Here is a 246,565-nt window from a genome sequence, read left to right as displayed (position 1 = left end):
CAGCAGACCGACCGCCTGGTGACAAATATATTCCAGGGCTTTGCCATGACATTGCAGATTTTGTTTTACTAAGGAACAGCTGGTGGCTGTAGTACAGACACTAGCAACCTCCAGAGGGCAGCAGACACGTGAGAATGTCTTTTCTTTCCACCGACTTCTCTGTAAATCATCAAGAGTGGAGAAACGAAACGTATTATTTAGTCAGAAAGAAAACCACGTTTGTTGAACGAGACTAGTATGAATGTTGAAGGTACATGTCATTTAACGTTAGTAATATTTTAGGGGTGATATAAAAAATAGGACAAGAATTCTTCTGCAAAATAATGTGTGGTTTATATGCATGATACGTTTAAATGATAAGTAATGGATTATTATTAATGTTGTTGTTACATTGTTAATATGTAAACAGCATAGTCTCATCGTTTTTTTTAATGACATGGTTTTATTTAAACAATGACGTCATCGTCATTAGTACCACCTGTAAACTCAGCTTGGCGCCAACAGTAGAGGGAGATTTTTTCAACAGGTGTTCATCAAGGGGGTGTCAAAGTCAATCACAGCAGGGGCCGGATTCTGAGATCAGGTCTTACCTGAGAGCCTAAACAGGGTCAACATTCAACCATAAACTGTCAACCTCATTTTCACCAGTAACGAAGTGTGGGAGGAAAAAACCTTTGCATTGATGATAAATGATTTTGAAACTTTAAAAGTCGAAATGGTAAGTTCAAACGCTTAAAATCAGATGTGAAGTTAAGTTAGTTCAAAAGGTAAAAACACAAAATGAGAAGTCATAATCATGAGAGAAAAGGCAAATGTATGTGAGAGAAAGTCTAAATCATAAGTTTTTAAGGTCAAAAATTGAGATAATAAAGTCTAAATCAGAAGTTTAAAAGGTCAAAATATGAGATCAAAGTCAAAATCATGAGTTTTACAGGTCAAAATATGAGATAGATTTCAAATCATGAGTTAGAACAGTCAAATTATGAGACAAAAGCCATCATTATGAGTCTGAAAGGTCAACATATGATAAAAGTCAAACTCATGAGTCAAAGTCAAAGGTCAAAGTATGACTCAAAATTTAAAATTGTGAATCTTAAAGGTCAATATGTGAAATAAAAAGTTGAAATCATAAGTTACAATTGTGAGATGCAAATATAAAATATGATGTTGGCTACCCAGTCATAGTTTTTTACACAGACACCTTAGCTTCCCTTTTACTGGTCAGTTGGACTGTAACTGGTATTTAGTGTTATTTTTCGATTTAGTTTTATTTCTCACAGTTAATAAATACATTAAATGACAGGAATGGGGAAGTCTGTAATCCAATGAGTTCATCACCATCATCTCAAGGACAGGGCAGAGTCCCTGCCTACATGAGAATGATGGCTACCAATCGCTCATTTACAAGTCCAAGCTTTTTAGTGTAGGCCCTTGGTGCTTCAACAGGTCATCGGGTGGGCACACCCCTTCACAAATGTTTCACCAATTTAAGCCCACAACAGTTAATCCCCCTTTTTCAAGTCCCAACTGTCATAACAGGTACTTCATACATGAAGAGAAGTCTTGGGAGAACCCCATGCTGATAACTTCAAATCAGGTTGCGTTCCAAAATGATTATGCAAGTATGATTCCACTTAAACAAACATTTGATTTTTAGTTTTTTTAAGTAACGTTCTCAATTGTGCTGCTTCTTCTGTCAGTTTCCATCACTGACATCAATCCCTGACAGGTTTGGTCATTAGTTTGCCAGATGAACCTGATAAAAGGGAAACTACTTAAGGAGGTTGTTCCAAATTACAAGGCAAGTCACAGGATTCATGCAATATTGTGAAAAAGAAAGATATTTCTGCAGGTAAAAGTGTGAATTACTGCAGTATTTTGCAAAAGGTATGAAAACAATTGATATTTCACGAAAAATTAAGAAAGATCATCATATTGTGACAAAATTTGTGTGCGATTCATTGTGCAGACTGGCTCGTTCAGATAAAGGCGTGTTAAGGAATGTTTTTGTAAGGTGTGAAAAATCCTCTGATGAGTGGCAAACAGGTATTTGAAGCTGCTGGTACCTCTGGAGTCCCAGGAACCTCATGATCCGGGATCCTCCAGAGGCTTGCTGATGTATGTAAAGCTGTATTTGAGCCACCCTTAACCAATGCCAACAAAGAGACAAGATTGCAGTGGACTCAGAAATATATGAGGACTAATTTTCAAACAGCTTTATTCACAGATGAATGCCATGATACACTGGATGGTCTAGATGCATGGAGTTCTGGATGGTTACTGGATGGCCACCATGTCCCAACAAGGTGGTAACGTCAGCAAGGAGGAGGTGGAGTGATGTTTTGGGCTGGAATCATAGAAGTGGGTTGGTAGGCTTCTTTAAGGTGCCTAAAGGTGTCAAAATAACCTCAGCAGAGTTCCTTACTGCCGATTTCCTGCAATGGTATAAAAAGAAGAACCGTGCCTACAGGATTAAAAGCACCATCCCATGAAACAAAATCATGGTGTGGCCACCATCATCCCCTGATCTCATCCCTATTGAGAAACTGTGGAGCATCCTTAAAAGGAAGCTCTCTGAGTGTGGACAGCAGTTTACCTCAAAACAGCAGATCTGGGAGACAAATCTGGCATCCTCAGAGGAAATACAGGCAAGAACTACACATGGACTTACAAATTCAATGGATGAGAGTCATTAAGGTGATATCAAAGAAGGGCTCCAATGTTGAACTTGACCTGTAAGGAGGTTTTTGATTGAGATAGCTTTAATTTTGCGTAATCATTTGGAGCTCTGCATTTTAAGTTACTTTGCAAAAAATGCCCTTATCATCATTGGCAATTTTGTGAAATAAAATCCAAATTAAACATGATCGTTGAGGAATGAAAAATCGTATTGACTGCCAATTATATAGACTTTTTAGGACAACATCAACAAAAACAGTATGTGCATTATAACTCGACAGTGTATACTTGTTTCCAAGTGCAAAAATTAAAGTGTGCAGATAAAGTTTTGTAAGCACTCACAGAGAACGTTTTGAACACAGAGAAAGTTTTCAGCAAGCGCAGGTTAAGTTTTGCATGTGCACAGAGAAAAATCAGAGTGGCAGATTCAAAAGCAAGCAGAAGCAACCTGAAAGAGAGAACAGTTTAAGCATGAGTACAGGACATTTGAGCAAGATATTAAAGATTCGACAACATACAGAAATTTTCAGGCACAGAGAAAATCTAAGCACAAGGGGGTAGTTTTGAGCAGAAAGGCAGGTTTGAAGAAACATCGGAGTCTGGAAATCAATGCTCTCAAACTGCAACAATGACTCCATACATTTCGTTGTTGAGCTATTCATCTAAAGCAATCCCTTACCTCTGACTGAATTTTATATTAAAGCATTTAAGGGCTTTAATTTGCAAGCAATATAAAGAATATCTAATTAAACAAAGCTTAGCATCTTGGTGAGAGATTTCAGCAATACATTCCTAGTTATGGTGTATAATATAGAAGATTAAATGTGTTTTTTTTCAAGCGACTTAAGTGTTCATTTTTTCATTGAAGGCTCAAATCATGGTAGTGCTGTTTAAAGACGGGTTTAGTCACTGAAAATAGCAGCAAAGCAGCAATCTTTAGATAATAGAAGCTTTGGAACAAGGTTGAAGCCTTAGAGGAATTTTCTAAAGACCAGTGGGTATTTTCAAAGAAAAGAGCTGTATGCCGCCACATGCATCTGACCTTCTTTGGACTCAAGATGAAAAAAGATTTTATCTAATGCAAGTAAGGATAAAGGCCACTTCAGAACGTAATAATGGTAGCTGACATAAAGACCCGATAAAGCCCAAAGATCCTGTGTAATATTATTGAAGCAAAGGCCAACTCATGAGGACACATCAAACTTCTGAAGATAAAGATAAGCTCTGCACAACAGAAAACCAGCTATTTCTGTCTCTTAATCAGAGCCTCTGACTAGATCAAAATTTCAAGTGCTCTCAAACTCATAATACCAAAGAAAACCTAGAGACTGAATAGAAAGAAATATGAAAATCTTAACGGGGGTTCAAAGTAGGAACCAAATTTAAAATGCAAAGCACTCTCTCCATCTTTCTTGTAAAGAGAGTCGACTGTATGCTTGGTTTGACCTTTTTTTTTTGGCCTTCTGTTGATAAAATTGTCACCTATTAGTGACAAATATGCACACACAGCCCATCCAAGAACCCTTTTTTTGTTTGCAAAACTACTAAAAGTTGCTGGAAGTTTAGTTTTGTGGCTTGCCTCCACTCTCAATTGTTACAGCATGCTCTATTTACCAAAGCTCCTGCGAGCATTGGCTGTTTAACCATTAGGCAACAGTTTTGCTCCCTAAGAGGCCCCAGAATGTAGGAGATTTGTAATTGCCCAGAATGCCACCCTCTGAGGTGGGCACTGGCATGTTTTGATCTAGCCAGAAACATGGGACTAATGTAAAATCCTGGAAGGCAAGTCTGAACATGCAAGTCTATACCAAGGTGGTGCTAAGCCAGCATGAAAAATAAAAAGTAACATGAAACAAAGAAGGAAATGTCTACAACGGGGCTCCAAAATATCTTTTGCACCAAAGATGGGACATTTTTATAGTGGCATAATGGGCCTCAGTGCAGGGTATTATGGCTGGCCCTTGCACTTTTTAGGGCACACACAACATATGCACATCTTTTTTCTGATTACAGATCCGAGAAATGGATTCAGAAAAAAACACACACAAAGACAAAGTATGAAAAACCATGTGGGATTTTGTGGGCTATTGTACATGCATCTGTCAATCAAATGAGACGCGCCTATCAGTCTGCAGTGAGGTTTTTCCTAAATGTAATCTAAACCAATGTGGTACAAAAAAAATTTACCCCCCGTACAGTGAGAGCACATGAAGACACTAGCTAATGAGACATGTTTGGGTATTTTGAACCAGGCTGTAAACCAGTTTATTTCTAGTGTAAAAACCGGCTGTTTAACAGGTGTCCAGACAGGACTTCTGGTGTTCCTGCAGCCTGCCTCAAGTGGACATTCGCAGTATAGCAATTTTTTGAACTTCCGCATTGGCTTCATTTTTCAGGACCAGAGGTTGCCACTTGGTGTCAGCAGGCCCCTGAGAGAAGTGGAGCGGTCCATGTCACTGTGGTGCTGATGTGACTGCAGAGCTCTAAGGACACTTTTGGCTGACTGCCGAGGTCAGCCCCACACTTGGGTCTGTGTGACTGCCTGACTGACTAAGTGACTATACTTTCAGAGCCGTACAGAGTTGCGTCAGCGGAAGAGAATCACCAATCAATGGCGGTTCATGGAGCATAGAGGAACTCTGCTCATGTTATGCTCTTTTAACCTTGCAAAGCAGATGGATTAGCCAGACTCTATGTCTGTCATCAGGCAAATCCATCCTGAAAAACTCCGATCCACAGCAGACTTGTGCTCAGACATCTGAGGGGATAATGTTGATGAACTTATTACAGTGAGGGCTTCGTAGACATCATTTTTACCAGCTGTTCATACGGGTCACATGCTATTGAAGTTCACAACACCTGTCACCAAAGTCTCGCCAATACCTGATCTCATGTTCGCAGTCTGCCACTACACACATCAGACTATAACCTATCTCCCAGCAGGCCTTTTTAACAACATTGAAATGCTCATAATTTCTGACACATCACAAATACTGTCTGCAGAAACATCTGCTCTCTGTGCAGCGTGTTTGTCACACAGATGCACTGATCAGGCTGTAACTGGAATAATTATATAATCACATTTAATTGCACCTGCTGTCACCGACTGTCTGGCTTAAACAACACTGAGAAATAGATGATATCAGCATCAAAGTTGTCAGAGTCATAACTGCACTGTAAGTAAACTTGATTATTATGACCAGAGGGAATTGTAGACCGAGGAACAAAAGGGACAAAATCCCCACCAGTAACATTTCTGTATGCCTTTAGACTCAATAAAACTGGGGGGAAAATAACACAGATAAAAATGGAAGATGCAAGCTTATTTAGAAAAGCCCAGGATAGCCAACAGATCTAATTTTGCTTCTTCTTCATGTATTTAGGGAGACAAATATTCAGAGCCCCCCTGGAGTCAGTGCCAAAACAAGATCCATGTGTACTCAGGCCTTACTAATCTGTGTGCACAGTTTATTACCATTCTCTTGGATCATAATCTGTGCCCATGGCTTAGGAAGCCTTGCCTACAGTCTTACCATCTGTGTTTGTTTGGAATATAAGTCTGCAAAACTGGAGGCACACAATGAAAAATCGAGAATACAGGAAAACTTTCTGTAGCTGACTCCAGGGGGCTCTCATAACGTGTTTGCATGTTTTTAACTCCTCTGACCTCATCTCCCGTTCTGTTTATGTTTTTTTTTTTACACTTTGTTGTAGCTCTAATATATGATAATTGTATCATTTTGCAACTTCTTGCAAATTTTCTACCAGTTTTGCCACTTTTAGCTAATTTTTCCACTTCTTTCTGTCACCGTAACCCTTTTTGTTCCCCACGCTTTAACCATTCCTGGCCACCTTTTCCCCGTTTTTAATACTCTGTCCTTTTTGCCCATTGTTTCCACTGTCCAACCTTCTTTTGTCTCCTTCACAATTATTCTGTTCTTTTTTTTTTAATGTCTTGTTTTCTACTTTATTTTCTGGCATCCTGACATTTGTGCACATCATGGCCTAGCTATGAAGCCTGACATTATCTTCTTAATCATTTAGTTCAGTGTGCCCATCCTCATTGTTAACAATAAAAAGGTAATTCTGTTTTAAGAAAAAGGGTTTACATTGGAAAAAGGCCATATTCTACAACAGCATAAATAAATATGATTCAGTTTTTGTTGTATAGAAAAGATAGGTTATTATTACAGCTTAACTTTACAATGGACCATGATTTTGCTGACCTCCATGGACCCCCAGTTTGTTTGGACCCCAGAAAGTTCTCCCTTTATCCCCCCTTGCTTCCAACATGATAGGAGACAAAGTTTTTGTGTGTAGTCATACAATTTTTACAGGGAGATGCAGAAGAGGTCTAAAAACAAACATTGAGGAACTGTCTGCTTTCTTGGACATGTTGTTCAATACGGATAAAGATGAACGGGGTCCCAGTCTTAAAGAGCTCTGTGCAGTTGTCTCCTTACAGTATCATCTCTGTGTGATCCACATATCAGACAGTAGACTTTATAATGTCTGTCTCTGTATCCAGTTCTCACACTGGTTTAGCTCAGTGGTTACTTCGTGTATCAAATCTCTCTCAGATTTCGTTACTCTCCATCCCTCACCGGGATCGAACCATGGGCGCTGTCCAGTGCTTTTCTCCATTCTCGTCCAAAAATACACCACAACACTGTTCTTCAATTCTATCTCTAATAGACTTCAGATATAACAGCGAAAATATCTCCACACATTCCGCGTCTCTTCTACCAGAAAAACAGGTTGAGTAGCTGCTTTGCACCATTCAGGTATCCTCTGAGGAACTGAAACTCTGGGAGTCATTACAGACATCACAGTAAAATCAGAGGAAATTTGATAAACTAAAAAGACTTCTCCCTCATGAAACAATTCAGGCATATTGTAATTTAGATGAAAGGATCAGATTTTTTCAAATTATCTATATTTTGCTCAACTTGATTTTGTCTCCATGTCCGCTGGTTATTTTGGCTGCTATTTTAGATTTCAACTAAAACTATGACCAAAAATGTCAATTAACCACCGTTTAACCATGAAGACTAAATAAGACTATCTAAAAATTCATCTTTGGTGATAAAATCTAAAATGAAACTAAAATTTTTATATTGAGACATTAAAAAAAAAATCATTGATATTCCTACACTTTCCTTATAGGGTATGCCAGTTTTCATATTTTAAATTAAGTAAACTACTGATAGTATCTTTTATATCAAATTCCTCCCTTTTTAATGATGGTGACATGAAAACTAGCAAAAGCTATAATCTCTATATGTGAAACACCAGTGAATTTTAGCTTGTTTGTATTTTATGGGTCAGTTTGGGATGAGAAGGGAGAAAAACACTGGACAGCACCCATGGTTCGATCCCAGAGAGGGATGGAGAGTAGCGAAATCTGAGACAGAATTGTTACACGAAGTAACCACTGAGCTAAACCAGTGCAACAGAAAGATGCAGAAATGATAAAGTTAGTGTTCAATGAAACACACAAATTCAATAAATCTGCAAAACATGACAACAAAAGGTATGATGATGTGGACACAATCCACATACTCAGAGCCTATATGAGTGAAATACCACAGCTTTTTCTCTACCTTAAAAATATTTTATCCAGTCTTTGTTTCTTATGATTTATCTTGGTAGGCTGTAAAGACCAGCATGGGTTTGTGTCAAATTAGGTTACAACAAGGTCTGAAAAGGACCAGATAGTCTGCTCTATGTTTTTCCCCAGATCCTGCCCTCAGAGTTGGCTGGACCCCTGAAAACCTGAGAGGATGGGCCCTCCCCAGTGGTGATTTATTGATTTTATTGATTTATTTATTACTCCTAGCTAACAGTTCCTTCATTTTGGAGCTAAAAATGAGTCAAGCTGCTATTGGGTTCTGATGTTGAAATTATTAATTCATGCTACATTTAACCCAGTTTTTGCCACTTTACCCATCAGTTATTATGGCCTCGTCTTTCTGACACTTTCAATCCATTTTGCTGCTTTTTGACATGTTGTGCAGCATTCTGCCAGTTTATTGCCACTTTTTTGTCAGTCTTTTGTTGTTACTTTTATCCCAATGTTCCCCCTTTACACCCACATTTTCCACATCTTTCCACTTTTGATACATTTATGCCCACTTTTGTCCCCTTTAACCGTTTACACCACTGCCAAGTTCTGCCCCTTCTAACTCATTTTGGCCACTTTGTGCCCATCTCTGCCAATCTCTAACACCTTTTTTGCCACTTGTTTGAAACTTGCCCAATTTCAGCTGCCTTTTGACATTTTTTGGCCACCTTTTGCCCAGTTTTGTTCTTGTTCTCCACTCCTTTTGCCTCTTTTTGTCCATTTTGCCACTTTTTGTCACTGTTGTTGCCAATTTAGACCGTTTTTGCCACTTCACCAAATTGACTCTTTTGTCCATTTCAGCCCTGTTTAGCCATTTCTTTTTAACACCCTTTTACCTATTTTTGCCATGTTTTTGCTGCTTTATGACCACGTTGCCATCTTTCATCCATTATTTGCCACTTCATGCCCATTTTTTGCCACTGCTTGCAAATTTTTGACCATGTTTTTACTTGTATCTCATTTTCACCACTTCTCTCTGCCACCTTAACCCTTTTTTGTTTACTACTTTTTGCTGCTCTCTGTCCTGTTATCCACTTTTCAACAATCTTTTTCCTCTTTTCACAATTATTCTATTCTTTTAAGAAAAAAAAACCTGTCTCGTTGTTTTCTACTTTATTTTCTGACATCCTGACATTTGTGCACATCATGGCCTAATTATGAAGCCTGACATTATTTTCTTAATGGTATAGTTCAGTGTGCCCATCCTCATTGTTAACAATAAAGAGATAAAGGGGTTTACATTTGACAAAGGCTATAATGTACTACAGTAAAAATGAATATAATTCAATGTTGTTGCATAGAAAAGGATGGTTATTGTTCAGGTTAGAAATAAAATATCCTTATTACAGCTTAACTTTAAAGTGGACCATGATTTTGCTGATGGGTCCCAAGTTTGTCTGGTTCCCAGAAAGTTCTCTCCTTTATGCCCCCTCATTGGTCCCTACATGACAGGAGTCAAAGTTTTTGTGTGTCATTTTACCGAAATGATTACAGAGCATAGTGAGTTTCAGCGACGGCCTTCAGCTGTCTTCTTCAGGGAGATGCAGAAGAGGTCTAAAAACAAACACTGAGGAACTGTCAGCTTTCTTGGACATGTTGTTCAATATGGAGAAACAAGAACGTGGTCCCAGTCCTAAAGAGCTCTGTGGAGTTGTCTCCCTACAGTATCATCTCTGTGTGATCCACATATCAGACAGTAGACTTTATAATGTCTGTTCTTGTGCTCGATCCTCGCACTGGTTTAGCTCAGTGGTTACTTCGTGTAACAAATCTCCCTCAGATTTCGTCACTCTCCATCCCTCACCGGGATCGAACCACGGGCGCTGTCCAGTGCTTTTTTTCCATTCTCTTCCAAAAATACACCACAACACTGTTCTTCAATTCTTTAAATATATATCTCTTATAGACTTCAGATGTTACGGCCAAAATAGCTCCATACATCCTCGTCACTTCTACCGGAAATACAAGTTGAGCAGCTCATTTACATGTGGCATTCAGGTTTCGTCGGAAGAACGGATACTCTGACATTCCTTATAGAAATCACAGCAAAGTCAGAGGAAATTTGATAACAAAAACGGTTTTCTTATTCAGTTGCAACAACTCAGGAATATTTCACTTAGGTTAAACGACAAGAATTCAAAGAAATATATATTTATATTTTGCTCAACTTGATTTTGTCTCCATGTCAGCTGTTCATTTTTGCAGCTATTTTAAATTTCAACTGAAACTGTTAATTCACCACCTTTTCCACGAGGAAGACCAACTCAAACTAATGAGAAAATCATCTTTGGTGATAAAATCTGACATGAGACATACATGTTCATTTTGGGCATTAAAATCGATAATATCCCTCCACTTTCGTAGGGATGCAGGGTTTTCAAATTTTAAATCAATTTAGTATCAATTCAGTATCTTTTGTAACACATTCCTCCGACTTTAATGACGGTGTCGTTTACCACCACAGTCTGAATCCCAGATTTCCAGAAACCTGAATGCCACATGTAAACAAGCTAGTTAGCTTGTTCTCCTGTAGAAGAGATGAGGATGTGTGGGGGAAATGTTGCTGTTATTACCTGTAAAGCTAAAGTGTATTTGGTGGATCAGTTTGGGATGAGATGGGAGAAAAGCACTGGACAGCACCCGTGGTTTGATCCCAGAGAGGGATAGAGAGCAGTGAAATCTGAGAGAGATTTGTGACACGAAGTAACCACTGAGCTAAACCAGTGCGAGAGTAGTTTATAGAGACAGACATAATAAAGTCTGTTTATGTTTAGCTACCCAAAGCAGACACTTTCAAAATTTTTTATTCCTACATACCTCTTCTGCATCTCCCTGAAGAAGACAGCTGAAGGCTGGATGCTGAAACTCACAATGCTCTGAAATAATTCCTGATGTCATTTAAAACCACTGAATAATCGTAAGACGACACACAAAAACTTGACTCTTGTCATGTTGGATTAGTTACAAGTGGCAATATGTAGTGCTGAAGGCTGAAAGGGGGCTAAAGTTGTCTTCAATGGATAAAAAATGGAAAAATGGGAAAAGAGAGGAAAAAAGTGGAAAAACTGGGTATGAAAAGGCAACAGTGGGCTAAAAGTAGCTATGAAAGTGTAACAAAAAGTGTCAATAAACTGGCAGAATGCTGCAAAAACAAAATGGCAAAAAGCTGCAAAAATGGATTGAAAATGTCAAAAAGACGTGGCCATAATAACTGATGGGAAACCCAACAGCAGCTTGACTCACTTTTCAGCTCCAGAATGAAGGAACTGTTAGCTAGGAGGCTAGCACCAATGCTACTGATCACAAACACATGCACTGACATCATCAATAAATCACCACTGGGGAGGGCCCATCCTCTCAGGTTTTTTAGGCCAACTATGAGGGCAGGATATAGGGAGAAACACAGAGCAGACTATCTGGTCCTTTTCAGACCTTGTTGTAACCTAATTTGACACAAACCCATACTGGTGTTTACAGCCTACCAAGATAAATCATAAGAAACAAAGACTGGATAAAATATTTTTAAGGTAGAGAAAAAGTTGTGGTATTTCACTCATATAGGCTATGAGTATGTGGATTGTGTCCACATCATCATACTTTTTGTTGTCATGTTTTGCAGATTGATTGAATTTGATAATTTCATTGAACACTAACTTCATAATTTCTGGATCTGTGTCTTTCTCTCGCACTGGTTTAGCTCAGTGGTTACTTCGTGTCACAAATCTCTCTCAGATTTCGCTGCTCTCCATCCCTCTCTGGGATCGAACCACGGGTGCTGTCCAGTGCTTTTCTCTCATCTCCTCCCAAACTGATCCACCAAATACACTTTAGCTTTACAGGTAATAACAGCAACATTTCCCCCACACATCCTCATCTCTTCTACGGGAGAACAAGCTAACTAGCTTATGTACATGTGGCATTCAGGTTTTGTCCAGATATCTGGAAATCTGGGATTCAGACTGTGGTGGTAAACGACACCGTCATTAAAGTCGGAGGAATGTGATACAAAAGATACTCTCAGTAGTTTACTTTAAAATATGAAAACCCGGCATTCCTATGAAAGTGGAGGAATATTAATGATTTTAATGTCCAAAATGAACATGTATGTCTCATGTCAGATTTTATCACCAAGGATGATTTTCTCATTAGTTTGAGTTGGTCTTCCTCATGGAAAAGGTGGTGAATTAACATAGTTTCAGTTGAAATTTAAAACAGCTTTAAAATTGCTGTAATATCTGAAGTCTATAAGAGATATACAATGCTTAACAAATTTTTTAGACCACCCTAACCCTAACCACAGTAAGGTTTATACCACAGCTGCCCTAAATTAACAGCATTGGTAATTACCAAAATCATTTTAATGTTTCTGCAATGGTTAACACACCAATATGTAGAAGCTGTTTAACCCAAATGACATTTTTAATGCTCAATTTATTTATTAATATTATCCCTGAATTTTCAAATGTACTGATTTACACAAAAACTGAAAAAATAGTAAAGCACATAAATATTTCTTGATTAATATGTCAAATTAAAGTTATTTACTTGCATTCCTGAACAGAAAAATGAGTTTTAGTGGTTGAATGTTCTGCTTGATTAATTTCTGACTTCTCAGAGTAGCCCAGTGAGCCGGCTCAAATTTTGGGTAAATTCAGCTTGAAATTCCTCATTCCTGTTCAAAATGGTGAAACGTGGAGAGCTGATTGAAAATGAAAGAGTCCGCATTAAAGCACTTCATGATGCTGGATGGTCTTTGAGACAAATATGACAGATGGTCTAATAAATTTGTTAAGCACTGTATATTTAGAGAATTAAAGAACAGTGTTGTGATGTATTTTTGGATGAGATGGGAGAAAAGCACTGGACAGCGCCCGTGGTTCGATCCCAGTGAGGGATGGAGAGTAACAAAATCTGAGAGAGATTTGATACATGAAGTAACCACTGAGCTAAACCAGTGCGAGAGATGGAGACAGAGACAGACATTATAAAGTCTACTGTCTGATATGTGGATCACACAGAGATGATACTGCAGAGAAACCACTCCACAGAGCTCTTTAGGACTGGACCCCAGTTCATCCATGTTAAACAACAATAATGTCCAAGGAAGCAGACAGTTCCTCAGTGTTTGTTTTTAGACCTCTTCTGCATCTCCCTGAAGAAGACAGCTGAAGGCTGGACGCTGAAACTCACAATGCTCTGAAATAATTCCTGATGTCATTTAAAACCACTGAATAATCGTAAGACGACACACTAAAACTTGACTCTTGTCATGTTGGATTAGTTACAAGTGGCAATATGTAGTGCTGAAGGCTGAAAGGGGGCTAAAGTTGTCTTCAATTGATAAAAAATGGAAAAATGGGAAAGAGAGGAAAAAAGTGGAAAAACTGGGTATGAAAAGGCAACAGTGGGCTAAAAGTAGCTATGAAAGTGCAACAAAAAGTGTCAATAAACTGGCAGAATGCTGCAAAAACAAAATGGCAAAAAGCAGCAAAAATGGATTGAAAATGTCAAAAAGACGTGGCCATAATAACTGATGGGAAACCCAACAGCAGCTTGACTCACTTTGCAGCTCCAGAATGAAGGAACTGTTAGCTAGGAGGCTAGCACCAATGCTACTGATCACAAACACATACACTGACATCATCAATAAATCACCACTGGGGAGGGCCCATCTTCTCAGGTTTTCAGGCCAACACTGAGGGCAGGATATAGGGAGAAACACAGAGCAGACTATCTGGTCCTTTTCAGACCTTGTTGTAACCTAATTTGACACAAACCCATACTGGTGTTTACAGCCTACCAAGATAAAGCATAAGAAACAAAGACTGGATAAAATATTTTCAAGGTAGAGAAAAGGTTGTGGTATTTCACTCATATAGGCTCTGAGTATGTGGATTGTGTCCACATCATTGTACTTTTTGTTGTCATGTTTTGCAGATTGATTGAATTTGATTGTTTCATTGAACACTAACTTCATAATTTCTGGATCTGTGTCTTTCTCTCGCACTGGTTTAGCTCAGTGGTTACTTGTGTCACAAATCTCTCTCAGATTTCGCTACTCTCCATCCCTCTCTGGGATCGAACCACGGTGCTGTCCAGTGCTTTTCTCTCATCTCCTCCCAAACTGATCCACCAAATACACTTTAGCTTTACAGGTAATAACAGCAACATTTCCCCCACACATCCTCATCTCTTCTACAGGAGAACAAGCTAACTAGCTTATGTACATGTGGCATTCAGGTTTTGTCCAGATATCTGGAAATCTGGGATTCAGACTTTGGTGGTAAACAACACCGTCATTAAAGTCGGAGGAATGTGATACAAAAGATACTATCAGTAGTTTAATTTAAAATGTGAAAACCCGGCATCCCTATGAAAGTGGAGGAATATTAATGATTTTAATGTCCAAAATGAACATGTATGTCTCATGTCAGATTTTATCACCAAGGATGATTTTCTCATTAGTTTGAGTTGGTCTTCCTCATGGAAAAGGTGGTGAATTAACATAGTTTCAGTTGAAATTTAAAACAGCTTTAAAATTGCTGTAATATCTGAAGTCTATAAGAGATATACAATGCTTAACAAATTTATTAGACCACCCTAACCCTAAACACAGTAAGGTTTATGCCACAGCTGCCCTAAATTAACAGCATTGGTAATTACCAAAATCATTTTTAATGTTTCTGCAATGGTTAACACACCAATATGTAGAAGCTGTTTAACCCAAATGACATTTTTAATGCTCAATTTATTTATTAATATTATCCCTGAATTTTCAAATGTACTGATTTACACAAAAACTGAAAAAATAGTAAAGCACATAAATATTTCTTGATTAATATGTCAAATTAAAGTTATTTACTTGCATTCCTGAACAGAAAAATGAGTTTTAGTGGTTGAATGATCTGCTTGGTTAATTTCTGACTTCTCAGAGAAGCCCAGTGAGCCGGCTCAAATTTGTGTAAATTCAGTTTGAAATTCCTCATTCCTGTTCAAAATGGTGAAATGTGGAGAGCTGACTGAAAATGAAAGAGTCCGCATTAAAGCACTTCATGATGCTGGATGGTCTTTGAGACAAATATGACAGATGGTCTAATAAATTTGTTAAGCACTGTATATTTAGAGAATTGAAGAACAGTGTTGTGGTGTATTTTTGGATGAGATGGGAGAAAAGCACTGGACAGCGCCCGTGGTTCAATCCCAGTGAGGGATGGAGAGTAACGAAATCTGAGAGAGATTTGATACACGAAGTAACCACTGAGCTAAACCAGTGTGAGAGATGGAGACAGAGACAGACATTATAAAGTCTACTGTCTGATATGTGGATCACACAGAGATGATACTGCAGAGAAACCACTCCACAGAGCTCTTTTGGACTGGACCCCAGTTCATCCATGTTAAAGAACAATAATGTCCAAGGAAGCAGACAGTTCCTCAGTGTTTGTTTTTAGACCTCTTCTGCATCTCCCTGAAGAAGACAGCTGAAGGCTGGATGCTGAAACTCACAATGCTCTGAAATAATTCCTGATGTCATTTAAAACCACTGAATAATCGTAAGACGACACACAAAAACTTGACTCTTGTCATGTTGGATTAGTTACAAGTGGCAATATGTAGTGCTGAAGGCTGAAAGGGGGCTAAAGTTGTCTTCAATGGATAAAAAATGGAAAAATGGGAAAGAGAGGAAAAAAGTGGAAAAACTGGGTATGAAAAGGCAACAGTGGGCTAAAAGTAGCTATGAAAGTGCAACAAAAAGTGTCAATAAACTGGCAGAATGCTGCAAAAACAAAATGGCAAAAAGCAGCAAAAATGGATTGAAAATGTCAAAAAGACGTGGCCATAATAACTGATGGGAAACCCAACAGCAGCTTGACTCACTTTGCAGCTCCAGAATGAAGGAACTGTTAGCTAGGAGGCTAGCACCAATGCTACTGATCACAAACACATACACTGACATCATCAATAAATCACCACTGGGGAGGGCCCATCCTCTCAGGTTTTCAGGCCAACACTGAGGGCAGGATATAGGGAGAAACACAGAGCAGACTATCTGGTCCTTTTCAGACCTTGTTGTAACCTAATTTGACACAAACCCATACTGGTGTTTACAGCCTACCAAGATAAAGCATAAGAAACAAAGACTGGATAAAATATTTTCAAGGTAGAGAAAAGGTTGTGGTATTTCACTCATATAGGCTCTGAGTATGTGGATTGTGTCCACATCATTGTACTTTTTGTTGTCATGTTTTGCAGATTGATTGAATTTGATTGTTTCATTGAACACTAACTTCATAATTTCTGGATCTGTGTCTTTCTCTCGCACTGGTTTAGCTCAGTGGTTACTTCGTGTCACAAATCTCTCTCAGATTTCGCTACTCTCCATCCCTCTCTGGGATCGAACCACGGGTGCTGTCCAGTGCTTTTCTCTCATCTCCTCCCAAACTGATCCACCAAATACACTTTAGCTTTACAGGTAATAACAGCAACATTTCCCCCACACATCCTCATCTCTTCTACAGGAGAACAAGCTAACTAGCTTATGTACATGTGGCATTCAGGTTTTGTCCAGATATCTGGAAATCTGGGATTCAGACTTTGGTGGTAAACAACACCGTCATTAAAGTCGGAGGAATGTGATACAAAAGATACTATCAGTAGTTTAATTTAAAATGTGAAAACCCGGCATCCCTATGAAAGTGGAGGAATATTAATGATTTTAATGTCCAAAATGAACATGTATGTCTCATGTCAGATTTTATCACCAAGGATGATTTTCTCATTAGTTTGAGTTGGTCTTCCTCATGGAAAAGGTGGTGAATTAACATAGTTTCAGTTGAAATTTAAAACAGCTTTAAAATTGCTGTAATATCTGAAGTCTATAAGAGATATACAATGCTTAACAAATTTATTAGACCACCCTAACCCTAAACACAGTAAGGTTTATGCCACAGCTGCCCTAAATTAACAGCATTGGTAATTACCAAAATCATTTTTAATGTTTCTGCAATGGTTAACACACCAATATGTAGAAGCTGTTTAACCCAAATGACATTTTTAATGCTCAATTTATTTATTAATATTATCCCTGAATTTTCAAATGTACTGATTTACACAAAAACTGAAAAAATAGTAAAGCACATAAATATTTCTTGATTAATATGTCAAATTAAAGTTATTTACTTGCATTCCTGAACAGAAAAATGAGTTTTAGTGGTTGAATGATCTGCTTGGTTAATTTCTGACTTCTCAGAGAAGCCCAGTGAGCTCAAATTTGTGTAAATTCAGTTTGAAATTCCTCATTCCTGTTCAAAATGGTGAAATGTGGAGAGCTGACTGAAAATGAAAGAGTCCGCATTAAAGCACTTCATGATGCTGGATGGTCTTTGAGACAAATATGACAGATGGTCTAATAAATTTGTTAAGCACTGTATATTTAGAGAATTGAAGAACAGTGTTGTGGTGTATTTTTGGATGAGATGGGAGAAAAGCACTGGACAGCGCCCGTGGTTCAATCCCAGTGAGGGATGGAGAGTAACGAAATCTGAGAGAGATTTGATACACGAAGTAACCACTGAGCTAAACCAGTGTGAGAGATGGAGACAGAGACAGACATTATAAAGTCTACTGTCTGATATGTGGATCACACAGAGATGATACTGCAGAGAAACCACTCCACAGAGCTCTTTAGGACTGGACCCCAGTTCATCCATGTTAAACAACAATAATGTCCAAGGAAGCAGACAGTTCCTCAGTGTTTGTTTTTAGACCTCTTCTGCATCTCCCTGAAGAAGACAGCTGAAGGCTGGATGCTGAAACTCACAATGCTCTGAAATAATTCCTGATGTCATTTAAAACCACTGAATAATCGTAAGACGACACGCAAAAACTTGACTCTTGTCATGTTGGATTAGTTACAAGTGGCAATATGTAGTGCTGAAGGCTGAAAGGGGGCTAAAGTTGTCTTCAATGGATAAAAAATGGAAAAATGGGAAAGAGAGGAAAAAAGTGGAAAAACTGGGTATGAAAAGGCAACAGTGGGCTAAAAGTAGCTATGAAAGTGCAACAAAAAGTGTCAATAAACTGGCAGAATGCTGCAAAAACAAAATGGCAAAAAGCAGCAAAAATGGATTGAAAATGTCAAAAAGACGTGGCCATAATAACTGATGGGAAACCCAACAGCAGCTTGACTCACTTTGCAGCTCCAGAATGAAGGAACTGTTAGCTAGGAGGCTAGCACCAATGCTACTGATCACAAACACATACACTGACATCATCAATAAATCACCACTGGGGAGGGCCCATCTTCTCAGGTTTTCAGGCCAACACTGAGGGCAGGATATAGGGAGAAACACAGAGCAGACTATCTGGTCCTTTTCAGACCTTGTTGTAACCTAATTTGACACAAACCCATACTGGTGTTTACAGCCTACCAAGATAAAGCATAAGAAACAAAGACTGGATAAAATATTTTCAAGGTAGAGAAAAGGTTGTGGTATTTCACTCATATAGGCTCTGAGTATGTGGATTGTGTCCACATCATTGTACTTTTTGTTGTCATGTTTTGCAGATTGATTGAATTTGATTGTTTCATTGAACACTAACTTCATAATTTCTGGATCTGTGTCTTTCTCTCGCACTGGTTTAGCTCAGTGGTTACTTCGTGTCACAAATCTCTCTCAGATTTCGCTACTCTCCATCCCTCTCTGGGATCGAACCACGGGTGCTGTCCAGTGCTTTTCTCTCATCTCCTCCCAAACTGATCCACCAAATACACTTTAGCTTTACAGGTAATAACAGCAACATTTCCCCCACACATCCTCATCTCTTCTACAGGAGAACAAGCTAACTAGCTTATGTACATGTGGCATTCAGGTTTTGTCCAGATATCTGGAAATCTGGGATTCAGACTTTGGTGGTAAACAACACCGTCATTAAAGTCGGAGGAATGTGATACAAAAGATACTATCAGTAGTTTAATTTAAAATGTGAAAACCCGGCATCCCTATGAAAGTGGAGGAATATTAATGATTTTAATGTCCAAAATGAACATGTATGTCTCATGTCAGATTTTATCACCAAGGATGATTTTCTCATTAGTTTGAGTTGGTCTTCCTCATGGAAAAGGTGGTGAATTAACATAGTTTCAGTTGAAATTTAAAACAGCTTTAAAATTGCTGTAATATCTGAAGTCTATAAGAGATATACAATGCTTAACAAATTTATTAGACCACCCTAACCCTAAACACAGTAAGGTTTATGCCACAGCTGCCCTAAATTAACAGCATTGGTAATTACCAAAATCATTTTTAATGTTTCTGCAATGGTTAACACACCAATATGTAGAAGCTGTTTAACCCAAATGACATTTTTAATGCTCAATTTATTTATTAATATTATCCCTGAATTTTCAAATGTACTGATTTACACAAAAACTGAAAAAATAGTAAAGCACATAAATATTTCTTGATTAATATGTCAAATTAAAGTTATTTACTTGCATTCCTGAACAGAAAAATGAGTTTTAGTGGTTGAATGATCTGCTTGGTTAATTTCTGACTTCTCAGAGAAGCCCAGTGAGCCGGCTCAAATTTGTGTAAATTCAGTTTGAAATTCCTCATTCCTGTTCAAAATGGTGAAATGTGGAGAGCTGACTGAAAATGAAAGAGTCCGCATTAAAGCACTTCATGATGCTGGATGGTCTTTGAGACAAATATGACAGATGGTCTAATAAATTTGTTAAGCACTGTATATTTAGAGAATTGAAGAACAGTGTTGTGGTGTATTTTTGGACGAGATGGGAGAAAAGCACTGGACAGCGCCCGTGGTTTGATCCCAGTGAGGGATGGAGAGTAACGAAATCTGAGAGAGATTTGATACACGAAGTAACCACTGAGCTAAACCAGTGTGAGAGATGGAGACAGAGACAGACATTATAAAGTCTACTGTCTGATATGTGGATCACACAGAGATGATACTGCAGAGAAACCACTCCACAGAGCTCTTTTGGACTGGACCCCAGTTCATCCATGTTAAAGAACAATAATGTCCAAGGAAGCAGACAGTTCCTCAGTGTTTGTTTTTAGACCTCTTCTGCATCTCCCTGAAGAAGACAGCTGAAGGCTGGATGCTGAAACTCACAATGCTCTGAAATAATTCCTGATGTCATTTAAAACCACTGAATAATCGTAAGACGACACGCAAAAACTTGACTCTTGTCATGTTGGATTAGTTACAAGTGGCAATATGTAGTGCTGAAGGCTGAAAGGGGGCTAAAGTTGTCTTCAATGGATAAAAAATGGAAAAATGGGAAAGAGAGGAAAAAAGTGGAAAAACTGGGTATGAAAAGGCAACAGTGGGCTAAAAGTAGCTATGAAAGTGCAACAAAAAGTGTCAATAAACTGGCAGAATGCTGCAAAAACAAAATGCAAAAAGCAGCAAAAATGGATTGAAAATGTCAAAAAGACGTGGCCATAATAACTGATGGGAAACCCAACAGCGGCTTGACTCACTTTTCAGCTCCAGAATGAAGGAACTGTTAGCTAGGAGGCTAGCACCAATGCTACTGATCACAAACACATACACTGACATCATCAATAAATCACCACTGGGGAGGGCCCATCCTCTCAGGTTTTCAGGCCAACTCTGAGGGCAGGATATAGGGAGAAACACAGAGCAGACTATCTGGTCCTTTTCAGACCTTGTTGTAACCTAATTTGACACAAACCCATACTGGTGTTTACAGCCTACCAAGATAAATCATAAGAAACAAAGACTGGATAAAATATTTTCAAGGTAGAGAAAAAGTTGTGGTATTTCACTCATATAGGCTATGAGTATGTGGATTGTGTCCACATTATCATACTTTTTGTTGTCATTTTTTGCAGATTGATTGAATTTGATTGTTTCATTGAACACTAACTTCATAATTTCTGGATCTGTGTCTTTCTCTCGCACTGGTTTAGCTCAGTGGTTACTTCGTGTCACAAATCTCTCTCAGATTTCGCTACTCTCCATCCCTCTCTGGGATCGAACCACGGGTGCTGTCCAGTGCTTTTCTCTCATCTCCTCCCAAACTGATCCACCAAATACACTTTAGCTTTACAGGTAATAACAGCAACATTTCCCCCACACATCCTCATCTCTTCTACGGGAGAACAAGCTAACTAGCTTATGTACATGTTGCATTCAGGTTTTGTCCAGATATCTGGAAATCTGGGATTCAGACTGTGGTGGTAAACGACACTGTCATTAAAGTCGGAGGAATGTGATACAAAAGATACTCTCAGTAGTTTAATTTAAAATGTGAAAACCCGGCATCCCTACGACAGTGGAGGAATATTAATGATTTTAATGTCCAAAATGAACATGTATGTCTCATGTCAGATTTTATCACCAAAGATGATTTTCTCATTAGTTTGAGTTGGTCTTCCTCACAGAAAAGGTGGTGAATTAACATAGTTTCAGTTGAAATTTAAAACAGCTTTAAAATTGCTGTAATATCTGAAGTCTATAAGAGATATACAATGCTTAACAAATTTATTAGACCACCCTAACCCTAACCACAGTAAGGTTTATGCCACAGCTGCCCTAAATTAACAGCATTGGTAATTACCAAAATCATTTTAATGTTTCTGCAATGGTTTACACACCAATATGTAGAAGCTGTTTAACCAAAATGACATTTTTAATGCTCAATTTAATTATTAATATTATCCATGAATTTTCAAATGTACTGATTTACACAAAAACCTGAAAAATAGTAAAGCACATGAATATTTCTTGATTAATATGTCAAATTAAAGTTATTTACTTGCATTCCTGAACAGAAAAATGAGTTTTAGTGGTTGAATGTTCTGCTTGATTAATTTCTGACTTCTCAGAGAAGCCCAGTGAGCCGGCTCAAATTTGGGTAAATTCAGTTTCAAAATCCTCATGCCTGTTCAAAATGGTGAAACGTGGAGAGCTGACTGAAAATGAAAGAGTCCGCATTAAAGCACTTCATGATGCTGGATGGTCTTTGAGACAAATATGACAGATGGTCTAATAAATTTGTTAAGCACTGTATATTTAGAGAATTGAAGAACAGTGTTGTGATGTATTTTTGGACGAGATGGGAGAAAAGCACTGGACAGCGCCCGTGGTTCAATTCCAGTGAGGAATAGAGAGTAACGAAATCTGAGAGAGATTTGATACATGAAGTAACCACTGAGCTAAACCAGTGCGAGAGATGGAGACAGAGACAGACATTATAAAGTCTACTTCCTGATATGTGGATCACACAGAGATGATACTGCAGAGAAACAACTCCACAGAGCTCTTTAGGACTGGACCCAAGTTCATCCATGTTAAAGAACAATAATGTCCAAGGAAGCAGACAGTTCCTCAGTGTTTGTTTTTAGACCTCTTCTGCTTCTCCTTGAAGAAGACAGCTGAAGGCTGGATGCTGAAACTCACAATGCTCTGAAATAATTCCTGATGTCATTTAAAACCACTGAATAATCATAAGACGACACACTAAAACTTGACTCTTGTCATGTTGGATTAGTTACAAGTGGCAATATGTAGTGCTGAAGGCTGAAAGGAGGCAAAAGTTGTCTTCAATGGATAAAAAATGGAAAAATGGGAAAAGAGAGGAAAAAAGTGGAAAAACTGGGTATGAAAAGGCAACAGTGGACTAAAAGTAGCTATGAAAGTGTAACAAAAAAGTGTCAATAAACTGGCAGAATGCTGCAAAAACAAAATGGCAAAAAGCAGCAAAAATGGATGAAAAATGTCAAAAAGACGTGGCCATAATAACTGATGGGAAACCCAACAGCGGCTTGACTCACTTTTCAGCTCCAGAATGAAGGAACTGTTAGCTAGGAGGCTAGCACCAATGCTACTTATCATAAACACATGCACTGACATCATCAATAAATCACCACTGGGGAGGGCCCATCCTCTCAGGTTTTCAGGCCAACTCTGAGGGCAGGATATAGGGAGAAACACAGAGCAGACTATCTGGTCCTTTTCAGACCTTGTTGTAACCTTATTTGACACAAACCCATACTGGTGTTTACAGCCTACCAAGATAAATCATAAGAAACAAAGACTGGATAAGATATTTTTAAGGTAGAGAAAAAGTTGTGGTATTTCACTCATATAGGCTATGAGTATGTGGATTGTGTCCACATCATCATACTTCTTGTTGTCATGTTTTGCAGATTGATTGAATTTGATTGTTTCATTGAACATTAACTTCATAATTTCTGGATCTGTGTCTTTCTCTCGCACTGGTTTAGCTCAGTGGTTACTTCGTGTCACAAATCTCTCTCAGATTTCGCTGCTCTCCATCCCTCTCTGGGATCGAACCACGGGTGCTGTCCAGTGCTTTTCTCCCATCTCATCCCAAACTGATCCACCAAATACACTTTAGCTTTACAGGTAATAACAGCAACATTTCCCCCACACATCCTCATCTCTTCTACAGGAGAACAAGCTAACTAGCTTATGTACATGTTGCATTCAGGTTTTGTCCAGATATCTGGAAATCTGGGATTCAGACTGTGGTGGTAAACAACACCGTCATTAAAGTCGGAGGAATGTGATACAAAAGATACTCTCAGTAGTTTAATTTAAAATGTGAAAACCCGGCATCCCTACGAAAGTGGAGGAATATTAATGATTTTAATGTCCAAAATGAACATGTATGTCTCATGTCAGATTTTATCACCAAAGATGATTTTCTCATTAGTTTGAGTTGGTCTTCCTCATGGAAAAGGTGGTGAATTAACATAGTTTCAGTTGAAATTTAAAACAGCTTTAAAATTGCTTTAATATCTGAAGTCTATAAGAGATATACAATGCTAAACAAATTTATTAGACCACCCTAACCCTAAACACAGTAAGGTTTATGCCACAGCTGCCCTAAATTAGCAGCATTGGTAATTACCAAAATCATTTTTAATGTTTCTGCAATGGTTAACACACCAATATGTAGAAGCTGTTTAACCCAAATGACAGTTTTAATGCTCAATTTAATTATTAATATTATCCATGAATTTTCAAATTTACTGATTTATGCAAAAACTGAAAAAATAGTAAAGCACATGAATATTTCTTGATTAATATGTCAAATTAAAGTTATTTACTTGCATTCCTGAACAGAAAAATGAGTTTTAGTGGTTGAATGTTCTGCTTGATTAATTTCTGACTTCTCAGAGAAGCCCAGTGAGCCGGCTCAAATTTGGGTAAATTAAGCTTGAAATTCCTCATTCCTGTTCAAAATGGTGAAACATGGAGAGCTGACTGAAAATGAAAGAGTCCGCATTAAAGCACTTCATGATGCTGGATGGTCTTTGAGACAAATATGACAGATGGTCTAATAAATTTGTTAAGCACTGTATATTTAGAGAATTGAAGAACAGTGTTGTGATGTATTTTTGGATGAGATGGGAGAAAAGCACTGGACAGCGCCTGTGGTTTGATCCCAGTGAGGGATAGAGAGTAACAAAATCTGAGAGAGATTTGGTACATGAAGTAACCACTGAGCTAAACCAGTGCGAGAGATGGAGACAGAGACAGACATTATAAAGTCTACTGTCTGATATGTGGATCACACAGAGATGATACTGCAGAGAAACCACTCCACAGAGCTCTTTAGGACTGGACCCAAGTTCATCCATGTTAAACAACAATAATGTCCAAGAAAGCAGACAGTTCCTCAGTGTTTGTTTTTAGACCTCTTCTGTATCTCCCTGAAGATGACAGTTGAAGGCCAGATGCTGAAACTCGCAATGCCCTGTGATCATTTCTGTAAGAATCGTGAGACTACACACAAAACTTTGACTCCTATCATGTTGGGAGCAAGACCGTCCATGAGAGGGGATAAAGGGGAGAACTTTCTGGACTCCAGACAAAGTGGGGGCAGATGATGATGCCTTGTGGAAAAGGGGGAGGAATTTTGAGCATGTAGTCAAGAAAGTACAGGAGGGAATCAGTCAAGTTGAGAGGTGGGGAACTAAACGGGAGTTTAAGTTTTCGGTGGAAAAGCCGAAAGTGGTTTCTTTCCAAGAAAGACATTAACAAATTGCTGATTAAAAATGTACGAAGATGAAATTGGAAGAGATGATAGCTTTGGCTTCTTAGGGGTACACTTTGACCAGAGATTAACAGATCATGTCAGTCAGATGATCAACAAGTGTAAACAAGTTTTAAATGTAATGAGATGCCTTGTAGGACTGCAGTGGGGTGCAGATTTATATCACTATTGCATGTTTATGTGGCCCTAATCAGATCCCGTTTGGACTATGGGAGTATAGTATATGGTTCAGCAGCAAAGTCAGTGCTGGCAGGCTTAGATGTAATCCAGGCACAAGCGCTTAGACTGTGTTTAGGAACAGTCAGATCTCCTGTATGTGCACTCCGGAGGAAATGCCATTGTGCTTGAGAAGGACACAAGTGATGGCCGACTACTGGGTCAACATTAAAGGGCAGGGTGATGAGCACCCTACATAAAGTGTGCTGCAGGTGTGACGGGAGAAGGAAAGAGCACAGAAAGAAAGTTTTGGATGGAAAGGAAATGGAATAGCTCAAGATATTGGGGTGTTTGAAAAAAGGAAGACATTTATATTAATTACAAAAAGAGTAAAAAAAAAAAGATCATCAAGAAACAGAGGACATAAAAGAATAACAAGACTGAGGATTAGACATAATAACTTGAACTTCATGGATGCCAACTGCCGTTAACATCAGAGAAGAAGAAGAAGAAGGGGCAGCAGAATGACGTCACAGCCAGTCCGGCTGTGCTTCACGTGGAGAGCGGTGGGGGGCGGTGTGTATTTAAACCGGTGCCAACACATGGAAATCTGTTTGAGGTCGCCATGGCAGATCCAGTTGCGTAAGAGTGCTTAATGAGCAGCTAAGAACTTGTTCACAAACAACAAACGCGGCTAAGCTGTCTTTCACCGGCTTGTGGGCACATGAGGAGCCGCTTCGGATGAAGAGCAGTATGGAGTTCGGGAGCCTTTGGCTGGAGAGCGACCCAAAGTTTGGCTTTTTCTGTTGGACAGGTGGGTCTGAATACTTCCGGTTAGCTTGTGCTAGCTCGCTATGCTGAAGGCCTTTCAGTTGAAAACATGTTCTCATTTAACTTCTAGTGTAGGAATAAAGCATCTGTGTGCTTGCTTAGTTGTCCACTAGTACTGAAAACATCTACGTTGGCATTCCTGATAGCTTGATAGTTAAACTGGGGCCTGCTACGGCTTAAGTCGGCCTGCGTTCAAGCCAGGGAGTATCCTTAATTAAAGTTATTTGTCAGACTATCTTTATTGAAGGTAATCATTATTGTTGCTTCTGCAGGATAGACATCACAATGGCATGTTTTATTTATAATGGAGGCAGATGATTTTCTGGTTAACAGCACTGAACCCTCTTGCTGCTCCTACAGGATGACATCATTGTAGCATGTCAAAGACACAGTGAAACACTGTTGACATGTTGCAGAGAAGTGATGACCCATCTGCATTTGATGGTAAGAACAGGATAAATACCAATTTTCTACAAACAAAGTTGCACAGATTTTTTAGGGTATTTTTTTTCCGTGATTAGGGCAGATTTTTAACATGCAAAAAAATATGTTTCTATATTTTAGGGCCTTTGGACCTCCTCTATGTTGCTGACAAGCCAGGTTGTCTTGCAGCCAGTCAGACAAGGACCTGGACTGAGAGAGAGAGCAGGACTTGCTACACCCTCACTATGCAGTATGCCCCCAAGTACGTGAACCTCAGGTAAATATTGTTTATTTTACTGGTTGTTGTTGTTTGCAGATGGTATTGATGACTGAGAGTGCCTGAGGAAAATCGGACTATAAGGGACGGTTTGCATCCTCTTTGGAGGTTTTAAACATCTTGTGTACAAACCAAGTTAGCCATGCATGGGCTCTCAGTACTGCTGACAACTAGGACTTTAACACACTGTTGTCTCATTTTCATGATTGTGCAAAGCTAAAATTGTAAATGAATCTTGATTAATGTTGGTGTATGACCAATGGCACGATAAGTTGTGCAATTTCTTATTTTTAGCGAAGAAGGTGAAGTTTTAAACTGTCAAACTATCATTAAAACTTATGTAAATGAATGAAATTAAATGCTAAACATCTGCAGGTGTATTTGAGTTATCCTGATCCTAGTTTTCCTTTTTTTTTTTTTTTAAGCACTCTGTCACATGAAGTCCATCACACATCAGAAATGAAGAACCTTGTGCTGTGAACCTTGATGAAATATCAGGTTAGTGGTTACACTGAACTTCAAGATATTTGTGATAAACTGAAATGTTTTCTTTACTCTAAAATGATTTATTTATTTTCCCCTTATTAGGTTCTTTTGAAGAAGATGGAATGGTGATCTGTGATGTTGACACTCAGATCAGTAAGTGTCCTCTGGATGTGTAGTGCTTCTTTGATAACACTGCACTCAAAAAAACAAGACAAAAGGAAACCACTCTGGCCAGGAGGATGCTGCCTCCTGCATGAATATCTATGGAAACACTGCCTGGACTGGGAGGGCATGGTTCCTTCTTTTTAACAAGGCCAAATGTACTGTTGCATTAACTGTGTGCACTTACAAAAAGTAAGTAGCATTAAAAATGGCAGCATAAACTGGGCATGCACGGTTTTGTTAAGCCCTCTAAAAGTTATGTTACAGGAATAGAATATCTGGGGCATATTAGAGGTCAGTAAGTGGGTAGAAATTGGTAGCAGAGACAGAAAAATGCTTCATTCAAACATTCCTCCATGTAGGCCACCCAAATAAGAAAACTCTAGACATTTATACAATCCACATGGTTCCTTGGCTCACAAAAGGCTCTCAATCTTTACAAGGGCAAATTTTAATAACCAATATTAAAGAGTACATGAAATTAAGTCCTTTGTCTAATAACCTAAAAAATATATCACTTTAATCAATTTGATAATAAAAAAATGAAATTTCCTTAAAAATTGCAGAAGCTGCTGGTGAGGTTGAAGTGGAAATTTGGTAGGTGTGGCACCATCAGTAGGGCCCGTCCAGGCTGCCACAGGATGGCCGGGACCAAAAAATTGGTGCTGCCTGTTGTGCCTTCGGCCATATTCAGCTTGGAGGCCAAGGCTATGCCTGTACCTCGCACTGCTGTGTGACTGCGGCGATCACAGAAGGCAGCACACTGCCGAGGCTTCGTCAGCTGCTTCCTGTCTGTGTCTTCAGTCTGTTTCACAGCCTGGGCAGCTGCAACTGTAGACACCTAGGTGGTCTGAGCCAGGGCGTAGAGTTCCTGGCGTCATTTTTGTCCTGACTCCACCTGTGGCATGGTTATCTACAGCACTGTCACAACCACAAGACACAAACGCGTTGAATGATGTGATGTTTGATTTGTGCTGGTCATTGAGTGACCACAGTTAGTTTTGACTGTAACTTAGTGGTTGTGTAGTCGGGTGTTTAGGTGTTCCCCTGTGGAAGGCGGACTTCCTGGGTACAGTGAAAAAAACATCTCAGACTGACTTGTGATCATCTGCTTCCTGGTTAGTTTTCATTTACATTCAGGGTTGGGGTGAGAGAAGCATCTGCACTGATCGTTAGCTGTTTGTCTGTGGGTTATCCTGAAGAGTCTTGTCACACCCATTGTCCCTGTGCATGATGCTTAACAGGGCCAGTGAGGCTTGAGGTGTAGAGTCTTGAGTCTAGGTGTATTGTGACTGCAGAAAACGCCTTGGTGTCCTGACAGCTCAGAATCCCGAAACCATATAATTGTGTACCTTTTACACAAACCCCTGAGCTCTCGGTGCGTCAAGGTTCTGTGGTTGCTGTATGCTAAGACGCAGGACTCTCCCTTAAGCCTCACAGGCCTTGTAGACACCAGGCATGGTGATTTGGGTTTGAGAAGACTCCTCAGGTCAACCTGTAGACAGATGGCTGACTGATTAGTGTGCATGGTTCTCTTATTCTGACCCTTGAATGTCAGTGAGGCTACCAGGCTGTGGTTGATCACATCTTTGCCAGAGATGGATCTTTTCACCGTGCACAGGAACTCAAATTTTCACAGGTGGAATGTTTGTTTTGTTGGGATCCTGTGTGATTCAGTGGGACAGGTCTAGTCAGCTGTTTCAGTCGTGTGACAGGTAAGGTGATAGGGTCTTTTCCCAGGGGAAGTAGCACAGGGTGTAGTCTTGGCACATAAGTGCCTGACTGTTAGAGTAGCATCTTGTGCCCTTTGCATGCAGCATCTGTGGGTAGTGTCTGGTTGTCCTGCCGGCTCAGGGGTTTGTTAGTGGTACACCTTTATAAGGTTTCGGGATTCTGAGCCTGTGGGATGACCAGATGCCACCTGCACCTGCCGTTTTCAAAGCAGCAAGATGGTTACATAAAGGCTTTACTGGCCTTGCAAGACAGTGTTGGTGTAGATTAAAACTTGTTTGACTTTAAGGTTTTGTAAGCATTATTGGATTTGAGTGAGGAAGTTTAGTTGAAACTGCAGCCCCACCATGCCTTTGTGTTTTGTGTGTCTGTCTGACAAGTCCACTGGTGATCGTGTGATAGGCCTGGACTAGGCGAATCTGAGGCCAGTAACTGTGTCATGGTGAAGACCTCCTAGGGGTCTGTACTTTGCACTGCTCAGGTTGTGTGATGGTCTGACAGCATTCCATTACAGACATCACATTTCCAACATTTCATTTCTGTTTAATTCCATCTTGGGCTGTTTCCTGGCATCTGGAAGCCACATTGTTGCTGATATTAACCTCGGGATGGTGTTGCCTCTAGTGATCGTTAAAGCGCTCCACAGCAGCTCGACGTACAGGTGTAGCCCTGACCTCTCTGCTGGATGTGGCCAGAGGCTCTACAGGCAGCAACAATGGGGTCTCGGTCCTCCTGTTGCAGCCTGGACTGGACGACACGGGGTGCCACATCCACAACCTCACCAGCAGCTTCTGCCGAGGAAGCTGGGGCCATAACTAAAATGGCTCCAGCTTCCTCGACTGGAGGGCCAAGGTAGCTGGGGGCCGTTACTAAAACGGCCCCCAGCTACCTCTGCTGGGGGGCCAAGGAGGCCGGAGAGCCTTCTACCAAAATGGCCTCCAGCTACGTCGGCTGGGGGGGCTAAGGAGGCTGGAGGGGCTTCTACTAAAATGGCCCCCAGCTTACTTGGCTTGAGAGCCATCTACTTCATTGGCTAAAGGCTTAAGCCGTTCCCTTTGGAAGAGCTTCTAGGAAGCCTGGCCTTAACCTCACAGCCTTCCATTTACTCAGGATTCAAAGAACTGGTGCTGAACTACTGGTTGACAAAAAGATTGAGTGGTACAGTCAGCACACAGTATATTAGCTGCCTTTAAAACACAATGCTACTTTAATGTTACAAGGAATGAGTGAATTCCACCACATGGGTTCACTTTCAGTGTGCACACAGTGAAACGCAGCATGTCTTGTTTGCTTGGCCTTGCATAGCAGTGTCACCTCATCGAATTATATCTGTTTTTTCACAATGAAACTTCACGAGTGCCAGCTCGCTAGTGTGCTTGATCTCTGCTACTACTATATCTCTACGTCTGCCTGAACAAATGTCTTAAGACTGCTCAGTGTTGGGGGGCGGGAGTCTCCAACTCATATAGTATAGACTTTTATTTTCATTAACTCTTAATTTTGTTTTGGGTTTTTTCTGGATTTTTAGTTGGTTTTAGGGCAAAATTTAGATGAAATCAGCCTGGCCCACTGCAGATATCAGATTGCAAAAGGTGCAATTTTTATTCAACTTGAATGTGTCAAATACCATTTTAATACAGCATCCTGCAAGCATTTCTTTGTTTTTCTAGAATAATTTGCAAAAATAATTTGTTCCTTCAGTTCAACAAGCATGTCAAATTTGCAGTACAAGTCAAAATATAGATTTTAAGTTGGTTATTTTTTCAGAATTTTTCAGTCCTAGTGTTATCTACCCAATATGGTATTTGTTATAATACAGAAACATTTATTGCTCTGTTTTATTAAAACACAAGATGAGGGAATTAAAAATCCCATATTAAATGACGATCAAAATTTTGGGGAAAAAATCGCAAGTGAATAATTTTGCACCAAACTAGAGCTGAAGGATTCGGGAAAATTGATCATAATATATTTTGTTCTATGGAGTCTATAGTTTTACTATCTTGATAATTTGCTTTTCTATTATCTTCTACATTTTTCCATTTTAGTCCAACTGCCTTGTTTCCTTGTTACAATGCCTTCATGGCATTTCCTCAATTTAACGTTTAATCTTTGTTTCACTATTATCTCTTGTTGTTCAAGTTTTGAAGTTGTAATATAAAGTGTTATCACAATGAACTTTAATTGACAACTGGATAATCTCTCATCTCTAGATTGTTTATGTCGGTCTTGCAAATTGCTGGTATTGACCAATAATCCTGAGTAGTCAATAACTGTAGTGTAAATCCTGCAACCATATTATGGCTGCAGGATTTACACTACAGTGGTGTCTCCTTTTGCCTGCTGACTGTGACAGCAGCAGAGATTGTCGGATTAAAAATGTTGGCTGTAATTTGATAAATCTAACTTGAGTTAAAAAATGATCTGATTCTGGTAGCTTTACCAGCAACTAATGATTTTAATCCAACCATCTATTGGTACATGCAGTTTTAACTTACTTATGCTTGCAAAAACAGTAGATATGAGATTACTTTAGGAAACATCTTGGGATGCATGATAGTGGGTTTTTGCTGATCTGGTGATATTTACAGATTGATTCTGATAGCAATATGGATACCAATATTTACATGTTTTACAAACCTAAAAATCCACTAATTTTTTTTGTTTATATGGCCAAAATTTACAGTCAGTATTTGCTGATATTCTCAGCCAAAATACCAGCTGTAAATTTCGTCAGAAAGTTTACAAAACGGCAAATACCAGCAGATGTTAGTTACTATCTGCTCAGACTGATAATATCATGCATCCCAAGAAACCTCTACAGATCATTCAAGAGCAGTTGGAAATATTTTTGCCAGTTTGTCTTTTTAAAGAATGTCACTGTGGTCTGAAAAAAGCTTTGTGCTTTCACTCCATGACCTCTAGAGCAGTTCAAAAGTTGACTGATTCTCTTTTATATCCTGTAACTGGTTGCAAACATGCTCTCATTCAAACACGCTTATATATTAGAATGGGTTCCCACCACAGCAATGGCGGCTTGTCCACTTCCTTGTCTTTCCCTTGTTCTGTCAGTGTTGAAGATTTCAGCACTAATTATTGACCGGTTTAAGATAAAATTCAATCTAAACCTTGATAATCAATGAAATATTGTATTAATTTGTACAGTGTTTAATAATCAAATGGTAGAATCTGTAGTCTCAAGAATTTGGTGTTCAAAATAACTAGTTCTAACCAAAAATATTGAAAATTAAAATTTTCAAACCTGTAGACTGGTTTAAAATTGTTCAAATGTATAGACTGCATTCATTACATCTCATTTAGTTTTTGTTTGTTTTCTCCACATTTTTAAGGTATCCTCTTCTGTTGACTTGAAATAAAATAAGTCAACCTAAAAATTAGTTTCCTATTTGTCAAAAGTGTTGCATATTGTGTGTTCCTATGCCTTGTGTGTTTTGTTTTTGTTGAATAAATGTTGTTGAGAACATAAGGCTTCTGTTGTGATTGTTTCTAATTATGAGTTAAAGTCAAGATTTTTATGGGGTTTTACCTTTATTGTTATTGACTGACAAGTAGCCCTTACAGAAGCTTGTCAAGCCTCGGTTTGGGTGGCTTTTCGAGGTCTTTGAAAATTAAATCCATATCAAATCTTCCATTGAGCATTTTTTTTAACTCCTTTTAAAATTTAAAGGCAAGATAGAAATTAGATTAAAAATGAGCAGTAACATTTAAATGATTACCTAGTTAACAATTTTCTGGAAATTATAAATTAAATGTCTTCACAAAAAACTGAGATAATGGGCCATCCCCAGTTGTGATTTATTGATGATGTCAGTGTATGTGTTTGTGATCAGCAGCATTGGTGCTAGCCTCCTAGCTAACAGTTCCTTCATTTTGGAGCTGAAAAGTGAGTCAAGCTGCTGTTGGGTTCTGATGTTGGAATTATTTATTCAACATTTTAACCCATTTTTTTTGCCACTTCACCCATCAGTTATTATGGCCTCGTCTTTGACACCTTCAATCCATTTTGCTGCTTTTTGCCATTTTGTGCAGCTGTCTGCTAGTTTATTGCCACTTTTTTGTCAGTCTTTAGTTGTTACTTTTATCCCAATGTTCCCCTTTTACACCCACATTTTCCACATTTTTCCACTTTTGATACATTTATGCCCACTTTTGCCCCATTCAACCGTTTGCACCACTGTTGTTGCCAATTTCTGCCACTTCTAACTCATTTTGGCCACATTGTAATAATTTCTGTAAAAATTGTAAGATGTGAGATTGTGATTGTGAGATGGGCACAGAGCATTGTGAGTTTCAGCGTCCAGTCTTCAGCTGTCTTCTTTAGGGAGATGCAGAAGAGGTCTAAAAACAAACATTGAGGAATTGTCTGGTTTCTTGGACATGCTGTTCAATAAGCTATGGATAAACATGAACCGGATCCCAGTTTTGAAGAGCTCTGTGGAGTTGTCTCCCTACAGTATCATCTCTGTTGCCCACAGACCAGACAACAGACTTTATAATGTCTGTCTCTGTGTCCTTCTCTCGCACTGGTTTAGCTCAGTGGTTACTTCATGTATCAAATCTTTCAGATTTCGCTACTCTCCATCCCTCACTGGGATCGAACCATGGGCGCTGTCCAGTGCTTTTCTCCCGTCTCGTCCAAAAATACACCACAATACACACAAAAACTTGACTCTATCATGTTGGATTAGTTAAAAGTGGCAATAACAGTAGTGCAAATGGCTTAAAAGGGGCAAAATTTGTCTTCAATGGATAGAAAGTGAAAAAAGGGCAGAGAGTGGAAAAAGTGGGTATGAAAGGAGAACAGTGGGATAAAAGCAGCAACGAAAGTGTTACAAAAAAGTGTCAATAAACTGGCAGAATGCTGCAAAAAAAGAAATGGCAAAAAGCAGCAAAAATGGATTGAAGGTGTCAAAAAGATGAGGGCATTGTAACTAATGGGAAGAGTGGCAAAAAATGGGTTAAACTCTTGCATGAATAAATAATTCAAACATCAGAACCCAACAGCAGCTTGACTCACTTTTCAGCTCCAAAATGAAGGAACTGTTAGCTAGGAGGCTAGCACCAATGCTGCTGATCACAAACACATACACTGACATCTTCAGTAAATCACAACTGGGGAGGGCCCATCCTCTCAGGTTTTCAGGCCAACTCTGAGGGCAGGATATAGGGAGAAACACAGAGCAGACTATCTGGTCCTTTTCAGACCTTGTTGTGAGCCTAATCTGACACAAACCCATACTGGTGTTTACAGCCTACCAAGATAAATCATAAGAAACAAAGACTGGATAAGATATTGTTAAGGTAGAGAAAAAGTTGTGGTACCTCACTCATATAGGCTATGAGTATGTAGATTGTGTCCACATCATCATACCTTTTGTTGTCATGTTTTGCAGATTTATTGAATTTGAGCGTTTCATTACACACTAAGTTTATAATTTCTGTACCTGTGTCTTACTGTCGCACTGGAGATGCAGAAGAGGTCTAAAAAAAAACATTGAGGAACTGTCTGCTTTCTTGGACTTGATGTTTAATATGGATAAACATGAACAGGGTCCCAGTTTTAAAGAGCTCTGTGGAGTTGTCTCCCTACAGAAACATCTCTGTTATCCACAACCAGACCGTAGACTTTATAATGTCTGTCTCTGTCTCCATCGCTCGCACTGGTTTAGCTCAGTGGTTACTTCGTGCCATTCTATTTGAAAACGCTCTCCATCCCTCGTAGGGATCGAACCACGGGCGCTGTCCAGTGCTTTTCTCCCATCTCATCCAAATATACACCAAAACCCTACTATTCAGTTCTTTAAATATATATCAGTCATAGACTTAAGATATTACAGCGAAAATATCTCCACACATCCGCGTCACTTCTACCGGAAACACAAGTTAAGCAGCTCGTTTACATGTGGCCTTCAGGTATCCTCGGAAGAATTGAAACTCTAAGATTCATTATAGAAATGACAGCAAAGTCAGAGGAAATATCACCCTCTTGACCATGAGGAAGACAAACTCAAACCATCTACAAAATCATTTTTGGTGATAAAATCTGATATGAGACCTAAATGTTCATTTTGGACATTAAGATCATTAATATTCCTCCACTATTCCTATAAGATAAGCCAGTATTTTACATTTTAAGTTGCCTCCCTACAGCATCATCTCTGTTACCCACAGACCAGTCAACAGACTTTATAATGTCTGCCTCTGTCTCCTTCTCTTGCACTGCTTTAGCTCAGTGTATAAAAATATATTTATACAAATATATAATATTTTAAAGTGCTGACCTTTTAACCTAAGTCAGCTGTCTGAATTGTTGCAGTAGATAAAGAAAGTTTTTCTCCCTGCTCGACCGGTCGTTTATCAAATTCTCCCTGACTTTGCTGTCATTTCTCTAATGAATCCCAGAGTTTCAAATTTTCCGAGGATACCTGAATGCCACACGCGAAGCAGCTCTTCAGCTTGCGTTTCCTGTATAAGTGATCGAAACGTGTGGCGATATTTTCGCTGTAATACCTCAAGTCTATGAGTGATATACAAAAAAGAATTGCAAAAGTTTATTGTGGGTCGGTTTGAGATTGAAAGGGAGAAAAGCACTGGACAGCGCCCGTGGTTCGATCCTGTAAGGGATGGAGGGTAGCGTAATCTTAAGAAGATTTGTTACACGAAGTAACCACTGAGCTAAACCAGTGCAACAACGTGGGGCAGATTTACACTTTATATAGTCTACTGTCCGGTCTGTGGGTCTATGGAAGAGGATTGGGGACACCTTCGAAGGAGAAAGTAATTTTGGGCAAATCGATATTAAAGTCGAAATGACGAGATTAATGTTGAAAATTGAACTAAGTTGAAATACATCAGAGAAACTTGCTACTACAAACACCGGATCAACATTGTATCATCATCATCAAACATTGTATTTATGTGCTCAAAGGAAAGAGTCTATTTGTTTTTAAATCCAATAATGAGGTGTAGTTTCACATAGTCATCGGTGTAAGGCATAAGGCATTTTGTAGAGACAGTCAGGATTCTCAGTTATTGTCTTAAAGTTGTGTGATTACAGAAACTCTGCGAAAGAGTCATGTCTCCCGTTTTACTACTGATGATGAGATCCATGTGATTAGATGAACCTGACTGCAGATAGGACAACCTGAAAGAGCGGTCAGTCCACTGAAGATCAGCCTGTTATGTTCCATTAAAGGTTTTGGAAACCAGGTGTCGGAACTTCCTAAATTTTTCAAAATATTTAGTTCACACCTTTGAGCAATGAGTTGGTGTTTATTAATTCATTGTTTTTTATTCATTCATTATTTTGATATGTGTGCAAAAGAGTGCAGTTCTTTTTGAATCTGCATTAAAATTAGTTGTTGAGGTCTCACTGTTACAAATCAGTGTTGGACACTTTACAACTTGTGATTCTTTCCTTACGTCCATGTCATTGTTTTACTACATGAAATGTTTGTGATGTTTGCATGAGACTTTAAGCTGCTGTGTGTGCCCATTCTCTGGGCTGTCAAACTATTACAAATTAAAATTGTGATCTTCAAAACAATTCACAGTTAATCGTGATTAAATTGCATTTTTTTTCAATTGCATGAAATTCCAATATTTCACAATTAAAAATATAAATTGTTTCAAATTAGGACAGTTGTACTGTCTTAAGCTGAGAGTAGGCTACATTACTGTTTGTTGTCATAAGGATTACTTTTGACTTTTTAAAGTGAAATGAGACATTCACAGATGCAGCAGTATCCTAGAATAAAAAATTATGCAACTAATTGTGATTCAATATTTTTAACTGCGATTAAGGTGAGCCCTCGATCAATCGCAATTAACCAGTTAATGCTGACAGCCCTATTAAATAAATGTCAACTTAACAGTACTGTTCTACTGTAACTTGCTTTTTGTAAAGAAAACAGCTATTAACTGAATTTTACTCTTCATTATTTACCAGTCCCCAAGCAATACTTATTTGTTCATGTCCTTTTGTATACTACATGTATCAGATGTTACTGCTGTGACACTATATTTCGATACAAATAAAATCACTTTATATTTAGTAGGGGTGGGAATCACGATACGATATTATCACGATACTTGGGTCACGATTTGATATTATTGTGATTTTAAACATTTTGCAATACACAGAGTATTGCAATACCATATATTGAGATCTATGCTATTTTTTTTCAACTGTTAAGCTGATTTAGCATTCGTCTTGCCCTCATGTTTGTTGTATTTCTGCAGTATTGTATTTTCATGTAGCACTTCTTGCAAACCTCATGTCATGTCCATCTCAGTCGTGCCCTGCTTGCATTCCTAATGTCCTTCCCCTGGTGCTGCTGTGTTTGTTACTAACTTTCTCCTGCTCTATGATCGTCACCTCTGCCAACCTCACTGAACAATCGATTGTCCAAAAAACCCCTGATTTTATTTTTCCATCATCATAGACTTCAGTTCATATTAGTAATTAATTTGAAAAAAAAAATCGATACTATCACCAGACAAAATATCGCGAAACTATGCTGTATCAATATTTTCTCCCACCCCTAATATTTAGTAGTTGTTGGAGTGTTTTCCTGTTTGTTTTGCTTTTTTCCCAAAAGGTTTTGTGCCACTTATCAAAATTTATTTTTACATTTTGACCAATTTGGGTCAAACAGAAATTAAATAACTTTCATTTTGGTTTCAGTGGCGAAATAAATGAAGAAACAACAATATTTGAAAGGCAAATTAAATGTTTTGGATGATTTACTTCCTTTTACAATCATGGAATTGAGCAGTAGGTACCAAAGTACTGACAAGTTCCCCCAGAGGGATTGTGAGACACAGAGGTGTTGCAAGATGCCTTACAAATGAAGATTAGAATGATTACAAATTTGAACCATCATTGTAAAACATGTACAGAAGATGAGCTCAATTTATAATAACACAGTAATCATGGGTGAGATTTATACTGAATTGAAAATGAAGAGTAAATTATCTTTAATATGTAAGCTTGCACCTGACAGCATTAATAAATATAATAGAAAGATAGGACTTAAATACTGCTCTGTAACATCAGAACCGCCGGGGCATCAAGGTGAAACAGACATCAACTTAGGACTAAATATAACATAGCCATATAGTGCTACAGTCTGGGTACATGGTAACTTGAACTTGCATTCTGCTTCTAACCCATCTTATAACAAATCATACTTTATAAAATAGTGTGTTTTGGGTCCTTGTGCACTGCTGTGCTGCTGTGCTGTGCTTTCGCCACCTCTGAGGGAGAAGTAGAATCTGGGGGTCCCTGGCTGAAAAATGTTGGAAACTCTGCGAGAGTGTTTAGATGAACCATGAAGCTGTTCTGACAGTTTCACTGAAACCCCAAGATAAACGTTAGACTGTTTGAAGAAATAAGCCAAAACAATTGAAAAAAAAAAGGAAAAAAAAAAGGTTTTTGTTTGGCTTACAAAAGGTTATTGCTTAAGAGCTAATAAAAAACTTAATTTGCTGGCTGCATAACTTTTTAATCATTTAAATTAACAACTGTAGGGTGGATATAACCATTTTTTGTTGTTTTTTCTTAAATTAACAATTTTAATAAAATTTCCAACTATGGAGTAAAAGTGGAAGTAGTCATAAAAAGTATTTGTATGTTGTCATGACTTTGGATCAAGTTTCTGCTCTTTAGAACAGATGAGCCATTTTGAACAAGAGCTCTGGAAATGAGCCATTAAATGACCTTTTTGAAAATTAGATCTTGATTAGATAAGCCACTTTATGAAGGGATCCATATTGGATCTGGGCCGGATGAGCTCCTTCATGAACAGATCTGGACCAGATGATCCTCATGAATGGATCCGAGGCGGATCTGGACAGGATGAGCTGCTTCATGAGTGGATCCAAATCAGACCCGGACCGGATGAGCTTCATGAGCCTATATTGTGCTCTGTAATAGTTTCTGAACAAGACCTTTCATTATCCCAAGAATACACACAAAGACTTCAAATCCTATCATGTTGGGAGAAAGTTAGAGCAGATAATCTGGTCTTTATCCAAACTTTTTTGTGAGCACAATTTGACAAAAAGCTACTGATGTGTAAAATATAACAGAATAAACCAACCACTGACAGATATTTAAAGGAAAAAGAGAGAAAGTTCTGATACATCAGTCATGTGTCAGCATGTGAATTCTGTTCATGCTGCCTAAATGGGGGCCTCTGGTGGACCAAGTTGTCACTACAACAACTAAGTATCTTTACACTGTGCCTGCAGTCCATCCATCATTTGCGAAGATCTCAAGCACTTTCCCTGCCACGTGCCCCTGAGCAGCTAAGTTGTTAATCCTTATGATCCTTACATGCATCTTTAATCAGTCTGAGTACTTATTAATTTAACAGAACCATTTGATTCATAGTTTGGTGTTTAGTTAGTTGTTAATTTTGGAAAATATTGTTGATTTACTGTGAAAAAGTATTTTCCTGATTTCTTATTTTTTCATATTTGTCACACTTGAATGTTTCAGATCTTCAAAAGTTTTTTATTTCAAGGCAAATATAACCTGAGTAAATACAAAATGCAGTTTTAAATGAAGATTTCATTAATTAAGGAAAAAAAAGCCATCCAAACATACCTGTGAAAAAGTAATTCCCCCCTCAACCTAATAGCTGGTTGTTCCAGCAGCAACAACAAACAAGCATTTGTGATAACTGGCAATGAGTCTTTGATATCGCTCTTCTTTGCAGAATTGTTTTCATTCAGCCATAATTATCTCAATCTGATTTAATCCGGACTTTGACTAGACCACTCAAAAACCGTTTTTAAGCCATTCAAAGGCGGACTTGCTGCTGTGTTTAGGGTTATTGTCCTGCTGCATAACCCAAGAGCTCTTGAGCAAGAAATCACAAACTGAGGGCCAGACATCCTTCTTCTGGATTCTCTGGTAAAAAGCAGAATTCATAATTCCATCAATTACGGAATGTCGTCCAGTCCTGAAGCAACAAAGAAGCCCCAGACCATTACACTACTATTGGTATGATGGTCTTTTTATGGAATGCTCTGTTAGTTTTATGCCAAATGTAATGGGACGAGCACCTTTCAAAAAGTTCAACTTTTGTCTTGTCAGTACACAGAATATTTTCCCAAAAGTTTTGGTCAGCAGTGGTTTTGATCTTGGAACTCTCCCATGGATGCCATTTTTGCCATTATTGTTAAATCATGACCTGTGGGTCTTTAGATGTTGTTCTGAGTTCTTTAGTAGCCTCCTGGATGAGTTGTCGACGTGCCCTTGGAGTAATTTTGATAGGCCAGCCACCTGAGAAGCTTCACCACTGTTCCGAGTTTTCTCCATTTGTGGATAATGGCTCTCACCATGAGACCCAAAGCTTCATCAATGGCTTTGTAACCCTTTCCACATGATTGATGTCAGTGGCTTTGTTTCTCATCTGTTCTTGAATTTCTTTAGATCTCAGCATGATGTGTTACATTTTTAGATCTTTTAGTCTTCTTCACTTTGTCAGTCAGGTTCTATTTAAGTGATTTCTTGATTCATCGGGTCTGGCAGTAATCAGGCCTGAAATTAAAACTCAGCTTCCCAAAAAATGTGCCTAATCACAGTTAATTAATGATTTTAGAAGGGCGAAGGTGCTTGACGTCACCCTTGCTCTTCTTCTGAAAAGACCACAGTACTTTAAATGTCCAGCAATAATAATCCGCTCAGAGGCATTTAACAGCCTGGCCTTAGTTCTAGTTCCTGATGATAGTACAGACAAATGTTAAGACACTTTTTTTTTTTTTTGCTGACATCTTGAAACAGTAACTCTAAATAATCAGACCGTTCACTCAGAACAACACTCTGGCATTTGAAAATGAAAACGATTTTTTCTCAGCAGCTTTAGTTAATAAACTGTCCTTCCTCTGACAGATGGTACCAGGGGAAAGTAACACATTTAGAGTTCAGAGCGCCGTTTTTCATCTTCATCAGGAAGCAGCAGCTGATCTGTCAGCCAGAGCGATGACATTTAGCAGGGCGACAAATGCTACAGGGATGAAAATTACTCTAGAGTGATGGAATCATTGTTCTGATCTCTTCATCGGATTTTGCTTTCACACGTCAACAAAGCTGGTTTATTTGACCATTTCAGAATGTATTCCGATTACATACAGAGCTGAAGATAATTAACATGAAAGATTCGTTTGAAAAATAGATGCTTAATGTTTTATCACCTGTTTTACATTTTTTTATAACTCATTTTATCTATTTCATTCAGGAACACTCTGGTCATACATTTTACTATTTTATTGCAAAATGGAGCTTAACAGTTTTACTTGGTGTAGAATTGCATACTGAATACAATGAAATGAGTTCAAAAGCAATTAAAACATAGTAGCATGGATCTGAATGAGGGTGCAACAAGCTTTATGGTATAAATGAGGAGGCTGGGGTGGAGGAGGTTAAGCTTGGCCAGCAGCAGCAGCAGCAGTGTGGTGCATCGGCACAGCTGCAATCAGAAATGAGTGAGAAGTACATCATGTTTAAATACACGGCTGTGTTGAGAAAAAGAGCTGTGGTTGGCTGTGGGAGCTCAGAGGTCATAATAGGATCAGCTGGCCATCAGCTGATCACGGCTGGGCGTATGACAACCGTGACCTCCATGAACTAATGCTGGGCTTCAATTTCAATTTTATTGTCCTCTGCAATGAATCTGCTCTGTATTCTGCCTGTTACTTTCTAGAGCACATGATCTATGTCATAACCAGCAGATATTAGACGTCCTGAAATAGTAAACTGCCTCCTTGAAGGGACACAAACACATGTACTTAAATGTGCCTGGGCGACATTTGCCTTGGGCAGTTATGCAGAAGAAAGGATAGCTTGCTGTACTGTAGAATCAAAAGCTGCGTGGAAAAACTGGTGGCTAAACATTAGGAAGAATAATACCTGAAAATAAAAAAAAAAGGTTCTCAGATTATGCATAATCATAATCAATACATCATAAAAAATGAGAAGGCTGCTCAAAATTAAATTCTGCTAGTCTAATAACCAGATTCACTTTTCAAGCTGGTGGTTTGTTCAGTGATGTTAAATTATTTTTTTAACATTTAAGACTCTTTGAGGATTTGTGCCAAGGATCAGGACTGAGTTAGTACTGATACCATTAACATAAAGACTGATTATGTCTCCAACCTCTACGAGACATGCCAGCAAAACACAGGAGCACATTCAGTGAAAGACCAATTCCCCCACAATGCACCACAGAGTGCCACAGGAGGTCATTCCTGCCTGTGGTTATTAGACTGTACAGCTCCTCCCTCTGGGTATCATTCACTCGGTCCGGTCCTGAACCTATCCACACTTAACATCCATGCAATCCTCCATTGAATGCTGTTGGTTACATCTGCACAGTCTTGATGTTATTGTAAACTGTTCAGAAATTTGCTTGATAACTCAAGTTTGCAATAATGTTACTAAAGAGAGCACAGTGGCCTCCCTAATTCTCAAATGGAAAGAGTTTGGCACATCCAGGACTCTTCCAAGAGCTGGTTTCCTGGTCAAGCTGGACAGTCTGGAGAGAATGGGCCTTAGGAAGTGACCAAGAACCTGATGGCCACTCTGACTGAGCTCCAGAGATCCTGTGTGGAGCTGGGACAAAGTTCCAGGGGGACAACCACCACTGCAGCCTTCTACCAATCTGGGCTTATGGCAGAGTGGACAGATGGAAGCCTCTTCTCAGTGCAAAACACATGAAAACTCCACAGGTAGCACAAAGGGCTTTCATGGGGTTGATAAAAACTCTACGGAGACTTTTGTGTTTTGCACAAAGGGGAGGCTTCCATGTAGCCACTCTGCCATAAAGCCCATATAGATGGAGGGCTGCAGTGGTGATTGTCCTTTTGGAACTTCACCACATCTCTACACAGGATCTCTGGAGCTCAGTCAGAGTGACCATCGGGTTCTTGGTCACCTCTCATCCCAAAGCCCTTTCCTGGATTGTTGAGCTCAGCTCTTGAAAGAGTCCTGATGTGCCAAACTTCTTCCAGTTGAGAACTATGGAGGCCACTGTGCTCTTGGGAGCCTTCAGTGCAGCAGAGCTTTTTTGTAGCCTTCCCAAGATCTGTGCCTTGAAGCAATCCTGTCTTTGAGCTCTGCAGGCAATTCCTTTGACCTCATGGCTTGTTGTTTAAATTGACTACCATGCTTGTGGTCCTCAAATGTTGCATCTTGCATGTTTTCTAAAATTTAACCTTATAATTCTAAGCGATAGTGAGTTATTAGAATTAAAAAGTTTTTTCTGCATTTAATCTGGTCCTAAAATCAATTTAGTCAAGAACTCCCTTGTTATACATGTAACCATTTTATTGCAAAATGGGTATACAGTTTTACTTGGTGGAGAAGGCTCTGCTCTGTTAGAAAGTTGGTAGAAATTAAGAGCTTCATATTTCCTGTACATAATGTTTGTTCAACCTGCTTAAGATCCACTTCTGTCCAGCCTCAGTGGCAGGTTTGATTCTTATTTGAAGTGTGAATTTTCTATTTGCAGATATTTTCAATAAATCCCACATCCTTGATTCATACGAGCACATTTTTGATCAGTGCTTCTCCATTGAAAAAAATGACTGTCCTTTAAAAAGAGAACAAGAGTGTAAACATTTGTGGTAACCTCTACACTGAAGGCAGCTCTGCTTGTTTTACTTCCACCAGCTGTCTGCGTGTGTGTAAAAATGACAGCAATAAATCACCAGAGAGGGTACACTTGTTCACATAGGCCTTCCCTCACTCTCTGAGGAAACCTAAAAGAACCTCTGGGAGAACAGGGAACACTGGTTAAAAAAAGAGAAAAAGTTCTGGTACAGCAGTGCTGCAGTTGTACTGAATCGAGTTGTAAAGCATGCAGATGAAGCAGCAAATGCCCATCAAATATTCATCAGACCAGGGGAGGCAGTGCAGCTTGTAAAAGAGGATGAAATAGAAAGGGCAGGAGCAGTCACTTCATACACTCTCTTTCTGTCTGATGCTACCTCTTTACCTTTCTCTGTCGCTTTTTTCTGTGGCCTAATTCTCCATCTCATTACATATACACACTTTTTTATCTGTAATGAGGGATTTGATGGTGAAATGTGTGTCACTTCCTCTTATTATCAGTTCCATCAGCATGTATCCCTCTGCCTGTGAATATCTGTCCGTGTAATTTACAGGATTACGGCCCGACTATAAAGATGATTTGATGAGAGTGTAATTGTGTGTGTGAGAGGTGATGACTGTAGCGGCTGCAGCGGGCAGCGTGGGGACGACTCTGCGGTCGTCACCTTCTACTGCCATGGCAACGGCCTGCGAGTCACCCTGGGCGAGCTTTACACTGCAATGCCCATTTACCTTCAGTCCTGGACTGTCCTCTGAGGAGGGCTGGAGGATGTCAGAACAAAAAGAGCTGTTTGCATGCACACAAATATGCACAAAACAAATACAAAAATATACTTCTATTTTTCAATAATCAACCCAATGGACTTTGCCATGTGTAACCATAAAAAACAGCAAGGAGCGAAAACACACCTTACTTGGGATTTTTGTGTTAACTACATTTTTTAACAACCTTCAGCTGTTTGGTACAGTGTAGCTGATGTGTTATACAGCACAGCATGCCATCCACTCAAAGTTAACAGCATCCTTATAGACAGGGCCTCTTTAACTGAGTTGGTAACTTCACTCATGGTGCTAAGGGTTTTAATGCCCAAAGACATGCTGTGAAACTCTGCAGATTAAGGTATGACAGTCAAATGATTTGAGTACAATGACAAAAAACTAAAGCCTGACTGATTGATCGGCGGGCCAATTAATCGGGCTGATTATAGCGTATCACAGATTAATTAACATTGGCCAATATGTAGCTGATATATTAACTTTTTTGCTGTGTGGGGATTCTGTCGCTCTGTGTGTGTCCCTGCTGAACTCAGCCCGAGTGCCTGGCCCCTCCCCCTCAGACACAAGTGAGTGCAGCAGCAGCTCTCCCCCACTCAGTGTTGCCAACTTAGCGACTTTGTTGCTATATTTAGTGAGTTTTCAGACCCCTCTAGACTCTTTTTCAATAAAGCGACTAGCGACAAATCTAGCGACTTTTTCTGGTTTTATTGGAGAGTTTTGTAGACTCTGACGTGAAAGCACGTATCGTTCTTGCTCTTGTTAGCAGCGGGTGCTGCCGTGGGTCCCTCCCTCGTCCCTAGGCACTCACAGGCAGCTCAGTCCTCGTGTAGCAGTCCCTGCTGCAGTCGGACTCACTTGGCTGCCCGTTTCAGACTGGGAGTGTGTTTTCTGCATGTCAGCCGCATCTCCCTGCTCTCAAAGCCCTGTCCTTCTTCATAAGATTTTACCTCAATAAACCCCCTAAAAGCAACTTGATTCAGTGTACAGTGGAAGTGTGGCGGGAACTATTCAAAATAAAAGCATTCTGTACAAGTAAACAGATTTTCTGTATAGAAATGCTAAACCAGGCTTTTACTCTGAAAAGCACAAACCAGATAAACATTCATACGGTGTTTATCTTTCCTGCGACTTTTTCTACCAGTGTGGCGACAGAAAGTTTCACTAATAGTAGATCTTTAAAGAACAACTTTATAAAACAGGCGCATTTAAGCCTGTGGCCTTCCTCCGGGTTATCAAGAAACACATTGTAAACATATTCTATGTGCATATTTGCCACAACAACGTAAATATGTGGTGTTTTACTTTGTTTAGTCGTTTTATTTTTGTGGAACTTCCGGTTTCCGGAGGCTGTGACTGGCTGCTAACTTTACTGTGTTCTCCCTGAGGCTTCCTCCCCTTCCCCCCGGTGCTGTGGAGAGTTCACACCTGCAGCATATCACTCATCAGGAGCGCTACTTAAGACCTGCTGCGGCTCTCTACAGCGCCTGAGTCTCGTCTTACCTACCTCACGGTAATCGTCAGCTCCAGGCTCCTTCTCTCATGAGATTCCTCCAGAGAAGTTCACCAGTGTTTCTACCATTGAGATTTTTGAGTATTTTCTAGTGTTTGTCATCCTCTTGTTCACCTCTAACGTGCCTCTCCATTTCCTTCCAGTGCCTCCTGCCCAGATCACCGCAGCCAGCTCCAGCACTCTCTCTCCTTCTCGGACTCTTGGATTCACCCCTCCTGTTTCCACTTACCTGTACAATAAACCTGTTCAAAACTGCTATCCGTCTCCGCATCCTGGGTTCAGCCATTACCAACACATAACAAAATATGGCTCTCCATTTATCATTTTCCTGTCTAATATGGTCCACAGCCGCAATATAAGACTATTATACAGCGTTTTAAGTTGTATCTTTGTGAAAGAAACAAAAATAAATGCAACTGTTAATTCCCATGTCCACATTTGTGTTCATGTACAGCATATATCCTGTCTATATCAATGTTCTTATTTCATATATTGGCCGATATATCGGATATCAGATTTTTTTTAGCCCCCAGTATCAGTATTACCGTTGGCCCCAAAAATCCCATATTGGTCGGGCTCTACAAAAAATTCTTAAAATGTTTGAGCACTGTTTAAACTAAAAATGGGTTCTATCAACTCAGAAAAATTGAGCTTAAATAGCTGTTTTGGATTTTAAATAAACACAACCCATTTCTTCAAACAACCTCTGACTGTTTGGTCTCACAGCTCAGTGAAAAATGTTACAGATTCTGAATTTGTTTAAAAAGTAAACTTAAGTGAATTCATTTTTTTTTTACTTTAATGGCCAAGGAGTACATGTATAGTAAGTGTTAGTAACTGGTACAAACACTAAGTTAGTTTGACTCGGTGTTTTTGAGTGAAACTAATGTTAGTTTTTTACAGTGCAGGATATGCTATGCTTTAATATGGAAACAGACTTCTGGCTGATGATCTGTATCAGCAGTATATTTTGCTGATTGTCATTAAAATTCATTTTACTTTGGCACCACTGGGATTTGTGTCTTCCTCTCTGGCTTTGTTTTTACTATAACAGTCTCTGACTCACTATGCAATCTAATCCTGTTTTTCCTGCTGCTTTTTTGTTGCTCTATGCTTTTTCTTGTGTTGACAGAGCTAGTGCCAAGTTTTTTAAATCATTTGATTTTTTTTTGTCACATTTAGTACATTTTATCTATCATCACAAACACCGAATGTTACCGTTCTCATAAACTATAAAAAATCGGCCCTAAGAAAATCAATACTAGTTGTCTCCCAGAATAATAGTCTTATCTTTGTTTGTTTTGTTTTGGGTGATGCATGGTCTATTGTTACACCCTGAAAAGAGGAGAATATGAACGACAGAAGAAACACGTGTTGCTGGCTTTCACCTACAAGTGTAATAATTTTCAATACACATAAAACACACATCTGTACAACAACACTTAAAAGTGCAATAAACAAATTAAATATATATTTCAACGCGTTATTTTTACCTGGAAAGGGGAGAATATGAGCGACAGAAGAAACGCGTTGTTACTGGCTTTCATCCACGAGTGTAATGCGCAGCCGCAAGCAACAAGCTCCCCCTACTGACGAGAACAGGAAGTGCTAGACAGCAACAAAACCTAGACAAAACCAATCGATTGCTGAGGTGAATTTATCCTTTTAACATATCAGAACAAATAAACATTTTTAAGTTAAACACGTTAGATAGAATTTCAAAGTGTTTTAAAATGCATATTAACTATTTTTTGACATGTTATTTTAGCGTAAGGTTATTATTGTTTTTCAACGTGTTTTTTTTTTTTTTTTACAAAAAAAAAAAAAATCAAGACAAAACTAATAGATAGCAGATATGAACTTAAAATAAGTTTAACAAAAACATTACTTTTTTACATAACCATTTCTAACACATACTGTTATTTCAACCCCTTTCAAATCGGGTTTAAGCCTTTTCAAACTTAAAATACCACTTTTAAAGTTTTTAACATTGGAGTTAGGCTTTTTAGCTTGATGATCGTTTTATATCCACTACACTATCTTAAGGGGTTGTTTATAAAACTGATGGATTTAGAACGAGGCTTAGCATCCCATGGCTCTTATTTTTAAAGGTGTTCGCTTCCTTCTGTCATCTACAGCATATAGGAGAGTCTACTGAGCCGTGTATCATACTGTAATGTGTGGATGGTTGTTTCTTGTTGGTCTCTCCCTCCTTCACACTCTTCTTCTGTTCTAAAATTAGACTCTCTCTCTAATTGACAGGCCGCTCCTCCATCCTCATAACGGAGAACCCTTCATCATCAGCACCACCAGCCTCACCATCATCAACACCTCCCTCGCTTTTCTTCCCACAGGCGCTACTTTCAGCACCGGACAGCTCCCGTCTTTCCCACGCTCCGCCCACCGGCGGCTGACAGGCAGTGAGAAACAACCACACACGCTGCTGGGCGACACTTCAGGTGGCCTATTAGGTTTTTTATTGGGAGGGACGGAACTTCAGGAGAAATTTGGTCCCCTCCTCGTCATCCTGCTCCTCTCACATGGATTTATCCGGGAAGGAGTAAGGGGAGAGCGTGCGCGCGGGTCTAACGTCGCTTCACGTGAATGGATGGCGGACTGATGTTGTTTTTCTGTGAGTTAGGAGGCTGGCGGGCTGAGTGGGAAGCAGGTTGGATGTAAAACAGAGCAGAAGAGGAAGGGCGGCAAAAGCCGGGAAGTGGGACGGTTTTCAGCGCGATTATGGGTTTAAGATTCCGGATTTTCTCTGGTTTGCGCATCTCAAAGTGCCTTTAGTCTCCCTAAAGGAAAGCAAGAAAGAAGAGGGAGGTTTTGTTATGCTCGCCTCACTTTGCAAAGTGTCCCTGGTTTCTTCTCTGCGCCTGTAAAGAGGATCATTATGGCTCACCTGGTGATCTCGCTTCTCCTGCACGCGGGGCTCGTTTTGGGCTCAAACTACGGCTACGTGGAGTGGTCTGACAACGATCGAGACGAGAAGCACCCACCAGTCTTCAGCACCCAAAACATCAACAGGGAGCCGCCCCACCACCCGACATACTACCACCCTGCACCGGCCACGGAGCGCACGGTAGTGGCACACAAAATCGAGGAAGACCTGCCGCGTGTGGTGACTGCTTTCCTGCACACCGGGGACTCCTCCGCGCTCCGGCAGGTCAACTGTTCCCGGAGGTACGAGCTGAGCAGCCTGCGAGGCGGCCTGCACGTCGCCTCCCACTACTCCCTGCACAGCATCCTGGACACCGTAGCGCACGCGACAAACTTCCTAAACATGATCCTGCAGGCCAACAGGTCCCGCGAGCAGACTCTGCGCAGGGACATCCACTGGTACCACGCGCTGGTGCAGAGCATCCTGGAGGGGGATCCCAAAATCCACAGAGCTGTGGTCACCTTCCACGAGGACGCGCCAACACCAGGACCACACATTTTCCTCCAGGCGACCAGGACTGAGAAAGAAGTGGTGCTGCAGGATTTATCCATCTCGGCGCACCGGCACCTGAAGAGCAGGAGCCCGGAGTCTGAGTGGTTCAACGAGTTCAGAGACGGCAGGAGATCTCACATGCACAGGAGACCTCCAGATGTAGCAGGGAGCAGAAGTGGAAGTTACCTGCTGGAGAAGAAACAGATCAAATGGTCTGCCCCGTACCTGGAGTGTGAGCACGGGGCGTTCGTGCCTCACTGGCTGCTCACCTTGTCTGCTGGCTTCTATGGACTGAGGGGGAACTCAGCCCCAGAGTTCAGGTGAGTAGTGATTGTGATGAGAAGAATGAAAATCAAACATGCAGTTTTTTATTCACAAGTTTTAGTACAGCGCTGTATCTTAAAGCATGCTGGGAAACACGTTTTATTGTGTGCACTTGAAAAGTTTAGTATCAGTCATACATAAAAATGAAACTAAAAGTTCTTTACCCTTTCATCAACCCAGTTAAAAAGTAAATTATTCTAGACTATTTATAAAAGTAATAAACTACAACACTAAAAAGGTTGCAAAAGCATTAAAATCACTAAAAACACCTGTGCTTCTATTTACTTCAATCTATGAAATTAGCCTGTCTGTTCATGAGATGGGCCTTTGAATATTGTTATGAAGATGCTGATTTGATTATTCTTGTCTAGATATAACAACACTTGTTTGCCAAAAAGAGGTAATTTCAGTCATTTTTTTATTATTGGAAAAGTAGGAGTGCTATCTGGTAGAACAGGGGTTCTCAAACTTTTCAGTCCGCGACCCATAAAATAAAGGTGCCAGAGACTGGGGACCCCAAAGGTGGTCAAACACAGCCATGCACATTCAAGAACAGTCATGTCCAGACAAGGCCGTTCATAAGGGGGGATAAATGGGAGAGCTTTCTGGGGCACAGCCAAACTGGGGGCCCATGGTGGTCAGCAGAATCATGGTTCATTGTAAAGTTAGGCTGTGATATCAATATTTTACATTTAACCTAAATAATATCCACTCTTGTCAAAAAACTAATTTATTTCATTTTCATTTGTACTGTAGTATATAGCCTTCTTAAAAATCTGTTTTCTTAAAAACAGAATTAAAAAGGGTTGGAGATGGCAAAAATTGGTGGAAAAGGCCGGTTTAGACATGGGAACGGTGGGGAGTGATCTGACTAAAAGAAATCACACTACCAGTGCAGACCAGACACTCATTAAACCTGGTCGTAGACATGAAACAGTTGATAGATCCTGCTTATTTTTGTAACAGATGATGTGAAATCAGGCTTTTGACTTGTTCCTGATGTAGGTAAATTGAGTATTATCTAGCATACTCGGCATAGATATCAGGTCAAGCCTACTTTTATTGGGGGATTGTAGAATGTAGACTTTTCTTCAGGAAACTCAGGATGAGCTGAGTAACTCACAGCTCCATAGACAGTGCAGGTAGTGCATCCTTACATCAGACACAGCCATGTAACCATTACTGACTCTGAAAGGTAGTGCTGATAATGCTGAGAGCACAGCTAATGAGCCACACACACCCCTGCAGCATCTGTGTACCAAGGATGGTAGAGATGATGCACAGAGAAAAATACTGAATGTACCTAAGATGAAACAAGTTTAATTAAAATGTGAATCAATTCTTTCAGTGCCTCTGTTATCTAGAGATAATACTATAAATAAAGTGCCTATAAAAAGTATTAAACCCCTTGTTTTACCCCTTAATAGATTTTATAAATCAATCGTGGTCAATATAATTGGTTTTGTTTTTGACAAAATATAAAAACATCTTTAAGATCAAAGTGAAAAGAGATTTCTACAAAGTCCTGCCAATATAATAAAAACATGTAAGGTAAAATAAGTGACTGCATAAATATTCACCCCCTTTAAAGTGACTGACCTAATTCAACAGAGATTCAGCCAATTGGTGCTAGTAGTCCCAAAATTAGTGAACTGGGAATCACCTGAGTGCAGTGAATGTGTCTCAGGTGATGGTAGTAAAAAGACCCCTGTGTCTGGAAATTCCAGTCAGTGGTTAATCAGTATTCCTAGCTACCATTACACCATAAGGACAAAAGAACACTCCAAGCAAATCAGAGAAAAGGTAATTGATACGAACAAATTTCCAAGGCATTGAACAGTTCAGTTAAATCCATAATCAAGAAATGGAAGGACTATGCAGATCTACCTAGATCAGGCCTTCCTCACAAACTGGGTGACCTTGCAAGAAGCAGATCATCGAGAGATGCCACCAAGACACCTGTGACTACTCTGAAGGAGTTAGCAGCTGAGATGGGAAAGACTTTACATAGAACAACTGTTGCCTGGGTTCTTCAAAGATTTATGGGAGAGTGGCAAAGAGAAAGCCACTATTAAGGAAAACTCATTAAATCTAGACTAGAGTTCGCCAAAAGGCATGTGGGAGACTCAATGGCCAAGTTAAAGAAAGTTGTTTGGTCTAATGAGACCAAAATGATGCTTTTGGCCATCAGGCAAGATGCTACACCTTACAACAAACACACCATTCCCACTGTGAAGCACAGTGGTGGCAGCATCATGCTGTGGGGATGCTTCACAGCAACTGACCCTGCAAGGCTTGTAAAGGTAGAGCTTATTCAGTCTGCTACAGAAACACCAGCAAGACAATGTCCTGGAGCATACAGCGAATGCTACTCAGTAATGGTTTAAAGACGACAAAGTGAATGTTCTGGAGTGGACGAGTCAAAGCACAGAACTCAACCCAATACAGAATTTGTGGCTGGACTTCAACAGGGTTGTTCATACCTGATCCATGTGCAACCTGACAGAGCTTGAGCAGTTTTTGCAAAGAAGAATGGAGTAAAATTGCAGAGTCCAGAAGTGCAAGCCTGATTGAGCCCTCTCCACACAGACTCAATGCTGTGATTGCAGTCAAAGGAGCATCTACTAAAAACTGACTTGAAGAGTTTGAATATTTATGCAGTCGCTTATTTTACATTTAATTTTTTTAATTTAATTGACATTACTTTGCAGAAACCTGTTTTCACTTTGATATTAAAAAGTTTTGTCTAAAAAGCCAAATTATATTGACCATGACTGAGTTATGAAATTATGAAAAGGGTAAAACATCCAAGGGGGTGAATACCCTTTTATAGGCACTGTATGTTGTGATCAAACAACCCAAATGTGCCTGTTATTTGGGAAAAAATAGAGTAGAACAAAATCCATGAATGCATGCCTGTCTTCTAGTAATACATAGGCAACATCATTTCTATGTGACTGGTATCAAAGGGTACTCTGTACCTTATAGGTCGTAATTTATCTATTACAAGGGGTAAATGTAAAACACAATACATAAATCCTAATATGTGAACATAACCAAAAGCAAACACATACTTGATTGACAGTAATTTACTATGAAACTAAAGTATCCTGATCAACTGCAGCCTTGATGCTGTAAACAGATGTTATAAAAGACGCAGGTATAGACCCCTCTCATTTAAAATGCTTGCCTGTCAAAGCACAGCTGTGCATCTCTGCCTCTGGATCCCTTCATCTAATGAACACTGCAGGCTTTACACAGTGTGTGTAAGTGAAGCGATCTATACAAGCTGGCTTTTGTTGTATGAGTTTGGATAGCTGTAAGGTGCATAAAATCACCCCAGGAGCTCATATTTCAAGGCTGCAGTCCAGCAGTGCGTGGAGGGGATCAATTAAATCATGAATAAACAATGAATGATCATTAATGGCATCATAGAAGAGGCACTCTAAATTTCAGGTGCACTAAAGCTTAACATCCGTCTGTGTAAAGATGCATCACACATAAAGATGTTCGCTTAAAACTTGACAGGAAAGAAAGTTTGTCCTTGATGCCAAAAACAAAACAAAAAAACACCCACATCTGCTTACACCTACAGACAAGTGTTTATTTAAATCTTTAACTGCAGCAGGAGGATAAACAAATGTGACTTTTTGTTTGGATAATACTGGCTGCAGGGAGTTATGAATGATTCTGGCCTTTAGAGCTGGTATTTTTCAGCGCTGTTGACATGTCCCTGAGCAAAGTGCTGCATCACTGATTTCTTCATGGACAGTCACTCTCACGTTATGGTGCTCCTGACGTGGCCTTGAGTTGCTCTGGATATTTTTTGGGAAGTGCACTGCAATTGTTGTTCCTAGACTGTATAAATAATAGACAAAGATGCTGTGACATCCCCTATTTGTTGTTTACTGCAGGCCTGGCTCCAGGCGTGGGCAAGGTGGGGCACCCAGTGCTCTAACTGCCCCACCAAATCATCCCACTTCATCTCAAACTTTAAAAATAGCTTCAGGGTATTTTATTTTCTCCTTATTGATTAAAATACTCAAAGTTTCAAGGTGTGAATCCAGGTGGCCTGTGTTGTATGCAGATGGCCACGTTTTGTACTCCATCTTTGATCCTTCTTGTGAGGTGTTTACAGCCATTATCAGACCAGATACAGCACTGGCTCAATGTGCAGCAACTTAAATACAGTATCTTCATGAACTGTGTGCTGTTAAAGAGAGCTGGGTTTTTTTATGATCCACGTTTCTTCTGTTCTCGCCTTCTATTTTGCTATCATCCCTTTATTTCATCTGTTATTCTTGTCATTTTACCACCAGCATGACTCATTTAAATATTATGTTTCTATGAGTTATAGTCAGAGATATTCGCTGTAGCTCAAAAATATCACTATTTGCCTCTTCCACTAAAATCTCTAAACCCATAGAATTCAATTTTCTTTTGTGCTTGTGATCATTCTGCTTTCTATCCAAACTGTCCATGACGTAAAACAGAAAAACACACAAACTCCTGATTTAAATGCTACTGCCTCCAAAGTTGGGCCTGTTGACATAAATGCAGTTATTTAGGGATGCGCCATTCTGGTGTCTTGCAGCTGACTACCCATCACCTATTAGTGAGATTGGCCAATCACTGATATGATGCCGACCATGTTTTGTGTTCTGATTTATCAGAAAATGTAAGTGGTCAATCAGACTATTTAGCTTTGTTGTGTTGTAAGACCTACTAAAAGTGGAAGTATAACTTGGTACCCAGCCAGCATGTCCTTGTGGGCCCCACAAGGGTTATATGTGGGCTACAGTATGGGTCCCATGTGGGTATGTCTGTGGGTTCCATGGTGGCGTCACCTGTGATTGCCCATGTGAATTGCAAGTTTGTATCAGCCCATATGAGTCCCATAAAAATCCCGTCCAGAGAGCCTTGCAATTGCCCATGTGCACTACAAGTAGATCTATCTTAGATCTCTAGAGATTGGGCCTATATGGGACCCACATGGGACATATTGTAGCCCGCATATAACCCATATAGGGCCCACATGGACATGTTGGCTGGGGTAATAGAAAAACAGTAGTTGTCCTAAAGCCAAAAACACAACAGCGCCTGAATGGTCGTCCCCATTATTTTCAGTGTACAAACACTCGCCCGGTTACACTGTACCACTTTGCACCACTTAACGCCCCTTTGAGCCACCTTATGTCCCTTTACACCACTGTACTATATCCTGCTCAGCTGGCCAAGGCAGACAAAGTTTCTCCTGAGAGGACAGCTGTTTTGTTTATCTTGGCTGCTGTAGTAGCAGCTGTTTGAGAGCACAGAATAAGAAATTTATCACCATCTTCCATTCTTTGTAGAAAAAGTGTGGGGCCTCAGCCACTGGTGAAATTGAGAGATGGGTCTGGCTGTAGACAGTGTGTCTCTGATGGGTGCTCTCATAGGTCATTCTCATAGATCGTTCAAAACTCAAAAGAAAACTGAATTAAACATCGGCATTGACTTATGTTGTAACGTTAATTACGTAGCTTGCATAGCTATGTTAGCTTTAGTGAAAACTAACAAAGGGAGCCACTGGTCATGCAACTACTTCTAAAATAGGTCTAGACATAATATAATCCCGGAGAAGACCACTGATCTTTTTCTCTGTTTGATGAAATGCTGTTTAGTTTGTAATGTTTGTTATGTGGTTATTTCATGAATAACTGCAAGACTTTGTTTATGAATAAAGTTGAATTTAAAAAAAAATCTAAAGCTGGAAAAATGTTTTACTAGCCAATTTGGGCACTTTTGTTCTGGAAAAGATGGTGTCATTGTCCAGCTTCTTCTGGGGGATCCTGAGGCATTCTCAGACCAGACAGGATACATAATCCCTCAAGCATATTCTGGGTCTCCCCGACGTCTCCCTCCAGCCACATAAGCCATAAAACCTCTACAGGGAGGCGTCCAGCAGGTATCCTGATCAGATGACCCCTTTTGATACCAAGTAGTAGCAGCTCTACTCTTCGTTCCCTCCGGATGTCTGAACCCCTCACCCAATCTCTAAGGCTGAGCCCAGCCACCCTCAGGAGAAAACTCATCTGCCACTTATATCCGCAATCTCATTCTTTCGCTCACTACCCAGAGTTCATGACCACAGGTGACAGTTAAAGCTTTGGCTTTTGGCTTACCTCCCTCTTCACCACAATGATCTGGAAGGATGCCCTGATGCTCCCTTTTACACTCACTTGTGAACAAGACCCTTAGATAATTGAACTCCTTCACCTGAGGCAGAGACTCACTCCCCACCTGAAGGGAGCAATCCACAGTTTTCCGGGAGAGAACCATGGCCTTGTGACTTGGAGGTTCTGACTCTCATCCCTGCTGCTTCACACTCAACTTCAAACCATCCCAGTGCCTGCTGAAGGTCCCCATCTGAGGAAGCCAACGGAACCACATCATCTGCAAAAAGCAGAGATGGAATTCTCAGGTCCCATACCAGAAACCCTCCTCTCCCCTGCATCTTGAGATCCTGTCCATGAAAACCACAAACAGAACCAGAGATAAGAGACAGCTGTTGCGGGGGTCAACACACACCTGGAACGTGTTTGACTTTGTGCTGCAGATGCAGACACAACTCTCACTTTGGTTATACAGGTAACTGATGGCTCCAGGACCCCATATTCCCACAGTCCCCTAAGGGGATATGGGCCTTCTCCAAGTCCAAGTAGACTGGATAAGCAAATTTATGCTCTTTCAAAAAGTCCTGCAAGAGTAAAGAGCTGGTCCACTGTCCTATGGCCAAGATGGAATCCACATTGTTTGTACTGTATCTGAGGTTTGACAATAGGCCAGTGCCACCTTTCCAGCATCCTGGGGTAGACTTTCTTTCGGAGGCTGAGTAGTATGATACCCTGATAAGGGTTAGGTTTATTGAGTGCGATAATTGTCTGAGTTGCTTATGTGTAACCTCATTTCCTTCAGTTTCCTTTCAAAAAACTCCTGTGGCTTGGTAACCAAACTCTAGCCTGTGTCTCAGTGTGTAACTGGAGTTTAAACGAACTCATGCTGTTATTATCTACAATCTCTTTGCAAATTACACACTGTGGCCATGGAGCAACATCAGGACCGAACAGGGAAAATGCAATCATAAAAGGTTGTGATCATATTTGCTTTTTTCTGCTTTCTGTAGTCACTAAAAATCTCTATGCATGGAAGAAGTTAGCAAAGCAAATTACTTTTTGTCTGGTTAATGGTTCCTTGCCTCCCCTAAGGTCTTCTGCCACCACCCAGAGGAGGCCTGCCTCACAATTTGAAAACCACTGTGCTAGAGCATTAATTAGGTGATCAAATGCTGGGGACTCTCAGCATTATTTCTGATATTATGACCATGTATATTTTTAAAAATATCAACAAATCCAGCCAACAGAGTACTCCAGGAACAAGTTGATTCTGACAGTAGGTGACCAGCCAACATGTCTTCATGCCCCCCCCCAAGTCAGATCAGTCTTGAACCGGCCTGGTTGGCTGCCAGTTCAGTGTTTTGGCTGTCATCACCTTTTTTATTACTTTGAAGCCAGAAGTGGTCGTATTTGTTGAAGAGGTTGTCACTGCAGAGGAGAAAAGGGTTTAACATGTCAATGTATCAGACTTAAACCGTCTCTGCTCATGAAGCATTATCAGCTGGATAATGAGCTGGTGGAATTTTGTTTCTCCAGAGAATGCTGGTGGTGTTAACTGAGCAGAGTGGTGTATTTATTAGATTACAGAAGCTGACAGAGCATGTGAAATATGTGAGACTCACCTCTCAGTCCTCCTCATCTCCCCAGAGAGACGGTGAAGTGGGCAAATGACAGGTAATAGCTCATCTCTTCAGCACGCTGTCTTATCCGTGGAAGAGCCAATAACGTATCCGGCTTCCTGCAGGTGCTGTCATGAATAAATTAATTTATGATAAACATCAACCATGTTAACAGACCAGAATAAGTAGCACTGACAGGAAGCAGATGGATACCCACTAGTCAGTGCTAACATATGCAAACATAATGATGAAATTTCACTTACAAATGAAACAGGGCCACAGACTTCTAAGGCAGCCTATTAATGCAAAAACATAACAAACATGGTATAGAGAGGTATTTTGATAATCCTCAGTTTAAATCAAATAATCCCGTTCACACAATGTACCTTCTCAAAAATGTTTTACGTGGTGTGATGCCATGTCAACAGTAGTCCATCATTCACTATGCAGGCAAAGCAGCTCACTCAAAGACGGCAGTGATGTCCAATTTTTTTATTTGTCAAAAAAGTTGAATAAATCCAGCTTTGAGGAAGAGAAATGTGCTTGCTTTATCTGTAATATGAAATAGATATGAGATTGATTCATGACCTTTTTGAAGTTCTAACTCAGAATCTTCTTAGCTTATAAATATTCTCTGAAAGAAGATGATTGTTTGTCTTTCCATCAAGCAACAGATAAGTATCAATAGTGGTATTAATAAGGTCAGGTTATTAGTGGGAGGGTTTCCATGTAACAGAGGTGAGCCTGGGCGACAGCAACCTAAAGCAGCCTCCATAAAAAGACGTCCCATTACAGTTATAAAAATGCGCAATGTCTCCGTCTTTGAAAACTTCAGGAAATGTCTGTGATACTGTAAGATATCAAGAATTTTTAGGCATGATGGACAAGAAATTGAGGCAGAACTAATGAGCAGATATGTTGAGTTAGCCGGCACCATCAGGTGGGAAAGAGGATTAACACAACACCAGTCGTGCTCTGGATGTCCCTGGGTATTACCATGAGCATAGGAAAATAATCTGACATGTTAAAAGTGGAGTAAGAGGTGGATGTGGTGAGTAAGCACGGCCTCGGGTACTGGCCGGGTGGGTAGTAAGGTTGCAACAAGCCCCAAACAAGCTGAGGATGTTCCATCTTGTGCTCTGAGTTTACTTTAATGCACTCAGGCTGCCACTTTATCGTGACCTGTAGGAGAACAAACCGTTATTGTAAGTCTTTCATTCCTTCTGCCATCAGGCTCTTAAACTTTGATAATAGTCTCATGGACTGATAGCTTTGTATTATTGTGTTTTTCCTTGTTTGGCGCTGAACCACATGGTGGTTAAAACTGTGCTTATGCTGGTGGCTCATTCGTACATGCTATGAATGTAAACTTATGATGTAATCCATAATGCACCTGTGGGTATTTTATTACTCTGTCAATGTACTGACTTTTATTTATTATTGTCTCTGTTTGCTGTTTGTGATTGTATGTTTTGCCCTTTGGGATAAATAAAGTTGTCTGAATCTCAATCTGAATCTGAAAACTGCCGACATGCTCCAGGTGTATCCAAAGGAGTGAAAAGGCCCAGGAAAAAAAGAAATGCCATTGAGATTGATCTTGACTGATGTTGACGTGTACTGTGCTTGGCTTTGCCCCCAACGACACTCCAGCTCTGGATTGTGGCACATCAGGCCCTGTGATGAATGTCTAGTGCTCTACATGTCTAAAACTTGCACGAGTTCTACATATTGCATCTTTAACATGGGTTATAGAATCTTTTGTTTTTGTAAGGTAGTAGAAATAATGAATAGTTGTACAAATTCCAACGGCACATCTGGACTTGCCTCATAGGCACACGGCTCACCGTCTGAGAACCACTACCTTAAAATCCCTGAAAGGGGGGTTTAGGAAGAGAGGCTAGCTTGCTTGCTTGCCACAGTGACTGCAGGTTTAACTCCCTTTACTTAATGTTAAGTGACTGGATTAGCTGGGGAGACACTTAGCAAACCGACAGCAGCATCTACTAGTCACTCAGACCCACCATGCCCTTAAAAAAGCACAAATTCAAGGACACAAAATAATCAAACTGAGTCTTAAAATGATTCCAAAAGGTTAACCTGTGAAAGGTTTTTGTTCTTGAAAAATGAGCTACCTGTTATTTCCTATCCCTTTGTGAGGAATGTGAAGGATCTACCAGAATGGACACAGTTTGATCAGTGTCTTCATGCTCTTTAACTTCAGCTTGCACAGCATAGAATATGTAGAAGAGAGACATTCTTATAGAGGGCAAATTAATTTGCTGTTCGGCTCACACATTTCTAGCTTTGATGCTCTGTTTGTCTCAGAAATGACAGTCTGAGATGTTTGCTGTCTAAAATCATCAACATCCAGTGATAAGGATGTTAAACCATCAGAGAAAATAGCTTTATGTGACTGTCACAGTAGGCATATGACAAACAGTGTCAGTAAAATGACTCAGTGCACGTATTCACAGAGAAACAATTCACTTTCAAGCTTGGCCAAAAGACTTTTTGAGTTGGTGTTAAATTATTGTGACCAGTGATTTTTGACAGAAACTGGAGAGAAACAGAATAACAGGATGCTTTGATGGTGAAATGCAAACATTTTATTGAGCTCGATCTACAGAAAAGACTCAAAGATGAAGACAGACAGATTTTCTTATTTTTCAGTGTACAATAGAGAAATGTTTTATATCTATGTGTAAACTGATATGGTCATCGGTAAGTGGAGATCAGAGATGGGGAAAGAATCAGACGATTACTCATAATACCATATAAGGTGATATACGACCAAACAAAATGATACCATACAAAACACAATATACAACACACATACATTAATGATCATTTCAGGATAGAGAGATTCTACAAAGATTGATATCTAAAGATTGATAGACTAAGGTGTGTCCTGTGATTAGCATCGCAGGTGTCTACAAACTTGTAATCAGTCAGTCGGCCTATTTAAAGGGTGAAAAGTAGTCACTGTGCTGTTTAGTGTCATGGTGTGTACCACACTGAATATGGACCACAGAAAGCTAAAGAGGCAGTTGTCCCAAGAGATTAGAAAGACAATTATAGACATGCATGTTAAAGGTAAAGGCTATAAGACCATCTCCAAGCGGCTTGATGCACCTGTGACTACAGGACTGTAGTCAAGCTCCCTGGATGTGAGGAAAATTTATGACAAATTAAAGAAAAGGATGATATGAATGGTAACCAAAGAGCCCAGAACAACTTCCAGAGAGATTAAAGGTGAACTCCAAAGTCAATCAGTGTCAGAACGCACCATCCGTCACTGTTTGATCAAAAGTGGACATAATGGAAGATGACCGAGCGAGACTGGTTCGGTTATGTTCTGGGGCTGCTTTGCTGCATCTGGCACAGGATTTCCCAAATCTGTAAAGAGTTCAATGACATCTCAAGACTATTAAGGCATTCTGGAGTGAAATGTGCTGCCCAGTGTCAGAAAGCTTGGTCTGAGTCACAGGTCATGGGCCCTCCAACAGGATAATGACCCAAAACACACAGAGCTAAAAACACCCAAGAATGTCTAAGAACTAAACATTGGACTATTCTGAAGTGGTCTTCTATGAGCCCTGATCTAAATCCTTTTGAGTGGGCCAAAATACCTGTGGACATGCGAAGAAGTCTCAATGTGAGTTACAGGAATTGCTTGATTGCAGTGATTGCATCAAAAGGTTGTGCAACAAAATAATAAGTTAAGGGTACCATAATTATTGTCCAGGCCAGTTTTATCAGTTTGTTTTTTTTTAATGATTCTGTTGATCCACAATTCAGAAGCAATGTCTGATTTTCACAAGTTGATTTTCAGTATTTTTTCATTTATTATTTCTTTTGTCAGTTTCAAGCTATTTCAGTGACCATTGTGTGTTTTTTTCCTTTACTGGAAGGGTACCAACAATTTTGCCCACTTGTGTATACTTAAATACAACGTACATATTGCAGTATCAATATTTTGTCCCAGCCCTACTTTGTGCAGATACTATGCCAGGTGCCAGCCTCATGCACCTCTGAATGATTCCCTCCTCAGCTCTAAGGCCAAATCATACTGAGATGCAGGTAGAGGGAGGATAGGCTGTAGACCAGGCCACATACAACAGTCAGTGACTTGCTTTTTCTGTTTTTCATGTCTAACTTTTAACAAACACAAAGGAAAAGTCCTAGTTTTACATGGGTGAAGCAGCATGCCTACATGTAAACATACTAATCTTCATTACAGCTGGAGAAATTGTCGTCTAGTGTTGTCAAGTTGAAAGCTTCATAAAAATGTGGACTGTGATTTGGGATTATTTTGTCCTATTTACAAAGTAATTCAGCTTGGCAGTTGTTGGAACCACTTTTGGTGTCAGCAGAGGGAGACAAATGAAATGGTTGTTTAAGACCAGAGCGTTTCTTGTATTAAGGCTCACTCCATAATTGAGTAAAGAGATTGGCTGCACTACAAGCTCTCCTAATGTGAGTTGTGGTCTGCAGCTTTTCTGTGGCTTCTTCTGCTCATCTTAGTCCTGTGATGACATTTCTAAAAATAGAAAGTTGTTTGGCTTTGGTCAGAAAGTATAAGCTAGTGTAGATGATGGGGTCACATCCACCATGTTTTCTGCTTTTAACCTTAAAGAACCCTCTCTCTCATTTTTCCTGCTCTTACTATCAATCCAACTCAATTTAAAGGTCAGAGTACATATAGAGGGAAGCTATTAGATTTAACCCCTAATCAAACTTTAAATGACATCTGCAGATATTAAGCTGAATTAATAGTTAAGGAGGCAGAGGGAGGCTGACTTAAGTATCAGCAGCACAATAATAAATGTGATATCGTTATTTCAGGAGATGGGGAATTTCCAGCTGGCTTAAAAGGCTCAATATGAGACAGTCTTAATATTAATATATAATAATATTAATATTAATAAGGCTTGTATTAAATATCACAAAGCAAATATAGCAGTAATAGCCTTTAAAGAGAGCAAAATCAAACTCCCTTGGGTTTGTTGTTCTCAGCTCCATATTCACACTAAGGGGCAAAAGCTTCAGCTTGTTTGTGTATCACTATATATATAAACTTCATATTCATAAAGGAAAAAAAATCTAAGCATCTTAAGACCAATCCCATTTCTACCTCTTAGCCCTTCCCCTTGGTTTTTGTGCTCTCACGTCAGGTGAAGAAGTATCTCAATTCTCTTCTGAATCAAGGGCTACGTAGCCCTTCACACTTGAAGGGCCACACTTAAAAATGAGGGGTATGATGAGTTTTAGACCGTATACTGCATTCACTTGCGAAACCGCACAACGGATTACGACGGAGGCGTTTATATGTAGGTACTTTGCATTTTTAATTGAGTGGAGAAAATATAAAGTTGTGTTTTCTCATTTATTCAGTCTTTAGCTACTAGGGATGATAAACAAACAGGAAGGAGAAATACACCTTTATTTCAGTACCATTACTTGTTTTAAACAAGTAACAAACTTACTTGAGCTCCCTGAGCCTTTCAATACCACCACAACTAAAATCTTTGCGAGCTTTCTTACTTCACTGCAACAGCAGCTGGCTTAATACTGGCACTTTATGGCCACTGTAAGTTCTGAGCTTTGTCTAAACTAAGCAAGGGTGGGTTTTTGACTTTTACTGAATAGCTTATAAATTGCCCTTTTTGACTTCATAGTGTATCCACAGCCTCTCTACTTTAAATGTTACATTTTCCCCATTTCTCTTTAGCTCTTTTCTGATTGGTTCTTCTCTAGGAATAATGGTCTCCCCATCCAGACTGTACATCGTTATGTCACTCTCTGTAGGCCTTTGCACTCTAAGTCAGTTTATTTGTGCAGAGTTTTTTTGCATGTAAAAAAAAATAAAAATAAGTGTCATGTTAATTATTTGTACACACTGATGCTGAAACTTTCATCCATCATTATTTTTTTCTGGAACAGGTTTGATTTTTTGGTATTTTTTCACATCAGTCCATGTCTGCTGCTTCCTTTTTTATCCCTCACTTTAAACACGGATCAGTGAGACACAGGGTAGTACAGTATTATACATAGTATATAACAGATAAAGGCAGAAGTTTACACCCACAGACACGTATCAGAGACAGAACGGAAAAGCTCCATCTCTCCATTATGGCACAGCGCTATGATGCATGGGCGTGTGCTGTATGAAGCCTTTTGTCAGGTTGGATGGATCCGGTGTGGTTTTAAAGGACTGACGGAGCCACAGGCTCACAGTGCAAAACAATTTGCCACATCCTACAAATTTGGCAAGAAAAACAGTTGAGTACAAATAAAATGCAATGAACTCAGTGTGCAAGGTTTGAGTGTGTGACATTTTTTGGGATTACAAATCACAAAAAAAAACCCATTCAAAAATAATGGACCCATTGTGTGACCTTAAACACCTTACAACGACATATAGCGAAAAAATCCTAATTCTGATGATCTCCCTCTTCCTCTTGTATGAAGTTAGCTTCATTTTCATTCTAATTTTTCTATATAGTATTATCTTTACCCTTTTGTTTTGTTTCTGCAGAGTTTTTTACGTGTCCCACTTTTCTACATTGTGATGTTTTCCATTGCCAAACCTGCAGTCTTTGGCCAGTTGGTTTTCTCCACCGCATCTATAGCATTTTCTAATGTCCGCCTGGGGCTTTTGTTGTGTGTTGCTGACCTTGTCCACTGACCCTGCCGCTCTGCTCTATTACCAGATTCTTCCATGCCATGTAAATCCGCGATGTCTCTGTTTGCCGCCTCCATTGCTCATGCAAACTTGAGTGCTTTTTCAAAAGTCAGTCTGTTCTCAGATAGCAGCCTCCGCCGTATGCTGTCTCTGTCTATGCTATGGATCAAACAATCTCAACATCATTGTCAGCGCATCATCAAAGTGACAGTGAAGTCCTGCATCAGCTTTCCCAGTTCTGCCACATAATCACCTACACTTTGCATAATACTAAATTGCAGTAACATTCCACTATCACTTCATAACACAGGGAAGTCTCGAATGATGACATTTGAGGATTTTATTGAAAATCTGTACATATTTATGATTTTTTATGGCACCATTTTTTAACTGTTACACCCAAGAAGTCTTCTGAGAGGTATCAAGGACAATTAGAGCAACAGTGTAGAGTGCAAATCCTCTCAGACAGACATGCTGCCAGGTATAGAGGTAAGATTGTAGAACTGAAATACTGCATTGCTTGTTACAACAAAAGAGTAATCTAATTGCTCTAGCAGTTTACTTTGTAATTCATTGCCCCCTACACTGCTAAGAGGCAACTGCCTGCAAACATTAGACATTCATAAACATGTGCACTTGGACATCTGTAAATGCATGCATACAATCCGTAAATGCCTTTCCTGACAGCAAAAACTGCAAAATTATCACTTCAAAACATCCAAGTCAAACATAAATATGGGAATATAATATTCAGCAATGTCCTAGCAACCAGATAGCTGGGAAAAACAGTATTTAAAAGAGTGGCAAACTTTAAACATGTTTAATTTGAAATGAGCCATTTTAAAAGATATGTTAAAACCAATATTTCAATATTTCCAATATTTCCACCAATATTTCTTGGTTGTAGATATCCAGATTTATCACAGATGTTGCAGTCCATAATTTTAAACTCTGAAAATATATTAATTCTTTTAACCTTTGAAAGCAACGATATAGAGAACTGCTTTCAACAGCAAGCCCTCTCAATTACTGATCAACAACAGCTGTGACGCCCAAGTGTGCACGCGTTAATGGATGAAAGTCTGCAGCCAGGCTGTCCTAACACTGTCTTCAAGTACAATTAATTAGAACATATCAGTGTTTAGGTATCACAAACACACAACTTTACATTACTGTTATGTTTCAAAATAAAGCAACAAATGACACAGCACTGTGAAGACTACAGCAGCTTGAGTTGGATTATTCTGGAACAGAACAAACTGCTAGAGCTCAGTATCCAGCACAGATGAATCAGACACTGTGCAAAGTTTTACACAGCAGGCATTTGAAAAAATCTGAAAATTTGGTGACATTCTTGTGTAATTTAGCAAAGCCAAAAAAGGGAAACAAAAGCAACTGACAGAGGGTGTTTATGAGGGCATTTCTGAGGGGCAATAGAAAAGATAACAATATTTTTGCTCAAATCAAGAGTGCTTTTCTTCAGATACTGCCAGATCTGTTTTTTTCTAATGATATTCCCATAAGGTTTCCCTGTACCTGTTTTTTTCTGCATAAACCAAGAGGGAAAACATCATAACAATATTGTATAACGTCAGCATATCATTGTTATCATGCTAACATTAGTATTTGGCTTAAAGTACCTCTCTGGAGACAGTCTTAGAGAGCTCCTAGCATGGCTGTAGGATTTTTTCTTTCTGTTATTGACATCACCGGGCCTCCAAAGATGCAAGAGAGAGAGCAGGGATAAATCACAACATCCCCATTTGCTCGGGAACAGAGGAGCACTTTTCATGGATGTGTCTTGAATCTTAAGAAGCTCTTTCATTACCATTGACCTGGGATGGAAAATGTTCCTTTTTTCCCATCGTCTGTCACTGGATATCTGAATACTTGAAAACACTACTCATGATTTATGTTGACCAATGCTGCCCTAAATATATCACTGAGTGTCAGTGCTGGATCAAAATTTGTGCCTACTTTTGCCTGTGTCCATAAACGGTTCTCTGTGCTTTTTCCTCTGCTTTTAGTCTCTATCAAGAATTGACCTGTAAATACACGCATTAATACACACTCTGTCAGTCAGAGGTATCAACACTTCTGCCTCCCTCTCTTTCTGTCTAGTTGTGCATTTGAGGAGAGCTGGTGGCTAAAGCCTCTCCCCATGGTTGTTTGTTCCACTTGCGGGCAGGTTGTTGGAGGTGTCAGTGCCATCCACCACACCACAGAGGAAAGAAAGATAAGAGACATTTGAGAGATTGCATGAATGCTCAGGCTTTTTGATGGTGGGGTAATTTGGCAGGCGAGGATAAATCAAAGACGAGGAAGCATGCTTTGCTTGTGTGTGTAGCGGGAAGAAAGAGAGATGAGCTGGCTTGGCACAGAAGGCAACAACTGAGGAGATCTTGTCCAAGGCAGATTTCCCTTCTAATGCTGCATTCACACAACCGCCATTTCCCCCTGGAAGGCTGATATGCTGTTGAAATATCATACTGTTTTGTTACTGTGAAAGGTACATAACAGCATCTCTGACAACACATTTTTAGACCCTACTTCACCAATTTAACAGAAAAACTAACTTTTGCAATGTAATGTCCATGATAAATTTATTTTCTAGCCATTGTAATGTAAGCATAAAATGAGCTTCTACAAAAATAGCTCTCATTAGCTTAAAATATACTCAGCTTATGCTCAAATTTATATTTCTTGCTAGTATTAAATACAGAAATGTAATTTTCTGGCAAATGTAGCCTACTCTAAACCAGTGATTTATTTTGTAACAAAAATGCTAAAAAAAAAAAGAAGAGAGAGAGAAAAAACAAAAATTTGATCTTCTATGTAGCATAATTTTAGTTAGCAATCTTTGTAACAAAAAGTAATCAAGTTTTAGTACTTGCTATTTAACAAAATGAAAAAGAAATTTCTTCAAATGTACTCCCAACTTAAGCTAAAATGTATTTTTGCTGTTCTAATGGTAGCTAGTAATTCCCCTTTTACCTAAAGTTAGCTAAACTAAGCATTAAAGTACCGTAAGCTACTTTTGAAGGCTAATTTTTGGTCCGTTAATAGTCTTTAAAATGCATTAGCAGCTGTAATACCTTCGACCCTCTCTGCTTTCACTGTTTTCTTCTTCGTGTGTTTAATATGCTGGCTTCTTACTCTTCTTCGTTGGTGGTTTAATAGCGGTTAGCAAAGACATACTGTCATGACTGACACCTTGATTCGCAGTAAATACTGTTATATCCCCCCTATTTTTTAAATGGTCTGGACGTACTGTGATGGTTAAGGATGAATACAGAAACCGTTACACCCCTGCTAGCTAGCATTAGCTATAGATTTCCTCTGCTAATGCTCTAATTAATCCCTCTAGCTAGAATAACAAAAAACATTAACTTTTTTTCTGGCTGATGTAGCCTCCTTGAGCTAGCAATTTACTTTGTCGCAACAATAATCAAGTTTTAGTACCTGTTAACAAGGAAAATGAAATGCAGAAATTTCTTCAAATGTAGCTACTGTGAGTAAGCTTTTACAATACTTCGTGTTGGCTAAAATCGATTTAGCTGTTGAAATGTAGGCTAGAAATGATTTTTTAAAAAACTTGAATTAGCTAAACTTACCGCCAGAGTTAGCTACTTTTTGGATTTTCAGCTTACATTACAATAGCTTGAGAATAAATTCATCAATGACATAATATTAGCAAAAAATGTACAATTCAAGCTAACATCATGCCTGCTTTAGCTAGTAAGTAGAAGACCACCTTTCATGTGCTTAAAATCTCTTGCTTAGTACTTGACATTAACATTTTTAGCTACATTAGCTAGCACTAGCTATAAATTTACCCTGCTAATGCTTTAAATTAAAGAGGAAATGAAACACATACATTTTATTTTCCAGCTAAGGGAGCCTACTTTAAGCTAATTTACTTTATAACAAACATAATAAGCTGTTTAGCTGTTGTAATGTAATCTAGCTGTTGTAATGTAATCTAGAAATGTACTTTATGTCTTTTTTTACTTACTTTACTTTTTTACATTGAGTTTTGTGTCTTTTATTAACTCAGGCTCAGTCTGCAATCACGTGCTGTATGCCTATTTGTTATTGTAATGTCAGACTTAGATTATAAATTCAGGTATACGAAGAAATTAGAGGAAAAATGCATCTTGATTTTGACAGGCTAAGAAATTGAGCCCTCTGAATGGGACAGTGTTTGACTGTTATGTGACCAGCCTAAAAAATACAAAGTCTGTTGGCTCCTAAACTAGATACCCAGTGTAATATTTGCTCAGAGCTGGTTTGAAAGCTTGTACTGACAGTGTTATCAAGGCCTGGTCGGTTTCTGAAATACGGCTGATATCCCTCTTTGTTTTCAGAATAATTTTTTTTGATCTTTGATTGAGAAGTGAGTGAATCTAATTCTTTAAGACTTACAACACTGATAACAGCAGTACAATGTCATAAAAGCACACATCCTCGCCTTAACATCAGAGGAACTTGTTACTGTGTGAACATGGGGAATTGAGGTCACAACCCCTAACAAGTATTTCACCTCGTTTACTTCACAGTGTTGATCTGTGAAGGCTCGAACTGCTTGCACCGAAACAGTCTGTATTGATTGAACTCAGACGGCTCCTACATCTTGCAGAGACATTTCAGTCTTCAAGCTGCAAGAAAACATGTTCTTTTCTCTCTTCTCTTCCATGGCTTTAATGTTACTGAACAGTACCCTACAGCAGAGTAACACCAACAACTTTAGTAAAAACCATCCTTTAAACTTTACACTGAAGCCAAACAAGGGATGCTACCATCAGGAGAATATGGCCACAGATATTAAGAAACTAAACTTGGTACATGACTCCCCTGTGGGGATAAAGGGATAAATCTACTCTTATTAAGAGCAGATCTTTTGAAAACACCCACACACAGAAGTATTGTTTGTTGAGCCAGTCCAATTCCTCTGAGATAGAACTGCATTGTTGTCCAGTAACTATTAAAACAAATTAATGAGCCATGTGGTTCCCCTGTCACTGTGATCAACCTTGTAGATTATAGACCATAGTTTTACTTAACTGATCCTAAATAGAGCACCCTACTGCTGTTAACAATCACTAATGTATTTGTAGCTAAAATAGTGTTCATTCATCATCAGTTTGGAAGATCTAGTTTGAGCTACTGTTAAAGAAGAGACAAGTTGTATTATTTGCCATCTCCATATCAATGTCAGCGGGCTGAATAACAGAAGTAACTCTCTTTATAGCACTCATAAAACGATCAAGCAATCCAACAGCACTATCCTTTTTTAAAAGATTTATTTTGGGCATTTTTGTGCCTTTATTTTGATAGAGGAGGACAGTGGATATAGTTGGAAACAGAGACGAGAGCGGGGGAGAGACATGTGGTAAAGAGCCTCAGACCAGATTGGAACCCGGGCCGTTAGTGTACATGGGGCCTGCCTTAAACCACTAGGGCACCTGCGCCCCCCATCCAGCAGTGCTATCTTTATATCATTTGGAGTCCCTTTTTGAGCACCCTAGGCTCTGCTGGCCTCAAACCACTGAGTAAAAATATTCTGCTGTCCAGCAGCTAAATGCTTTGCTCACTGGTGCATGGATAACAGCCTGTTTACCTGTTTGGTGTTTCTTTGATAGTTTCTGCCCACTACACTGAAACAAAACCAACCAAATCCCACGAAAAGTTACTGAGTTAGCTCCTTGGAAAGCAGCTGTGAGACTAGTCCATTTCCATTCATCATACATATCCTAACTCTGACTGAAATCAAATCACATTTTATGAAGTCCAAAGACTGTCATTGATGTAGCCACTTGGCACCTTAAAGTTGCCGTCTTGCTATTTTCCAGAAGGGGGATAATCCACATGACAAAAATATTGGGAACAACCAGATAAGAGCAGTCTCTCCACAAAATAATTTTCTCATGACCTTTGGATGCCCCTATGGTACATAAAACATGATGAAGTGCCATCGAAGGTGCACTACCAGTGGACAAAACATGATGACGTGCCATCTACTAGTATGGTGCACTACCAGTAAAAGAATGGCAGTAAATGGGAAAGACTGGGTTATTTAGGATTTAAAAGCATAAAATATGACAATCCTATGGTCAAACGGTTGTTGAGAGTAAAAATCCAATAGGCTTTGAAATGAACACATAATGTAGGACATTTATGAAAAACACTTGCATCATACCAATATGAAATAAACTAAATTATAGATGTGTCTGTTCAGACTCTTTAAACTAGACAAACAGTCCATCTTGTGACTGGGGATGTCATAAACCCACATCACATAACATATGTATGTTGGCTCTTAACATTTAAATGTGGTTAGTGAATGTGTGAAAAAGCTGTTAACAGGCAGTCAGGCTGTCACAGAGTTTTCACTAGCTTAAAGTCACTAAGAACACAGCACAGGTCCAACTTTTGCCCGCTTTACTCCTCTCTAGTTTCAGCCAAAAGACACAGAGCTCTTCTTTGACACTCTTCATCATTTGAGAATAACAAAACATGCCTTAATTAATAGAGTGGTGCAGTCATGACGTAATTTTGTAGGCAAACACGGGAGTTTGTGTTGCATGAGTTTTAGGATTATTGCTGAAAATAAGATCTGTGTCCAATAAAAGTTTATGACACATGTTTTGTTCATAAATATAATCTTCATAAATTAATAATGTAAGAATCATATCTGGTTCGTTAATCTAACTGATGAAAGTAAAAAGCTATCGTCATGCTATACTGAACTACAGCACGGTCAACTGAATATAACGCCATCACCTGCGGATACAACTGAACGGCAGGCTCAGTTGCCGCCCTTCAGATGATGACGTATAGTCTTCCCGACAAAAGCTGTAGTCCTTGTTAGCTGTCTTTTAGCAACCGCCTTTATCAAAAGTGAAAAGATTCACAATTCAAAGGTGGGGCACATTTCAGATATATTTTATGTTGTAGGATAAAACGTTAAACTCTCTTTAGCTTGTGTACACCGCAGACCTTACTTCAGGCATTTAAGTGAAAACTCATTCATAAATCCCTTGGACTTTCAGATGAGGGAACCGGAGGTGCTAAAATGCTAACTCACTTCTGCATTTTTGGACTCATTCCTGCACCACTCTATGGCTCTATAACCCTTAGAGCCCATGCGGCATGAGTCCGTGCCGCAGGCACACCCTTTATAAATTGCTTGGTAACTTTTGAACCATAAATCATAGGCACGTGCTTGTTTTTTCTTCTGAAAGCTCTCTGCTGTGCCTTTCTAATGACTCTCTCCACATATTATTAGCTCTTACAGAAGGTTTCTTGTGAGCCTGGAACTTGGCTGACTTTTCAGGGTCTTTGAAGATTCAATCCACACCAGTAACTCTGATAGTGGACCTTTTTTTATCCATTCATGATCCATTTTTTGATAATTCCTGCAGTTAGTCAGCTACATCTGTCACAGCCCACTGCCATATTGTCTGTTTGTATCTCAGAATGCATTGCAACTGGGCTGTGACAACCAATGGGAAGCTGTTCGTCGTCACGTCATGCTTTGCTGGTCTGCGCATGTTCACAGACTTAAAAAATTAAGAAGAGAGCCTGAATGACTCATAATAGACAGAAAGAGACACAGGGAGGCTGAAATTTGCCCCTCAGAATCACTGCATTTTAGATAATGAATCAAATTCCCAAAAGCGAAAGTTTTTTTTTGTAAAAATGTGAATATTTTGAAGACTTTTTTGCCACAGAAGTATTATTTTTTAATTCTGTAATGCTGAAGAGACAGGAGAGCAAGTTTATGCAAAAAAACCCTCTACATTAATGTGTTTAATACAAAAAAATCTTTGACTTTTAATTTCCGGTTAGTTTATTCTTTTGTGTTTATAGTCCCATATCTTTTTAAATTCGAGTGGCATTGCTGTAAGGCACATATTCTTAAAACACAGGTTGTCCTGAAGAAAGGGATATTTAGAGTTTGACTGTAAACCACAGGGTTGATGTTTTACAAACTTTTTAAGACAAAAAGTTCAGACAAGACACAATGGCTAAAAAATAGCACAGAGCTGTAAGGGTTAATTGTTTAAGGCACAAAGCAGAATGAAATAACTGTTAATGGCATTGTTACAGCTGTTTTCTAATCTGCCGCCATTCAATCTGATTGCTTGTTTTCACCGGGGGCACAGTCCCTTTGGAAAGTGGGAAATGATGTTGCACTGCTCTTATTAAATGTGTGCTGTCCTCCTCCATCACCTACGTAAGTGTCATCATTCTTTGGGAAACATTGGACTTGATATATTTTGTTGAATGAATGCTATCGTTCACCATTCATTTTGAGAGAAGCAAAGATGATGAGAACAGAAAAAACATGTTTTTGTGCTTTTTATGGGTAATTGTTAAGTATTTTTGGAAGGAAAGAAGGAGAAGATTGAATTGTTCAGTTTGAACAAACCTTGCAGCTTTACTTTACTGAGTGTCTGATCAGGAGCATAACTTTCCTGTAAAAGTTGATGTCAAATCTCCAACTTTTCTTCTGTTCCTTTTTGTCTTTATCACCCCCTCTGTCCCTCTTCATTAAACCTTCCGTTGCTTTTAATTTCCTCTCTGCTTTCGACCCATTTCATTCATCTCTCTATTACCATCGACTGTTTCCTTCTTTCCTTCTCATTCCTATCTCTACCTCTGTGCCTCCTTTCTACCCCTCACACCGATTTGTTTAACCTCTTAACTCCTGTCTCCCTCGTTGAACTTCTCCAACATTGCTGTCCCTGGCTTTTCACATTCCTCATAATGCTTTTTCCATATATTGAATGTATTTCTTTCATTCCGTCTTCTCTCCCATGTTGTTATCATCCCTCTTAATCTACTTATTCTGCATTTCTATTTTTACCATTTTTAATACTCTGCCATGCACCCATCTCATTAAATTCTGCTTCCTTTTCATTTCAATTATTTAATCTCTTCCTCCTCGCTTCACTTTCTCTCTGATTCATCTTTAATTTTGCATCCTTTCTTACAATTTCCCTCCTACTTTTCCTCTCTAACTCGACTCATCACTTTGCCTCTGTCCTTCCTTTTCCTCCTCCTCCTCTCATTTCTTCTCTCGCTCTCTGTGCAGGGGAGTCGTTCGTGTGGATGTGAACCTGCAGGATGTGGACATCGATCAGTGCTCCACCAGTGGCTGGTTTGCTGGGACTCACCGCTGTAATCTCACCAGTATGGAAGTAAGTCAGTGCTACAGTATGGCTGGGTTTTAATCCCAGTCAACACTGATACAGATGCTCTCTATTCACCCCCTGTCTGCTTTCAAATTCTGGTTGTCTAGAAAGGAAATTACTACATCTTACCGTTCAGCAATACATATTTAAGTTTATTTTTATTTTCTTTAAATTACAGTGAAAAACTAATTGAAGCATGTAGATACATTTAAAAAAGGAAATATCCTGCAGTAAAGAGCTGTAAAACAAATTACAAGAACACATAACCACTTCATCTCGCCCTGTCAAAGCGTCCTTGACATGCTCACTGTGGAGAATCTAACTGACTGAAACTGAAAGGTAAAAGCAGCTCTTTTACCAACGCACAATGATGGTAGTGTATCTGTGCCAGAGTTCACTAGACCTGCGACGGCCTTGTAAGGCAGTTCATAAAGTTAGAGGCTCTTTCATACTCCCTTTACTAGGGATGTTTTTATAAATCAATCATGTCAATATAATTTGGTTTTTGTGACCAAAACAATTACAAAAAGACCTATTTGATGTCAAAGTCAAAACAGATTTCTATACAGTTATGTCAATGAAATTACAATTTGTAATGTAAAATAAGTAACCGCATGAATATTTACCCCCTTCAAGTCAGTAGAATTACATTTGGCTGCAATCACAGCACTAAGTCTGTGTGGATAGGTCTCAATCAGGCTTGCACATCTGGACACTGAAATTTCACATCATTCTTCTTTGCAAAACTGCTAAAAATCTTTCAGGTTGCATGGGGAGCAGGCGAGAGCAGCCCTTTTCAAGTCCAGTCACAAATTCTCCGTTTGACTGATGTCTGAGCTTAAACTCAGCCACTCCACATTCACCTTGTTGTCTTTGAACCAACAAAGGGCCTTTAGACTGAATAAGATTGTACCCCAGGAGTTTTCAGTTTACCCTCTACATTTACAAACCTCCCAGGGCCGGCTGCTGAGAAGCATCCCCACTGCATGGTGATGCCACCACCAGGCTTCACAGTGGGGGGTTGTTTGTGGTGATGAGCAGTGTTTGGTGTCAGTCAAACATAGCATCTTGTCTGATAGTTCAAAAGCACCATTTTGGTCTCACCAGATTAAAAATCTCCCTCCCACTTGACCATGGAGTCACATGCCTTTGGTGAACTTTAGTCAAGATTTAATCCGAGTTTTCTTCAACAGTGGCTTTCTCTTTGCCACTCTCCCATAAAGCTTTGACTGGTGAGGAGCCTGGGCAGCAGTTGTTGTATGCAGAGTCTCTCCCATGAAGCTTGAGACTTCAGAGTAGTCATAGCTGTCGTGGTGGCCTCTCTTACTAGTCTGCTTCTTGCATGGTCACTCAGTTTGTGAGGACAGCCTGATCTGGGCAGATTGTGCCATATTCCTTCCATTTCTTGAGGATGGATTCAACTAAACTCCAGGGAATTTTTCAGTACCTTGAAAATGTTTTATATCCATCCCCTGACTTATGCTTCTCAATAACCTTTTCTCTGAAATACTTAAAGTGTTCTTTTGTCTTCATGGTGAAATAATAGCCAGGAATACTGATAAACCAGTGACTGGACCTTTCGGACACAGGTTTCTTCATGCTTCAATCGCTTCAGACACACTCACTGCACTTAGGTGATTCCTATTTCACTAATTATAAGACTACTAGCACCAAATGGGCTGGATCCCTATTGAATTAGACTAGCCACTTTAAAGGGGGGTAAATATTTATGCAGGCACTTATTTTACCTTACATACATTTTTTAAAATTGAAATTACCTTGGAGAAATCTGAATTAAAATAAAACATTCAAGAGGGTGAATATAAGTGAGTCCTAAGGGGAAATGGACAATACTCTTGGCATTATAATAGCTTGAAAAATTATCATCAGTCTCTTCAAATATGAAATTATCTGACAATTTTAAAGCTAATATTTAAACATTTCATGAGAATATATTGTATACTTCACCTCACAAGATACAGAATTATGTTTGTAGAGTTTTAAACAAAACCAATAAATCTTCCTCAGCTGACGTTTTTTTCCTTTCTTCATCCTCAGTCCTTAAACTTTAAAGTGTGATCTGAAGTCTGAAGTTTTAGCTCTTAACTACTGCTAATAACATACATTGCACTTCAGAAGAATGTGTTTTAGTGTTATTTCTAACGCTGTCTCAGGATTCTCTCAGGGGACCAGTTGGAAAACCTGTTGAGTAGAGCTTTATAAGAAGAGGCAGATTTTACTTTACAGTATTCACTGGATGGTATACTTCCCGCTTTCTTTAAATGCAGGATTTTGACCTAATGAGGGAGAAAAGCAGTGAAATAGTGGCGTCAGTCTGGTATGTGAATAGCAGCTGCTTGCAATACTCAGTGAATGGGATGAATTTTCAACATCTCAGGGTCCCGTGCAGTGTGTGACAGAGGCAGCTTAACACATTGGTAATGACAGTAGCTTTCCATAACCCTTAGAAATGTGCAAAATCTAAATAGCGCAATAAAAACCTGGTAATGGAAACACCCAAAAAACTCTTAAATATCACTAGAAAGTTTTACGCTCTCATGAGGTTTTTTAGACATTTCGATACAAAAATATCACGAAAGTGCAATAGAAACACTTTTTCAGCATTTACAAGTCACAGGACGTAACATACGGTGTCACATGACCAGTTCACTCAAGGACAACATGGTATGTATGGACAGAAGAGCATGATGAAGAAATATTTCATAAATAATCCAAAAACTGAGGAGAGAGGAAGAGACGAGAGATGAGATGACTTAAGTTGAGGTGTTTACTTAGTCTTGGTGACATCAACACAGTGTGAGGTTGAAGCCAGATTTCTAACGGAGCACAAAGTAGTTCACCCTCTTATGCCTTTTGGTCAACCCTAACCTTAATCATAACTCAAAATAAGATCCACAGACTCAACCCAGGAGAAGAGGAGAGACACCTAGAGTCTCCACTCCTGACAGTACATTGTGACCTGGGCCTTGAATTGGCTTAACAGAACACCTGTGGAGACATAGAAATGCAGAAATATAAGTAATATTGGAAATTTTCTTAACAGACTTTTCTTAACATCATACTTATACCCTTACACGTGGCTTTTGCCATACATGTGGATTTTGCCTCTGAACTATCATCCATTGCCATTTTTATATGTTAAACAGGCTCAGCTAGCATCTTAGCGCAGGACAAGACCCCTTTAGACTCTTGTCTCCCTTCATCTGGCATAAATTGATCACTTCCACACCAGGTTAATTGGTCAAACTGTGGAAAATATCATCTTTCTGTAACGTTTAGGGGTCATACTCAGTGTTCAAATTTTCAGATAATAATTGCAGGTTCATTTAGAGCTGTTAAGTACTAACTTTTATCCGTTCCCATTAATGGCTGTCCCCCACTACCTGACCCCTAACGGGCATTTGCGATAGCATAATTGCAAACAACCTTTACTGGTATATTGGTGGCGTTGGTGTAAAGGACGCAGCCCACTTTTAAATGTAAAAATGCCTGGGGTTTTTCAACAAATATTCCTCTGGCTATGGTTTGTTTAAAAAAGTGTACAGTGTTTCTTGTGGGTAAGTTAGATTGAGGTCAGCTCATGTTCTCAGGACAAACAAACCACACCAGAGACCCACCTTTTGAAGCAGTCTTGTCTTGGTTGTTTGGCCTGTGCCAGAGTTGGACTGACAGCTTTAGCACCAGAGCAAATGAACCGAACCAACTCACCAAACCAAATGTTGCAGCCTCCCATCACTGCATGGTGACCTAAGTGAACAGAGAGTTTGTGAGTCGGTGTGTGCTGCAGAGTGCTCGTCTGTGTCGATGAGTGTTGTTAAAGGTGATATGTCTGAGTAAGTGTCTTCTTCACAGTACAGTGTTGTACCTGTGTGAGCACCGTGCTGGAACTGACAGCAGCCATTCATCATGTTTGTTAGCGCTCCAGTGCTGTGTACTCTTCACATGTGTGTGTTTGTCAGTGTGTGTGCTTTCCTCGTGTCTTTGCCGATGCATTAGTTTTTCTGTGATGAATTGCAGGAAGCCGCTCTGACTTCAGCAGGAGGGTGAAGCTGCTCAGGCTTGCGTGGCATGTCGCTGGCCATATGATGTATAATAAATGTAGTGTAATGGATTGCTGCAAGATGTGGTGAATAATTGACCGTGCTCTTTGTCTGTGTGCCGGCCCCCTCTCTGTGTGTCAGCGGGGTAAAACTACAGAAGGAGAACAGAAAGGGTCCGTGTTCATCTCGATCTGTTGCATTGTTTCCCCCGTATCATTCATTCCTCTGCGTGCCTGCTGTCGGCATGACTCTGATTGGTGATGATTATAATAGTATATTCAGGTCTGTATTGACTGCGTGTGCTATTTTTCTGCTATCATCACAGTAGGCAGAGACAGCCTTTTAGTTACCAAGGCCATCCTATCGTCTTTGAATTATCTGAGTTGTCTTCTGTGTTTATTTTGGTCCATATTGGATACATGTGTGCAGGTTTTTCCTTCTAATCTCCATGCAAATGTTTGCCTTAAACTGCTTATATTCTGTAAATAACATTAATCCTTAAGACGCAGCACAATGGCAGGACATTTTCACAGGATCATTACACAGCTTACCGCTCATTACTCTTCTGATGATGATTTTTCTTTTAACGCTATATTTGGCTAAATGACAGTCAATGATTCAGTGCCGTCATGAATCAGCAGTGTCATTTTTCTCTCGCTGTTTCGGATGATAAAAGCGAAAATTGCATGTATTCATTTATTTCTGTTAGAGGGGACAAGTATCGACCATGAAACAATCTATTTCCAACAATGTCATCTATCCTTTCATGGATGATTTCATTTGGGTGTAAAATAATCAAAATATATTGGTGTTTTCTGCAAGATGAATGTACATCCCCGTTCCAAAAAAAGTTGGGGCGCTATGTAAAATGTACATAAAAACAGAATGCATTTATTGCAAATCTCGTGAACACAGATTTTATTCACAATAGAATATAAACAACATGTCAGATGTTGAAACTGAGATGTTTTACTATTTCATGGTAAACATTAGCTCATCTTGAATTTGATGACAGCAACACATCTCAAAAAAGTTGGGACAGGGCCATGTTTACCATTGTGTAGTGGAGTTTTAGTCGAGGAATGTTGTCCCATTCTTGTCTGATGTAGGATTCCAGCTGCTCAACAGTCCTGGGTCTTTAAGTTTCATGACGCACCAAATGTTTTTATTGGTGAAAGGTCTGGACTTCAGGCAAGCCATTTCAGATGGACTCTTCTACTGTGAAGCCATGCTGTTGTGATGGACATGGCATTTTTTTGCTGAAATATGTAAGGCCTTCCCCGAAAGAGACGTTGTCCAGATGGGAGCATATGTGTCTTTAAAACCTCTACATACCTTTCACCATTGACGGTGCCATTCAAGATGCAGGCTCTTGAACTGTGCGCTGATGACATGCAGGACATCGCATCTGCAGTTTCCAAAAAGAATTTCAAATCTTGATTCATCTGACCACAGAACAGTTTCCCATTTTGCCTCAGTCCATTTAGAATGAGCTCTGGCTCAGAGAAAACGATGATACAGCTTTAACAAAGTCTTTTCCAGCCTTTTTTTGCCCTGTCCCTACTTTTTAGAGATGTGTTGACGCCAGCTAATTCAAATAATACGTTTCATGAAATTGTATAATGTTGCAGGTTTAACATCCGATGTGCCTTTTATGTTCTGTTGTGAATAAAGTTTTGCTTGTAAAGCTCTTGTGGAGAGGTGAAAAGGCTTGTTTATAACTAGTTAAAACAAAGAAAGAGCAGAATGAAATTTAGTCTGACAATTATAACAAGAGCATTAGATCTGCCTCTGCCTCACTCTGGTCTCTGCTGACTGTGGTGTTTCTGATCTCTTCTGTTTGACTCTCAGCAGATTGTTTAATATGCTGTCTCTTGAGCTCATCAAAAAAGTGTGCAAACTCTGTGGGATGTGTAAGTAAATATTCTTCGTATTTGTGTAATTATAGCCTACATTTTTTAGGAGTAGCACCTTATGCTACGTGTATAAACTTCTATGCTATTTTAATCTATGTTGTATGCTACAGGTTTGACCATCCAGTCTTGTAGGGTATGAAGGCTTGGTCCTCCAAAGAAGCTACCCCTGAATTGGGACACAGCTAAAGTATTGCTATCCTCTGCCCTAAAAGCTACTTTACAACACAATTTGCATTGCTCATAGTTCTAGTGAGATAAAAATACTTCATCACCTTTAACCTACAGCAGTGTGGCATGGGAAGGGAGTTTAGGGCTCAACATCTCTATTCTGTCAGTTAAGTCACTATTATATAAAGAAAGGTGAGAATTACATCACAGTTATGTAAGAGGAAGTGATAAAGTGCTTTCATAATCAAGAAAAACACATGAATCATTAGCAAACACGTGGTTTGCTTCTGACTTGATGAACTCCACTAGTCTGAGTATGAAAGATAAACAGCAGAACTTTGTTTCTTCTTTTGTGTGTCTTTTTCAGCTTATGAGCCCAGTGCAGGATAAAATATAAATAATTTACAGGCAGGATATGAAAGTTTCAATATCTGGCTTCATCCCCAAGTCATTTTGTGCTATTTCTCCCTCAGTACCTCTCTCTTTAGCTATTTTCCCGTGCATGCTTTAATCAATTGCTTATTCTTGTAGTTTAACCAGCCCATTGCACAAACTTTGGCATTATGCTGTTCAGCCTTCACCTCAATTTTCCAGTTCAAATTAAAAGTCTAGAAACTCTGCAGTCGAAAGCTTCCAACAAAAATGATTTGACTGCTTTAATATGAGAACAACACATCCACAAACCAGCGTTTAAGGGGACAAAAGAGGGTCCTTTCAAGCTCGTTATCACGGGCCGAGAGAAGAATTGCTTTTTGTCCTTAAGTTGCCATTAAAAACAGTTTAATTCTAAATCTCTCTAAATACATTTTTTTTTGTGAAATGGGCTGTAGAAAGTGAGTGTGAGGCTTATTGCTCTCCCCATCCAGCACAAACACACCCTGAGGCTTTGTCTCACAGAGAGAAGATAATAAGAGATGGAGTGGTAATGTGATGGAGCATTGTGTGCTCTGTGGAGTATTTCCCTCACACTTCTGTTATTGTTACTGTGATGTGTTGGTTTAGGCAGTGTGAAGCTCAGCAGCTGTTTGGCTGTCAGTTTTTCTTTCTTGTTTTTTTTTTTTTTTGATTGATAATAGTCTTTTTATACACCTTTTTATACTGCAGTTATACTATAGGCAGTTACAGTGCCTATCTAGGCGGATTTACACATGTGCCATATGAACTCAGGGATGTTCAGCACCTTGGACATTTTTCTGTACCCATCCCCCTCATACTTTTCAATCTCATTTTCTCTGAGTTGCTTGGAGTGTTCTTTTTTCTTCCTGGTGTAATAGTAGCTAGGAATATTAATAAACCAGCACACTCAGGTGATCCCTATTTCACTACCTGTGAGACTACTAGATTCAATTGGCTGGACCTCTGTTAAATTAGATCAGTCACCCTAAAGGGGCTTAATATTTATGCAGTCAATCATTTTCATTTCATAATTTTGTTTTATTGACATTACTGAGTAATCTGTTTGCACTTTGACATTGAAGAGTTTTGAGTGTGTGTTTAGGTACTCAGGAATTATTTCTTTGTCACCTATGGGAAAGCACATCAAGCTGTTAACAACAAAATATGTGCTGACTGTTGCTTTTTGTCTACAACAGACAAGCTGTAACGGTAGCTTTAATGTGATAATAGATTTATGAAGACATACAGCATAGGCAGAGATTGAACCTTAAGGTTCACAAGAAAAATATTCATGCATACATCAGAGACAGAGTGATGTAACATAGTGAGGATTAGGCCTACCAGTGAAACCAAACTGTAGCAATCCATAAAACCTGATTATTAAGCAGATATTGATCTTTAGTTGCAAGCGTCTCTCCAGAGATGAGCCTCACAGGCTCATTCATAGACTCCTCCAAATCCTTTGTAAATGAGTCTAAAAATGACTCACTCGTTAAACATGCCATAAAGTAGTGGTTCTCATCATCACCTCCGTCATGAGAAATCACAACCTGAATACACAAAACGATGTCAACCACTCAGACTTTCACTAACTCCCCAAATAAAGACTGAGGCCTTTATTTTCCTGTGCAGAAGCTAAAGGCCTTTATAAGGAGGAGGTCTATTATTAGGCCTATTTTCCTGATTCTAGCTGAGGAGATAGCATGTAACTTCAGTCGTCTTACAGTGCTCCATAGAAATTAAGACGTTATCATGGGAAACCAGCTTTGTTATCCCTGATTATCACTGATAAAACAAGTCAATATCTCAAGAAAATGACCAATATACTCCAAATCATAGTGGAATAATATACATAAAAGTATTGTTTGTTCATTGATTGTGTGCACGAGAGTGTCAGGATTGATGCTCAGGTGCTGTTGCGTGTATTTTCAGCGATCTCATGCAAACATCCAGGCTAAATGGTGCAGGACAAGGAAAGCATCAGCTGCAGAAATGGGTTCAGCTTGGGGTAACAGTTTGATCTGTAAGATCTTCAAGCCCTTCTTTTTGTATGTGTATTTTCAGTGTGTCAGCAATAATTTTGGGGGAAAGACTGGCTCTGCTTTATGCAAGTCAATCTGATTGTAAAGCATGTCTTAAAAAAAATAAAAGAATAAAAAGGATCTGTTAATTTTCCAGATAAAAACTTGAGTTTATAAAGTTGTAAATTCATGAGAAAAACTCCTAAATTTTGGTTTAACAGCTAGTTGATTTTGACTTTAGAAACCAAAAAAATCTACACTTATAAAGTCATAAATTTAAATCAGAAAGTTGTAAATTTAACAGAAATGAAACTCAACTTTTTTTCTTCTGAGTAGCCCCAGTTTATGCTATTAACTCTTCAAAGTCTGGATGTTAATTATAATGTGATGATTCTGGGTTAAAACACATTTTTCCTTGTTGCTTTATACCCATGATGAAGTATGATAAGGTTCTCAACATTCATCAAAGCAAATGGCTTCATCTGGGATGATTTGAGATAATCCATGCAAAAGTCAAAAGAGGCAGACCCACTGAGATTATTGTGCTGCGCTAATAGCACCGACTTTAGCAAGAGAATTGTGCCTGTAAATAGACTAAAATGTTTTGGATTTTTCTTCAACTAAAACTATAGAGTAGAAATAACTAAAATAGTACTTAAACTTAAAGGCATCCAAAGACTAAGACTGAGACTAAAATTGAAGATAGCTGTCAAAAATAACACTAATCCATGATACAAAACACAAACAACATAAAATGTGACGGTGTATTTTCATCACACGTGCATTTTGTATGCGGTTAGCGTGGATTTTTAACCTTGCAAAGCAGATGGATTCGCTGTTTCCGTGTTTCTCACTGATGAAGCCATCTTCCAAAGCTCCCATCTGAGCAGATTGGGCCCTGTAAGAAAGTGACAGGACCAATCAGGAGAGAGAGGCAGTTGTCCTGGGTGCGGCGGAGTCGTAACATAAGCAAGCAGCGACAAGAGGCCAGTGCAATTATGGTGGAAGACATTAGCGTGGATGCTGCTATAGCGTCAGTTTTATCAGAACTTGACGACATTTCTTTGTTAAAAGAAGAACAAAGAACAGCAGTGAGTTGTTTTCTTTGCAGAAGAAAGTTTTTGCCCTTCTCCTGATTGGATTCGGCAAAGGCTCAAAGACTCTGCTCTTTACCAAACGCCATCTATGGAAGGTTTTCCAGATGGATGTGAGAAACAAATCTATCTGGTATGTCAGGTTAGTGGATTTCCTCTTTGGATCCATGACAAACTTTTTTTTTTTTTTTTTTGCCATTTTTGGCACTAAAAACACACAAAAGTGGTGCTGTTCTTGAGTGTCTCTGTACTTAATTATTTAGAGATTTTGAACTGGAATATTTGATTTTTTTCTTGTGAATTTACACATTTCTAAACTCTAAATGTTGGGTTTTTTTAATGAACAGATCCTCTTTTTTTTTTTTTTTATGCCTTAATACACCATTGCAGAACGGTATTTGATGCGAAGCTTGATGCAGTATTAACAAGAGATGTCATGCACAAACTTTCCAGTGATCAGGAAAACAATACCACCTCAGCATGACTTTAAATTTTATCTGTAAGTAAAGTTACTGAATACTTTTCTGATATTACATTTAGACTAGTATTATCCTTCAGTCTGAAGTTTACTGAGGCTGAATTGCAGCATAACCGGGCACATTGTCTTCTTCTGTGGAGACATTATGGTTGAATGTTTTCTGTATTATGATGAGAACCACATGCCGTTGTCCTTTCTAGCTTGATAGCAGCACAGAGGTCTCCCCTTCTCTCCCAGGTTATGCAGGAATAGATGATCTCAGTGAAAATGACAGTGTGGCTCTGTGCAGCAGGGAGAGCAGATACAGATGGCCTCTCTCCACTGCCACACGCAAAACAAGAGCAGACTACATGGAGCATGCTGACTTACATGTGCGTTTGTGCTTTGATATAATTAGCCACCTCGAGACAGAGAAGGTGGTGGATGCAAATGGTGTAAATTCCATCTTACTTTCAGTGGTATTGTAATTTTGCAAAATAAATCAAAGTTAAATATCTTCTTTTCTATTTCTTTCTTTGTTGTTCTTGTCATCATTGTTCATCTGTGCTGTCTTTTTCATCATTTTTTGTCTTCTTATCAACTTTGTCATCTACAGTGCTGTCAAAGTGATACTACCCTTCCTGATTACCTTTTTTTTTGCACATTTGTCACACTTAAATGTTTCAGATCATCAAAGATGTTTAATAATGGATGAAGATAACCTGAGTAAATAGAAAATTCAATTTTAAATGATGATTTAATTTATAAAGGAGAATAAAGTAAATCCAAACATACCCGGCCCTTTGTGAAAAAGCAATCATCCGTAAACCAAATAACTGGAACTGCAATCAAGCATTTGTGATAACCAGCAATGGGTCTCTCACATCACTGTGGAGGAATTTTGGCCCACCCTTCTTTGCATATTGTTTTCATTCAGCCACATTGGAGAGTTTTCAAGTATCAAGCCTGTTTGAGGTCATGCCACAGCATCACAATCAGATTTAGGTCCAGACTTCCACTAGGCCACTCCTGAACCTTCCTTACTTAGCCATTCAGAGTTGAACTTGCAGCTGTGTTTCAGGTCATCATCCTTCTGTATATGCCATATACACTTGAACACAAGGCCATGAACTAATGGACCGACGTCTCCCCCTAATTGAATTGTTAATTAACTGTGATAAACCACATTTTTTAGAAAGCTGAGTTCAATTTCACAAGCCACACACAGGCCTGATCACTGCCAGCCCTGCTGAATCAAGAAGTCCCTTAAACAGAAAGTCATTGACATCATCAGTCTGGAAAGGGTTACAAAGTCATTTCTAAGGTTTTGGGACTCCAGTAAACCAAGGTAGGAGCCATTATCCACAAATGGGAAAAATTTTAAAAAGTGGTGACCCTTCCCACCTCCAAGAGCACACTGACGACTCTTCCAGGAGGTCGCAAAAGAACCCAGACCTGCAGGCCTCACTTGAATCAGTGAAGGTCAGAGTTCATGATTTAACCAGAAGAAAGACACCGGGAAAAACTGGTATCCATGGGAGAGTTCCAAGGCCAAAACCACTGCTGACAAAAAAAGCACACAAAGGCTCGTCTCACATCGGACAAAATACATCTTGATGTTCCCAGACTTCTAGGAAAATATTCTGTTGGCCAGACGTGAGCCCCTTTACATCTGGTGCATTTTATCACAAGAACATCAAACCAACAGTCAAACATGATGTGGTAGTGAGATGGTCTGGGGCTGCTTTGTTGCTTCAGGATCTGAGGCCTGTACGACTAAGCTGGATTAACACACCCGGGATATCTCTCCGCTAGCTGGATTGACTTATCAAGACATTCGCAATCCAGATCAGCTGTATGATGAAGCTGGTTATCAACTCGGTAAGTGCACCCAGGGTTTTCCAATCTGGATCAGTGTGTGCTCACATAAAAGGGGTGGTGTTTGCAGCATCTGACCAGTCGCAAACATGGAGAAACCCTGCAGAGCAGCGTATTTCTCAATGGAGGAACAGACAAACAGACAATGAATTAAAAGCAATCATCCAGGCCAGAAGCAACACTGTTGCCGCAGCAAAAGCCAGGAAGGAATGCTGGCAGAAATTCTGTTAATGTGTAAATTAATCAGATTATACAATATTAATTCATCGGACAATATAAACGGACTGCACTCTGATCACTCAGTTTCACTTTCTTACGGCACAGATTTTTGGGGCGAGCTTCCTCAGCAAATTTTGTGTTGTAATATTATTTCTTCACCGTGACGGCACAAGTAGTTGTGCGTTCCATTAATCCATGTTTCTGCAGTGATGCCATGTGTGACCATTATTATTAACCCCATTATTTCAGATGCAACCCTAGTGGAGTAAAAAGGACTTGGGAACAAGTGAAGATCAAATATAAAAACATACATTAAAGCCGCGAGTGACAAGGCTTTATTTCTCCACACTGTCTCTGTTGTATGGATGAAATCACTGGAATTTATCTATCATCTATCCCTAAATATTCTTTCTCTCCTAAGCGCTCTTCTCATGATCCGTGCACCAATGTCTGCAAGATCTTCTAAGAATGGGCAGGCCATTTTCCAAGAGAACTGGTCGGTCAGGAGGCGGTGTTTTCATACTCACTGATCTCGTATCCAGAACATAACCTGGAGCAGGCTAGCCGTTCAGCATAAGTTACCGCTGTGATTTATCCCGGTAAGAAGTGAACCGGTGTCATTGCACAGAAAGTCCAGGGTTAATCCTGAAGTTATCTCGATAAGATGAAAATCCGGCTTCGTCGTACAGGCTTCTGGATGACTTGTTGTAATTGATGGAGGCATGAATTCTACTCTCTACCAGAAAAACCTGGAGTATATTGTCTGGCCATCAGTGTGGACCTTCAAGCTCAAGCACACTTGGGTTATGCAGCAGAACAGTGATCTGAAACACAGCAAGAAGTCCACCTCTGAAAAATAATCAAGTACTAATCACAAAAACTGGCATTTAAGGGGTTAAAATTTTGAAACAGAGTGGATATTCATTATACATGGTAAGGAATGAGGTTACTAACAGTATTTATATAAAAAAAACTGGAATAATACATTAATACATACATTTTCTATGGCAGTTTTTGTTGGAGGGTATTTTTTTACCCTTAGGGACATGGGTGTCACACTTTTTAAACAATCTGACTCTGCACAAAATATAAAAAAATGTTAAAACTCAATCTTTATGCCAATCTTTGACACTCACAGGCTCAGATAATTCCACCCAAAATGAAAGAATTTTGTATGTATGTGATGGAAAATAATTCACTTATTGTATTTTAACAAAAAATCAAGTTCTTACTACAAAAAGTGGCATTTAAGGGGTTAAAATTATGACACAGAATGAAAATTCATTATACATGGTGAGAACTGAAGTTACTAACAGTATTTATAAAATAATTGGAATGATACAATAATACGTACATTTTCTATGGCAGTCTTTTTGGAGGGTAATTTACACCCTTAGGGACATAGGTGTCACAGAATGAACATTTTGGAGTGGCCTAGTCTAAGTCCGCACTTAAATAGGAAAAAGATGCTGTGGTAAAACCTTGAACAGGGCGTTGGTCCTGAAAAACCCTCCAAAGTGGAGGAAATAAAACAATTCTGCAAAAAAAGAGAGGGCCAAAATTCCTCCACAGTGATGTGAAAGACTGATTGCACGTGCACAAATGGATGCTTGCTGTTGTTAGCGCCACTGGTCATCTTCTTTGCCTACCTCTACGTCGCCATCTTTTTTCTTATTCATCTCCTTCGTCCTAGTCATCATCTTCTTCTTCTTTGCCTTTTTTCTGGTCTGCCCAGATACAACTCGGCAGAAGAAGCTAGGATGTGTCACCATGAACCAAATACAAGACTTCATGCATTATGGATAGTCAGTGGTTGGGGAAGCATCTTACATAAGGAGCTTCTGCTTATATAATTAGACGAGGACTTGAGGAGTGATCACTGTGGATGCTTTCTGACTCGGTGCATCTGAGTAGGTTATTTTTTCCTCTTTGTGTTTGCTTTTTAAGTTTGAATAAGCATCCATTTGTGCATGCAGTATGTTAGCATATATGTGCGTTTTCTCTCTCTCTGCCTGCTGTGTGAAACGTGCCGCTGGAGATAAAGGGGCTTCAAAGGCAGAGCTCTGCTAATGAGTGTAAACTGCTGTGACAGCCGAGCAGGGTTACCCCCTCTGTGTCTCCCATCGCTCTCTCTCCTCAATCAGCTACACTTCCTCTTCTCCTTTTCTAGCCCTGTTACACACACTCTGTTTAAATTCCCCTTTATCAGTCCCTCCCCATCTCTCTGTAACACTCTTGTTCTACATTTTTGCCTTTTCAATCCCCCTTACTCCTTTTCGTTCTCCTCTTAAAGCCAATTAGGTGTCTCAAAGAGGGCAGAAAGACAAGCCAGAAATAAACCTGTTCTGCTATCTGACATCCTTACACATTAAATCATCATTTCATCTGACCGAGCTATAATTGAGATCTTCTTCTTCTGCTTTAGAAACATCCTCCTCGGCATAAATCCGTGACCTCAGTGCAGCTTCTCTGCAGCGCGCGCTTCCAGCACCGCTCATTTGTGGATGTAGACACAGGAACACCTTAGAAAGAAGAAAAAAACCACTATTTCTGGCTGCATGAGCTTTATCTGAAAATTTAATCATCTGGACACATGCGGCCCTTCTCTGCCCTGCTGCAAGGCAGCCAGGCTGCAGCCCTGCAGACTCAGGCTGTACGGGGTGAAAAAAGGGACATAAATTAAATATTTGTTTATGCTTTACTGTGCTGCATTTGCAATCCTTATCGTCTTCGGCATATTGCAGGGAAAGAAGAGGATTTAAGCTTCAGAAGTGGGTATAAATACTGTATGTAAGGAGAGGGATACCCAGCTACAAAAGCCTGTGCAGAATGTGAGGAGTAATGGATATTTAGGTTGAAGGAATACGCTGAATTTTGCGGTTTCTTCCAAGAAGTGTCATTCTGAATTTGTCCGGGAAGAAAACACTTGCAAGAAAGACTTGTTTTCTCATCCAGCAGGTGAGAAAAAGATGTGACGTGAGGAGCAGAGGAGACAGAAAATAACCTGTTCTGCTCTGTCTTTCCCTGTTTCACTCTCCTCTTTGTGTTTTGTTCTGCCAGCAGCTCTCCGTCTCTCCTTTGGGAGTTTGGAGCTCCACTGTTCGTGCTGGGTTGAAGCGCTTCAAGACTTAGAGTGTGTGTTCACCAAGTGGCAACGCATAAATGTGTGTTTGTATGCTTTTTAAAGTATTTTCCCTCTTTTTCATCATCAAAGAGACTATTAGCATTCCCATTCAGAGCTGCATTTAAAGAGAGGTCAAAGTAAGGTAAATAAAAACCTTAATTAAATGAAGCTAGCATTACAGTAGAGTGATGAAAATGTGAGTCTGTCTCTGTAGCGATACATTTTACTCTATATTCAAATACATATCTCCTCTCCTCAGGAGACAGCAGGGAACAGAGCATGAATTCACTTGGTGACTTTACATACATTGAATCCATTTAAGCCTATTACCATCTGGAATCATTAATACACCTCCATGACCGTTACACTGAGGGGTCTTATTCCAAACAAGCCCACTCAGCAAAACCTACGCAGCAGTGCAAGGTAGGGATGTGACAATACCTTGCAGTGGAATTTAAATTGATACAAACATGAACATAAATCAATGCAACAAAAATTAATGGGATTACTCTCCTTTCTCTGATACCAGCTGTACAACGACTTGCTTTTGGCTTCTGTTCTGTTACTTTTTGTTTTAAATTTTGGTTTAGTTTTTATTAGATTTAACTGCTGTTTTTTTAGTTTAGTCCAGTTTTTCTTTTGTAAAAATGCTTCATTTCAGTTTTGTTTTTATTAGTTTTTGTGTGAGTTTTAGCTTTACTGGCAATATGGGGAACTTGTCAGGGGTGAGACCCAAAGGGGCTCTTCACTTTTTTCTGTATTTATTCAATTTTTATGTTTGTATACAACTCATACAGGGCTGCACAGTGGCACAGGGGATAGCACTGTTGCCTCACAGCAAGAAGGTTCCTGGTTCGCTTCCCAGGCTCAGGTTAGGGCTTTTCTGTGCGGAGTTTGCATGTTCTCCTTGTGCGTGTGTGGGTACTCCAGCTTCCTCCCACCACCAAAAACATGCTCATTAGGGTTAATTGATTACTCTGAATTGTCCGTAGTTGTGAATGTGATAGTGCCGGTTGTCTGTCTCTATATGTCAGCCCTGCGATTGACTGGCAACCAGTCCACGGTGTACCCTCTCGCCCAATGACAGCTGGGATAGGCTCCAGGCTCCCAGCAGTATAGAAAATAGATGGATGATGGACAGCTCAGACAACTCAAGTATTTCCAATCAAAATCAGTTGATTTTACATTCTCTTTTATTTTAGTTAGTTTTGTCACCACAGAATTATGTTTCAGTTAATTTTTTTTTAAAGCTGAATTTTTAATTAGTTTCAGTTAACTAAAATGATTTTTACATTTGAGTTTTAGTTATTTAGTTAGTTTTAGTTAACTATAATAACCTTGGTTATTACTGAGGAGTTGTACGGAAAATCTGATCTTTCCTTATTGGCAAGAACAACAACAGAATAGCTCTCTAACCAGCTGGTTCAGGTAAAGTCACACCTCTTTAATAAAGGAAAATACACAGCAAAGTTAACAGTAGGTTAACTCCTATAGAGTTAAATTTAAAACTTTAAAAGTGTGAGTCCACACCAAGGTTGTAATAGTTTTGGATTTTTCATTTGTTGTTTTATTTAGTTTATACCTTTTGTTTTAGATTTCAGTTTAGTTTTTATTTGTTTTTCATGTTGGTTTCTTGGTTTATTTTTGTTTTTGGATGGGGCTGTTCACTTTTCATTTAATTTATTGAATTTTGATGTTTGTATACAACTCGAGACCTAAAAATACCATTGTGTGAAGTTTCTGCAATCAAATCAGGCCAGTTGATTCTCTCTGGGCCTGGGTGTTCATGTCAAACAGTCTGCTGCTGTCAAAGACTAAACCTTTGGAGATTTTGTCTCTAATTTTATTTCATTTTAGTTAACTATAATAACCTTGGTCCACACTATATCTAATAGAGGCGTGAAGATAAACTGATATGGATCGGTTAACCGGTCCGCAGAGCCCTGGATCGGTAAAAATGACACATCAGCTGCCTCTGCAGCTTGTTATCATAGCCCGTTCTGTCATGCTCAGGCTTAGCATCTTTAGTCTTGTGTGACCTGAGGTGACCTGAGGTGACCTGTTACCTTTCACGAGTCATGTTGGCCATAAGTGCTCACTAGGTAGCTGGATGTGTTGCAGCGGTCATCACTGAAACATCTCACAGTTACAGTTCTCCACCTCAGAGGACAAAAAAGTGTCTGCTTCCTAAAATCAGGATAAAAATATTATATTCATATTTTTTTCCACTTCTAAATGTTTACATACCAAATATTAATTATATTTTGGGGATTTTAACCCTTTAAAGGCCTGTATGTTTACACATCTCCACTGTTTTTAATAGAAAAAAATCACAAAAAGTCACATAAAATACACACACACTTTTTTTTTACACACACACCATAATCCACCATCAGTAGCTACACACACTTATCGTTGCAGTAGCAAGACCCCCTTGCAGAATAAAGTAAAAAGTGTGAAATTTTGTGGCACGCGTTGAATTGTGAAAAGGAGAGCCTTCTAGTGGAGAAATAAAAACATTAAAAATTTAAAGCTAGTGGTCCAAAATGAAATCTTAACATGAAGGAGTGCATTAGTTTATGTTGAGATAAATATGGACTCAAAAATGGCATTTTCAGTGGTTTTCAATGGGACATTTTTGTCTTTAGGAACAAATGTGTCAGGTTTTTGTTTGTAGATTTTAGGCTGATTGAAAGAAATAAGACAATAATTTTAAATAACTTTAAAAAAAATATATCCTCTCCCCTATACTCATCTAACAGCCAAAATGGCTTACAAATAAAAACTGAATGGCACAAAATGTCCCGAGAATCTCTCAAGGGTTAAATGCCCTGATATCATCAGCAGTTTATTCTTTGTGAATCAGACCTAAAGTTGAGGCAGTTAGTGGAAAACTATCATACACACATTTTTGAAGTCATTACCAGCCACAATACCTTCTTAGTGAATGAGGCCCTGAGTCTCTGAAAGCCTATTACCATTAGAAGAGATCAGACACATTTCAATAATTGTCACACTGGAGGGTTTTTTTTTTTTGCAAACAAGCCCACTCAGCAAAACAAAAACTGTTCTGCAAACTCTTCTTATTCAGAACATTTACACGCCGCAGACTGCAACAAGGTACTTTTTTTTAATGGGGACTGAAACAAAGCCAAATCTGCTAAATACTGCAGGATTTCAAAATGCACACAGTGAACACAGCTCTGTTTTATTAGTATTTTATTACTTGACCTTTATTGATATGAAAACCCATCAATAATAAAAGAGCACACATGGAGGTTCAGGTGTTCTTTATCACTGACTCTCAGTATTGGTGCACTGACCATAAACAATTTTGATTAAAAAGGGACTTTTGTTATGTCTTTCTTCTCCTTAATAAAACATTGAGTGGACAGATACTGCAGATTAATGTCTCAGCTTGTGGGGCTTTCTTGTCCCACTTTAAGCTCATTTAAAGTATTTATGAATGATATTATTACCCTGAAGTGACAAGACATTATTGGTCTGAATTATATTGGGACACTGTTCTGCTGCCTGATGAATAACAATGAGACTAATAAAAGGAGAACAGTCTGAGGCTGAGTTTTAGTGGGCTGTATGATGGTTCAGATCTCTGGCAGCTGAAATGCAGATGAATAAGACCCTAAAGGGGCATTACACCAAATTAACACATCAGAATGAGCTTACTTGTTGTGTGCTGTTGTATCCTCTGTTAAATTCTCTTATATTTTATTTTAGATTCCAAACTAGGTGGTAAAAGTTTAAAAAGACAGCAAGACAGGAGGAAGAAAAGGCTTTCAAGTTGCGTTTTGGTGCTGCTTGGCCTCTAATTGTTGCTATCTGTCCTTGGCAACACATTGAGCCTCCTGAGTTTGTTTCATCTCAGTCTCAGTACCTAGCAGCCTCTGTCTGATGATAATACAGCCTCTGAAAGGGACAGACACCTTTTCAGTGGTGTGGCGGGTTAGTGATGTGGACTCAAAGTTGAGACTTTCTCCTCCAGAAGTGGAGTGCACGCTCTGAAATAATAAGCTGTTTGTATGTTTAACATGTTGAAACATTAAAGATCCGCCCTTATAATTCATGTGTGCTCTAACGTAGCATTCAACTGAGAGATTTTAAAAGATTTCCAGTTTTAAACCAATACCCAACAGGTGGCATTTATATCCTGATACAGCAACTCGGCATAATCCATATATTACAGGACAGGCATAAACTGATGCATTACAATATCTCATTAACTGAGGAAAACAAAGCCCTAAAATTTTAAACTCCATGATAGATGCATTTGTTCTCTGCAATTCGTTCAGTTTTCAAGACTTTATTGTTGAGGAGAGACACAAAATACAGTGGAGCCAGAAAGTATTTAGACTCCCTTCCCTTTTTTTATCTTATGTTGCAGTCTGATGCTGCAGTTGGAACAAAAAAAGGACTAATTAAAAACAGATTTTTTTTTGCAAGTTTATGAAATATAATATCACTTTGGCACAAGTATTCACACTCTTTGCAGCAACACTATAAATTTAGCTCAGGTTACTCGGGGGGGCTGCCTTGTGGGGTCCAGAGTCATGGAGGGCCCCATGGAGGTTGGCAAAGACATTTTCTGTCCTAAATTAAAGCAATGATTGCCTTGTTAAAGCCACAGTAAATGCCAATGATTACTTATTAAAACAACAAATTGCATATTTTACAGATTGTTGTCTGTTTTAAAATGCAAACCAGCCTGTCTTAAAATGGTATGAGCTTTGCAGCCTTTGCAGTATTAATATGGTGGATGGGCCTTAAAGACCTGCAGCAATGTTTTCTTCAGTCTGCTCCGTACTGAAGGAGCTAGGCCCAGGAGGCTAATGTTAGTCAGGGTGGCACTATTTCTACAGAAGGAGGGCTCAATCACCAAACCTTTCAAGTGCCCAGCTACATGTGTGGGCAGGCCTGGCCACCCCAGAAAGGCTATCCCACCGTACCTACACCAATTTAGATACTTTATGGGTTTTGTTTGATGCTCCCTAAAGAAATAAAAAAATAGTAGTATAAAGTTGATATCTCCATTTCATTTACCACATTCAACTTCATCACAGCCTATCCAGGGTGTGCCCCACCTCTCACCCAATGACAGCTGGGATAAGTTCAAGCTCCTGGAACCCTGCATCCAATGGTGTAGAAAGTGGATGGAACTCCATCACAGGAAAGACTGTATGGATCAAAGCTGCTGCAGTAGTTTGTGACAGGAAGCATTAAACTGCAGAATAATTGCAGGGACTGGCTGCAAGACAGCCACACAAATGGTCTTTTTTTTTTTAATCTGGATTTAAAACAGATCAATACAGTATTGTCTAAGTGTGGGCTATTTGGTACTGGGATGTCTGGCAGGAGCCCTTTGAAGTATTTAGTACTGATACCAGGCCCAAGTCCTGATGTCTTTCTGAAGTTCTAGATACATTTTCAAAAAGCGTATTAATTAACTTGCTGCTCATGAAACCAATTTCTTGAGGTGTTGGATTTTTTTAACCCAAACTGGAAGCTGAAATACCAGATATGTTGGCCTCTTGGTTTTTGATTTTGACTGCTCTTTCTCAAACCAGTCTCTTTGAAGTTAAACTTCGTTTGACTGATTAAACTCATTTCTGATTTGCCTCTTTCTGCCTGCTTTCTGAAAAGTTCTTTGCATGACACAGTCTTTCTTTAAATTCATAGCTGTTGCAATGTTCTGTGATCTATCAGTTTACGTTCATATGATGACACCTGATCAAATCTGATCAGTTTTGAAACTAAAGCTTAGATATCTTCTGTATCAACTGTGCAGAATTTAAAGTAAAGTCTGGCATATTCCTTCTTTGATCTTAGATTAGGATGATGACTCGTGTATTGAGCATAAAGTGAGGAAGGGGAACAGAAGGACAAGGAGTCAAATGGAAGGAAGAGGAGGACGAGACAGGCAGGGGACAGTGGAGAGGGACTGTTGTCAAGGAGGATTCATCCTCCACTGAGAAACACTATTCACTCTCTAATCTGTTGCCTGCAGCTCAGCGGCTGCCACCGTAAAATGTAAGAGCCTGTCAAGTCGGCAGCAGCGGTTGGATCTTAATTGAGTGAGGCCTCCTAGTCGAGTCTACGCGAGGAGCTGGAGACCACCCACCCAGATGTCTGTGCGGGAACGACGAGACTTCATCTCACAAGTCTTAAAATGCCAAGTGGGACTTGAATTTTACTTCTGACACTTTTCCAAAAGCGGCGCAGCCTGCCAACGGTGACATTTTCAACAGTTTTGCAACTTAACCAACCTAAATTTATAAATGACATCCCTAAATCTCCTAATTTATATTCCCATCTCCTCTTCTCTCCCTCTTCTAATGTCCTTTAAAGATGCAGACGAACCACATTAGCCCTTCTGGTGCCCCGTCTCCAGTCACAGCACTGCCACCATAACATGTAACCAATCAATAACCGTCTATATGTCCCTCTTTTAGCCCCCTACATTGATGGAGGAATTCCAGACAGGCTCAGTCCAAGGTCTCGTCTCCTCAGACATGCTCTGTTTCAGTGTTTGGTCGTCTTGTGAAATGGCAGCAGGCAGATTCAGAGCCCCGGGGACGGAGTGATTGTAATGCTTTTAGGGGTTTAATGCTTTCAGTGTATTTATAGATCTCTGAGGGACGCCGAGTGCTCTCTCCCTCCGTCTCCACTTATTTTCTTCTCCTTTCAGCTCCCTTCTTGGTGTCATGTTCACAGCTTTTTATCAAGTAGTGAGGTGAGGTGAAAATTTGAAGAAGGTTTTATATTTCCAACATCTGTGGTCTGCTCTGCTTTGTATATCTTTTGGTATTTGTTTAAGGATATCTTTATTCTAAGATATGTTTTGGGCTTTTTCTGCTTTTATTCAAAGAGAAGGACAGCTGAAAACTGGGATGAGAAAGTGGGAGTGAGACAAGCAGGAAAGGAGCCACAGGCCAGACTTGAACCTATGCGCACACTGTGCTGGAATAAAGCAGCCCTCATGATGGATGGCACATGGAGCGCTGTGTAGTGAGGCTGTTAAGAGGTTCTTGTTCTGATGCTCCTTGTCTGAGTTGGATTCATATTTTTTGATATTACACTGATCTGTATCAAACTATTTCTGGGAAAAAGGTGTATTTAAATAATTTGAAAGAGCTTGAAACAAAAATGTTTCTCCTCTCACACAAGGTTGAAATTAGTCTGGGTATTGAAGCCAAGGGCGATTAATTGTTTTCCACTCTTATTTGCTTCACTTTAAAATGCACTTGGGAACCAGAAATCTGCCTCTGCTGTGATAGCGCTGACAGTTTTAATAAATGCAACAAAACAGAAGCACAGGGCCCAATAAAAGTCCAAAATAAGCATCATATTTCATCCCTGCCACCCTCAGAGTCCCTGGGTAATGTCTTATCTTAATGAGCCTTACTTCCTTTGGAGTAGGCAGAAAATAAGTTTGTGTTAAGTAAAGGTGGAGTGTATTGGTGTCTTTATTAACCAGAGTGTGTGTGGTTGGTTGTAGGATGGAAGTTTTCTTCATTTATCACCATTTGTCAACTTTTGGTAAGGCCAAAAATGGCTGTGTAAAAGTTGGTAGATGAATGTTTCTCTAGATTAGTCAAAGGCAACATGTTTTTACTCCTAACTTGCCTAATAAACCATCCTGACCTGCATCTCTTAGCTTAGAAATATGGCAGTAAAGGTGTCACACTTGCATCAGTTTTAGAAGTGCAAGGCTTGTGAAGTTACTAATAAGCATGTACAGTGCTCAGAAAATATTTCCCCCCTTTCTGATTTCTTACTTTTTTGCATATTTGTCACACTAAAATGTCAACCAGAGTGAATACAAAATGCAGTTTTTAAATGAAGACTTTGTTTACTATGGGAACAAAGCCATCCAATCCTATCTGCCCCTTTGTGAAGTAACCGCCCTGTAAACGACCGGTTGTGCCCCCCTAGTGGCAACGACTGCGAGCAATCTTTTGCAGTAACTGGCAATGAGGCTTCCACATTGCTGGAGGAATTTTGGCCCACTTTTCTTTGCAGAATTGTTTTATATCACCCCAAAGTATTAGAGGGTTTTTAAGCATGAACGGCCTGTTTAGGGTCATGCCATAGCATCTCATTCGCATTTAAATCCAGACTTTGAGGCCACTCCAAAACCCACATTTTGTTTTTGAAGCCATTCAGAGGTGAACTTGTTACGACAAGTGGTCCAGGTCCTGAAGCAGCAAAACTGCCCCAGACCATCCCACTACCACCACCATGTTTGACTGATGGTACGATGTTCTTTACATTAAATGCACCAGATGTAAAGGGGCTCACGTCTTCCAAAACTTGAGATCATCAAGATGTTTCTGGTAGCGTGAGAGCCTTTGTGTTCTTTTCGGTCAGGAGTGGTTTTGGCCTTGGAGCTTTCCTGTGTGTTTGCCCAGTGTCTTTCTTATTGTTGAGTCATGAACACTAAACCTTACCGAGTCATGTGAGGCCTGTGGGTCTTCAGATGTTGTTCTGGGTTCTTTTGTGACCTCCTGGAAGAGTCGCCAATGCGCTCTTGGAGCAACTTTGGTAGGACAAGCACTCCTGGGAAGGTTCACCACTGTTCAAGTTTTCTCCATTTGTGGATAATGGCTCTCACTGTGGTTTACTGGAGTCCCAAAGCCTTAGAAATGTCTCTGTAGACTTTTATAGACTGACAGATGTCTATTTCTTATTGTTGAATCATGAACACTGACCTAAATTTAAATCCGAGGCAGGCCAGCATGTCTCTTTTTTAAACTATTCAGTTATTTACAAAATGATTGTTCATAAGTACATCATGTAATACATCATCAGAAAGATCTGAATCTCAGGATTCTCGCCACGTTAGCGATTTTGGGATAAAAACCCCACAACAGCCACAGTCAATACATTTGTCCCACTACAACTGAACTTGGAGTCCAAAAGTCTTAGAAATGTCTGTAATTCTTAACTTCCTTTTGTCAGCAGGGTCTGTTTAAGGGATTTCTTGGTTCAAGAGATCTGGCAGTAATATGACATAATAAAATTATAACATTACATTTTTGACAGCCTCCAGGGGTAAGATCAGCAGACTATCTTTCATATGTAATATCTACCTCTCTTTCTAGCCTCTCATCTTTTCCCTCAGCAGATGTTCAAAGTTTCAGAGTTGGAGTCCAGCTGTGTTTGTCCTCAGGGAGTCTGACTCCTCGACTCACCAGCTGCTCCTGCAGTCAAAGCTGCGCTTTAGACTCATCCTGGTCAAGACGCTTATTTTTTTGCAATGAAAAATGATTACATTTAAGCTTCAAGTGGTGCCCCTGTCTGTTCTGCAGACTTTAATTTGAAAGGTGGGCTTATCTCCTGTGAGGGTAAACAAATATAAACACTCGTGCAGAGGTTTGATGGAGCCGTGTGAGCTGCAGCTGGCTGTGCTTTCAGATACATTTTATGCAGAGTTGGATTTAATTAACTAAAGACCTTGAAAGGAAACTTTTTTCAAACTATTTTAATATTTAGTCAGGTAGATCTACATGTACAGTGCTGTGAAAAAGTAATTATCACCTTCCTGATATCTTCTTTTTTTTGTGTTTCTGTCATACTTAATTGTTTAAGATCATCTAACAGTTTAAATTGTATACCAAGATAACCGGATTTAATACAAAATGCAGTTTTTAGATGATGATTTAATTTATCAAGGACAAAATCCATCCTAACCCTAGCTGGCCTAATGTGAAAAGGTAATTTTCCGCTTGTTAAATTGTGAATTAACTGTGATTAACCTAATTGTGTTGGAAACCTGAATTCAATTCCACTAGCCACACCCTGATTACAGCCAGACCTGTTGAACCAAGAAATCACTTAAACAGAACCTGTCTGACAAAGTAAAGTGGGCTAATAGACTTAAAAAACAATATATCATGCTGGTATTTAAAGAAATTCAAGAAAACAAACTCTCTGACAAGGGTTACAAAGCCATTTCTAGGGCTTTGAGACCCCAGCAAACCACATTTAGAGCCATTATCCACAAATGGAGAAAACTTTAACAGTGGTGAACCTTCCCAGGAGTGGTCGTCCTACCAAAGGTACTTCAAGAGTGCATTGGCGACTCTTTCAGGAGGTCACAAAAGAACCCAGAACAACATCTAAAGACCTGCAGGCCTCACTGGCCTCAGTTAAGGTCAGCGCTCATGATTCCACAATAAGGAAGAGACTGCGCAAAAATGGCATCCACCTCTGAATGTCTTGAAAAAAAATGAAGGTTTTGGAGTGGCCTAGTCAAAGTCCGGGCTTAAATTTGATTGAAATGTTGTGGCATGACCTCAAACAGCCGTTCATGCTTGAAAAAACTCTAATTTGGCTGAATTAAAGCAATCCTGCAATGAAGAGTGGGACAGAATTCCTTCCTCCATAGTGATGTGAAAGACTCATTGCCAGTTATGCAAATGCTTGCTTGTTGTTGCTGCCAAGGATGAAACAAGCAGTTTTTAGGTTTAGGAGGCAATTACTTTTTCACATAGGGTCAGGTAGCTTTTGATGACTTTCTTCACTTAATAAATGAAATCCTCATAAATAGAGTTATATATAAAACACTCCAGGTGAGGGATGCTCCATTGCAGTAGAACATGTTATTGGATGTTGAATCTGCCCCAAAGCCGGGCTTAAAACTGTTTAGGTGGCCAGCCTAAGATGACCTTTTGGCTGACTGCTGAGGTCAGCCCTACATACGGCGCTGTCCATATACTGACTGACTGACTGACTCACTGACTGACTGACTAACTGAGTGAGCCTACGTCCAAAGGCCTAACATAACAGAGTTGTGTTTGCTTGGACTGAATGCTGGCAGTGATGGCTGCCTCTGCTGTGTTAACTAGGCTCCAGTTAACATTATGTATGGCTCATACATACAGAGTTGTTCTATTGGCGGGGTTTACTTGTGCCGAAAGCCCTGTAATGGCTGCCTCTACTGCTCTAAATACTCAGATATAGCTTTAGCCTCTGTTTCACCAGAACTGGGCCACATTGCTGTATGACAAAGAACAAAACAACCCTATAAGCTTTTCATGTTGGGAAAGATGTTTTTACTCCTCTGCTGAGCTGCTTTGGCATAACTATGTGATAGTTGAGAGGGAAAGGGAACTTGTTGTGTAAATGTTGTGGACTAGCCAAACGTTAGCTCGGCCTTAGCCAGAACAATACACTTCTTCATCACAGCTAGCGCTGAGAGCGCTAAGCTTTCTGCGAAAGAAAACGAAGATGCCACTCTTCTGCCCCCCACTTTGGTATGACAATGTAATAGTTACGGGAAAAGGGTTAGTTGTTGTATACAGCTGATGAGTTGTTGTGTCCCAGCTAATGACCGCACTAGCAGGCCTGTCATTAGCAGGGGACTGAGCCGCAGCGGAGCTTCTGTCTCAACATTCTGTCTTACGTGTCTAAACACTGAAAGCTTTCTGTGAGAGAAAAAAATTTTGCTCTCTCCACTTCTGGTCTGTTTTGACATGTTTTTCCAATCATGGCGGTTAGCTTGTCCCATTTACTCCGCCGTTAACTGTCAACTTGGTATCGTAGTAGGACTGCTGCTGTTAACTCCGACCTGGACCACTATTCTTCTATCCAGAGCTCAGAACCACACTGACAGCTTGTCTTGTGCAGAGGAGAGCTTTTTTGCCCTGTTCTTGTAGCGTTATGTCCCTTGGCTGTGACTGAGCCGAGTGGCGCTTTTGTCTGAACCAGACAATCAGTCTAGATCCAAACAAGCACAGAGAGCAACACTGAAAGCTTTCTGTGACAGAGAAAAATGTTCTGGCTCAATTCCTGGTCTGTTTCGGCATGTTTTTCCCCATCATGGCTTGGAAGTTGTAGTAGGACCGCTGCTGTTTACTCCGACCTAGGTGCTTTTCTTGTTGAAATCAGGGTACAGAGCTACACCGACAGCTTGTCTTGTGCAGAGGAGGGTTTTTTTACTCTTTTCCTGTAGTGTTGTCTTCTATTTGCGCAGTAATAGCAAAGAATACAGAGAGCATTTTTTCCCCCTCTGTTCTCTACCTGCAGCTGAGCCGATGTGTGTCTATGTTTAACCAATCAGATGTGGTAGAACAAAAGCAGGAGGGGAGGGGGGATGACGCTGCTCAGGTTTCATCTCGTCACACACAGAAGGGGCCAGACAGAGAGAGAGAGGAAAACATGTAGCTTTTTACATTTCAGTAACCACTTACTATACCTTTGGCTAAAATAATAAACTACTAACAATCATGACAACATCACTCTGCCAGAACACACATTTCAGTCAGGCATTTCAACAGGCATCCCAGATAGTTGTGGTCGGCCATATACTAGGTTTTTACCTCGTCTTGTTATGTTGAGCTTTGCTTATTTAACTCCAATAAAAACGGTTCACTAAGGATTTATAACTGCTGGAACAAAACGCACTGAAACAGAAAAAAATATCAGTGATATTTTTAACCCAAACACATTAAATTCCTGTTTTTTGTTCTGTTTTGTGGCTGTTTTTTAGATATCACAAAAAAGATGTAAAGCTCTCTTATCTGATATCCCTCCCCTTTCAAAACAACACCTTTAAACTTCAATCATCTGAAACCTCATGTGAAAAATACCAAAAAAGAGAGGTGAACTCTCAAAGGTGTAAAGCTTTTTTCTAAGTGGAAACCTGCATCACTACTCCCACTCTTTAATGTCTTTACTGGTGCAACAGTGGAGCAATGATCCGCTGCATCTGTTTATTCTGTCAAACATTTTTAAACTTCAGACGCTGAAAGCCTCCTCAGCCCACCACGACTGCTGCAGCCTCCCAGTCCAGAGATTTGGAGCTGTTTTCTAAATTTAAGGAAGAAACTGTTTAGAGAGAAGCTTTAGCACGCTGAAGCTTTACCCTAAAGAAAAAAAAACATGAAAATGAATCTGATCAAATCTGACATGTAGTCAAAGGAGAGTGCTCGTGAAGAACCATGCTTAGATATGTTTTACACTGAGTTAAGTGTTAGGGTTCCCAGCTGCCGTCCCTTTTATATGGAAATGTAATAAACATCAAAGAAAAGCTCTGCAGGAAACAAACTGCAAACTATCAGCTCTATTTTAAGCTGTGAGGGCAGCAAAAGTCAGATGTCACGAAAATTTTCCTTCATGTCATTTATTGACCTTCTCTGCTTTGATAACAGAAAACAAAATAACATGTTTAGTGAGTAACACTGATGTGTTTTTTCACACATGCACCAACATGTTCTTTCTAATTAATAGAAAATCATAAGAATAACAGTCACTGCACCTGGTCTTCATATTGGAAGAAATAATTGCTTTCCCACTCAGAAAAAGACGAGCATTAGTGGTGCTCTGATGTATCTCAACAAAAACATAATGGAGCATTTTTGTCAACAAACATTTTTACATGAAGAAAACACTCAGACGACCCAGACAGAAAAATGTGGCTGGTCCAGACATGGGCCGGCATATGTACCAGATCTGTCCGGGGGCCTGTGCCTTCATCCGGCACTTACCGATGACGTCACAAACATTGTTGACTGTGGCAGCTCCATGTGGACAAACCACAATGCAGCCAAGTTGATTGATGGATTAATGTTTTAATAATTCACTTTAAGATAGATATACTTGTTATTAACTTAAAGTGACTGATTTTTTTAAATTTCTTCTTCTTATTATTTTATTATAATAATAATGGTTTTTATTATAATAATAATTATAATAATTATTATTTATTAATATTTTATTCAAAATGATTTTTCTCACACCCTCAGCAAGAGAACATTGACGTATAAATAACGTTACGAGTCTAAAGTTAGCTTTCAACGTTAGCATAGTAGAAAGCTAATGGGTTCGCTATCCCATGGTGTGAGTTTCCAGCCAATAAAAAATTTTCTGCGTCATCACAGCCAAAAATGTCCCAGTCTGTGCCAGCTTTGAGCTGGATTTGGTCCAAATGTCTTTGCTATATCTCCAATATCAAGGACATCAAGACAAGATCCTAGCCTGTGCCAGATTTGAGTCAGATCTGGACTGAATAGTGCCAGGTTTGAGCTGATCTGAGCCAAACTGTGCAAACTTTGAGCTGGATCTTGGCTAAATGTAACCTTACAAAGCAGATGGATATACGCCCGTTTCCGTGTTTCTCACTGGCGAATCCATCTCGCAAAGCTCCCATCTGAACCGTTTGGGCCCGGTTAGAAAGTGACATGACCAACCAGCAACGAGGGGCAGTACTTTCAGGCGCAGCAGAGTCGTGACGTAAACAAGCAGCAGCAACAGCTGGTGCAGTTATGGAGGAAGAAATTAGCGTGGATGCTGTTAAAGCGCCAGTTTTATAACAACTTGACAACATTTCTTCTTTAAAAGAAGAACAAAGAACAGCAGTGAGTCGTTATCTTTTAAAAAACGACAAAAGTCGAGTACTTACGTGTCTATAGTCGCCATGTTTTGCATTATTTCTCACGCACGTGCAATTTGATAACGGCTACGTCACGTGTTTTGTTGCTCTGATTGGCCCGTAGAGATGTGACAGACAGAACGTTCATCCAATCACACTCCAAGTTATTTTTAAAGCCTCTGCCTTTTCTCAGACGTTTTCTATTGAAGCTTTCCCAGATGGATGCGTGAAACAAATCCATCTGGTGTGTCAGGTTATGCTAAATGTGTTTGCTGAGTGTTATCTAAAGCAGTATACACATCAGCACAGGATCAGATGCAGTCCTGATTTGAACCAAAAGTGTTTTCAGTGCTGTTTAAAGGCACAGTTTGAAGCAGAGTTAGAAAAGACATAAGCTATATGTGAGCAGTCATATTCAGCTAGTGGATTAAACATTTCTGAATGGACCTGCATTGTTTTGTTTCAGTTGTATAAGAGAAATTTTCAGATCATGTGTCTTGTTACCAAAATCAAAAAATAGTGTAAAATTTAATCTTGTCCCGTCACAGCTCTACTAAAGACACAGGACTTGCGATTATTTAAAGGGGATATATTATGCAAAAATCACTTTTTCAGGCTTTTTTAACAGAAATATGTGCCCCCGGCCTGCCCACAATCCCCTCAAGTACCAGAACCCCCCCATCTTTCTCCACCTTTCAGAAAATGTGTGCTGAAACTAGCCGCTCTAAGATTTTCCCCTCATGATGTCATGTGAGGAGTTAGCACTGCTACAAATTCAGTTGGCCCTCCCTGCTTGGAAGACAGTACCGTCCTCCTGTCCTGATCCTCCTCTGAGGTGCCAGCTGAGAGGAGGATCAGGAGAGCCACATACATTCAGCCTCAGAGCAGCTCGTTCTGAGCAGGGCTGAAACAGAGGGTTTTTTTAGACATTTGAAAATCCAATACTGGAGTGTTTTTTTTTTTGCAACAAACTTCACAAGCATGTTTTGGGGACCTCTGAGACCAATATAGACTTGTTTTAACAAGGTGATATGTCTCATTTAAGTAGCAATTTTCCCCAATTTTGAGGCACGTACAGGTTTGATTATCCCAACTCCACTTGAATGTTTTGTAGTTTCCATTTTGAACTACATTTGGCTCTACATACACTGCCATTAAAAATGGTTTAAATTTTCTCATGGTGAGAGAGCCAAACAATTTCTTCAGTTTTTCTTCAAATATACAAAAATAGACTGTGTGACATCCACTGAATCTGGAAGTATAAATATAGTCCTGCTGCTCTCTACAGCAGGCATCCCACAGGAGATACACTGTTTTTACTGTAAGCATGCAATGTAATGCACTATTTATGAACGCTCATGTCAGATGTGTTGCAGCTTTATTTTAGCACAGGGATATGTGTGTTCATATAAGGCTGGATGTGTTTTCAGCTCCAGATGGTCTGTAAGCTCTTGAAGCTCCCACAGTCATCAATGCAGGCTGGATTTATCCAGACACACTTAAATCCTGCAAACATCCCTTTACTCTTAATTTAGATATTAATTAGTTTTCCTGTTACTTGGCAAAGCTGTGTGATTTCCCCCGACACCATGCATGTTTAAAAGTGGGGCGTCTGCATCTGCATCTGCATCTGCATGCATGAAGACCAGAATGAACATAGAAGCAATTTTCATGAACCGAGGCTACTAACACAGGCATTGAAGAGGCTAATTATTAGCAGGCAGTGAGAAACAATAAGCAGCTATACCTACTCTATTCCAATCCTGTGATTTCAGTGAAAGTTGATGAGTTTTACAAAAAGAAACAGCTGGATGGAGACGAAAAGCTTTAATGTTCCACACCTTGGACGCCATAACCACGTCCGAAATCATGGGGAGCTTTTTCCAAAGTCTTTGAAGCCTTAATGAGCCAATCATAGCTTTCTTTGGGCAAGACGGGGGCACAACCAGGACTTGTCACCAGTGAATCACAGGGCCAATAGATACTGTGGAGAAATAAAACTGGTCATGCTTACAACCACATGTACAACCCTAATTCCAAAAAAATTGGGACACTGTGTAAAATGCCAAAAAGATGCTATACATTATGATTCTATTTGTAGATCCATGTTCTGAGTCAAATATAGGTCTAAAATAATTTGCTAGTCTCTACAGTCAGTACAGAAAGTCCACACAGTACTCGGTATCGGCTGACACGCAATACCTTGCTATGGGAATTGAATCGGGAAGGAAAAAAATGGTATTGGAACATCCTTACTCTTCACCGTTGATAGTGCCTTTCCAGATGTGTAAGTTGCCCCAGCCATAGACACTATGCAACCCCATACCATCAGAGATGCAAGCTTTAGAACTGTGGGATAAGGCAAAAATTTGGGGAAAAAGTTGCAAAAATGGATTTGACTGGCATAAAGTGGCAGGAATAGCAAGTAAGTGGCAAAAATGAGTTCAAACGGGCAAAACAAAGATGCAAAATGGGGGAAAAAGCAGCGACAATGGATCTAAGGTCGCAAATATGTACAAAAAGCTGCAAAAATGCATTAAAAGTAGCAAAATTGAAAAAGGGCATCAGAACTGGTTAAAGTGGCAAAAAGCTGTCAATCTGAAAAAAGTGAATGGTCGAAATACAGCAAAAATCACAAAATTGTACATAAAGTGGCAAAAGAGTGGAATGGGGGGGAAGCAAAAATCAGTTTTAAGTGGCAAAAACAGTGGCAAAATTGTACACAGAGTGGCAAAATAGTGTCAAAATAGGGAAGTATTGGTAAAAATTGAATAAAAGTGCCAAAAATGAGGGTAAGGTGGCAAAACAGCAGCAAAATGTGGCAAAAAAAGGGAAAAACAGCAAAATGTGTTTCAAGTGGCAATAGTGGCAAAAAAGGGAGAAAGGTGGCAACAAGCGTAAGTGGAGACAAAAAGTGGCTTGAAAGGGCAGCAAACTACAAAAATGGGTTACAAGTGAAATTGTGTTGAGAAGCAGGCTGCACTAAAAACAATTCCAACATCAGAACCCATGAATAGTTTGACACACTTTTCAGGTCCAAAATGAGGTGACTATTAGTTAGGACACTAGCACTGATGCTACTGATTCAACATGCACGCATTGATGTGATCAGTGAATCACACCTGGGGAGGTCCCATTCTCTGGGTTTTTCAGGGGCCCAGTCAACTCTGTGGGCAGCCAAGCCGATTACTGTAGTGACCTATCAGAGGCTTGGATACGTTAACTGAAAAGCACATAGACTCAGCATTAAAAAACTAAAATACATTGTCATTGATATCCTTTATGTCTCAAGCTTACATCATTTTTTCCATCAATGATTTACATGTATATTACAATAGTTTCTGAATCTAACAGGGAAAAAAATCAGTGTTCTTTAGCCTTGTCTGCTTCAGAAAGTACATTTTAAAATACACAATATCTACATCCTACATTTACAGTACAGTCAAAATCTGCAGGAAAAGCTCAGATTTAGCTGCTGTTGTTGTGGCCTAATGGCTCTCATTCCTATTCTGTAATCATCCAAACTAATTTATCATTTTTCTCCCACTTAGTTTTGGAGTGAAGAAGCACTAAAAAGCTGTGCTGGCTGAGTCACCGTCCTGTTCCATCATTCCTCTTCATCCTGTTGTTTCACACTAATGTGATTTCCTTTTTCAGCTTCTCACTTCTGCCCCCGTGCAACTACCTCCTGTGATTGTTGATAACAAACAAAACAAAGCAACACAGATTTTTTTTGCCCAGCTTCACATGTCTTTTTCTGTGTTTTTTTTTTTTCTCTCCCAGTGCACCCCCATCGTCGGCCATGGCTTCGTGCTGGACAAGTACAAATGTCAGTGCAGGAGAGGGTTCTACCATCCCAGCAGAGTGACGCTCAATGGCTTCAAAAGTAGGTTAAAAATCCCTTTGTTATTTAAATACATACTGCAGAGAGCTGTCAGATCAAAACTTTGACTCTTTCAAAAGAAAGCTGGAAAAGTAAAAAAAAAAGCCTCCTTTGTTGAAATGACAGTCACACACTTTGTTTGAAGTTTGTCTTGTTTTTTAATGTGTTTCTTGGGGCATGTGAGGCTATGAAACCTTAGACCTCAATCAAAGGATCCTGACTTATCTTAGTGTGGAAATGTCTCCTTTGTTTCTATTCTGGGCTCCACTGGCAGTCACAGGTGGCATCTAAATCTCAGACCTGTTGGTTACAGCTTGAGTCGATGATAACAGCGTTGGAGTCAACGCGTTTCAAAGACATCCATTAGAGTATTTGGACTTCTTTTTTGTCCTTATGTAATGTGTTAGATTTGCAGTTCAAGTAATTTTGCATTGGTCATCCTTTTCATAACAGTAACCTGTCCCTCCAAAAAAATAAAGAAAATAAATTAAAGCAGCTTTCTGGAGCGTCTGCACAGTTTCCGTCTCTCTCTTTCCTGTTGGCATGTAGCTAAGGCTAAGGACAGTAAACGCAGTGTATAGACTGTTGAGCTAGTTAGATTGCTTTCATTTAAACAGCTGTGTCATCAGTCCGGAAGGGCATATAGTTTTATGCACAACCTTTGCTTAATTCATTAGACCTCTGCCAGTAATTTTCAGGTTGTGTGCATATTAAAGGGATATTTCGTCATTTTTGAAGTTGGCTTTTATGAGGTACTTGGGGATAGAAGTGCCATTAGCCTCCAGAGATTTCCGTGAGCGTTGCCCCTTCAAAGAGGACACGCTTGGGGAAGCTGTGCCATGGACAGACTGTTTGGGTCCGCGGGCTTTGTCTGTGAAAAAACACCAAATTAAGCTCAAACTAGTTTTTTCAACTCAGTTTTCCACTTCAACAGCAGACATCTTTTTCAGAAGGTAAACATCATGCCAACCATAGATTGTCTAACCCGCAATTTCCATATATCGACTGCGCCGTGCACTGTTCACACAGGAATTGTTTGTCAATAGTGAACTATTTTACCTTTTAGGGTTAATTTATCATCTGCTCTGGTTTAAGTCCATGATATTATTGCTTCCTCCATTGAGTGAGTACATTAGAGAGTTTAAAGGTAAATGTTTGCTTTAAATATCTGTGGTTTTATGTTAAATTCTTTGGCTATATGTCCTCAAAAGTTAACTTTTCCTCGTCAATAGTGCCGTTGTAGCTCTCTGACCCAGTGACCCTTTGCTCTTGCTGCAGGATGAGACATAATGTTGATATATTGATGATTTATGATCAGGGGTCCAGGCATTGTGACATATTTTAAAAGGATATGCTCCACTTGTGACTTCCTGTTTGGAGCTTTCTGCTTGATGGGTAGTGACGCTGTTTGGCAACGCTGGCACTGGAAATAGATGCGTAGAGCATATCTTGAATGAAGCGGAGCAGAGTGGCGCTGCAGGCATGTGCCAGCATGTGCATGTGTGCCAGACTGGAGCGCAGGCTGTGGGAATGCTCTGATAGACTAGAGAGGGAGTGATTTGCTCTGCAGGACAATTTACCGGCGGATAGCGGCGCGGTCGCTGTTTGTTGAAATTGGAGGTAATTATCTACCATTAGAGGAATAATGAATAAATGAATGAATGAAAAGGTATTATATGTCAGGTAGTGATGTTATCAGGCTGCAGATTATGGGCCATAAACTATAGGATGACACTGGATGGCTTGTAAGGTTTAGTTGTTGCAACTGCTGGATAATTACTCTACAGTTTTGTTTTGTCCTTGCTTTTTTGTGACAGCACCTTGTGATACTAATTATCAGGTATACAACCGTCCTGTTCAAACATCTGTACATAAGAAATCTAAAGCTTTATCTGTGATTAGACGTTGCTGTAAGGAAGAGGCTATTTAAAGACCTATTGTTCTTTCTGTTGTCTTTTAGATGCAGCAGACATAGTACTAGTAAATATGTGGATATGGCACAACTCGACTTTGACCTTTCTCACTGATGTTTCTCTTTTCATCCTTGTATATCCTTTACTTTACCTCCCTGTACGTGCTTTACATCTCGATGTCTGTATTCTGACACCTTGACTTAGAGCTCTGCGGTGTCCTCAGGCAGAAAGCTTGGCCCTGATAAACAGGATAATCAGAAACTGTGGTGGTTTTCATCTGTGACTCCAACAATACAGCTACCCGAGGGGCTGATGTTCTAAGCTGGAGCTTTATTGTAATGCTCTGTGATGAGGTCGGCAGTCAAACGGCTCAGTCTGTCAAGAGCCTCATCTTCCGAACCCCATGCAGACCCCTGTCATTAAAAATCCTTTCAGCTCAGATTGGGTTGCATTAGCTGGTGACCCTGATTTCCCCCCTGAAACCTGCCTGTTATTCCTCATGCATCCAAACACACCAGTCTGGAAACAGATTTTGTATTGTTCCCTAGCAACAGGCCAAAAGGACAGATATCACAAGGGAGAGAGGATGGAGGGGGAAAAATCACAGGCTGCAAAAGCAAATGAATTACTTTGAAAAGTGCTGAGGGACCTTTCAAAACATGACATTTTAATTTTACAGTCTCAGTACAGTTTTTTTGGTGTTCTAAAACATTTTATTTCGATAGATTTGACTGTCCAATAACTTGATGGGCGAAAAGATGAACTGATGTTTAGATGCATTGTCGAATGAATTTGGGGAGGAGTTTGGGGAAAGGATGCCCTTTGAAATTGTCAAGGATTTCATGGAGTTTCAGGGATTTGTTTGGATATTTGGAGGGATTTTCTGTCATTTTCATTGAATTTTTGGGAACATTTTGGGAGAAATTTGCTTTGAAATTTAGGGGATCTTCGTCAAGTCTGCACCATTATGCATCATGCCTATGACATCTGGCACAATGGTCTAGTGTGGTAGCACACCACTGTACCACTCTTCCACTGCTGTCTCACCTTTCTGCCTTGCTTCCTCCAAAAGCTCAAAATCACCCAGTATTAAAATGCCTTAAAGAAGTCTGGAAAAAAAAACCCTGCAAAAATTCTTAATTTTGACCCCTTTCTGAATGTAACCTCCAGCTTATGATACACACGTAGACAAAACTGTTGGTACCCCTCCATTAAAGAAGGGAGGTCACTGAAATAACTTGAAACTGACAGAAGTATTTATAAATAGAAATCTACTGCAAATCAGACATTTCTTTTGAGTTTGGTTCAACAGAATCATTTCATAAAACAAACTAAAGAAGCTGGACTGGGAAAAAATGATACCCTTAACTTAATATTTTGTTGCACAACCTTTTGAGGCAATCACTGCAATCAAGATATCTCTATAACTCTCACTGAGACTTCTGCACCTGTCCACAGGTATTTTGGCCCACTGCTTGTGAGCAAACTGCTCCAGCTGTTTCAGGTTTTAAAGGGTGCCTTCTCCAGACTGCATGTTTCAGCTCCTTCCACAGATGTTCAACAGGATTTAGATCAGGGCTCATAGAAGGCCACTTCAGAATAGTCCAATGTTTTGTTCTTTGCCATTCTTGGGTGTTTTTAGCTCTGTGTGTTTTGGCTCATTATCCTGTTGAAGGACCTGCTACTGAGACCAAGCTTTCTGACACTGGGCAGCACATTTGGCTCCAGAATACCTTGAATAGTCTTGAGATTTCATTGAACCCTGCACAGATTCAAGGCACCCTGCGCCAGATGCAGCAATGCAGCCCCAGATCATAAACGAACCTCCTCCATGTTTTACAGTAGCTACAGTTTTCTTTTCTTTGTATGCTTTATTTTTGCGTCTGTGAACATAGAGCTGATGTGACATGCTAAAAAAGATCCAGTTTTGTCTCATCTGTGGACATTCTCCCAGAAGCTTTGTGGCTTGTAAATATGCATTTTGGCAAATTCCAGGCTGGCTTTTTACCTCCGCCAGCGAGGTTATGTGATCAGCAGGGTTTGTTAGTTAGTTAGTTAGTTTGTTAGCAATATAACTCAAAAAGTTGCGGACGGATTTCGATGACATTTTCAGGAAATGTCAGAAATGGCATAAGGAAGAACTGATTAGATTTTGGGAGTGATCCAGATCACCGTCTGGATCCAGGTATTTTTCAAAGGATTCTTTACTTTTGGGAGATAGGGCTAATGGCGGAGGTCTGCGCTCTCCGAGTGCTTTTCTAGTTTATGATTTGCTTTCAACAGTGGATTCTTCATCAGTCGTCTTCCATTAAGTCCACTTTGGCTCAAACAGATGGATGCTGCATTCTGACACTGATGTACCTTGACCTTGGAGTTCACCTCTAATCTCTGTGGAAGTCGTTCTAGGCTCTTTGGTTACCATTCGTACTATCTGTCTCTTCACTTTGTGATCACTTTTCCTCTTACGGTCACTTCCAGGGAGTGGCTCTACGTTCTGAAAGATGTTGTCACATTTTGTATTCATTGATGTTTTTGCTGTAGCTTTATTTGTATTTTTGTGAAAGCACCATAAAAATTGCAAATTGAGAAAACAAAAACACTTCAAATAGACCCGTTAATGATGGGGAATTTTTGGTTAACAAAACATCTTGTCTGTAAGCTGTATTCATCTAACCTGACACCACACATCCACCTGGAAAACCTCTCATACACAGCGTTTGGCAAAGGGCAGAGGCTTTGAAAATATCCTCAGAGGGTGATTGGATGAATGTTCTGTCTGTCACATCTTTACGGGCCAATCAGAGCAACAAAACGCATGACGTAGCTGCTACTGAGGAGTAAATCCATCGAGAGCTGTATAACGCGAACCATGGCGACTGTAGACATGTCAGTACACGACTTTTGTCGTTTTTTTAAAGAAAACAACTCAATACTGTTCTTTGTTCTTCTTTTAACAAAGAAATGTCATAAAGTTCTGATAAAACTGGCGCTTTAGCAGCATCCACGCTAATGTCTTCCGCCATATCTGCTCCGGCCTCTTGTTGCTTGCTTATGTCACGACTCTGCCCCACGCCTGAAAGTACTGCCCCTCATCACTGATTGGTCCTGCCACTTTCTAACTGGGCGCAAACTGTTCAGATGGGAGCTTTGCAAGATGGCCAGTGAGAAACACGTAAACAGGCGAATCCATCTGCTTTGTGAGGTTAGTAATCATCAAGATTAAAATGGAAAAGAAGTGTGGCAATTAGCTTGAAAATGAGAAACTTACTTGGAATTTAGGAGGAAATTATGGTGGAATATTTTGGCTTTAAGATTAAGTTTCACAGCTCAGTGCTCAGGAGGTCAAAGCACAGACTGGACTGTATGTTACTGTCTTTTATGGCTGAATCTCTGGCCGTAGGGGTGATAAGTGTGGGTGGGTTCACTGCAGCAGATATCCTGGGGGAGCACTGGAAAGTTGCTGCCCAGGGACACAGGGTCATGTCGGTCTGGCCTTGGCATGCTGCTTGGCTAACCCAGGGAACATATTAGAGCCTTCACCAATAAGCAGAATTGTATATTTTTTTGCAGCAGCAGATGTACAATGAGTGTTCCTGACTGAGTTAAGGAAAAGCACACAATAGATTGCTTGAATTGTATGTGAGCACTTTATCTGGTTTCTTTTTAACATGTTGCTCCATACATTGATCAGTTCCCACTGAAATTGCTCTTTAATTTACCAGTCAAATTGTTTTCCATCACTTTCAGCAAACTTTCCCTGCAATCATGCTCCACTGAAGCACCAAACAATGGCACCCCGGTGTTTGCATTCTGTGCAAGCTCTGAGACCTGCAGAGGAATCATAAGCTCATCAAGCATCCTTTTCAGGAGGAGTCTGCGTGGTTAAAATTGGGATTTAGCATAAAGATTGACTCTGCATTCTACCAAAGAGGACACATCACAGAATAAACAACTTATATTTTGACAGTGTATGCTCTTTTTTTTCAAATGTAATGGATTAGATTTGGGTTTCAGAGGCCCTGACAGAACACATCCTGTTAGACTCACATAAAGCAGAAGAGAAGAGTAATGCTGGCCGTTGTTTTCAAGTGTACTGGTATCACAACAATAACAGACTGCAGTGCTGAGGAGAATGGTGTCACAATATTTAATTCTCCTCTCCTTCATTATTCCCTCATCTGCCTAATTAAAGGCAGTATTCTAGTAATTATCACCCTCGGGGCTTTCTGATTTATTGGACTCTTCAAATTGATTAACTGAGCATTTAATAAGATGTCAGGGTGACAGATAAATGCAAATTAGTCACATTGATAATCCTTGAAAACCCTCCTCTAAATCAAGCTGTAATCACATTTAAATTCTTCAAAAAAGCTTTATTTAATCTTTTAGAAGAGTTTAAATACCTCATCTCAGCAGGAACACTGTGTTTTAAATATACCCAGCGTTTAACATCTGTTCTCCTCTACTCTCTGCAGGTAAAGAGTCGAGCTCAAACAGGGAAGAGACCTCTGACGTGTCCAATAAGTGTCTGCCATGTCGGGAAGGCTGTCCGTACTGCAGAGACGACACACCCTGTCTGATTCAGGAGGACGGAGCTCTGCGGCTCGCCGTGGCCTCTTTCCAGGGTCTGTGCATGGTGCTGGACCTCGCCAGTATGGTGGTGGTCTACCACTTCAGGAGGAACAAGGTGAGGACTGCAGAGACGATGACGTCGTCTACTGATGCTCTTGAGTAAAGAGGAACCACATCAGTTACATAGATAAGAACCTAAAACTTTCTCTTGTGGCTTTGAGGAGCACTGCTGCCTGTTAGGAGTAATTAAGGGCTGTCTTCGCTGCTGGAGTGTGCTCATCAGGACTCATCTTAGTTTTGGAAATTTGGAAAGTTTCTGAAAGAAAACTTGGAGAGGCTGGTGTTTAAAAGTATGACTATTAATACTGAGTATCCTAGTTTTGAATGAGTTTTTAACATATCCGGTTTGGTGTTTGGGCAAACATTGCGCCCCAATGATAAGCCCTTCTCCTGACTTTGAGAAACCAGATTTTGCTATATTGAGAATTCTGCTAACAGTGTTAATTTCGTCGACTTAAACTATGACTTAAAATGTTCATCTACAGCCTTTATTTCCATGACAAGAAATTAGACTAAGACTAACCAAAAATAGAGCTTTGATGACTAAAACTGAAGAAAATTACGTTAAACTAATTCAGTTTTTGTCGGATATTCAAAATCTGTGATATTTCTCCACTGTGGGTAAATCTGTCAAAAAACAATTTAGGCAAGAGAAGAAATGCTTGGACTTAAAGTAAAGACTGAAATGTGAGGGCTTTCTATGCAGGCCCATCCCTGGCTAAGTGAGGCCCTAAGCAGACCCTGATATGGGCCCCCCCAACCCTATATTTCTTTATTTTGATAGATTCAATTAACTTTACTTTTCAAACCTTTCTGGGTGGGCTGAGCAGCATCCCCACAGCATGATGCTGCCACCACTGTGCTCCACAGTGGGAATGGTGTGTTTGTGGTGATGTGCAGTGTTTTGTGTCTGCCAAACTTGTCTGATGTCCAAAAAGCACAATTTTTGTCTCATCAGACCAAAGAACTTTCTTCCACTTTCTCCCACATGCCTTCTGGTGAACTCTTGTTGAGATATAATCTGAGTTTTCTTCAACAGAGGCTTTCTCTGTGCCACTCTCCCATAAAGCTTTGACTGGTGAGGAGCCTGAGCAGAAGTTGTTGTGTGCAGAGTCTCTCCCATCTCAGCTGCTGGAGCTTGTAACTCCTTCAGAGAAGTCATAGATGTCTTGATGGCCTCTCTCACTAGTCTCCTTCTTGTAGGGTCCCTCAGTTTGAGAGGACGGCCTGATCTGGGCAGATTTACACATGTGCCATATTCCTTCCATTTCTTGATGATGCATTAAACTAAACCCCAGGTGGATTTTCAGTGACTTTCGAATTGTGTTTTTTTTTGTTTGTTTGTTTGTTTTTAATTCATCTGACTTATACTTTTCAACTTTTTTTTGGAGTGTACTTTTGTCTTCATGATGTAATGGTAGCCAGGAATACTGATTAACCAGTGACTGGACTGTCAAGACACAAGTGTCTTTATACTGAAACCACTGAAGACACATTCAATGCCATTTGAATTTAAAGAGTTTTTTTTTGTTTTGTTTATAAAACATCCAAGGAGGTGAATTCTTTTTTATAGGCACTGTATTTCACATCCAATAATAATAATACATTTGCAAAAAAAAAAGGACTAAATTTGTATTCACTTTGCCATGATTGGGTACTGAGTGTAGATTCATGAGAATATAAATTTGTTTTTCCAACTGTCACATCAGGCTTCAACATGACAAAATTGAAGAAATTGACATGGGGTCTGGATACTTTCTGAATGCACTATATAGCCCGGGGGTGTCCAAACTTTTTTTTAACTGAGGGCCACATGTAGAAATTTATAAGAATGGTGGGACCTTGGAGATATTAAAGATAGAAACAAATCTAATGAAGATTAAGATATTCTTCACGATTGAGTGGGCTCACATGGCTAGTTAGTGGTTGACAAGGCAAATAGCCAGTATATTTAAGGATTCTGGGGAGGCAAATTAGATTTCAGGGGGCCCTGGTTGGCCCTGGATAGTGGCTACCACTGGCTGCATACCTGGAATGCTATTGGTGCAGCTAATTACTGCAGTAGTTAGGACATTATAAATCAGGATAAAATTATTGCTCTGGTTGCCAATATGTTTACCATTTACAGTGTTGTCTTATTTCAGTCAAAAAAAAAAAAAAAACCCTTAATAAATTCTTCTTGTCAAAATGTTTGTTTATTTAGAATTAGCATGGTAGCACCTTGCACTGAAACAAGTACAATACAGTCAAGGAAAGGCTGCATGTTCTAATGTGAGCCATATTTCATTTTACTTTCAAAAAAAGTTGCTGCAGACCAATCAAAAATGGACCACGTTGGGCCCCAGGGTCATAATTTGGACACCCCTGGTATGTCCCATGCAATGGATATATGAAACAGTCTATCTGGCGTGTCAGGTTAACCAGTTTGTGACCCACCTAAAACAACTCTGAGACCCACTTCTGATTCAAACCAAACAGTTGAGAACCACTGCACCCATCAGAAGGACTTCTACTGAAAATTAGCCATGTAATGAGTAGAAAGTAGTGAGTTTTTGTTTTGCATCAATCATCAACAAGTGGCAGCATGAAAAATTTCAAACCAGATGACCAACATTGCTTGGTCTGACTACGCACAGCCAACTGTTGTAATAATGAAAGGAAAATATCATTCAGCCATGTTCAGTTGATTTTATCTGTATTTGTTAGTTCAAAATTGAAACCTTTGCCTTTTGCCACTTGAAAATCTCTTCAGTCTGCTGCAGCCTCTTCGGCAAATGCTGGAGAAGTTTAAAGTCTTGCCAAAGAAACATCAGTTTGCTGCAAGTGTCTTTGTCTGTCCTTGAACAGACTCACAATCATGACAGGACGTCTGAAATACCAACTCAAGTTAGAAAATCCACCGCTTTGATTTTGGATGTTTAAAACTGTCAAAGCTGTCATTGTCCAGCCTCCAATTCCAGCTTCTTTATGGTCTTTTTTTACAAAAAGTAGCTGTAAAAATTCTAATTCATCCACAAATGTTCTTACCAATTCAGCTGAAAGAAAGCTGTGGGATAAGAGGTGAACACTGAGACAATGACAACTGCTGAACAGGCTCATCTGCTTTCTAGGAGTGCCTGATGAATGCCAAATCCATACAGACTGTCTAAGGTATTATTCACTGTAGAAAACATCCCCCTGCTCACACAGTAAATGGTTGGTAAATATACCATTGCACAGGATTAAACAAATTTATTTCATAACACATGAATTTTCATGAGAACACCTTCAGAAAGTTGGGCTAAACTAAAGGTAATCCATCTTTTCTTTCACTGTTCTTTCTCCTTCATGCACAAACCAACATCCATATGGAGTCTGCAGAGTTTAAAGCCAAGTCGTTGCCTCGTATCTCCTTCTCTTAAAGAATAAAATGAAATAAATATGAGATTCTCAAAGTGGAGGATAATTACAAGCAATCCTCAGGCAGAGTTGAGTTGAATTTCTCCCCTGTGTGTTATTTTTAGATAATTGTGTTGTAGCCTCAATATCTCCCACGTTTCATCAGTTCACAAGAGATGTCCCTCGAGCTCTTTGAATCTACATAAAAAATCTTCCAGGAGATAATGTGGGTAATTAATTCCAACCCAGAAAACGCTGTACTCACTCATACTCTTGTTTTTGCAGAAAGGAAAACATAAAAGTACGGGTATTTTACTGATCACTGGGATTGCTTTGCTTTAAGAATAGCAGTGCTCTTTAATTTGCAGTTGCTTTGCAGAAAAGCTGCAGCTAAAACTGATCTAAAACAAACTGTGACGTCAGATTTATAAAGTTTCGACACCACACCTTAAATACACCACGTCCCTCCTGTAAGATTGATTGGTTGATGTTTCTCTCTGTTCTCTTGGTTTCTTCAACAGAGCATCCGCACATCTGGACTCATTCTCCTGGAAGCCATCTTGTTTGGAGCTCTACTGCTCTACTTTCCAGTAAGTCTGCCTTCTCATAGACTGTCTACTTTTCTTTTAGGTTGTGCTTTCTTTGAATTAAATACTTTGATGTCAGCCCTGATTTAATAATACTGGTGGTTACTGGTGGGAGGGTCCCAGCAACTATTTTACCAGAAATGTTTAACCTGTAAGCTTCACCTATCAATGGTTTAATTGGTTTGATCATAACCACAAATACCTCATGGTTTAAATTTGTATGACCATTAAACCCACATACCATAACGATGCTTTGATATCACTGGAAATAGAGGAGCAGTCAAAGACATTTGAGGGTATATGAAACATACCCACTTATACATGGAGTAAACCCCCTAAATCTCCTCTGATGTGTCTGATTCAGTGGCATTTGCTCATACTAGTTTTTCCTTCACTGGCTGGTTGGGAAAGAATATCAGGGTTCTCAAGGTTCTCTGGGAGTTCTCGCAAAGATGGAGGTGGATTCAGCTTGATGGCACTATTTCCTGTCAAGTTGCAATCAAGGAGCAGAACTTCAGCGCCAATGTGCAAGGCCTCTTTTTTGGTATGCAAAGTGTTCAACAGAAGTATATAATATAGGCTGTTGATTCTCAGATGGAAGGGTCGCTACATAAAATAGGGGATGGACTAAGAGTATACTCACTTCTGAAGGCATCACTACACCACTGACAGAAAATGTCCTGACAGCTTACAATGAAGCTTTATTTACTTTGGGTGAATTGAGAAGCTCCACAGGTCAACTTGGCAGAAAGATCAACTTTTAGGGATGAGGAGACATGCTTTCTCTTCTCTGCACTATTGCACTGCCTGTCGGAGCATAGCGCAGACACAAATGAGTAAGGAGGGGGAACTTAGCCCTCTGAGACTTACGTTGTATACAACAATAAGAGATACAGTTTACAAAAAAGTTAAATATTTTTTGAACAATCACTTTTTTCTTCTTGCAGCCTGCTGTTATGCTGTTCTAATAATGCTATCAATGCCTTCATAGCCCTTATAGAGACTTCCTAGCAAGTCTGGAACTTGGGTGACTTTCCAGAGCATTTGAAGACTAAATCAACACCAGTAATTCTGATGTTGGAGGTCTTTTTTTAGGTCTTTTTTTATTTAGATTTATTTTCCACTTTTTTGGGGCCTTTAATGACAGCGGAGGACAGTGGATAGAAGTGGAAAAAGAGAGAGAGTTGGGGAGAGACACATGGGAAAGTGCCACAGGCCATATTCAAACCGCATACATGAGGCGTGCCTTAAACCACAATGCCACCTGTGCCCAAGGTCTTTTTATCATGATTGACAAAAGCATTAAAAGTTAGAGGCATTGCTGGTGCATTATCACTGCAAAAAAAGTATAAAAAAGTAGTTCAAGTTTGGACAACCCTGCCCAATAGTGAAAACTCACAGTTCACAGCTACCATTACATGAGCATTTTTTTTTTAACAATCCGTTTTAATTTATTCTGATCAGAGATTTCAACTTCTCTGGTCACATGGACACTAAAAGATATGATCTGATTCAGATGTGTGTGCTCATGTGATAGGAAGGGCTTTAGGGATTCCAGAGTGTCAACTTGTTGAGAAAGGTTGACAGACAAAGGATTTAACCAATGACACACACTGAGAGGTGACCACATGTACCCATTGCTATCTTATTGGCCCTGTAACTCCAGCTGTGAATCATGTGGGATTGCAAGTGAGGGCGGAAGTGAAAGATGAGATTCTCCCGTTCACGGAAGTGTTTGAATGGCATTTCTACAATGTAAAATGAGAAAAATATTAATAAAAACAGCAAAAACGCACCTGCGGGTGCTCAGACTTCAGAGGGTGAATAGATTCTCAAAGGACCAAAATGTCCACCTTTTAACAAGCATCTTTGTCAGTAAACATCAGATAAAGTTTCATATTTACTTTCATCACGCTAACATTTTAACCTTTATGCAAACAAAGAGTGTATAGAAATCTGTACTGCTAATTTTTGTGATTTTTGATACAAAACTTGAATAATAAGTACCTTTTAAACTTTTTCAGCACATTCTAATAATTAGACCTTCAATCATTTTGGTCACTATAATTATAGTGTAAAATTTTAATACTAATGCACTACTTTTGGTGATGGCTATCTGAGTCTGCCAGCAGTATGAGCTTTGAAAAATGTCAGAAATTACTTTCTCTTGAGAAATGCTGCTGGCTCTGATCAATTTAAGTTTCCTGTTTCCTTGTCTCACTGCATAAGTGGTTTAAATATAAGCCAACCATTTTCATTGGCAGCAATGATAAAGCAGTTGGAGGGATATAATTGTGTGATTCAATACAGTATAATGTTAATTACAGGTAACTGTACCTTGCATTACCTTTTGAAGTGAATTGAATCAAATGTATGAATCCCTGATTCCTCTCAATGAGCACATAAACTTTCACTTAGGCAGAAATGAACAGTTTTTATCTTTACATCTCTGATTATTGATCGGCTAATGTTTTGCACACTTACTTGATTATTTACCTTTATACCTCCTGAAAAATCTGAATGTAAGCCATATTTGAGTGTTGGCTTTGAAAATAACTGTTATTAATGCAGGAGTCTGCTCTACTGTTAACTGGGAGGATCGGAGGAAGAAAAGGAGAGCAAAAGATGAAGGTGTTATAGGAAAGCTTTTACGGACCAGTACTAAAAATGTGCATGAGAGAAAATCATTTCATGGCTGTAACTTTGAACTGTTAGTGAGTGTCAGAGATGACTTTAACGGCGCCTTACCCTTATATGCTCACGACCCAGCAAGCTCACATGATGATTAAGGTCCTTTTTACAAAGAGAACAGATGTCTGTTTGTGGTCAGTGTGAGGAGAAAGAGATCAGAGATCTGAGATTGTGCATGCGAGTTTGGTTGTTGTCATGACCGGAGCACAAAGAAAGAGCGATCAATAACTGCAATATCAGGATTTCTGTTCAGTTGTGTGTGCAGCTAAAAACTGTCCCAGCTCCCTGAGACTAAAGCCCGACTCCTGTGTTCGCTTATTGCTGATGACTTCAAGTGATGGAGGTTAGCCTCGAGGTTCTTAACAACCAACAGCTGCAGCAGACAAAAATGTTTCTTCTGTGCTTTCCAGTTTAACTCAGTCTTTTTTGTTTCCATCCCCTGACTTATACTTTTCAGTAACCTTTTTTCAATTACTTGGAGTGTTCTCTTGTCTTTACAGTGCAATGGTAGCCAGGAATACTGACTAACGAGTGACTGGACTATCCAGACACAAGTGCCTTGATACTTCAGTCACTAATTATGAGACTACTAGCACCAGTTGTCTGGACCTCTGTTGAATTAAGACTGTCACTTTAAAGGGGGTGAATATTTATGCAGGCACTTATTTTATGTTAAATATTCTTCTTTACCTGGCTTAAGTTAAAGAAATCTCTTTTCCCTTTGATATTAATGAGGGGTTTTTTTGCTTAAAAAAAGCAAAATTATATTGACCATGATTGGTTAATAAAATCAATAAAAGGGTAAAACATCCAGCGGGTGAATACTTTTATAGGTACTGTACATGGAGAAAAAAAAAAATCATGTTCAGACATCGCTAAGTGTAATGTGTTAAACCATCTCACAGTGGCTATTAAACTGCAGACACCACATTTTTACATGACTGAAAGATGTAAAAAAGTATGAGATTTTTACTGGACAAAGTGATAAACTAAGAAATCATTATAACAGTCAAGTAATCCACCAGGACCTAGACCAGGACTGTGTGGCTTTTACAACCATTAAACCTGTGCAATATGAAGAACACACCAACTAATTACACCTTATTACTGCACTGCAGGGCAAATATACTGCTCTGCAGTGCAATCTGACATATTTTCTTCAGCCCTGATGCAGACCTTCATTTTAAACTAGCTCCATGACCCTCATCACTGTAAGTAGTATGAACAACAATTTCATCATGTGCAGCCATTGGTGGTAATTGCATCATTAGACTTTTCATAGATACAGTAATTACATCTAAAAGCAGAAAACAGTATCTTTAAAATCACAAGGCTGCTAACAAAATGAATTTCGAACAACACAGGTTACACAAATAAAACTAACAGGACCCCCAAATTGTGAGAGAGAATGGAGTATCTTTGATTACTTCCTGATGGTGAAGGCTCTGAGTGCAGTGGATGGATGGGGTGTGTGGAGATAGAAAAAGTTGATGCTTTAACAGAGAGAGAGAGAAAACTAGGAAAGAGAAATGAGAAAGTGTGTGTGGGGGCTTCTGTAAGAACTACCATCATTATCATCATCATCATCATATTCATGTTTCTAACCTGATATCAGTAGAAGTTCTGGGGCTGTGTGAGGTCCAACCCTGGCACTTATGGACACATTTCTTCACGTATATATGGAGACAGTCCACACGCAGGACAGTGATTATGGCTGATGATGACTGGAGTGACCATCTGTTACAGCTTCTTCACACTCACTGAGAGGATGAGGATAGACTGTACAAAGTACTGGATGAAGTCTGAGTGATGAGTTACTGAGGGTTTTTAGAAGCCAATCCGCAGCAGTCGCCATTTTACTTTTATTGAACACAGTAACAGACAAAGAGTTGGAGCTGAGGCCCTACAGCTACACCAAGCTGGCATGCAGTCACCTCAGAAATTCTTTTTAATTAGGCACAACTTGTATTAAACCAAGATGAATGCGATACTGTATAAGTAGTTTTACCTCCTGTATAGTTAGTGGCCATAAGGTGGAGGTTAGACATGATCTAGTTCAACCAAAATCTTTTTCTGAACCAGGCTGTAGACGTGTTTAATTCTACATGGTTGCTTCTGTATTGGCTTTGTTTTTCAACCTCAGAGGCTGCTGCTTTGCCGTTATTATAAAATAAAAAACTGTATAGTGTTAACCTTGCAAAGCAGATGGATACACCCATTTCCTTGTTAGCACTTTCAGGCGCAGCAGAGTCGTGATGTTAACAAGCAGCAGCAAGAGCTGGTGCAGTGAGTTGTTTTCTTTTCAAAAACGTCAAAAATCGAGTACTTACATGTCTATAGTCTATAGTCATAGCCATGTTTCGTGTTATTCCTCAGTAGCTGTGCACGCAGCTCGATAGCGGCTACGTCATGTGTTTTGTTGCTCTGATTGGCCCGTAGAGATGTGACAGACAGAACGTTCACCCAATCACACTCCAAGTTTTTTTCAAAGCCTCTGCCTTTTCTCAAACATTTCCTATTGAAGCTTTCCCAGATGGATGTGTGAAACAAATCCATCTGGCCTGTCAGGTTAGTATAGTGTTGAGTCTGGCCTGAATTGAGCTCTGTCAGAATAAAAGTAAAGTTCCACTGCCCAAAGGGAGCTGCATGGTGCTGGAACATCATTAACAGAGGATGCTCCTCTGAGACCTGAAGCAGAGCAGAGGTATCCACAGGGTGAAGGGTATAGAGTTGAAAGCTCTGTCTGTAGGCACAGAGTCTGTTTTGGGGAATAGGTAGGAGGCCAGAGTCTAAGGACTGGAGGTTCCTGGGCAGGTGTATGGCTGATAGAGGTTGGAGAGATACTGAGGGGCAAAGACATGTGGGGCTTTTCCATTACGACTTTTGGCCACGTCCATCCAAACAGAGCCGTGCTGATTTACTTTTCTATCACCAGTTTGGCTACGCTGGGCTGTGCTGAGCCACTCCAGGAAATGCTCTGGCTGGGGGTGGCATAACTTTTGAACCATAAATTGTAGCCACTTGTTTTTCTTCTGAAAGCCCTCTGTTGTGCTCTTCTGCTGACCCAACTACGTCTTCATAGCCCTTAAAGAACATTTTCTAGCCAGCCTGGAACTTGAGTAACTTTCCAAGGTCTTTAAAGATTAACTCAGTAACTAGCCTGCCACTATATAGTCTTTTTGTATCCCAGAATGCATTGTGACTGGGTAACCAATGGAAGGCTGTTCTGTCATCACATCACATGTGCACAGACTTAGAAACTGGAGAAGAGAGCCTGAATGACTCATAATAGTGAGAGATAGACACAGAGAGGCTGTGATGTGGCCCTCAGAGTCACTGCAGACAGGAACTGCTTTGAATAATGCCTTCTTTTGAAAATATAAGAATATTTTGAAGCCTTTTTGTTACAGAATGATTTTTTATTTTTATTCTTTGGTTCCAAACAGATAGCAGAATAAGTTTGTGCAAAAAACCTTTGTTATTAATGTTTACTGTTTTATACAAAAAAATCTTTGAGTTTCAATTCCTGATTAGTTTTTTCTTTTGTCTTTATAGTCTCATAAGCTTTTTAAAATTCAAGTGACATTACTGCAGCACACATGTTCTTAAAGCCCAGGTTGTCCTGAAAAAAAAAGGATTTTTAGATCTCGACTGTGCACCATAGGGTTGATGTTTTACTAGTTTGTTAAGACAAAAGGTCCAAGCGAAACATAATGGTTAAAAAAACAGCTAAGGGCTTAGAGGGTTAATGCTGAAATCATAGGGCTTTAAAGTCAGGCAACATTTCATATCATAGTCATTTTTCTGACTGTATTTCATATCAAGTTGATAAATGTATGACTTGTTGTAGCCTGTTAGCTAGCATGTCTCTCTAAAATCCACTGCAAAAGTGGATTTTTTTCAAAAATATTTTGAAAATGTTACAGAGAGGAGTTTCCCAGGCACATGGACATGAATGGACTTCTGGTTGACTTGCCTCCATAACCATTTGTAGAAATGAGGCAGAAAACCAGCCCTCTTTATGGAGTATTTACTTACAGTAAACTTATGTGAAGAATTTCAAAAGTTGCTAAAATTGGCATTTCTGGTTGATGCTTCAAACTAGTCGCACTCAAAACCAGATGCACTTTAGGGGCGCTCAGGTGGTTGAGTGGTTTAAGGTGCAACCCATGTACGCAGGCGGCCCAGGTTCAAATCCGGCCTGTGGCCCTTTACTGCATGTCTCTCCCTACTCTCTTCCCTGTTTCTTAGTCTATCCCCTGTCCTTCATCTAGCCAATAAAGGCAAGAAAAGGCTCAAAAATAAATCTTAAAAAAAAAAAAAAACAGATGCACTTTAAACCGCTTTTCCCCCTCATTTTCAGAAATTCATCCATGACACCAAATCATCAGTTTACTGTTTGACAAATACACTGCAGTTTTTAATAAACAAAGTCCTCAATTCAAAACAAGAAGGAAGCCATGGAGGTGGGTGTCCTGAGCAATGGGCCTAATCTCTACTCAACCTAGAAATGTCTAGTGGGGCCTCAGTGTTACAGGGAGTTGTGCCACGTTACGGGTTGAGGTTGGATGATTGAACTTGCCACCAATGACAGAATAATTGTGGTCTGTCACATGAATGAGACACTGCTAAAAAGGAGCAGCTTTCTGTAACAGTTCACTACAAATTATGTAGCAAGAAAAAAATATTTCAGTGGATATTCAGATTGAAAATGTCTGGATAGCCTTCTTTAGTTTCATGGAGATGCTGTTGCAGCTCTTTTTTACACTGTACTGTAGTTGGGATCCTTGTCTGGACAGAACCAGAGAGCTGGACGTCACAGTTGGTGGCATGAGTAGTACGAAAGTCTTATTGTGTGTCCGTGTGCATGCCTGTCTGTTGTCTGTATGAGTGAGCAGGTCCATGTGGGTGTCTGCCAGTGTATATTGTCTATGTGAGTGTGTGTTTACACTTGTGTTCACAGCCCACAGTGCACCTGGAGTGCTGCGTCAGAAGCCCATCTTTAGCAGGGAAACAGATGGAAGAAACCTGTGCGATGAGATCAGACTGAACCGGGGGATTCGCTTGCTTCAAATACTCGCACAGACTGCCAACCGTGATCCAAAGCTGTCCTCAAACACAAAGCCTGGTGGCTGGATGTTCGCCATTTATAAAAAAATAAAAATATTGTATAGAAGGAGAGCTTCAGAGTGCTTGGCTGACTCTTGGGATAAAGGGTTTTGCTCTGAAGTTACTGGAGTGTTACTATGAGAAGGATATTAGCATTAGTGTGGAAAGCCTGGCAGTTTGCTTGCAGCAGATAAAAGGCCACAGGTATTGTAGCTTTGTCCTTATGCAACCAGTCATTGCACTCAAATTGGATTTGATTTTGCATCCATCTATCCTCCTTCTTCCCCATTCAGCCCCAAGGATAACTCAAGTACCAATAATAGCTCCCCAAAAATACTCTGCCACTCTGTTATGTTCACACGCGCTCGGATACACTCAAGCGTCTCTTCCTCCCTTTGCTCGGCTGCTTTTTCTCTTTATCTCACAGCACCTCGCCTGCCTGTCTCTGACTTTCCCCCCTCTCCTTCCTCTCTCATGTTTTCCTTTCATTACCGCGCTGTGTGTTCTCCCTGCGTCTCACCTTAGCGTCTGTCTCCCACTGTCTTTACGTTTGTTGCCGGTGCTGTTTTCCTTTGTTGCTGCCACCACAAGCAACCACCTCGGCTGAGCTTGCTGCTGCAGCTGCTCCGCTTCTGGTGCTTGATGCATTTTTAAACAGTCCATCAAGTTCTAGCACAAGTTGTTTTAAAAATACATCTGCTGATTAATTGATGGAGGAGGGGATGGGAGGTTGGATGCAAACCAAGAGGGCCACCTTCTCTTCAGGGCGAAAAAAAAAAAAATTGCTTTTTTTATTTTTTAGCCTCCTGTGGGTTTGTAGTCCACATGGGAAGCTCCGTAGAAAGGGTGTGACACTGTTTGCATGCACGTCTCTGCGTATTTATGTGTGTGTAAAGGATGGATGGATTATAAGTTTGTTAAAGTGGCATAAAACTTCATATTTTATGTAACTATCTGCATGTGCATCCATGCATGCATTAGCATTTCTACATTTCTGCATTCATGTCCGTGGGTGTAAGAAACAGCATGGCCTACTTTTACCTGTGTTTTTTTTTTGTGTGTGTGCGTGGAGGAGATTTATGGTTCTGGTCTGTGATGTAGACCGGGGAGCTGCAAGGCTGGATGTCTGCCCAGCAGGCGTAGTGATGAAGGTGCCAAGAAGGAGGCTAATCCTAACCACAAGTTAGCAATTTGATCTGGAGAAACAGGAGGACTAGAGGAAGAAAAGACACTGCAAATTTGTATTATTCATTTCTTTCAAAAGGCATAACGCTCACAGTTGCCCTGTCAACTTTTTTTCATTAACAATGGATTGAGAAACAACATGAGAAGTGAAAGTGGGGTTCTCCTCGAGGCAAACTTGATAGGGAAGTGATGAAACCAGATATTAAAATTTGATTGAATCAGAGTAAAAGCCAAACAACAGGAATACCTGTTATAAATAAAGGTCCAAGGCACCAAATGTTTGTGTTTTTCATTGGTATGTGCTAATCCACATACTTGTGTTTTTCGTGTTTACATGTAGATTGTTTTTGCTTATTGTTTTCATTTTTCCTGTGTTTCCCACATGTGAACAAAATTGATGGTACCCTTAAAAAAATGTAAAATAATGTGACCATAGAGATATGTTAAACTAAGGTGTTTCCTGTAACTAGCATCGCAGGTGTTTACAAAAATGTAATCAGTCAGTCAGCCTATTTAAAGAGTGAAAAGTAGTCACTGTGCTGTTTGGTAACATGGTGTGTACCACACTGAACATGGACCACAGAAAGCTAAGGAGACAGTTGTCCCAGGAGATTAGAAAGACAATTATAGACATGCATGTTAAAGGTAAAGGCTGTAAGAGCATCTCCAAGCAGCTTCATGTTCCTGTGACTACAGCTGCACATGTTAGTCAGAAGTTTAAGGTCCACAGGACTGTAGCCAACCTCCCTAAATGTGGCTGCAAGAGGAAAATTGAAGAGACAGATAATACAAATGGTAACCAAAGAGGCCAGAATGACTTCCAAAGAGACTGGAGGTGAAATCCAAGGTCGAGGTACATCAGTGTCAGAACACACCATCAGTCGCTGTTTGAGCCAAAGTGGACTTAATGGAAGACGCCACTGTTGAAAGCAAAACATAAAAAAGCGAGACTGGAATTTGCCAAAATGAGTGTTGATAAGCCACAACACTTCTGGGAGAACGTCCTTTGAACAGAGGAGACAAAACTGGAGCTTTCTTAGCAAGTCACATCAGCTCTTTGCTCACAGATGCAAAAATGAAGCATACCCAGAAAAGATCGCTGTAGCTACTGTGAAACATGGAGGAGGCTCTGTTATGTTCTGGGGCTGCTTCGCTGCATCTGGCACAGGGTGTCTTGAATCTGTGCAGATTACAATGCAATCTCAAGACTGTGAAGGTATTCTGGAGCCAAATGTGCTGCCCAGTGTCAGAAAGCTTAGTCTCAGTCTCAGGTCATGGGTCCTCCAACAGGATAATGACCCAAAACACACAGAGCTAAAAACACCCAAGAATGGCTTAGAACAAAACATTGGACTATTCTGAAGTGGCCTTCCATGAGCCCTGATCTACATCCTATTGAACATCTGTGGAAGGAGCTGAAACATGCAGTCTTGAGAAGGCACTTTTCAAACCTGAAACAGCTGGCGCAGTTTGCTCACGAGGAGTGGGCCAAAGACCTGTGAACAGGTGCAGAATTCTCAGTGAGAGTTACAGAGGTATCTTGATTGCAGTGATTGACTCAAAAGGTTGTGCAACAAAATATTAAGTTCAGGGTACCATCATTTTTGTCCAGGACAGTTATCAGTTCGCTTTATTAAGGGATTCTGTTGAACCACAATTTAAAAGTAATGTCTTATTTTCATTGGTTGATTTATTAGTAGAATCTTTATTATTACTTTTGTCAGTTTCAAGTTGTCACAGAGACCATTATGGGTTTTTCTTTTCTTAACAGAGGGGTACCAACAATTTTGTCCATGTGTGTATGTGAGAGTGTGTGGAAAATATTTTACTATAGTTGGTTTAATTTTGCCCATGTCCAGAACATGTCCTAAAGTAGCAGGGGCCTGGGTCAGAACCAGGAAACATCCAGACCAGTTAATTGTGCAGGCGGTTTAGGATCTGTAGCTGTATTACTTTGTCTTGATGATGAATGAACTCTTTTGATGGCTCAGAAAGCTCTGTCTCAGATTTCCTCTCCCACTGTGCTTTCAAGTGCCACAGAAAGTGTCATAACCTGATAAAAAGGGCTCAACCTTCAGACGTTCATCAAGTGGACTAACAGGTGGTGACTAACATTATAACAGCCTCTCTTACAGACCTTTTTTCTTTCAGCTTGGTCAGGCTACCATTGGCTTGTTAATACTTGTTATGGGATCAGCTAGTTCTCTGCGTTTCTTCCTGCTTCTCCTACTCATTCTATGACGAACCGATTAGAGACTGTTAGAGGCAGATATCAGAGTTCAGTGTCTGACATCTGTCCACCAAAATTTTAGTCTTTTCAGTAACAATGATGATCAACAACAAAGCTGATTCAGTGTGACAGATTCCTTTAAGTAAAATTTAACTTGACTCTCTTTGTGGATCTTCTGAAACGAGCCAAAGTTTGCACATGTTTATCGTATATCTTCATATGCTGATGATGTGTTGATTTTATGTATTTAGGTTATGCTGTCCTAAAATTGGAAAAAAAAACTTGAGGAAGTATTCCCCTCCTTGTTGAGAATAAGATGAACAGTTTCAGTTGGATGTCTTTTTGTCAGGTATGAAGGTGAAGCGGTGCCCTTGTTAGCTTTTATGTAAAACTGCACATGCACCACACAGAGGCAGGTTTCTGCTCTTATTTCTGCTTTTGAGGCTTTAAAAGTATTTTCTCCTTAAAGGTCTGTGTCCTCTAATGGCTTCTTTTGTGCTGGCAGTGCCTCCAACCTCAATTTCAGAGCACTTCTCAGCAGCTCTAACTGCAGCTAGGTTATGAATGTCTGAGGTACTTCTACCTCCTTTAACAGTGACTGTTAAGTCGGCTTTAAATTGCACCACATGCTCAATATTTGCCTTTATTCAAAGACATTTAACAAAGAAAATATGAACAAAATGTAAAGGACTTGTGTGACGGCATCAGCAGCAGGTCTAGGCCAGGAAACTGTACCTCTCAAAGATGACTAAGACTCTCCTCAGCCCTTGTTGTTGATATCAGAAGTCTAAATAAAACCAGCTGACAGTTTCAAGGGTTGGGCGAATAAGGCTTTGTCACAATACAATAACATCACAGTTCTTAGTTGCATTTTCAATTTACATTGTGTTTCCAAAGACAGTGCACAGTTTAATTGCACCTTTTTGTTTGCTTTTCAAAGTAGAAGTCCCATTTATTGTAGCATTTCTGTGAAGAAAATCATATCATTTTCACAGAAGGCTTTTTAGGCCCGAGCACCGACCTTGGTTGTCGAGGACACTATTGCATCTATACGCACCATTTTTCTGTCAAAGGAGTTGCTAATTTGGGGACTTTAACATGCTCAAAAACTCGCCAAACTTTACAGAAACTTGTCCCCCAGTGGACATGTTCTAACCTTGCAAAGCAGATGGATTTGCCCATTTCCTTGTTTCACACTGGCAAATCCATCTTGCAAAGCTCCTATCTGAACTGTTTGGGCCTGGTTAGAAAGTGACAGGACCAATCAGCGTCGAGGGGAAGTACTTTCAGGTGCGGCAGATTCATGACGTAAGCAAGCAGCGAGAAGAGGCCGGTGCAGTTATGGCGGAAGACATTGTTGTGGATGCTGCTAAAGCATACGTTTTAAAAGAAGTTGACGACATTTCTTCATTAAAGAAGAACAAAGAACAGCAGTGAGTTTTGTTTTGTTTTGTTTTTTTCAAAAACGACAAAAGTCGTGTACTGACGTGTCTACAGTCGCCATGGTTTGTGTTATTCAGTTCTCTATAGAGTTTACTCCTCGGTAGTGGCGTACCTCAGTTTGGGGCTATGACCTCACATGTTTTCTTGTTCTGATTGGCCCGTAAAGATGTGACAGACAGAACGTTCATCCAAATACTGTCTGAGTTTTTTTTTAAAGGCTATTCACTTTCCAAAACGCCATCTATGGAAGGTTTTTCAGATGGATGTGTGAAACGAATCCATCTGGTCTGTCAGGTGAAAAATGTTCATATTTTAGTGGGATTGTGAAAATCCAAGGTCCCACAAAGGCCCCAAATGTGAGATAGAGGACTGGGTAAGATCTATGTGCATGCAAATCAGTACACATGTGTAACATGATGAGACGACAAAAAAAAAGTGTCTTGGGGGCCAACCTCTAAAATATACAGGAAACACGCTACAATCAGTTAGAGATCAAATTTTTGCATTTTTGGGTGAGCCCCAAATTTTATATTTCAACAAACTAGTTGAGGGATTTCATCTGATTGACCCTATAATATTTGCTAATTCTTGCCAACCTGGAGATCTAAAGCTGTGCAAACTGCGAGTTCCACCATAAGGCTGGGCCATGACCAGAGCCAAACATAAACTTCCTGTATGTACATTTTTTTCAGTTAAAATACACCATTAAGTATGTGATCACAGACACGTTCTGCTCCTAAATATGTGAAGACTTTTATTTTGAAGTGCAACATCAGGAAATGGAGTGTTTTCTGCTGCAACCTCACAACAAAGACATCTCGTAAACGGGAGATACATAATTTTACATAACTAAAAGAATAAGACATAAAGTGTACCTGAAACGTTAAATACAGAAGGAAAGATGAAACTGAGACTTTTTAGCTCTAAACTGTCTGCCTGTCATGACATAAAAGTGATTGTTTCTCTACTAAAAAAAGAGAGTTGTAACGTAGCGTTTTTTTAAAATGTGAGAGGATCGTATTTCTCATGAGTGGATGTGGCTTTGGTGCATTAACCGACACCCCCACAACATAATGTAGCAGATTTTAGTGCCTCATTTTTCCTAAATTTTGAAGCTGAATTTTACAAACTTCCAGATGTTTCTCATGGCTGAAATTTGGCCTTGTGGTTTATTACAAAGCTACCTGTCATACAGCAAACCTAAAATAAAGATTTATTTAGCACTTTACTTGGATTTACTTAGACTAACGCACACAGACATGACATGAACTCTCTACTGGTTCAGTTAGGATTGAACAATTGATTAATGTTATATGTAATTTAGTTCAATCAGAGAAGTGATGTCCCAGGATCAAAGCTAGATTTAAAACTTGAAAGACAGCCATGAGAAAATAAAGTATGCATCGTCTTGGCTGAAGTTGGCTGCTGTTTTACAAGTACACATGACATCATGATTGTGTATCCTATAGAAAAAATAGCATTTTTGAAATCCATCCAATGAAAAACTGCAATACTTTGGTGATTCAATTTTTTAGTCCCACTCTATGTTTCCCCTTTTTGCTAAGTTGTGTTCTCTTGGTTTCGATTGAAATCATTCCTGGTAAAAGAAAGAAAATAACGACTTGTGTTGAGACTGTTTTCCACTAATTGCTGGAGTTTTGAAGATTTTTCTTTTGAAAATATCAAGATGCAAGCCATGGAAGATAGAAGCAATTACTCTAAAAATGATTATGTAAGATGAAACACCCAGTAATAGAAAGCTGCCCTTCTTCCTGGCCTCCTCATACCTTCGAAAATATCAGATCCTGATCTGCAGAGTGACTCACAGTGGTTAGTGGATCATTAAAAAGGAACAAAAATAATTCCTGTTATTGGTTATAAAATGGACCTGGCTCTCCATCTTTCTCACTCTCTAATGAACAGAATACCAATGACAGAGTTTGGCCCTGTGAGGATTTGATGAGGATTGTGGGAAAAAAGTGCTTTTACTCTGTGAGTCATATTTCTAATGATGAGGAGGGAGGTGTGTCTTTATACAGTACCTGAGCTGAACTGAACATGGACAGACTGAAGCCTAGAAACACGGACATAATGACAGTTTAATGAGGTTTGGGTAGAAAGCTGTGACTAAGTTTGGCAGTTTTTAAAACTTTTTTTTCTAAGTTTCACATTTTTTGTCACCAACAATTCTACAAAGGAAGCGAATGGAACAAATAAAATCAGTAGTTGCCAGGATAACATCAACCAGCCACCAGAACATAAAACAATCACCCCTACCAGTCACTTTATTAGGTATACCCGTTCAGCCGCTCATTTAAATTTGTATCTAATCAGCCAATCACAAGGCAGCAACTGCAACATTTGGGCACATAAACATAGTCCAGATGATGTGCTGGAGTTAAGTTAAGTCTGAGTCAGTTAAGACTGAGCATCAGAATGGTTAAGAAAGAGGATTTAAGCCATTAGTCCTCAACAGTCTAGCCTCAGTATCCACCACCACCTCCTTCATGAGCACCATGACCCATATTTCAACCACTCAAATTTATTCAGTGAAAGCTGTTGCAGTTTAGATCATAGATGGAACAAAACAGCAGACTGAATAATGATGAAACAAAGCTGGGAATAAAAGCTGAAATGTTTATCTCTTGTGTTATTTTCATCTTTGGATGTCAAACCCAAATGTTTTCAGTCTACAGCAAAATAAAGGAATTGGCCTCATTGTTCCAGTACATTTGGAGGGAAGTGTATGGATGTATGTCCTTGTTTTTCTAAGAGGCACACATTCACAACCCAGTGGAAACAGCTCCATTACTCACTGTTGGGTCCCAAACTAGTCTAGAGCCACTGATTTAGGCCTGACTGTGACAAAAATATCAGCAAATTTGACTCTAAAAAAGGCAAAAAATGAAACACAAACATCCAAATTATACAACTGCCCAGATAGTTTTGTCTACTTGATGATGTTCCTCATTTTAATTTATGGCAGCTGTGGCATAAATCTTTTATTGGTTGGGGGTCTAAAAAATTTGTTAAGCACAGACAACACAGACGAAGGGCTAGACTATAGATGAGATTTCATTGTTTATTTGATCCAGTTGCCTCATTATTAAAATAACAATTAAAACAACAGGTAATTACACATTATGACAGGATTTTTATATCCCTGTCCATCAAAATGACAGACAGTAACTAAGTCTAACACAATCTCTAAGATAGCTGAAGAAAAAAAAGTATTTCTTGTATTGTTCAAAGAGAAAGACAAAGACTGTTTCTTCAAAGCAGCGCTCTAGGTATTGATGCTTTCTTGGACCACACTTTGAAGTGACTATCCTGAAAGATCATAGGTAGCTGTCTTTTTCTGCCTGAGGGAGTATTAAAGGAGAGGAATCCTTGGTTTATCAGTTAATGCAGTTTTTGATTTAACTTTTTTTAATTCATTTGATGATGCAACAGATTTATCACATTTATAATGAAGCTGTAGTAGTGTTTCTGTGACATAACTCGAATCCACTATCACTGTTGATACCCTCTGAGTTTGAACTCTCCCTAAAAGCACTACAGATGTCATCAGATTTGATATTTTTGTCTTATTATTCAGTCTTCACTACATTTCTGTTGGAGGTAACTCAGAGTTTACACCATTATTCATGTTCCCAATTAGGTTTTCTTTCAGACAGACTGCTCCTGCCTCCGGGTTGGTTGCTTGTTTAGTTTGCCACAGATGTTGTGCTTCTTCTCAGAGAAAAAAAAGAGGTTACAGGTGCTGTTGTTACTGAAGCTTAATTACTCTGGATAGCTGCTGTCTCTTGAATGCCAAGGCTGCGTTGAGGGGGGATACATCACAGGCTGAGCTCCACAGGGAAGAGCTTATAGTGCATCTGTAATCCATCCGTCCATTAGCTATACCCACATCCTGTCTGTGAGGAGGGGTGAGGGAGACGAACACAGCTCATATCAGGTGAGAACACAGCTTTCACTGCTAATCTCCAGACTACATATGTGAATAATTCTTAAAGATAAATATACCACTGTGCCCTATCTGGCTTTAGCCACAAGGTGAATTTAATAGCATCATATTTGATTCATTTATTGACTGCGTATAAAGATGGACGGTATGTCCAAAAGCAGGATTGATGTACGGCCCCTTCTTCTACCTTAACACCCATTTATTTCTGTGTTGTGAATACAGCTAGTTAATATTACTGCGGACAGTTTCTGTTCTGACAGTCAACACAGAAAACTCTTATTTCACCGGCTGAAATAAGCATTAAAATATGGAAATAAATGGACTTAAAACTAAGTGGCTGCTTTGTTTTAACCGCTGAATATTTTGGTTGCTGGGAAACAACAGTCTACTTTTGAAAATGAATCTCCAACATGAGAAAAGGAAAAAAGCAGTCAGTAAGTAGTCAACTAGTCCCGGACTATCTGAACGATCAGTCCACAAATCAGACAATATTTTGTGTATTTACTAAAAGAAGAACCAGCATGTGCTCCCATACCTGACCTGACCTCTGACTCTCTGTCAATACGCACTAGACACAGCATCCCTTGCGGGCACAGCAGGTCTTCTCTCTTTCCCCAGCCGGTTGCGGGACTAAGGTTTCCTTGGAGTGACAAATAAACAAGCTGAGAGAAAGGTTGTCCTGTCAGTGTGAACAAATAGCTGAGAACAACAAACCCAGATGGAGTTTGATTTCACTCTCTTTTATGGAAGTCATTGCTCAAGGTTTTTCCTGGCTCAAATTAAGGTAGAGGTTATTTTACAAACTAGTGAGAAATGTATGAAGCCTTGTCGTTCAACATTTATGACTGCTTTTGAGTCATTCTTGAAATACATTTTGCTCTGTTTTAATCAAGCGATTCACCTCGATGAATGTTTTTAAACATCACACTCGTTTGAGCAGCTTTTGTTTAACTAGCGCTATCCCTCCATACCCTTTTTAGCCTGGTAGCTAAGCCAGCCAACTGTTTGTTTTTTTTTTTTGAGTCCCTGCTTATGGACTTTCTGCTCTACAACTAGAGCTACAACATCCGCTAGACAACTCAGTCCCTCCAGAATAAGCTAAGAAGCTGATGAAAAGATAACCTGGTTTCAATAACATGCCCAGTCTACCCGATGAGGACCCTACTTGAAAAAGCCAACAGAAAGATCGTGGACATGAAGGAAGATAAAGGAAAAACACGCTTGGCTTGCTTCATTAATGTGGCCTCCGAGCAGAACGCCTCTCATACCGGGGCTCTTCAGGATACAGCTACCTGGGACCTGGTAGATGGTACCCAACCATTCTCCTGCTCCATGCCAATCCCCTAGTATTCCCAAGTTGGAAGTCCGTGGCTGCAACAAGACCTCGGACAAGTCAGCCTCCCTGCCTCGGATGAGGCTCTCCAACCACTACGCCACCCTATCTGATGGTTTTTCCAGCCAAACAGGCTCCAACTGCTGCAACTCCATCCCCGAAGGCAACGCCTGTTGATCCACTCACAATGCACAGCAACAGCGAGGCAGGCTGCACCCCAGACCGGGCAAAACAGCAAGATCCTTCACCACCATCCTCCCTGGCAGCATCCTTCACACGCCTGAATGAGGCCATGCTAAGACGCTCCCAGGCAGACAAGGAATACCTCTTCTTGGGATGACGCTGCAGCCTCGCCACAGCTCCTCTCCATCCAGTAAAGGCGAGAGGACCTCGGCTATCGTTCTGTCATTAGCCCACAGCCACCATCTCCTCATCCTATCTTTACCCCAGCAACACTGATCGTGGGAGACTCCATTATTAACAACAATGCCACTCCCTGTTTCCCAGGAGCCACGGTCCCGATGATCCTGGATAAACTCCTGGAGCCCACTCCCCTCCTCCATGGCATCTGACCAAAGAGGATTTCAAAAGACTTTTTAGCCTTTTAAACAAATAAGTCTCTCTGTGATGACAGTCGCTGTAACAAGACGTGGAATCTTACAACACTAATGATTGAGAATTTCTCTGGCTTTAAAAACTGTTGGAAATATTTGAGGTTTTAAAAGAACACACCTGAAAAATATGTGTGACAACAGGATTAGTAATTTTTAAATTAATGTAGATGTTTCAGTGCAGAATTTGCACATTTGGCCCCTTTAAGCCTTTAAGTAACCTTTTGTTGTGACTTGCCTTTCCTCCTGCAAGCCTTCACTGAGGGAAAACTAAATACATGCAAAACAAAAAAACACTGGTATGCAATGAATTAGGTTAGTAGCAGCTTCAAACTACCATTTGGGACTTGACCAGGGTCACAGCAGGAGAGCTCCTCTGCAGCATTTATTTACAGACTTGATGAAGTGAAATCCACGTGAGAAACAACAGTAGGCGATAACCTGCCAGTTGGACTTTTGTGTGAGCCTGCCAATGATTTGTCCTGACATAAACTCTGCTCTCTCTGCTTGTAGGAGGGTGCTAGGCTGATTATGTCTATGCAGTCAGGTGTTCATTTGTACTACGTCTTTGGAGTAACACTTACACCTACTAAAATCCTACTGGTGGATGAGAGAGCTCAGATGAAGCATGTACACATGGGACAATCAGAGGTATTGTTTTGTGTGGTTGATGTGAAATTTATGCAGAGTGAAATCAAACAGCAGGACGAGGCTGACTCAGGAAGGAGTCATGCTTTAACACCACAGAGAGCGGGTATCCATCACTTGAGTGAATCAGGTTCTCTTTGCTTCAGTAATAACAAGCTCATAGTCGCTGTGCTGGATCTTCAGAGCAAAGCGTGACTAAACTAAACTTCGCTCGGGTCAGTGAAGACGTGACATGTTGCCTCCTCATGAGATACACACCAATGAAATGAAACAAAGTAGGATTAGAAATGCCAAGGGATGCTCAGATTTGAAAGTCTCAGGCGTTAATGAAGCTCATACCAAGCTGAAAATGATTGACTGACACTCTGTGAGTCACTGGAAATTCTCGGCTCTTTTGCAAATCAGAAATAACATCCTGAGCTGCATATGCGCACACACAGTCACGTGTACTCACAGGGTATCTGCAGAGTCTTAAAAGTATTTAAAGTTGGTACATTGAAACTATAGCTACTTTCAGATTCGTGAAAACTGTGTTGCCTAGTTTTTCTGCCTTTGTTTCTACAATTAAGCACACGTGAGGTTCTGTTGGAACTCCACCAGATCTGATGTCAGTCTGCACGCTTGTTAGTTTTCTGGGCCGTTTAGCTAGCAGTGCTTCCTTAAAGCTCTACTGTAACCCTAGAGAGCAAGATGGAGTGCATGAAAATAATAGGTAAATGCAAGTTTTCTAAGAAGTGGTTGAAGGAAAAGGTGTTGCAGCCAGTGTTGTAGTACTGGAGTCCAGGACTCTGACTCGAGTACTGATTTGGAGGACTCTTGACTTAACTTGGACTCCAGCGCTGATGACTCAGACTGAACTGTGCTACCTTTGTGCTGAGGTTGTCAAAATTAGATTGGCATATATTTTCTAAGATCATGGCAAAACCTTACCTAAATAGTTTTCACACACTTCTTAAGGTATGATAAACACATATACACTGATTTTCTTAGAGTTTTGTCCATGAAACAATTCAAACTGATCAGCTTTTCTTAAATTCAAGTAGAGGGGCTCCAGGGAAAAAGGTTGGGAATTACTAAATTAGACTGTTGGAGCAAGCAGGGAGGAACTTCACAGATTAAACTGGCTCTGAGATAAGGTGAAGGATTTCTCTCTTTTTTTTTCTTCCTGTTTTTAGGGTGTTGGCCTGAATGACCAATCGATTGGTCGGTGTGTGGGTTTAATTTCAATCTACCAAGTTTTTCTTTGGTTGACTACAGGCCTACTCGGTTGGACACCAAATAATAGACAAGTGAGGTGTATGCAAGGTGTCTTTACTCGAAGACAACAGGTAACAACAACAGGTTAAAGCGTGTCTGACACATAAGTTTAAGAGACGCAACAGAGCCATTTTTTCTGTTTTCATAATGTCTTGCAATGGCATACTAAATGTTTCTGTTTCTAATAGAAGCTCTGTGTTCTGCAACTAAGGTTGCATTTATGTAGTTTGTCCTACATATTCTGTATTTAACCATAGAGATATTTTGGAGCATTTATAAAATGTTTGGACATACATTATCAACTTTTTAATGTTGTATTTTCCCTGTTTGAGGATACTAATATATTTTTGTATTATGTATCAGAGCAATGAGAACATCTTCCACATTTAAATCGCCATTTACCTCCTAAGACAAAGCAGTTCATAGATTCTCTGTACAAAGAATGATATTTCTGCCTCTCTTAAAACAAAATCTTGGGCTGGACTTTACCAATTCTCTTTTTCTCTGTTTGGATCAGTATCTCAATGTTTAGATGTTTTCTATCATATTCCTGTCAATATATGCTGCTTTATTGTGCTTCATTCAGAATGAAAACCAGTACATTAGAAATCCACAGACAACAGGACTGATGTGTTTTGATGTACACAGCCCTGAAGAAAAATATCAAGCCAAACACTGTAACCTTCTTTATTTAAGCTCAACTGGATACCTGTCATGATCTCCTAATTTCATAGGAGTTTGAACCTTAATGTTGGGGTTTCACAGGTATTTTTAAAACACAGACACTAACTCACCTCTCACAAACCGTAAAACCAGATTACAAAGTAATATGGATGCAAAAACTTTCCAGTGATCAGGAAAACATTTTTATCCCTATCACCAAAACATATACAGCTAATAAAGTCATTATTCTGATATTTAACTTCTATGATGAGAAGTTAAATAAGCTAACGGCTCTCTCATTTAAGAACACTCTCCACATATGTGGAGACGGTGGAGCATTGAGCGTGATTTGGATGAATATTTCCTCTTATTGCTTCAAGATGCCCTTCTTGTTTGCTTGCTTGATCCTGGCTGGAATCTTTGTTTCAAACTAACTTAAACTCATATTCATAGAGTCTGGACTTAATAAACCAGTAAGAAGTGCCCCCCTTTCACTCCCAGCCCAGGGTTTATATACATAAAGAGACGATCTGTGTCAGGATGAGAGTACAGCTCGGAGCAGTGGAGATGGGAGATGCAAACTGTTCACCTTTAAAGCTCAAAACAAGAGCAACTGCACTGAGCTGACAACTTTATGTGGGTGTTTTGATGTCATAAGTCAATTAGACTTGTTAGTTGGACCTGGAGGCGGAGCAGATGGTTGCTGTTGCAGTACCACAGTTCTAAGAAAATGATCACAGCTAAAGGAATAGATTATCATTTAGTCTGTTATGATTACTAAAGCCATGAATTCCGCCGGCTTTGACCATTACCGCCCGCTCCTGTAGCGCATGCCACAACAGGTGTGTCAAATCCCACACGGATTCTAACAATCCATATTAAATATTCAGAATACCTGACAGTGTGTTTAATTAAGGAAAATATTGATATGTTCACTTTAGTTCCTTTCTGAATGAAGGAAACCCAAAGAAAACAATCACAACCTTGTCATGCGCATATGGATAAAAAGCAACCGGGATTCTCAGACTGATTTAACTCCTGGTTGTGGCTTAGTAATTGTCAAAGTTATATTATCCAACCGTATTTACACATCATTCATTTCAAAGTCATACAGAGGTGAAATTGTTTTCTGATCTCTGGAAAGTTTATGTGTCATAAAAAGTCATCTAAACTGCAGTGCACTTCCATCAGCTCTCGCTTTACTGTATTTATGCTGAGGTGTTATGCCCTCATCATTGGATGCTTAATGCGAAAAGGCCAATGTGCATAAAAAATACGTGTTTTTTTTCACCATTAACTGTAGAATGGCTCAGCGTCTCTGTATGCCAGTGCATATCTGTGGTGATAGCAGAATCTGTACCTAACCCTCACCCTATCACTCACCTAATGCACACAAAGAGGTTTCCTCAACAGAGCCACATCCAGGGTATGTAAACTGAACAGCTTTACTCGTTCATGCCCACCTCAATTAGGGTTTTGACTAATGTTTCGTGAAGATGTAGCTGGATTGTGCAATAACGTCATAGTGTTATCTTTTTTTAACTTATCTTATCTTGCTGTATTTTATTCTTTGCCATTGTTATTTATTGCCAGCATGTTTGTTTTTAACTATTCCTATGAGAGTCTTGTGCAATATGGGTATGTGCAATATGTGTGGGTTATGTGATTGCATCTTTGTTCTAGTCTATTACTTCTGTGTTATTAATTGGCAGCTTTATCTGTGCAGCTCTTGGAGTCCAAGACAAATTTCCCTAAGGGGACAATAAAGTGTATCATATTGTATCGTATCGTATCGTATCTCTGGGGTTCCTCAGGTACCAGCTTTGTGTTGTTGCCTTTGCAGATGTTAGGAAAGATTTGATGCAGAGTCCAGGCCAGACTGAGATTTGTATCTGGTCTACTCTTCACAGTCACATTCTTGGGCTTCTGTGCAACAATCAATGTAACAGGACACACCTGGGCAACAAAACACACCTGTCAGTCACATGTTCCAACACTTTTGCTACCATGAAAAATGGGTGGGTTCAAACAAAAAGTGCTATCTCCTAAGCTGTGTATCAGATCCAGATGTGAATACCTGCAAATAAAAGCTTAAATGTTGATCTCTTGTCTCAGATTCATCTTTTTATGTAAAACCCGAATGTTTTTATCAACAGCAAAAATAAAGAAAATGGCCTCACTGTTCCAATACTTTCGGAGGGGAGTGTATGTTGTGTGTGTGTTCTGTGTTACACATTCTAGCTGGTCTGTAAGGTTCTTTCTCAAGTTTCTATTCATGCATGTTCCTGTGCACGCTGCTACACCTCTGCTGTGTATTTTAGTGTTGAAAAAGTCTTAAGACTCTCCTGGAAATGTCATCCACATCCTCCTGTGATGCAGCCATTCACATGTGAATAACTGTGAGAAATCATTAGTGAGATATCATCTAATACTTTAGACTTCTATATCTGCAGCTGACATATGAGCAACATACAGTAAGAGTTGTCAGCAGCAGCTGTGGAGGCGTGAAGAAATCTGCGAGGCCAAATCTGCCTGCAGCTCCTCACACGCTGTACATTTTCATTTCTGATTCTCTGTGTGAAGATTACAGCAGGAAGGCAGGAGTTGAAGAAGTGATTCACCGGGGGAAAAACAGAGAAATTAGAACAGAATCAATATGTGTGCATCAGCTCCAACATTAAAGCTTTTGTTTGACTCTGCAGGTGATGATCCTGTACTTCCATCCAAGCGTGTTTCGTTGTATTCTCCTGAGGTGGGTCCGCCTGCTGGGATTCGCCATCATGTACGGCACCGTGGTCCTCAAACTCTACAGGTACAGTGACTATAATAAAGAGTAAAAAATGTCAAAATCATCATCTGGGAGAGAAGAATATTTCATTTATGTTTTATCTTCTTCATATGAATAATTTCTACCTCAAATGTAGAACACTAAGTTGGAGATAAAACTAAAAATAGACCATCCTCTTCTCTCCTCATTTGTGTCTTCACTCCTCTCCCCTTTTCCTTCTACATCTCAGTTCCTTTCCTCTTCTAGTCTCCTTTTTTTCCATTTTCTTGTGCTTTCTCTCCTCTCTGTGTCCCCTTGAGCCCTTTTCTTGTGCCTTTTCCCCTTCACCATGTCTCCCGCCCTTGTCATCATTAGCCTTTTTCACACAAGCTCAAAACTTCTCTATGCTCTACAAGCAGACTCATACTAGAGCTTCAACTGAACTACAGCCATTTAGCAGCATAAAGGTGTCATAATAATCCATGCATGTTAACAGCCCCTTTCACATATCACTGTATGCCTCTTAATTATTATTATTATTATTATTATTATTATTATTATTAGGGTGAGTTGCACATGTGTGACCAAATGCTGTAACTTACCCTGATTTTTTCCTGTCACTCTCCTGATTGAAAGCCTACAAGAAGTCCTTCTTAAGTGGGATGCACACATAATAGTCCTGGGCAATTAATCGAAAAACAATCAAAACTGACATTTAGAGCTGATGTAAACCTGCCATATTGCTTATTTTGTGTTTTTTCCCTTGTAATTCTCTCTCTACTAATGCGTCATCCTCTAAAAAACACACTACTGGCAGGTAGTCATGAGCAAGGCTGCCCATAAGAAGGGATAAAGGGGAGAGCTTTCCAGGCCCAGCCATAAGGGGCTGCATGGAGGTCAGGAAAATCATGGTCCATTGTAAAGTTAAGCTGTGATAACATATATATTTTTATTTTACCTGAAACACAACCACCCTTATCAAAGCAACAAATAATTTATTAATCTATTTATGCCATAGTATATAGCCTTCTTCAAAATGTTAACCCCTTTTCTGAAAACAGATTAAACTGGGTTAAAAAATGGTAAAAATGTGTTTAGGGTGGCACAAAAGAGTTAAAAGAGGCAAAGGTTGGTAGATGGAAGTAAAATAAATGGCAGAAAGTCACAAAAATGGCTTATGAATTTTTAAAACAGGCTGTAAAAAGATTAAAAGGGGGTACAAGTAGCAAAAACAAGTAAGGAAGCATAAAATTACTGCATTAAAACTGGCATCTGGCACTGCTCTGAGGCAGCAGGTCTGTGGGACTATGTTTCACTTTCTGGCGAGGGGGTCAATGTCACTTTCGCTTCATCTGGAAAACCCGTCCTTTAAAAACAAACAAACAAACAAAAAAACCCCCATCTTCTTCCATCTTCCTCTTCTCAGTACCAAACTGCTCACTTTCTGTGCATTTTTTGAAATCCTGAAGTGGCCAGAGTTAGCTCTGAGTTGGGGGGTTCACTTAGACTTTAAATGCAGCAGAATGGGTGAAACGGGATTTAAAGGGGCAACATGGGTTAAAAGAGAAAAAAAAAGGGTTTAAATTGTCAAAAAAAAATGGTTGAATGTGGAAAAGGTTTGAGATAAAAATGGGAAGAAATTAGCAAAAATGGGTTTGAATTGGCAAATTTCTTTCAAATTAACAAAAATGGCCGAAAAGGGGTTAAAGAGTGGCAAAAATTGGAAATAAAGTGCAAAAAGTGGGTTATCAGAGGCAAAAACAGTCAAAAAATGCCAAAAAAAATGGGTGGAGAGAGGCAATAAATAGCCAAAAACAGAAGAGAATATGGTAAAAAACAGTTAAAAAGTGGGGAAAAAATTAGGGTGAGAGTGGCAAAAATGGGTTACAAGAGGCAAAAAGTGTCCAAAACGGCAGGAAAAAATGGTGAAAAACAGTTTAAAAGTGGGAAAACATTAGGGAGAAAGTTGCAAGAATGGGTAAAATTTGCACAACTAATGAAAAATGGCAAATAAAAGCAACAAAAATTTGATGGAAAAAATATTAAAAGAGGTTTCAAAGTGGCACAAATAAATAAATTCAACATCAGTCCCAATAATAGCTTGAAACACTGTTCAGCTCCAAAATGAAGTAACTGTTAGCCAGGATAGCTAGCACTAAGGATACTGATCCAGCACACGTTGACATCAATAAATCTCAACTGCAGGGTCCAGCCAAATCTGTGGGCGGGCCTGGTCATGTGACAGGCAGCCAGTTGTCGCAAGGCAAGTAGCCTGCCTGGAATCAGCAAAAAAGAAGTGACGCTGCCATGACACCGCCCCACCCAGTCTGCTACACAGAAGCACCATGGAGGAAAACTCAAACACTGATCCCAATGTACAACAGGGGCAGCTCAGTGTTCCCCATTAATTACCTAGACTACTGTGCAGCCCCATTGTCTTATCTGTTCTGCCAAAGTCTAATTTTCGCCCCTAAAGTCACATTTTTATGAGGCTAGTGGACTGTTCAGCAGTTGGCATGGACACAAGCACAGGAGCCGAGGCAACAAACCACTCTGGAATACACAACGTGACAAACACTGCTCTGTGTGAGAGCAGCAGAGAGCAGCGTCATACACAGCACTCTTCAGTAGTGGAGAGGAAACTTTAGAACGTTTGAGACAGACAGGCGTATCCCTGCATTTGTTGCTCTCCACTAAATGTCCATGCATGATCTGTCTTTCCTCACTGTTCGTTAGAGGTGTAACGATCTAGCGATGTATATCGATTCGTTGATTGGTTGGTTGACTACCCAATCAGATCAATAGAAAGTCAGAACAACGATCTACACCGTCACCTTTGAGCTACGCTTTAATTTTTAAATTCCTCTTGCACACATGTTTACAGTTTCCACCCATCAGCACCGTCCTCGACAAGTGAGCAGCAGCTAATTAGAGTTTGTGGCTGAGGGAAAGAGGATATCCACTCCTCTCTCAGCAGAGGAGTGGTGGACAGACTGCAGACAGCGACTACACCAGGGTAGGCCAATCGCCTTAATTTGCCAACTATGTCTGCATTTTTATTCGTATACATCTGCTGTATGAGTTCATTCACAGATTAAAACCACTCTCATCCTGTTTATTTGAAGTAGCGCAATTGGTGTCTGATACAGACTCTATGGATAAACAATGAGGGAAAAGCCTGCTGCTGCAGGCGCCCTCTGATGTTTGAATATGTACAATGAAAATATAAATTGTCTGAACTACATGTGGTTCAAGCAGGCCACTGTTCTTTTAGTCTCCTGAGGTTGAATGGTTTCGATGGTCCCTACAAAATTTTCAAGTCTCAAACTGGGCTGCAGTGAACTGACATTTGTGTAAGGTTGGTATAGGTAATGGATGGCTGGATGTTACTATAGGAGATAAAGATTGCATGCTGGGCAGTCCTTACAGGGATGATGATGTTTATATCATGTGACTGGTGGATGACCAGTTTGATCTTTGTTGATGCTGTGAAAATGACCAATTAGAAAAAGCATTTACATTCAGAAAAGGCAAAAACTGTCATTATTGTCGATTTCTTAGTCTGCCATCTTGGAAATGCTTTAATGTTAAGCTGTCTTCTGAAGCTTCCTTTTTAATTCATGTCCTTCCTCCTGGGACCCCCTGACCCCCCCCCCCCAATCCAACAGGGAGAGTCTCCCACTGTGAGGGACACATGTGAGCGAGCCACTCAGGAAGATTTCAGAGGCAGGCTGTCTGAATTTTTTAGAAATTTTAAGCACTGAATGTGTGAATCTCCTCTCCTACTTCTCTTTCTCTCCCCTCTTTCTCCTCTCCTCACAAAATTTTCCTCATTTCTGCTATCTTGTTTGTTTATTTGGTCAGGGTCCACCACTGTCAGGGCCCCTCAAGCTTTCACAGAAGGAGGTCTCAGGGTCTCGGTTAGGAATTATCTCCTTATTATGTTTATATTTGGCCCAAAGTACTCTGCAAGGAAAAAGGCTGTACACACACTGATGAACTTTTTATCAAATTCTGACAAGTTGGCTGTCTGTTTGACCCGCCAGGACCACAAATAGAGTGCTGATACTGTGGAGCTCTGTCGGTTCTTGGGAGACATCTAACGGTCCAACTGAGGGATGAATTAGCTTATCACCACAGCAGGGCTGGCTTAAGTCATATGTGATAAAGGTGGTCACCCATGGCACTGAGGGTAGCCCTTAAAGTAAAAAAAAACTATCAGCTATCCAAGCTTACACTGTTAAACTGTACCTCTGCTAATGCCAACAGTTCCTGCTCACTCTATTTTACTCTGCCACAACTCACTCACTATGCACTGCCCAACACAAGTCACAACAGAGGTGGAGAGATGATGAGGTGTTAAGACACAGCGCAAAAAAAAAACAACAGAAAAAAAACACTCATATATTCTTTTAAGTTAGAAAGGAAGTGTCACGATTTCACTGATCGCCCTCTGGTTGTGTAATAAATTCATCATCATACCCGTCTGCTCACCTACATTAAGTTTCCTGAATATTTCTGGCTGTATTTTTGCATCGCTTCACCCTTACTTCACATAGGAATAGTCCTAGACAGAAATCTGGACAAAAGGTTTTTGTTTCCACATGCAGCTCACATGCAGAAAATTTGTGTAAATCATATAAAATTTGTGAAAACCATTTTGGAGTAGAATAAATGGCATCAAAACAGAGATTATTTATGTGTTTCCCAGTAAAAGAATATTCCAGGACCTGTGCCATGTCATGCTAAGTCATATGTGCAGTCACACAAATGCTGCAGCATTGTTTTTTCTGGTTTGTAAGAGAATGAGAGGTTGTGGTAATGTTTTAATGTTCATTTCTATTTGTTTGTTTGTATGTTTTTTTTTTCCTTTTTTTTTTTTTGCCCAAAAGGGAAGATGTGACAGTGATCTGGTTTTAGTCTTAGCAAGTGCAGTTTTCTAGTTTCAACTCTCATTATATAAAATCCAGTCCTTTGAGAACTGTTAAAATAAACAGAAAGATAAACCAGCTTTAAGCCTTTTCATAATTATAAAAAAGGTTTTAAATTCAAAAGAGAGACCACTTTTTTATGGAAATTTTTTGTTACTTTTAACTGCTTTAAAGAGTCTTTAGTTATTTCACACACTAGAGAAAAGTCCTTACATGACAGGCCATATTCCACTCATGAAGTTCACTTTTAGCGTCAGTCCCATTTCTACCTAACCTTGCAAACAGATAGATACACCCGTTTCTGTGTTTCTCACTGGCCATCCTGCAAAGCTCCCATCTGAATAGTTTGGGCCCGGTCAGAAAGTGACAGGACAAATCAGTGTCGAGGGGCAGTGCTTTCGGGCGGGGAAGTGTCGTGTGGTAAGCAAGCAGCGAGAAGAGGCTGGTGCAATTATGGTGGATGACGTTAGCATGGATGCTGCTATATCGTCAGTTTTATCAGAACTTGACAAAATTTCTTTGTTAAAAGAAGAACAAAGAACAGCAGTGAGTTGTTTTCTTTTCAAAAATGAGATAAGTTGTGTGGTTTTGGATTTTTCCTTAGTTTCTATTTTTATAAAATAGAAAGCTTAAAGCTTAGTTTCAGTAAACTAAAATGATTTTTGAATTTGGTTTTAGTTATTTAGTTAGTTTAAGTTAACTGTAATAACCTTGGTCCCAATTCTCTTTTGACTTAAGGGCTACATAGCCCTTGAAATGAAGATTTTTCAGGACCACACCTGAAACAAGGGGTATGATGAATTTCCACCATGCACTGTGTTCATTTGTGAAATGGCACAGCGGAGGAAGGTGGCATGTAAATGTAAATATTTTCAGCTTTGATAAATGATTATAGAAAACACAACATTTGTGTTTTCTCATTATTCAATCTTTAGCTACTAGAGATGGGAGTTTATTGTATTTTTGGTCAGTACACATGTAAACCATGGCTGTTAACTGTATAAATATATGGAGGAGATCAACACGGAGATCCACAGTATGAATGAGATGGTCAAAACTTTATTGTCACCTCTAATGACTCACTGTTTATCGGCAATGTGTGATGATGGACAGTAATCAAGTGGCGTCTCATTCCTTAAGGGAAGTTTTTCACCCCTACCACTAACCACTCTGTTTCAAGGGGCTAGGAAATGGGTTAGACAATGGGGTAGGGCTAAGGGGAAGGGTTAAGGGGTTGAAATGGGATTCACCCTTAATCAGCTCTGTGCTGCACCTGTACCATATGTGTGTGGTACATATGATGCATCTCTCTTTCTGCAATTTTTAATCTTCTGGTGTTGTCTATGTCCACAAAAATTGCACGAATATTGCTGGCAACTTTTGCTATTGTTTGGCCATCTCACCTCTGTGACCGCTAAAAACTACCAGCGGCATAAACTGCAGAAAGCTTTCATTAAATCTTCAGTGACAACATCTTTGTAGCTTCCCATTCCTTAGCTGTAAAACTTTGTCTTTTTCACAAGTTTATCCACATTTTTAATCACAGTTTTTTGCCAGTGCTGTAGGTATAACTGATGTGTGCGAGATGCCTGTGATTGATTCCATAAGAACAGATCCAGGATCAGTAAAGTATTAACCTGTGATAACAGAGAAGTAACGTCAAAATATGGGACATGGGGCGTCTTTTTTGGAACATCAAGTTTAGCTCAAAATATGGAAAGTCCCAGCTAATACATTTGGCAACTCTAGTGTAGATTTGTTCTTTATGTCATGGCATCATCTGTTTAGGTTGAAACAAGTAAGGAGCCTGTTTTGACAGTGTAACCGGTAGAAAGTACAGATATTTGTGTTCAAATGGGAGTAAAGAAAAAAGGTGTCAGAAAAATAAATACTCAAGTAAAACAAAGTATACTTCATAATTTCCCACCTCAGCTTTAGGAGGCTTTCACACTACGGCCTGGTCCCAGAACTGAGCCCAAAGTGTGGTTCGTTTTGGTCAGTGTGAATGCAGGCACTAAGTCTGGGCCCACTTTGGGAGCAAGAAAGATTCAAGTGGACTCTGGCTGAGATGTGAATGTAATTGTGCATGAATATGGTGCAGGGAGTTGTGTCAGCTATATGACACCATCATAAAAACTAAAATTCTTTCCCCAGCGCAGCAGTTTGTTTACATTTTTCCTCAATGAAGGGTGGAAATCATCAAAATCAAGCCAAGAAACAGTCAGTTATGACTCATCTTACTAATGAACAGAAGCTGGGTCAGTCGGATGAGGTGCAAAGGCAATAAAAGTCTCCTGTCACTTCAAAAACTGTTTTATTCATAAAGTGGAGCCTATTTAATCCTCTGAGCTGCACATACAGTAGGTGTGTAGCTACAAAGAGTGATGTTGCTGGCATCTTAAAAAGTGATTTTTTTTTAAATCCATGTGGGCAATCTTTGCTCAGGTCATGACCTGAGTGGTTGCCATGGTCTTCTTTCTCCTCCTTGGTTGGTTTGTATACCAGCCACGCACATACTGCTGCCTGCTAAATCAGACTGAGAACATGAGCAAGTGGGCCCGGGCATGGGTTGATGTTGCTAGTGTGAAAGCAAGCCAGCAGGGGAAAGGGGGAGGAAACACACCACAATCAGCAACAATCAGGCCTAATGTGAAAGTACCCTTGGAGTAAACATGCAAAATGCGGCTATCAATTTGCTACCTGCTACATCCATTTTGGTTGCAATTTCTCTACAGCTTTCTTTATCAGTTTGATTGTTGTATTTCATAGGAAATGTTTAATGAGCACTCCTGTTATAGCACTCCCCCCACACAACAGGATATCTGGTCATAAATACTGAATGTGTTTTCAAATTGGAGCTGCTCCAGTGGTCTTCTGAGCAGATCGGAGAGGATAATATTACTCCTAACACTCACACATCATAGTAAAATCTGTTGAGATAATCTTTAGAACCATCTCATAATCATCCTTTGTTGACTTTAATCAGAAGGGTGGAATCTGGTCCAAAATCATAACGATTGTCTTGTAGTGTGTGCCAGCTTAACAGCTCTTTAGGAGAAGGCTGTTCAACATGAGTCTGGTTGTGCTTGAGGTTTCCACCTGCTAAGAGGAAGTTGTTCTTTGCCAATGTAATTTTGCTGGACATTGCTTAGTGCTCAGATCATAGTGGATTAATGTAACCTGACACACCAAATAGATGGTTTCAAATATCCATTGAATGGATATATTTCACATTCATCTGGAAAAGTCACAGAAAACATTTAGGAAAGGCAGGGCTTTTAAAATAATTTATCAGAAGGTGACAGGAGGAACGTTCTGTCTGTCACATTCATGATGGGCCAATCAGAATGACCAGACAAAATGACGTTTCCCTAGAGACAGGTTACTGCTAATCGTTAATTTCGGAACTTTTCAGTGAATGAGATTGATGCCAAAGCCAGTTGGGAGACGTGCAAATACATCTTCTCTGCAAAGAGAAGCTTTCAGTGTGGCTCTTTGCTCTTTAAAAAAAAAAAAAAGATATATGGTCCAGTTCTATTTAAGCTGCCACTTTAGCTACATCCATGCTAACAGCTACCTTGGCAGCAGCCATTGGATACGGTAGCAAACTCCACCCATAACGATCGCAAAGCAGATCGGGAGAAGAGCAAAAAGATCTTTTCCATCATGGTAAGCTTTCAGTGTGGCTCTCTTTCCTTGTTTTATTGAAGACACGTCCAGTTCTGATAAAACTGCCACTGTGGCTACATCCGAGCTAATCACTCCACCAGCTCAGACTACAAATTAAGCCAGATTTTGGCCCGACTGCAACATTGCCGCTCATCGTTAAAACTCGCATGACGCATGACTGACGCATCCAAGTGCTGTTTAATTCTTTATTTCATACAGCATGTGGCCAAGTTTAGTAAAACTGACGCTATACTAGAGCTACATCCGAGCTAATCACCACTCTGGAGGCAGCCATTGCAAATGTTTTCGAGTCCAACTGAACCCTGCACATAGTTGGTTTCCTTCAATCACGTTGTTTGGTTTTAGCAGTGTTTGGTTCAGCACAAGTGTTGTGGACTGAAGCTTTTCAAGATGGAGTTGCCTGATGAGATGGAGTCTGGTAAATCCATCTGCTTTGCAAGGTTAGGATTAAAGTTGGGTCTTTGTAAGTAATTTGACTTTAGAAAATGTTTGATTTGAATTGGCACTATACAAATAAAGATTGATTGATAGATAGATGCTCACTGAGTGCTCTAATAGGTAAAAATGTCCACCAATGTGGCAGGTAAATTTTTCTTGTTAAGTTTCAGTATTTCTCCTCAGCTCTCTCATAATTTCAATTTAAAGACTTGAAGGCATAAAAGTGGAAGAAAGTCAAAGAGCCAAAGTCAAAAATGATAATTTATTTGTAAAATACACTGGAAAACTGTGATGAAATGATCATTGTTCATATCTTTACTCTCACCTGATTTCTATTTCTCTATCTTCTTGTCATGTGTCGTCTCCCCTCCTGGTTATTAACTTGACCTGTGAGTGAGCCTTTCTCTCTTTCAATAACTCAGCTCCCTCTCAGTCTACACTCACACATCCAGTGTTGTCAATGATCACATTTGAATTTCACATCAGCTCCCTCTGAGTCTGCCTGCTGAAGCATCTATTCAGACCCACACTCTCACTTTCTGCTCGCCAGTGTTGCTGAGATGGGAGACGAGAGGGGGTCAGAGGTCTGCTGGAGTGTTCCCTCGGCAGAATTACCAATTAGTTTTTATTCTCAGCAGGAGGGTGTGCAAAGTGACCCCCGGGGCGAGCGGTTACAGCCTGGTCCCCTCGAATGTTTCAGAGATGAGACAGATTTGTCACAGGCTAGTCAGAAGAGAGCACAGGAGCAGAGAGAGAAAAGACGATGTGATATTTATACAAGTACATGATGTCTTTGCCCATATTTAGATGTCCTACCCATTATCCGATCACATTATAACACGTTTAAAAAAAGTGGATATACTGTCAGGGTCACATCTAAAGCCGGTGCTGACACCTTAAACCTGCAGTCACTCTATATGGAAAAGGGATCAGACTGTATGAAACATGATTTAGAATTGATCCTAATTTACACTGAAATGCCCCAAGAACAAAACAGACCAAGCAGCACCCTGGGGTGTCCAAAAAATTAAGCCAATGCAGAAGTTAAAAAAGAAAAGCTGTAGTTCCTCAATTGTCCTCTAGAGGCTGGCTACAAGAAACCATCCACCTGGGAATTCTCATCCTCACTCCTTAAGAAAAAATATGTTTTCAGACTGGTTTAAAAAAACAAACAAACAAAACTGTTTGCATTTGTTGTCACGATGTCTGTCCCACCCCAGCCTGGACAGAAATAAGGACCTCTTACTTAGAAGCACTAAATAAATACACTACAAGTGTGAGAATGAGATGTCTTTGAATGATTTTAGGAATCGTAAAACAGAATTTTCCACAGTAACATCTTATTGCAACAGACGCACTGTATGTGCTAATGCTAATGCTAACAAAAGTTGGTGTAAGGGTTTAAAATGTGCCTAGAGTATCAAAAGCATCAAAATCCAGTATCTACATGGTGTCAGTGCCAACACATTTGATACCTACCGGACCAAAATACAACACAGATTCTGATGCTTCATTTTGGTACCCTCTGAAAATCTGTGGCTTCTGGGAGGAACGAAGCAGAAAGTCAACCTCATAGCCAGGGAATGTAACCTGACACGCCAAATGGAATTGTTTCACACATCCATCTGGGAAAGCTTCAATAGGAAACGTTTGAGAAAAGCCAGAGGCTTAGAAAAAAGGATGATCGGGTAAACGTTCTGTCTGTCACATCTCTACGGGCCAATCAGTGCAACAAAACACGTGATGTAGCCGCTATTAAGCTGCGCGTGCACAGCTACTGAGAACTAACGCGAAACATGGCAACTATAGACATGTAAGTACTCGACAACTCACTGCATTTCTTTGTTCTTCTTTTGACAAAGAAATGTGGTCAAGTTCTTATAAACTGGCACTTTAGCAGCATCAATGCTAATCTCTTCCTCCATAACTGCACCAGCTCTTGCTGCTGCGCCTGAAAATACTGCCCCTTCTCGCTGATTGGTCCTGCCACTTTCTAACCAGGCCCAAACAGTTCAGATAGGAGCTTTGCAAGATGGATTTGCCATTGAAAAACAAGGAAATGGGCGTATCCATCTGCTTTGCAAGGTTACAGGGAATGGATACTGATGAAGAATCTGCACTATGTCTCCTTCAGGAACACTTCAATCACAGGCAGGAACTCTAAAGGCCCTTGCACACCAGAGGTGTTTTCTTGTGCCAGTAATTTGCCCAGTGTGCATAGAGAAAATTCGCCTCTGAATTATTCACATTTTTGTCAGGTTTAACCACATCATTGTTAATGCACAAAGGCCCTAAATCAGTGGATAACTTCACTCATAATGCAAATGTGTTTCACATTAAAGACGACAACACTCCCTCGCAAACATGAGCAAAACAACCCCAGCAGGAATCACTGTGCAGCAGGCAACATCCAAACTCAACTAAATACAAATAAAACACATCTAAACACTCTGCCCAAGAGCATGATGGGGAACGCTGTCCACTCATCAGCCCAGATTTGTAATGGCTTTGGATGGAGTGTAGAAAAGCTGACACTTTATAGAGTTGAACTAACACTGGTCAATCAAGACTGTCAAATAACTTCACACGGAAGTTTAAATGACACTTTGAGAGTTAAAATCAACTCTGAAATGTTTTACCCTGAATATTAACACTCCAGTTGTTGCTGTGTACAGCAGATGTTTTAGGATGTGATGTGGAATCATTCTCTCTCTATATATTACTGTGTAGTCAACAGAGGTGGAAATTACAATATTATTGTACTCAAGTTATAGTGCAATTACTCTGGTTACAATTTATTTAAGTAAAAGTACTGGTCTAAAAATCTACTGAAGTAAAAGTAAAAGAATGTTTAATTTAAAGTCGACTTTAATTACAAAGCACTGAGTAGCTACTAAGAAGTTGTACAGTAACACATTATCTTTCCTTCTCCAACCAGGTTGTTCAGGTAAAGTCACACCTCTATAATAAAGTTAAATTCACAGCAAAAATTAGCAGTGTTAATTAAACTCATTTAGATTTAAAACTTTAACAGTGTCTGAATTGATATATCTATATATCTATATCTATATCTATATCACAAAATGCCAGACAAAGGATTCAGATGCAGACACAAAACACCGGTAAAAGTTCAAATCCGTTTAATGGAGGCAAGGTTTGGTACACAGGAGGTCAGTATCTCAGGCAAAAGTACAGAAACGACAGGCAAACTCAGAAAACTAAGGTCAAAACACCAGGAATCTATCAGGAAATAAGGCTCGAAAGTAATGCACACTAGGAGTAGAACAAGGCGATCTCGCACAGAGGTATGAAGGAGAGGGAAGACAACAAGACGGGGATCACCAGGTGCAGCCACTCAGAGGTGATTACAGATGCAGGGAACGGGAAAGACTGGAAACATGAGGCAAAAAATAAACTTAATTAACTCAACCAGGGGATGTGACAATATAGTTTATCTACATGTTTGAAAGGGGTAAATATTTTACAATATGACAGAGCATCAGTCACTCTTGGAAATCTGTGGTAAGGTAGATCTCCTCTGGAAAAAACGAAGCAGAGAGTCAACCTCATAGCTAGGCAATAATACAGACGAAGAACACTATGCGTCCTTTAGTAACACCTAAAGTCACAGGAGGGAACTCTAAAGGCCCTTTCCCACCAGAGGCATTTTTTGTGCTAATAATTTGCCCAATGTGCATAAAGAGACACATCAAAGTTCGTCTCTGAATCATTCACATTTCGTGGCATTTAATTTTGTCATCCTTGATGTGAAAAGGCTCTAGCTCAGTGGATAACTTCAATCATGGTGCAAATATTTCTTACATAAACGGAAAACCAATAATTCCTCCGAAACATGAGGAAAGAACCCCAGCTGGGATCACTGCACAACAGACAACATCCAAACTCAACAAAACCCCCAAAAACCAAATCCAAACATTCTGCCCAAGAGCATGATGGGAAACCCTGTCCACACGTCTGCCCATATTTGAAATAGCTGCGGATGGAGACCATTTCACACAAAATGGAGTTAAAACTAGAAAAGCACTCGGAGAGCGCAGACCTCCACCATTAGCCCTTTCTCCAGATAGTGAAGAATCCTTTAAGAAATTCCTGGATCCGTCCCCATGTGCCCGCCACCACGGTATTTGCCAATTACTCCCTCCCCAGTGGGGTGGAAACATAGTGAGGCAAAGCATTGGCTTTGCTATGTGTGAACTGTCATGGTGGAAGCATTGCCTGCCAGTCCCAGCAGATGCACTGACAGTCTCACCCATGGTCTCACTGGACAACTGGAAGTCATGGCAGAGGGTGAATATTCCTCTATTCCTCCCAGCATTGTGAGTATTCTCGCTACAATTCACTCCTTCTCTCTGTTACGCTCCGACTCGTCTCCTCGACTGGGCGTGCGTCTTTCAAACTCTATAAACTCCAAAACTTTGAATAGAAACACCCAAAATGCTGCTGGGATTGAAGTTACTCATGTCCGCCATCTCCTGGTGTAAAGTGGGAACAGCGCAGACCTCTGCCATTAGCCCTATCTCCCAATAGTATGGAATCCTTTAAAAAATTCCTGGATCCAGACGGTGATCTGAATCACTCCCAAAATCTAATCAGTTCTTCCTTATGCCATTTCTGACATTTTCTGAAAATGTCATGAAAATCCATCCATAACTTTTTGAGTTATGTTGCTAAAAACCAAACAAACTAACAAACTAACTAACAAACAATCTCACCCGATCACATAACCTCCTTGTCGGAGGTTAATTAAACTTTGGGGGTAGCAACTCTAAAATGTTTAACCCTGTTATATCAAACTCCAGTTTTTGCTTTGTTCAACAGCTGTTTTAGGATGTGATGTGGAATCATACTCTTGCAATGTACTACTGTGTAGTCAACAGAGATGGAAAAAGTACAAGAGTATTGTGCTTTAGAGTAGAGTACAGTTATGGTTGAAACTTACATAAGTAGAAGTAAAGTACTTATTTCAAAATGCTCATAAAAGTAAAGTACCCTAAAAATTACTCAGTTAAAGTCATTTTTTCTACCCCTGCTCACGGATATCTCGTTCCCACTAAATACATGGGCATTTTGTGGCATATTAAAAAAACTAAAGAAAGAGGTTTTGCATCAACAACTATGTAGACTTTGAGGCCTCTTTAAGTTAACATAGCTTGTGGCTCTTTTACCCAATGTCATTCTCCACTCTCCCCCTCTATCCACTATCTTATCTGCAAAAAATCATAAAAGACCACTAAATTAAAAATCTTGAAAAAAAATCTCTTGCAGATGGTGTTGTGTGGGTTACTGCTTGTATACATAAAGGCATATTATCATCTCAAAATAGACTGGTTTATAAATGTCAACATGCAAACACAAACTGTTGCACTGGCTGAAAGAAAATGAACACAAACCATACTAGCATAACATTTGTTTGATTAACTATGGTCTCATTTAGGTTGAAGGTGGGGTATGGTCCAGGGTGTGAGGGATAAATCACTCTTGTGTGTGGGTCCTTAGCTGGCTCAGCTGTTCTTAGATACTAAAAGGGTGCTCCAAAGAAAAAGGGATTGGCACTGCTGCACTAGGATCTCAACATAACCATGCCTATCTTCCCTGCTGTCCAACATGGTCACTTCTAGATTCAAAATAACAAGAAGATAATGGCCAACGTGAGGAAAACAGGAATCAAAGATGGTGTTTTTTAGGCTTGTACAATCTTATTCCAGCTAATTTGTTGTTTTTTTTTTAATTCCCCTTCCTTGAGGCATTGCGTTCATGATAAGATGGTAAATACTGTGCGTCATAGCTTATAAATAAACTGCCTGTGCATGCATTCAGTATGTTGTTTTTGCATACTCAAGTACCCAACAGAAACATGAAAAAAGAAAATACGTACACCCTTAAGGAATTCCAGTCGTTTAATTTCCCGTTTAATTTTGGAAAAAGCACATCTGTTTCCTTGTTCCTCCTTCAGACATACTTATACCCTCCGTTTATTTTCTCCGCACAGCTCTGGAGAAATAACAACATAAATTATACCGAACACTCTCAAAAAACAAAGGAGTTTTAATTAAAGTGGGCATGAGCTACAGCCGGAGGTGTTAGCTGTCAATCACTGAAGAATAAACCATAATTTATATTTGCCTACACTGCTCATTGTTCAGTCTCTCTCATACTGAGGCGTCTGTTCTTCTCTCTCAGGGTGTTGAAGGTGTTCCTGTCCCGCACGGCTCAGAGGACGCCCTACATGACGAGCTGGAGGGTGCTGCGGCTGCTCCTTGTGATCCTACTGGTGGTGCTGTGGTTCCTGGTAGCCTGGACCTCCGCCGTGTGCCAGAACCCGGAGCTGAGCCGGGCTCTGATTGGAGCAGGCCTTACCCCCGAGGGTCTGCAGTTCAGCATGTGTCTGCTGGACCGCTGGGACTACATGATGGCTGTCGGTAAGTGTGTTTCTGTAGATGTTACTGATGCAGAGTGACAGGACAAGTGAGGAAACTTTGATCCATCTCACACCTCAGTGTGAGGAGATCTTGGGCTTGGAGCTTCTACAGGTGGCGTTAAAGACAAAGTTTTAGATTAGAAACTTTGTGAAAAAAAAATCATACAAGGTTAGGTGGGAAAACAGATGAGCAGCACCAGAGATACTTTGAACATAATGCTTGTATTGTGCATTAAATACAATCCCCTCCAAAAGTATTGGAACATTGAGGCCAGTTCCTTTATTTTTGCTGTGGACTGAAAACATTTGTGTTTGACATGAAAAGATGAATATGAGACAAGAGATGGCCACATTAGCCCCCCTAGGCTCTCCCATGCAGTCCCCAGAGAATTAATACATCTAGAAAATTTGAGAAGGAAAGAACACGGCAAGCTTTTGTTAAATTTTTTTCCCCTGAAATTTAGATAAAACCTTCAACATTATCAAACAAGAAGCATACAAGTATAATATCCCTGTAGTTTGGTATGGTAAATGCATAATTAATAATAATAATAACTTTATTTATAAAGCACTTTTAAAAATAAGGGTTTACAAAGTGCTTTGACATGCAGAAAAACAAAGCAGCAGAACCCAGCAAAATCATAAGAGTATTGGTATCCCATGACGTCACCAGAACTGAGAAACCTAAGAAATCATTAGAACAAGATGTCCTGAGATATCACAAGAGCTAGGAAATCACGAGACATCGTAAGAACCCATAGTACCCGGCCAACACAGGAACCCAACCACAAAAACCTGAGACCAAAGGGACTGAAGTTTTAAAAGGCAAGTAAAAGAGAAGCAATAAGAACTAAAAACATTAATAGAGGTAAAATCCTAAAGTAAAAACAAATGTAAACGAATAAGTCTGGGGAAGGAAAATGCCAAAATGATACATGCATCAAGAGGGTGAAAGCAAAAACCAGTAAGAACTGCCTACATTAAAACTCAAGATCATGGATATAAGAAAGCAAAACAATAAGAGGAGTAAGAGATATTAAAACATGAATAAGAAGAATAAAAGATAAAAACAAGCTAAAGATCAGAAGTGGTAATGAATTAATAATAACAATAACAACAACAGTAAAATAGTAAAAGTAATGGTAAAAAATATGAAGATGAAAAGTTTGAACGATGAGTAAAGGAATAAAAGGAGTAGGAGACGACATCACATAAAAGCAAGTCTATAAAAATTAGTTTTTTTCTCCTCAGGTAGGTCGTTTCAAAGTCGAGGGGCCCTGATGGAAAAGGCCCTGTCACTTTTAGTTACAAGTCTCGACTCTGTAACGACCAGGAGGCCCCCACCCAAGGATCTCAGGGTGAGGGCTGGCTCATAGGGGGTTAAAAGTTCTGTTACATATATTGGAGCCAGACCCTTTAGTGCTTTTAAAGTAATGAGAAAAATCTTAAAATCAATTCTAAAACTAACTGGAAGCCAATGTAAAGATGCTAGAATAGGGGTGATGTGATGTCGTCTGTTAAAACCAGTTAGAAGCCTAGCTGCTGCATTCTGGACAAGTTGGAGGCGTTGTCATTTTTATCATGATTAAAGCTGATTATTTTCAATCAGTTTCTCATGTAAGGCTCTTTTGTGCAATTGCCCTTTCTGAGAATCTACGCAGTAGATCTGTTTCTTATGTTTTTAGCCAATCATGACACAGCATATTGGCATCAACCTAAGTGATGGACATAATGAGGGCCCCAGAAATATGTAGCTAGAATATTTCAATCGCCCCCTTAGATTGATCTCACTGTTAAGGGCTTAAAGTTGCATTAATTTTGGAAGATAAGGACAATGATTTACAAGAATATCCTAATTAGACAACAATATTAATTTCATTTTAGTTTAAGTCAATGACTGGCTCCCACAGCATCTGTCAAGAAAAAGCTGGCCCTTATGTGGAGAGAGTTGATGACCCCTGAAGTAGACCCTTCTATTGGATTGATAAAAAATATCAGGTTGAATTTAGCACGCGTTTTTATTTTAAAAAAGACTTCACTCACAAGGTTTTACAAATAAAGATAAAGTCTTGACAAGCCGTCAGCTAAAAAGAAATCATGAAATACTCACTGTTTTTTATTTTGTACTGAAAGGTATGAAATGATTTCTCTGTCATGTTTACTATTGTTGCTTATAAAAATGATGATTATTTTACACGTCTTTGGCGATATGCTTTCTGATGTAATCTCGGTGTAATATTGCAACATATTTTACAGAGTATTGCGTGTAGTTTTTCATCTTCCTCTTGAGATCCAAACCACTACCAGATGACAGAATCAGTCCTGTTTACTTCAGACCAAATCATCCGTCTTCATCTCAAACTTCTGTCTTTTAACACCACTAACTTGTCTTGGCTCTGTGTTCATACTTTCCGCTTGCCCCCCTCCCTTTCCTTCTGTTATAAAAAAGAGCATTCACGAAGGAGAGTTCTCTGGATGGGCAGGGGAGCGAGCTCTCTGCTCTGAGTGAGGGTGAGGAGACTGCGGTAGAAGTGAAGCTCTAGGGGGACTTCATTCAAGTTAGACTGAACATTTGTGCAAAGTTTGAAGAAAATCCTTCAAATCATTCTTGATCTATTGTGTTCTCAAGAATGGACCAGACAGACGTATACATGGACAACCTGAAAGCAGAAATGCTCAGAGTCAGACACTTCAGCAGCCTTCCTATCAATGCACCCTGAAGTACACTCTCCATCACTGCAGCAGAGAAACAGCAGGGGGTCAGCCAGGAGAAATTTATTTTTCTTTTGCTAAGCCTTCTTACAGAGCATAAAATTCCTTCAGTTTTTGTTTTGTATCCCACATAAAGGTTAATTAAAAAGACATACTCTCACTGGCCACTTTATTAGGTACACCATGCCAATACCAGGTTGGACCATTGATTGTTTTCGTTACTTCTTTGATTCTTTGTGGCATAGTTTCACCAAGGTGTTGGAAACATTCCTCAGAGATTTTGGTCCATTTTGACATGATAGCATCATGCAGATTTGTCGGCTGCACATCCATGATGTGAATCTCTTGTTCAACCACCTGCCAAAGGTGCTCTATTGATTGAGATCTGTGACTATGAAGGCCATTGAAGTACAGTGGACTCATTGTCATGTTCAAGACACCATAGAGATGATTAGAGCTTTGTGACATGATGCATTTTCAGCTGGAAGTAGCCATCAGAAGATGGGTGGACTGTGGTCATGAAAGGATGGACATGGTCAGAAATAATACTCAGGTAGGCTGTGGTGTTTAAATTATGTTCAGTTGGTACTAAAGGGCCCAAAGTGTGCCAAGAAAATACTCCCCACATTATTACACCAGCAGCCTGAACTGTTGCTACAAGGCAGGATGGATCCATGATTTCATGTGTTTACGCCAGATTCTGACCCTACCATCTGAATGTCACAGCTGAAATCGAGACTTATCAGACCAGGCAACGTTTTTCCATTCTTCTATCGTCTAATTTTGGTGAACTGTAGCCTCAGTTTCCTCGTCTTAGCTGGCAGGAGTGGCAGCCGGTCCCCACCCATCTGCTTCAAGATTCGACATGTGCACTCAGAGATGGTATTCTCTGAGTGGTTATTCGAGTTACTGTTGCCTTTCTTTCATCCAGAGCCAGTCTGCCCACTCCCGTCTGACTTCTGACATCAAAAAGGCACTTTCGTCCACACAACTGCCACTTACTGGATTTTCTTTTTTTTTGTCCATTCTCTGTGAACCCTAGAGATGGTAGTGTGTTAAAATCCCAGTAGATCAGCAGTCTGTAAAATACTCAGACCAGTACTCTCCTCCACATTCTGATGCTCGGTTTGAAATTCAGCAAGTTGTCTTGACCAGGTCTACATGCTGAAATGCATTGAGTTGCTGCCATGTGATTGGCTGAGAGCTATTTGTGTTAACAAGCAGGTGAACAGGTGTACCTAATAAAGCAGCTGGTATATGTATATGTGTATGTGTATGAAATTTTCATTTTTTTAAAAATATTTTTTATTGAGATTTTTAAATTTGTCAACAGAATGAGGAAATAAATTTGAAAGAAGACAAACAAAACAACAAAAAAGGGATTGGAAGACCTTTAACTACACTGCATCACTAGCACAGTATTATGTCTCAAAAAGAGAAAGGTAAGCAGTAAATTATACATTTTTCACTGTTAAGGAACTCTACAATATCGACCAAGATGATCCAAAAAAAGGCTGCCAGATATTGAAAAATTTGTTGAGGCTGTCCATCACGCCACACTGTATCTTCTCCATGTGTAGTACACCAGTTAGTCAGTCAGTCAGGTTGTAAACTGGGGCACAGTGTCCAATTTCCAGAGATTTAGTATCAGAGAGAACAAAAAGTGACTCACTGCCATCAAAAAACAACATAGATTTTAATTGTTTCACTAGTTAACCCCTAAAAAGGCATATGCATGCTCTTCTTATCTAAAGACCTTTGTATACACTACTTAACTTCTTTATTGTGGTTTTAGTCAATATTTTCAAATTCGAAATCTAATTTTGGCAGCCTCGGAGCAGATAAAGGCTCGCGCCCCACCTAAGATCTTCAGCGCAACCCTGGGGGGTCCACAGAGAGACTATGATTTTGTAAGGACTATGACTTTGCTATCTCTGGGTCAGGTTTAAACACCTGTTAAAAACCTGTTGAATATCTCAACCAATAATTATACAGTCTTGGACATGCCCATAAAAGGTGGGACAGAGAGCCCTCAGCAGATTTGCAACAATCACATAACGAAGAAATGGTAAGAAAAATTGTGTGCAATTTAGATTTTGAATAATGAAGCCAGCGTATCACTTTAAATTGAATCAACTAATATCTGTGTAGTATTTAGTTATTAAAATTAAAGGACTGAATTTTATTTTAAACACGAGAAATTCTATAGAGACAGAGAAGAAAGTTGTTGACTTGAGGCATCTCTAAAATCAGGTTTTGGATGAGTAGTGGCATCACACAGACTGAGCTGTGAGTGTTTAAAAGCCTGCAGGCTTCAGTGCAGCCTGGTCAAAGGTAAACAGTCTGCACACCATGGAAAATAATGAACACAGAGAGGCAAACAGTGAATCTCCAACCTCACAGAATTGAGCTGTCAATAATGTAGCTGCCCCTTATCCATCTCATCCGTTCCAATGATGCAGGTCTCTTTACGGACACTTAGGGTGTAGCCAGAAAATAGACTGCGCACAAACAGAGAGGTGTGTTTGAAGTTTGGAATTTATATCAAGCAGTTGAGGTCGGTGCATTCAAAGTTTAAGTGACAAAATAATGTCTGGAGGTTCTTTATTTGGCTGAGGTATGATAAATAAGATTTGAGCTGTAATGCTCTCTAATAACCCTGAAATGCACATTTAAAACCCTCTTTGTGTTGATTGTGTTGATGGTAATGTTGTTCCCTTCACCTTTACCTGTTATATTTAGGCACACAATTATTCTCCCTAATGAACTACAGAATTTAACAATGATACTGCACATTACCTTAACATGGAGGATAATCTGATGAAGAGGATGTACAATCTAACGCTCCACTGGCAGTGAAGCTGAACACCAAAGAGGGTGAGGGTGCCTCATTTATTTTGATTAACCTTTAGCACAAGCTTCTCCATTAGGACTTTACAGAGGATAATCTCACCTGGACAACAATCTATCATAGAAAACATGCTCTATGGAAGATAAGAAAACATGTGAGAGTGAATCAGATAGCAGATGTTAACCACACACTGCAGGCTTTCCAATCCAAACTTTGAATGATTACTCACTGTGTAGCTGTTGTACTGCGGCTACAGGACGCTCACCTTGAATGCTCATACACCGCTCTGCTCTCAGCCTGCATACTTCATAGCCTTCTATATTACACCCACACCTCATGGAGTTCTTTATATTCATTCACAAATATCTATGGATGGAAGCCCCGATGATGAAAGTGAGTCCCCTAGAATCACCTGTTTAAACTAATCCCTCTATAAGAGAGGCTCCCACACTCATGCAAAGCCATACAAAGGACCCCCTGTTAGCAGTCATTCCCAATAGGGACCCCCCTTTTGCAAGTTCACTGTATGTTATGTCGGCAAGTGTGAAAGGAAGAAATTTCTCAGTGTATTTATCATTGGCTTTTTAGTCCCCAAGATTTTTTCTGTTATTATTTACTCATTGAAATCAATATGTTTGCAAGAAAAAGAGCACAGAGATTTAATTTTTTCCCTCTAATTTAATTTGGTCCCATCCTGCTGGTTTCAACACAGTTTTCAGCACTGGAGTAATATTTCTAACTATCAGGTTTTATTGAAAAATTGTGGGATTTTCCATGGCTTAGAGAAAGTGTGAAGGATGGCTGACTTGTTGCAGCATAGTCTGACACTACATAATGTGTTAAAGAATAATATAAAAGAAGTAAACCATCCTTATATGTGGTCCAAGCTCTAAAACTAAAGTGTTAAACTTGTAAGAATTCAATTGAAATAAATAGTCACTTCTGTCATTGCCAAGGACCCCCTTAAAAAAGAGATGCTGCAATTCAAGGGGCTACCCTTCTATGCATTCAAATTCACTTCACCATGTAGTTTTAGTGTTTTAACAAAGGTTTATATGTAGTGTATGTGCAGTTGAGCGCTGCCATTAAAAGGCCCAATTTAAGTGAAAATTGTCCTGCTATTGCTCCTGACACTTTGTGTGGCAGCTAGTCAAGAAACAGAGCTCAGCTGATCCTCCGTGACTGTTTGAACCTACAATGACCAACGCCCACTCCCTCCCCTCGCCGTTTGCCGGTCGGTGGATTCAAGATAAGAAATCCTCACACTGTGTAGTGCAGCAGTTTTCATTTTAACTGCAATAGAAAATGAAGGAATGAGGATGTGACACACATGCATGAATATTTGATACAAAGTGCTGTTGAATGCATGTTTGAGCCGAGCCTGGACAAGATAAACTATGTAAGCAATGATATCCAGTGAAAGAAGATTAATAGTTAAAGCTTTTCAAAAATGACCTGCAGTCTTTGCATTTTCAATTTTTCCATACAGTCTGCTGTTAAAGTTATTAGATATAAATTGGGGGTTTTCATCTGCATATTATTAGCTCATGAATGCCCTATGTTGTACACAAAAGGACATTCTCAAAGAAACATTTCTTGTGCATGTTAATTTTTCCAGATAAATATTACCAGGAAACGGCACACAAATATCCATAAAGGGTCCAAGTTTGGTTTCTTAAAGGTCACATATTTTACCGTTTTAAGACACATTTATATTGGTCTCAGAGGTCCCCAAAACATGCCTGTGAAGTTTGTAGCTGAATAAATACTCCAGTATTTGATTTTGGAAGTCTAAAAAACCCCTCTGTCAGGGCGCTGGTGGCTAAGTGGTAAAGGTGCACCCCATGTACGCCGACAGTTCGAATCTGGCCTGAGTCCCTTTATCGCATGTCTCTCCCCCACTCTTGTCCCTGTTTCCGACTCTATCCATTATCCTCTTCTATCAAATAAATGCCCAAAAATGCCCAAAAATAAACCTTAAAAAAAAACAAAAAAAAAAACAAAAACAAAACCTTCTGTTTTAGCCCTACTCAGCGGCTGTGTCTGTGGCTTTAAATATGGAGCTGTCTGACCCCGCCCCTCTCAGGAAATGGATGGGGCTTAATGGATGAGGGCGGGACTTTCTTCCAAGCAGGGAGGGCCAAGCAAACCTCGGGGCGGTGCTAACTCCCCACATGACATCATGAGGGGAAAATCTAGGACCGCTTGTTTGAGCACACACTTTTGGAAAGGGTGGGGGGGGGTTCCTTTTTTCTGATTCTTGGGGGGATTGTGGACAGGCCAGGGGCACATATTTTTGTTAGAAAAGCCTGAAAAACTGTATTTTGCATAATTTTTTCCTTTAATTCAATCTGTACCTCTGCCAGATAAAATAAATAAACTCTATCCATTCTTCTCTGACCCCATCTGTGAGGCTTAAAACTCCCCAAAAAACCTCTTTGTGGAAAGTTGCAGGTAATATCTCCAAAGTACCCTGTGAGTACAGCGATAGCCTTGCTTTTGTGTGATACAGTAGCTTCTTAATGACTGTGTCTCGAAGCAGGAGGCAGTGATGGGCACCTCGCTGAAGCCGCTCTGACAGCAGGGAGACTAATCCTGTTTGGAAAGCGGGAGAGGACAGATCCCTGAGAGGAGCTTTTTCTGTGTCTAAGAGCTGACAGACAGACAGGCAGGCAGAAAAAGAGAAAGACAGGAGGAAGAAGAGTGAAGCGTGTGAAGGATGAAGCTTGCAGGGATGTGGGCAGCGATGCAGAACCAGCAGAAGAAGAGGAGGGAGGGGAGGACAGTTAAGGACACTTTAGAGACAAAAAAGAAGATGAAAGGAGCATCTTCAGAGGATAAAACAGAACTTTTAATGGAGTTCAACATGCACAGCACAATTATCCTTCTGTTTTTTAATCTCTGCACGTCCTTGTGTTTTTGCATGTATGCTAGCCACAAGCACACATGCATTTTATTTTAATTTTCTTTGTCTTTTTCTGAGCTAAGTTGGTAAGTTACTACAAGGAAATGTAACATAACCAGATGCGGTATTAGCTCCTGTTTTATACTCAGCCCAAAAAATGTAAAGCTTGGAGCCACCAGTTTTCAGTTAAGACACCAACATGAGCGTACATGTAAGCCACTGGTTCCCAAACCAAGACCCAGAGTAAAAAAGGGATACACTAATGTCAAAAAATCAAGATTGATTTGCATTTTTTCAGTGATGAAACACTGAAAAAAAGACCTTGGTATAAAGTATTTCATCAGGGTTTTATTATGATTTCAATTCACTTGTGCAAATCCAATTTTGAGAGCCTCTATGCCAGTGATACTCGACCTTGTCTGAGTCATGAGCAACACTAACAAAAAACTGAAGAGCCACAACCCTAAGGAACGAAATGTGCATTAAAGTCCTTATAAAGTGATTTTAAAAAGTCTTATTTTAAGTTTGTTGTATGACAGGTCACTGTGGTATGAACCACCAGGCCAGATTTCAGTCATGAAAAACAACTCTAAGTTTATAAGATTAAGCTTCAAAATCATAAAAAATGAGATAGTAAAATCTGCTCCAGGATGGTGGGGGTGTGTCATTTGAATGAGCTGAAGCCCCACCCACTACTGAGAAATACAATCCTCTCACATTTAAAACATGCTTCTAATCAGAGCACAGCTCCTTGCTGGAGCAGAGATACAGAATTGGGGATTAAATTGACTGTTTTCTGGCACAAATCTCTCTGTTATGATACATTTAATGACCTGTAGGCTACTGTGCCTGACGGATTTGGGAAATTTACCTCACAGTGAACAAAAACACAACATGTAGCTGGCTGTTAACTCTCAATGAAGTGACATCAGCTAAACAGGACTGTTCTGAGATTTACTGCTTAATGATTTTACATCACTGTAGCTGTCATCGGCTCCTACATTTGCCCTGTTTAATAAAACTAATCCAGGAAAGAGGTGAGCAACTTTCTAACAGTCCAAATAAAAAAACCAGTCACACATAGATCTCAGTGTTTTCACATGTTTACAGCAACCTTTTCAAACATATTTAGAGTGCTAAGACAAAAAGTTTGGATTTCACTTCACAGGGACTTTAAGAAATGAAAAGCATGATGTATGCAGATGGAGATTGTGGATTCAGGTCAGGTATGGGAGTAAATACCAGTTACGCTTCGCCATCCTTGGTCCTGTACTGCTCTGGCCTCCTGATGGCCATCCTCCAGGCTTGTCCCATGCCCCATCTCTCCATACTGCCACCATTCACAGACATAGATTCAGTGGCAGCATCCAAGGCATCCCCAAATGCCTGGTTCTTTGTTTTGGCCCAGGAGATGGGCATACCCAACGTTTCGGCCTCCTGACTCAGCAAGTTAAGAGCATCATTAGTAAAGACCTGGACATCGCTAAATGACTCCACAGTTCCTGTCTGTTACCTGCCCCATTATCCAGTCTATACAGGTACTGAAGACTGTAGGGACCCTTCCTCACCAGAAACAACTGGGAAGAAGGCCTATATTCCCATAATGTTCTGTTAATAACAGTCCAACTCAATCTATGCCTTTCATTGTAATGCTAATCTGTTGCTGAAGATTAAGAAAAGATTTTTTTTTTAACTCCCAATCTTCTGCTTCCATGCTAACATTGTTATCAGAATCTCCTGTTATTTCATTTCAGTCACGTTGATACCACACTATAAAGCCAGAGGGCAGCTGGCTTCCCTGACTAATCACTGTTTGGCAGTGTCATGACCATGGTCTCATCTGATTGATTGATTTTTTTTAAACAAAGGGAGGTCAATCAACAGGCTCCCTCTGAGACAACACAGAAATTACTTCTGGTTTGACCGAGGACTGAATACAAAAGAGACCTTGGATGCACTTATGGTGACTGATTATGTTGATCTAAAGACAACAGGCAGTTGTTTTTCTCTCCAACAACCAATCGATCGGTGGGTGTACTTTTAGTCAGCTTTTTCTTTGGTTGATTACTGCCCTATTGTCAGAGTGATGCACGGATTTTAGTCTTTTAACCATGGATGGGGCAAATGGTGTGAGAATATTAAAGAAAGCTGATGTGTTCTGTACTTTTTAGTTTATAAAGCATCTGTGGTTCAGCTTAGAGGCCTTTAATATCACAGTATAAACAATTTAAGGAGCTAAAATGGAGGACTGGAAACTCAAAGCTCAACTCGCGCTTGGAGTTTGGTAACTGCACATCAACACTGGTGTGTATCATTGTGTGTGTTTGACAAATAAGCCGAGACTGAGGGATCCCTGTTATTCTCTCTGACAGACAGTGTGAACATGCTGGTGTGAAGGACAGGAAGTACCCTGTGGAGCTGCTTTGGAGGATTCTTACAGCTCAGCTGCTTGTGAAAATGTATTCTGTGGTTTTCCTGTATTTCCACTTGTACTGATGCAATAACACATGTCCTCCTAGAAAATGAATAAATGCTTCTATTTGTCTTGAAATGCAGAGAAAGCATAGCCAATGCAAAACACAATCCACAATGTCAACAATAGGCAGCTCATTTGAATCAACAATTAATCTGCATTAGTCTGAATTGTTCTCCTTTCTCTCACACAAACAGCCTTCCATGCACCCCTATTCAGAGGCTAAGTAGCGTGTAATGAGTGATGATTTATAGACTCAGCCTGGTCATGAATATTGATGCTGTGTAATCACTGTAAGTACTTTATAGACTTGTGCAAACACAGAGTTGGCGTTCACTTCACTGTATGCTAGCAAGCAAAGCAAGTGTGTAGCTCTAAATGTACGCTTTGGTTTGGCTGACTTCATTGCATATGCATTACATATAGGTATCCTTTAATGATTCATAATGATCTTTTATTGCTATGGACCGACAAACAACATCAGGCAAATTTAGAGCAGATAAGTTTCAAATCAGCTGGTTATCATTGTAATAAAGCTTTCAATAAATTCAGATCCTCTACCTGTGGAGCATTTAATGAAGCACTTTCCTTCGAGCAAATATAAAGTAAAGCCTGATGAGTTTTCCAGGGTACAAAAAAAGATTTAAAGATTTAGGTGTATATAAGATATGGCTCACATTACTGAAGGAATGACCATACTGGACTGCAAACTCTTTATTTTTGTCCTCAAAGTACGGATGTCCATTTACTCTCCATTTGTAGCTCTATTTTTCAAGTCAGTCCACTGTCAAATTTTGTTTTAGCTTAATGCTTTAAAACAGGGGTGCCGGATTCTGAATTTAGGTGTAGCCTGAAAGCCTAAAAGGGTCAACATTTAACCATAAAATGTCGACCTTTATTTTCAGCAGTAATACAGTAGGTTACACTGATGATAAATGATTTTGATATTAAAAGTGAAAATGACTCTTTTATAGGCTCAAAATATGAAAATAAATGTTGAAATAATATTTTTAAAAGACAACTATATGAAATAGAAAGCTACAACCATGTTTTCACATCAAAATATTAGATAAGATTTAAAATGATGAGCTTTAGAAGGTCAAAATAAGAGTTCAAGTTTTTAATTTTGAGTCTGAAATTTCAAAATATAGTATCAAAAGTCAATGTTGGGAGTTGAAATGGTAAAAACTTGAAATAAAATTTGAAATAGTTAAAAAAAGGTCAAAATATGACTTCAAATTTAAAATTGTGAACCTTAAAGGTCAAAATGTAATATAAAAGTCAGAATTATTAGTTTAAGTCATAATTTCGAGATGCAAAATTGAAAATATGAAATGAAAAAACCAATGTATTTATTTTCCACATCTTGGCTTTTTTTTCCAAATTATTGTTAGTCTTTACTTTTTCATTTTTTAAAGACTTAACATGATTATTTTGAATCATCAAAGTTAAATTTACATTTTTATACTGGAGGAGATCTGCAGACCTCATACCAGTGGGCAGAGTTAATTTCATCGACTAAAAACTATGACTAAAAATGTTCGTCGACAGTCTTTTTTCCATGATAAAAACTAGACTAAGACTAACCAAAAATAGATCTGTGATGACTAAAAATGACAAAAAGTAAGTTTAGTTTTCTTTAAGATGACTAAGACTAGACTAAAATGTAATCTAGTTTTTGTTGGACATTTAAAATCCATGATATTTCTCCACTGTGGGTAAATCTGTCAAAATGTAATGCATCTGTAGCTATTCTACCTCTCAGCTGTAGAGAGCAGGGACCCCAGGTTTGGCAGAGTGCATAGAATACACTACCATGATTTGGTACCGGATTTATGTAAGAGATTAAATGCTTGGACTAAAAGTAAAGACTAAAATGTGAGGACTTTTCATGGACTAAAGCTGAACTCAAATGGTTTTTGTTTTTGTCGTCTAAAACTAGACTAAAACTAAAATGGATAAAAATGAATAAAATGTGACTAAAACTAAAAGACATTTTATCTGAAGACTAAGACTAAAATTTTAAAAAGCTGCCAAAATTAACACTGCCAGTGGGCTTGTTATAATGAAAACCTGATACTATCTTGCAGGCCGGGTGTACGGCAGGCCAGATTTGGCCCCCAGGCCTTGAGTTTGACACCCCTGCTCTAAAAGTACTAAAGTAAAACCATGCTTTTACAAAACCCCAAATTTCCAGCCTCCATAACCATGCATGTTAATGTTTATGTGAGTCTGAGGGCTGTCGTCTTCATAATCATGGTAATGCTACACTCTAAGTTGACTGGTGTGAGGTCAGGGACTGCCGGCTCCTCTTTGTAGGGTCCTCACTATTCACAGTGGTAGTGCCATAACTACAGCCTCATCTGCTTGGATATGATTTCTTTTTCCCAACAAGAGATACCATCTTCATCTCACTCCCTCAAGGACATTAGAGAAGTGGAATAGTTCACTGCCATACACACAGGCACCACTCGAGATTAAAAAGGTGCCGTTTCGCTCGATTTATAAAGAGAAACGGGGAGATTAGGCTGCAGCACGGAGAAATAGCCAAAACTGCTGAAAAAAAAGCATTTTAGTGCTAACAACTAGGGATCCCTCGCTTTCCAAGTCCACTGGGAGAAACACCAATGACAGTAACATGATGACTGCAGTGGAGTTTGAAAAGACAGTCAGATGTTTAGTGCTACATTGAAAGCTTAAAAAAAAACATCTTGTGAGATTTCCTACAGGAATATTGTCATGGTGTGAATAACATCTGCAAGGATCCTCTCCATCACATTTAGAATGATTAAAATTGATTTTTGCTGCTGATATGTTTAATAGTCCCATTCACATGGCTGATTTAGGTGATAATGAGCTACCACATATCTAATGCTATATATTCTTTGATGTGTTAATTACTGTGAAAACACCCTTTGGTTTTTAATCTATTCACTGTGAACTGCTGCGTGGATGTATGTGAGATAAAAGACAGTGAACATGAAAACATGTGGGGAGCTGCTAATTGAAATAATTCCATTCAACACTGTTGCTGTGAAGTTGATTGTCTCTGTGCCTGTTTGTGACTAAAAGAATAGCTGTGTATCACTGAACTGACACTGTGCAGGATTCCCACACTAGGTCAGAGCAACAGTGATCAATGCCATGCATGTAAAGCAGGCTAAACAAATGTTCAAAGGAATTTTTCAACTTTAGAAGATTACATTTTGGCAAAGTTGGTTGAGAGGATCGATCTTACTTTCATGTCTGAGAAAGTGTGGACATGGAGATGAGAGGTCATTGGCCTAGCTTGGCATACATCAGCTAGCTGGACTGTGTTCAAATAAAAGCTTTAAAGTGCCCTTGAGGACAAGTCTCCCAGACCCGAGACAAAACTGTCCCTCAGGTTCCCCTCCTCCCACATCCCCTCCCTCAGTGCTCCAAATGATGGCAGCCAAAACTGACCTTGAGTCTAAAAATGCAACCCTAAGATGACTCTGCTCTTATTTCTTTAAGGTATTTTAGAGCAAGCAAAATATTTTCAGTTTGGTTCCCATGATCTGCACGTTTGTGATGAAACACCGCCTCCCTGCATCTATAAAACAGCCTGAATGAATAGTGGGGTCTTCTCTCTACCTCCACATGGTTGGACGGGGACAGGGAGGGCTCACTTCCATCCCTTCATTCAGTTTCTATACTGCTTATCCTGGGCTGTGGCGGGGCTAGGGCCTACCCCTGCTGTCATTGGGCGAGAAGCAGGGTATACCCTAGACTGGTCGCCAGTCAATCACAGGGCTGACATGTAGAGACAGACAGGCACGCTCACATTCACATCTACGACCAATTTTTAGAGGGACAGCTCACTTGAAAAAACAAAACACAAGAAATGTATGAACACAGAGCTGATAACAACAAACCTAGGGCCATCTCTCTTCCCCCACAAGGTGGACAGGGTTGATAAATTGAAAAAAAAAGTATTAAACATGTCTTAGCCTCTGTTCAAAACAGAATTACACTTAAGTTAAACCTGTCCTGTCCAAGTAAATAAAAAGCAAATCCAGGGCCATTTCTCTTCCCCTACATACTGTCAGGGCTAATTGTAGGACACGGAAGGGTTCTGACACAAAAATCATGGATGAAACATGTATGAGGCTCTGATTGAAACAGAAACAAACTGATAACACAGTTCTAACAAAAACAAACCTATCACCATCCCTCTTCTCCAACATAATGGCAGATTACAGTTGGAGAAGAGGGGTTCCCAAACGAAAAAATGGAAGTCATACGTCTGAGCCTGTGATGACAAGGAAAAACAAACTGGAGGGAGCAGTCCTGTCAATGTGAACACAGAGCTGATAACAACAAACCTCTAACCTTCTCACTTCTGTACATGGTAGATGTAACAGTTGGACAGGGAGGCGTTTAGACTAAAAAACATGTATGAAACATGTTCAAGCCTCTGGATGTTTCTGTGAACACAGAGCTGATAACAACAATCTCGGGTCTGTATCTATTTTTCGCAGACTGCAAGGCTAAAAATAGACATGGAAGGGTTAACTTAAAAAGAATAAATGTATCAGACATGTTTGAGTCTTTTATTGAAACAAAAACAAACTGGAGGAAGCTTTCCCATCTTTGTGAACATAGAGCTGGTAACAACAAACCTGAAGGGAGTTTGACTTTACTCCCTGTTTAAGAAGTCTCTCCATCATGGTAGCTTTGTGCTCAAATATGCAACAAAACCTTTGGTTTGTGCAACATTAATGTTGCACAAACCAAAGGTTTGGTTGATGTCCATACTAAAAACACTTACAAACAAAGGGACTTTATTAATTGTAACACCACTTTTGTCATATACCATTTGTTTTGTCCATGTGAGGAAGGTTTTTTTCTACATAGGACGTACAAAAACACGCATGAGAGATCGTCTGGCTGAGCATAAGTATGCCATTAGAATCAGGAATCAGGATAACCCTATGGCCAGACACTTTAATGAATCCCACAATGCCAACGATTCTTTATTGCACATTGAAGGTATTGAACATGTAAAACCTTTAGTCAGAGGAGGGGACAGAATCCAGAAGCTCAATAAGAGGGAACCTTTCTGGATCCATCAGCTGGATGCCTTACAACATCCTGGTTTGAATGATGATTTTGACCTATCATGTTTTTTGTAATGTATTTTAGTGTGTTTTGCTGTTTCTTACAGTTTTTGTGTTATTGTTTATGATTTGTGTTACTTTTTATTGTCATTGTTGTTTGGGTTCATTCTGTGTTCTCATGTGTTTGCTGATTACTCTGTAACAGGCCTCACCTGCTTTGTCTTTTCTCTGAGTCTGTGGTTGCCTCTAATTGATCATCACTGTGATTGGGAGAGGCCAATGCCTGATCAGCGAGTCCTGTGTGAAGACTCTCACCTGATTTCTCTTCTCCCTGATTCATGTGACTGCCTTCTTTGGCTGTAGTCCACATTGAGTTGTGACCACACCATAAATGTTTGTTAGCCCTGAAGAAGACCGGTTTGGTCGAAACATGTTGGCTTTTTAATGATTTGGCCATTATAATAAAGGCTTTTTAGTATTTCCTTCCTCATTTGCACATTTTTTTGTTTGGAGTGCCTGGTTTTCTCCTCCTTTTTGGACACGTTTTTTTCCCCCCTGGTTTCCAAGAGCACCCAATTTTGGTTTATTATTGAAGCACCTCAATCATACTGAGCAGCCAGTCAACCTCCTTCTTTTGCTGTTTCAAATAAATGCTTGGCACCTTGTGTAATTTTGTAAATAAAGGCCCTGGTTATTATTTGGGGGTTTATGATATGCAACTGTAAGTTCTCTTTTCTGACATGAAAATCCCATGCTACTTTCTTAAACATTCATTATCATATGTATCGTTCAGTTTAAATTAGCCGTGAAAAATGCAAATACAGGCTGTTTTTCAATGTGCTGTGTGCCTCCTTTCTTTACACCATGGCAGTAGTTAACTGGCATTAAAAATGACAATATGGGAATGAATAGGCTTTTCACTGGAGCTGTCGTTAATGTTGGTCATACTCAAAAGTTAATTTCCATCTGATTAAAATCCAGTTCAAATCTCCTCACAGGAGCTTTAAATGAGAGTTATGGAGTCTTTTAGTCCCGATCTGACTGCCAGATATTTGACACTGGAGACCCACAGAGTAGCAAAGCCTGACAGACTGTTTTTGGCAGGGAGTTCAAACCCTTGAAAAACATCTTAATTTTTACTTTTCAGTTTTAGCTTTTTTATGTATTCAGCATTAGTGATGGTTTGTAATTAATGAGCTAAAGTGCTGCTGATGGGCATGTTTTCTAACTTTAGACAAAGCCAAATTAGTTATTCCCTATGTGCAATGTCTTTATGTGAGGCTAAGCTGAAGGCCTTCAAGCTGAACCTTTGTACTGAACTCAGAAACACTAGTTTGTGGCGGTCTTTTCACTGCGCTCACATAAGCCTTTATCAAAGATTCACTCTTAAAAATTTCTGGAGGATTTCAGAGAGGCTGCCTCTGAAATCTTCCTGAGTTGGATGATCAAAAATGCATCACACAGCAGGAGACTTTCCCTGTCAGATGGTGGGGTGCCTCACGAAGCAGGACATGATGTACGAAGAAGGATGCAAAAATGACAAACGAAGCAAGAGAGTCTGACAGTGACATGGCAGTTTTACCCTTTTTTATGTGGGGTTGATTACATTTACAGCATCATTTAATGAGAGGAAAATATAAGTACAAAGCTGTTTCCAGGCATGTGGATTTATAAATGGAGCCATTTTTAGCTTTTTGCTCTGTAAGTCCAAACTATACATTTCCAGCTGGTTGGCAGCGTTGGTGATTACTCGTCATATTGTGTAATAAGAGCCCCTTGGTGGTATAGTATTAGACATATTAGGCTTTTAAAATTCAAAAGTTTGTAGTCTTTTAACTCTCCAAGTGACCTCTTTGTGTTCTGTTTCTGTGTTTCCAGCGGAGTTCCTGTTCCTGCTGTGGGGTGTTTATCTCTGCTACGCCGTCCGCACCGTACCCTCTGCTTTCCATGAGCCACGCTACATGGCAGTGGCCATCTACAACGAGCTCCTGCTGTCAGCCATCTTCCACATCATCAGGTGAGGAAGGGAAACTGGAGGGAAAATATTAGAAGAAGACCGGCTACAGTTACATTCACAGTACAACACTTTATTTAAAACAGCTCACTGAAAAGTCTTTGCCCAAACTGCTGGAGGAAAAATCTGACTTTTAAAGAAACTTTTATTAGAATCAATAAAAGTCAAGCAAGAATTAAACCAGAGAAGTTTGTCTATGTGAGCACAGCATTCTGCAGAAAAGCAGTTAAGGGTGTCTGTTAAGTCTGACAGCATCTGACACAACTGCTCAGTGAAGCTGACAAATATATACAAGGCAAGAATGTATGTGTCGATTTCTAGCACAAAGGCACTCAAACAGTCACCTGACCTTTTTCAGCTGGGAGACAATCTTGTCGCTTTTAGGAAGGCGAAGAGATGAGATTCTGCTGTATGCTGCATTCTCAAGCTTTAAATAGCATTTTAAAGTTCACAGAAAGATGCAGTAGATTCCTCTCTGGATGCCCACTCCTGAAGGACACTTACAGAAAGCAATCTTTTTTTGGGTCGCTGAAGTCTACATCACTGCAGTCCTGACCTTAAGACTTGAAAGCACCATGACAATGACTGGATGAAGTTATTCTCATAGAACAGTTATTTAGCTCTGTTTAGAACTGATTTATGTCAAAATAGAGACAGAGGGCAGGCACAAAAAACAATGGCTGTGTTAGCAGAACAAAATGATGGAACTTTTTTGAGTTCCTTTAATATCCTAACACATTAGTCCCTAAGGACAAAAATGTCCACTTCCCAAAAACTGCTGTAAAAATAATGTGTATTTTTTCCACTTTAAACAAGTCAGTCTTTTAAAACTACTTTGGCCTGAAAAAAAATCAAATATTAATGATTTTTTGGGGGTTTAACTCTCTAAATGCCAGTATGTTTACATAACTCCACTGTTTTCGACAGAACAAAATCACAGAAACTCCAATGAATTACACACACGCTTTTTTACACACACACCATTATCGATCATCAATAGTGGCATAGGCTTATTATTTCAATAGCAAGGCACCCTCGCAGAAAAGTGTTAAAAAATGGGGGTTTTGCTGCATGCTTTAAATGGGAAAAGTTGAAAGGTAGTAGTCCCAGATGAAATCTTAACATAATTTAATGCATTAGTTTATGTTTTCAATGAGACACTTTTTGTCCTTAGGAGTAAATGTGTCGTTGTTTTGTAGCTTAGCCATTTTAGGCTTATCAAGGAACTGAGATAAGTCTAAAAAAGTTTAAAAATGAATAACCTCTGGCAAATTTGAGCTATACTCATTCAACACAGCCAAAATGGCTTAAAAAAAAAACTGAATGGCACAAAATGTACCTAGGATCTCTTAAAGACCCTGTAAAGTAAAATCCAAAGTTTTTGTCTTAACACACTAATTATGTTGAAATATGGTTGCTGTAAACTTGTGAAAACACTGAGATCTAAATGTGACTGAATTCTGGATTTAAACTGTTAGAAAGTTTGTCACCTCTTTCCTGGCTTGGTTTCATGTTGGCGGGGACAATATGTGGGTTCAATGATGTCATGAGCCCACAGTGGGAATGACCCCGCCCCTCTAACACTACAATATAAAATCACAGAGCAGTTCATCTCAGTACAGTCTGTTGTTAGCTGATGTCACTGCCTTTATTGAAAGTTTTTTTGTTCATTGAGCGGTAAATTTGCCAAATCTATCAGCCACAGTGGTCTATGGATCATTTAAAGCATCATAACAGAGATTTTACCCAGAAAGAAAACTTTGTCTCTTCTTCTAAGGTCAACAAAAGGTCGAGAGGCAGGCTAATAGTGTAAGTGTCCTCAATTTATATTCTAGCATTTTTTAATTTGGGAGGATCTTATTTCTCCTTAGTGGGCGTGGCTTCATCTCATTCAACAGACACGCCAACACCATCCTGGAGCAGATTTTATTGCCTCATTTTTCCAGATTTTAAAGCTTAATTTTATACTTACAAATTTTTTATTTGACTGAGAATTGACCTGGAGGTTCATAACACAGCGACCTATAAGGTAACAAACCTAAATAAAATCTGTTTTCACTTTATAGGGTCTTTAATGGGGGCAGCGAAATGTGGGAATGGCCCCGCCCCCCTAACACTACAATATAAAATCACAGAGCAGTTCATCTCAGTACAGTCTGCTGTTAGCTGATGTCACTGCTTTTATTGAAAGGTAACAGTCAGTTGAATGCTTTTTTTTTTGTTTATTGAGAGGTAAATATGCCAAATCTATCAGCCACACTATGGATCATAATAAGAGAGGTCTGGCCATGTGGCTGCACTCTGATTATAAGGTCAATGTAAGGTCAAGGTGCAGGCTAATGGCGTGAGTGCTTTCCTCCATTCAGATTGTATCATTTTTTAAATTTGAGAGGATCGTATTTCTCCTGAGTGGGCGTGGCTTCAGCTCATTCAACAGACACACCCACACCATCCTGGAGCAGATTTTACTGTCTCATTTTTCATGATTTTGACACCTAATTTTATAAACTTAGAGATGTTTAATCTTACTGAAATTTGACCTGGGGGTTATAACACAGTGATACTACAAACCTAAATGCAGATTTATTTTCACTGTACAGGATCTTTAAGGGTTAAGTTATTGTGATACTAAACTTGGTATTAGCATCAAGTTCAGATTAGAACTTTTAATATCATGTCAACACTTACTTATGTCACAGAAAGCCTAGTTGAATAATGGCTTTCCTCCAGCAGATGCAGACAGTAGAATCCCTATGAAAGTAGAGCTGAAGAGCACAAGAGCAGCTAGAATAGATTATAAGGTCAGCAGCATGTTATGAGTTATTCATGCTGACTTTATTGCTGCAAGTCAAGTATAAAGTTTGATCCACTATGATTGTGACACTGTTTTTTTTCCCCTCAGAACTAAAACAGCATTTAGAGTCTTGCGAAGACTGGGCAAAAAATAGCAAAAGTTGCATGTTTTATTAAAAAAAATGTATTTCTGTTATGTTTACAGAAAGACAGAACACTAAAAAGAAGGGGTATTAAAAAAATGAAACAAAGCTTAAACTGTGGAACAACAGCCCATCTTTCTGTATGAACGTCTTTGTGACAGTAATGAGAATCTAGCCCGAACAATGGCAGGAGGCTTAGAGGACTCCACCTCCTACTGCAGCTCGAGCTTGTTGTTTAATCATAACCACGGAGATGTTCTCCTGTTTGAGCAGGCATTACAAGTGCTGAACATGTCAGATGAAAGGCGGGGAGTTCAGCCGTCCTCTTCATCAGGCAGAAAACAGAGTCAGCTGAGCGCTTGTGTAAGCCAGTTGAAAGGAAGTAAATAAAAAATGTCTTCCCCAGGCAGAAACAGCAGATCCACTGTGCCAGAGCCCAAAATAAGCTCCCTATGTGCTGTAACTGTCTGTCTGCCTTTATATCACACTCACAGAGGTGGAAATTACATAATGTACTCAATTAAACAACTCCCTGAGTATTTTACAGAGTTAATGTCATAAATTAGCTCGGAAATACATTGACTGTGGCTCTTTGAATGTTTTCCTTCATTCTACATGGGTAACACATCTTTGGAGGGACATTTTTTTATCAAGAACCACCACAAACCCACCAGTTTCACTGTGCTCCTTTACAGTTAACATGCTAAGTTTATTTATTTTATTTTACATATATTATTATTTACTGTCACTTTTAGGTGCAGCCCCAATTCCAGAAAAGTTGGGACACCATGTAAAATTCAAATTAAACAGAATGCAATGATTGGAGTTCTGAAGGTGGATGGAAAGGAAATGAAATAGCTAAAAATATGGGGGTGTTTGTTTGTTTGCAGACACTGCACTGTGGCCTGAAAGACCTCTCTGGCTGTAAGAGATGCGAGCAGTGGACACAGATTAGTCACTGAATTTTATCATCATGTTCATGTTGATGGGTCAAAGGAGCCACTCAGGGTGTTTTCAGACAGACACGGTTCTGGCTCTGGTTCTGTTCTGGAGTCTCAGAACTTTGGTGCTTTCTGGCGATCCGACCCACGTTAGCACACGTTTAAGCAGAACCAAAATGGAAGGATATGATGGATATGTATCACTTCGTCCAGCTCCACTTTTGCCCAAGTCTTTCCTGCTGTCCTGGTAGTTCTTCTTCAGTTTCTTGAGTTAACTAATTATTTGGTCTGGTGTTCAGGTGAACTCAGCCTTCGCCGTCTCTTCTGCAAGTTCAGCCTATAATGCATTCTTACTTGGACTACTCTCCGGCTTCAACTGGAATTCTGTCAAGGCCCAGATCACAACCAAACATTTTATCTCCCCAGCAGACCACTTTTTCTCCATTTTCTGCTCGTCTTCACAACTAGAAAGTGACATACCCACTAATGATATCACAGTTGCCAGTTGGGTCTAGCTGAGAACTTTTCAGGTTCAGAACCAACTTTTTTCTTGCTTTGAACACGCTGGCTGGTTCAAAATTTGGTTCGGGAACTGGAACCGGCACAGAGCCCTGCCGGTCTGAAAGGCCTATCACAGGTGCCACAGGTGCTGCAGTTGCAGTACCTAGATTTAATTTTGGATGCAGTAGGGGCATTTGATCTGATCTTAAAGGAGTCCCCAGAGTTGCTGAGCACTTGTTGCCTGCTTTGCCTTCACTTTGTGGTACAACTGATCCCAAACCATCTCATTAGATTTGGGTCTGGCCAATTCATCTGATGCAGCCCCCATCACTCTATTTCTTCATCAAATAGCCCTTACATAGTTTGGAGGTGTGTTTGGAGTCATTGTCCTGTTGAAAAACAAATGATGATCCCACCAAGCGGAAACCAGGTGGGATGGCACGTCCCTACAGAATGCTTCCATGCTGGTTAAGTGTCTCACAAAGACATGGCAGGTGGAACCAAAAACCTCTAATTTGGACACATCAGACCAAAGTACAGATTTACTGGTCTAATGACCATTTCTTGTTTTTTTGTTTTTTCAGCCCAAGCGATTCTCTTCTTTTTCTTGTTCTTCCTCAGTAGTGGCTTCTTTGCAGCAATTTGAATGCCTGATTCACGCAGTCTCCTCTGAACAGTTGATGTTGTGCAGTAATACAGCATCATGGATGCCAGCTGCTGTAAAACACCAAAGAAGAAGAAGAATTAAAATGATTTAAAAATCTCATAAACCAGTATTTTATTCACAATAGAACATAAACAACATCAGACGTTGAAACACAGATGTTTTACCATTTTATGAAAAATGTTACGTTTTAATTTGATGCAGCAGCACATCTCAAAAAAGTTGGGATGGGGCAACAAAAGGCTTAAAAAGTAAGTGGTACTAATGAAAAACAGCTGGAGGAGCATTTTGCAACCCACTGGGTTAACTGGCAACAGGTCAGTGACATGTCTGGGTATAAAAGGAGCATTTTGGAGAGGCAGAGTCTATTAGACGTAAAGATGAGCAGAGGTTCACCAATCTGCAAAAAAAATTCACCTTTGGAACAATTTCAGAAAATTGTTCCTCAGTGTAAAATCCTCAGGACCTTAAGTGGCCCTGCAATAAAAATGTACAGGAAATCCCTGCATGGACTCAAGAACACGCCCAGAAATCACTGTCTGTCAACACAATTTGCTGTGACATCCACAAACGCCTCCCTACCTCTCTGTTCAGTTTGCAGCCCTTCACTTCCTCTGCTCTCAGAGAGGCTTTGCAAAATATAGGTTGCAGGAAAACAACAAAGGAATATAGAAATGATCCAGTTTTCTTAAAACTCTGTGCACCAGTAATTGGGGAGCATGTTACATGTTTGTTTAATCTTTCCATTTCTAGTGGGGTTTTCCTGCAGATGCACATGTACTCCCATTGCACTAGGGTGGGGAGAAAACCGATCTCAATAACAGCCGGCCCGTCTCCAAACTGTCCTGTCAAGCTAAAATCTTAGAATCATTAGTCAACAATCAAGGCAAGCCATTCCTCTAGTAATCACATGTTAAGTCCACAGCAATCAGGTTTCAGAGAAAATCACAATACAATCACTGCAGTCACATCTGCCACAAAGGAGATCATTTCTTATCTTGACTAAAAGAAATGCTGTACCGCACTTTGTGGACTTAACAAAAGCATTTGACATCACTAACCATACCTGCTCCTTATGAGGTTAAGGGAGATTGGCTTTATTTTTTCCTGCAAATGGTTCCAGGACTACCTTTCACAGAAAGATCAATGTGTGGTTCTAGGTAATAGTCAGTCTGGGTCCTGTCTTATCTACAATACATATAACCAATATCACATCTTCTATAACTACTGTAACACCCACCTTTATGCTGATGACAGTTTTCTATTGTTTTGCCAACACGGCACACTCAGCTATTCAAACTCTTCAGTGAACTTTTGATCAATTACAACATCTACAACTGGTTCTCAATCCTTGCAAGACCAAATACTATTCTTCAGAGCCACAGACATCAATGATAATCAGCTCTCTGACAGGACACAACAGTGAAAGAGTCTCTGAGAATAAATATCTTGGCATCTGGTTAGCTCAAAAACTCTTTCACATTTCACATTGACACTCTGACCAGAAAATTAAGACAAGAAATAGGAAACGTGTCAATGAAGCTGTCTTTCTTATCTGTTTTACATTAAGGTGATGTTGTTTATAGCAGCGCCTCTGCCTCCACTCTTACCCCCCTCGATTCAATTTATCACTCAGCCATCAGATTCATTGACTGCTATAATATATAACGTCTCTGTTACTTCAGTCTTATAATCACTTAACATGATGTAGAGATACATGAAGTTCCACAGGGAAACCATTTACTTGGAAGAACTGCTTTAAGCTGCTCTGCTGCGTTCACATGGAACACCTAACAACAAACATTTAAACTGAAAGCACTTGTTCCTATTGGTCAGTTTAAAACTATGATAATAAACTATTCTGCTTTTGAATGTACCTGTTTTTAATTGAAAAGAAGAAGCCATATGTGGACATGATCCAGAAACACCATCCTCTCTGGGCCTACACTTATTTAAGATGCAATGAGGCAAAAAGGAAAACTTCCTCTCTTCTTCTTTTTGGAAATCATCAGCGCAGACTTAAAAGGAGAGGGTCTATCCAGCTTGTTATCAGTGCACAGACTAAAAGCCTGCATCTTTGATGGTATGGGGTTGCATTAGTGCCTACTGTGTGGGCGGCCTACACACCTGTCAATGCTGACAAGTATTTAGAGGTTTTAGGGCAAAGATCTCTTTCAGGGAAGGCCTTGCATATTTCAGCCATAATGCTAAACCACATCCATCACAACAGCATGGCTTCACAGTAAAAGAGTCCAGGTGCTGAAATGGCCTGGCTGCAGTCCAGACCTTTCACCAAAAGAAAACATTTGGAGCATCATAAAATGATCTGGCAAAGAAGACCTAGAGCTTTTTAGCTGCTGGAATCCTGTCCAAGAATGGGAAAACATTCCTCTCTCAAAACATCCTGTCCCTACCTTTTTGAGATATGGTACTGCCTTCAAATTCAAAATGAGCTCAAATTTTTCCATGAAATGGTAAAAAGTCTCAGTTTCAACATCTGATGTTTTTATGTTCTATTGTGAATAAAATCTGGGTTTATTAAATTTTGCAAATCATTGCATTCTGTTTTCATTGCCATTTTACAGCGCCCCAACTTTTTAAAATTAGGGTTGTATAACTATTGAAATTTCAGCTGGTTACTGTTTAAACAAATAACCGTTCAACACCAACTAAAGGCCAAAAGTGCAGCCAGACAAAATTAGCAAGTAGCTAGTGAACATGATGTAGCACAGGGGTCACCAGCTAAAGTTCTACATGGTCCAGTTTGAGAAAATTCCCTCAAGCAAAGGTCCAGAAGATCACATCATATGATTTGTGTTTCAGTCCAGTTCATAACAAACATTGAATGACAACACCGAACTGAAGGATACATGAAGTTCTAATAAAGTGAAATAAATAAAAATAAATAACATAGTGAAATGAATGATATCATTGCTGAGGGTTTGTAATTAAAAACTAAATAAACACAGAAAGCTCTTAAAAAGAAGGCCTGATTTACATAAAAGGGCCACATTTTAGAAAAGTGAAAAGAAGTTTCCTGTCTTGTTTTCCCAGTTACTTTTTTAGATGTAATTTTTTAATATTTATTGTTATAATAATTTCATAAAAAAGAATCCAACAAAAAAACTGAAAAGCCCTCTCTCATGACTCCTCTTTAGTGAGAGGAATGATCCAAACTCATCCCTTTACGTTTTGAATCTGAGCTGAAACTGGGCCTGTAAGCCCCTTAAAAGCAAAACCACTCTTAAGAGAACAGTTTTTGGTCAGTAAATATGTGTTAGGATTCTGGTGGATCAGCCTAAAGCAGTCTCTTAAATCAGATTTCCTTACCCTACAAGGAGGATTGAAGGCTGGTGCTGACATTAGCCACACTCTCAAATAAACAGTCCAGATTTGTGACCTGACGAATGATTACTGTTAGACAGGTTGACTTAAAGCTATTATAATAGATGTGATATCCGATACTGGGATCTCAGCTGTCTCATCTGATGAAGGCAAAAGTAGCTCAAGAAGAGTTGGTACGGACTAAACCACATCATTAATCAGTCTGACAGAAGCATAACTCTAGATAAATGCTAATGCTGCTGTATATTTTGAATTACTTAACTATTGCTAGGGACTTTAGCCAATGCTTGTGGTCTGACTCAGCAGTTGGCTGTGAAAAAAGTACAAAAACTCCAGACTGTCTTTAGTCATTTACAATTCAGCCACCAGAGAACAGAACCTGTGGTGGTTTCATAGTCTCTGTCAAACTCTCAACACCTTCCTTTGTAAATGCCCTGTGTGACAAATAAAAAAGCCAACAGAAATGTTGGATATATGAAGATGTACAGAAGTAAGAGTTCTCCTTTATGCATATCCAGCAGGATATGCATAGGATAGCAGGATATCAGCAATGATTGCAGCTGTATTATAAAATCTGTTCTTTTGATTTTGTTGACATTCAGACATGTAACGGGGCAAAAAATACCATTTTGCACACTAACCAGTCTTTGTTGCACTGAAATCCTGTTCCTGGTGAGTTTAGACTGTCAGCCCAGGAGGAGAGGAGGGACTCAGTCACCCACTCCTGACCTTACAGCTTGACCTGGGGCCTTGAAGTAACTTAACCATCCTCAGAGTATCAGTGGAGACAGAGAAATATTGGGAAAGTTGGCAATTTCCATAACAATTTCGAAGGACATTTGATTCTTATTGTTGACGATTATTAGTCCTCATAAGCTGGTGAACTCAAATGTCCTGATGTAAATTTAGTCCTAAAGAAAGAGACAAACATCCTCCATGGATAGTTCAGTGCTGTCTTCTTGTCGATGGTTCTTCCCACAGCTGATCTGTATTAGCCAATGAGATTGTGCCCTGGTCAAAGTATTGTCCAATGTAAGCGGTTAACAGTACTCTGATGACAAATGATTTCATAGATTTAGCTTTCACATACTGTACATATTATATAGACCTTTCCATCTACTTCTTTTTCATATTTTCAAACGTTTACTGCTTACATGTATCGTTGAATGCCCCATATTTGAAATAGAAGATGCAAAAGCTTAACAGGTGTAGCCACAATACCCATATTAACAGATTATATGTGTTGATTTTTGTGCAAATCAGAGAGAGAGCTGCATTTAGTTGGTTTGAGTATGATCCTCCTTCACTTAATGTTTGTTTTTCATGGTATAAGATAGGCAAAAATAAGCCAGTGGGCTTCAGCCTATTCCTTCTTTGGTTGCTGTCTGATAAATTATTATGTATAGAATAATTTTATTTTTGTTTTTAAACCGAAATAAAGCATTTATTCATTCATTCATTCGTTCTTTCAAAATCAGCGCTTAAAAGAGATGTATGTTTACAGTCATCCTGCACTGCATTTGCATGATCATATTTATTTTTTCAGTTTTGTTTGCCTCTTTAGATCCTTTTTTACACACCAGCTGTTTTCTATGGTTTCTATGTGTCATATGTGAGTGTAGGTTTTGACAGTCTAGGTTGAAAGTCAGGAGCAGTCAAAAGAAAACTGGAAGCAGAAATGCACACATTTCTTCTAAACTCCTAAAGAAAAAGAAACTTTTTCAGTCCTGCTGCAGTGGGAGTAAATCCACTCAGGTGGTTTTCTTTGTTCGCCTGCAGGAGCCTCGGGCAAAAACTTCCATTGTCACACTGTCTCCTATAAAAAAGTTGCTGATTGAATTTCTTTTGGCGGTGTATTGTGCAGAAAAAGGAAAAGATCACAGCCTTTTAATCTGTTGAGAAACTTCAATGGGTACATCTTCATCAGAGGTGCAGCGCTGTTATAAATCACGCTGTTCTTGCTCGCTTTAGGGGATGAAAATGTGACAGAGGCCGTCTGCTGCTGCAACCCACTGATAGGAAAGGACGTGTGCATCTTGGTGTGTGTGCCTGCAGTAATACTTGGTATGAAAAAACTCAGATTTCAGATATCTGATGTGAAATATAACCTCAGTATGATTATTTGGAATGATAACTGAGTATCCATTACATTAAAGTCCCCTTATTCAACACTGAGGACCAATCTGTGCTCTTTGTCTGCTGGAGGAGAAATCTTTCAACATGCTCTGCACAGACAAACAATGATGAGCTTGATTGTCTAACAGCTGTGCTGATTGATTAATCACTGCGTCTGAGAGGTAGCAAACATCAGGGACAAGTAACTTCACTTTCTGACTGCAGTACAAATTTGGATTTTTCCTGACACAACAATGAGAATAATTTCATGAAGTGTTAAAAAAAGCCACAGGCTGCTGTGAGCTCTGACATAAATTTTGCACTTCTCTGGTTTCTGTCAGTGGTGACAAAAGTTACCTTTGTGGGAAATTACTTAATTTGACATTTTACTGATGGCAGGACAAAGAAACACCTAAAATGTTAAATAATTATTCTGTACAGAAATAATGTGAACAGCAGTATCTTAAAAAATAAGATTTGTTAAAAAGCAGAAAAAAAAGAGTTAGGAACTCTGATGAAGTCTGAGTGACATAAGCCATTTGGTTATTGGAGTTAAGGTGGCCGTCATAAATCTGTACGATTGTTGTATGAAAGGCCACAGTGTTTTGAACCTCAGGTCAAATTTCAGTTTCACTTTCAATTTCATAAAACATCTATAAGTTTAAGCTTCAAAATCATGAAAATGAGGCAGTAAAATCTGCCTTTTTAGGATGGTGTGGGCGTATTGAGTGAGCTGAAGCCACGCCCACTCAGAGAAATACGATCCTCTTAAATTTAAAAAATGCTTCAGTCTGAATGGAGGAAAGCACACATGCCATTGGCCAGATCTCAGCTGCCTGGATCTATGCCAAAGAAGAGACAAAGTCTGCTTTCTGGCTCAAATCTCTCTGTTATGATGCTTTAAAAGATCTAAAATCGACTCTGGCTAATATAGATTTGGCAAATTTACCTCACAATAAAGAAAAAAATCATTTAACTGACTGTTTACATTCAATAAAGGCAGTGACATCAGCTAACAACAGACTGTACTGAGATGAACTGCTCTGTGATTTTATGTGGTACCATTAGGGGGGCGGGGTCATTCCCCAGTGTGGGCTGGTGACATCACCAGTCTATATATTTGTCCCGCCCACATTAAACCAAGCCAATATTAAAGCATAGTTTGGAAAATATATTTTCTCCTATTTTTTCACAATGTAGTCTTTTTCAATTTTTACGTTACTTTCTGACTAAACAACCTAAAAACTTTTACATTTTTTATATTCTTTTCCTGGAAAAAAGTTAAACTAAGAACACTTCTTTTGGATGTATCTATAAAATAGAAAGATATCATTATAAACAATTACCAAATAAAATAAATGAAGCAAAATATAAAAAATATATATCATAAAATATGTTACATTGTATCATATTATATAAAATATGTTAATTCCCAATACAAAATTTTTGGCTGGTTGCCGAGGTCAGCCCTGCACATGGGTCCAGATTGTCCTTGACTGAGTGACGATACTTTCAGAGCCATACATACAGAGTTGCGCTATGGGCGGAGTTTCGTTGTACTCAAAGCCGTCACTAATGGCTGCTTCAACTGCAGTGATGACCTCAGATGCAGATTTAGCATTGTGTTGGTTTTACTAGAACTAGACCACGTTTCTGTGTGAAATAAAGAATTAAAACAACACTAAATGCTTTTTATGATGTGAAAGATGTTTTGGCTTCTCTGTTGACCTGCTTCGGCATGAGTATGTGACAGTTATGGAGGAAAGGGTTAGTTGTGTGACTGGTTGTATTCAGTGGCTGCTAGTGGAGTGATTAGCTCGGATGTAGCCTCAGCGGCAGCTTTGTCATAAATGGACAAAGTGTCTTTATTAAAACAAGGAGAGTGAGGAGCACTGAAGGCCCTGGCTTCAAGTTTACACACAGAGAAACTCCGCCATTGACAATCTAAGGCAGCAGTAGCTTGTCTGCAGTAGCACTTGTGCACGTCATTTGTCACTCTGATTGGCCCATCATGAATGTGACAGACAGAACGTTCCTCCAATCACCTTCAGAGAAATTTTTGAAAAGTCCTGTCCTTCCCAAACGCTTTCTATGGGAGCTTTCCCAGATGAATGTAAAATAAATCCATGCAATGCTCTATCCATGGCGCTGTGGATACCTTGTATGGGCAAGTAGGCGGAGCTCCTTCTCTCCCCTGTCGGGCATTACAACTTACATCCCAGATAGTTGCGGTCAGCCATTTACTAGGTTTTAACCTAGTCTTGTTCAACAATAAGCCCACTGTTTTAAGTCAGCGGTCCTCAATCTCTTGTCAGACACTCACAGGAAAATCTCTACAAATTAATTTAACTTTTATTGGGGAAAAGTTAAAAATGCTATTAGAAACAGTTTAAAACTAGGAGTCAGCCTAAGAGGGGATAGAAAATTAGGAACAAGTCAGTCTAGTGTCTTTAAAGCTGTTTAAAAACATGTAAAAAATAGGTGTCAGTGATTTACTCAGATGTAACGGTGCCAGCATGCTGACTCTTGCAGACAACTTGAGCTACACTGATTTCACACCTGACATGTATCATTATCCAATCACCTGACTAACATACTCCTGAGTTAGAAGTCTATCTAACCTTCAAAATTTCCAGTTTCTACCTCTGATCTGCTTTTGCCAGCTGTGCCTGGAATCCGTACTGTGCTCTTGTCTTTAATTGAATAAAATGTGATTCTTGGTTGTAATGTCTTCAATCCCTCTAGATTTTCCATCATCCATCTCTATCAGTTGTTGATTAAATAGGAAGCATTGGAATAGAAATAATTTACACAATTTCCAATCTGGCACACAGTGATACAAAAATTTCATTTTGTTCAGCATTTTTTTCTTCCTGCTGTAAGAATTCAGTCAGAGAAAAATGGCTGCAAATTTGCCTAACACAAAATAACTGCACCACCATTTAACTCGGCTAAGTTGAATGCATTTTTCATAACCTTCTCATATTGCTTCATTTACAGAGGCAGCTGGCTCCAATACACTGCTTCTTATACAATTTCCCAACAGTTTTCGCTAAATGCCTCTGTTTACAGCGAGGATTTGCTTTTGGTACATTTCCCTCTGCTCTCCTTGCAGAGAGAATCACTGAAGGCTGTTTTAAATGTCAGCGTTTGTCTGCGTGTCGAAAGGATGTTTCACAGACACAAACTGCTGAATTTCTCTTATAAACATTGATAAAATGCAGCAGGACTGTTGATATGTTGTTTCTCTGCAGGTTTTCACTGGTCCCTGGTCTTCACCCTGACTGGATGCTCTTGTTGTTCTTCACTCACACTCACCTGACCGTCACTGTGACTTTGGGCCTGCTGCTCGTCCCGAAGGTAAAACTTCACACCTGTAGCCCTTCACCATGTCAGTTAGTTAAACAGGTTCTCTCTTGTGCCTTTAATGCACCTCTCCCACAAGTGGGCATCAGACACAGACTTTGCTGTGAGGATGCTACCCAGTTTACCTGTATTGTCTTGATGTCTCAAACAGCTAACTAATGAGGAAGCTTGACAGATGTTTCCAGAACCCGTAAAGGGCGATGTCGAGCAATGGAGGATAATTTTAACACCAGGTGTCACTGCAGTAAGTGAAGAACAGGAATCTGAAGCTACAGGTCACACTGGTTCACCAAAATTGGACAGAAGAGGATTTGAAAACATTATCTGGTCTGATGAGTCTCAGTTTCTATGAAAACATTTGAGTGGCAGGGTCAGAATTTGACATAAACAGGAAAGCCCATAAAACCAGCAACAAATACCTTTCTTTGTCATTCTGATTAGGGATGGGGTTGTTTGGTGGAAAGACAAAATAAGGAAGAATATTTACACTAGAAGTGGTCTAAGCTGAGTAGTGATTAAGTTAAAATTTTATAATTCAGTCTGCCATGTCTATTGTATATCCCTCAAATACAAATACTTCATAATCAAAATTGCATTTAGTGAAGTTTTTTTCATCAAAAACTACATTTTCCAATTTTTATTTCATATTTGAAACTAGAAAAGCACGGAGAGCGCAGACCGGGTGGATATGATTGGTTCTTTTTTCCTCAAGCCGACAGTTGAAGGTACCATATTCTGGTTTAATGTGATGCACTATACTGCTGTACTTTTAGTTTATGTTTCCTTTGCAAGAACTGATGTATGTTTCTACACCAGTTGCATCTTAAAAGGACATTACGTCACAGAGCCTGTGAGAATTGATAGCAGTATCTATAAGCGAAAATGTTACTGATTTCAGGTATTTGAAAAATACTGAAGAGGGTCCGGTTCGATCCCCATCACAAGCCCCCATATTTGCCCGAATTAAACCCAGCCAGGAAAGAGGTGAAAACTTCCCAAAGGTCTAAATCCAGAATGTAGATCTCAGTATTTTCACATTTACAGCAACCATATTCCAACATATCTAGTGTGTTAAGACACAAATTATGGATTTCACATCACAGGGTCTTTAAACATTTCTTTAGACTTTTAGTCCAAAAGCACAATACCCAAGGGCACGCTGGGAAAAGGCTGTTTTTGATACTGTAACATGCATGTCAAAGCACAAGTCACTGTAAAAATTATTTGTTCATTTCCAAAAATGTTAAAATATTCTTTTTGTGTCTCAAGTTTTTTTTTCTTCTAAAAGTCTTTTCTCTATGTTTATAACGGTTACAAGTCTCCAATGTCCACTTGATTTGAGGAAAAACATGGCCAAATCAACCTGGCTTAATAAAAAAATAGCTTTAACTGTTTTGCTACACTGTGCAGCAAAAATATCTGGATGTTTTTATCCTGTGGCTGAGTTCAGACCATCATTCTTGTATTGATGACAATACATGTTTTGATTTGCTCTACTTAAATAAATGTTTGCTTGCTAATAATTCTCAAATTCTTTCTATGCCCACATTCTGCCAGTCCGTCTGCAGAATTGAGGTTTCATACAGTCTTCTAATATGGAAAGCTAAGCTTTACAAGAAAAGTGTCATCTTTAGAAAGATTTTATTCATACTTTTTGTGTTTCTGAGTGTTTCTGAAATTTTCTGCATTTTTATGAAGGCTGTGTTAGCACAGAGAGAAATTTCCATAATGGCTACAGCTCTACTTTAGCCTGTATACGCAGCAGTCCATAAATCATTTTAAGTTCATTTGATGTTAGCGATCTGGAACGCACACTCAGAAGCAAATATTCGCTACCATTACCTTAAACTCATTCAAACTGCGTTAGTGGGTATTGTAATTTAGCTAAGCACTCCCGCGGGTGTCTTTATGCGTGATCTCTCAAGTCTGATGGAAAACAGTAAATTCTCCCGCTGTGTGAGAAATGCTGAACACCATCAGGCTTCTGTGTTCTCTCATTCTTTCTTAATTAGGCACCTCAGATGAACAAGTCAGTCGAGGACTCTGGGATAATTAAGCACAATGGGAAGAAGTTAATCTCAGCAAGCATATGCTTTTGAATCAGGGATAAATATCTGGTTTTCTTCTGTTCCCAGAGTCTATACAAGAGCAAACCTAAATAATTTGGCCATGAAATCAAGTAAAATCAACATAAAGCAGTATTTCTGTACTCTGTAAAACGTAGTCTAATTTTCCCTACTGTTTCTCCATTTAGGAATCAGGGTGAGTGGGAGATCAGTTCCTGAAAGCTGCATGAATTAGATTGTCTAATACAAGATTTGCATGGTGTCATTCACTTAAACAACGAAGAACTGTTGCAGAAACACTCCAATGAAATGAAGGAAATTATTGAAACAACAATGAATTCTACTAAATAAATAACGATAAAAATATAATTCTCTTTGAAAAAATTGATTCAGTGCTGGGCTGTAACTTTTTTCCCTGATGTAAAATCTATATCAGTAAATATTTTGCTGCAGGAGAATGTTGTTCATCTCCAGCTCACCTCAATAAACCCCTAAAGAAATATATTTATTCTGTCATACAATAAATCAGGCCAGAGAGGCTACACTTCCAATTATACATCTCCTCTCACCACCAGAATGCTCACTAATATCATTCTTCAACCTCTCTCTTCATCTCTTACAGTTCCTCTCCAAAGGGACTCAGGCCAGAGATGATATTGCGACCGAGGCCTACGAGGAAGAGCTGGACATGGGGAGATCTGGCTCCTACCTCAACAACAGCATCACCTCAGCCTGGAGTGAGCACAGCCTGGACCCTGAGGATATACGGGTTAAGTAGTATTAAGATTTATTGAAGTGTGGAGTTTGTTTTTAGGCATGTTTGCTTTTCTCCTGCTGTTCCTTTATTAAAGAACAAACAGAAGATGTCATACAGATGATGGATTTTCATTAAAGATAAATGGATCCGATTAGGATTTGAGTATACATTACACAGCCAGCTCATTCTCATTCATTAGGAGTCGGACATTTAGACATCACCAATACCAGTACAGGGGCTGCAGGCAGCACTGAAGGACCCCAGTACCATTCACATGTTGGGGTGTGTGCATAAAGCATGTGGATCCTCCTAGGACTGTTATTTATCATGTAAAATAGGACTATGGTTCGCTGCAGTTGGCCCTCAGGCCACAGTTTGGGCATCCCTAATCCATAGCTTAGGGTTAGGAAAGAATTGCCAGTGCTCTTGCCAGAGCACCTGGTCCCTAGGTTCACCAAGTGATGTCTGACTTAGAGCTGCAGCAGTGAAAAGCTAGGAGTATTGGTGTTGGACTATGTGGAAAAGTTAAGTACCAGGATGATCAATTCATTTTGGACAAGTTGTAAAGGTCCTGCCCATGCCAAGCTTTAGGTGCACTGGCATCCCCTTCCATATGTTAGTCTGGCAGTGATGCAAGCTTCTGCCTCAGTCAAATTGGGTAAAGATTAGGATAAGCATGGTTTCATCGATAGAGTAGTACGAGAAGTCATGGCAGTACATAACAGCATTAAATGTACTAATATGGATGGAGAACAGCAAAGGACCCAACACGAATCTATAATGGATTGAAACAGATGCATAAATCCCATTATTAATATTTTGCTTCCAATTGTAGGATGAGTTGAAGAAGCTGTATGCCCAGCTGGAAGTCTACAAACGTAAGAAGATGCTCGTCAACAACCCTCACCTCCAGAAGAAACGCAACTCAAAGAAAGGTCTGGGTCGCTCACTGATGAAGCGAATAACAGAGATCCCGGAGACGATGCACCTGCACCGGCAATGCAGTCGTGAGGATGGAAGCGAACACGGCAGCAACCGCAGCACATTAAGGAGAAACCCATTTGAACCGAGTCACCATGGTAACATTTCTTTCTTACAGTATATTTGACATTTTTAGTAAATTAAGAATGAAATGTTTTGAAAATCACGAAACTGTTACTGACCAACAAAAAACAACTTTTAAAATCAGAATTGTGGCTTGTCATTAAAAGGAATAGGCAGCTAATTAATGGTAAGGTCAGCATTAAACACATGTCTTAGTAAGCAATTAGTCTTCTTGCTGGCTTCTTACTGCAAGGGATGATAGCACTTCCGGAGGCTGTTTTAAGGCACAGCTGTGCTTTTACCTTTTATTTACTTGGTTTCTATTTGTATGCCAACTGTCAGCATGCTGGCACCAACTAATGAGCACCTAACATGAAATAGAGCCTGGCTGATAGGAATGGTTTTCTAAATACTTGGTCATAAACCTAATCACCTCCTAATTGTTTAGATATTTAAGTTTGGACCAAAGTGTCAAAGCAACTGACTAAAAGGCCATCCTAAAGCTGTACCCCCATTTTGTCTACGAGTGAATAAAGAATAAAAATATGAACTAATATCAGTACATCTTTCCTGTTTTGATGCCACCCAGCTGTTGTATTTCCCCTCAGGTAAACCTTGTGATGACTCCTTGAAGAATAAAGTCATGGGCTTGAAGAAGTCTCTGAGCTATGACCACGTTTGTGACCAGGATGATGAAACTGGAAGCCAAACTGGCTCAACTGCAGGGGACAAGACGACTCCTGTAGGAGGAGGTGGAGAAGGATCTCTCCTGGGTTCCCTGATTGGACGGAAACATACTAAAAAGCAGCTAGAACCAGCGACCCCACCGAGACTAGAACCAGCCGAGTCCACTGAGTCTGTTCCTCTGTTCTGGAAATCTGCCAGCGTTCACAATTTAACCCATGAGAAGAAACCCGTCCACCTGAGGACCTCCATTATGCAGAAATCTCTGAGTGTAATTGCAAGTGCCAAGGAGAAGATGCCGGGGTTGACCAACAAAACGCAAAGCGTGGAGGACGCCAGTAAGAGGGGTCTGAAGGGTCCCGGGGAGAGTATGCTGTCGGAGGTGGACGAGACACCTGAGCATTACCCAAAGATGATCATCAGCCAATCAGTGGAGTACTCCAAGACACCTATGAAGATGGGCATCATGAAACAACAGGTGCTTTTCACATGTTATCGTTCCAAATGATAATTAGGCCATGCAGTAATAGTTTATTTAGATCTGTTGGGGACCATATTGACTGTATATCTCAATCAGGAACACTCATCATATTAACCATTTCATTGCTAAAATCGATATACAGCTTTATGCTATAAAGGAGGAGGCTGGGGTGGAGGAGGTCAAGCTTTGCCAGCAGCAGCAGTGTGATGCATCATCCTTAATGCTAATAGGGATTAATGAAAAGTACGTCATATTACAATGGGCTGTTGTGTTGAGAGAAAGAGCTGTGATTGGCTGTGGGAGCTGGAAGGCGATAATTGGCACTGCTGGGTGTATGACTACAGTGTCCTGTACGCTAAAATAACTACATTTAAAGACAATTTGACATGATAGACTCTCTGTTAAGCTGCCATTTTGTTTACACTGCATGGCACTCAGGGAAATGGTATTGACTGGTTTCTTAATTTTTCTCCCTATACTCTTTCCCCACAAGATCTGTTAAAGTTTTTAATCCACACTGGTGCTTTGTACTGATTGTACTTCTTAGATTCAACATTTGGCGGTAAATTGAGACAGTAAAACCGGTAAACACACTTTGACAACAAGAATAATAACAATCTCTTGATTTTTAATCTCCTGAAGTATAAAGACAAAACAATTAGAGCTGCAAATAGCTGCACAGATCCCTCTTATTTGCTCTTTCTCAAGGTCTGATTTGTAAAGCATATTGTGCTCATCGTCCTCAAGCACTAACACTCTGATAAACTCTGATGACTTTGTGCTGTTTGCTCTTATTTGGTGTCTGAATGTAGAGATGAGCCATCAGTGTCTCCCCTCTCTGCTGCACAGACCACTGGGGTCAGATCTAAGGGTAGTCGGGGCTTACCAGGGTCTTTCTGGAATCTTAATGGCCAACCAAAAATCCTGTAAAATTATTGGTTGAATTTTTGGCAGGCATTAATGAAATGCTGCAATGTGGGCAGTCTTTTCTTTAAGAATTTTCAGCTACTAAGCACATCTTAACCATTTTAGACCAGATGCAATGTATGCATGCATGCAATGTATGCATGCTTCTACCTTGAAGACTTACGGCATGATTTACTTAAATACACTTGTTTAAGGTGAATGGCATTACAAAAAAGCCTGTTTAGCCAGTTTAGCCAATTTAGCACTTTAGTAGATATACAATCAAAATTATTCAACCCCCAATGCATATCAGGTTTATTGTGAGAAATTACAGACTTTCTGCTCTTTGCAATAAACAAATCAAACAAAAGAAATTGAAATAGCTCAGCACAACTAATGCTTCCAGTGGTTTCAACTTATGCAACTTATAATGTCTTCACCAGCCTCAAAATTATTTAACCCCTTCATGGCATGCATCTCCTGTACTTAGTAGAGCACCTTTTTGCCTCTAAGACCTGCTGCAAACGAGATGCATAACCAGACACCAGCGTTCCTGAGGAATCCCATTCCTTATCTGCATTGGCCTGTAACTTTGAACTTGCAAACTATGCTTCCAATGGTGCAAGGTCCCTTTAATAAATCATTAAGTCTGTCAACAAAAACCTTGTACATTAAAGTTTATACCTCCCAGCTGCATTTCAGAACTTTATGTTTACTTCAGTGGATGAAGACTTTCCTCAAAATGAATGAGAGTGTCATTTTTAGGACAGTCTCTATTTTCTCATGCATTAATAAAGGCTGTCTAGACAGACTTCAGTGAATGTGTGTTAAAAAATATATAGAACCTCAACAATGGGGATATTGTTTCCTTCACAAACAGTCCATCCAACTGTCTAGTTTTGCCAAATAGAGGCCTGATTACAGAAGAGTCTAATCTCCACCCAGCATTTCTCGAAACTGACATCTCTCTGAGGCATAATTATCTTTTCATGTCCTCGGTCGGATTATCCTTACATGCCTGCAATTAATGTTTAAAAGCTATGTTCTGTTAACGGTGACATTGCAGAGAGAGACACAGCTTTTACTCCTGAGTCATTTTTCAGCCACAGAACATCACAGGCTGGAGATGTTAAGATTCTGCTGTGTTGCTTGATCCTTCACAAAACTTTGAGAAGACAAGAACTCTGGCCAAAATTCAGACCTTGACTGCTGCTCACTAATCCAAAAGGACTGCTTAAATTGCTATGTTGAGACTCCTTTATGTGACTGGGCTATCGGAACATCTGGCCTTTAAGTCTCAGCTCTGCAATAAGTGATTCTGTGACCAGCTGACAGAAGCAAACAGGCTGTTAACACACTCACTGCCACCTTTACTGTCAGCAAACAGATGGCTGTTTACATCTGAGCCTATTCACGAAGCACTATAAGCATTCATTCACACTAAATGTGTGCTGTGGTCACACTCTCTTTCGCTAAGTTTTGGTCTCTTGGCACTCCTGAGGGACATTTCTGCTCTGGTTTAGTCTCAGGCTTGTTAGGTTGTGTTAGGGAGTAATGCACAGCCAGTTAATCAGCCCATTTTCATTGAAAACACCAGCTGCTGCACATGAAAACATCAATAAGAGGCTGAACTAAAACATTAAAGGAGCAGGAAAACAAACCAAAGCAACTGGGTACAAGAAGCTAAGAAGCTAAGCTCAGGAGAACTTCAGAATGGATGGTATTTATCTTTGAGATCGTCACTTCTAAAAGACAATTTTTTTTTCTTTTTATGTTGACATTAATTTTAATGCATTTGAGAGTAAACTCTTTCACTTATGACTAGACACTAGAGTCAGGAGACAGAGAACAAAACAGAAACAATGGATGTACAACTTATTGTACTAGCCAAAGTTAGGGGTGAAAGACTGTGTGTATTTTGTGTGTGCGTCTTTGTACAATGAGGGCAACAGATGGGGAAAGGTTATGAAAAGAAAGAATTAAATACAACAAATAGGAGGGGGAGATTGGGGGGGGGGTTGAAAATTCAAGATGGATCACTGGCAATGCCAACTCTTAAGGAAAATTAAATGACAATTAAAAAATGAGCTATAATGCTTGAAAATCACTAAAGTGTGAATAAAATTGAAAGGCCTCTTTATTTAAAGACAAAGACTGAGTCTGAATTCGAAATGACACAATCAACACTGCACCTGACAAACATTCTTTCAATTTGGCGGCCTATTTAAGCTGCAGGATTTCTGGTCTTCCACCCTGCTCTGCTTTTGCCAGCTCTCAATCAGTGCTGTACTCTAGCTTTCAACCCACCACCACCTCAGCATCAATCTGCAGGCTTTGACACGGGTTTAAGATCATATCTCATCACTCTAAATCTGCAAGGAGTGATGAGGTCAGAGCCTGATGCCAGACACAAACATGTTTTGCTGCTGCCTTATATGTTTTTTAAAAAGTTGTGCGACTGAACAGTTGGTTTAGATAAGTTGGTAGAGCAGGCAGCTTAAGGCCTTGACATCACCTGCACCTCTCCTCTCCTTATGACATTCCTTGTCTCGTTTCAGCTGTCCTATTAATAATGGCAAAATGTTGCTTTCAAACAGTTTGATTTATACAAAAATAGTTTGACTGATTGTTTATTTCTTTTTGATTTGACCAGGTGAGCGGCAGCCAGCCCTCCATTTGCTCTGAGACTGGCAGAAACCTCTACGATGTCTCTGAAGTTTGTTCCTGGGAGATGGATGAACCTCAGACCCCTTCAGAAGTGAAGACCCAGAAACACGTGTCTATTGCTCCTGTAGAGACCACCTCAGGCCGGAGAGGAAGCAGCAGCTCTGGGATCTCCAAAGGCAGCCGATCCCAGCAGAGGCAGAAAGCAGGCCAGTCCCCTTCTAACAGACGCCGCTCCAAAGATAAAGGAGGAGAACGGGACGAGAGCAGGGAAGGCAGGAAAGCCCGTCCACCCAGGTCGCCACTTCCTCTGAAACCAGACGTCTGTCCATGGGAGTTTGACGAGCAGCCCATGCTGGGAGATTTAGATTCCATCTCCCCAGACAGGATTAGGCGTAAGAAAAGCGTGACACCCACAGATGGGAAGCCAAAGGGGCTCCACTCAGACCACTCCAAGTCCACAGGGAGCCTTTTGCAGCCTCCTTCTCTGATGGTTGAGATCTGCCCGTGGGATTACACCGCTCCACCTTCACCTAAGCAGGAAAAGTCCTGCAACAGCCCGACCACACACAAGAAAAAACGGAAAGGCTCCTGCTCGTCCAACCACAAAACCGAGAAGGATAAAGGGAAGGAAAAGAGCAGAGAAAGGCGAAGCTCCTCCAGCAAACCGCAGTCAGAAAGGAGACGAGTGAGCCAGTCATCAGAGTGCAGCGTTGCTGCTTCTGAGCAGCGGCGGAGGAGCTCAACCAGAGACCCAGAAGCGATGGAGATCAGGAGAGCGGAGGTTTACTCCCGGGAGACAGATCCCTCTCACACCAGCTTTGCTCAGACTAAAAAATCACCAGAGAAGAAGAAAGAGAGCTCTTTGAGTACTAGTTATAAACCTGCTGTCAGCAGCGGAGGCAACATGGCTGATGTTTGCCCCTGGGACTTTCAGGAGCAGGACTCTGGAGGGAGGGCATGATGATTGGTGTGATGATTGTACTTTTTTGTACTCACAGACTGACAGCACAAAGGAACAGAGCAGAGCAACAAAAGGAAAAGGATGTTACACTGGATTACATGAGGAAGTTTTTTCAGTGGGTGACCCAAGTGAAAAAAAAAGATTTTGTAAAGAAGGAGTATTTATTCTGCTGTCCATCGATGCAATTCAGTGCAACCTCTTGTTGTAACATTGCAGTGAATGCATCCTATACGTCACTTTAAAGGGATTTTTAGTCTGCACTTTTGCTTGCATATTTGTCAAAGTTACATTGTATGTATTTTTTATCACATTGAGTACATCCAGGTAACCAGAAGATTAATCATACCTGTTTTTACCAGCAGATCAGACAATCTTTTGTCACAAATTCAGTTAATTCCTCACCTGACGAGCTTGTTGAATCTTGACTGGTGTTTGCCATTTTGCTGATGATATTCAACATTTTAAGTAAGGCAATCGAGATTCAAATTTATTTTGTTTGTACATTTCATCACGTTGAATACACTAAGGCAAGTAGTAATGAGTCATGCCGTTATTTACCAGCAGATCAAACTATTGATTGTCACAAATACAGTAAATGTTCACCTGATATGCTAAGTAAATCTCCACGTTTCCTGTTACGCTGATGATATGCTGCAATGCAATTTATATCAGTGGAGACTCCCAAGTATGGTATGAATGTTATATCTCTTATAGTAATTTAAGGTATAGCATAAAATCAAGAGGAAAAGCTGCACTGGTTTATAAGATGAAGTCTTTTTTTGGGGGGTCCTTCAGAAGGAAGAAACGTCTTTCTGTTTGATGATTGGTGGTTTCTGTGCAGCTGCAGCGCTCTTTCTTGTACCACTGATTTTCTCCATGGTGAGTTTATAATTGCACAAGGTAACAGTATGATTGTTGAGTGGTAGCACTGGCAGTGGTATGACACCACTGCCCACAACCGGTGCCCTTGGAGTCATGTGGCCCCCTCTGCTGGTCACTTGTTGCCTGTAAATGAGTTGTCTTTTTTATAAAATTAATTTAGGGCTTTTCCTGCCTTTATGGTTTTTATTGCAGATGACGTCAAGCAGAGGCAGAACATACCCCTTAGGGGGACAAATAGGGATTTCCACATAGAGAAACCCTACCAAAAAGACCCCGTTTTGAGCAGTGCGTCGTGTCCAGAAAGTAGAGAAATACTCAGGCAAAAGTGTAAAAACATCTTTAGAAAGTCACATAAAAGCTACAACAGGAATTTAAAAAAGCCTAAAGCCTGGACAAGGGCTCATATATTCCACAAACCGGGCCAGTTTGCTTCAGAACAGTTTTGCCATGCTTTAGCACATCAAACCCTGATCTTACCTGTGTTTCCTCAGTCTGTCTCACCTCCAGCTTCGTCCACTGTGATGGGAAAGAAGTCTCTTTTAAGAGATCCAGATCATTCGGCTCAGCTCAGTAGAGCTGGTTGGCTCCGGGATGGCTCTTCATTTGGTAACAGTTTGGCTCTTTTAAATGTGGATTAAATAGCGACAAAGGATGGAGGAAAGGAAACTGGCACTGAAACAGGAGCTAGCTAGTGTGGCTAACATAAAAAAGCCGTTCTGTTGAACAGTCTTGTTCATGAACAGCTCATCATCATTTGGTCTATCACCCCACAAGGTTTATTTAGTTGATTGTTCATGGCTTTTTTAATTAAAATGAGCATTTTTTTATATGTTAAAGTGGCTCAGCTAGCCTCTTAGCTTAGTGAGAGATTCTTTAAGATTCTTGTCTCCCTCCATCTGGCTAGATGATGCTTAGAGGTCTGCAGGACTGAGTCATTTGTGAAACCACCCAGCAGATAAACTTTGATAAAAATCACTGTTTTTGTAAAGTGTAGGGATTGTATTCAATGCATGTAGAAATTTTCTGATGATGACTGCAGCATAGAGGTCAGTTTAGAGTACGAACTTTCCTCCATTTCCAGTCATTCCTTATGGCTGCTCCCTACTTCCCGATCCCCAACGGACATTTGGGATCCCCTGATTGCAAAACAACCTATTGATAAAGGAAAACAGGATATAGTTGAAAATGACTTGCAGGAAATGAGCCACAAACCAGACTTAAACCCAGGACCCCACTTACATGAGGAGTCTTTTTAATCGAACCAGCACTTTACAAAGCTTCCTTACTTAACAGAACAACACCATTTTCTGTAAATGCAGAATTATGACAAGCTGTTTAAGAGCACAGCTGCCAGCCTTTTCTGCAGTGTTATGTATGTGGACACGCTGTGCAAGGTGCTTGCAGTACACAATAAACAGGAATGAATTTTTTAATCGCATCAAGTGGCGTGCAGGGGGGCATGCACTTAGCTTATATCGACATGTCTCAGACTTTTATATTGGTATTCTGGTTAAAAGCTTCAACTAATGAAATGCTTGAGTCTTGACAAATGTTTCCTGTTACACTGATGATACTCTGATAGCTGCAAATGATTAAAACAGTTCGTATCAAGGGCAGAGGAAATAAAAATGAATAGGATATTAGCCTATTGAAGCAAGATAAACGGCCCAGACAGAGGTTTGCTATCTTACCTTTGGGCCAAATGATAAATTCAGTGCTAAAATAAATCATTGATTCATGAAACAAAGGAATCACAATGGATTGAAGTAGAGCTTGATCAAAAAATATTACATGTTGTACTTCAAGTGCTCAATATACCGTGTTGTTTTTAAATTCCATTGCATGCTACAAACTATCAAGCATCCAATAACTAAGTGTTAATTGGTTAACTTGTTCTCAGCTATGACAGTGGAACTGTTGATGTTGTTGCCTTTGGTATTTGTCTCATTATGTAACAATAATGCCTTTAAATGATGTGCATTGCATCAGTGATGTACACAGTTTTAAATGGCTTGCAGAAACACTACAGCAGTATAAGAATAGCTGTGCGAGTCTCTAGCATCTATTGATATTTATTTACTCTTTATATTCTTGACATAAATGTCCCTTCTTCAGGGTTCGATTATTTCCACTTGTCAAAAAAAATTCTGAAATCTTTCAAGGACCAACACAGAGCCTGACTTGGGGGGAATGCTGTGAATAATACATTTTTTCTGTCACTTTGTTGCCCATTTTGCATCTGCTTGAATGCACCTTCCTTTATGTCTTTGCACAGAATCAAACGTTAAATCCACATCGATGCATGACCAAAGCCTTTTTTGCCACTTTCATGCTAACAGGAAATGAGTAATTTGTCATTTCAGCATCGTATCCAGCGATAACAATCACAGTCAGACTGTCTCTTATGTGATCATCCGCCCACCAGTGACATCTCATGCAATACAGTCACACACACGATAGTTCAGCTTCATTATGGCTGTGTGTGCATGACGGTGAAAAAACAGAGGTAATGGCACTAATGTTCACCAGACGGCGTTAAAAAATCACTGCATATTTGATGAAATAACTAAAAGCACATGGGAATCTCAAGTCTAGATGTCAAACATTGTCACATATTTATCAAGTACTCTAAAAAAGAACTTTCTGTTTTGCACATCAAGCATTCAGAAAAACTGTGACAAGCTTGATAAATAAACCCACTACTCTAACTTTCACTACATTTTTCTACCAGATGGATTTAGTCTGTTTGAAAAGGAATGTTGTAACTCGCCACTAGATGTATTTTATGCTTGTTATACTGTAAAGTGTTGCTCCAAAAAAGTTACACAGCGTTGTAGCATCCACATGGGAGAATTTCTATTGTACATTCATGTTGTGTTGCATGTACATACAGAAGATACCTTGTTCTGGATTAAATCTTTCTATAAAACTCCAATATGCCTTCTTTTTTATTCTGGTCCGTATGATTTGTTAGAGATTTGAAAATAAAAGATATCAATTCGCCTCCAGAACACCACAGGTAACAAAACCCTCAGCAAACATGTTCAGCTATCTTAACAACAGCATGGTATTGCTAAGGGCCCCTGTTACACAGCTCACTAACCAATCACAGATAACACTGATACGAAGGAAACACTTTCATCTGTAGTACATACGTACAAAATTCCTTCTTTACTCACAGAAATGGTGAAGAGGAAATCAATTATCAGAGGAAACAGCATGATTGAATTATCCAAACATTCTTTAAATGCAGCAAGAAAACTAGCATCTATTCTCCTTAAGCAACGGATTTAGGATTCTTCCTACATTCAAGCACCAGCTTGTTGTGGGCAAATTTGAACTAAAGTTCAATTAATTGAATTTTTCTTAATATAGCCAGTTAAGTCTTGAGTTTGGTGTTGTGGCTTTTTGTGCAACACTGCCACTTTGTGGACGGTTCAAATTACTACTTGGTAGAATTGTTTATGTTTTAATTATCAATGCCATTCAAAAGTGTAGCTTTATTTTGACATTTATTTACCCCTTTTCCTACTGTTGTTTAAGGCTGAGCCATTTAAAGACAGAATTTTCAGACAAAGCATCTTTAAAAAGATGAAAACTGGTTCAAAACAAACACCTCAACAGGTTTCAGCTTTTGTGATGGGTGTAGCACCCAAATCAGGGAAGCATATGGGCTTCAACGCTTTTTATAGTGTGAATTTGAGACAAAAATTAATTTAGAAGAAATGTAAAACTGTACTCTGATATGAAGTTAGGTGAAAAAACTTTTTACTTTTGACTTTTAGGGGTTTTTTTTGTGATGATTACCTACTTTTCTTTTTATCTGGACACAGGTTTTCCACCAGTAAATGGACTCGACCTATGAACCACACCCTTTCACTCCACACACTGTTGGTGGAGATTGGTGTGGTACTCAAGTAAATCCCAATCATTCCAGTAAGTGGAAACCCAGCTCTTTTTAGTGATCTGGTTATTTGTCATAGGTCGCCAAGAAGAGCTGTCTCTTTCAGCTCAGTTCCTTGTACAATGGCAGAAATGAGGGCTTTATCTGCGTTTTTAAGCTAGCACTAGCTTAACTTCCAAAGGTAGCTATTTATAACACGCAAGGAATAGGTTATTCAATTACAAGGATGTAAAAGCATTTAAAAGGAATTATTCTTCAGCTTTAGTCAGTAATCAAATGTTTTAGCAGTTTACATTTTAGCTAAACTTGACATTAATCTGGGATAATAGAAATATGAAGTAGCACAACATGCTAATAGCCACGTCAAACTCTCAAAGAATGCTATTCATGTTAATGTTGGTTATATTCTCTGCCACTATGCAAATGTAACTTCAAAAAAAAGGATCCTGATAACCAGAAAAAGTCTAAGAACAATTTTTTGAGCAGAATGTTTCCCTTGTACTATAGCAGAAATGAGGGCTTTATCTACTTTCGCTGCTAAGACACTGCGTCAAGAGAAACAGATTCTTATCAACTTTATAATATAATAATAAACTTTATTTCTAAAGCACTTTTAAAAACAGAGCTATACAAAGTGCTTTGACAATAAGCAGAATCACAATTACGACAAAGCATCAACCACAAACAGCAGAGCACAAAGAGAAAGACAAAACCCCAACAAAACAAGAGCCCATGAAAACTCTGCCAGCACTGTAAGCCCAACATCATAAAAACCCAGTAAACACGAAATCGTGTCAAGGAACCAACAACATAAAAAAAGACCCAAGAACCAGAAATGTAAGAGCATCTGTTATATTAGGAGGAGGCAGAAGGGAATTTAAATCAAAACAGTAAGAAGGAGAATAAAAACAACTAAAATTTGTAACTTCCAAAATGATCTATAACACTCAAGGAAAAGGTTACCCAATAACAAGAGTGTTTAAGCAGTTATTTTAGCAGAAATGTTTCTGATATGTAAATAATTGAAAGAGTTAAGTTTAAATTTTTGCTAAACTTTATGTTTTTTAAGCTTGGCCCATAGATTTTAAGTTAAATCACTTAAAACATGATGTAACAATGAGATTTTTCATCTTGTTTAAGATTCTTATATTCTGTATCCGTTCAAAAGTATTGGGCAAGTCCAAATTTACTGATTTTTTTTTTTTTTAATTTCTGCCCCTATGCAAAAGTTAATGATAAAAGAGGTTATGATAACCAGGGAAAGTTAAAGAACAATTTTTTAAAGCATTACATTTCCTTTTTTAAAAGCTAACACTGCACTACATCACGAGAGATGGGTATGTAAACTTTACAAAGAACTTATTTATAACACTCAAAGAATAGGCTACTCCAAGTTTAAGCATTTATAGGAACTTATTTTTCAGGTTAAGTCAATAACTGAATGTATAACAGTTTTAACTTTTTGCTAACTTTGTCATTTTTAAACTAACTTATTTTTGAGCTAACACTTGTTAGCACTGTATCAAAGGAAATAGATTATTTTACTTCCAAAAGTAGCTATTTATATGACTTAAGAAATAGGCTACTCAGTAATGAGTGTTTATGCATTTATCTCAACTTATTTTTCAAGTTTAGAGATAACTGAATGATTTGCTGTTTAAATCTGAGCTAAACTTGATATTTTTAAGCGAAGCTTACAGTTTTAAGTTAAATAAACAAAAACTTCAGCTTGTTTGAATTATATTTTCATATTCTGTTGAGCAGGGGAAGATTTACTGAATTTAATTTGTGGTAAAGTAGAAATAAGAAGTTGCACTACATGCTAATATCCACTTCCTGCTACAATGCAGAAGTAACTTTTAAAAAGGATAAAGAAAACCAGGAAAAACATTAACAACTTAATCGAGTCAAAAATATTGGTTCCTCTAAAAATACGTAAACTGCCCCGCCAACTCTTTCCGGCTAATCTAATGGGCGGTACTGACGTCATCGTTGCTGCAGCGGACAGGGCTGCGTCCCTGCAGGAACAGCCGATCTGACTTCACCCGCATCACATCACCTACAGAGCAGCTCAACATCTACACCCAACCCAGACACAGGATCCAGTCTGCACCTTTAACACCGAAGAGAAACAACAACATGGGCAACGTGGAGGTAAGAAAAGTGGCTGCTCTACAACATGTGCTGCTAAAACTATCTTTTATCAGAGCATTTAATCATGGAGCTGGTACTGGAACTTGTCGGAGAGTTTTACACTGCTTTAGGGCGTGTTAGCAGTGATGCAATAGGATAACTGCTCCAAAAAAGTAAAATATCAGCAAAAGACAGTATAACTGTCCGAGTCAAGCGATTATTATTTCTACTTTACCTTCTGCAAGAGGTCAAACAAGGTGTTTTTTTAATAAACAGTCAGGGTTTTGTGGAGCAGAACTTGCGCAGTTAACTTGGGCACAGGGTGTGTTCAGTGCCCGGCCGAGGAGGCAGCAACAGCAGCAGGAATTTGAGAGGAGATAGGATCAATAAGGCCGCATTGTGTTGAAGTGAGGGTGGGCGAGGAGAGAGACCGTACACTGCTGCTGCTGCTGCTGCTCTATGACTCAGCTTTAACATGGGCTGCACCCTTTTCCTGCGGGACACCCTTGTCTTATGCAGTAAAGCACCACGATCTTTTCCTCAGATTCACTCTGTTGTCGGCTGTGACTGGACTGTCTTTTAGATGACACTTTTTTTTTTACTTATAAAAGACAGTTTTATTTAAAAACTTAGTAGAAAAAAATACGTCTCTGACATAATTGTGTTGTTTTGATTGCTTTCAACTGAGAGAGTCCTTCTTATAATAGCAGCTGGCTAGAGTTTGTGTGAAGTAGATGGTTAGCTTTAACTACCTCAAGTAACATTAATACAATGTACGCCCGTTAAAACACTTGTAGAGACTTTAGGATAAGAGGCTGGCAACCAGGAAATAAAAACCTTCATTGTAAGTAACAACCTATCATAGTTAAGACAGAAAAATGTGATTTTTCACTTCTTCTGATCCACTTAATACAGAATTTGTCTGCCACAGTGTAAATATGTCATCTTTAATCACTGTATTTGTGCTGATTTTATTAAGAACATTTAATCAGAGAAGATATAATTTAATCAGTTTCAATTCCTCTTGGGGCAGCAGTAGATCATTCTGAAAGGGTTTGGGTTTTAGATCACCAGTTTAGGCCAGGTTTTGCCAAGTCTGGCTATTGATCTGGTAGATGGAGGGGTGCCAGCTCACGTTCTCAGAACTTCTGAAGTACACTTCAGCAAGACCCTGGCCTCTCAACCTCTTAGGCGGGGTTCCTTCATGGGCAACAGCCCCACTCTGCATTTGTGCTTGTCCATAGGATCCTGTTTGTACATGTACTTTTACTATAGCATGGTCATTAAAGTGTACGTTTTTCAGAGGATCTTCTTTTCAACTAATCTTTCTTAAATCAGCATTAAGCTGACAATACTTTGATTTTCTCCAAAGATCTTCTCCATTGTTTGATTGTGCTCACACATTTGCAACTATTTTATGATTAATGCAGCTTTCATTTTTCTTCTCCAGCCCACCATAGTCCCAAAAGAGGACTTTGATGCCACAGCTGACATACGGGCCATCAGGAAAGCATGTAAAGGCTTAGGTAAGTGGGTAAGACAAGAAGTTAGACTGCTTCTTCCATCAAAAAATGGGTGTATTGAATCCATCTTTCTTTATTTGCATATGGTTAAAACAGTGGTATCCAAGTTGAATATTGATCTATGATTTCCGATAAGAAGTGCAGAAACAGAGAGAAAGAGGGAGGAAATTAAAGGTTTCTTATGGGATAAATTTGACCCTCATGGTGGTTCCAGGTGTAAAAGGCCATTTTTAAAATGTCAATTTATGCAAACTTTTAGGAAAGTCAATAGATGACAGACTGTAAAATTGTATCAAGTAAGACACAAAGAAATGCTTTGGGTAAATTTTACTCAATGCTGGATCTGTTAAAATTTTTACTGTAATATGTACAGGTGCAGATCAATAAATTCAAACATCATGCAAAAAGTTGATTTATTTCTGTATTAATTCAAAAAAGTGAAACTCATTTATTCTATAGATTCATGACATACAGACTGATACATTTTAAATGTTTATTTCTTTTAAATTTGATGATTATGGCTTACAGCTAATGAAAACCCAAAATTAAGTTTCTTTGAAAACTAGAATATTACTTTAAACCAATAAAAAATGTTTTTAACACAGAAATGATAGACTGCTAAAGAGTATGAACATGTACAGCACTCAATACTTGGTTTGGGCTCCTTTGGCATGAATTACTGCAGCAATGCGGCGTGGCATTGAGGCGATCAGTCTATGGCACTGCTGAGGTGTTATGGAAGCTCAGGCAGCTCTGATAGTGGCCCTCAGCTCTTCTCCGTTGTTGGGTCTGGTGGGTCGTATCTTCTTCTTCACAATACCTCATAGATTCTCTGTGAGGTTTAGGGCAGGTGAGTTTGCTGGCCAATCAAGCACAGGGATACCATCAGTGTTGGGAAAGTTCAATTTCTACATGAACTACCGTAAAATACCAAACAGTCGCCAGGTCCCAATTAACCGTTGGTTGTGGCAGTACATTTTGACAAATAAACACCTGTTCCAAATAAATGTAGAGTGTAATTTATTTACAGCTCCGATATGTGACTGAGATGAGATGAGAACCGTATAGAATCAACTCCCAACTCCCCCTCCCTTCCTGCTCTTCTCCCTGTTTGACCGCCATAGCTCCGCCCCTCTCTTTACGTGCCTCCTCGTGGATGAGAATGTCTGCTGAATTGAATACTCATGGTGGCAAAGCACTCGTGGAGTGATTTTGCTCTGCTTTTACACTTAAATCAATGGCTGAATCTCAGGCAAGAAAACACTTCATCTCATCATGAACAAATTCTACACAGGACCGAACACCCCCGTAATTCCGCCATTGAATCAACTACTCATTGAGCTGAGATATGGAAGCTACAGCGGCCAATAGGAAAGCCCCCATCTGACCTGAGCCTGATTGACTGGGAGTACTAGCCTCCTCATTGGCTGGGGCACCCCTGTCCCTTGCTTGTTTTCTCAAGTGAGATAGCAGCGCCATGCCCCTGTGCAGCCAAAAAATAAAAAGTACGACATTAACTTTAAACTGTCATCAACTTTGTGTTTGTTAAGTTCCTTACCAGTATTTAAAGTGTTTAGAGAGTGTTGAGTTGACAATAGAAGACAGAAGTATAACTATAGCACTGTAATCTTGTCTTAAAAATGTAAAGGTGATATTCATACTGGTGTAAATAAATAGTTTGATTAAATTTACCATATTTTTCCAATTATTGCTAAGCAAGATTTTTGTGAGAAAGGAATTAAACGCCTATTCCAAATAGCCACCTGGTCCCAGATAAACGCCTGGTCTGCTCAGGGATTGAGACAAATAAACGCCCTGGCTATTATTTGGTATTTTACAGTACTTCAAATTTCAGTTCACAAATTTTAAAATGAATACTTTACTGCAAGCTATTACGCTTAGAATACTGGCATTTCCCCATTGTTGCCAGCCATTCAGTCCACACTTGCACTCATTCAGTCACTTGCACATACCTTGAAAGGCTAGCTGGGTGCTTTAGTTCAATGTGCCATTTTAGGTTTGCTGTTGACGTTGTTGATGTATGGTAAGAATTTTCCCACCTGGATCATCACTTTTCATAAAATTCTTCTAAGTAATCATACGAAGATGCCGTATTAATCTTGGAGGCAGAGTCTGAGTTAGTGCTGCTGCCTTCATTTGTTTTTGCCTCCATGCTTTGCATTTTGATGACACAAGCGGCGGTGAGAGTGGCGTTCACAAACGCCAGAATGAGTGTGCTCACAATAACGTTCATCAGGCAGAAATACAGTACGTTCAGTTCATGTTCGCCCAAAATATGAACAAGTCCATGAACAATCATTCACTGAACTCGTTCAGGAACAACACTGGATACCATGGTCCTTAAACCAGGTATTGGTGCTTGTGGCTGTGTGGGCAGGTGGAGAAATCAGCATCTCCATAAAGCTGGTCAGCATGAAGTGCTTTAAAGCTTCAGCTGACCTTGTACCTGATAAAACACAGTGGACCGAAACCAGTAGATGACAGCACCCTTTCACCCCTACCAAAAGGGAGGAGTTTAAACAGTTTATTTCTGAGGTTGAAATAGTTTTAAGTTTAATAATTGACTAGTCAACAGTCTACGTTAAATATACAGAAAACAGTTAGACTTTAAAGCGTTAAATCAGAGTGTGGCTAACATCAGCAATGCTAAAACCACCACTGGTCTTCCATTCTCTTTACAGACGTGAGTCCACATGCCTGAGCTGAATGTGGTCGTATATTGCTCCAGTCAAGTGGTAATTCATGAGTCTGACTTCATGCAGTCTAAAACCTTAAGCTTGATTCTGTAGGTCAAAACACTGAAAAACTGCACTTCTCCTTTGATGCTTCTTGTTCACTGTGCTTGTTTACATCCCGGTTGTAGAGCTTATGGCAGTAGCCATTAACCAGTGATCCTAGTGACACCTTGCAACAGTGCTGAATTTGATTACATAGCTGGCTCATCACCCACATCCCTGCAAAAACAAATCCTGGTTCTGAAGTTTATTTAAGCTTAAAAATTTTCAGACTAACACCAGACATCATGCACAAACATTTAGAGGCATTCTCTTATTGGCATCTGTTTCCCGGCAGAAATATTGTATTATTAATGGGTTGTCAATTTTTTTATCTTCCAGCCCTGCTGCTATGAAGTAATTATATTCAGAGTTTATGTCCTCTCATATTACAAGTTTCCATGAGAAAAAGCAGACAGACAAAACTTACTCAAACTTTGTTATATCACATATTTATTGGCTGAAGAAATGCAGAAAGAGTTCAGCCTCTTCTCTCCCACTGAGCATAGACATATATTCTGATTTTTATGTAAATGCTGTTTGTTCTGCAGGCACAGATGAAGAGAGCATCATTCATATCCTGGCTAACCGTTCATCAGCTCAGCGTTTGGTGATTAAACAGGCTTACTTTGAAAAATATGAAGATGTGAGTTCCTGTCCGCATTCCTCGTTCACGTAAAAAGATACATATGAGCAGTGCATTAGATAACCTCTGTATTAATGTGTTCAGGAGTTAGAGGAGGTCCTGAAGGAGGAGCTGACAGGAACCTTTGAGAAAGCCATCATAGCCATGTTGGACCCTCCTCGTGTTTTCTTTGCCAAGGAGCTGAGGAAGGCCATGAAGGGGGCGGGGACAAATGAAGCTGTGCTCATAGAGATCCTCTGTACAGCCACCAATGAGGTGTGTTGATTTGTCATATTATTGTTTAATGTTGCTAATATTTTCATTCAGACCTTAACTTACTATTGGCATCATTTCTTTGACGGTAAACTTAAAACAGGTGATAATGAGTTTAGGTGTACATATTTATAATTTTCACAAACATATTTTAGTCTACATGAACCCATTTTGATGAATAATCTTCTATTTTCTATACTTTTTGAACACAGAAATGGTCAAAAACAACAATGAAAGAAACATGAAGCTTTCAACTGATTTTTAACTCAGCAGGTCTGATTATTCACATTACTTGTCAACAAGAGATGACATTTTTAGTCATCTTTAACACTTAAAAGCTTGAAATAAGTTAAGTTTGTAGGAATCTTACACATGCGCAAACATAGAGTTGTCAAAACTGAAACCATGTGTTGTAAATTAAAATCAATCTTTATAATTTAATTGAACACAAGCATGACTTTAAGAAAAAAATGACAACTATTAGTAGGCATGTAATGTGTCAAAATCACACAGTACGGTTAAACCTCGGTAACAAGTCCATGTTACAGTATTTATTGCACTTTAAATATTTCAATATGTGCAAAAAAAAAAAAGTTCCGTAAATGTGCATTAGGCTTAAAGCAAATACTTATACTTTGGCTCCAGTTTTTACTAACTGTCCAAAACCTTTGATGTCCACCACTGAAAATAGCGGCAGGTCTTTGGCGATATACATTCACCCAGCGATTCACCTTGTGATCTGTTGAGCCCTTGCAATGTTGTAGGGAAGTGGGATTGTAAACACTTCTTGAAGACTCTTTTGGCCTGGCGGATCCTGCTCTTCGCATCTTTGCGAATGTTTCCAGAGTGATGATTTGCCACGTGGCTCCTCGTGTTATTCAAGGTTGTCACCCCAGTCTGGCAGAGTCTGCATATCGGTTTTAGTTTGTCTGTCACCTTTTCTCTTTCCTCACTTCTTGGCACCTGGAAACCAAAGTACTGCCACACGTCAGATTTAAAAGTCGCTGGAGCCTCCACAACCTCACGCAGTTCTCCATCACCACTAGGGGATGGAGTATCCACCATTCGCAACGCAAAGGATGATGGGTATGCAAAGGCAGATGGTAACAGTAGTTCCCACTTCCCTTCACTCTGCTCCATTAAAAAAATACACTCTTGCCCTGAAAAAATATTGTTTGAAAATGTCACATGTCCAAGATGGTATTGAGATGCTTCAGTCACCTAACCTGACACGCCAGATGGATTTGTTTCCCACATCCATCTGGAAAACCTTCCATAGATAGTGTTTGGGAAAGGGCAGAGCCTTTGAAAAAACACTCGGAGGGTGATTGGATAAACGTTCTGTCTGTCACATCTTTATGGGCCAAACAGAGCAACAAAACACATGACGTCGTAGGTGTGCGCCCCTACCGAGGAGTAAACTCGAGGAGAGAACTGCATAACGCGAAGCATGGCAACTGTAGACATGTCAGTAGGGGTGCACCGAACGATCAGCCAAAATCGGAATCGGTGCCGATTTTCTTTAATTCTGGGGGATCGGTGATCAGCCAATACTTAGATAAGATCGGTGGATAAGATTGGTTTCATATGTACCTCTACCTACTTGAAATATGAAAAATGAAAGACTAAAGGAACTGATATAATTTAGTAGTTTGAACAGCAATGCTCTAAACTTTTCATTTATATTTGAGAGAACTACCTCATGCGCAGTTAAAACAACAAGTTTGTATTGTTTCACGGGTATTGTTTAATGTTTTTCAATAAAATAAGTTTGGAACATTGAAGGTGTATGCTGTCAGTTATAAAAAAAAATCGGTATCGGCCAAAATCGGAATTGGCAGGTCAGGCTTTTTAAAGATCGTGATCGGCTAGAAAATTGCAATTGGTGCACCCCTACATGTCAGTACATGACTTTTGTCATTTTTGAAAAGAAAACAACTCAATGCTGTTCTTTGTTCATCCTTTAATGAAGAAATATTGTTAAGTTCTGCTAAAACTGGCTATAGCAGCATCCACGCTAATGTCTTCCGCCATAAAATGCTCAGACCTCTTGTTACTGCTTGCTTACGTCCTGACTCTGCTGCGCCTAAAAGTATTGCCTCTTACTCCTGATTGGTCCTGTCACTTTCTTACAGGGCCAATCTGTTCAGGTTATCAGTCACTGCAATATTGCGGTATTAATGATACAGTTACATCTTTATTATATCAGACAGGAGCTTTCAAGAGGAATAATTCTGCCAAAAGATGCAAGAAAACATGCAAAAGAATGATTTAAGGCTTGAAATCTTAACTGAAAGACATTTTAAGGTTCTTTAGATCCAGACTGTGTAGCTAGGGGATGATATTTTGTGGGTTTGTTACTGTGAGTGACTATGAGTAATCATACCTTGTTGTAGAGTGAGCCAGTTAAAGTTGATGAGAACTGCGTGAATATACAGAGATTCATTAATCCACTCTTTATTTCATTTCCAACAGGACATCAGGAGGTACAAGGAGGCCTATACTCAGGGTAAGTCTTCTTCCATGATGAGTCATGCTCAAAAAAACAACCCCTCTAATCTCTCACACTGGAGTATGTGCACATTTGAAGTTTTATGTTTGGGGTGTTTCCCTTCTTAGAGTGAATCATGTTGTAGTGAGCCATGATTTCCAAACTCACTTACCACAAACACAGCCTGCTACTCCCATCTTCAGGCTCAGATTTCAGTTACAAAATAGCTTGTTGCATTGTGCTGTGCACACTTGAGTACAATAGTTGCACATGTGTTGATTAGAGGGAGGACAAATTATCTGCCCTGACTCATATGATGCAGTTTTAAAACTACTGCTGCTAAATATTTGAATGTTAATTCAATAAAACTGGCACTCTAAACAGATTTCTTTGCCATTTTGACTCACCCCATCACCATTTCATAACTTCACCATGGTGAGTAACATAGGAGGTTTTCCCATTAGGCAAAGCTAAGAGTCCAAAAGTGAATAAAATAGCATCAAAATAGATTGTGATTATCCAGAAATGTCATTGAGGAGGACCCCTGTCCCCCAACAGCAGGGTCCAAGCCACTCAAAAGCCACAAAATGTCTTCATCTCAAGCAAACAATAACATGGCAGACATCTATAGACATAATAAAACAATAATATGGTGGATTACCTTGTGGTAAAATGGCATACCATGAATACAGATGTATCATTTGTGGCTGAAGAAATGATTCTAGTGAGAACACATTTTCTTAAGATCCCTCTTGATGTGGTAATTTTGAGTTGTGATGTATTTAAGAGGTAATGAAGTGTCTGTTATTTAGATTTCAGATTTTGGGTATGTCCTTTACTTCTCTGGCTGTCCGCCTGAAAAACATACTTCAAAAAATATTTGTTTCACATAAAATTATTGCTTTTATCTAAAAAGATCATTGCCTCCAACTGGTCTGTGCCTGGACGCCCCAAATCACCAAAACTAGCCCTGATGGTTATGAAATAAATTAGCGTAACAAGAACAGAAGTTTTTTTATTGGACAAAGAAGACAGCAGAGAGATAAAACAGGACTGTAGGAAAATGTCAGACCATTGTGTAAAGAAGTTTCAGAATAAAGCTGCAAAGAGGTTAAACTGATGCTAAACATTGCAGTGGATAAACACATTAATCCTGCACTTAATCTCTTTAGGGGTATTTTTGATTCTTCAGTTTTATAAATATAATTATGTATCATTACATGATTGTCTTTCAAAGTATCAATCATCTCAGAATCACTGTACTGTGATATTATTTTCATCATGGGTACATATTACATCAGACTGAATCATAGTATTACTTATTGTATCGTATTCTGTTATTTCGTGTAATACCCACCTTATCTAATCATATCCTATCGTATCAAATCATATCAACATGATTAAAAATGATCAAAAGAGCAATTGAAATAAGAGGATAATAAACTTAAAAACTTTAGCTGATGTAGGTTTTTTTATTCTGGTTTTAACTGCACAAACTTAAAACATGTGTGCAAGCTGTATGTAGCTAGTATATTGGCTGTAAGTACAGGCAGAATGATCCATCTGCCAACACAAGTAGTTAGCTTGTTAAGCTATTGTCTGCTACTGGTATCAAATGATATCATGTTGTGTCATGTCGTGTTGCGCCGCATCGCATTGCATTGTATAATGTCGTACCATGTCGTATTATATTGTATCATGTCCTATCGTGTCAAATCTTACTGTGTCATGCCAGGGCATGTAGTATTGCATCATATCATATTGTATCTTATTGTGTCACAAGTTTCCCTGCATATCCCACCCATAGTATTGATGGTGTAATAAAGTGTAAGATCCTCTAAACTGGACTCTTTCCGGCTCTATTTTTCCAGTACATGAGCGTGACTTGGAGGCAGACATCGAGGACGACACCAGCGGAGATGTGAGGAACCTGTTGATGTCACTGCTGCAGGTAAAGATGAGTTATTTTGGCCTAATTTAAACTGAAAATTATCATTATTATTTGTAGTAACAACGGTCAGTGATAGTAAACAGACTTGATACATAGAAGGAAGACTTGAATTTGGATATAAGCCATAAAAGAAGGCGGATGTTGCTTTTCCCTTTGTTATTTGCTCACAGGGTTGCTCTCACATTGACACTGGTCACACATCGTATCATTGTCTGGCACACTGCTGCCTTTTTACTCAGCGCTCCCACCCTCTTCTGCTTCCTCTCTCTTTTCCTTCCCCCAGATATAAAGGCAAACACAGCGTGACTCATGTTCCAAAATGACGCCTTCACAAAGAGCTGCCACTCTCATGGCCTTCCAATATTTCCCTTTATTTGTAACAGATGATTGTTATCCAGCTAAGTGTCTGGGATTATTTTCCAGAGCTTTCTTTTTAACCTTTTCCTCACTGACTTAATCTTTTCCCTCATTCTTTCATCACACTTTGCCGCCTTTATCCATCCCTTTAAACCTCTTTTCCTCTTTTTCAGTCTCCAGTATCCCTCTCCTCTCATGTATCCTTCTCTTTCTGCAGGCGGGCAGAGATGAGGGCTTTGAGGTGGATGAGAGTTTAGCTGAACAGGACGCTGCATCTTTGTTTGAGGTACGTTTGCAGATGAAATCTGTGCAGTGTAAACCCTTTAAATTAGAGGCATGATTTACAGTTTGCACATAAAATCACAGCTGTGTTTTTCAAAGAAATGTGTTCCTGGATTTTAAATGTTTAAGAATGTGAGATCAGAACAATGAGCAAATCTCACAAGAGCAGGCTTTATTAGATAAAGACTTGTTTTTGTCATGATTCTGTACTGTGGCTTTTATAACAGTGCAGGGATGTGGGGCACCTGGGAAACCAGAGTTTAAAGTTTCATAGCAATTCTGCATAAATATGACTGTATGCAGAGAGGGAATACAATAGAATCAATAAAATCTTATAGAATTTCACATACAACTACTTACATGAAACCAATAAAGGGACAGTTTAGCTAATCTAATCAGCCTCAGCTGTGGTTTGTTTGTAGCATTAATTAACTAATGTAAGCATGCTAACATGGTAGACAATATAGCCCCAAGACTGAATCTAGAAACCGGATCTTAGCCTCTCGGTTACAAAAGTGAAGCCAGTGAGTAAGTGCTGTAACCATGCTGTCATCCTAACAGCTGATAATGGCCACTAAAACTAGAGATCCTTTCAGTTTAAAACAAATTCAGTGTTTTTTTTTTTTAAGTCTTCCACTTAGGTCATCCCAAAGGTGCTTAATGGTTTTGTGGTCAGGGTTCTTTGTGGGCCAGTCAAGTTCTTCCCAGTGTTAGCGAGTTTGTTGCTATATTTAGCAAGTATTCAGACCCCTCTAGCAATTTTTTTTCCAAAAAAATGACTAGCAACAAATCTAGTGCCTTTTTCTGCTGGCCTCACCCCGTCCCAAAGCACCCACAGGCAGCCCAGTCCTCACGCAGCAGTCCCTCCCAGCTGCAGTCAGAGCAGGAGATGTCCACCCCTCTGCTGCAAATGAAACATGTCACGAAGTCGCCTTGATATTTTGTTATTGTGTCTTTTTGGTCAGTTTAGATTCTTAATGAGGTTTTATACAAAAAAAGTTTAAAACCTTGTGGTAAAAACATGTTCAAGTTTAACTGTGACTTGTTGTAGGCTTTGAAGTGGACCATATGGTTAAAAACCAAACCAAGCTTAAGAAAACTAAACTAAAAAACTACTATCAGTTTTGCCGGTCCCAAGTGCACATAAAGGTGGAGTGTTGGGATTGTTCAATTAAAAAAACGACAGAAGATCGACAGAAGATGATTCATTTTTTAGTTCTTAACATATTTTTTTAATCATTTTCTGTCTCTACCACAACGTTATTCCTCTCTCCTTCAGCATCCATTACAATTACGTGCACATGACTAATTATGCGAATTAGGTGTCATTTAGCGACTTTTAGGACAGCCAATGGCTTCTCTGCTTACTGAGGAGTTGGCAACACTGGTTCTTTCCCACCAAACTCGTCGAACTTTGTCTTTTTTTGTGGCTCATGCAAGGTATTTTTCTAACAATTTGGCTCTTTGATTTACTAGGTCGAGTAACACTGGTTATATCGGCTTATCAACAGAATGTTAGCTTTTTCATTATTAGCATCTAGCAGTAAAGTTAACTTTTAGCTTAGATAACAACTGTGCCTGCGTGCTGCTAAAGAGAGCAGCTAGCATGGCTGTGGACCAAAGATTTGCAAATACAGTTTCATATTTATCATTATGTACCTCTTCAAATAAGACTGGCTCTTGGTAATGCTTCTTGTAAGTTTGTTACAATTCAGCTGTGTTTTGCTTTGTGTCTTGTTACTTTAAGTCAGATAACTTGAAAGAACCTTTACATAATGTAGGTCTAAATATTAAACAAAGATAGCAAAACATATGACCCAGGTTTTAATAGAACAGGAATTTTCCTCAAACAAAAACCTCTCATCCAACAAGCCAATAAAGTCTAACTGAAAGCTGCTGAGGAATTAAACTGAGACATTAAGTACTTAAATACTCAACAATGTTGGCCTATTGTTTCCTCTTACTGTTCTTTCAGGCAGGAGAAGGCAGATTTGGCACAGACGAGTCAACCTTTACCTTCATCCTGACTCACAGGAACTACCTTCAGCTCCAGGCCACCTTTAAGGCCTACGAGGCGGTGAGGAATGAAGACATTACTGCTACATGACTGTCTGCTTTGTATCTCAATATCTTACTTTACTTATTCTCTTGCAGCTTTCAGGGACAGACATTTTGGACACCATTGACTCTGAGGCAACAGGGACTCTGAAAGAGTGTTACATCACTCTGGGTAGGTTTCACTACACTGAACAAGACATTTAACATCAAACAGAACCATCTTTGATCCAACTTCTCCTGTATCTGTGTTTTCAGTCAGGTGTGCTAAGAACCCCCAGCTTTATTTTGCCCGACGTCTTAATGCCGCCATGAAGGGAGTGGGCACAGATGAAGACACGCTCATTCGCGTCATTGTGGGACGCTCAGAGGCAAGTCTGTGTCAGAAAAACCTTCAGGTCGAGTGGTGGCTGGTTTGGATGATTGTTACTCATTATGCAGTGGAGACAAAAGTTCACAATAAAGCTGTAAAACTGTGTGAAAAACATGAAAGCAAACACCACAGACACCACACGCTTACAGAAGGTCAAGTTTCTCCAGGCCCTGAAAGGGATAGAGAATTTTAAAAAGTGGAAAGAAACTTGTCTTCTGGCACATGTTCAACAGCTACATAGAGGAGCTCTTTAGGATTCCTTTAGCAAACGTCACACTTTAATTAACTCTCAGCTGATAAAGAAAGCAACAGTAAATCTTATTTGCTGCATACAGTGGTTCTGCTGTGAATTTCCAACGCTGTCTGTCTTTAGTGAACTTTCTCAGTTTGAAGCACGCTTTGAAATCTCTAAATATCTCTTACATTAAAAGTTACTCAGTGGTTTGTTACATATTGAGAACAATTGAGAGTACCTTTGGGATACCAAAACATTAAAACCCCTTTATTACTCCTTTACATACAGCCTAATTTATAGCCCATACACTGTGTGATTTCAAGCCCAACTTTAGTGCAGATTTGCTCCCTCTGATGATCGGAGGGCATGTCTCAAGTTAAGACTCATTGCAAACGATTATCAGCCCAAATAATCCCCATGTGTCTACAATTATTTTACTATTCCTTACAGTGTCAGAGCCTTTCTGATCTTGAGTTGTCAATAATCAAACATGTTTGATATTGACGATTTTAAGTTGGACTGTCTCTGAAGGAATACCCCACAACAGCCAATGAAATGAGCAGACCAGATGCTGCATAAGCTTACATGTCAAAAACATAAACCCAACTATACCTTCATCTTCTACTTCAGAATTTCACCCTCATTCTTTTCCTCATTTCTTAATTTTTGCTACAACTATAACACGCCAGGACATCCAGCCAAGGATTTAATCATCCTATGAGTTATTGTCTTCTGGAGTCACATTTGATTATGCAAGATTGTTTGATCACTTGTGTGGATATGTTGATGTTATTCTTTTCCCTTCCCTACAAAAATACACCACCATGGGCCTGCCCACAGAAATGGCTGGACCCTAGAAAAGCTCAACAAATTGGCCCTCTTTGGGTACTATTAAATAACATCACCGCATGCACATTGGATCTGTAGCATTAGTGCCCCCTGGTTAAGATTCACCTCCTGGGTCTGGCTCCAAACAGTAGACAAACCCACACTGGTAATATTACAAAAAAAGGCTCATGCCGTTTTAAGAAGAGGTGGTTTATATATATTATATTTATAACAGACAACATTAAAAAAAGTTCATTTTTAGTTGCTTGAAGAAGTGTTGGTGAGTAGTTAGGTATAAAAAAGGTCATCATTGCTGAAAGTGTAAGAAAACCCCAGTCCAGAGCTAACTCCACCAACTTCAGGAATTTGAAAAATGCACAAAAAGTGGGCAGTCTGGTACTAAAGGGAGGGAGGGGTAAAGGACAGGGTTTTCTAGATGAGGTTGGACGGTGGGAGCAACAGTGACGTCCCTTGCCATGGATCAGGGGTGTCAAACTGAAGGCCCGGGGGCAAAATCTATTATTTGGACTTTAATTTCATATTTTGACCTTTTACATTTATTATTTAGAATTTTTGGTCTCATATTTTGACCATTTAAACTTATAATTTTAACTCTATCTAATATTTTAGCTTTTTCAATTTATAATTTTGACTTTTTATCTCATATTTTGACTGTCAATTTATTATTTTTCCGTTATTATTGAATATTTTGACCTTTTCTATTTATTATTTTGACCATTATCTCATATTTTGACCTTTTAGGTGCATCATTTTTAATTTAAAGCCATATTTTTGCTTTAAAAACACAATTGTGACTTTCTTATATATATATATATATATATATATATATATATATATATATATGCCTCTAAAGCATTATTTTAACATCTGATTTCATGTTTTGACCTTTTGCATTAACAACTTTGACTTTTTATCTCATATTTTGACCTTTTCAATTTATTATTTGGACTTTTATCTCAGATTTTTACCTTTTAGGTTCCTAGTTTTAAATATTGAGTCCTATTTTTGCCTGAAAACATGATTGTGAATTTTTTTTATATATTTACCTGTTAAAAGCATTATTTTAACATCTAATTTCTTGTTTTGACCTTTTGAACTAATACGTTTGACTTTTTATCTCAGATTTGAGCCTTTAAGTTTATTATTTGGACTTTTTAAATCTCAAAATCATCTATCATCAGTGCTTAATTTCCCCTCATGGTGTTTGACTGACAAAAATGAGGTTGACAGTTTGGTTAGATGTGGATCCTGTTAGGCCCTCCGGTTAGACCATAATTCAGAATCTGCCTCCTTCCATGATTGAGTTTGACCCCCCTGCATAGATAAATGGAAAGTGACACAGAGCCCCACAGCACTATTGCAGCAGAATGATCTTTTGAGGTGGAGGCTTCTTCCACTCCAAAGTCCCCTGAAGCAGGCTCTAGTGTTGTGGTGGGCTGCAGTGCAGGTGCAAGCGAAGGTGTTAGCAGGGTCTGAGTGGTAACGCAACGTTGGTCAGAATAAGTAATTTTCTCCCTTTTATCTAAAGTTTGTGGTAGCTTTCTAGGTCACATAGGCCACACCTTCTCAGAAACAATTTTACAAATGGTGCAAATGTCAGAAAAAACACCAACCTTGAGGTATATCATCAAAGTCCTGTCAAATACTTCAGTTTACACCTGAAAGAAAATGTTAAAGTGTTTACTTCCTCTTTAAATTCAGGATGGATCATGTCTGGGCCCCAGAAAGCTTGACCTTTCCACCCCTTTATAGGCAGCTTTGAGGCAATATTTCCACATAGTTGAGGCTTTTGCACGCTTTCGTCCATCATGATTTTTTCAGAGCTGGTTCAGTTTTATGACTTTGTAATACATTTAAACTGATCCTAATATATGCTTCTTTCTTATTTATACAAAAAAATCTGTTGCACTTCTGGTTATACAGTGCAAATATGTTATCCAATTTCATGATGATAACTAGTTGTAAAAACATTTAAAATTCCTTTATCAATATTATTTATGATATTTATTATTTAATTTTGTGTTTGTACTTGGGATTGTAAAAATCTCATTTTGTGTACAGATCGACCTGGAGACAGTGAAGGACATGTACCTGGAGAAATACGACGTCACCCTGAAGGACGCTCTGGGTTCAGAGTGTGGTGGAGACTTCAAAAAACTCCTCATCGAGATCCTGCATTAAAACATCTCACTTTCTCCTACAAGCCTTATTTAACCAACATTACACAGTCTGAACCCAGTTATCCCTCATCCTACTCTTCATTCTTCTCCTTTATCAAATTCAATCATAGCCTTTGTGGACATCTTTCTCTCTGTCTTTCACAAGTCTATTGTCATACTATCAGTGTCAGTCAGTTATTCTCTTTGCAGCATGGACCAAAAACAAATTTATTACTATATTATTCAGTATTTTACACATTTATAGTCTTTGGATACACAGTTTTGCCAAGAATTACACACCAAGTGGAAATTATCCAACTGTTTTCAGCCAAATATCAACTTTAACTCCAGCTCTTGATCCACAATCAGCAGCTTTGTGGCATTTTTGTAATTCCATCACCATCGAAGCTTAAACCAAACATTAAGAGGTCTCTGCTGCTCCTCCACATACAGCCTTTTATATTTGACACTATTTCTCAGCATCATCCATTAAGTGCACTATGTTTTGCCTCAAAGATGCCTTCAATGTGATTATAGCAATGCAGTTTCCTTTTTTGCTGCAACACTCAAGTGCCGAGTTTTCACAGCTAACTAGTTATTCTGAATATATTTTGCCCTATTATAAAGCAGGCTCTTTTAAGACATTATTGGGTTTTTGTAGACACATCCCTGATTGTTATGTGGGATTTTTAACTCAGACGTTTGTAGTCTTATTATTATAAGTCACAGCTAACATGCTGCCTCTCACAATCACACTGTTCAAAAGACTGGCTGTTTTCCTTTACATCTCCTCATGATAACCACAGTTCTTAGTGATAAATCCATAAACTTGGGGATCATTGTGCATCAAGGATCACAAGGCAATGGCCGTAATAAGAAGAAGTCATCTTGCTCCCTAACCTCAAAAGTGCAATCACAGATAAAGGACACTCTCTGTGTACATGGATGGAATATATCTCTTTAAAGTCATGTCTAATTTTGTTTTTGAGCAATATTACAGTCATATTAACAGCTATGATATGGGGTCATGTTGTCATAAAGCAAATAAATGCACTAAATTATGAAGGAAGTTGTAAACCTGTAGTAATGGTATAAGATATGTGTTACATATGTATGTAGTAATAAACTGAAACTAACAAAAAGCACAATATTGTATGGTCTTCATAACCTGTAGAGGGCAGTTTTACACCACTATTATGAAAATGCAGAAAATGAACTAACAAGGAGTATGGTTGTGATATGTCAAAAAAATGTTTTTCTATTTCCCCAGGATCAAAACTTGGATGACTGTGGTCACAGGTTTAAATGAAGCTCAGCATTCGTTCATGCAGGATACAGTAGTCATATGGCCAGCTGACCCCAGTTACCACCTTCCATGTCTCACTAATCCCTGCTTGCATAAATGCTGCTGCTGCTGGCAGAGCTTAACCTCCTCCACCCCAGCCTCCTCCTTTATGGCAAAAAGCTTGTTGTACCCTCATATTCAGATTCATGCTACTATGGATTAATTTCTTTGGAACTAATTTATTGAATTCAGTAAGCATTGTCACAAATATATCTATCCATATGGAGGTTTCTGGGTATGCTCTCCCTGGACAGTCAAAGCATCATCAAAGCCCATCCCAAACACACACAAAGCGGTCAAGAACACTGTCTTCATACATTTAACTACTTTAATCACAAAATGGTTATACAGTTTTACTTGAAGAAGGCTTTGTTTAAAAGATGCTCCATAGGTTAGTCAAGCAGCATGCTTTGACCTTCCAAGGATTGTGCTAGAAACCCTCATATGGATAGATACATTTATGACAATACATATTTAATACATTAAGATTAATTCAAAAGCAATTAATCCATAGTAGTATGAATCTGAATATGAGGGTGCAACAAGCTTTATGCTATTAAGGAGCAGGCTGGGGTGGAGGAGGATATGTTTTGCCAGCTGCAGCGTGATGCATCAGAATTGATAAAGCAGGGATAAGTGAGATGTACGTCATATTCAAATAAACCACTTTGATCAGAGAAAGAGCTGTGATTGGCTGCGAGAGTTAGGCTGCCAAAACACTGGTGAATGACTTAGCCAGGTCAGGAATTGTTGTCTGAAAGAAGACCATCACTAGAGTCCTGCACAGGAATGGATGAAGAAAAACCCCTGAAAACGTTGGGCGGTGAGGTGTGTGGGGAGAGAGAGAGGCTGGACCGAGGGCAGCAGAGGTTAGAGCTCCTGAAGTGGCAATCTAGTATGTTGGTGCTTCATTCAAAATGTTCAGGGCTCACACTGGCGCCCCCTTCAGTGCAATGCCTATATCTCCTACAGTCAGAGCCGGCCCTGGTCTCAAAGCAAATAAATGCATTAAATTGCACAAAACCTGTTGAACAGCATTTGTATGCAATAGTTAATCTCAGCTCTAGCCTAAATAGAATGTCTTGTCTTTATATCCTGTAGAGGGCAGTGTTGCACTACTATTATTGTGGATTAGTTTTAAAATAATGGCACAAACATGATAGATGATTTTATTATGATGTAGTTTATTTCAAAGCTACAGATATTGTTTGCCATATGTTGCCCTCTGTGAGTATACTATCATTCACTTAGATTACACATAGATTGCAACTTTGTCTTTCCTTTTTTTTGTATTTTTTATGGCAAATACAAAAATGACCAAGGTTGCTTTCTGTTGCTTTTATTTTGGTGGTCTAGGATTGCACCATCTTTCTGTCTTTCATTCTTTGAACCAAATCTTCCACATTTTTTCATTTGCATTTGCAGGAGAGCACGGACACAGTTGGATGCCTCTGGATGAGTTAAAAAAAGGAAAAAAAAAGTTCCAAACAAGTGAGAAATGCTTCCAGATGCACTGACCCAGAAGCAGCAGACTTCTCACTTCTACTCTTCTAATTCCAAATCTCCTTCTCTTTCTCTCTGTCTTTTTTCTCTGTGTCTTCTACCTTGAAGTTCTTGTTTCAGTATCAAGGGCAGACTTTGGAGTACACCTGTTTTCTGCACATTCTTGCTACCTATACAGTCTGTGCACCATATGTAACCCAGCAGCTCCACTGTCCGCCTCATGCTACGTTCACACTTTGGCAGCCCGTCAGTCTCTGAAGAGCGCAGCATATGTCTGCTGAAATAGACAAAGGTGGGAATGTAAATTCAATTAGGTGAATTGACAACAGTAAAATATGGGAGACTCTATTTTTTGAGAAATATTTTTGTCAATACACCATGGTTTTATGAAGTAAAATCAACCATTTTAACATGTGTTTGTTATATTTTTTCATTTAAACAGAAAGGCACAGGCTGTAGAGTGTGGCGAATCTTTAGACTACATTTGATTACTATAACTGGTGGTGTGTCTGTCTGTCTGTGTCAATTTGCATGCCACACCTTTCCTCCTGCTTTTGTCCTTGATACCCCTCAGAAGACTTCTACAGTGTACAGGTTCGAAACTGATACCATAAAATAATCATAAATATGTAAAGATTTTCCATAAAATCCCAAATAGTTGCTCCTTTTGCTCCAGTTTGCCCCCCTCCCTGTCCTCGTCCCCCATTACATCACTTCCCCTGTATAACACATACGTTCCATTGACCTTGGATGTCAGAGCTGGGAATGACATCACACCTGAGTTGAATCCATCGACTGAATTCCCTTAGAAAGGAGTTTGTAATTGGGGGTACTGGGGTTGCAACGAGTTCAGGCCACATTTTTGATGATGAATCCGACTGGTGGCTGAGAATTCCTGAAAGCACCATGATGGTAACCTTGCAAAGCAGATGGAATCGCCCGTTTTCGTGTTTCTCACTGGTGAATCCATTTTACAAAGCTCCCATCTGAACCTTTTAGGCCTGGTTAGAAAGTGACAGGACCAACCAGTGGCAGTATTTTTAAGCATGGCAGAGTCATGACGTATGCAACAGCGAGAAGAGGCTGGAGCAATTATGGTAAAGACTTTAGCGTGGATGCTGCTAAAGCGTAAGTTTTATTAGAACTTGACAACATTTCTTTGTCAAAAGAAGAACAAAGAACAGCAGTGAGTTGTTTTATTTTCAAAAACATCAAAAGCCGTGTACTGACGTGTCTACAGTGCCATGGTTCGCGTTATGCAGTTGTCTATGGAGTTTACTCCTCTGTAGCGGCTACGTCATGTTTTGTTGTTCTGATTGGCCCATAAAGATGTGACAGACAGAACTTTCATTCAGTCACCCTCCAAGTTTTTTTTTTTCAAAGGCTCTGCCCTTTCCCAAACGCTGTCTATGGAAGGTTGTGATTTCTATATTACCAGCACCTGTTACTTGCCACACCTGAGTTTAAATGAGCATGACATGCTTGAGATAAAATGATTTACCCTCAGTTTTAAAAGGGTGCCAACAATTTTGTCCCACCCATTTTTTGAGTTTTATGTCAAATTTATTAATTATTAATTTTGGCTTTTTTCTTCTGCTTTTTTGTGTTGTTCCAATGCACATAAAGGAAATAAACATGTGTATACCAAAAACATTTGTAATTGCAACGATTTCTTGGAGAAATGGTGTATTTTCTGGAAAAATTCTAGGGGTGCCAATACTTTCGTCCATGACTTTATATTAGAAAGGTATGATGATACTATGATGTGATAGTATATGGTGGCATTTTACACAGCGCTCAGTGAAAGTTGTAGAATACTGTTGTCAGTACCATATCCACTTTGATTTCTGCTGCTGCCAGATACATGGGTGGAACCATTACAATGACTCTCGCCTCACCTTTGTAGGACCTGACTCAGAGGGATCTTTCCAAGGAAGAATCCTGGACTTTCCTTCTTATGATGTCTCAATGAGAAACACGTTTTAAGATACAGGATGAACTCAGTCCATCACAAAAGTTCTTCACGGGAACTTTGATCTGTAATGGGTTTTTTTCCTTTTGATGGGCTTGACAACTGATGAAAAAATCCATAAAGCCAACATACATGTACATAGTCAAACTCATGCCCTGCTTTAAGACATGCTTATACCTACACACCAGCGTCTTCTTCATCTGTACTCCATTATCCGGAGTGCTAATGTGTAAGGGCAGCAGTACTTCCAGGCACAGCTCCACTTTCTAAATAGCAGGGCTCTGACCTTTTTCCTTAAACGTTTATCGTCCTCAGACCACCATAACTCACCCAGCCAGCCAGCCGTCAGCCTGGAGGTGGTTTCAATTTGTCCCATTATGCTTTTTTTTTCTGCTCTGTTAGTCAACTCAGCTTTGGGTTTTGTCCGTGCTCTTCAGACAAGTTTCTGACAAAGGTTGTGGAAAAGATTTAGGACTAGTTCCTGAAGCGTGCTGCACATGCTTTATTCATGGTTTCACTCTGGTCACCTTGAAGTGGACAGAATTAAAGGGCTGAAGTGGGAAGTGTCTGAGTCGGCACTCTTTTGATCCCACAGACTCCATACCAGCACCTCTATGATGCAAACCTGCATAATAATGGCACTAATCTCCTAAAAGTGGTGATTTATTGAATAATCTATAGCACACTGAGCAGGAGGTCAAGGCTTCAAAGGCTGAAATAATAACATCAACTGGTCGACTTTTTTTATAGAACACATGCGCAGGATCGTAACACGCTTTTTGATGTGGCTCCAAAGCAGAGCAGCTCTTCAGGGCTGAGAGGCCGTTTCACTGGGCCTCTGGAGGAAGGCCATTAGGAGGTTAACTACACGGCTAATATAATATGAACTGTTTAAATTCATGATAAAGGACCCATGTTCTTTGAAGTGTAATGGGAAACAGCTACTGCCAAGAACAAATATGCACATTTCAGTTTCCAAGTCTCGTACTGCAGCGACAAGGACAAAGCTAAAGATAGCGTTTTTATATCCAAGATACTCAGGCTGTAAATGATGCTATTCTTGGAATGGGGAGGAAATTATATACATGGCAAGGTAATAATCTGTGATTATAAAGTGCAGCTGGGGTTCAGAACTGATTTATCAAAAAGAAAAAATATCCAAGACAAGATAGCATTCTTATCTACCTTTACACTACAAAAAAAATCTTTGGATTAAACTTAAAAAAAAAAAAAAAACATGGAAGATGCGAAACCTAAAGAGGGTTCTGGCTGCAGGCCATTCATCTGAGACAGACTGTACAGTTGAGGACAAAATTATGAGCCCCCCAGTATGAAAATTTCAATTTTTCTCAAATATTTTCTAAGTGCTGTTAAATAGAGTGGAGAATTTTTAACAACACTTTTCCAAACATCCTAGTTTTATTTTAGATGCTTACATTATTTTAATTTGCACAAAGAAACAAAATAATTTTACTAAAACCCAAAACTACCAGGGTCAAAATTATTAGTCCCCTTTAGAACCGACCTTTTAGCCGAGCCATAGCAATAACCACTGTCAATGATGTGCCTTAACTTTGCAATGCTTAAAGCTGGTAAAATCAAGATAAAACCAAGCTTTATTTCACAGTTTACACACAGTATAAAAGCCTCACAAAGAGTTTAGGCTGTCATTTGAGAAGGCACCATGCCAATACCAAAAGAAATTAAAGCTGCATGCAGCGATAACGGGCCCTCGCAACCTGTTGCATGTCGAGGTGTTACGCAAAAGCGGATACATAGCAACCGTTGCATGCCAGCAACAAGGCACGCTGCACCCATGGGTTATGTAAGCTTTGCAACACTTCCACTGTCACAGAAACAGAGGGTGATATCCGTGATTAATTTCCAGAGCTTGCCATTATTTTGGCAGTAAAACTAATGGGAAGGAGGCGTGCACCCTGAAAATTTTGAATGCAGCTCCAAATTATGAACAAATCACTGTATTGTCATTTTCACAGCTCCTCTGTATGCTCTGCTTGGCTCAGCCGCTGTTTCTCTATCTCTCTCCTGCGTGCTTGCAGCCTCACTCCCTCTCCCTAGTGTGCATGCTCACTCCACAGGAGAAAAATGACCCAGTGGCCAGAAGCATCAACTGAATGTTCCAGTCATTGGTGATGAAGATTGACCAGAGGAGCAAATAGAGAGTTCAAGGTGTGTACAAGATTGTTTCTACTTTTTTTTGTCAATGCTCTTGTATCTATTTATATCTCCTCTCAAGTATGAAAATGGTCTTCGGCAGTGAAGATTATCACTCATTGAGATGATGGAGATGTGCGACTCAAGATGTGAAAATGGTCTTCAGCAGCAAAGATTATCACTCGTGGAGATGTGCAACTCAAGATGTGAAAACAATCTTCAGCAGCAAAGATCATCACTCATGGAGATGTGCAACTCTAGTATGAAAATGGTTTCCAGCAGCAAAGATTGTGGATTCTAGAGATGTTCTACTCCAGATGTGAAGTCTCAGAGAAACTGCAGCTAGCATTAACCTGTGTGTTAGCTCAGTTAGACAGGTACCTACCCTGGAATCAAGAGGTTGTTGGTTCAAATCCTCTGTGGATTTTTGAAGCTGCTGGTGTAAATCGCTGACTGAGGAGTAAAGTGGACTGCCATAGAGTTTAATTCTTGGTGTATTTTTAAGTCCAGTTCCCAAATGCAGAGATCAGATCCTCTGAGAAACATGAACAGGTGTATGTCTCAGTGGGTTAGTAGAAAAGCCAACTGACTTTGAATCAGGAGTTTACAGGTTCAAATCTTACTATGGGTTCATTTGTTTTAAAAGTCTGAGTCCAAATCTAGACTTCAGGAGACCTGGACAGGAGTTGGCCTTTCAAATCTAACCAATGTCTTCAAGTTTTCAAGATTTGAGTCCAAATAAAGTCCAAAGAAGGAAAAGCCCCTCTGAGGCTCTGCTGCATGTCTGGCTCTGTAGCCTGAAGACATAGTGGACTGACTCAGAGTCTGGAGGTTCCAGGTTCGACTCCCATCTTGGTCTCAATGAATTTTAAAGCCACATCCTGAACAAAGAGGATAAATGCACCAGGAGAAGTGATGGTAGTGTGAAAGGTATGGCGGCGGTGGCACAGAGAACTGGACTAGACCAGTTCTGCAGGGGATGCTGGGGTTCAAACCCCACTGTGGCTGGTACCTGGATCAAGGCATGCCTGATGGAGAAGGGGGGACGCGGTGCAGCGCCCCCCTGGGGAGCCATCAGAGATGTAAGTAGGGGGTTATGCAACAGAAACACAGACACAGCTGGAGTTTTACAGGATGAGTCTTTATTTGCATGCATGGATGAGCACTGAGCCCCTCATGGGGACTTCATCTCCTCCGCTGTAGAAACAGGAAATACTTACCACGGTCTCCTCCAGGGTCAGAGTACCAAAGTATCATTTATTTTGAAAGGGCATTTGAATGTACGGAAATCAAGAAAACGGACCACTTCATTCGTTTTTCGATTCTGGACACAAATCGAAAAACGAATGAAGTGGTCCGTTTTCTTGATTTCCGTACATTCAAATGCCCTTTCAAAATAAATGATACTTTGGTACCCTGACCCTCCAGGCCCCTCAAGTCCTCTCCGGCCTGCTCCCTCTGCTCATTCAGCAGCCTGCAAACAAAAACCACATGAACTCACATTCAACATAAATAAACGTACGGATGAGTCCTTTACTCACATGAGTTTCTGCAGCTTGGCATCCTTCTCCTGCTCTTCAGTCTTCAGTTTGTCGTAGTCTGACATCAGCTTCTCCTGCTCCAGCAGCAGACCCTGGTTCAGACTGAGAGGAGATGCTCGCTAAGCTCTGATTGGGCGCTTTTTAACAGCAGAGTAACTGTCTGGAGAAGTGTCAACAAACCACATCAACATAGATTCATTTTGTTAATCTGGTTTCTGGAAATTTCTCCAAACAGTTATTTGGCTTCAAAAATGGTACAAGGCAGAACATTTCTGAAATGAGATGAGTTTTACATCAGTGGGTCACAACCTTTTTTCTTTGGGGTCCCTCTACTCTAAACACTCTAGCGCCCCCCAGGACAATCTCTGAAAAATTAAACATCATTTTTAATTGTTTTATTGACAAAATCCCAGCATAACAGGCCTGCATAAACGAGTTCTTCATAAATGTTTGCATATAAACTATCCATTATTACAACGGCATTTAGAGCCACCATAAGAAGACAAAAATGAGAAGGTTCAGTCAATTTTTAAGTAAAATCTCAAACATTTCTAATTTAACAAGTCATAAATTTACCAGAAAAAGAAAACTGTAAATTTATGTCAACTAAAAGGAAGAATTTTTTTACATTATACAATCCGAAAGAGCCGTGGAATAAGAAAATGACAAGAGAGAAGCTGTTTTCCTTCCATAAGCCCTACAGTTGATCGTCTAATCAGGAGATTTTTCTTAGTAGGACTGATCAGTGAGGAAATGATCCAAGAATGGTCACATTATCATTATTCTGCAGACTCTGAAGAGACATTTCTGTTCACTGTTTTCACTTTGGATCCTTGTAAATTCACTAGTTTAGAATGTTCAATTCTGACATTACAAACTTGAAATTTTAAAGTGCATGATGAAATAATTTAGTACTTTTGAACTAGAAAATTCTGTGTTCAGGTTCAAAAATGTACTTTTAAATGTCACCTTTTTTAGTTTGTTCATTACCCTTATTTCTAATTCTTCTCCCTTTTTCCTTTTTTTTTTTACACTTTTAATCAATTTTTGCTGCTTTTAGCCCATTTGTGCCACTTCTTCTTGCCAGTTTTGTAGGTTTTGCCACATTCATCCCCCTTTTTATTTGCAATTCTATCCCCTTTTTGGCATTTTTTTGGCCACTTTTCACCCAATTTAAGCTGCTTTGAGCCATTAAATGACACTTTTTACATTTTTGTCACTCACTGAAACATTTTGCCCATTTAGTCACTTTTCAACAATAATTTACCAAATTTTGGCCACTTTTTGACTATTTAACTAAATTTTCACAATTTTTTTAACCACATTTTTGTCGCTTTTTACAATTTAAGTCACTTTTCACATAAGTTTTTTAGACCATTTTGCCAGTTTTTGCCCCTTTCAGTCACTTTTCACCATTATTTTACCACCCTTTACACTCACTTTACATGCACTTTATGCCGTTTTATTCCAATTTTGCACCTTTTCACCATTTTTTGCTGCTTTTGGTCGTTTTAATCACTATTCATTCATTTTTACCATATTTCTGCATCTTTTTGCCCATTTTAGTCCCCATCCACTATTTTAACCACATTTTTTGCAGCTTTTTGCCTGTTTTAGTTACTTGTTACTATTTTTACCACATTTTTGCAGCTTCTTACTATTTTTATCATCCATAACTCCTTTTTTTCTATCACTTTTCCCCCATTTTTGCTACTTGTCACCTAGTTTTTGCCATTTAATGCCTATTTTTTTGCCTTTTCACCAATTCTGTTTCTGCTTTTTGCCAATTTTAGTCACTTTTTACTATTTTTAGCACATTTTTTTGCTGCTTTCTGATCATTTTTATATTTTTAATTCCTTTTTTGACACTTTTCACCCAGTTTTTGCCATTTTAGTCCAATTTTGAACCTTTATACCAATTTTTCCCTGCTTTTTGACCATTTCTGCCTCTCTTAATCCATTTTTGCCACTTTTCACCACTTTAAATGTGGCTATTGCAAAGGTATTTTTCAACAATTAGGCTCTTTTGTTGAGCAGTTTTCAGTAAAACTGGTCTAAATAATTAGTGTACTTATTTTACTGCAGACTTTGATTCAAATATCTCATGCCATGTGTTTCTTCTTATGTCTGTGGTCTCTAACGTCTATAAAAATGTAGTTTGATTTAAAACAGTCAGACTTACTCTGTGAGCTCGTCCAGCATCCTCTGCTTGTCTTCGATCTGGTCTCTCAGTCGGCTCAGCTGTTTGTGGTGAGCCTCTCTGTGGTTCTCCAGCTGCTCCTCCAGAGTTTTCTGTGCCACATGGACACAAAAACATTCAGCTATGTCACATTTCTGTAACAGAGATTCTCAGCGACGTGTTTCCTCCTCACCTTTATGTCCCCGTCCCCATCGTGTCTGCTGATGTCCTCCTTCTCCTTCTCCTCTCCTGACATCTCGTGTCTTTTCTATGATGAAAGAAAAAGAGGAAAATTCCATCAAGTTAACCTGTTTTTACTTGAGCTCAGATGGTTTAATGGTTAATATAAATGTGAAAACCGTGAGCCTGTAGCTTTGTGAGCTCCTCGGTCAGAGCGTCCTGGCTATCCTCCAGCTGTCTCTTCTTCTGCTCCATGTTCTACATGTAGTCGGTCAGAGACTTAATCTTGGCCTGGTGCTGCACAGTTGACACAAAAATGTGCTGTTTGTTTGTGCTGCTCACTTCCTGCCAACATTTATGTGTTCCCTTTTTTTAAATATCTAATTATTTTGTGGTTGACTGTCACTAGGAAGCAACCCGACTTCATCTGTCCATACAAACATTTGTGTGTCAGCCATGTTCGTCTGTTGACACCACCAGGAGGAAGGAAAGGTGTGCATGCATGTGTTTCATTGTCAGTCACACTGCCAACTACTGGCCTGGCATGCATACTACAGCAGTTTCAGGCAAATTAGTGGACCTGATTGACATTAAAACACCAAACCTTACAAATAAGAAGAAGAAAAGGGATTCTGGTCTCAGAAGATTTTGTGTAAAAATGGCTGTAGTGATAATCATGCTAAATGTGCTACTTTTTGACCACAAAAATAAAAATGGCAGACTTCCTGTTTGTTTTATGGCATGGGTCCCTTTCAATTTTTTTCAGTTTTTTTTTGTAAATCAGTAAATTTGAAAATTCATGGATAACAATAATAAATATATTTTAGCATTAAAAATATCATTTAGGTTAAAGAGCTTCTACATATTGATGTATTAACCATTTCAGAATCATAAAAATTATTTTGGTAATTACCAATGCTGTTAATTTAGGGCAGCTTTAGTATAAACATTACTTTGGTTAAGGTTAGGGTGGTCTGATAAATTTGTCAAGCACTCTACATGGCTCCTAGTGAAGAACTACCTTCAGAAGACCAAAGTGGGCGTTACTGAGTGGCCTTCACAAAGTCCTGACATAAATCCCATTGAAAATCTGTGGGAGTGAACTGAAGATGAAGGCCCATGTCAGAAGACCATCAAATCTAGAGGAGCTTGAGAGATTTGCCAAAGAAGGATGGGCTGGGAACCCTCAGAAGACGTGTCAGAGACTTATTGACAACTACAACAAATGACTGCAGGCTGTTATCCAGCAAAAAGGAGACACTATTGACTATTAGCGCCAAGGGGGCAAATAATTTTGGAATTTTTTGTTTTATGTGCAAAGTAAAATAATTTCAGCATCCAGAATAAAACTAGGATGTTTGAAAAAGCTGTGTTTCTTTGCTTTGTTTAACAGCACTTGAGAAATACATTTAAATCAATTAAATTTTCATAGGGGGGCTAATAACTTTGTCCTCATGTGTATATCTCAGATTGGAAATGCTTGCTAAAACTTTATTTAGAAAATTGGATTAAATTTCTGTTCAGGGTTAAGGTAGCAATAAGGATACCAAAAGTTAAAAAGTGAAAACCTGACCGGCAAAACACAATTACAAATCTTTTAACAAAGCCTAGTAAACAGTCTGCTAACAAGATAAAACCTCGTCCTCCGTTAGCTGCATGCCAACTGAGAAACTAGCTATCTAGCTAACATGGCTCATAAAGCAGCTATGTAATGTTCTCTATGGAACTAAGTTTATTTTAGCTGAGTTTGCTAAAGCTCACGTTGCTAAAGCTCATGTTGCTAAAGCTCATGTTGCTAAAGCTAACCTAGCTTAGAGGGTAGGCATGTGACGTCACATTAGCGTGAGTCTCTGTTGTCCCAGCTGCTGAGTTGCAGAAAGGATTAGCTGGTGACAGAAATCATTTACGAGTAAACAGCTTTATCTTTGCTGAGAACTGCCGTCTTTTTTTTTAATAATTACATCTTGATGATGTTCACTGTGGTCGGTGCAGATCCTCAGCTGATTTCAAACTCATGTTCATCAATCCATGGGGTCAATTGTAACATTTCAGTTTAGCTACTTTCAGCACAATTTTCCAAAATGTGGTTTGACACATAAAATTGTTTATGTTGGTCATATTACAATATGATTAATGTAACTCAAATATTTTTAAAATTGTTGAGCTATATCCAAAAAGTGTTTGGTTGTGCCCTGCTTTCCCCGACACAACCAGCTGTTACATTCTAAGACCAAAACAAATCTGAAGTATTACAGACTAAAACATCTGTAGTTAACTTTTCAGGTCTATAATACACAGCAAAATGTTTTCCATCTTTATCTAAAATATGCAAACGTTAGCCACTAGCATGGTTGCATACCAGACCAGGCTGTTCCAGATAAACCGTCATACGTCACCAAACCGACCCTAAGCTGCAGAGACAAAAGCTGACAAAAAAGCTTTTGTTTAATTTGATTTAATGAAAAGTATCAAATATACATCCTATTACATTTTGATAGCAGTAAACAGTAACTGAATGCTACGGTGCTCATATATAAAATAGCATGTTGTCTCACCAGTAAAGTTAGTTACAGTAAAAGTTCAACAGGGCCTTAGTTAAACACATTACTCAAAGTCCATAATATGCAGGAAGTGGTCTTTAAACACAGCATGCAGTAAATATTCACATCAGAAAATGGCGGCTAACATAAAACACATGCTGTCACTGAACAAAACCAGCACCAGTGAAGAGTTTTAGTGACAGCAGAAGACGCTGCGATCACAGAGTCAAAGTCCTTTGGCATTAAGCTGACAGATACATAAATTAAAGACAGAACATGGATGATTTCTGAACAAGAGCCATGTGGCTCAAATTTAGCCTCTGGAAAAATCAACATACATTGCAGTATCTGACCTTGAACAAAGTGATTTATTTTTACTTTTTACGAAGTCACAAAAATCTTACAGTTGCATTATATTTAATACAGTAAGTGATGCCTAATACTGTTTTTTTTTTTTTTTTTTTTTAAATAAAGGCTTTTTTCTTGCTTTTTCAACTAAATAAGCTCCAAAAAAGTAACCTTATCTGAATGCTAAGTACAACATTATCAAGCAGCTCAAAGAATACTTTAGGAATATAATTACTGCCTTTCTTAGAGTAGCTGCAAAAGCTGATCAGTACCACCCTAATGTGGTTTGGATTGCTAGATCCGTTACCTTAGCTTAGCACAATGGCCTTGCACAGATAAAATAGATAGAATTTCTTTGGTGGGTTTGTTTCAAAGTTGCTAATAAATACAATTTGTTACTATTTCATAGAATCCTTCTAACTTTCCATCTTTATGCTAAGGTTAACATAAACACAACTGGCTTTAGCTCAAAATGTTAGACTCATTTATGAGTTCAGTAACAATCCCTTTGTCTAAATGCTAGAGATGTAATGGTATCATTAATATCGCGGTCACAGAAGCATCTCAATGCCCTCTTGAACATGTGACGGTTTCAGATGGCAGGTCTTCAGAGCAAAAAGTGTATTTTTTTGTGGAGCAGAGCAAAGAGAAGTGGGAACTACAGTTACCATCGACCCTTGTGCTCCTGCATCCTTTGCACTCACACGCTGGCTTGATCTAACAGCACGAAAATGGTAGATGCTACAACGACAAAGTTTTTGAGATTGTGAAGACTCCAGCGACTTTTAAACAGACGTGGGGGTGCATTTTGGTTTCCAGGTGTCAAGAGATGAGAAAGGAGAAAAGGTGATGGACAAACAAAAAACAATATGCAGAAACTGCCAAACTGCGGTGACACATTTGACGGGGAATACGGGTAACAAAGATGCAAGGAGCCGAATTTGGCCAGGCCAAAAGACTCTTAGGTTGCACTCACACCGGAGCTGTTTGGTGTGCTTCAAATGAACTCTGGTCCGGAGTGTTTTGAAAGCCCATACAAAAGCTGGTGTGGACCAAACAGGTGGACTCTGGTCCACTTAAAAACAGGGACGTCTTGTTTTGCTTTCATGCGAACCCTGGTAGAGTTCAGTTAAGTGTGAAAGGCAAACCAACTTACGAACCAAAGACAGGAAGTGGCATAAAGTGTGATGATTAACAAATATATTTATGTGAATTTTTGCACTTGAATACATGTCTGTATCTCAATCTGCAACAGTGTAACCATGGCAACATGTAGTAGGTTTTGTTTGGGTCACAAACATAGAACTACTGGACTTTATCCAGATGGTTTGGTTCATTTGACCAAGTGCAATGAAAGCCAAATGAAACCAAATGAAAATGCAACTGTTGTAATTTGAGCCATGAGCCAAACCGAGGTACCTGAACTATCAAGTGTGAAAATGGCTTTAAGGAAGCGTTCACAGTCCCACTTCCCCTCAACATTGCAAGGGCTCACCAGATCACAAGGTGTGTCAATAAATTAATCGACAAAGACCTACAGCTTTTTTTCAATGGTGGACAAAAAAAGGTTTTAGAAGGTAAGTTAACACTGGAGCCAAAGTATAAGTATGTATTTTTAAGCCTATTGCACACTTTTTTGCACATATTGTAATGTTCAAAGTGCAATTGTTTAATAAACGACATCACTTTTTTGTGAAGTCCTTATTTGTTGTTTGGATTTTATTTTTGATTCTGCAATAAATAGGGTACCGTGGACTTGTTATTGAAGTATCATCGTACCGTGAGATTTTGATATCGTTACATCCCTAACTGCTCTGCTGCACAAACAATGCTTTTGTTAATGGTAAGAATGACAAGATAATTAATGTCCAGGTGCTAATGCAAGCTCACAGCCCAAGGTGCATCTTTTTTTTTCCTTTCTTGTGATTTCTCCTTTAGCTAATGTAGCTGCCCAAAACCCAGTGGCAATAGCCGCAGTTTTCAAGCCATTTGACACTCGACTTGTCAGCCTACACATGATGGTTAAGACTTGATAGCATCTTGTTCAGATAGTATTCTGTGTAATTTTTGGCAAGAAAGACAAAACATTCCTCCAATCTTGACAACTTTTCCTTTGAAATCAAACTGTGAAATTAGTTCAACACAAAATTTCCTGTTCATTGGGTTTTGTCTTTCTTTTGTTATGCTGCCACCCAAAGAACTGACACTCCACTTCCTGTTTGGTGGCTGATCTGGTTGACCCGTCCTCGTACACAGTCCAGTGTGAAGAACACCGCTGTGCCGTTATAAACCTGGAAAGACACCCGCAGACTCACACTGGCCCAGTGACTTCCTTCAGGCATCTGACCTCCCACCTGCTGAGCCAGAGGAATCGGTCGTACCACCTCTGCCTCCCGGCCTCCTCCTGAGCCCTCCGTGTCACTTCGCCTCAGAAGTGTCACCTTGACCAAGTTACAGGAGTGAATAAGTTTGAGATCCAGAGCCATATTGGCTGTACCACTTTCCTTGAACACAAAATCTCGTCTCTGATCAATGGATCCTCTTGTTACAAGTCCTATTTGGGAAACCTGTGGACTGGTTTGGCGGAAGAGCAGAGGCTTGTTTCGGACTGCTCCTGAAGGAAGTCCAATGTGAGCCACTGAGGCCGATAGAGAGGATGAAATAGCAGCAGGAACCCAAACCAAGCTGAGGACACTGATTCCCGTCTCATCGCCAAAGAAACGTACATTGCACTGAGCAGGAGAGAGGATCTCAAAGCCCAAGGCATCCCCTGGTTCAACCTTAGCTGCTCCAGACAGAGATATGGATGTGTCTCGATAGTGGACTCCTGATTTGAAGGAACGGCACAGCTCTGCACCCGTACCATTACGGCTGATATAAGCCAATAGTTGGAATCCCTCAGATACACATGCCTGACCCATTGAGTACAACGCTTGCTGGAAGACAAAACGTACTGTACCACTTTCTGCAAAACGGATCCCACGCCCATCATGAGTCAGCCCCACAACATAAGGATCAGAGGTGGACGTGGTGCGAAAGGCTGGGCGATAGTTTGTGTGGTAATGTGAAGACACTGTCGCCTGTGCTGTCATTGCCACAGCTCCTGTGTCATGGGAGAGCCAGAAGAGACTCAGTGGAGCTGCTGTGGGATCGTACAGCTGCAGACCTTGACTGCTTTGGTTACAGTGGTTGCTGGCACTTCGTAGAAAGAGAGAGATCACATTCCCAGGGGCAACTTCTGCTACCCCGCTGATGCTAGCACTCTGGAGTGATCTTCCGTCGCGCTGCTCGATTCGTACGCCACTGAGATCACGGCCTTCAGAGCCATCTGTGTTGTTCATACGTAGACACACCTGGATGAAGCTACGACATCCGTGGCTCACTGAGAGATTCTCATCCAGCCAGGCTAGACCATGCTGCCGGAGCACCAACCGCCCGTCCTCAGCCGACACCAGACCTGCGTCACCTTTTCCCTGGATATGAAGCTGCACGCTGGGGAAGGCGTGAGGCAAGGCGTGGCCTCTTACGCCAAGCAGGCCCACATCTCCAGCCCAGGACAGAGAGAGGGCGCTGTTGTCTGCAGCAGGGCCGGAGCAGAGGGTGTCTGTAGTGAAGGTACAGGGGGAGGCGATGGGCTCTCCGTCACACTCGTTGCATGCCTGACACTCGTCCATGTCCGAGTTGAAGAAGTAGCCATGGCCGCACATTCCTGAGTTGGCGTCTCGATCTGTCATGCCCTGACACCTGAATCCACCTGAGGACAGAAAAGTTGAACATTAATGTGGAGTTTATCACAGAATGGGAATGACTGACTTGTTTTGAGAGTTGTCATTCAGTAAAAGACAAATTTCTCATTGGTTTATGTTACCTGGAGTATTCTGACACCTCTGGTGATCTCCACACAGATCAGATATTTCAAGGCATTCATCTCTGTCCTGCAACAACAAATAAATGTGTCATAGTGGTAAACCCAAAGAGCCATCTAATGCCTTAGACCCCACTGGCTCTTAAAAGCTTTGATGTCTTTCAGGATAACATTATGGTAACCCTATAACCAGTTCTCACTCCAAAGTAATCAAATATCCATTGATTCATCCATTTTCTAAAAAGCTTATCCTGGTTAGGGTCGCGGGTAAGTAATTGAACAATTGTAGCTTCATCAATGGCCTTTCTTCACTCACATGGCTCTCATAGCATGGTTTAATTTACAGAAGGTGGTTTACATGAAAAACCCTCTGCAAACCAAGTTTATACACTTACCCCTCATCTAACTACAGACCAACTAAATTTGAAACAATCACAGCAGTAATGTGCTAAAATACCAAATAAAACCCTCATCAATAACATCACTATTTTATGTTGGCACTCGCCTGGCAGATTCTGTCAGCGTGGATTGAACACTGGGCCACCAAGAAGAAGCCTGCCGGACAGATGGTACACTTCTCACAGCGAGGCTGACCGCTGCTGAAGCCACAGTACTCGTCAGGACTGCAGGTTCCACAGGCCAACATGGAGCGACCCACCTTATGAACATCCAACATGTCAGTGCATGGATCACTGAATACATGAAAGTAATGTTTATGTATGTAAACTACTCTCCCCTCCTAAAGTACTGGGACAGTGAGGCCAATTCCTTTAATTTCTGCTGTAGATTGAAAACATTTGGGCTTGACTTTAAAGATGAATATGAGACAAGAGATCAACATTTCAGCTTTTACTTCCAGATATTTAAATCTGGATCTGATACACAAGTGAGGAGATAGCATTGTTTGTAACGGAACATCAAATCTTTAGGTGAATTAAAGTATTTGAACAGATAGACTTAAAACAGACTGAATTGAAAACGAATTCATATTTAGTTGCAAATCCTTTGCTTGCAATAACTCTATCAAACCTGTGACCCACTAACATCACCAAACTTTTGCATTCTTTTGTGATTCTTTTCCAGGCTTTCACTGTCACATCCCCTGGTTTATTTAGACAAGTTACTTTTTCCTCATGTTTCTAGTATTGTCATTTCCTGTTTTATTTTGGTATTTACCTTGTGTCACTTTTCCAGATCACTCCTTCCTGCCCCTCCCTACCTGTTTCTGCACGTCCTGATTACCTTCATGTGTCTCACCTGTGCTGACTGTCTGAGTGGCTGCACCTGGTGATCCCCGGCTGATTGTCTTCGTCTTCGTGTATTCAGTTCATTCACTCCCTGTCTTCTGTGCGAGATCGTCTTGTTATCCCCAAGTGCAATTCTTTCAAGCCTTATTTCCTGACAGAGTGTGACCCAGTTCCTAGTTCTCAGTTTCCGAGTTAGCCTGTCGATTTTATACCTCTGCCTGATATTATTTGACCTCCTGTGTACCAAACCTTTTCTGATTAAACGGACTGAGACTCTTCCTAGTTATCTTGCGTCTGCTTTTGGGTCCTTTTACCCGGCACTTCGTTACATTCAGTGCAGCCTCTTTTAGTTGTTGTTCGTTTTGAGGGGTTACTTCCTTCAGTCTCCTCTTTAGGATGAATGCTCTATTGGGTTTAAGTCTGTAGTTTTACTTGTCCAGTCTAAAACCTTCCACTTCTTTCCCCTGATGAACTCCTTTGTTGTTTTGCCAGTGTGCTTTGGGTCATTATCTTGCTGCACGTTGAAGGATCTCCCAGTCAGTTTGGTTGCATCTTTCCTAAAAGTTAGCAGACAAAATGTTTCCGTAGACTTCTGAGTTTATTTTGCTTCTGCCATCATATTTTACATCATCAATCCCTCCCGTCCATCAGTGGGAGTTATTGAAAGCAAAGGATTTGCAACTAAATCAATTCTTTTTCAATTTAATCTACTTTAAGTCTGTTCGAATACTTTTGCTCACTTAAAAACTGGTGTTCAGTTACATATAATGCTATCCTCTAAGTTGTGATGCAGATGTAAATACCTGGAAAGAAAAGCTGAAATGTTGATCTCTCATGTTCATCTTTTAATGTCAAACTCAAAAGGTTTCAGAAAAAAAATAAAGGAATTGGTCTCACCGTCCCAGTACTGTTGGAGAGGAGTGTATAAAAAGAGTGTTGTGAGGCTAACCTCTAAAAGTGCAGGATATTGAAAACATCTTTGTCTCCATTCAAGTCAGTTTAAAATATGCCAGTTTTAGTAGAACAGGCCATATGTAGTTAAATTAGATTTAGTGTTTTCTCCAAAAGTAGCTATAATCATATTAAAGATCAGAATGCATATTACAAGACTCCCCATGGTAAGAATTACGGTACTTCTGGCATTTATTAGTAAGGATTCTTTTATAGTTCAGAGCATGTGAGTGAATGAGGACAAGAGAAAAATGTAATCAGACAATATTTACATGTTGACGATTCTTAGAATTGAAAATGCATTTGTTATTACACATGTGTTACACTGGTTGTCACCTATAAATCAGTGTCTTTCCCAATAGAGACAAAATAAGTCACTTTGCAAGGATTCTAAATTTCTGGGAGGTGGTTATTTCCTGAAAAACATATTTTGCAGAAATGTTCCACTTTTGAAACAGTTTTAGACTGTAGCTGACATTTTTATTCGTTCATTTTGGCATTATGGTAATATTTAAATACTTTAGTTATCAGACAGCTGTAGTGGACTGTTGTACATTATGCCCATCTGAATGATTGCAGCATAAGTAACAATGTGAAAATGGAAATACTTCAAGACTTAAGTGTGAATGTACAAGTACAAAATCTGTGCGTCTGTGTTCCAGCTATTATAAATCAGTGAGATGTTTGAGATCACATCTTCAATGTACTGTCTTCAGTATATGGTGGTAGGATTTCTAAAGCCCCTGCTCACCTCCATCACACTGGCATCCATGTCCACCTTGTGCAGAGACAGAGCCTGCTGTGCTTGGTGGGCTCGAACCTGCCCGCTCAAGCTCTCCATGTGAGTGTCCAGCTCCCCCTGCAGGTTCTGAAAAGACGTCTGTTTGATGCCATCCATAAGTATGTTGTACTGAGCCTTAACCTGGAGAATTAAGGAATATTCCTTTAGTGGGATGAAAGTAAATGTTATGATTATTTTCACATGAACAGACAGAATAAAGAATAAAGTATGCTCCCGTATCAATTAGTTTAATTGTCCTTATTTGATTTTAATAAAGGTGCAGAGAATTTTCTTTCTCTGATGATCATATATGGAACAGATGCTCCATCTGGAGGTCATGCTCAGTATTATCTCATGTAATAAAACTCCAAGTCATGTGTTTTCCATCTATCTCCTCTGAATGAATGTTTAATACTTCTCTAATCACAGTCCAAACACAGATCTATCCACTATTAACTGCTTCATTAAAAACCATTAAAATCTCCATCATTAATAATCCTCCTCATCAATCACTGCAGCCTTACTTGCTCCATCTGTTCATACATCCTCCTCTGCTGCTCCAGTATCTCTCTCTGCTGGTTGACCAGCGCCCCCTGCTGATCACTGAGGAGCCTCTGAAGCTCTCTGACCTCGTCCTGCTGGCCCCTGAGGGCCTCAACCAACTTCTCCTGACTCTTTGACAGCTGAAGCTGCAGCACGAGAGCGTCCTCAGAGGGAACCTCATTGGTCCCTGCAGCAGGGATGGACAAGAAATAAGGAACACGTTGAGTTTTCCCGAATTTCTCACTGAGAATGCTGCAGTTCAATGATAAATCTAACTTGCTTCCTGTTTTTTTTTGCGAGGATACTGACCTGGTTTCATATCACATGTCATTTGGATCCACGCGCCACGTTCCGACCCAAAGTCAGGCAGCTCATCCAGGAATTGCGCGGCTCTGTCCGTTACATGAACCGGAGAGGAGTTTTCTCTCCCGTAGTCTCCATGCGCACCGCAGCCTTCTCCGACGCACGGCTTGGACTTGTGGCGCATCATGGAGGGAAGTTTACATCCGATCCCTTTGCACTCCCGCGTTGCACCGTCATCATTACTCTGGCGATGGGACACAGTGGTGGGGCAGGTCCCTCCGGCGCAGCCTGGATGAAAAACCTCCGCTGTGATCGTTCTTGGGTTCGTCCTCCTGGGGTTCTCTGTATCCACTTGTTGCGTAAAGCCTCCTTGCTGCGTTTGGACGATGGTGTAGGGGGATAAAGGCGCGCTCTGGGCTTGGTGATGACTGAAACGACCGTCCTGTTGGTAATTCGGGTAGACTTGTCCTTGCCTTGACTGTGCAGTTTGGGGAAACTGCCGTCTGGACGCCACTGCCTCCGTGCGCCTCTGGCAGTGCGCTCCGACGCACTGTCCTCTCCAGTCCTGAGCGGGTAAACAGCGCGTGCCCCGGCAGATCTCAGATACGCTCCCTGCTCCTCTCAGGATAGATGCAACAAAGAGTAAAAATATGGTAGAAAAACGTGCCATGTTGCAGCGCTGAAAGGTAAAACTGGTAACAGGCCACGAGTGATTGTGGCCCTTTTTACGCACCAAACCTTTAATCCAGCAGATCTTGGTTGATCATCTTTTTAAGATAAAAAAAATGAAGTTGAAATTCTTCTGCGTTGTTTCATCAATCTTTTTCTTGTGATGGCTTAGACATTCAGCTTGTCTCCATCGCGCGCACCACTGTTTCTGCCCCCTTTGCCCCTTCTGGAGAGAGCTCCGTCTAGCCCACATGTGGCGCTCACTGCTCCTAATTGGCAACAGGCTTTGCTCCTAGTCTTAAATTAACCCGTAGCTTTCCCGGACATACCACTCTGCAGAGTCACTGCTCTCCCATAGAAGCAGTGCATGTGGTAGATATTTGGACTTTTCTAATGTTATTTCTATTCTCACACTGCACAGGGTCATTCACAAGTGCGCGCACATACCAAACCTCATGGCAGGCTCCAAATGGATCCTAGGAATCTAAAGACTTAGTAGAGTTTTATATAGGGTCAAATTGTTATTTTCTTTTTCTTTTACAATTTATTTTAAAGACTGCATGGGTTTTTAACAAACAGGAATTATAATCTCTTCTGTATGTGGCGCCACAGCTTTGATGTCTTCTGTATAACTGGATTGGGGTGCAATAGTAGGACTTCAAAACACAACTCTGTGATGTTGTAAAGTTTGAGCCAAAACCGCCCCTCCTGTAAAATGTAAACTTTATTACAGTTTATCACCACTCTCATTTCCACTCCCTGCACCCACATGGCTTTGATTAAAGCTTTAACCCACATTAAAAACGTTTAAACGTTTCCCCCTCTTGTCATTTTCATTATAAAATGGAGGCACTGACACATGCACTAACAAAAAGACACTAAAATCCACCCCCTTTTTAGCAGCACTTATGAAACATCCAGATATTCTTACAGATGCATCATGAATGCATCGAGCATTTACAAAAAGGAGGCCTTAATGTGTCAAAACTGCAGAGCAGACACATGTAGACGCACATCGTAGGTGACGGTGGGGTTGCACTTAGACACAGTTACTAATTTACCCTTTGAGGTTGAAGTGAGACCACACACATGCGTCTGAGTGTAGCTACCGTCTGAACTATTAGTGCTGCTTTTATCATCAGTGTATTTCTCTGCAGCCAAACCCACCTGCACTCATTTAGGGTGAAGAAATGACAGAAAAAAGGTCAGTTTGAGTTAATTCACCTGCAAACTGCAGGCTCCAAAATGAAAATACAGTCTAATGAGTACAGTTACTAAACTTTAATCACCTTTATTGTTTATGTTGGTAGAATTTCTCATTAAACTGCAGAAAAACACACGAGGAATGGCTTATAATTACTGCAAATGAATTTTAGTGTCCATTTCTGCCACTCTAATAAGTTGAACACAAATAACCCTGAAGATCTGATTTAAACAACCTAAGTACCTCTCTGTTTACATGTATATTAGTGGATATTATATCCAACTCTGCAGTATCGTATCTTTTCACACTTTCAGCAGATTAAAAATTCAGCAGATCAGCAGTTTATAACTTAACCATAAATGAATAACTGGAAAAAACACATTATTTTTGCAACATCAACACATTTCAGTTTATTGTGCACTCACACAAGGCAATGAGTACTGTGTCCAAGCACGTTTACCCACCAAAGTCCAGTTAGTTTGACTAGTGTGATCATGCATGCTGTACTTCCTTATCCCTGACAGGAATGGAAGAGGTGCATACGCACGAGCACAGCTGCACAGCATAGATGCTGACTGTGGAGGCCACTGGAGTGCAGTGAACTCACTGTCATGTTCAGAAACCAGTTTGAGCTTTGTGACAGGGTGAATTATCCTGCTAGAAGTAGTCATCAGAAGATGAGTATACTGTAGTCTTAAAGGGATGGACATGGTCAGAAATAATACTCAGGTAGGCTGTGGCATTTAAACTAAGGAGCCCAAAGTATGCCAAGAAAATATCCCTTACATCATTACACCAAGCCACAACTGTTGATACAAGGCAGGATGGTCCATGCTTTCTCTTTGTTTATGCCAAATTCTGACCCTACCATCTGGATGTCACAGTGAGATTGAGACTCATCAGACCAGGCGATCTTCTATTGTGCAGTTTTGATGAGCCCATGCAACCTCTAGCCTCAGTTTCCTGTTCTTATCTGACAGGAGTGGCACCCATGTGGTTTTCTGCTGCTGTAGTCCATCTGCTTATCTGAGTTACTGTTGCCTTTCTATCATCTCAAACCAGTCTGCCCATTCTGCTCTATATTATCCTCATATTAACAAAGCATTTTTGGTCCGCACAACTGCTGCTAAACCCTAGAGATGGTCATGGGTGAAAATCCCAGTAGATCAGCAGTTTCTGAAATACTCAGACCAGCCCGTCTGGCATCAACAACCATGCCATGTTTAAAGTCACTTAAATCCCCTTTCTTCCCCATTCTGATGCTCAATTTGAATTAAAGCAAGTCATCTTGACCACGTCTACATGCCTAAATTCCCTGAGTTGCTGCAATGTGATTGGCTGATAAGCTATTTGTGTTATCCAGAAAATTATAAAAAATTTATTATTATTTAATTTAAATGAAATAAATGAATTATTAAGTATCTAAATCAATTTCCAACTGCTTTTTCAGTGCAGCTAACATGAGAGTTACTTGTTATTTTACTTTATTTTTTACAAGAACATATAGTGGTGCATGTAAAAAAAATTTACAGAAACACTTGCAGCCAATTAA

General features: G+C 39.7%; 2 protein-coding genes across 2 annotated transcripts; both read left to right on the top strand.

Annotated features, from left to right (window-relative positions):
* The first annotated feature begins 49,237 nt into the window (after positions 1-49,237).
* On the top strand, positions 49,238-198,780 carry LOC121520660 (probable G-protein coupled receptor 158). The gene is made up of 13 exons (XM_041804218.1): positions 49,238-50,132; positions 73,693-73,798; positions 107,299-107,401; positions 113,787-113,998; positions 117,843-117,911; positions 141,748-141,857; positions 157,073-157,311; positions 175,211-175,349; positions 189,103-189,208; positions 191,903-192,049; positions 192,873-193,116; positions 193,690-194,243; positions 197,806-198,780. The coding sequence occupies exons 1-13, from the start codon at positions 49,273-49,275 to the stop codon at positions 198,778-198,780; spliced, it is 3,864 nt and encodes a 1,287-aa protein (XP_041660152.1). The 5' UTR covers positions 49,238-49,272.
* Positions 198,781-205,566: 6,786 nt separating this feature from the next.
* Positions 205,567-222,809, top strand: anxa13l (annexin A13, like). Its single transcript, XM_041804113.1, has 11 exons — positions 205,567-205,720; positions 207,150-207,225; positions 210,569-210,663; positions 210,748-210,918; positions 213,391-213,424; positions 215,278-215,357; positions 215,932-216,000; positions 217,972-218,073; positions 218,151-218,226; positions 218,310-218,422; positions 221,570-222,809. Exons 1-11 carry the CDS (start codon positions 205,706-205,708, stop codon positions 221,687-221,689), a joined length of 951 nt encoding a protein of 316 aa, XP_041660047.1. The 5' UTR covers positions 205,567-205,705; the 3' UTR covers positions 221,690-222,809.
* Positions 222,810-246,565: the final 23,756 nt, after the last annotated feature.

Source organism: Cheilinus undulatus, linkage group 13 (genome assembly GCF_018320785.1).
Source record: "Cheilinus undulatus linkage group 13, ASM1832078v1, whole genome shotgun sequence".
Classification (NCBI taxonomy): domain Eukaryota; kingdom Metazoa; phylum Chordata; class Actinopteri; order Labriformes; family Labridae; genus Cheilinus; species Cheilinus undulatus.
This window is presented reverse-complemented; position numbering and strand designations above follow the sequence as displayed.

Bases quoted from the DNA above. Each gene is read 5' to 3' on its own strand.
- LOC121520660 (XM_041804218.1), top strand. From the start codon at position 49,273: ATGGCTCACCTGGTGATCTCGCTTCTCCTGCACGCGGGGCTCGTTTTG. The intron at 73,799-107,298 runs GTAAGTCAGTGC...TTTCTCTCCCAG, and splicing joins GTAATCTCACCAGTATGGAA to TGCACCCCCATCGTCGGCCA. The intron at 117,912-141,747 runs GTAAGTCTGCCT...TTGACTCTGCAG, and splicing joins CTCTACTGCTCTACTTTCCA to GTGATGATCCTGTACTTCCA.
- anxa13l (XM_041804113.1), top strand. The intron at 213,425-215,277 runs GTAAGTCTTCTT...CTATTTTTCCAG, and splicing joins CAAGGAGGCCTATACTCAGG to TACATGAGCGTGACTTGGAG. The intron at 218,074-218,150 runs GTGAGGAATGAA...ATTCTCTTGCAG, and splicing joins CCTTTAAGGCCTACGAGGCG to CTTTCAGGGACAGACATTTT.